At 46.3% G+C, this 217,560-nt stretch overlaps 1 protein-coding gene across 2 annotated transcripts; it reads right to left on the minus strand.

Moving 5' to 3' along the window:
* Positions 1 to 11,115: 11,115 nt before the first annotated feature.
* EML1 (EMAP like 1) lies at positions 11,116 to 156,203 on the minus strand. Of its 2 annotated transcripts, none has more exons than XM_060003929.1 (23): positions 155,996 to 156,203; positions 95,801 to 95,983; positions 79,458 to 79,593; positions 67,462 to 67,596; positions 54,786 to 54,814; positions 51,345 to 51,474; positions 50,617 to 50,766; positions 49,782 to 49,851; positions 47,972 to 48,082; positions 47,022 to 47,117; positions 45,340 to 45,474; positions 44,513 to 44,612; positions 42,843 to 42,997; positions 40,501 to 40,626; positions 40,117 to 40,248; positions 37,166 to 37,233; positions 34,221 to 34,309; positions 16,259 to 16,356; positions 16,061 to 16,148; positions 14,654 to 14,749; positions 13,268 to 13,398; positions 12,538 to 12,701; positions 11,116 to 11,383 (listed from the first exon to the last, which is right to left on the minus strand). In XM_060003929.1, the coding sequence occupies exons 1-22, from the start codon at positions 156,201 to 156,203 to the stop codon at positions 12,576 to 12,578; spliced, it is 2,592 nt and encodes an 863-aa protein (XP_059859912.1). In that variant the 3' UTR covers positions 11,116 to 11,383; positions 12,538 to 12,575. The 2 variants fall into 2 exon arrangements, with proteins under 2 accessions (XP_059859912.1, XP_059859913.1); XM_060003930.1 differs by having other exon boundaries at positions 47,972 to 48,085; positions 155,996 to 156,119.
* Between the last annotated feature and the right edge of the window lie 61,357 nt (positions 156,204 to 217,560).

Genomic DNA, 217,560 nt, shown 5'->3' on the forward strand with positions numbered 1-217,560 from the left:
TCATATAACTCAATATTAAAAAAAACAAACAACCCTATAAAAAAATGGGCAGAAGACCTAAATAGATATTTCTCCAAATAAGACATACAGATGGCCAACAGACACATGAAAAGATGCTCAACATTGCTAATTATTAGAGAAATGCAAATCGAAACTACAGTGAGGTATCATCTCACACCAGTCAAAATGGCCATCATCAAAAAGTCTACAAATAATAAATGCTGAAGAGGGTGTGGAGAAAGGGGAATGCTCTTACCCTGTTGGTGGGAATGTAAGTTGTTGCAGCCACTATGGAGAACAGTATGGAGGTTCCTTAAAAAACTAAAATTAGAGTTACTATACGATTCAGCAATCCCACTCCTGGGCATATATCTGGAAAAGATGAAAACTCTAATTGGAAAAGATACATGCTCCCCAATGTTCACTGCAGCACTATATACAATAGCCAAGACATGGAAGCCACCTAAGTGTCCATTAACAGATGAATGGGTAAAGAAGATGTGATATATATATACATATATAGATAGATATATATATAATGGAATATTACTCAGCCATAAAAAAGAACATAATAATGCCACTTGCAACAATATGGATGGACCTAGAGATGATCATACTAAATGCAGTAAGTCAGACAGAGAAAGACAAATATCATATGATGTCACTTATTTGTGGAGTCTAAAAAAATCATACAAATGAACTTACTTACAAAACAGAAACAGACTCAGGGACATAGAAAACAATCCTATGGTTACCAAAGGGGAAGGGGGGAGGGGTAAATTAGGAGTTTGGGATTAGCAGATAGAAACTATTGTACTACATATAAAATAGTTAAACAAAAAGGTCCTACTGTATAGCACAGGGAACTATATTCAATATCTTGTAATAACTTGTAATGGAAAACAATCTGAATATACATATCTATATATCTAAATATAACTGAATCACTTTGCTGTACACCTGAAACTAACACAACATTGTATATCAACTATAATTCAAAAAAAAGAAAAGAATTTCCTTTCTCTCTCCCCACACTCCTAGTCTAAGGAGGTCGGACAGGAAATTGGCAAGCTGGGGAAGAGAAGGTGAGCTCTGCTTTCTGCCACCAGGTGGCGCACCTGTAGCCAGAAGGGTAGAGGAGGGAAGGTTTACACGTAAATCTATTTCCAAGTTTTGATGATTACCTTTTCAGTTTTCATCTTATGGGTGCTACGCACCTACTTTGGTTCTAAGCCGAAACAACCAAATTTATTCTTAGCTCATCCACATTTTGAGCTCAGACAAAATCTCTGTCCACAAGCACATCACTCCCTTAGGCGTCCCAAGTGCAGGGTCGCCACCACTCCCTCCCCACGTCGGTCTGAACTTGTGTCCTGTTTTTGTTGAAACGTGTGGAAGAGCGTGGAGGAGGCAAGTTGGAACAGCTGGGACCCCCTGGGAGGGACTGAACCCCTGCCAGAAAGGCTCACCTTGAACAGGGCTCCACCTTCAAGAGGGAGCGGAGGTTTCTCAACAGGCACTTGGGTCTGGTCCCACCCGCCAGCCAAGATGGGAAGGATCCAGCTGGGTGGCCTAGGAGGGGAGTGTCCCGAGGGGGCCTGAGGCAGGGTGGGGGGAGGGGACAGCTAAGCATACTACCCAGGGGTGGAGGGAGTGGGAGGGGAAGGGTACAGTGCGGCAGTGAGCCACAGGGTCAGACAAGGGTCCGGAACTAAGGGCACATGCAGGCTTGAGCCCCTATCCGCACTTTCAGGGGAGGGGGCACACATGGCAGCTGTATGCCCAAGGCTTTATATGGCTGTATCGAACACCCAGGCAGTGCTTAGGCATTGAGACATGGGGCTGGTTTGACACCTGGAGAAATCTGCGTATGGACTGGGCATTAGACAGTAGCGGGGAATCGCTATTAAGTCTGTCCGCTGTGATGAGGTCATGGTGGTTACATAAAATAAACTGTCCTCATCAGAGAAGCAGACTGAAGTATTTCTACGTGAAATGACATGGTGGCTTGGACTTTTTTTTTAACATCTTTATTGGAGTATAACTGCTTTACAGTGTTGTGTTAGTTTCTGCTGTAAAACAAAATGAATCAGCTATATGCATACGTATATCCCCATATCCCCTCCCTCTTGCATCTCCCTCTCTCTCTCCTTATCCCACCCCTCTAGGTGGTCACAAAACACTGAGCTGATCTCCCTGTGCCATGCAGCTGCTTCCCACTAGCTATTTATTTGACATTTGGTAGTGTATATATATCAATGCTATTCTCTCACCTCGTCCCAGCTTACCCTTCCCCCTCCCCATGTCCTCAAGTCCATTCTCTACGTCTGCATCTTTATTCCTGTCCTGCCGCTAGATTCATCAGAACCATTTTTTTGTTTTTTAGATTCCATATATATGTGCTAGCATACGGTATTTGCTTTTCTCCTTCTGAATTACTTCACTCTGTATGACAGTCTCTAGGTCCTACCACCTCACGACAAATAACTCAGTTTCGTTTCTTTTTATGGCTGAGTAATATTCCATTGTATATATGTGCCACATCTTCTTTATCCATTCATCTGTTGATGGACACTTAGGTTACTTCCATGTCCTGGCTATTGTAAATAGTGCTACAATGAACATCATGACTCTTTTTGAATTATTGTTTTCTCAGGGTATATGCCCAGTAGTAGGATTGCTGGGTCGTATGGTAGTTCTATTTTTAGTTTTTAAGGAACCTCCATACTGTTCCCCATAGTGGCTGTCCCAATTTACATTCCCACCAACAGTGCAAGAGGGCTCCCTTTTCTCCACACCCTCTCCAGCATTTACTGTTTGTAGATTTTTTGATGACGGCAATTCTGACTGGAATGAGGTGATACCTCATTGTAGTTTTGATTTGCATTTCTCTAATTATTAGTGATGTTGAGCATCTTTTCACGTGTTTGTTGACAATCTGTATATCTTCTTTGGAGAAATGTCTTTTTAGGTCTTCTGCCCATTTTTGGATTGGGTTGTTTGTGTTTCTGATATTGAGCTGCATGAGCTGCTTATATATTTTGGAGATTAATCCTTTGTCAGTTGCTTCGCTTGCTAATATTTTCTCCCATTCTGAGGGTTGTCTTTTTGTCTTGTTTATGGTTTCGTTTGCTGTGCAAAAGCTTTTAAATTTCATTAGGCCCCATTTGTGTATTTTTGCTTTTATTTCCATTTCTCTAGGAGGTGGGTCAAAAAGGATCTTGCTGTGATTTTTGTCATAGAGTGTTCTGCCTATGTTTTCCTCTAAGAGTTTTATAGTGTCTGGCCTTAGATTTAGGTCTTTAATCCATTTTGAGTTTATTTTTGTGTATGGTGTTAGGGAGTGTTCTAATTTCATTCTTTTACATATAGCTGTCCAGTTTTCCCAGCACCACTTATTGAAGAGGCTGTCTTTTCTCCACTGTATATTTGTGCCTCCTTTATCAAAGGTAAGGTGATGATAGGTGCGTGGGTTTTTCTCCAGGCTTTCTATCCTGTTCCATTGATCTATATTTGCTTATGTGCCAGTACCATACTGTCTTGATTACTGTAGCTTTGTAGTATAGTCTGAAGTCAGCAAGCCTGGTTCCTCCAGCTCTGTTTTTCTTTCTCAAGACTGTTTTGGCTATTGGAGGTCTTTCGTGTTTCCATAAAAATTGTGAAATTTTTTGTTCTAGTTCTGTGAAAAATGCCATTGGTAGTTGGATAGGGATTGCATTGAATCTGTAGATTGCTTTGGGTAGTAGAGTCATTTTCACGATGTTGATTCTTCCTATGCAAGAACATAGTATATCTCTCCATATGTTTGTATCATTTTTCATTTATCAGTGATAGTTTTCTGCATACAGGTCTTTTGTCTCCTTAGGTAGGTTTATTCCTAGGTATTTTATTCTTTTTGTTGCAATGGTAAATGGGAGTGTTTTCTTAATTTCTCTTTCAGATTTTTCATCATTAGTATATAGGAATGAAAGGGATTTCTGTGCATTAATTTTGTATCCTGCTACTCTACCAAATTCATTGATTAGCTCTAGTAGTTTTTCTGGTAACATCTTTAGGGTTCTCTATGTATAGTATCATGTCATCAGCAAACAGTGACAGTTTTACTTCTTCCTTTCTGATTTGGATTCCTTTTCTTTCTTTTTCTTCCCTGATTGCTGTAGCTAAAACTTCCAAACTATGTTGAATAATAGTGGTGAGAGTGGGCAACCTTTTCTTGTTCCTGATCTTAGAGGAAATGGTTTCAGTTTTTCACCACTGAGAACGATATTGGTTGTGGGTTTGTCATATATGGCCTTTATTGTGTTGAGGTAAGTTCTCTATCTGCCTACTTTCTGGGGAGTTTTTATCATAAATCGTGGTGAATTTTGTCAAAAACTTTCTTGGCATCTATTGAGATGATCATATGGTTTTTCTTCTTCAATTTGTTAACATGGTGTATCAGATGGATTGATTTGCATATACTGAAGAATCCTTGCATTCCTGGGATAGACCCCACTTGACGGGGTATGATCCTTTTAATGTGCTGTTGGATTCTTTTTTTAATTAATTAATTAATTAATGGCCGCATTGGGTCTTTGTTGCTGCGCACAGGCTTTCTCTAGTTGAGGCGAGTGGGGTCTACTGTTCATTGTGGTGCGCAGGCTTCTCATTATGGTGGCTTCTCTTGTTGCAGGCTCTAGGTGCATGGGCTTCAGTAGTTGTGGCACATGGACTCAGTAGTTGTGGCTCATGGGGTCTAGAGTGCAGGCTCAGTAGTTGTGGCGCACACGCTTAGTTATTCCACGGCATGTGGGATCTTCCCAGACCAGGGATCGAACCCGTGTCTCCTGCATTGGCAGGTGGGTTCTTAACCACTGTGCCACCAGGGAAGCCCCTGTGCTGTTGGATTCTGTTTGCTAGTATTTTGTTGAGGATTTTTGCATCTATGTTCATCAGAGATATTGGCCTGTGGTTTTCTTTTTTTGTGACATCCTTGTGTGGTTTTGGTATCAGGGTGATGGTGGCCTCATAGAATGAGCTTGGGAGTGTTCCTCCCTCTGCTATATTTTGGAAGAGTTTGAGAAGGATAGGTGTTAGCTCTTCTCTAAATGTTTGATAGAATTTGCCATCTGTGAAGCCACCTGGTCCTGGGCTTTTGTTTGTTGCAAGGTTTTTAATTACAGTTTCAATTTCAGTGTTTGTGATTGGTCTGTTTATACTTTCTATTTCTTCCTGGTTCAGTCTTGGAAGATTGTGCTTTTCTAAGAATTTGTCCATTTCTTCCAGGTTGTCCATTTTATTGACATATAGTTTCTTGTACTAATCTCTCATGACCCTTTGTATTTCTGCAGTGTCAGTTGTTACTTCTTTTTCATTTCTCATTCTGTTGACTTGAGTCTTCTCCCTATTTTTCCTGATGAGTCTGGCTAATGGTTTATCAATTTTCTTTATCTTCTCAAAGAATCAGGTTTTAGTTTTATTGATCTTTGCTATTGTTTCCTTCACTTCTTTTTCATTTATTTCTGATCTGATCTTTATGATTTCTTTCCTTCTGCTAATATTGGGGTTTTCTTGTTCTTCTTTGTCTAATTGTTTTAGGTGTAAGGTTAGGTTGTTTATTTAAGGTGTTTCTTGTTTCTTAAGGTAGGATTGTATTGCTATAAATTTCCCTCTTAGAACTGCTTTTGCTGCATCCCATAGGTTTTGGGTCTTCGTGTTTTCATTGTCATTTGTTTCTAGGTATTTTTTGATTGCCTCTTTGATTTCTTCAGTGATTTCTTGGTTATTTAGTAGTGTATTGTTTAGCCTCCATGTGTTTGTATTTTTTACAGATTTTTTTTTCCTGTAATTGATATCTAGTCTCATAGCATTGTGGTCAAAAACGATACTTGATATGATTTCAATTTTCTTAAATTTACCAAGGCTTGATTTGTGACCCAAGATATGGTCTATTCTGGAGAATGTTCCATGAGCACTTGAGAAGCATGTGTATTGTGTTGGTTTTGGATGGAATGTCCTATAAATATCAATTAAGTCCATCTTGTTTAATGTATCATTGAAAGCTTGTGTTTCCTTATTTATTTTCATTTTGGATATCCGTCCATTGGTGAAAGTGGGGTGTTAAATTCCCCTACTATGATTGTGTTACTGTCGATTTCCCCTTTTATGGCTGTTAGCATTTGCCTTATGTATTGAGGTGCTCCTATGTTGGGTGCATAAATATTTACAATTGTTATATCTACTTCTTGGATCGATCCCTTGATCATTATGTAGTGTCCTTCTTTGTCTCTTGTAATAGTCTTTTTTTTAAAGTCTATTTTGTCTGATATGAGAATTGCTACTCCAGCTTTCTTCTGATTCCCATTTGCATGGAATATCTTTTTCCATCCCCCCACTTTCAGTCTGTATGTGTCCCTAGGTCTGAAGTGGGTCTCTTGTAGACAGCATATATATGTCTTGTTTTTGTATCCATTTAGCCAGTCTATGTCTTTTGGTTGGAGAATTTAATCCATCTATATTTAAGGTAATTATTGATATGTATGTTCCTATTACCATTTTCTTAATTGTTTTGGGTTTGTTATTGTAGGTCTTTTCCTTCTCTTGTGTTTCCTGCCTAGAGAAGTTTCTTTAGCATTTGTTGTAAAGCTGGGTTGGTGGTGCTGAATTCTCTTAACCTTTGCTTATCTGTAAAGGTTTTTATTTCTCCATCGAATCTGAATGAGATCCTTGCTGGGTAGAGTAATCTTGATTGTAGTTTTTTCCGTTTCATCACTTTAAATATGTCCTGACACTCCCTTCTGGCTTGCAGAGTTTCTGTTGAAAGATCAGCTGTTAACCTTATGGGGATTCCCTTATATGTTATTTGTTGCTTTTACCTTGCTGCTTTTACTATTTTTGCTTTGTATTTAATTTTTGATAGTTTGATTAGTATGTGTCTCGGCGTGTTTCTCCTTGGGTTTATCCTGTATGGGACTCTCTGTGCTTCCTGGACTTGATTGACTATTTCCTGTCCCATGTTAGGGAAGTTTTCGACTATAATCTCTTCAAATATTTTCTCAGACCCTTTCTTTTTCTCTTCTTCTGGTACCCCTATAATTCAAATGTTAGTGCCTTTAATGTTGTCCCAGAGGTCTCTGAGACGGTCCTCAATTCTTTTCATTCTTGTTTCTTTATTCTGCTCCCTGGCAGTTATTTCGACCATTTTATCTTCCAGCTCACTTATTCATTCTTCTGCCTCAGTTATTCTGTTATTGATTCCTTCTAGAGTATTTTTAATTTCAGTAATTGTGTTGTTCATCACTGTTTGTTTGCTCTTTAATTCTTCTGGATCCTTGTTAAATGTTTCTTGTATTTTGTCCATTCTGCTTCTGAGATTCTGGATCATCTTTACTATCATTACTGTGAATTCTTTTTCAGGTAGCTTGCCTATTTCATCTTCATTTATTTGGTCTTGTAGGTTTTTACCTTGCTCCTTCATCTGTAACGTATTTTTTTGTCGTTTCATTTTATTTTCTTTGATGGGTGGTGTTGTATTCCTGTCTTACTGGTTGTTTGGCCTGAGACGTCCAGCACTGGAGTTTGCAGGCAGTTGGGTAGAGCTGGGGCTTGGTGCTGAGATGAGGACCTCCGGGAGACCTCACTCCGATTGATATTCCCTGGGGTCTGAAGTTCTGTGTTAGTCCAGTGGTTTGGACTCGAAGCTCCCACCACAGGAGCTCAGGCCCTACCTCCAGCCTGGGAATCAAGATCCCACAAGCTTCGTGGTGTGGTTGGAAAAAAAAAAAGGAAGAAAGAAAGAAAAAAAGGAGCCGTACAATATCAAAGAATAAAAAATAAAATAAAATTAGAAAGATAAAAAGTATATTAGGAAAAATAAAACTATAATTGAAACAACTGTAACAAGGTAAAACAAAACCACAACAGAAAAAAGAAAAAAAAAAACGGGGTGGTAGGGAACAAGCCAAAAGGAGAGATCACTAACAAAGTATAAAGAATAAAAAAAAATTAGAAAAATACAAGATTTATTAGGAAAAATAAAAATATTAAAGAATCAACAACAATGAATCAACAATGTAAAACAGAACCCCAATCTAAAAGAGGAAAAAGGAAAAGAAAAAAGAAAAGCTTTGGCTATGGGGGCGGAGTTTAGGTGGGGGTGGAACTTAGGCAGGGACGGCTTTTAGGGTGGGGCGGGACCTAGGCGGGTGTGGGGGGTGACGTTTGAGCGTGGGGCCGGGCCTAGGCGGGTGACGTTCAAGCATGGGCGGGGCCTCTGCTTAGGACCTGGCAGAAGGGGAGAGGCTGCACGTTGGAAGTAGGGCCTCTGGAGTATGGAGTTCCGGAGTTTGGAGGTAGGGCCCTGCGTGCGGGTGTGTGGGTGGGCTTAGGCCCAGCGCCTTGGAGGGGGTCTCTGAGTGTAGAGGCGGGGCCCTGGCTGGGGGTGCAGAGGCGGGGCTTGGGCTCTGCATGGCAGGAGGGAGGCTCCGAGGGCAGAGGATTATGCCAGCAGGCTACCCAGTGCCTGAGTGGACAGGGAGAGCACTGGCCCCGTTGCCTTCTGTTCCTTCGTGCCCTCCCCCATCATCTCCCCCAGGGTCTCCCCCATCTCCGCTGGACCCCTAACCGTGGGTAGGTCCCGCTGGGTGTAGGAACTCCTCCCCTCCCCCAGCCACCCCTCAGGGGTGCCGGTCCCAGAGGTCCGGCCTTTACTTTTGCTCCCCCTTCCCTCCCTCCCGCTCCCTCAGGATCCGTCTGACTGGAGGGGGCCTTGGTGGGCAGAGGATCGGGCCGGGATCTCAGCAGGCTCCCGGGGTCCCAAGTGGTCAAGGGAAACCTGGCCACGCTCCCTTTTGATCCTCTGCCCTGCCAGTGTTTCCCCAATTTCCCCCTCCGGGCATGGGCTCCCTTCCCCTCCCCCAGCCGCCCTTCAGGGTCGCCAGCCCCGTCCCGCCTCCACTTGTCCTCCCCCCTCACTCCCCTCAAGTCCCACGTCCTACCTGGTCGCTGGGGGTTCTTCCCGTCCCCTTAGGTGTCTGCGGTCCCCCACCGGGGCCTGGTAGGTGCCCTGGTTGTGAGGAGACGCGAATTCCGCGTCCTCCTGGTCCGCCATCTGCTGGACTGACTCTTAAAGTACTCCAGTCCCCCTCCCCACCCACAGTTAGGAGAGAGAGTAGAAACGAGGCTTTCAGGATGTCCATAGTTTTTGAAACTGGGTGAGAGGCTTTCTCTACTTCTGTGTATGTTTGAAATTTTCTATTAAAAAAATTGAGAACCAGTACGGAGAGTAGCCTGGAGTCAGTTTCTACCTCGCGAGAAGTACAGACTTATCGTCTTGCTTCCCGGTTGTGTATTAGATTGAACCCCCTTGAGGAGGCCAGAGGGTCTCCAACGTTACTTCTTCTGGGTGCTCTTCTGCCTCAAAGATCAGATGATGGTAGCCTGTTCCCAAATCAGAGAAAAAACGACCAATGAGTGCCGTGTGCAGCCTCTGGGCAGTGGAAGCAATCCCTCAAAAAAAATTGGAGGGGTTGGGAAGATGTCTGAGCGGGCTTTCCAGGGAACCACGGACAGCCCCTCTGACCCACTGCCAGGGTGCACCTCATGCAGTGGAAACCGCAGATGTAAGTCCACGGATGCCAGGATCCACTGAACTTTCCCCCCATGCAGCTCCAGCTGGCTCTGGAGGCCTCCCACCCCATGCCCTCACCCCTGACCTTGTGCCCTCTCTCCTCCACTTGCTGAGGCTCTCCCAGCACGCCTGGGTCCCCTGCCCAGCATCACTTTGTACAAAGATGCTGGAAAACCATTTGCTAAACAAGTAAAGAGCCCACAGTGGCTCCACAGCGAGCACCAAACCAAGCCACCCGGCTGCCGGGTCCTCCACAGCCCTCGTGTGGGTCTCTTTTCTGCCCCACCCAGCCCTCTGCTGGCTTTTCTCCTTCCTTGCTGAAGCTCATGCTCTACCTAACCTTGAAGTCCATCGGAGTCCCCCTGGCTGGGTCGGAGGCCCTCTCCTCACCCTGCTTGCCCAGGACCCGCAGACTCAGCGCATCCTGGCTTCAGCGTCAGCCTCCTGCGGAGAGCATCACTCACGCTGGTGCCTCCAGCCCGACTTCTGTTCTGCACCTGCCAGCCAAACGCCTGCTTCGCACTTAACGCTTGGATGTCTCAGCGGCCCCTCACCTCACTCCAGCCCGTACCAGGCCTGACTCATTATCCTCTTGCAAACTTGCAGCGCCCCCCATCTTAGCCGACGGCACCAACATCTGCCCAGAGAACAGTCGGGGACCTGGGCCTCACCCACCGCCTGGCCCTGCTGACGTCACCCCAGGAACCGCTCTCAGACACTCCATTCACCTCTCCCCTGTCCACTGCTTGCACCTTAGTCCACACCATCACTTCACCGAGATTAGGGTCATAGTCCATCGTCTGTCACTCTCCGCAGTAGGGCTAAGAGCTGACGTGGCCATAGACCACTGGGAGGAACAGGCCTGGCTCTGCTTCTGGGGTCTCTCATTCCAGCAGAATTCCGGGGTTCTAGGCCTAGAACCTAGGCCTAGAACTTGCCTGAGAGGTGGTAAGTGGTGGTACGTGGCCACTGCTTCCTATGTTAATGAATACCTGCAAGGTTAACACTGAGAATTTCATTTAAAATGTAGGCAAGTATGAAGGTAGCAATAGTGATTTATATACATACCCCTTGTCCATTATCGAGCTTGGAAAATACATAAAAGTAGATCTTATAACTTTTGAGTCAATAAGGGTTTCCTTCCCTTCTCTGATCTGGTTATTCCTTAATTATAAATTTAAAAATGATTATTTTTGCCAATATTTACATAACCAAGTAAACTAACAACTGGGTATGGTAATTAAGCTAAATGCTTGGGAGTTCCCTGGTGGCCTAGTGGTTAGGATTCTGGCCTTTCACTGCTGTGCCCTGGGTTCAATCCCCGGTCAGGGAACTGAGATCCCACAAGCCACGTGGGGCGGCCAAAAACAACAACAACAAAAAGTTGAATTCTTTACAGTTGTCTAATCTGATGAATGCTCACACACCATATGCAAACTGCTGTTTTATCTGCAAATGACCCAGGTGAGAAAAAAAAAATCTGGATATGAAACAGAATATTGTGTGAATCATATCTAATTTTAAATATTTTAATTTATATACTTTCATGATTATAGGTCAATAAGAAATCCACTTTTCAGATTTTATTTCATTATAGAATATATTTGATAAGGATACATTACAAACAGAATCATCTTTAATACACATTGTTTACTGGTGCCCAGCATTTCCACAGCCGGCTGGAGATGGAATAAAAAACGCTCCCCAATGTTCAGCTTCATCGGCCACTCTAAACAACCAGTGCTGTAGAGTTGATGGTTCAGTTCATTTACTTGCCTAGAACAAGTAAAAATCTTAACATTCGTCTTTCAGTCTGTTTATTACTCTTCTATTTTAAAATCTGAGATACATTCCCCAATGTAAACAATAACCTTCAATCTGCCACACAACTGAAATGGATAAGGCCTTCTCTGTTTTACTCATCAGAGCGCAATCTTATTTCATAGCGTAATAAGCCGTCCATGCACAAAAGACAGGAAAAGAAGCTGCCCTTAGTACCTGGTGGAGCCTTCCAGACTTCTCCCCGCTGCAGGGGTATGGTACACTAGAGAGAGATCTTTTTGACTTGGTCTACTTGGTCTTAAAATACAAATATACAATGTCCGTAAGCATTAAAATAGTAAAGCCTAGCCTTACGTATTCATTATGAATTGCTAAAATCCTATACAAGTACGATACCATATCATGCCAATTAATATACAGAGGAAGGTGGCTCGTTGTCTCCACCATTCACCAAGGGCCTGTGAGCGGGGAACAGAGGGGACGTGATTCGTGTAGGCGTTAGGTGGCTGACTGCATATGGTTAGGCAGACAGTCTAGCTGGAACTCTGAAATGCCTGGGTACCCTGCTGCAATAGTTAAGTGAATCTGGAGTAGAATCTGCTTAACACAAGAAGAATCTGACCCCTTTCTCACCAGCCTCCCAGAGGGAGCACTGAATGAAACCTTAGAAAATGTTAACCAAATAAAGTCTTATTTGCATTTCCTGATTCAGTTGTGCAAATCAGTTATCCATTCTCTTCCCAACGACTTATCCTTTGAGGACCAGTTAATCAACAGCGATCACGATGCAGCACCTCGTTATCATAAATATCTGACTTAGCAACCTCCATGGTGAAACAGTAAAGCCTATATACAATCTTTGAAAAGGCATTCTGTGACCGTTTTTGAAGAGTTCATAGAAAAGTTATGAAGGATACACCAGTCACTTCTTGATGTCACCGTAATGTAAACCTTGGCATCTTTTTTATATTAAGTGTTTTATATATTGTACAACAAAAGAGAGACCTGAATGGCTGACCTGCTGTGATGCTCACCGATCCACTAAGCTAAGGTAACCAGTAAAGGGCATAATTTTCCTGAGGTTTGTGAGAACTCTTCAAACAAAGCAGAAATCACAGTGACCGAGTGAGCGAAACTCGAGTCTGTACCTCCTGGCCCGTTCTGCTCCCCCGGGTTCTTGCCGGGACTAAATGACCCGCCACTGCATGATGCTCGTGTCTTTGCCGCCAGTGGAGATAAGGTGGCTGTCGTCACAGAGGAAATCGACGTTGGTGACGTGACTGCTGTGCCCGCTGTACACGTGGCTGGGAGCCTGGGGAAGAATGATATGGAGGGAGCTGAACGCAAAGCCATCGAGGCGGGGTTGGAAGTGCTGGACGTCTACATTCGTGCCAAACCACACGGAGCCCCTGTACGTTGAGAATCTGGTCTGGAGGGGACGAATGCGGGCAGGGAGAGGTTCAACCCCAGAGGCTGCACCAGGCACAGGCCGGCCCAAAGGAGGGAGGACCGGATGCAGGGGTGGAGGGGAGGGTCTTCTAGGAGGAGGGTCAGGTCTGGGAAGAACGAAGAGGGGTGTTCCAGGAACTGGTGTGGGCTCGGCTCAGCACGGCTGGAGCAGAGGGAGCCGTGGTGGACAGCAGAGGGGGGAGGCCCACGAAGTGCAGAGGAGGACAAGCCAGCACCACGTGGGGGGGCGGGGTTCTCCCCAGAGGGCAGTGGAGGGGGACCTGGAGTGCTCTGGGGCAGCCGAATGACGGTCACCCCTGCATCTGTGACTGGTGGCATCACTCACAGCACCTTTCTATTCAATTACCAACAGGCCAGGCAGTAAGTGCGCCCCGTGGGGTAAGGCTAGAGAAGAAGATGAGCCTTTACCCTGAACTGTGAGCAGGGGTAGGAGAAGAGGTGCACTTTGCCAAAGTCGTCACCGGTTGACAGGAGTTTTTTCTCGTGGGCCCGACAGGCAGCATTGATGTCGGTTCCGTCCGAGCCTTCTGGCCACACTCCTAAAACAAAGACCCCAGACAGAGCACTGGAAATACCAGGACACAGGGCCACACTGTGTGGGGACTGGCCATCGAACTCCCACGAAAACAGAAATGTCCCCGATTTAGAAACCACGCCCAAGGAACGCTTCGTCTCAGATGATCTCCCTGCAGGCTGTTCCAGGAAACCCTCACTGCGTATACTGTTCTGCTGCATGAGAGTCGCAGTGACAGGCCTTCAGGGCTTCCACCTCTTTCGGGCCCCTTCTTGATGCTACATCAGAAAGCAGGCCAGAATCCCTGGTTCTGGACATGATGGCTTTCTTTATCCCCAAAGCATCTGATGGGAAGCTGACTAGTCCTAAGCCTGCAGTTTCCTAACTTTTCTTTTTTGGGGGTAACTCTTTACATATGAGAGGCCCTCCAAAGAGCTTTTTAACTCTGGGACTGCCTGTGTGTTTCAGGCGTTCCTTGGTGTCAGCCCTTCATGGCTTCTGTCTGCCTGGTGGCACTGGGCAGGTGGGGTGTCTGCTCACTGTGGGCCGGGTGATGCAGCAGCTCTGACTCCACAGCCCTGTGCCCAGGTGGGCCTGGGGTGTGGTCTGGGGGATGGGATCTCCTGACCATTGCTTCAGGAAACCCTGTTGGTCCCAATAACTTTGGATATGAGAGAGCTGCATGCACATCAGTTTCCTAACAGGCAGATCTAGAGTAAACCCAGGGCGTCCTAGCATTCAACACCAGAAGATGGCAAAACGCCAGCCCTAAGGAGACCTGTGAACTTCTGACCAACTTACTGACTTGCAGTCATACATAAAGAGATTATAAGTACTGCCTTTTCTTTTTTTATTCTACTAAATTGTGGCAATTTATTTTAGACCGTTTATAAACATATTCCTAATCTAAACTTTGAAGGAGGTGAAAAATTTAGTTTAAGGGCCAAAAAGATACAATCAGTCTAACAAATGGTAAATAAATTGATAGGGTACCATCTGGTCCATTTATCGAGGACGTTTGGCACTACCTCATACAAGTGTTCTAGAGAATTATCTCAGGACCCATTTCGTATGAGAGAAAAGGGTTCTGGTTCCTCTCGCCTGGCCATAGCTGGGCAAGCCCTGGCCCTTCCCCAGGGCTGCGGGGAGTGTGTCCTGTGGGGTCCACGGGGTAGCAGAGCAGTTTGAAGCCGACCAAGAGACTTCACTACTATTCGAAAGTCATTCTGAAAGTAGATACATCCTACGTTTGGACAGAATGAAAGGTGCAGAAACCTTACCAAAGACGTGGAATCCCAAAGTGCAGGTGTATGTGGCCCATTCGATGTCTCTCGTAGTTTCCACACTTACGACTTGCTTACAAGCAGAGGGAATCCCTGGAAAGGCAAATGCAGGTCTGGTGACATCAGTGCCAAAGCCCTCTCTCCTTCTTGGGCAAGGCTGGGCCCTCGGAGCCAGGCCCCATCGGCTACAAAGCCCTCTGGGAGGGGGACACCATCCACCTCCCAGCTCTGCGGGGACCATGCTCACTGCCCAAGGCCCGGGGCCTCGGTGGGGACTCCACTTCTTCTCATCTCCTCTGTGTCTGTTCCCCCAGTCTGGCTTCTTTTTTTTGACCACCTCTGGTTCTGAGGCCCCTGTCTGCTCACTGTTCCCCTGGATACAACTCCACCCCCTGCTGTCAGGCTCCCTAGCCCTCTCCCAACATACACTTGGGCACACGCGCGCACACACACACACCATCCCTTCAGCTCCGAGTTAGGAATGGAAGCTTACGGAAACCAGTCATACCAAGTACCTGTGGCGTTGCAGGTGATTTGTTTGTTCCCCAGTTAAACTCTCACTAGTGGAGTATGAGACCATGTCTGAGAAGATTCTAGACCCATGGCCTGTCCCTGAAAACCATCCCCCACTCCTGCCCCACATCAGGCAGGGCCTCCTGCCCCGCCCGAGGGAGGCCCCTTCCCTCCAGCACCAGCAGCCCTGCCCAGGCCTGCTCCTCAACAAGGGGGCGCCCACCTCCCCACCCACTGGCTCCTGATGCCTGTGGCCTTGTATCTGAGATGATATTTCCTCTTCCTTAAAATGGGACAAGCCAGAAAGTGCTGTGGATCACCTGAGAGCCTGTGGGTGAAGCACACTGCACTTGCTGGTACCTTCCACCAGGGCAGAGACCGGGCCCTCCTCTGCCCTGGGACCCTGCACTTGGTGCGCGGCAGGTGCTTGCCAGATGCTGGAGGAAGCAGTGCACGGCATGTAGCATGTGCTCGGCAAGTGCAGCCTTCGTCATTCATGCCTCCACTGCGCTGCCCTGCCTGGGCTCAGACCTGGCCAGGAGGGGCTGAGGGAGGAGGAGGGGCCCAGGGGGCTGCTGGGTCTCTGCCCGTGAGGGTGATGCCTTCACGAGGGGCCATCCCTCTTGCCGGGACAGCTCTGACCCACTCTCTCTGCCTCTCCCTGCAGGGCCCCACCTTCTCCTCCTGGAGGCCCAAACCCCAAGTATCTCAGTGCCAAGGCGGAGGTGTCCAGCCCAACTCCTGTACTGTGCAGAGGAGGGGCCCAGGCCCAGAGACGCCATCACGTGCCCAAGTTGTATGGGGCGTGGGTTTTTGCAGGAGGCCCCATTTGGTCTCAGAGTGAAGGTTCTACGTGATCTGCACCCAGACCACACCTGGGGAACCACTCACAGTAAAGGATTTCATAGTCTCCGGAATTCGACATGAGGAATTGTGAGTTTACAGACCAGTCCAGGTGAGTGATGAAGCTGGAATGACCCTGGGAGAGAACACATGGCTGAGTTTCACTTGCCTTATAGATTCCCACCCACACTGTCGCAATGTGACAAACAACCGCACAGACCCACGAGGAGTGACCAGCCCGCTCACCGAGCACTTGCCGACCCGTGCGTACTTCCTCCCATTGTCACTGACTCCATATATGTAGATGCAGTTGTCATGGGAGCCTATTGCTAAGAAATTCCCATCTGCAAAAACACGCGGGATTACATTTCAGTTGTTAAGAATAAACATTTTATCAATTACAAGCGATAATGCTAGTGGCCATTACAGAGTTAGAAAAAATAGCCATGAATTATTTCAAAGAGACAAAATTTGCTTTTAAATCACTCCTATACCACTTCCAAAGCTATCTTTTGAAAATCCACATCTGATCAGATTCTGCCCCTTAAAAAAAACCTTCCCTGGCTGTCCCCACTGCTGAAGGATCAAGACTCAGTTCCTCAGTGGGGTCCCCAAGGCCCGCCAGGATGTGGCTGCATCATTCCTCCCTGAACAGACCGGGTTCTCTCAGGCCTCTGGCACACTTCCTCCTGCCCACCCCCTCCCCGCCTGGATAGCCCTCCCCCTCACCTCTGTGCACAGTGCCCCTCCCCCCTGCCTGGAAGGCCCTCCCCCTCACCTCTGCACACGCTGCCCCTCCCCCCTGCCTGGAAAGCCCTCCCCCTCACCTCTGCACACGCTGCCCCTCCCCCCTGCCTGGAAAGCCCTCCCCCTCACCTCTGCACACGCTGCCCCTCCCCCTGCCTGGAAAGCCCTCCCCCTTACCTCTGCACACGCTGCCCCCTCCCCCATTTCTGGAAAGCCCTTCCCCTTACCTCTGCACACGCTGCCCCTCCCCCCTGCCTGGAAGGTCCTCCCCCTCACCTCTGTGCACTCTGCCCCCTCCCCCCAGCCTGGAAAACCCTCCCCCTCACCTCTGCACACACTGCCCCCCTCATCCCCAGCCTGGAAGACCCTCCCCGTCACCTCTGTGCACGCTTCCCCTCCCCCCTGCCTGGAAGGCCCTCCCCCTCACCTCAGTGCACACTGTCCCCTCCCCCCATGCCTGGAGGGCCCTCTCCCCTCACCTCAGTGCACACTGCCCCCTCCCCCCATGCCTGGAGGGCCCTCTCCCCTCACCTCTGTGCACACAGCGCCCCCCTTATTCCTCCGCCGCCCCGCCTGGCCGCTCTTCCAATGGGCCATCAGTTAGCATCTCCTTTACCCAGGTTCCTGGCATCAGGAAGGCTTAAGGAATCAGGCCGTGACGCTCGTGTAGAAACACAAGGGAAGGCGCTCACTGTAATGTAAGAGCAGAGCAGCCCCTGTCGCTGGCAGATGAACCTGCCCAGTGTGAAGCCGGAGTGGGGAGGCCCAGGATGTATGGGATGGAAGCGGGGCCTGAGAGACTAGTCTGGAGGGGGTCAGACCTTCCTGGGGCCAGGAACCGGAAGGAAGGAGAAAGGAACCACATGGGGGCCGGACAACCTGCACCCAGAATGGAGCCTAGAGGAGGGGCGGTCTCTGCCCACGAGCTCGGGGACAGCAAATGCGTCCCTCCCCTCACTGAGCGCCAGTTCCTCCATCCACGAAGCACGGCACCTTCTCATCGAAATTCAGAGGATTCCCTTGGACAATGTCTGTAAAGGTCCTAGCGGTCACTGGCACATCATGAGGTCAATAAGGGTTCTCCCCCCACCTCTTCCCCCTGGTTTTCCTTCTCGCAAGGTAGGAAGACCTACAGGAAATAGCATAGCCTGGCACCATCAGGAAATGGTATTTTCGGAAGTCTTGGCCAATGCCTGGCCAAAATCAAGGTGTTGGCAAGTCAGAGTTAGCCTGTCCAAAGCAGGACTCATGAGGGGGTGGGGTAAATGGGCCGAGGACTGCCTTAGCTGGGGGATGGGCCACCTTCTGCTGCTGATGGTTCTAGAGAAGGCCAGAGAGCTGCCCGGCAGACCACCTGCACTTGGTCCTCCAACTGACCAAGCCCTGACAATAATGAAGATGATGACAGTAAACAGTAAATGCTAACAAGAATTACTATCAAATAATTATGAGTCGACGTTTGTTGAATAACTACTATGTACCAGTACTATTCTAAACTCTTCCTATATTAACTTACTTAATCCTCACAGACCCCTGTGAGGTAGATATTATCTCCACTTTTCAGGAGAGGAAACTGAGGCATGGATGATAAAGTAACTTGCACAAGGTCACACAGGTTTAGAGAAGCTAGGATTCGAACCCAGCAGTCTGACTAGAGCCTGAGCATTTCTTTGCTAAATGCCATTGCCCCTGTGACAAAGACTAACAGTAAAGAACAGCTGAAAATCTGATAAATGATGTACGCACCCTGGCTTGTACACTCTTTTTATTAACATCTTTATTGCAGTATAATTGCTTTACAATGGTGTGTTAGTTTCGGCTTTATAACAAAGTGAGTCAGCTATACATATACACATATCCCCATGTCCCCTCCCTCTTGCGTCTCCCTCCCACCCTCCCTACCCCACCCCTCTAGGTGGTCACAAAGCACCCAGCTGATCTCCCTGTGCTGTGCTGCTGCTTCCCACCAGCTATCTACGCGTGTACACTCCTAAGCACAACGATCTTTAGATAAGAACGACCGTATCATTTGTTAGCTCTAAAATAATGAGCTCTCTTTCATCGTGGAACCATTTGTTATGATTTTGTCTACTCTACCTTTTATGATTTTGACAACTCTAAGTTCCTCATAAGTGAAACCATACAATATTTGTCTTTTGGTGACTGGCTTCTTTCACTCAGCATGATGTCAAGGTTCTTCCACGTTGCAGCATGTGTTAGAATTTCCTTCCTTTTGAAGGCTGAATAATATTCCACTGTATATCACATTTTACTTGTCCATTCATCTGTTGATGGACACCTGGATTGCCTCCATGGTTTAGTTATTGTCAATAAGGATGCTATGAACATGGGTGTACACAGACCTCTTTGGGACTCTGCTTTCAATTCTTTTGGGTATGTATCCAGAAGTGGAATTGCTGGACCATATGCTAATTCTACTTTGAATTTTTTTAGGAACCGCTGTACTGTTTTCTGCAATGGCTGCACCACTTTACATTCCCACCAACAGTGCACTTTTCTCCACATCCTCACCAACACTTGTTGTTTTGTTTTTTTTCTTTCTTTTTTTTTGTGGTACGCGGGCCTCTCACTGCCGTGGCCTCTCCTGTTGCGGAGCACAGGCTCCGGACGTGCAGGCTCAGCGGCCATGGCTCACGGGCCCAGCCGCTCTGCGGCATGTGGGATCTTCCCGGACCAGGGCACAAATCCGTGTCCCCTGCATCGGCAGGCGGACTCCCAACCACTGCGCCACCGGGGAAGCCCTGTTTTCTGTTTGTTTTGATAGTAGCCATCTTAGTGGGTGTGAGATGGCGTCTCACTGTAGTTTTGATTTGCATTTCCCTAATGAGTAGTGATGTCGAGCACCTTCTCACATGCTTACTGGCCATTTGTATGTCTTCTCTGAAGAAATGCCCATTCGAGCCTTTTGCCCTTTTTTGAGTGGGTTGCTAGTTTTTTTGTTGTTGCTCCAGGAACACATGCACAGTTGCCTGTCAGGGGACTGGAGGTGAGGGGTGGGTCGCTGCCACTGTGCTAAGAGCTGAAACTGACTGAAATTAACTGCAGCTTACCATCCAAGTCTTTCTCTGGAAGTTGCAAGCCTTCAATAGACTCTGGCTTTCCAAAACAGTTCTATCAGACAGATTCTGCCAGTTGCTGTCTAGGTGGAGAGACAGATTCCTGCTGGTTCCTACTCACCATCTTCCCAGAATCTTCTCTCAAACACCCCACTTAAAAGTCAACTTTGAGGTATAATCTACACACAATAAAATGCACATATTCTAAGAGTTTTGACAAAAATACCTGTATAACTACCATCTCCATATCTGGTTTTTTTTTTTTTTTTTTTTTTTTTTTGCGGTACGCGGGCCTCTCACTGTTGTGGCCTCTCCCGTTGCGGAGAACAGGCTCCGGAGGCGCAGGCTCAGCGGCCATGGCTCACGGGCCCAGCCGCTCCGCGGCATGTGGGATCTTCCCGGACCGGGGCACGAACCCGTGTCCCCTGCATCGGCAGGCGGACTCTCAACCCCTGCGCCACCAGGGAAGCCCCATACCTGTTTTTAAAGATGAATGAAAAATAGGATTTCACAATCTCCCTTGGCAATTCACTTCTAACAGCCTAATGAGATTGTAATTTCTCCTTAAAATTCGAAATAGAAAGTTTTCATGTAACGGTTTAAGCTCATTCATAAATATGTAATAACACTGTCTGCCTCATACATCAAAACCAAGCAGTTTCAGTCAATATGCTGATCAGCGGCCAGATGAAACCCAAGTGCTGCCTATTTCTCGGACCTCCAGAGCACTTTCTCATCCTGTGAACCACGTCCTCTCACCCCTAAACTCTCTATGCCTCACCCCCAGCTCTCTCAGAGAGTACAAAATTCCTAAACTTACTCGACTAAAAGAAGCGGGCATTTGGTCCCAAATAAAAATCAGCTGGAGGACTGACTCATAAGAACAGAGAGCAGGGGTCTGGCCACCTGGAGGAGAAAGATAACACCATAGCCAGTTTCACTGATTGCCTCTTTACAAGGTCTGGGGATGGGTTTCCACACAGCTCTTAACTAAGTCCAACAGTATTTTAAGAGCAGGGAGAATTTGTCCAGCTGTGCAAATGACGAAACTGAGGTTCAGTAACTTGCCTAAGACAACACAGCTGAGTGCGTGGCACGGCTTGACCTGGGCTGGAAGGACGAGTGAACCGTGGGCATGGGAGACAGTGCGCCAGGTGGGAGCACAGCAGGGTCTCCAGGGTAGCTGTACGGCTGCTGTGCACCTGCCCTGCTTATCACACGGGGCAGGTGATTTGGGGCTCCGCAGGAGACTGCTGCACCTGGACGGGGAGCATGCCTGGTGGAGTGCAGGCTTGGGGACGTTGTGTGGGCAGGAGAGAGGTTGGCTGGGTGGCAGGGGCTGCATCCCAGCGGGTCTCTAGTCCCACCTGGAAAGCAGAGGTGGGATTCGATGCTGGGGTGATGCAAATGAACACCAGATTCTGGTTCATTCTTATAAAAGCAGAGAAACTCCATGTCTCGATGATACGGTAAGATTAGAGAAGAGATCAATATAATCACATGAGCAATGCATTAGTTCATTGTGATTTTCCCTTTTTCATCTTCACGTTTAGGGTTTTAGATTTTTAATCCAAGTTTCAACAGGTTGAAACTAGACCAGGCAGGCTAAGTATTTGCAGTTGGGCTTAACGAACATGAAATTATCTTCTTCCAATCTCCATTCTTCTTTTAAAAAATTTACAAATTTAATCCAATCAAAACTCCATTGGTCCACTGACAAAGTGCTCTGTAAGTGCTCTGATGTGCGTGTCAACTTCGAGAACTGTCCCTACTACAGTTCTATATTTAATGAACCTACGAGGGGCCTGGCAACCGTAGTTGACTATGGTTTCAGTAAAAATTCACGTAACGTTAGCTTATTAGCATTAGACCATCTTATGTAAGACATTTCATAAATGAAAACATGTAATAAAATGTGACTGAAATGGTTATCAGATGATCCATTGAAATGCTCTAGGTTTGTGGTTCTCAGGATGCCAAAGAACCCCTCCACAAGCCCACACCCTCTGGGCGATTCTAATGCACGCCAAAGGCTCTGCTTCACCGGCTCCCAGCGTGCACCTGTGTCTGGGACTATCGCTCTGAACCTCCCACTTCAACCAAAGGCCAGATACAGGTTATTAGCCGCTGAAACCTGGACCTCTCACTAGTGCCTGCGGAATTGAGAAATTATCTGAAAGATTTAGTTCTCAGTCCACACGGTTAACTTCAGGGAGCAACTGCTCACCTCTCACCATCCCTGCACAACATAACATCAACCTTAAAGGGGATTTACAAAGCAGTCTCACTTCCACCTGAGCTCATCCTACACAACCCATCTGCGGCAGTAGGTAGGTGTCTGCTAGCGAAGAAATGTCATCATGCGGAAGCCTGGGGAAGGCATTCTGGCTTATTCGTGATTTAACTTGAATTTTCGGCTAGCTAAAACAGCCTATTTGTGGCCTAGCAAACACGCCGTACACCTGCTTTACTCACTAAAGAAAAAGGTGCCTTGACCAGAAGTAAAGAATACCCACGTTAAAAATAAAGATTAAATGCCTCTCTTCCTGGGACGCCGGTGCTGGTCTGCCCTCAATGATAAGATTCCTTTTCCAGGCACCAGGTGCCGTCCTGACTTGCTGTGTATGTGCTGTTCTGTTCTTTCTTTTAAACCTTGAAGAAATGTATCCCTGACTTGTGTGAAGTTCTTTGTTCCGACGCAATATAAAACTGCTGAAACCATGCTTCTCTGGAGCAGTGCCGCAGAATTATCTGAGAGGCTGTCTCCTGGGCTTTGGTCCTCACTTTGGCTCAGTTCTATGCCTATTAGAGATTGGCTTATTGATTATTTCCATCTACATTGCTTGGCGTAGCTGGCAGGATATCAGAAAAACCCACGTGGGGTCACCTGGAGTCTACTTTTCTCCCCCCAGCCTTTGATGTTTATTTATTTATTTATTTAGGGCTGCATCGGGTTTTAGTTGAGGCACGTGGGATCTTTCGTTGTGGTGCACGGGATTCTCTCTAGTTATGGCGTGTGAGCTCCAAGGCGCATGGGCTCTGTAGTTGCAGCACGTGGGCTCTCTAGATGAGGCGTGCAAGCTCAGTAGTTGTGGCGCACGGGCTTAGTTGCCCCGCAGCATGTGGGATCTTGGTTCCCTGACCAGGAATCGAACCTGCGTCTCCTGCACTGGAAGGCGGATTCTTTACCACTGGACCACCAGGGAAGTCGCTGGAGTCTACTCTGGATGGATGCTGGGTAGCAAACACGGACCCTTTGAGCCCCAGCCCCAGCCCCCCAGCTTCACAGCACTCTTGAGGTTGGTTGGTTCGGTGAGTTTTTCCTGATGTCTGGATCTTCTTGTATGAAGTGGCAGTCCATGACTTTTATCTGAGCTGTTACCTTAAGACCTGGACTCTTAAGGGGGTACCAGTACATTTCCTAGGTGAAAGGAACCTAGCGGGAAGTTCCAGGCAAGGGATCTAGATGGAGTTTCCAGGTAAGAAACCTAGAAGAAATTTCCAGGCAGGAAAGGCCTAGAAGGAACTTTGGGGTGAACTGGGTTGGTTGACTTTTTTAAAAATGTGGCTTAAAATTGGAAAGATTTGTACTGTATAATAAAATGAAACTGAAATAAATCAGGAAATTGTGCTTCTAACGCCTAACGGCTCCCAGACAGGGAACTCCGGCTGGCTTCTACAATTGTAGAAATGACATAGCTCTAAAATGGCCAGAATGGACTCTTCTGACATTCTAAAACTGAGTTTTGCATGTGCAATTAAAGAAAGCTGGCTCGGGCTTCCCTGGTGGCGCAGTGGTTGAGAGTCCGCCTGCCGATGCAGGGGACACGAGTTCGTGCCCCAGCCCGGGAAGATCCCACATGCCGCGGAGCGGCTGGGCCCGTGAGCCATGGCCGCTGAGCCTGCGTGTCTGGAGCCTGTGCTCCACAATGGGAGAGGCCACAACAGTGAGAGGCCCGCGTACCGCAGAAAAAAAAAAACAAAGCTGGCTTGATAAAACATTTTTTTTCAAAATTCTGACCTGAGACAATAAAAGTACTCCGTTTTATGCTTGAATAAAAGTATTCAAGCAAACTTGAAGGTATAACTCTTATCATGTCCTTGAAATGCAAGCACAGCCCACACTGCCTGAGACCACAGCCTTGGCTCAACTAGTAGAACCTAAAACTGCAGAAAAGGGGAAATGAGACCTTTAGAAACTCAAGCAGGAAAACTATGAGATCTCTGTCTGTCTATCTGGATGTGTGTATGTCTGTACGTACATTATAAATATAGCATGTTTCTACCTCCAAATGATATTATCAAAATTAATTTGAAAAAGAGTTCTATTTAATTGACTTAGAAGTAAGTGCTTACCAATGAAATATTTCTAACTACAACAAGAAACTAACCCCTCACATTTTTAAAGTATCATATGATCCAGGATTAATCTTTAATAAATGAAAATAAGTTTAAGTTGTTGGTTTGGTTAATACAGACACGTCTTTAAGTCATCAACATTAAGTATAATACTTTTATGATACCTAGGTTTATTGAAAGTCAATTAAGGGACTTCCCTGGTGGTGCAGTGGTAAAGAATCCGCCTTCCAATGCAGGGGACGTGGGTTCGATCCCTGGTCAGGGAACTAAGACCCCACATGCCGCGGTGTAGCTAAGCCCGTGCGCCACAACTACTGAGCTTGTGTACCTCAACTGGAGCCCATGTGCTGCAAACTACAGAGCCCATGACCCCTGGAACCTGCGCGCCACTAGAGAAGAGAAGAAAAAACCCGCACACCACAACTAGAGAGAAGCCTGCGCACCACAACGAAGAGCTGGTGCGCCACAACAAAAGATCCCGAATGCCTCAATGAATATCCCGCGTGCCGCAACTAGGACCCGACGCAGCCAGAAAAATCCCCAAAAAATCTTAAAAAAGAAATCAATAAGCTCATGTTATCTCTGTTCCAACACTTGTCAACAAGAAAATTAACTTGGTATGATGATGTTTTCATAAGTAGGGAAATAGAGGCACATGAGATAAAAGTTTTTAGGTAAACTCTTTAAGAATGATTATGTTTTATATATAGTACGTTTACTTAAAAATAGTTCCTCCAGATTTTGGTAACTTGAAACTTGAGAGTTTTGCTAAGTTAATATAAATTATGGAAATTCATTAAATATACAGATAATTTCCAAATAAGATAAAATACGAAAACATTAATTGCTAAGCAAATCTAAGTTTCCCTCTTTGTCTTCTTATTAGAGAAAAACTAAAGATGTTTGGGTTTATTTGGACACACATCTTATACCACATTGAGAAAAGAAATTACGCTATAAGAAGATGTATGTTTCTAGACGTTATAGAAAATTTTCGTAAGTTTGCCAATCGGGAAATGTTAATATGAGAAACAGTTCACAATTGTTTGCTTCTTGGTTTTTGCTAGAGATTAATGTTTTTTAAGGGTTAAAAATTATATATGTAATTCATGCTACTAGAAATATTAAGGGAGATATTTCAGTATACAAGGAAAATAAGGTTTTCAGTAAAAGAAGATATGGAATGGAAATGCATTTTGTTAAGGGAAAAGAAAGTGATTTTGTCCTGAAGCATCTCAAAGAGAGATATTAAACTAATTAGGTTTATTTGGTATTTATTTGGTATGTTAAATAACATGGGAAGCGTGGTCAAATAAAAGATAACGTTAAGCCTTTTTAATGTTCTGTCTATATAAGTATATGTTATAGGTGTTCCAGAAATTATATGAAATTCTTGGAAATCTTATATGTCCCGACATAAAATGCTATTTGTCATCAAAATTGAGGCTCACACGAAAGGGAATGAACCCAAGTATTAGGGAAATACTCCAGCTGACTTTCAGGCAAAGGCAACAACAAAATCTGTAAAGATTATGTAACGATGTAGATACAAAAAATTTTCTGCTTCTACAAAAGTTAACCCCCCATTGTTAGACTTCTGCCATCCTGACGCTTGTGACATGGCAACAGTCTGCTCCTAAATCAGATAGTTAAGATGGGTATTCAACAGCTGTGAGTTAAACAGCCAGGGCTATGGGAAACCCACGACGGTTGCTTGGCTCTCCCTGTTCCCTGGAAAACCCCATTTTTGTTTGATGGGTTAAAGCCTTCTCTTGCTGCAAGGCTAATGTCCTCACGATGACAAAGAAACTGTTAGAAATTGTGTTTTCCACTTGGGATATACTTTCCACAGTGTCCAGTGATCAAAGGCACCCATGTCACTGGGCAAATCATATAAGCCTTAACAAAAACCTTACAAATTTCTTGAAATTATCACTGTCACTATCACCCTCAATCGTCAGGCAAGGTCAACAGAACTGATGGAAAAACTGGACTCAAGTGGAACAAAAATTAATTTACATGGGATTGAATGAACTGATAAATATGATTATAATTTGTGTGACTTTCATCTGAAATATTACTGGCTTTTAATCTTTGTTTTCCAGATAAGGGAACCTTTCCGCTTAAGCTAATTATGACTTACAGCAATTTAGTAAATTATACCTTTGTAAACAGAACTGAAGCATTTATCTTTTCTTTCTACCTGACCTCTCCAGAATTTGGAAACTCTTAGGTTCCCAGCAGCCTTTCCAGGTGAATAAGGAAGGCCTGTTCCTGGCAGGTGCAGTAACCTCAAGATATTTTGGACCTTGAGAAGAGAGGAATTCACCTAAGTCTGTAGGTATTGCAGGCAGAATCTAATGGCAAGTCTTTGGTGTGGCCTTCCTGGCTTTGAGAGGGCTTTTGAAAGTTCAATTTGAAATTCCCTATGAAAAGTTCCAGCAAAGCCAAATTTAAAAGAGCCTGGGGCTTCCCTGGTGGCACAGTGGTTGGGAGTCCGCCTGCCGATGCAGGGGACGCGGGTTCGTGCCCCGGTCCGGGAAGATCCCACATGCCGCAGAGCGGCTGGGCCCGTGAGCCATGACCGCTGAGCCTGCGTGTCCGGAGCCTGTGCTCCGCAACGGGAGAGGCCACAACCGTGAGAGGCCCGCGTACCACCAAAAAAAAAAAAAAGAGAGCCTATATGATCAATTACATTTATGTAAGTAATCAGGCCAAGTTTACTGAAACCAGACGTATTTTGGAAACAATTTAGTCTTAATTTGACTATATTTGGTAAAAATGAGGATTATCTATTTATTTAATACAAAATTGTATATATTTATTTAAAAGCCTGCATTTTCTTCCCTGGACTTAAAGCACAGCATGTTGAATCCTGGCCATATGAGTTAATATGAAATTTCTCTTTACTCACATGTGAATTTGGGGTGGGGATGGGCATCAGATTAGGTTCTTCTTTTTCATCTTTAAGATTATTTCAAGGTCAAGTTATTTGCTTTGTTAGTTTTTCAAATATTTATTGGCTAAAATGAGGATGATTTAGAAAGAAAAATTATGTTTCAATGATATACCTTTGTGGATACTGAGGTTTTATGTGTATTGAGGTTTCTGTATTTACCACCTACATCCAAGATGCTTCTTTGTTGCTATGTTACACTAAAGTTTAACTGAATTATTAACAGGATATTCTAAGCTTGTTTCTGAAGCTAATTACAGTTATTTACCTTTGGATGAAGATCAGATGCACCATGGAGATTATGAATACTGTAAAAGACATTTTTTAAAAAACTCTCTCTCCAACCTAGATGGAAGGACCCTTATCAGGTACTCCGCACAGTGAAAGTGAAGGGAATTGACTCCTGAATTCATATTCCCCACCTAAAAAGGGCCTCCGCACCAGACTGCTCTATAGAGAGGACCGCTAACCTCAAACTCACCTTAAAACAACCAACAAGCCAGGTAGAGAAGATGACAACAACAGTAGACAGGTGGCCCGCAAATCCAGACTAGGTCTGGAAGACCCATCCTACTAGTTCAATTGAACTGTTTGCTAAATGTTTGTCTCCCTATCAAAATTGAAGGTTACTGTTTTGCTTTTAGCTATATTTTTGCCCCAATGTTCAGGATGGAAAAAAAATTCTTTAGTAAAGTTATCACAGAGTATAGCTACTGGGGCAAAATCTAACCAATTGGTGGATCTGTCGTCAAATTCCTTGGTCAATACAAGACCGATATAAGCCCCTCATAATACGTATCACTGACTGTTCAGGTTTTCCTAATGTGACCACTCACCCAGACTAACCTCTGTCTGGCCTAATCTTTCAGGTTCAAACTTTTCAACCTATTAATATGTCCATCCCTTGTCGGATACTATCCTCAGTCCTTAGAGACTGAGCACAACTTACCCTAGGGCTCCTTGATCTGTCCCTTACTTAACTGAAAAATGTCTGGAAGAGAAAAATGCGAGTAAATTATGCCAGCAACTACTGTATATTAAATACCATGCAAATGACCTTTGGAAAGTCTACGAGAGAAGTGATCCATAGTTTAATATTGTGTTGACAGGCTTCTCTGGTGGCGCAGTGGTTAAGAATCCATCTGCCAATGCAGGGGACACAGGTTCAAGCCCTGGTCCGGGAAGATCCCAACATGCTGCGGAGCAACTAAGCCCGTGCGCCACTACTGAGCCTGCTCTCTAGAGCCCGTGACCCACAACTACTGAGCCCGCGAGCCACAACTACTGAGCCTGCATGCCACAACTACTGAAGCCCACGCGCCTAGAGCCTGTGCTCCACAACAAGAGAAGTCACCGCAATGAGAAGCCTGCACATGGCAACGAAGAGCAGTCCCCACTCACCGCAACTAAAGCCCGTGCGCAGCAACAAAGACCCAACACAGCCAAAAATAAATAAATAAAATAAATAAATTAAAAAAAAATTGTGTTGACAAAACTCCCAATTCATGAGGCTATCAATGAGAGCACTCTGGGAGGGATCACCTGTGCTCGCCCAGGTTTTCTCTTCATAGGTGGTATTGGAATTGACCCACCTTCCCAAGGATGGGCACATACATTTCTTAAAAGCTGACAAACAGAAGGTTTACTCTTATTGGGACATCATGTTACTCCATTGTCTGTACATCAGGAAATAGACGAACCTCCTTTGTCTCTTCATTACAGAGTCAAGAGAACCATGTTAGCAAGATACTAAGATACCCGGTGGCAAAATCTTTGGGGAATATTAATTCCTAGTGCAGGAATGTACGGTTTACATATTGTTACAAAAAAGATGATCAGAAATCTATCAGCCACCATTGGTTAAATAGCCAAAGAGACGGCAAAAAGCATTGCAGCACAACAGACATCCCTAAGTTCCTCAGCCCAAGTAACATTAGATAACAGGGCTGCCTTGATTCTCTACTGGCTAAACAAGGGGGTGTTTGTGTTATTATTGCTCATACTGTTTGTTGCACTTATATCAGTACCGCTGGAGAAACTGAGATGCACCTGGAAAGAATGTCCCAGAAGGCAAAACGGTTATAACATATAAGAAAAACTGACCCTTTAAATGATCTGTTTCGTTGGCTCCCCTCAGAAATAGGCAACTTTTTTGCTCTGCTCTACAGATGATTATCATTTTCATAATGTGTATTATTATTCTTTTCCTAGCCATCAAGTTACTCATGACATACATCACTGCTTGCTTTAGGCCTGCTGCTAAAAGCACATGTACAATGTTTGCATGACAATTTGATACAACTGAAAAAACATATCGCCTATAAAGTATTTCCCAATTAGCATACCTCTGTACTTGTTCACTATGTCTGCTTAGTTTCCCCCTAATGTGGATAACTAGGCAAATCTCCACGCATATATAAACAACCAAAAAGAGGCCAAGCACCGAGGGACATGATGGACACAGGGCAGGCGGCAACCACCCTGACGTCAAGGGACAAACATTTTGATCGTCAATGCTTTCTATTGAAAGATTTATGATCAAAAGAGGTAATTAATGCAAAATTTTTCACATACTGAGACACGGAGAAGTCATTCTGGCTTATACATGATTTAACTTGAATTTTACACTAACTAAAACAGTCTGTTTGTGGCTTATCAAACATACATCTGCTTTAATCATTAAAGAAAAGGGTGCACTGACCAAAGTAAAGAATGTCCATGTTAATTTACATTCCCATCAACAGTGCAGGAGGGCTCCCTTTTCTCCACACACTCTCCAGCATTTATTGTTTCTAGATTTTTTGATGATGGCCATTCTGACTGGTGTGAGGTGATACCTCATTGTAGTTTTGATTTACATTTCTCTAATGATTAGTGATGTTGAGCATCCTTTCATGTGTTTGTTGGCAGTCTGTATATCTTCGAACCTAGGGGCAGGACAGGAATAAAGACGCAGACGTAGAGAATGGACTTGAGGACACGGGGAGGGGGAAGGGTAAGCTGGGACGAAGTGAGAGAGTGGCATGGACATGTATACACTACCAAACGTAAAATAGCTAGCTAGTGGGAAGCAGCCGCATAGCACAGGGAGATCAGCTCGGTGCTTTGTGACCACACAGAGGGGTGGGATGGGGAGGGTGGGAGGGAGACGCAAGAGAGAGGAGATATGGGGATATATGTATATGTATAGCTGATTCACTTTGTTATACAGCAGAAACTAACACACCATTGTAAAGCAATTATACTCCCAGAAAGATGTTAAAAAAAAAAAAAAAAGAATGTCCATGTTAGAAATAAGGATCAAATGCCTCCTTTCCTAGGATGCCAAAGCTGTTACTCCTTCAATGATAAGACTCCCTTCCTAGGCACCAGGCGCCATATTGACTTCTGTGCACATGTTGGTCTGTTTATTTTAACCTTGCAGAAATCTACCCTTGACCTGTTTGATGTTCTTCGTTCTGACAAGACATGAAACTGCTGAAAACCACACTTCTCTGGAGCAGTGCCTCAGAGTTATCTGAGAGGCCGTCTCCTGGGCAACAGTCCTCAGTTCGACTCCAGGAAAGCTCTTTTCTACCCCTGTTATAGACTGGTTTATTGATTACTTCCCTCGACACTGCCTATGTCACTGACTGCAAAGGCGGCATTTATCACGGTCAAGCCTGGCAGCTGGAGTGTACTGGTCCTTCCCAGCATCCTGGGGGTCAGCTCCACCCATAAAGCTTAAGAATCGTTTGCTTTTCCTCTAGCTGCTAGCACAGCATCCAGAACTTGCATGAGACTGAAGGAATGAGAAGAAAGCCCTCCTAGTTTGATGTCTTCTCAGCAAAGCACAGCCCAGGGAGCCGCGGCGAGACGGCTGCAAATGCAGGCTGGGGTTTCGCAGCAGTTTCCTCTGTGTGTGTGTGTGTGTGTGTGTGTGTGTGTGTGTGTGTGTGTGTGTGTGTGTGTGTGTGTGTGTGTGTGTGTGTGTGTGTGTGTGTCTAAAATCTATAAATACCTGAATCCGAAAAGGAGCCAGCCGGTAATCTACAATAGTATAGCCCACGCGCCTGAAAGATCTCGTGCGTAAGCAGAAAACGCATAATGATGATCACAGTGTGCTTTGCATCTAGTCAGATGCACTGTAGTTAGTCTGTCTGCATTCGTGCATCAACTAATATTCACTGAGCATCTATTCTGTCTAGGTATATATTACCTCCTCTTCGTACTCTGTTGCATCTCCTCTCAGCTAGGTGCTGGGCACACAGTGCCGAACAAGACACTGTGGGGCTGGGGGCCACGGCCCGAGGATCTGGGGCCACCACCACTGCCACGGCTGCTGATGACATCCCATCCCCCATGTCATCTGCGTAATGCTCTGCTCTTCAGAGAGCACGTTCACGCCTCCTCCTTTGGTTGAGCCCCACAATAACGTGTCTGATTTGACAACGGACAGCTGGCTAATGAAGAGAGGGCACTGGGTCCACATGCAGCCCGCCCTGATTTGGCCCAGGCTCATCACCTCTGCCCCACACAGCCTCCAGTCAATGACTCTAAAACCTGAGAGGCAGAGTTACTGGTAGTGAGAGCTCTCTGGTCTCCAGGGGACAGTCATTAGTATAACTGACAAGAAACAGAAATGGACTCCCGAAAGGACCCTGCTATGTTAGCAGGAGCTAATAGATAAAAAGCAGCTGTAGATGAGGCCCTCCTGCACTCAGCAGAGGTTCAAAGTAACTAAGAAAATGACGAGAAGCACATAGGAGGATATGCAAAATATTGCCTGGGATGAACAGAACAAAATATGACACTTAAAATGTCGAGTGAAGTAAGGTACTTCTCAACATGGAGAAAAGGTTCCCAAGGTGGCTGTGCAGTTGTCTGTTTAGGATAAGAAGTTATAAGTCTTTGGGTGCAAGGGTCTAAAAAGGGTATTCTTTCTATGAGGTTACCTCTAGAGAACAAGAACACAGCCCCACCATGAGATAGGTACGACCGTCTATCAGCTTATAAAATGGAAGACTCCTACAGAGTGACGGCAATTCAGTCGTGGCCAAGTATTTCCAAGGACTAAAACTGCTATTTCCAAGAGTGTTCACATAGCTGAAGGTCCTACATATCACGGAGAAGGAGTGCTTCTTAAACCAAAAGCGTAAATGACGAGGCTTAGAAACGATGACCTACCCAGTAGCCACGAGCATCCCAGGAACCCAAGCTGTCAAAAGGACTCAGGAGCCAAACTGAAGTGGCCAATAATGGATAAATGGTTCCACGTACCATAACTATCCCAGACTGAAACATACCAAATACACTTAAATTCATAACGGCACCAAAAACACCACCACCAGCAACCGATCATTGTTAAAGGGAGCAGAGAACAAACTCACTATCTTGGAAACTGGTAAATAAAGGGAAAGCAGCTAAGCATTTATCTTGGTTAACTCTACCATATGACTGGGTAACAAAACAGTATACTATTTGGGTAACAAAAAGTAGATGAAGGGAAGTTTCTCTTTATAGAAGTACTATATCTGATAAATGAAGAAAGGCTAAAATAGAAAAACCAGTCCCCGTACGGATCTAAGTGTTGGGCAGTGACGGCTCTAATGGCATAGACAGTGAGACAAGCAGACCTCATGTGTCTCTTGTAGGAAGAGGAGACCAATACACACAGAGGCGGAAGCGGATCTAGATCCCAAATTACATTACAGGAAATATGGGGGACAGAGGGACGTGTTAAGCAACACCACAGAGATGCACTCACAAAAACCCAGAGTGTGGAAAATGCTCTGGGAAAAATGAAGCAGCTTGTTCAACAAATGAACTGCAAGCGAGGGTGGCGTGTGTTTGCCTGTGTGTGTGTGGAGGGAAAGAGAGAGAGGCGGAGAGAGAGAGAGAGAGAGAGAGAGAGAGAGAGAGCGCCTATGGAGTAAAAGAGACTTATGAGTACAAAATGTGCATATGGGGACTTCCCTGGCAGTCCAGTAGTTAGAACTCCGAGCTTTCACTGCTGAGGGTGTGAGTTCGATCGCTGATCAGGGAACTAAGATCCCGCAAGCCATGAGGCGTGGCCAAAAAAAAAAAAGAAACCAACCAAAATGGACATATGATCAATGTTCCTAGCAGCATTATTCATAATAGCCAAAACACAGAAACGATCCAAATATCCCCTGATGAATGGATGAACCAGACATGACATATCCGTAAAATGGGATACTATCTAGCAGTTAAAAAGGAATAAACTACTGATACACACACAATAACATGAATAACCTCACAAACATTATTTTAACTAAAAGAAGTCAGATGCAACAGGTGACGTGTTGAACGACTCCATTGACATGAGATGTTCAGAAAAGGCCACTTATGTTGCCTAGGGCTGGGGGTGGGAGTAGAGATTAATTACTAACAGGCAGGGAGGGAACTTCTGGGGGTGATGGGAAGGTTCCAAAACTGGCTGGTGGTGATGGTCGCACAACTCTACAAATTTACTAAGAATCACTGAATTGTACATTTCATGAAGAGTAAAATATTGTATGTAAATTATACCTCAATAAAGCTGTTTAAAAAGGGTCCTCATATTCTTTAGATCTCTCTAGTTATTAACATTAACAGATGAAAGGATAAGACGTCTGGGAGCGGCTTCAGAAACAACATGGGAGGGGGCAGTGGGTGGGGCTACGGGTGAACAAAACGGCTAAGAGTTGATAATTATTGAAGCTGGGTGATGGGTACGTTGGGGGTTCATTATGCTATTCTGTGCAATTTTGTCCCTGTTTGAAATTTTCCGTAATAAAAAGTTAAAAACACACAAGTAAACTGCTCCAAAGGCACCTGGCAAGAAAGCATGAGTGCATGAGAGGCTATTATAAATATAATAAAGGTGCTTTTTGACATGCTGAAACAAACAAAAAAACCCACACAAGCATAGTGACCCAAAGAAGGGAGGTTGAGAACGCCCAAGTGCCACATTATGTGCAGATATAGTTTAAATTTCGCTCTTGAGGGGGCCTGTGAATGTTTTTTCTTTACAGACATCTACAGAGAACTTCATCAATCTGTCAGAGGGAATGGACCGTATTCTAACCTGGTGAGTAACGCATTACAGACAGCTGTTCATTTCCATCCGTGTGGACGGTGACCAAGTCTTTCGTTTCTGTGTCAAACACGAACCACCTGTTGTAAACATGGGGAAAAGTACAAATCAATTGTTTAGCGAGAAAATGAAGTAAGACTACTACAGTCACAGCAAGGCTATTAAAAAAAATTAACCTAAGAGCTTAAAAATGCTCTGTATTTGCTTAATAAGAATTCTTATTCCCAGCTTTCATTTAAAGAAAATTTCCTGCATATGAGCAGTTCCTAAAGATAGGAGCAGCAAACTGGGTACTATGGGAAATGATTCAGTTACTGATGCTATGGCAGGGTTCCCTGGTGTTTGAGTTTTGTCACTTACACATTAAAGGAGAGAAAGCCCTGGGCAGGGAAGATGAACCAACACCTACCCCCAGCCTGTGGCCAGAGGAAGCAGCAAAGGGGCCACTGCACACACTCACCCAGAGATCTGGCCCAGGGCAAGGCAGGATGGGTACAGGAGGATGGGGCCGGGACAACCTCCAGGGCTGCTGCAAGCAGAGCTGGGCCAGCACCTGACCTTCTGTGATGCGGGTGTGCAACCAGCTGGGTGAAAGAAATGACCCAGAGAATGGCAGAAGGGCGAGTAGAGGACTGGCCTTTGAATTTAGCCTCTCTGGGCTCAGTTTCCCCAACTGTAAAATGGGAATAAAGGCCCAGAATGACTTTGCAGGCCCAGCGTCCAATCGGTCAAATTATAATGGACACGGAAGTGCTCCGAATCCTCTAATCAGGACACGGTACTCGGTCAATGTTTGTTACATGGCGGGAAGATTGAACTCTCCTGCCCACGTGTTCTCAAGTAGTGGCAGTGAGTGGGACCCCAGTGTTTTCAGGGATGAAAAGGAATGTGGACTCCCTGCTGCTGCCGTTTCAAACCTTGATGACACACATCCATCAGCGAGTCCCTCGAGCCAGAGTCACCATCCACTCAGGGCCCTAGTCGGCACCACTCAAGGGGACCGGCTGACCCCCGACATCTGGATTTGGCGTCTCAGCTTTGCTTCCTTGCATCTCTAACAACCATTTACCTTTAATGTGTGCTATTTAACTTTTTTTAAAAAATATAAATTTAATTAATTTATTTTTGGCTGCCTTGGGTCTTCGTTGCTGCATGTGGGCTTTCTCTAGTTGCGGCGAGCGGGGGCTACTCTTCATTGCAGCGCGCAGGCTTCTCATTGCGGCGGCTTCTCTTGTTGCAGAGCACAGGCTCTAGGCGTGCGGGCTTCAGTAGTTGTGGCGCGTGGGCTCAGTAGTTGTGGCTCACGGGCTCTAGAGTGCAGGCTCAGTAGTTGTGGCGCATGGGCTTAGTTGCTCCGCCGCACGTGGGATCTTCCCGGACCAGGGCTCGAACCCGTGTCCCCTGCATCGGCAGGCAGATTCTTAACCACTGCACCACCAGGGAAGTCCCTGTGCTATTTAACTTTAACAGAGGTCAGAATAGAAGAAGCAGAGAGACCAGGCTGTCTGGGCTGTGCCTTTGAAACATCGTGTTAAACTGCCCCATCGAGAGCTAAGCCTGGTACCAGGACCAGGGGTGGGGGAGGCATAAACAGAGGGGAAGGATTAAGTTGCATGTTCCATCTCTCTTCCTCCTACAGGGCACTGTCTGTGATTCTGAGCAGCTGGCACTGTCCCATACCCTGTCCTGCCACACAGACTCAGCACGTAGCTGACGGCAGTAACTGGCTGGCAGCCGTTCTTCAGAGCCTGCTGAGTTGGAAGCTTCATATGTCTCTAAGAGAGGTCAAAGGAGTGTGTGTGAGTGTGTGTGTGTGTGTGTGTGTGTGTGTGTGTGTGCGCAAACATTTTCACGAAGGATTCTGTTGGATACAAGGTGCCCAACTCTTAAGATGTTGCCACCTATGACTTACAAATGGTTACTCTTTCTTTATACATACTCTAAGTTCCTAGCAACAGAATCTAAGTGGTATTCTTTTTTTTGAAGCACAGTTGCTGTACAATATTTTATAAGTTACAAGCGTACAATGTAGTGATTCACAATTTTTAAAGCTTACACTCCACTTATAGTTATTATAAAATATTGGCTCTACTCCCCATGGTGTACAATACATCCTTGTAGCTTACTGTATACCTAATAGTCTGCACCTCTTACTCCCCTACCCCTGTGCTGCCCCTCCCCACTTCCCTCTCCGTAAGTGGTACGCTCTTTAGAGAGGAGGGGATCACCAATGGTATATGAATTAAGCTATAATACGTGTAGATACTATGACAAACAATATAAAAGTATAATCGAATCTTATGAAACAATGATATAATAATAACCACCGAAATCGCCTGCCAGGCGACCCCAGGAGCTGCTTCATCCATTGTCTCCCTCAGTCATCAGCGTACGGCCAGGCAGATACATCGTCACAATTTACAGAGGAAGAAACAAACTCAGAGAGATCATGTAACTGGCTCAGAGACACACTGCGGCTAAGTGGCGAAGCTGGGATTCAAGCGCAGAGCTAGTGCCTCGCATATCAGAGGCGCTTTGGCAAATAAGTGTTGGCTGAATCCAACATGAGGCTCAGGAGCTGGGCAGTTTCTCTAAGTCTGACAGGGCAGCAAGAAAAAGCATTTAAAATTCGCAGTGCTTTGAAATGCTGTGTTGCCCCATTCCAAAGTTGAGAAGCCCCACAATCCTGTGTGTGTGGAGCTGGGGCCTCTTCTGGGAGAGGGGTCCACAGCTTCCCTCGGCTTTTCCCAAAGTCCAAAACGTGAAGGGCCACTGCCTCAGGTTTCACTTTCGAGTTCGGACTTAACTCCCGGCAAGTCATTAGGAGCTCAGAGAGGCAGCCAAGAGCTACCCTGTGCCTGTCGCCGGGGAAACACAGACAACAAGCCTCTTTCCCATGAACTTTGAAAGCACAAGCCATGCTGACATGCACTTACCTCCCAGTCAGTGTTCCGACTGCAACCACAGACCCTGAAGGATGAAAACCAGAAGACTGAGCTGGATCCTAAAACATTGTAAAGGAAGTGTAAATTGATGGCCAGACACAGTGCGATCACATAAAACACACACAAGCACAGCTGTAATCCCTTAGGGCTACGTGGCCCCATTTAAAAAATCGCTTTTCTCTCCAGAGAGGAAAACATTTTCCTACTTTAATGAAGGTCATGTCTCAATAATACTAAATTTTTATCCTCTTATAATTTTTCTCTTTCTGTCTTATATCCTTTCACAGCTACAGTAATCAGATGACAGATCAACAAAGACACGCTCCTCCTCCAGGTCTTGGAAGTTCCTTCAGTTGACCCCCATGCTGAGTGGGAAGCTTGTGCTCCATCCGTCTGGAATTATGACCCCTGCACCCAATGCCATCAGGTCGATACTGGGTAAACGCCCCCCACTGGGTGCAAGACACCACGGTAGCCCTAGACGGATCTCAAGATGAGCAGGGCACGTTCCAGGTTTGGCTCTAGTGGGACACGTACGTGTTTGTTCCTAACAAGGTGAAACGAGACTGATGAGAGAGGTAAAAGGAGCTGGAGACGGAGCATTAGGTGAAGTCAGACGGGGAAGCTGGGCCGAGGCATGCTGGTGCTGGAAGCCTTTGACCCAGGCCTTCCGGTATAGGTGAAGGCAGACATGGACACACCAATATTTTTTTTGGATCGAGTGTTAAGGGGACAAAAATATGGTCAAGGAGGTAGAAGCAACACAGTTTGGGGCATGTTTGAGGAATGGCAGGTAGAGTCAGTAGGTTTACAGGGTGGGGACCGGGAAAGCGGAGAATGCTACGGAGGATGCTAGTAATGTGGGCTGCACTGCCACGTCAAGGGCTGTGATCATCAGGAAAAACACAGTGAGAATAACTGTTTCCTTTCACTAACAAGAATGACGTGATCAAATCTATGTCTTAGATCACTTGGTAGGAGTGCTCAGGACGAACTGAAGTGAGAAGAGATTAGTCACAGGAAGACCAAGAAAGTAGGAGTACTGGAAATGGAAATGGAAGGAGGCACTGAGGTACCACTGGAGAACCCGAAAAAAAAAGAGAGAGACCAGAGAGAAACTCTCCAGGGACTGATGACGTTACTGCGTTGCTTTTCCAAAGCGGGAGCTGTGATTAAGCTCAGGGCCTCCACTGACACACAGAGAGAAATCATGTGCACTTGAAGCTTTACTGCCTAGTTGATTTGAGGCTCATACCATTTTTGAGATGAAGACACTTGAGTGTTTCTGTCTAGTGGCCAGTGGGTAAAGAAGCTACGGAACTGCAGCTCTTTCTGGGCTCCAGTTTGGCGCCTGTGCCCTGATGCCAGGCTGGTGATGGAGTAACTGGCATTGCTTTTGGCCAGAGTGCCATGTAGACTGAGGCCACAGGGAAGGCTGCTCTCCTGGACCATCACTGTCCCTGCTGCATCAGTGGCTGTCAGCTCTGCACCAGCCCTTCATGTATTCGCCATTCCATCTGATCCTCCAAGCCCCCACCAGGGGACGGTCACGACATGGGACGCCACTTCCTGTAGCTATGCCCTGCCACCTGGGCCACTCCCGCTCTGCCCTCTGGTGGCGGTGTCACCCCCAGGCCTGTCATCTCAGTGATCAGCTCCCCCAGTGACCAGCCAGCTCCAGTCTCTTACAGACCTTCTCCAAAAGCAAAGGGCAGGGGCTTCCCTGGTGGTGCAGTGGTTAAGAATCCGCCTGCCAATGCAGGGGACATGGGTTCGAGCCCTGGTCCGGGAAGATCCCACATGTCACAGAACAACTAAGCCCGTGTGCCACAACTACTGAGCCTGCGAGCCACAACTACTGAGCCCGTGTGCCACAACTACTGAAGCCCGTGCGCCTAGAGCCCGTGCTCCGCAACAAGAGAAGCCACCGCAATGAGAAACCCATGCACCGCAACGAAGAGTAGCCTCCGCTCGCCGCAACTAGAGAAAGCCAGCGTGCAGCAACGAAGACCCAACGCAGCCAAAATTAAATAAATAAATAAATTTATTTATTAAAATAAGCGAAGGGCAGGAGGACCAAAACACGGACCCAGCACATCAGGAAATGCTGGCAACTCTGCGGGGGCCGAAAGGAGGACGTGTGGGGTCTACAGAGGGGCAACCCCTTGCCTGGGGCTGGATGTGTCATTAAGGGCATAAGTAAGATGGGAGGTGTATTTCACGCACTACAGTAGGCTGTGGCAGGAGACCCTGACTTTGGGAGTCAGACTGAGCTGGGGGTGAACACTGGCTCCATCATGGATTCAGGGACCTTGGTGAGCTATTGACTTACCTAAGCTTCAACTTCCTAATCAATAAAATCAGGGTAAAAAACTTCAACCTGCAAGGCTGCTGCAAGGATTAAGGATAATACGTGTACAATGCTGGGTATGCAAACAGTGCTCGGTAAGTGCGGACACTGCTGTGTGGTACGTAGGGAAAGGATACTTCAGCACTCTGATGTACAACTGGAGTTCCGTTTGCAAAGGTCACAGACATGCTGACTTTAAACTTTACCATCAGACTCAAAGCGCAGAGATAAATTAAACTGTACGCTGTAAGAATAGTTAATAAATCCTCATTCAAAAGGTACTCTGTAAATAGAATGCAGGCTCATAACGAGGGTTTTTCAGCCTTTAAGCCAGAAGAGATTGCACTTGGGAAACCCAGCAACCAACTCGGAAAGGCTCACTTGCTGTCCAAAAATGCAACAGCAAACTTCCAAACTACACGGATGAGACCACTTGAGGCAATGTTTAAAGCAGTGCAATTTGAAGGAGATAAAGTAAGTGACATTTGCTTTGGGACGAATTTATATCACTATTAATCTCATGCAAAAAGAAAAATCAACACGTTCCAGATGAATTTTTATAAGAAAGGTGGAATATAACATGCATGTCTACCTCTATTATTTTGTTCCAGACAGGCCGGTGACCAACAGCGTCCCACAGGGTGGCGTGCCTGTCATGCCCACAGGTCAAGAACTGAGGTTTTGAGGCGTGGACGGCCAGTCCCCAGAGCTCATCAGTGTGACCCTACAAAGAACCGAGACAAACAGAAGCTCTGAAATATTACAGCCAACACCCAGGAGCCCTGCAGGACCATGAACCATGGCTTACTGCACACTCTGGAATTTCTCCCATCTGTTTTTCTTCCTCACTGACTGAAGCCGAGGAAGGTGATGTTAGTATAAAACACAGGAAAAATCTCCTCTTTGTAACTCTGTCTTATGTTCTACTATTGCACAGAATGAACGTGTTTGGTGGGCTGGCTGAGCTGGCGCGTACCTGAGTGATGGGCGTGAAGTCTCCGGACAGTGTGCCCTGTAGGACAAAGTTTCTGGTGGTGCCTATCAAGATCACATCGCCCTTCCCCTCAGCCACTGTCCGTATGGGACCAAACTGTTCTGGAATCTGCATGGAAAAGATTTCAAATGTCATTAAATGCTTAGCTCCATCATTCAAAATACTTGTTTACTTATCATGATGACAGCTCCTATCACAATGACATACACACATGCATGTGCTATGGAGAGAGAGAAAGTACTTGAGTGAATGATCCCAAATCTTACATTTAAACTCCAAACATTTAATATACCTAAAAAAAATCAGCAATAGTAAGGTTTTTTTTTTCTTTTTTATACATTTATTTATTTATTTAGTTTTGGTTGCCTTGGGTCTTCATTGCTGCGCGCGGGCTTTCTCTAGTTGAGGTGAGCGAGGGCTACTCTTCGTTGCAGTGCGCGGCCTTCTCATTGAAGTGGCTTCTCTTGCTGTGGAGCACGGGCTCTAGGTGTGCGGGCTTCACTAGTTGTGGCTCACGGGCTCAGCAGTTGTGGCTCATGGGCTCTAGAGCGCAGGCTCAGTAGTTGTGGTGCACGGGCTTAGTTGCTCTGCGGCATGTGGGATCTTCCCGGACCAGGGCTCGAACCCACGTCCCCTGCACTGGCAGGCGGATTCTTAACCACTGCGCCACCAGGGAAGCCCAGTAAGGTTGTTTAAAAAACAAAGAATAAAACATTTTTGTCTTGACAAAATATGAAAACAAGAAATACAACTGAGTAGTTTACTCCTGTTATGACTTCTGATAGCAGAACCAGGTAAAATGTGGAAAGTAAAGAATATGTGATCTGCTGTAATAAGAGTTCCTAAACATTTTTTATAACTTAAAAGGTTAAATTCTTTGGCGACTTCATTTAGTTTTGAAATCCACTTCTCATGTTGGCAAACATATATGATTATCTAAGTGTTAATAAAAATAATTTCAAAACACACCAGCCAAGAACGATTTGCTATGATAAAATAAACAGAGGTGCTTGCACTTTATACAAAGAACAGAAAATCGCAGTGAAAGCCTGAGGTGGACTCCAGGCACTGCGGTTCTGGGACGGTGAGGCGCAGCCTGTCCTCATACAAACTGTCTACTTCCAGCGCGCTCTGTTAGCACAGACTGGAGGAAAGTGGGTAACAATCCACGCTAATGAAGAGGACTTACAGATACTTAAAAACGATGAGTATCTTCTATAAAACTAGGTGAGACTTTGGAGTATTTGTTATGATTATAATGTAACTTGGTTCATCAAATGCTGGTCAAATCTTATTATAAAAAAATGCTACCGCAATTAAAGTCTCCATGAAAGGAAGGTGATTTCCAAAACTCAGATGAAGGCTTTCCTTTTTTTTTTTTTGCGGTACGCGGGCCTCTCACTGTTGTGGCCTCTCCCGTTGCGGAGCACAGGCTCCGGACACGCAGGCTCAGTGGCCACGGCTCACGGGCCCAGCCGCTCTGCGGCATGTGGGATCTTCCCGGACCAGGGCACGAACCGGTGTCCCCTGCATCGGCAGGCGGACACTCAACCACTGCGCCACCAGGGAAGCCCAGGCCTTCCTTTATGAAGAGCAGGAATCAACAAAACCAAATTCTCATACTGTCAGAGCACCATGCCACGCTGCTCTCTGATGTAACTGTGCTGTGTGCATCTGACTTAGAAGTTGGAAAAGTTCTACAAGGTGTCCATGCTATGCTAGAGAGGAAGAAACTCAACCTTCGGATTGATGCCGACCTTGATATCTGTCTGCTCATAATTTCCCAGGGCCTGGGGGAGTGAAAATTCAGTGAGTGTGTAGAAGGGATATTGAATTTCTTGCCTCCGGCTCCTGTTGGAGTCCAGGTCTGCTAACCAGGTAATAAAGAGGCGAAGGAGATGCCAAAAGGGGTCAGAGCTCTAGAGATGGTGTTGGCACTCAGCCACGCACAATGTAAATACTCAGTGAACACTAGTTCAAAGTGAAAATGTCTCCAAAGTAACACGATGGAAATTAAAGTGAAAAGAGAAGAAACGTTTTAACGATGAATCAAAATGTGGATAAATGTTCCCTTGGAAAAGTGAGATTGGGTCTTTGATAAAAATATTCTAGATGTGAAACGCGACCACCTCACATTTTATAAACCTAATTTCCTTTTAGTACTTAAACTGCCTTCGTGATTTTGGTAAAATACTACCCCATTTAGGAAAATTTTATCTAAACAATTCTCAAAACGGTAAGCTGAAGATTTCAAACAAGGAAACTGGTCAGTATAACAGTTTAACGTTCAAAACGAATGTCAATAGCATGACTTGCCGTCTTACCTCGGTTTTATGAAGTTTCTGGTAGTTTCCATCCCAAGAAATGAGCTTCCGGTCCTTCCCTCCTCCCGACACCAGCGTGCCGTCCCTCAACATACAAAGTGCAAAAATACCGCCCTCGTGGGCCCCTTGAACTGCGTAGCTTATTCGATTCGTACCTAAACACAGCAAGACCAAGCTGAGGACATCGTCAAAGGCTCACCTCTGCCCATCTCATTTCATTTTTGTTTTAAAATGCGATACTGTCGGTTAGAACATCATTGCAGTGTGACTCTATCAAGGATCCACTTTCTAGAAGTTCCCAGAGCACCAGACAAGCATGAACTGAATTACTTTATAATTAAGGAAAACAGGGGGAGGGGGTTGGGGGGAGGGACAGACTGGGAGTTTGGGAAGAGCAGATACAAACTATTATATACAGTATGGGTAAACAACAAGGTCCTACTGCATAGCACAGGGAACTATATTCAATATCCTGTGATAAACCATAATGGAAAAGAATATGAAAAAGGATATATATGTATAACTGAATCTCCTTGCCGTACAGCAGAAATTAACACGTTGTAAATCAACTATACTTCAATAAAATAAACTAAGAAAAAAATAATTAAGGAAAACATGCTAACACGAAGCATAGTGTGTGAAGAGTACAGCCAGACTACATGTGGCTGAGAAATGAGCTGTGTGTCTCTGGACAAGTGACTTAACTGCTCTGTCTCAGTTTCCCCCTTGGTGTAATGGGGCTACTGCTTATCCCACGGGATTGTTCTAAGGGTGGAATGAACTGATGTATACATACAGTCCACGGCACCCAGAGTAGCAGGATACTACAAAGGTCACCATATTAATCTGAAATTACACTGATGGGTCTGTTTTCACCTTCACCCCCCACTCAAATACTAAGATCCTTGAGGACAGGGATAGTGCATTTTTCCTGGCACATGGCAAGCACTCATAAGTGCTCACTGAAGAACTTCCCTGGCGGTCCAGTGGGTTAAGACGCCGAGCTCCCAATGCAGGGGGCCCGGGTTTGATCCCTGGTCGGGGAACTAGATCCTGCATGCCGCAACTAAGAAGTCCGCATGCCGCATCTAAGACCCAGTGCAGCCAAAATAAATAATAAGTAAAGAAATAAAGAAATAATTTAAAGTCAGTAAATAAATGCTCATTGAACTTGACCAAATAAATGTTTCTGAGTAAGGAGACCTCCTCACCACACTGTTTGCCCACTGACGGCGGGGATGCCCATCTGACTCACGTTTGCTCAGCACCTAGCATGCTGCCTCAGACAGCACTCAGTCAGCGTCTGCCAAGCACTATGTGGACCAGAGAAGTTAAATACTGTAGAGCTAAATAAACAGTCTTTGATGATTTCACCATTATAAGTTGTTATCAGATCTCCTAAATAAGCTGTTAGCTCCATTATAATGTCTTGGGCTTAAAGAGCCTTTTAGAGCGACAGAAGTCCACAGCTTACTAGTCTCATTTTCCTCAGTCCCAGTGTTTTGGTTCCAAGTTACACCCGCACACATGCATGTATGTACCTATGTACCTTGGAATCGAATAGTAAACCCGGAAATGATATTAACAGACAATTCTTACGGGAGCCACGTTTGGCTTCATATTTATAACATCACCCAGAAATGTCTGCTTTGGGAGGAATCACGTGTTACCTTTTCCCCATACCAGGATGTTGCCACTTGAATCTCCGGTGATGGTGTCACCATTTTCAGAAAATGTCACACAGAGGACAAACTTTGGCTTTTCTTGCTTCTGCAGAATATTTTAAAAGAATACGTATATACAATCAAGACATCCTTTTGTTTGTATTAATACCATCTAGAAGCACAGTCACCCCAAGCTGGATAGTGTCAGCTTCTGCTACCACACTGTGTACCTTTCATTCTTATCCACCATTACGTAACTTATGCCCTGAGATTATCTGGTCTAAAGTAAAGAGATTTCTGCTACTTATCAGGTTGAAGGCAGTTCGAGCAGAGGAGGGTGTTGGAGAGGCTAAGGGGCCGTGTTGCCGTGACTACGGCCTGAAGGATGGGCCTGGCATCCTCTGACTCAGCCTCTGGGCCCACAGGGCAGCAGGTGCCCTCCCAGCACTCTCGCAAGGCCCGCAGATGCTGGACTAAATGGCACAGAGACTGCCCATCGCTCTCTGCAGAGTCCCACTGGGGTCTCCTGGGCGCCTTCTTCCTCGCTCTTTGCAGCCAGCAGGCCTCGGCGAGGGCCCAGCCCCTGGGCGTCCTTTCCTGGTGCTTCTGCCTGTGTTGATCCTTCCTTCTCAGCATCACCAGTGTTATCCATGAGACACGAGGGGCTCCCCAACTCTGCCAGGGATCTCCAGGAACAGTCTTTATCACGACACCCCCGCATTTGCCCATTAAAACAAATTCTAGCACTGGGATGCCTCGAAGCTTCCTTAAAAGCTAGGTGACCGCAAGTACCATCGGTGAAAAATAAAACGACAGATGCAATTTCACTTTACCTCGAATAATCCTTGCTTCTTAATAAGGGAGCTTCCTTCTAGTGTCCAAAAGTAGAGATGGGACTTTCCACAGGTAACAATTATATTCGTGTCCGTGGGGTGGAAATCCGCAGCGAATACAGCTTCATTAGAACACTTGGTGCAAAACAGGAGAATCAAATGTCTCAAGTCTCTGAAGACACTTAAGAAAATAAATACAATCTGAACCACAAATAAATAATTCATCAAGGTAAGCACTAGGCCTCTTGGTATTTTCTCCCACCGAATTCGTCTTTTGGAATCACTGAACTTGTGTCTGTGCGTGCCGACCCCTCTCCTCCTCGTCTGTCTCCCCCACTGCACTGAGCCCTGAGGATGGGGCCACGAGGTCATCCTTCCGTATGGGGACTCACAGGAACTGGGACACAGCAGGCACACAGTGAGCTCTGGCTGAAGGGGCGGCCGGGGAACTAAGAATTGCAGGTTCATCGCCATCGAGTGATTGGAAGGGCCCCGGCGTCTGGATCATATTCGGCTCCATCGCTCCTGGCCCACTTTGGCTGCCCTGCTTGTCTGGGGAGTCCCTCCTGATACGGATGCCCAGGACTCTGCCGGTGGTTTGCCGACCAAGCCTGGAATCCAGTAGGGGATCTGGCTCTTTGGGTACCACTTCAGCACCCTCACCCTGCTATCTTGATTTCCACGACTTGCACCCTGGTCCCATGAATCGGACCCTGATGGCTCTCTGTGCTTGATAATTCAGTTATACATTCTTAAACCCGGACAGTAACTTGCGCTGACTGCTTCCAACCCAGCGACATGGCAAGGACTTAAATACTTGAGCAGACTATTAGAAGGCATAGCTACAGCATAAAAATAGTTATTTAATGCCTTATTAGAAGACAGGGTCTGCATCCCACACACAAACAAGGGAGAAAGTTATGTAAGTGGGGTGATCCAATGGTGCTCCGAATGTTAGGTAGGTAAAGTGATCCAATGGTGATGCTAATCTTAGGTAAGTCAGGAGGTCCAGTGGTGATGCAAATCTTAGGTTAAGTCAGGTGATCTACGGTTAATGGATGCCAGGGTGAGAAATCTGAAGTCAGTTCTATAAAAATAGATCCAATCATGGTTTTAACAGGAGGAAAGCATAAGAAAGCTCAAGGAAGGTACACTGACATAAGGAAAGTCCAGTGGGTCCCACTGCAGGAAGAGCACCGCTGGGAGGACCCCATTCCGGAGTCCACTCAGCTCGGGACAAGCCCCGTGCTGGCTGTACCGCCCTCCTCGTGCCCCTGCTCCCTGCCTGGCCCTCCCACTGGGCAGCAGGCACATCTCACTTGTCACCAACACGCCGGTGTCTCCTCGACACGCGTGTGCACAGGGGACACTCGGCATTTGTGGATGACGGAGAGAACGCGAGCAAATGAGCGACGGAGCGAATTAAAAGGGTGGTGACTGTAAAATGAGGAAGGAAAACCCTTATAGACGCTGTGATGAGAAGAAGAAACCCTACCAGGCCTTGGGAATGGGGGGAGGGGTGGGGGCCCAAGGGCTTCTCGGTGAAGGGGTCCTGCCTAGGGGCTGTGGTGGGGATGGAGCCCACAGCCCACCGAGACACAGAAAGCTGGCCAGGGGCCAGCAGAGGAAGGCTCCACATGGGAAAAGGACAGCATAGCCCAACATGAGGCTTGGAGAGAGACCTTGACATCCGCCAGCCTCTCTTCCTTCTGCCAGTCCCACACGGACAGCACGTGGTCATTGGAGTCATCCACGGCACAGAGGTTGCTTCCTCCATTCTGGAAAAAGAAAAAGGTATTCACAGGAAGACTACATTTGAGAATAAACTAGGTTGAGAGTGATTAACAAGGAACATAATTTTATTTTTAATAAAGAGTCCGCTACATCTTCATTAAAGAATATTTACCCACCACCGTCGAGACCTACTTATGACTTGGGCACACAGACAGTGGGAGCAGGGGAATGTGGGGTGACAAGGGACAGGAGCGGGAGGGAGGGGTCGGGGGGTGCGCTTCACCACTGGTTCTGTTAGAACCAGCCTCCTAGGGGCTGCAGAGCCCCCGCCCTGGAGGAGAAGGCATCTGCGGCTCCAGGGCACAGGTCTGCGCTGAGCGACGACCAGGTTACCGCAAGGCCGTACGAGGGGAGGGGGCACTGGGGGTGAGGCGCGCGGTGTACTGATGTGAACACATGTATGTTTCTGAACTGGCTGAACAAGTGCTTTAAAGCGTGGCTCTGTTGAACGGGCACATCCTGAGGAAGCCTGGGAGACCACGAGGTCCATCCAGCCCCTGCTTATGGCCAGGCAGCGAGCCAGGCCGGCTGGGGACCGCACAGACAGGCAGGGGAAATTCAAGGCCAGAGCAGGCAAGACTGCTCCAGGAGCCTGAAGACCGTGTGGCTGCAGGGCCTCTTCTCATCACCGTGGAAATGTCGGATTGGGAGCGTGTGTCACCGAGGCGGCGCCTGCGCCCTCTGAATGAGGGGACCTGGGAGGCGGGGGGTTTCGGAGTCCAAATCTGTACACGCACCTGCGCAGTTACGGGCTGTTAACTCCCTCCCTCTTCCACCTCGAGCTGAGTCTCTCCTCCCTGTGGACAAAGGCTGCGATACCCACAGGGCTCGTACTTACGGATTTTGAGAATGCGATACAGGTGACGGCTCGGTCAAAAAACCCGATTCCGATGACGTGCAGCGTGTTCAGCGTCACGGAATCCCAGATGCGCACGTTTGGGGGCAACTGCTGCTTAGAAAACAAGGCAGAGTCACCCACTGTGCCGCGTCTACGAGTTTATCTTTACCTTGAAATTATGAGAATACTTTAATGCTGTCAAAAAAAAATTTTTTTTGATGCATTTGAGGACTCTGCCTTTTAATATAAATAAAACATTCCCAATCTCTCCCAGAGGTCGTGGCTCTCGGGGCCAATTTAACTTCAGGAGAGCCCGTTATTGATAACTATACCACAGGAAGTGATATTCTCATGTGCGTATCGAATGCGTCTGAGTTTTAAAAATGAAAAATGATGAAGAACATGGAGTCTCATTTAAGGGTTATCCTTGCAAAGTCTGTATCGTTACTGAGGATCAAGCGTGGTTCAATTCACCACGATGGTTGCCACCAATGGTATTAAGAGCTTAACGTCCTTGGGCCCCACAGGAAATTGACTGTATGCAAACGAAAATTTAGAATTGTTATGATTAGTTCAAAACCCTCTCAACTATGTTAATTTTTCTCTTCCTTAATAGGAGAAAACATCACAGAATAATCAGCAGGTTTATCAAGAAAAGGACTAGCATTGTACCCCGTAGATGGGTGAAGTAGGTTCTAGGTTGGACTTGTCTCTAAGTAGCTGGGCGTCCGCAGACAGTCCCTCGGCCTCTCCAGACTTCTCCACTTGTAAATGCAAGGGCATGGTTCAGATAACTATGACATTTTCTCTGGCTCTAAGGTTCTGATTCAATTTCAAGGCCAGAAACTGAAATACACAGTTAAGCCACTAGAGGGGAGGAACAAATGATTTACTACTAATTTCAAATAACTTTTAAAGATCATTTAACAGTTAAAAAAAAAAAAAAGAAGATGAAGACCCTGTCCCCTCTGTGTTTACAGAAGAGTAGTCTGATTTCCATTGTTCCTGTTACCTCCTTTCAAGTATAGGATTTTAATGGAAAATAGCATAAGTAGTTAAAATTTGATGTTATTAAAATATTTTCTGAAAAATGGTAGCACTCAGGATAAAAATGGAAGAACTTAATGTAATTAGTTTCAGATCATACATTGTGCATGGATACACAATGCTATACAAAAATGGACATCAGAAAAGTTACAAGAAGTTTTGGATAAGACATGACAATGACCACAGATTGTGGTAAATAAGTACGTGGAAGCCAGTTTTGAGTTGTTGTATTCGGCAAATTCTACTAGCTCCTTCTCTGATTCCTTAAGATACAAACTGAAGTCTTGCTGAAGTGCTTACAGAATTTGGGCTAAAATCCTTCCAGCAGCCCTTATAGATGACACCCAGACACAAATTCCATGGGCTGAAGTCATGATTACAGGGAATTCATGGCAGAGGGTGTCTGAAATTCACTGAAGAGGCAACGTGCCCCCAATTCAAATGATTATTTATTATGATTTTAACTTTGCTTATTAAATGTGTACTTAACATTTTAATGTTCATCACGTGTGTAAATAAATATCTTAAGAGTTAATGGATTCTTAGGCAAGAACAATGCTATTTAAAAATTAGCTGAAACTAAGGTGAGCTCAAGGGGTTTGTAAAGTCAGTGTAAGAACTTTAATTTGCAATAAAAAATTCAAATGAGGGATTAAGAAGTACTCAGACATTTTATACCTAAGCAGGCTCATTCGTCAGCAAAATTTTCAGAAAATTATTTTGTGTTACCAGTTCATTACAAAAATATTAAAATAGAACTCACTTTTCCATCCTTAGATGTGCCTGCAACTTGTCCTGTGGCTATCGTGATCCTATCAGGATGAACTGCAAGGCTAAAAAGAGATATTTAAAAAACATCTACCGTTTAAAGGTAAGCTTCACTCTTCCCTTGATCAAATACAATCTGGTCAAAAATTTAAAAGTAAGATATACACAGTGCCTAACTTCTTACAGTCATGATAAATTCTCTAAGCACCTCATTTCGTTTCATCTTAATTCCATTACCTATAGAGAATTTTCAAGTTCAAAGAAAAAGCACCCTCTGCTTGGGAAATACCATTTCAGTCTCAGAACCACTTCATTAGTATACAATCTTTATTAAGAAGTCATTTGAGTATATCAAATAGCAAAAGCATCATCTTTTTCCAACAGCATTTTAATAACTGACCAGGGAGTCAGGATAAATAGAAATACATAAATCCATCTATTCATCCATCATCTTTTCCAGATACATAAAATCGCTACCAAAGGTATAAATGAATTATAGGAATAGCAGACCCAGACATACACATGAGGCAAAACATTTTTATTAAAAAATAAAGACTCAAATTAGAAGCCGTTAGCACGAGAAGGCCTCCAGATAGGGGTCTGTTAGAGCTATTTGTTTAGGTAACGTGGTTGGTTAAGATGATGTGTTATAAGGAGAGAAAACTAAAAAGGTGTCTTAGAGAGCAGGCTACCCAGAACACAAGAGTTTTCCCCAAAGATCCTATTTTCTCAGATCCCTTTCTTTCTCTTTAGTTATATCCCATCACTGAACCCTTTCTGCCAATGCTCTTCCCACAGGTGTCAGAGGAATCCCAGTTTTGAGGACTCACCACTTCACGTCATCATTATGGCCCGTGTAATGCCGCTGCAGCTGCTCCTCCACATTGTACAGCACGACCACGGACGCGATGAAATACACAGTCTCGCCCGTTGGAAGCAAGTACAGGTTGTTACGACAGTCTCGACCCCTGTACCCATAGCTTCGTGTACGTCAAGACAAAATAAAAAATATGTTTTTTAAAAGTAAAAAATAAAGTAAAATAAAATAAAAACCCAACTCTTTCACGGGCTCTATTTTCTTGCCTTTCATTTTTTTCTTCTCGGAAGCTCGTTCATGTTCCCAAATCTCATACTATGAAGGCTCCAGCAGCTTTATTTCAAGAACGCTAGTCATACGGCTGACTCAGATTTTTGTGGCTTAGATTTTGTGGGAGCTTTTTCGTTTGCTTTTCTGTAAAGGGTATTCTACCTGTGCTACATGTCCATTTAATATAAGCCATACACTGTATTTCCTTCATTTAGTCCTGGGTTCATCCTCATGTTCCTTCTTTAATTAGTCGGTGTTAACTCGAAGTTAGGCCCCAAGGTTAGCCAAGTCCCTACTTGGCGGAGGGGGCAATGCTAGTCTTTCCTTCCAGGGTACCCCTCTTTCTTTCTTTGGGTTTAAAAACTTTGTGCCAGCATGGTTTAGTTACATGATTTTCTACAGCTGAATTTCGATAAAAGCATTCATCGACTGAGTACTTCGTGTAAGACTTAATCAATGAATAAAGGATACACCCATTCCAGCTTAAGTCTCTTCGTTGGTAGTTCTACTTTTGCTTCCAAGCTGTAAGAATCCACTTGATCTTTGGGCATGTGCATGGTAACGGGGCGTCCACGAAGAAACATCTTTACATATCCTTCTTCTATGAAGAGAACAAAGAGGTCAGTAGGATACCTCAGTGCCCAGCGTACCTGAAAAAAGGTTATATTTTCTCTAGCCTTTCAATGGGAAAGCGGAAACTTTGCCCTTTATGTCCTTTCTGGTTAAAGTCCTAGGGAAAACTACCTAAAACACAAACGGTTTGAAACAAAATTTTTCATCTTGTTTGCCTTTGACATTCTGCTTACTTAAGTAATGTAAGAAATTGTAAAAGGCAGGAAAGAACTGGATTCCCACAATTATTTTCCATGAGAGATTTTAGTGCTTACGTTTCATCATCAGGAGGGGGAAAAATGCCACCCCCCCCCAAAATTACAACTAACACAAGAAATCCACTTAAATTCTTTATTGAGTTCAATGTATATACAATGTCAGTATCAAAATTCATAAAATATCTTTCAATATTTAAATTGGTGTGTTATAGCGCAATGTAAAAATGTGTCTTTATGTATCTTTTACACTGGACACTTCTTTCAAGTGTAAAGAACACAAAATCAGCAGAAGTACATGCTAGGATGCATGCAGGAGGAAAATGCTCAAAGAAAAGCTAGAAATAGGAAACCAGAGAACAAAAGACCCATTAGAGAGAGAAACTGGGAAATAAACCTTTCCTAAACAAACATTTTTAATAACAAAATAACTTATGATGTTTTGATAAATTATAGGGATGAAAGTAAAACCCAATAACATATGGACAAGGGGCAACTCCTGGACTTTTAAAAAGAAACGACTTCGGGTTTTCTGGCTACAGTTTTCAGGATATAATAAGACCAAAGAAAATGTCTTGTGAGCTCTTGATGAATTCTGTTCTGATTCAGAACTCACTGCATTCTGATGCTTCACTGCAGATCAAAGGACTGGGTCTTAATGGCATTTAAATTGGGCAGTTGGGACCACGGATATCTGTACATCACTCAACAGAAAAATCCTCCGCAGAGAGGAAATTGCTGAGGAAGTCATAAAGTAATTATAGTGTCGTAAGTACCACATTTACAAATTAGTTTTGTAAGTCTTATTCCTAAGGATTTGCAAACAATGCCACATGCAACATTGCCTGGAAGTTGAGAGGCCATCCCACTTTATGTTATGGTGTGCGTGCAATTCAGGTCATAAGGGCATGCAATACACTCTTCACGCCTGCACACAGCGTGCCAGCTGCTCTGTTCTGTGATCCGCCTCCCCAGCTCCGCTGGGACTAGCCCATCTGAGGCCCATGGCACTGCAGGCCTTCTCATCACCCCGCCCCCCGCCCCGGTCATCCTAGATGCTGCTGCCAAACCTGTCAAGGCCCACAATGGATTCAGAATCCTTCTCCCACTCTCTTACCTGCTGGACCCAAAGCTCTAACTGCCCTGCCCTGCTACTCCCGTACGTGACCTCACTGGCCACAGCTACCCCCCACCCCGTGGAACCTTCTCTCTCTCTGCCACCTGCACACCACTCCGTGCCTCTACCCATGCTCGCCTCAGCTGACCTCTTCCCTTCCTTAATCCCTCACCCAAGTCTCAGCTCATCAGACAGTGTGGCTACCTCAGCTGCAGACCCTAAAAGCACCCAGCAGACCGATAGAAGGGGGACAAGGAGGGGTGGGTGTGACAGCTTAAGTGACAAGCGATTCCGTTAATTCTCTTTGTAAGGGGAATCACGGAATGCAGATTCCGAATAAAGGGACTATGATGCCATCCCACAGCACACACAAGAAGCCTAGTAGGGCTGCATATGATCAACGTAAGTGAAACATCTACTTGAGTATATGGTTGTTATGTGCTGGTAAAGTCCTTATGGTGGAGGTTTGCTCACTGGGCAGTTCTACGTCACCGGACTGGGCAAAAAAGCGCTGGAGTTAGCCTTGGCACTGTTTTGTACTGGTAAGTCAGACATTCTACAACTAAAATGAAAAACGCAGCAAGGGAAAGCAATGGTTTTTTTTTGTTTTTTGGGGTTTTTTTTTCAGGCGTATTAGGATAACAGCACACACCCACCAAACCCAAAGGTGCTAGAGGGAGCGGCCAGCAGCAGTGCAGGTTTCAAACAGTGGGGCATCCAGGGGTTGCCCTATAGCTCTCTTAAGGTTATACAGATTTTAAAAAGAGTTCCTATAATCAGCCAATAATCCATCAAGATCCAATTTATAGCTGCTCATTAAAACCCACCCAAGTAAATGCTCAGGAATGCTTTTAACTTCCAACGAATCAAAGTGGTTTGCATCACAAAAACATTTTCATACAAGGAGACTATCTGTTGGCCTGTATGAAAAGAGTTTCTGCAGCCTGGGTCACAGCTTTGCTCAGAGAGCTATGAGGTTTCAGAAATGCCGCCTACCTTTGCAGTGTGTCACCCGGCGTTTCCCTTGTGATTTCGGAGACAGAGACAGAAGTGCTGGGTAAAGAGACGATGGGGCACTGCAAGAGTGACTGGCCTGCCCGGGAGCACTCCCGAGCCCTCAGGCCGAGAGGCTCCCGGCCCCCTGCTAGAAAAACCTGGACACATTTCGGGGATTCTGACAAGTGCACTCCAGACCTAGCTCTGCAGGCTTAGGGTGATTACATTTTCAGTGAGTAATTTCATGCTTCTTGAAAACGAAATGAATACTGAAGCACATGCGGATAAATAGGAAAGTCCGACTTTCATGTTTCAATTGTGCACTTAAGGGGGAAAAAAACCTTGGAAAATTAAATGAATTTATTTAACCCGTTGCACACTTGTCAATGATTTTGCGTTTTTAAACACACTTTCAAATAAGGTTACTATTCTCAAAATAGCAGCTCCCTTATTATAAAATGTGTTAGAAAAGACATATAGAAAGATATATATGAACTATTAGTTTGCAGTTTAGGAAATCAAAGGCAGAAAAAGAAAAAAAAAGTTGCTTTTAGACAAAGTTATAACTGGATGCATCAGAAACTTTCCCCTTCAGAGAAATGTAAATGTTGATGATGGGGGGGGGGAGCCCCATTAGTAAGGAAGAGATAACAAAGCAACAGGAGTCTCTTAACCTAGAACTTTTGTTTCAGTATAATGGCATCTCACTCTTCCTCCTTATTGATGTATCTTGAATCGGTTTAAAGGGGGTGAGTAAAGGGTTTAGTCTTTATGACCATTTTCTGGGTGGTCTCTGTATGACGTGAGCCATCAGACCCCCAGGTACAGGCTGACAGTGAGCGCTCAGCCCCCAGTCCTGCCACATGGACCCCCATGTTCTGCCCGTCCCAGCTGCCCCTGAATAACTACTTATCGCCCCTCAAGTCCTGAGGTGACTGAGGGACGCCCGCACCAACATTCAATCAGCCTTACCTGCGCTGAAGACCGGCTCCTTGGGTTTGCTGTGGAGATAAAACCAAACCAGTTTGTAAAGGGAGGCGGGGGGTGGTGGTTAGTCTCATTCACAGAAGACCCCACACCCCACTAGCTGCCGCAGTTTGTCACACGGATGCTGTTAAAAAGAAAAACAAAACCATGTAACTGCAAAGAGGAGGAACGTAAGCAGAAGTGTCCAAAACCAGGTGCCAGAGACGACAATCCCGACTTTACCACCAAAGATGTGCTTTTTATGAGAACAGATAAAGGTTTGGAGACGGAACACATGTGGCTCATCACGACGGGAACAGCCCTGCCTAAACGTGTAGAAAGGTTTGTCTTCCTTCTCCACGCTCTTCTGGCAGATTATCTGAAGAATTTACTTAAAACTAGCAAACTCCTGCCACAGGGGCTTTGGGGAGAGAGCTTTTAGCGTCCAGCTCCCAGCAGGGATGGGTACGGGGTGGGCGGGGGGTGGGATGAAGGGGTGGGAGAGAGGGAAGAATAAGGAATGTCAGGGTGTGGCCACATCCTGGGACATGTGGGGATCCCCACTGTGGGCCTTGGCCAGGCCGAGACCCCCCATGACTGCACCTGGGAAACCAGAACCCCACCGTGTTCAAGTTCACACCACCAGGGACTGAGGTCATCCCTAGGGGCAATCCTCCCACAGGACGAGCCTGCATGGGGAGTCCCCCCAAGTGCAGGAGGGCACAGCCCTCCCCGTGACAACCTGACAGCTGCCTGTGGGAAGACTGTCACCTCATGCCAAACAAGGGAAGGGACTCCCAAGCACGGCGGGAAGTGCGCCCCGTTCAAACACAGAGCCAGTGCTTGAAGCCAAGCCTGTGAGACTCCGATGTCTATGCCGTCTTCCAAGGTACCCCTACCCCACCAGAGTACCTCCCGCTTTAAGATGTGGAAAAGACACAGTAAATAAACGAAACCCGTCCCAGAGAGGGCTGGGAGAACTGTAAGCCTGCAGAGGCGCCTACATTTTTTGTGCGTACATGTTGAAAAACAAATACTGGAGCAGATACGGTCCTAATATTACTTTTCTCCTTCATTTTAAACTTGAAATACATTGAGAAACACCACCAGTAAAAACTACCCCTAATCCCATGATGTAATAAATGATATTATTTATTAATGGCCTTGATTTTCAGATAATTTTATGAGTATATGGCGGGAAACTCTTTACTGATGCTTTAAGAGTGGTTTACTGTGTTTCAAGTAGGTGGATCTGCTATGGGCTGAGATTTCAGCAAGCTAACCACTGGTCACTGAAAATAGTACTCTGCAGGCCCCGCACACCATTTAACACAAAAGCCTAACTTCCATCAGCCCTGAAGGCCCAAAACAACCTCTGTGGACCCCGACATTTTTCCGATCTCATCCTCCTGTCTCTCCCCTCAGTCACAGACTTCCAGACACTCTGTCCTTGCTGTCCCGAGACTGGGCCAGCAGCTCCCAAGCCCGGTGTGGACCCCAGCTTCCCACCCCCCTGTAGAGCGCATGGCCGGGCGTGTGCTCAGAGCCGCCCCCCGAGAGGCCTTCTTTGATGCTCCACTCTGCGGCCTCCTCGGTCCTGCTCACCACGCCCCGCCTGGCTTTATCTGTATTAATCTGTCTCTCCCCAGAAGCGCAGGAGGGCAAAGATCTGTGCTCACGACCGCGTCCCGGGGCCTGTAACAGTCTTCAGCTGCTGCCTGGAAGCTGGTAAGGTCTGGAGCCCTCCCTGCCTCTGATCCCAGCTGGCCCCGTGGGTGTGCGTCTGGCCAGGGGGGCTGGGGGCTGTCCCGACGGCCCTGCTGCCCCCCACCTCCCCCGAGGCAGCCGGTACTTCCTGGCGCCTGGCGTTTCTCGCTGTCCTCCCGGTCAGTCCTCAGCCTTTACTGCGCCATCACGGCATGCAGCCCCTCCAGGGCCCCCTCTCAGCATCTTCGTCCCTCCTTCGGGGTGGTACCCACACAAGGCCCAGTGTGGAGCATCCCTCCCGGTCCTCGGGCTGGGCCCTCGGCAGGTGCCATGCCTGGGCTCAGAAAGGGTGGCTTCAGAACTCCTGTCCTGCTCCCAGGCTCTGTCACAAGCTCACCGAAGGTCTGTGGAAAAGGGGTACGTGTGTGTGAAGGTTCCCTTTGTGCCTGGGGCTCCCGAGAGTTCTACACCACTCGGCCTCTCGGGATTCTACAAGCTGTCAGCTCCTTTCTTCTTACAACCATTCCTCCTCTCCTGCAGCTCTGCCAAAGATCACGGCGGCCAGGGCAGTCCCTCCTAAGAGGGGCTTGTCACTTTTGGGGCTGGAGTTCGTCATATCACTCGGTGACCTCGGCTCCACGGCGGGCTCACCTGGCTTGTTCTCGTCGTTGGGGGGAGTGACACTCTTGTGATTTTCTAAGCAGAAGCGTTAAGTCTTAACTGCAACTTTTATATCTTATTAGATTCACAGGCAGGGCAAGGACACAAGAGGAAAAGCTAAAACAGAAGACTACAAAGCAAACCTACTGGTTAGGTAAGCCAGGCAGGGAATTAGAAGACAGGAATGTTATTTTTCCATCATGACTTTAATCACAAAAGCAGAAAGATGCCAAGTCCATGAAACAGACATAAGCAATCTGGAACCCTCCCTAGAGACAGAAAAGAGCAATTACAGATTATGTTCCTCTTAGAAAGAGAACATCTATAGGGGAATTTGAACTTCAAATATAGGGAAGCCAGTGGAATTCTGATGTTGAAGAAGATGGATGAAAGATTAGTTAAAAGACCAGAAAAAGGCAGCTAAGTGTTAACAGCTAAAGGTCACTGAGAGGTACCAGGCACTGAAGTTCTCATAGTTCTTTACACCTTGCTCTAAACTATGCCTTACCTTTTGGGTATACAGGTATTGTATTTAGAAAACATACTATCGCTAGGCTTCGTTATTTTAGAAAGTTCAATTTTTATAGAAAGATATACTATCCTTACTTTAGAACCCACGATTCCTGCCCACATACCACCCTCCTGAAAGGCAAGAAGCCTGGGAAAAGGTACTATTCCAACTCACACATGCACGTCTGATAAATACTAACCTATAAAATGACAACAAATCTTTCCAACGATTGACAGAAGGGCAAACCCACAGAACATGTGATGACGAGGATCCAAAGTTAAAGATGCCGTGGCCCCAGGTCAACATCAGTGAATGGCAGCCGCGCGCCCATCACCTGTCCGATCTTGAACTCACCGTCAATAGAGCTGAGCGTGGACCCTTCAGACCCAGCACACTGGAAACACGCTCGGCTCGTGAGCTCACTTGGAACGGGAGATGACTGCCTCTCAAGGTGTGGTGTAATTTGTCCCTGGGCACCCATTCCTTAAATGGGCTAAATGGAAAACTGAAGTGGGGGACTTGGCACTGCCTCTGCCGCCAGGGTGCGGTTCCTGGGGGCGGGGGGAGAGTGAATAAACTCTGGGACCAGAATGAGGCTCCATCCATCCCTGTCCGAGTGTGGAGTCAGCGCAGATGTTCCCCACCCTGAAGCCCAGGACTGAAGTAAGCCCAGAGGAGAGAAAGGATTTCCCTTCTGGCAAGCAAACCCTCGTCTCTTGGCTATTCCGGCCTCAGGCTGCTGGGCCCAATATCTCCAAAATGAACCACGGTGCAATCCAGTGCGGGTCTTTTTACTGCTCTGTTTTTGGCAGGAAGGAGATTTGCTGAAAGAGCTTGGCTGTACACTCCCTAAAGCTGGAAGGTTCGGGAGACTCTCCTAACTAGAAGCAGTACCTGGGGGTCACGGAGGACGTGAGGAAGCCTGGAGCCTTCACCAGACCAGTAGCTGGATCTAGAGGCAGTAGGAGGAAACCAGACAGTTGGCCCAAAGAAAAACTCCCACCCGGAGCTGTGAGCTCACACCACGAAGCAGCTATAATCACCTAAGTGACATGTTATCCCCGAAAACGTTCACTGTGGACTCTGGTTGCCGGGACTGTCAAAAGTGGCTGTTTCCCCTTCATCTGATATCACTCAGATGACTCACTGTGGGCTGGGTGTTTGTAAGGGGGAGAGTCCAGCCAAGAACTCGTTCAGACTCAGATGCAACGAGTATTCCCTGCACTGCTCCTCTGCGGTGGGATCCGCGCTTAGCACATTCGTATCTGTTACTAATTTACCCCAAGGTCCTGAAAGCCGGTCTCCGACACATGGGTGACGCATGTAACAGGGAGCTCTGGAGACGGGAATTAGGGCAGACTGACAGTGGCCAAATGCTTCCGAGCAGAGATACTTGCTTTACAAAATGATTAATAAGGCCTGATCGAGGAGGAGACCGTTCCAAAGTCAAACATGTTTTTTCCCTGCAACTTATTCATCTACAAAAATGGTACCTCTCGGCATACATACCATGACTCCTTCTGAAAATGACTTCACTTGATGAAATGTGATCCCTGCTGGGAGTCAAGATACTCTGCTACGTAAACACTGATTCTTTTTATAAATTGCCCTTAAGTAAGCAGCTGTTAACTCCAAGTAGGGTCATTCAGGAACCATCTATTTAAAATATTTAGAAGTTGCTACTGGGGACAAAAACTACTGCTTCATAGACATTTCCAACCAATACTTCCAGTTTAACGTGGCAGAAGGAGCACAGGGTTTTTTGTTTTTTGGTTGCACTGGGTCTTAGTTGAGGCTCGCGGGCTCCTTAATTGCAGCACGTGGGCTCCTTAGTTGCAGCAGGCGGGCTCCTTAGTTGCGGCTCCAGGCCTCCTTAGTTGTGGCAGGCGGGCTCCTTAGTTGTGGCATGTGAACTCTTAGTTGCAGCATGTGGGATCTAGTTCCCTGACCAGGGATCAAACCCAGGCCCCCTGCACTGGAAGCGTGGAGCCTTACCCATTGCACCACCAGGGAAGTCCCAGGAGCACAGATTTTGAAGGCAGTTGGATTCGTGTTTTATTTGGGCAAATCATTTTACCTCGATAAACTTTAGATTCTTTCATCTACAAAAATGGGACTAAAACCACTGTGAGGCATAGGGTACTGGCAGGATCGTATATAACATGTGACAAAGTATCTAACACACGGTTATTAATTAATATTACTTCCCTCTTCCTCCTAATTTCACTGACAATAACCTATCAATACATGTATGTACTTTTGAGCTCTTCACCTAATAGCCTCAAAACTAAAACAAAATAAAGAATACCATACCAGCACTTATTATTTTAACATTTGTTAAAAACTAAATGACCCCTTGGCTTAAAGAGTGAAACAATCTTTTCATTTGAAAAAAAAAAAAAGATTCATTTAAATCACCTAATTTCCAACGTTTCGGAATCCAAAATGTAGTGTTAAAATCATCTACCAATAGGTGGTGCTGTTTGCATAGTTCTAAAATGACTATGGTTTTAAAATCTAAGTACAGTATATAGGTAACATCCTTTCATTCATTCAGCGAATGTTTATTGAGCACTTACTGTGTGCCAGAACTGTGCAAAGTGCTAGGAATATAAAGAAGAAAAAATGACACAGCTCTGCCCTCCCAAAGCTTAAGGGGGCGGGGGTGGGGGGGGCGGAATGTGTGGGAAGCCCCTGGGGGGTGGGGAGGGAGGAGTTACAGTTACAGATAAAGTTAATGGGCAGGAACAAAGCAATCTGGAAGGCAGCTAACTCAGACCAGGGCGCTCAGGCAGGCTTCCCAGAGAAAGGGGCATCCTGAAGGATTAGCTGGAGTTCTCCTGCCAAGTTTCCAGACACATACATATGCCACTTAGGACAAGGGACAAACCTCCACTTACTAAGTGTTAAAAAGTGTAATTCATCAAGCTCTGCATTTGTTTGGTTTTGGTATCTGTTTGATTTTCTAATACTACAATAAAAAGATTTTTCTAGGGGCTTCCCTGGTGGCGCAGTGGTTGGGAGTCCGCCTGCCGATGCAGGGCACACGGGTTCGTGCCCCGGTCCGGGAAGATCCCACATGCTGCGGAGCGGCTGGGCCCGTGAGCCATGGCCTCTGAGCCTGCGTGTCCGGAGCCTGTGCTCCGCAATAGGAGAGGCCACGGCAGTGAGAGGCCCGCGTACCGCAAAAAAAAAAAAAAAAAAAAAGATTTTTCTACATATGCTATCTTCTTACTTTCATCTGGGTTTCTTTAATGAAGACTGAGTTTGAATATCTTTTCCTTAGTTAATTGGCTACTCGTATTTCTTTCTCAGCGAACTGTCTCTGTTCAAACCTTTTACCCACTTTCCGATTGAGCTAACTGTCCTTTCCCTCGCTGGTGTGTGTTGTGACCTTTGGAAATGAAGGACATTGGCCCTCTTCAGTTGTGGGTGTCATTCGTATTTGTTGAGAGGATGAGTCTTCGTGGGCTTTTCCTTCCCACTTCCCGCCAAGCCTTACGCTCTGTCCTGCACATGGTAGGTGCTCAGTGAGTCAAACAGTGCTGGGAAAGGGTATGAGTAAGGTGAGAGAAATCTTCAGAATTTCTGATTCCTCCCTTTTCAGGTTGGGGTGAGATCAGAAATGGGAGTTGGAGAATTCTGGAATGTCCCAATAAAGAGAGGCACTCAAGGGCTTCCCTGGTGGCGCAGTGGTTGAGAGTCCACCTGCCGATGCAGGGGACGCGGGTTCGTGCCCCGGTCCGGGAAGATCCCACATGCCGCAGAGCGGCTGGGCCTGTGAGCCATGGCCGCGGAGGCTGCGCGTCCGGAGCCTGTGCTCCGCAACGGGAGAGGCCACAACAGTGAGAGGCCCGCGTACCGCAAAAAAAGAAAAGAGAGGCACTCAAGATTGGGGAGTGGGGTGAGCAAAGGTGTACAAACATCAGCTCCGACTCTGGGAGGGAGAAGGCAAACATCAGTACTCACACCATCTACGGAGCACCAACGTCGGCCAGCCCCACGCTACGCACACCATCTTGTTTAATCCGCACAACAGCCCTGAGAGGTAGGTACTGGTTTTTACTGGTGCTGAGGGAAACCCCAAAGAGGTTAAGTAACTAGTTCACAGTCACACAACGAAAGTGGCAGAGCTGGGATTAAAATTTGGTTACGGCTATAATGCCCCATCCGTCTACACTCGTTTTGTTATATTGATTGGGGTAAAACGAGTTGTTCAACAAATGTTTATTGGGTACCCACTGTATGCTGGGCATTGTTCTAGATGTTGGGCTGGTCTGACAGGACTAGAAAAGCCTTGTTGGTATCCAAACGTCCAACAAAAGTGCATTCGCCTAGATAAATAATGATCCACATCTGAAATAACGTTGTCAGAGTATATTTCCTGACACAAAGACATGCTCATACAGCAAATGAAAAAGAGGGTTAAAAAATGTATGCAGAAGAATATTCTTTATGTAAAAAGTATACCCTACACACATGCAACACCCTAGAAATAAAGTCTGGATGGAAACACAATAAAATGGTAGCTGTGAGTTCTCTGAGTGCTGAGATAATAGGGGATTTTCCTTTCCTCTGTTTTGCACATTTGGATATCCTAAAACCCATGTTTACTTGTGTAATAAATAGATTACTACAAAAAGGAAAATAAATCCTGCTGGGGGAAAGTAAGAGCCAGTGTTGGAAGCTGTGGATATCAGGGTACAAGACAGGGTGAGGAGCCAGTAGATGAAGGACCTTGAACCCAGGCTGAAGATTAAGATTTACATTCCACCATCAGTGATGCGAAAGGAAAAGAAAAGCAATGCTGAGCCTTGAGGACCCTGAGGTGTCAATCAAAAGACTGCCTCATTGGTGTGCAGAAAAGGGAACCCTCCTGCATTGTTGGTGGGAATGTAAATTGGTGCAGACACTATGGAGAACAGTATGGAGGTTCCTCAAAAAACTAAAAATAGAGTTGCCATATGATCCAGCCATTCCACTCCTGGGCATATATCTGGACAAAACTATAATTCGAAAAGATACATGCACCCCTATGTTCACAGCAGCACTGTTTACAATAGCCAAGATGTGGAAGCAACCTGAATGTCCATCGACAGAAGAATGGATAAAGAAGATGTGTGTGTGTGTGTGTGTGTGTGTGTGTAATGGAATATTACTCAGCATAAAAAAGAATGAAATAATGCCATTTGCAGCAATACGGATGGACCTAGAGATCATCATACTGAGTGAAGTCAGACAGAGAAAGACAAATACCATATGATATCACTTATATGTGGAATCTAAACTATGACATAAATGAACTTATCCATGAAACAGAAACAGACTCACAGACATAGAGAACAGACTTGTGGTTGCCGGGGGCGGCGGGCGGGGGGGGGCGGGGGCAGGTAGGGATGGATTGGGAGTTTGGGATTAGCAGATACAAACTATTGTATATAGAATGGATAACCAACAAGGACCTACTGTATAGCACAGGGAACTATATTCAATACCCTGTAATAAACCATAATAGAAAAGAATATACATATCATATTATTATAATTATATATATTATATATATAACGGAACCACTTGGCTGTACAGCAGAAACTAACACAACATTGTAAATCAACTCTACTTAAATAAAATAATTAAAAAAAACAAGACTGCCTCATTGAACGCTAGAGCTTAAAGAAGGATGGAGCTGAGAGTTCCGCTTAGGGTTCTGAACTTCACGGCCTGGATAAAGCAGCCAGTTGCACAACACAGAAGGGGATCTAAGGGAACACTTTTATGTGGCAGACGTCTTCATAATTTTGAAGCTTTCTTCATATTTGTTTACTCCAGAGATGGGCAGTTTATTTGTGTGTTACAAGGTTTCCAGCAGATGGCTGAAACACTTCTTGTTCTAACAAAATCAGCTCATACTGCAACAACTTTTTGATGGAAACAAAGTGTCTTGCTTACAAAGTTGATATATGCTATTCCAGTCAGAATCACAAAGGAGGAACCAGTTGGATAATTGAAACATTTTATCAGTCTAGCAACATCTAACATAAACTATGCATTACAAACAGTAGTTGTTTTTCTGTCTGATATAAAACATTTTTAAAAAAAAATTTTAAAAAACCTCTCTTGGATTAGTCTACTGGCGACATTAGATAGTACAGGTTGTTTATCAGAATGTTATTGGCGATTCCCTATTTAAATTTAATAAATACTTCCTTATGACACAAATCACGGTATAACTGTTAATATTCACTTACAATCAATAACATATAAAGTGAATATTACATTGCCATATATTGCTTTTGTTCTTATGAAAGTTTTGTCGGTACAAAGATTAATAAGGGCTGTTAAAATTCTGTGGCTCATTGCAAGCAAAATATTTTAAAATGTTAACTATGCTAAGATAAAAGTCTACAATGTCACAAGAGAAACTGTTGACTCTCACGGCCATTTCCAAAGAAAAGGAGATACAGGAGCACGAAAAGTGACACTCTCAGGAATAACAGTTTCTATGAACACATGATTATTATTAACTAAATTAATGTATCTTGGAAAACGGGAATGCTTAGGACATCAAAAACACTGGTATTTTATGTTGGACAGTAAGATCTGTACAGTTTATAGGGAGTGTAATTATTATTACTGAGGAATATAAATGTTGAAAGGAGCCTCCTAATTTTCACAGAAGTGCCAGGTGCACTGGAGCCAGCGCTGTGTGTGGTGCGTGGTCACTGTGAGCGTTACAGCCGACAGCCTGCGATTGACACAAGTTAAAGCACTGCCCTGCGTGAAGGACTTGCTTCTGCAAATCAGGACAGACCCAAAGCTACACCTCACTCACTCACATTCTGATAAGCTTTCCTGTGAAGCTCGGGGCCTGCACACCAGCTCATTCTGATGTGACAGTAACAACCATGAGAATACATGGTCGGTCCTCTGCATCCGCAGGTTCTGCATCTGCGGAATTAAACACCCGCAATCGTAGAAATCCACGGCTGGTTGAATCTGTGGGTGCAGAACCCACGGGCTAAAGGACTTGAGCGTCTGTCCTTGGTATGGGGGTGGGATCCTGGAACCATTCCCCCTCGGACAACCTGGGATGACTGTATAATACTTTATTTCTCCCCAACCAATTTTACATTTTGCCAAAATCCAGGTTGCACTCATAGGACTGTGTCCTGTGAATGTAAGTTAATATGTGTTAGACCAAAAATAGACTAATAATTTCAGATGTCATCCACCACCTTCATCTTACCAATGAGGAAATGAAGTTCAGAATTTTGGAAAGCCTCATGAATTATTTTCTTCTACTCTGCACAGGTCTCAATTTATAACAGCTGCCATTACTGAGTGCCAAGTGCTACGATGGGTGTTTTCCTACCCAGTTAGCTCTCTGACAAGATGGAAGGGAATTAGGTATAAAATCCCTTTTTCACAGAGGGGGAAAACTGAGGCTCAGAGAAGTTAACTGGCCAAATTCACTTACAAACCCAGATCTCCCTTTTACTCCAGAGCATGTGTCCTTTCCATTACATCTTGCTGTTTATAGTAACCAAACATGGACAATGTGTTAAAATGCAAGACAGCTTTCTGGAACCATGAGCAACGTAAGACAGCGTCCTGGCACCATGGACAAATACTTGTGTGTGATGCAGAAGAGGTCACGCTGTCTTAGACCACCGAGGATCATGTTTAAAAGGGAAATTGCATCGAGGCCACCTCTCTATCCCTTTCTTTGCCTGCTTTAAGCCATGGGGACTGGGCATTGGTCCATTAGACTCCAGCTCTGATTCGGTACAAGGTCAAGGTAGCCCAAGAGTAGGGCTCTTCATATGGGGATGGAAAGGAAAGATGAAGGGAAATGGGCAGGCAGCAACAGAAGAACCAGCTTGACCTTCACCTCTATTGCTTCTCAGCTACTTCTTCCTTCTGTCGGAGTTCCTGCTGCCATCATTCCCATGGGCCCCTAAAGGTGTCTGTCGGTACCAGCAATGACCTACGAGAAGGCAGGAACTTTCTCTCTGAAGCTCCTTAGGTGCAACTCAACCAGTTCAGTGCTACGTGGGCCTCAACTACTATTCCTGGGCTCTAATGAGACGAAGAATTTATGCTTAAATGGACGTGTTTAGTTGCCTGAATTATTTTTATAAAATGATTAGTAAATTTTCCCAGTCCCTCATTTCCAAATCAAAATTTCCTACGGTAGCATTAAAAAACAAAAAAACCCTTTGTAAATATCTTTCATGGAAATATTTACCCAGCACACTTAGCAAAGCCATAGGATTTAAAAGATACAACAGATCTGGAGTTTGCACAATGCAGATTCTTTTTGGAAATTCTTAATACAAATCAGATGTGCAGAGAAGAAGCCAGGTTTTTAAGAACTGCCAAGATCTAGACATCTCAGGTCAACTTCCAAGCTTACGCTGAATTCAGAGAAGCCTAAAGGCCACCCTGCATCTCTCACTCACGCTCTGCTACCATTGTAACTACTTGGCCTTATTTCCAAGGTATTATCACCCAATTAGCATAATCTTCTGATAAGAAGTCCTATTAATAGTCTAAATTAGAAGACAACCCCAGGTTAGTGGTTTTGAGATTGTTAATGGACTGTGGACTTGACCTGCTAGAGATAGGAGAGGCCCCTGTATCTCTTTCTACGAAACATATCTTTTAGGAATAAAACTGAAAAAGGGTTTAAGCTTCCTTTACAGGATTGAATCAGAATGGACTTACAAGCTTGGAAATTTTTCAGTCTGTGGGTTGGAGTCCACTGCTTTATGACTAAGCCTTCTCCTTACACGAACATTTGGAAAAAAACAAAACAAAACATGGTTAGCCTGTGAAGCTGAAATTCCTTCCTAAGCCTTGCTCAATAGAGAGAATAGAATTAAAGCACAATGTTTAAAAAGAGAGGATAAAGTACATTGAGTGGATATATACAGAGACAGAGAAACTGATCTCAAATACACAATACATTCTTAAACATAAAACAAGCTCTCGGGGCTTCCCTGGTGGCGCAGTGGTTGAGAGTCTGCCTGCCGATGCAGGGGACACGGGTTCGTGCCCCGGTCCGGGAAGATCCCACATGCCGCCGAGCGGCTGGGCCCGTGAGCCATGGCCGCTGAGCCTGTGCGTCCGGAGCCTGTGCTCCGCAACGGGAGAGGCCACAACAGTGAGAGGCCCGCGTACCGCAAAAACAAAAACAAAAAATACAAGCTCTTAAAATGCCCCAAATTAGCTTTCACTAATAAAATGTTACTATTAACAGGGAGCTATCATAATCCACTATAAACCAACCTCAAAGAAAAAACTCAAAGCATGTTTCATGAAACCAGAAAGAAAATAGTTCCTAGTTCTGGTGTTAGCTCAATATTAAAAATAGTTTCTGACAAATCATAAAATTACAACTTTTCACCCAGTCTGTCGCAGAAAATACTGTTCACAAACAAGCCACTAAAATTAATTTTAAAATGGCAGCAGAGAGTATTAGAAATATAATGTGCTCCGTATGGAAATTCAGAACAGGTTCTCAAATTCCATGGAGTTGGCACTAAGCAAATTCTCAGAAACGACTTCTGTCTGAATAGGAGCCCTGAGAGTTCAAGTTGTAATTTTCTACTTGGATGATAAGTGGTGTGAGCTGTGACCCGCAGCTGTTTGATGAGCGCCCACAGTGACGTCAGGAGAAGGAGTATGGGGCATGGAGGGCTCACAGCTTGTGTGCGTATTAGGGGGTCTTCTGATTCACCTCTGGGAAAAGAGGCCACACAATATCTGAACCGCAGGAACCAGAAGTAAGACGCCCCTTACCTTTCACTGTTCTTTTTGCCACTAGAAGAACTGCTGGTGGATCCCGTGCGATTCCGGTTTCCTTTGGAATCCCCATAGCTTTCCCTTCGACCACCAGGAGATACCCGTTCGGAAGAGCTGGTCCTCTTGATGGTACTAAAAGTACAAAGTAAATGACAATGAAATCCTTCACGGAGTGATTTTATTTTATTGCTGAATGTGAAGATATATACATAGAACATTCTATTTCCATGTGGATATTTAAAAGATAGAGTGGTTTGAAATTCCTAACTATAGAGATCAAAAAACTTTTCAGAATGTCACTTGAGATCAATGCCTCTCCTCATTGCCTTTGTAACTGCGGCAATCAGTGTAGTTCAAGGTCATAGAGGAATCTGAAAGGTAAGATTCCCAACAATACCGTGAGAACTCTCCAGGGGCCTAGTGGGAGGTGACCCCGCCCTTGTGCAGTTTTCAGTCTAGACCAGTGGGGCTCAACCAGGGGTGACTCTGCCCCCCCAGGGACATCTGACAATGTCTGGAGACACTTCTGCTTGTCACAACGGGGGCAGGGGGAGGGCCGCTACACCTGATGCATAGAGGCCAGGGGTGCTGCTAAACACCCTATAATGCCCAGGACAGCCCTGCGACAAAGCGTGATCCACCCCCAAACGTCAACAGTGCTGATAAGGAAGAACTCTGGTCTAAAGGCGTACGTGGGACAAAGACATTCCACTCTCTATAGGATGCCTCTGTTTAGAGGTGGTGCCCATGCAAGTGCTTACTTCCTTCTGAATAAACAGAGGGACTAGAGTGGTTGGAAGCCTGGTGAGGGATGTCTGGGGAAGACTTCCTGAAGACTGTGAATTTCTAGGAGACAGAAAATGAACGGCTTGGACGTGTTACAATGACACAGTAGGGAAGATCCTGTCCTAGGAAAAGGGATACCACACGCACAGGTAATTCACAGGCGTGAGGGGTCAGTTAGCCAGGGCAGGGGCTGTGGGTTGATGGTTTGCTCTTGGAGCCCGGAAGTGTATTACAGGCAGCCCTGTAAAGTTTCTTTGTTTGTTTTTTTTATCTTCATCATTAAGCCATATGTTTCCTGAGATCCCATCTCATTTATCATTCTTATATTCTTTGCAGAGCCTAGTATAGAAGCTTGATAAAGATTAATTAAATGAAAGGGTGAAATAAATGAAACGATCAATGGTAGTGTCACCCTGACCCTGTCGCAGGCAGAGGCATGTGATGCTATAATTTAGCACCCGCTCCGTGAGGAAGAAAGAAGGACGAGAGTGGATGGTGGTGCGGCTCCCGGGTGGGGCTGCGGGGGGAGGTCTGGTCTGCATGCACAGAGTCAAGGTGCAGGTGGGCGATAACGCCAAGTCTGCGACCCAGGAGGTGGCTCGGGATTGGCACTGTCAACTGGGGGGGTCACTGAACCACGGACGCGGAGGAAATCTCCACGCCGGGAAGGAGAGAAGATGAGAACGGAGAGAACCCCCCCGGCAAAGAGTGACTTTATAAGACGTTGGTTGAGGAACTGCCACAGGAATCTCAGGTAGCAGATAGACCCCGAGGGACTGGGGAGGAAGAACCCCCAGAGGACAGTTAAGGTGCTGGGGTCGTGGATGCAGGAGGGGGACCTCGATGGTGATGATGAAGCCTCAGGGGCTCCAGTCAGGGGAGGGTGGAGACGGACCTGAATTTCAATCCGGAGGACACAGGCAGGAGCTGAGAAGCTTGAGACAGTGAGACTACTGCCCCTGGGCTGGATTCCAAAGCCCTCCTTTCTCACAATTAAATAACACAGAATGTGCAAGAGCCTTGCACACGGGATGCTCTGCTGTCTTCCCTTCATTCTCTTTTTCCTCCTCATCTCTGCCTTCCTTTGGGCCAACTTTAAGTCCTTTTTCCTCTGTAACTTCCGATCGGTCAGTAAATAATCTCTTAGCACGTTTTCAAAAACTGCACGGTGTATCGGCTTTTGAAAAGCCATCTCGCTCCCTGAGTGAATGAACATAAATAAAACGACCATAATCATGATGATCTGAAGACACTTTCTGCGTAGTCTTTTTGGTCACTGAGGAAACTCTGAATTGACAGCCCCAGGATCTCACAGCTGGGATCTGCACGGGTGTGCCTTAAGGTCAAAATGTGAATTTTTAGAACTCTCAATTTGAGGACAAGGAAATTACAGATCTTAGGAGAGCGTTACATCTCTGAAATTTAGGATTGAAGTCTAAAAATTACAGAAACCTTTATGTTTAAAGTTCAAGATCTTCCAGTGACGAAAAACACCAAGCTAACTTCACGTTGTGGGAGCTCTCTCTGCTAAGCATCTGGCCCGCCGAGGCTCTCAGGCACACTGCCTCAGCAGCTGGCAGCCCTGAGCGGCACCTCCATGGTGTCCTTGTGGGAGTTCAGGGTAAGTTCATGGCATTTTAAAGGCTTGTAGAAAACACCCTTAAAGAGCTGAAAAGCCATGACTATTAATCAATGATAGCAAACGTTGATCGATTTTCTAATAATCAACACTCAACCTGGTGGCTGGAAGAGTTAAGAGGGGAGATCAGTGATGGAACCATGGGCAGCCAACGGTTCGCATGTATTAAGAGCTTCGCGTTTTATATGAATCATTTAATTTAAACCTCACATCCCCTGCAAAAGTATCATTGTCCTTATTCTCCAGATGAGGCGACAGCTTCAGGGATACAAAGCAACACGTCTGAAGTTACTTGACCCCTTGCTCTCTACTGGGCCTCCTAGTTAAGGCCACCTAGGGAATTCCCTGGTGGGCCAGTGGTTAGGACTCCTCGCTTTCACTGCAGAGGGCCCGCGTTTGATCCCTGCTCAGGGAACTAAGATCCCACAAGCTGTGCGGCATGGCCAAAAAATAAATAAATAAAATAAAGACCGCCTGCAATTTATGAAACACCGAAGTACGTTAGTTTTGAGGACCTGTTGAACAGAGATGTTGGACGTCTAAAAATCCAATAAAGGTCAATAATTAATACAGTTATATGATTTAAGCCTTGATCAATGGCAGGCATCGGAGAAGGCCCTCTAAGCTACTGCACTAAAAGGGTGGTAGCACTACCAAAGCATTAGTGAGGGTTACAAAGTAAGTCTAAGTACTCCTCACCTGGGTGTGGAACTGTTCAGTCTGCATGCACTGAGAAGACTCACAGACCTGTTTAATCTACGTGTGAGAGGCACGGAAACAAAGCAGAATAAACACGACTGCAGTAATAAAAGCGAGGAAAAATATTTTGGTAAACTTCAATAAATTACAGAATACACCGCACATTAAAACGGGAAAACATTTTGGTTTGCACATACAGACTTGGATATAATCCATCCGGCTCCTTCAAGATATTTGTCATTCACGCATTTGCATTAAAATGTTCAGCTTTTAAAAAAATCTACTATTGTTGTATACGTAGAAAAAACAAGAAATTTCCTTTTGAGAGCCAAGAGCTCTCATGAATTAAACAGGATTTACTAGGACTCAGAGTGAAGGACAGAAAATAGAGCTTGAAGACAAGACATCTGCAGGAACAAGGGCGGCCAGAAGAAGTAATACTGTATACTCGCTGAGAGAAGCCTCCTTCAACAACCAGCAGGGAATATCAAAGAAGTTATGCTCCCTCTGGACAGCAAGTGAGAAATCATGTGCTTTATTTTGCAAGTGGTAGAAGTCCTAGCTTGTGAAAGACTGTATAATAACACAGCACAATTTTTTACTGCTTAAGGCAAGCATTTTTGGTGTAGAAATGCAGATACCATCATTTCTCTTCCCTTCTGCTCTCAACCTCCACTCTCAAACCCAAAGTTCTGAAAATACAATGGTTCTTTGCCTTACACTACAGTTGCATGCAATGTTTTTTGCCAATTTAAACTAAATTTTAGACATAATAAAATCTCTGCAAAGGGAGAACAGAGGGAAAATGGCCATCTTTCTTCTTATGGTTAGATAATAACGCTAAATGTAATAAGTTACCACAGCATCTTTCTTTCATTATGTGATTTAAAACCAAGAATTGGTTTTCCAAAATTTTGCAGAAAAGATCTCAAACTTTTACAACTGAAAAAAATACTGGGACTTCCCTGGCGGTCCGGTGGAAGCCTCTGCGCTCCCAACGCAGGGGGCCCGGGTTCAATCTCTGGTCAGGAAACTAGATCCCGCATGCCGCAACTAAAAGATCCCTCATGCTGCAACGAAGACCCGGCACAGCCGGGTCCTATTTATAAATAAATAAATGAATAAGTAAATAAAAAGGAAAGAAAGAAAGAAAATACTAATCTGAGGGGAAGCTTGTACTCGTGACCCGAGATTTTCTGATGAGGTCATTTGCCATGACAGCCGGAGGGATTAACGCTAGATTAAAACGATTATCTACTCAACAAATACTCATTTGGAATCAATTTATACTGGGCTCTACGCTGAGCACTGGCAAATCAACATGGGACCAGGACTAACCTGGTTTTTGTCCTGCAAGGGGTGAGGTAATTGTGACAGATTGAGGTCACGCAACTTCAGTAATTAGGAAATGCTCTTATCTTTGTCTAAAGACATCTTTGTAGCAAAAACCAAGGCATTTCCTAAGAAGGCTGGTGGCCTGAGAGAATTTGACAGACCAAAATAAGTTTTTTTTCTATCATATGAAGCCAACTACCTGAGCCCAGAGGGGGGAATTGCAACACTTCTGATAAGAGAGTAAGTACCAATTCATCTTCCTCTGTTCAACAGCACCAACTCCCATTTCTAGCTTGTTACAGAAATCACACTCAAAACCTGAATTTAACACATACATTTCAATGGATCTCAATGATAAAGAGTATATTAGAAAAAAAAAAAAAAAACCAAAGCAGATTTAAATCATGTAAGTACCTGGCACTGACTTTGGTACTTTTACAAATGCTGTTATTTCTAATGAGTGCAACTAGTTTTCTAAAGGACTATCAGCTGTTTGTTTGAAAGCCATAGATATTTACCATCCTACCTTGCAACTGGAGCAGGGCATTTTAAAAATAATGCTCTCTTTTTGTACCAGTTTTGTTCTTTTGATCTCTCTTCTCACAGCTTTGCCCTATTGTAAAACTCTACTTAGGAGTGGAAAGAATGAGTGATTGTTTTGAGCCAGTGGAAATGTTATTCTATTGTCAGCTCCAGCATCCCCACCGAGGAAGGTATGACCCTACAATGTCTTCCCCGGATTTTCTGCCTTTTCTCCTTTCACTAATGGAAACAAAGCTTTTCCCAAGGATTCCAAATCACGCCCCCAATCGAAGTCTTAATTGGCAACACAAAGCACAACCCCTGGGTGCTGGACAATTTCCAAAGGGGATTTTGTTCTTTAGTACTAGGCTGAAAAAACCCCAGAGAAAAGAAAACAAACATATACCCATCCACACACCAGAGATGCCCCAGCTTGGTTAATTTGGAACTCTGATTACAGACAAATTCCTACGTGATTATAAATGTATTTGAAATGGCTCGGAGGTTGTTTTAATCCTAACAGGCGGATTTCAAAATTCTCTAAGGAGAGATCTATAGGAACTTCGTCACAGAGTAATGATTATGTGCCACTGTTTGGGTTTCCAACTTCCAGACAGATGGGAATTCACATCCACGGAAGCCCACAAAAGGCAGAGGAACAAAATAAATGAACCACTGTGCTTTACACGGAAACACCAAGCGTCTCAGACAACCTAGAAAACCATGTATTTCTAGTTGGCTGCCGGACATGAGCTTATCAAATGAATAAAACTGATTATTTTGTAAATTAAAAAGAAAAGTCTACAAAGGCCTAAGAACATTTCTAGAAGGAAGGTTATTGTTTAAATGCTAATACACACACACACACACACACACACGCACACACACGCACATACACATATATATAAAATATGATGGCTACCGACTATCTTCCCCCGCCACCATCCTTTCCTTCTAAGATAATATTGCTGAGGGCAAGCACTGTCCGTGAGCTCCTTCATACATGGCTGAAACGGGGGGCAGAGGACCCAGGCTTCTGCTCACAGCAAGGGGCCTGGTCCTGTAATGGGAGTTCAGGCCCTGCAGCCCCATATGAATGGGCGATTCTGTCTCTCAGAGTTGCAACTTGCTGCCAATCTCTGCTCAGTCACCCTCGCCCCTGCCTGCTACTCCTGTCAGCACCCTCAGGGGCATCTCAGAACATCACCGTTTCTAAAGAGCATCACCCAGACAGGATGGGGAACACAAAAGGGATGGTTTCCGAAGAGCAATTATATCAAGCATTTTTGTATGAGTAGATGTAAGCGCTGACCTGGAAATCTTTGCAAGAAGCAGCCTGTCACAGTGAAAGGAGTGTGAGCTCTGGATCCAGATAGACCTGCGTTGGAGCCCAGGTTCTCTACTCACTTGATCCCGGGCAAGTTACTTCACTTCTCTGAGCATCAGTTTACCCACTGGCAAAACAGGGATAATAATATCTACCTTGGAAGGTTGTTTGGAGGATCAGTGATAATGGTATTAAAAGCTTGGTGCTTAGTACACTTTTATTATTAAAAGATAATTTCTATCATCATCACTGATTTAAAGAGGGCCCGAAGCACCATGAGGGCTCTTTGTCTTTTTCACATCCTGTGGGAAAGTATCAATTAGATTCTTCAGCAGAGCCTCTCTCCTGTAGTCATCTGCATAAATCCCATCCCCCAGCCTTACCCTACCCTGAATCGATGTTTCAAATACTAGAACTCAAAACACAATTTGCCAGGGATTCTTAACAGTTGTGCCAATTAATCCTGCAAGGTCTAAGAAAACCATAAACAGTCTATTAAGTGAAGGATATTATTGTACTACATCAAAGTTACTTTGGATCAAACACAGAGCCTTCCACAGAATCAAAGTGCAAGAATGCTTGACATATGCTCTCGTGAAAGGAACTGAAAGCTAGAAATTGTATCTACATTTCAAATTTTACTTTTATGATTTTTTGCTCTGAAAAAAAATTTTCCTTTTACTTAAATGCCAAATATATAAAGAGATATAAATTTAAAAAGTGTATTTTCTTTAAGAATAAAGAAAAAGAATCTCATGTTTTCATTAACTACTTGCTACTTCAAAAAGTCAGTCTTGAAATTCAACAACTCGCTTTTAAACAGCCAATGAGTTAAAGAAGGAATCGCAAGAGAATTCTGAAAGTATCTAGAGACAAATGAAAACAAAAACAAAACATTCTGAAACTTGTGGGATGCAGAAAAAGCAGCGCCAAGAGGGAAGTTTACAGCTGTGGAAACACTTACATTAAAAAGAAGAAAGATCTGAAATCAACAACTTAACTTTATACCTCAAGGAAACCGAAAAAAACAAGAACAAATAAAGCTAAAAGTTAGCAGAGGGAAGGTAATAACAAAGATTACAGTAGAGATAAACAAAATGGAGAAAAGAAAAACAATAGAAAAAAACCAGTGAAATCAAGAGTTGATTTTTGAAAAGATCAATAAAATTGCCAAATCCTCCATTAAACTGAGAAAAAGAGAGAAGACTCAAATAACTAAAATTAGAAACTAAAGAGGGACTATTACAGAAATAATGTCACAGAAATAAAAAGGATTATAAGAGACTACAATGAATAAATGCATGCCAACAAACTGAATAAACTAGAAGAAATGAATAAATTCTTAGAAACATACAACCTATCAAGACTGAATCATGAAGTATTGAAAACTCTGAATAGACCTATAACTAGTAAGGAGATTGAAGAAGTAATCAAAACCCTCCCAACAAAGCAAAGCCCAGGACCAGATGGCATGACTCCAGAATTCTACCAAACATTTAAAGAACTAATACCAATCCTCCTCAAACTCCTCTAAAGACTAAAGGGGCAGTGGGGGCACATCCAATCTCATTCTAGGAGGCCAGCATTATTCAGATACCAAAAAAAAAAAAAAAAAAAAAGACTCAACAAGAAAAAATACACGCCAATAACTCTGATAAATAATGATGCAGAAATCAACAAAATACTACCAAACTGAATTTAACAGCACATTAAAAGGATTATACACCATGACCAAGTGGGATTTACACCTGTAATGCAAGGATGGTTCGACATAAGAAAATTGATATAATATTGTACATCACATTAAGAGAATGAAAGACAAAAACCACATGATCATCTAAATTGATGCAGAAAAAGCACTTGACAAAACTCAACACCCCTCATGATAAAAACACTCAAACTAGGAATAGAAGAAAACTACCTCAACATAGTAAAAACCATATATGAAATGCCCACAGTGAACACATACTCAATGGTGAAACACTCAACGGTGAAAGCTTTTCTCCTAAGGTCAGGAATAAGGCAAGGATACTCAGTCTCATCACTATTGAACACAGTACTGGAAGTCCTAGCCAGAGCAATAAGACATGTAAAAAAATAAAAGGCATCCATGTTGGAAAGGAAGAAGTAAAACGACCTCTGTTTGCAGATGACATGATCTTAGGGAAAACCCTAAAGATTCCACACAAAAAAATGTTAAAACTAATAATTTCACCAAAGTTGCAGGATACAAAAACCAAAACACAGAAATCAGTTGTATTTCTATGCACTAACAATGACCAATCTGAAAAGGAAATTCAGAAAATAACCTCATTTATTATAGCATCAAAAAGTACAAACTACTTAGGAATAAACTTAACCAAAGAGGTGAAAGACTTGTAGACATAAAACTACAAAACACTGCTGAAAGAAATCAAAGAAGATACAAAGAAATGGAAAGTCATCCTATTTTTGTGGGATTGGAAGACTTAATATGTTAAAATGTCTACACTACCCAAAGTGATTTACAGATTCAATGCAATCCCTATCAAAATACCAATGGCATTTTTTGTAGAAATAGAAAAAAAAAATCCTAAAATTCATATGGAATCTAAAGGGACTGCAAATAGCCAAAACAATCTTGAAAAAGAAGAACAAAATTGGAGGACTCACATTTCCTGATTTCAAAATATACTACAAAGTAACAGTAATCAAGACAGTGTGGTACTGGAATAAAGACAGATAATATAGGCCAATGGAACAGGACAGAGAGCCCAGAAATAATCCCTTGCATGTATGGGCAAATGATTTTCAGCAAGGGTGCCAATACTACACCAGGGGGAAAGTCAGTTTCATCAACAAATGGTGTAGGGAAAACTGGACATCCACATGCAAAAGAATGAAGTTGGACCCTTACCTTATGCTACATACAAAAATTAACTTGAAATGTGTTAAAGACCTAGAACTATGAAACTCCTAGAAGAAAACATAGGGGGAAAGCTTTAGGACATTGGATTCAGCAATTATTTCTTGGATATGACACCAAATGTAAAAATAAGCAAATGGGACTGCATCAAACTTAAAAACTTCTGTGCAAAGAAAACTATCAATAGAGTGAGAAAGCAATGTATGGAATAGGAGAAAATATTTGTGAATCATGTATCTGGTAAGGGATTAATATCCAGAATATATAAGGAACTCCTACAATTCAACAACAAAAAAATGAATAACCCAATTAAAAATGGGAAAAGGAATTGAATAGAAAATTTTCCAAAAGATATATACAAGTTGCCAACAAGCATATGAAAAAGATGCTCAACATCACTAATAATAAGAGAAATGCAAATGAAAACCATAATGAGATATCACCTCACACCCATTAGAATGGCCACTATCAAGAAAAGAAAATAACAAATGTGGGCAAGGATGAGGAGAAATTGGAATCCTTGTGCACTGTTAGTGGGAATGTAAAATGGTGCAGTCATTATGGAAAACATTACGGAGGTTCCTCAAAAACTTAAAAATAGAATTACCATATGACTCAGCAATCCCACTTCTGAGTATATATCCAAAAGAATTCAAAGCAGGATCTCAAAGAGATATCTGCACACCTATGTTGATTGCAGCATTATTCACAATAGCCAAGAGGTAGAAGAAACCCTAACATCCATTGACATGAATGGATAAAGAAAAGGTGGTATACTGGGCTTCCCTGGTGGCGCAGTGGTTGAGAGTCCGCCTGCCGATGCAGGGGACACAGGTTCGTGCCCCAGTCCGGGAAGATCCCACATGCCGTGGAGCGGCTGGGCCTGTGAGCCATGGCCACTGAGCCTGCGCATCCGGAGCCTGTGCTCCGCAACGGGAGAGGCCACAACAGTGAGAGGCCCGTGTACCGCAAAAAAAAAACAAAAAAAAGAAAAGGTGGTATATACACACAACGGAATGTTATATAGACTTAAAAAAGAAGAAAATCCTGGGACTTCCCTGGTGGTCCAGTGGGTAAGACTCCATGTTCCCTGTGCAGGGGGCCCGGGTTCGATCCCTGGTGGGGGAGCTAGATCCTGCATGCTGCAACTAAGAGTCGGCATGCTGCAGCTAAAGATCCCGCATGCTGCAACTAAGACCTAGCGCAGCCTAAATAAATAAAAAAATACAAAGCCACTTTAAAAAAAAAAAAAGGAAATATTGTCACATGCTACAGTATGAATGCACCTTGATGATGTTATGTTAAGTGAAATAAGTCAGCCACGAAAGGACAAATACTGCATGATTCCACTCGTATGAAGTATGTAATGTAGTCAAATCATAGACACAGAAGGAAAAAGGTGGCCACCAAGGGCTCTGAGGAGGGTTTACTGTTGAAGAGATATATTGGGTTGGCCAAAAAGTGCGTTCTGGTTTTTCCTTCCCATCTTAAGGAACAATTCGAACGAACTTTGTGGCCAATAAATAGTTTCAGTTCTGCAAGACGGAAATGTCCTGGAGATCTGCTGTACAGAATACACTTGACACTACTGAACTGAACTGTACGCTTAAAAATGGTTAAGATGGTAAATTTAATGTGATGTGGTTTTTACCACTATTAAAAAAAAAAGAAGAAAGAAATGGTACCAGATGGCAACCGGACACTTAAAAAGTCAGTGTCACCCTTATAACATCTAGATGAATAAAAGACAGCCCGTATCTACTGCTGCCAATTAGAATCCAGAAGGTCATTTCATGTTGATTATAAATGAATGAGTCAAAGAAGTATAAAAAAGGGATGAAATGAGGCGGAGAATTTCATTTTAAAGTTCTAAAAAGCCCTGCAAAACCAATTTTCTTACAATTCACAAACAATAAGTACATGAAACTCTACCTGATGAAACACAATGCAAGTTTGCTTGGCGAAGGATAAAGCTTTATGTATAAACACTATATATTTAAAAGATAAGACGGGATTGTTACATTTTCATTCCGAGTCACGATGCAGCATCAAACCTCCTCTCACCAGCCCAATGGGTATCCCAGCACACCGCAGAGCATACTCACACCCAGAATTCCCAGTGCACATAAAGCAAGTTAGCATTTTCATGAACTTTACGAGTTCTTCTAACAAGCCCATGAGGTAGCATTGCAGAAAGAATTTCTTTAAGGTTTTCTATGCTATATTATTACCAGATAGTTCGTTTTTTTAGGGCATAAAAAATTAGAAAACTGGCCTGGCATATAAAATATACAACTTTAATATGACAACTATGAAATTATAGAAAATTAGGAGCAATCTATGCTCTATCTGACAAACATAAACATCTGAAGCTCCACTGTTAGGCATCATTTAAAAGTACGAGCTTATCCAAATTTTACTGATAAAAATTTAAGCTCAGTACAGCAATCTGAATTTTGCTATATTCCAAGCATATTCATTTTTTATATAGGTTATATACTCCCACTTGTTTTTTCAAAAGAGAAGTTTAAGTAAAAACACAAAATGCTGCACTGCGGCTTTAGTGAATGAGATTTCAAAGACTATATGATTACAACAAAAAGAACGCAGACTAATAAATCGACATGGTTCCTGTTTTGGCAACACACCAAATATTGTGCTTTTATAAGCTTTAACTCAAAGGAGAAATTTTATTAAAGTGTCATATAAAAGAGTAATACTTATTTTAGCATCTGAGCCAGAACTGCTTTCAGAGTTCATGTAAGGTGCTTCTTGCCTACCTTTTGGCTGTGGCAGGTACAGCGGTTTCTTTCCTGGCCCCCGAAGGGGCTGGCAGGGAGCCACTGGCTTTCTTTGGTACCACAGTGCCGTTGTTGACGGTGGTTCTTAAAGGCAAGGTCTGCACCAGTGGTCTTGCTGTAAGACAAGCAGAAAAGGCAATCAGAACTTTCACCTTTTCAAGGGAACTCCTTACAGGACTTCAGATAATGTAGAAAGAAAAAGGACGTCCATTTCAAATGCTAGCAGAATCGACAAAGGTGCAAAGACAACGGAGCTTTTCAACAGTGGTGCTGAAACAATGAACCCAGACACCAACCTCAGGCCTTACACAAAAATTAACTCAGAAGGGACCACGGGCCTATGTGTGAAATGCAAAACTAAAACTTCTAGATGAAAATATAGGAGAAAAATCTGTGTGACCTTGTGTTTGGTGATGGGTTTTTAGATACAATACCAAAAGCACATCCATGAAAGGAAAAATTGGTATCTTGGGCCTCATTAAAATTAAAACAACAACAAAACTTTTGCTCTGTAAAAGACATCATTAGGAGGATGAAAAGACAATTTATAGACTGGGGGAAATATATGCAAATCACATATCTGATAAAGGACTTGTATACAGAATATAAAAAGAACTCTTAAAATTCAACAATAAGAAAATGAATAGCCCAATTTAAAAAATGTGCAAAAGATCTGAACAGAAACCTCACCAAAGAATATATACAGATGGCAAATAAGCATATGAAAAGATGCTCAACATCTTTTATCATTAGGGAAATGCAAATTAAAACAATAATGAGATATCTCTATTACACCTATGAGGATGGCTAAAATCCAAAACACAGACAACATACCAACTGCTGGCCAGGACGCAGAGCAAGAGGAACTCTCCTTCATTCCTGGTGGGAATGCAAAATGGTACGGCCGCTTTGGAAGACAGCTTGGCGGTGCTTACAAAGTTGAGGCTCATAAATTCTACCATAGGATGCAGTAATTGTGCTTCACACTAAGCATTGACCCAAGTGAGTTGGAAACTTATGTCTACACAAAACTTTCCTTTAATATTTATAGCAGCTTTATTTATAGCTGTGAAAACTGGAAGCAACCAAGATGTCCTTCAATTGGTGATGGATAAACAGACTGGGGTCCATCCAGACAATGGAATAGGATTCGGTGATGACAGGAATGAACCAATCCACACAACCACGCTTGAGTCTTAAATTCATATTGCCAAGCGAAAGAAGCCAGTCTGAGAGGCTCTATACTGCAAGATTCCATTTAAAGTGACATTCTACAAAAGGGTAAACTATAGCGACAGAAAGTGGATCAGCGGTTGCCAGAGACTGGGGGCGGTGTCACTAGGTGAAGCACAGAGATTCTTCAGGGTGGTAAATCGTAGTGGTGGGTGTGTGACGCTATGCATGTGTCAAAACCCACAGACCCTTACAGCACAAAGAGTAAACCTTAATACACGCAAATACGATAATAGTCAATAGGAGATGGGGGAACCCCATGACGGAATGCAGACTGTGACAAAAGAATCTAACTGCGTTACACACATGCAACGTAACCTCACGGAAGGGGTTGGAGAGGAAAGGTGCAGACAAAGTGATTCTGGTAATGAGCAGAGACTGGAAGACTACAAAAGGAACTGCACATAAGCACTGTATTCTAGGTGGTAAAGTTGTTTCCCACAGGGCCATAAGGTAGGAGCCCGGCTTCTCACTGTTGGAGAGGGAGGTTACAGACCAGCAAGGGGGGAAGGCTAGAATGAACCAGGTGGAATGGAGAAGAGGAGACATCAGTGTGAACTCATGTCTAGCTTAACAGAGACAAAGACACACAGAGACGTAATTATAGGTAAGTCTGTGTACACGGGTTGTATAAACACATCTATTTCCCAGCTCTGTCTGCTGAGAGACCCAGGGCCCAAACCTGGGTTCCTAATACCAATCTACAGCAAAAGGAACCAGGGCTCCTTGGGGAAGCACCTGAATCCAGGGCTGAGACAGGGACTATCCAACATGAGCCCGGAGCATCTTATGGTGCCAGAAAGTAAGGAAGTGCTCACAGAACCCACACTGACGGGGGGGTGTGGCAAAGGGACCCAGGAGCCAATGGGAAGAGCCAAAGCCGCAACAATGTGGGCAACAGAATAAATAAAGTCGTGCTGGGTTATACCCCCAACTATCACATAAATATCCACAGGTCCACACTGATATAAATGCACGATGGAATAAATGCATGAGGAGGACAAATCCCCAGGCAGAAGAATTCTGAATGATTTATGTAGATACTCTGTCCTTGAGGTGGTGGGGCACATTCTCCACTCCTTCCGTGTGGGCTGTGCGTAGTGACTTCCTTCTAAACCACGCAGTGCGGAGGTGCGGCGAGAAGGAGAAACCCGACCAACGCATCTCAGGTGATCACGGTCAACGTCAACAGTGGTAAGTCATGTTCACAGGACACGTCCTTGGTAGATGTGATGAGAATGGCACCTGACCTCTGTGGTCTTCCTCCCTAAACCCAGCCCTAGTCTGATCGTGAGAAAAACATCACACAAACCCAGACTGAAGGACCGTCGATGGATGACCTAAGTGGTACTCCTCAGAACTGTCAAGGTCTTCAGCAGCAAGGAAAATGTGAGAAACTGTCGGTTCAGAGGAGCCTCAGGAGGCACCATGACTAAATATAATCCCAAATGGGATCCCGGGACCAGAAAAGGACATAAGGGATAAACTAAGGAAATCTGAATAAAGTATGCCCCTCGATTGATAATAATGTATCAACATCGTCCCATTAGTGGTGACAAACGCGTCACGCTAATATAAGGTGTTAACAGTAGGGGAAACCGGGTGCAGGAGATATGGGAACCATCTGTATTCTGCCTGCAACGTTTCTGTAAATCTAAAACTACTCTAAAATTAAAAGTTTATTTTAAAATGCTAGCAGAATTAATTTTGTTCATCCCAGAATTAAATCTACCTCAGCGCAGGCTCTTAAAAACACGACCAGTGACAAAACTGCCTAGAATGTCAAAATTTTAATATACGGAAACTTTTCAGTCCCTAAAGCTGAGGGCCAGACTACCTTTTTTTTTTAACTGTGAAAGAGAGTTTAAAAAGCCACAGTCAGGCCCCTCCAGCCAGAGCAGAACACCCTTCTTCACTCTCTCCAAGCTCTCTCTTTCTTCATCCTCTGAACACCTGCTCCAGCCAAGGGCCTAGACCAGTGCTCAGAGCTAATATTCCACAGTGAAAACACCACAGTTCCAAAACAGAGATCCTGAATCTTTCCTAACACACACAATCTGCTCCCCGTGCTGAGGTCCACTCTCTGCCGGGACAGAACCCTTCCCAAGTAGGAAGAAATGCCATCCTCACCTCATCTCTATCTCCTCTTTCTACTTCACCTACCATTTCAGTCTCCATTCTGTCTTTTTCCTTTAAATACATGTACTGTGTTAGGGTCCTCCCCGAAATTCACGTCTACCCAGAACCTCAGAATGTGACCTTATTAGGAAACAGTGTCTTTGCAGATGTAATTGGTTAAGCTCATACTGGATTTGGGTGGGCCCTGAATCCAATGACTCGTGTCCTTTTAAGAAGCCCATGTGTATATATGTACATATAATGGAATACTACTCAGCCATAAAAAAGAATGAAATAATGCCATTTGCAGCAACATGGATGGAACTAGAGATGATCATGCTAACTGAAGTAAGTCAGACAGAGAAAGACAAATATCATATGACAACACTCATATGTGGAATCTAAAATATGACACAAATAAACTTATCTACGAAACAGAAACAGACTCACAGACCTAGAGAAGAGACTTGTGTTTGCCAAGGGAAGGAGGGGCGGGGGAGGGATGGATTGGGAGTTTGGGATTAGCAGGTGCAAACTATTATATATAGAATGGATAAACAAGGTCCTACTGTATAGCACAGGGAACTATATTCAATATCCTGTGATAAACCATACAGAAAAGAATATGAAAAAGAATGGCATTGACATATATACACTACCAAATGTAAAACAGATAAGCTAGTGGGAAGCAGCAGCATAGCACAGGGAGATCAGCTCGGTGCTTTGTGGCCACCTAGAGGGGTGGGATAGGGAGGGTGGGAGGGAGGGAGACTCAAGAGGGAGGAGATATGGGGATATATGTATATGTATAACTGATTCACTTCGTTATAAAGTAGAAACTAACACACCATTGTAAAGCAATTATACTCCAATAAAGATGTTAAAAAAAAGACTAGTAATACAAAAAAAGAAAGAATGTATGTATATGAATAACTGAATCACTTTGTTGTACAGCAGAAATTAACACAACATTGTAAATCAACTATCCTTCAATAAGATAAATTAAGGGGAAAAAAAGAGGCCCAGGTGAAGATGCATAAGGAGGAGCTCGCCACGGAAGGACAGAGGCAAGAGACTGGAGTGGCACATCCTCTAGCCGAGGCCAGACAGCAGCCACGAAGCCCGGCAACAGGCATGGACCAGTTTCTCCCTCAGAGCCTCCAGGAGGGACAATGCTGCCAGCACCCTGATTTCAGCCCAGTGGCACTGACTTCAGGCATCTGGTCTCCAGAACGGTGAGGGAATCAATTTCTGTTTGTACTAACTCACAACAGAGGCCCTAGGCAGTGACTACAGTATGCATATCAGCTTGCTGGGCGTCTTTCAATCCACCGATTTTCTTGTTCCCACCACACACCCAGGCGCTCCAACATCCACCCCCCGACCCCCAACAAGCAAATCCTGCCTCATTCCCACCTCCTTAGCTTGTTTCTGTGGAGAAGAATCCCCTGGAGTTCAAATACAGATCGCTGGGCCCCATCCCCAGATTCAGGAGGTCTGGGGCAGAGCCTGAGACTCTGCATGTCTAACCAGTTTCCGGGTTGCTGCCGCTGCTGCTCTAGGGACCACACTTTGAGAACCACTGGTCGGTGCCATCCTCCAGCTTCGAAGGGCCTCTCCTCGTTAGCCCAGGCCTCCTTGGCTGTCCCGCTCTCATCTTCTGTCACACGTCAGTCTGTAGCTCACAAATGAGTGCCTGATTACGGACTGCTGTTTCAGGCGGGCTAGCCTTACTTCCCCAGTTAGAGCGGGTGCACACATCGTGCTGGGGGAGGGCATCACCTAGATCCTTCTCCGTGTGCTTGGGGAGTGGACTGGACTCCACACCGAGCCCCAGGCTTACTGCCCCGTCTCCCAGGCTGACAGCAGCACAGCTATAGCTAATCCCATGCCTGCAGGGCCAAGGGGAGGGAGGTCACCAGACCCTAAGAGGAGAGACGCTGCTGGGGGAGCAGCAGCTGCATCCAGGGGGTGGGGACACAGCCAAGCTGAGGGGCCCCATGTGGAAGGAGTCGGGGGTGGATCCTCTGACCACACTCTCCCTCCTTCCAGTCCCCAGCTAGGGATCCCCTGCTCAAACCTCACTGGAGCAGAGAGCGGTGTGGTCCATACAACTCAGCTGCCGGGGCAGAGAGCTGGCTGGAGGAGGGTAAGGAAAGGGCCTGGAGGGGCCGATGGAAGATGCCTGGCCCCCAGCTTCTCTCCGGCACCTGGGCCAGGACCTGCCTCACCCGCTTACATGCCCACCAAACCAGGCCGGGCAAGCCTCCCCCGGGTCCCTGCTCCCCGGGCGAGCCTCCCCGGGCTCCCAGGGACCTGGGCTCCCCTGGTCCCTGCTTTGCCGCTGTCCTCACATTGTTTATTCCTGTCCACTCCATTGCCCGGGGGCTCCACGACGGCAGCAGCCCCTGTGATGCTGACACAGAAGGTGTTCAACATGCATTTGTTGATCAGACTGCACTAAATTTCGAGAACAAAGACCCCACTTTCAAGAAAAGGCATTGTGTTGCCATTTCTGAGTCACTGTTTTTTTTTTGTTTTTTTTTTTGCGGTATGCGGGCCTCTCACTGTTGTGACCTCTCCCGTTGCGGAGCACAGGCTCTGGACGCGCAGGCTCAGCGGCCATGGCTCATGGGCCCTGCCGCTCCACGGCATGTGGGATCTTCCCGGACCGGGGCACGAACCTGTGTCCCCTGCATCGGCAGGCGGACTCCCAACCACTGCGCCATCAGGGAAGCCCCACTGTTGTTGTTTTTTTTTTTTAATTTTATTTTTTGGCCATGCCACACGGCATGCGGGATCCTAGTTCCCCGACTAGGGATCAAACCCTCACCCCCTGCAGTGGAAGCATGGGGTCTCAACCACTGGACCCCCAGGGAAGTCCATCTGAGTCACCGTTTTTTATCTTTCCTTGAGTCATAATTTCAAACTTCAGTCTCAATAATCCAGTATTGTCCTTCTCCCCAAAAAGGAAATGGGACTTTTTTAAAGCCCATAAAAAGAACATCAATTGCATGCAACGGGCCTTCTCAGAGGGCATAATAAACCTTACACATTAAACTATAACAGAGTAGCATCAAAAGCAAACAGAACTGTTACAGTTGTAATGAGAAACCATAAAAGAAAAATAGTGGATATGGAGAGGAAGCGGGGAGAAGGAGGGAGCGGGGGATGGCGGCCACACTTGGAGTGACAAGAAGTTGAAAGGTTCTCATTTTGGCAACATCCAATCACCACTACATCCTTATCTTGATAATATCTTTGGCTTTTCGTCACCACTGACTTTTTAAATAGCATCACGACTACGCCAATATGCGTGCTAAATACCTATTTTGCACACGACATCTCGTCAGGTCTCTTTCATGTTTCCGTATCTAAACATGATTAGCCACTCAAGGAAAAAATGCTGCCACCATAAAGAAAAGTTTTGGAAGAAAAGAGTATCTCCTAATGTCCAATCTGAACAGGTACTACCTTGGATCATGAGGGCAGCAGGACACAAGAACAGCCATGATGAGTCATCTTTCAGACAAGCGATCTCAGAAACTGCAGAAGAGAAACAGCACCAGGGAAGGTTCAAACACAATTTCCTGCTGATCAGGTGCTAAGATGAATGGATCCCTGGCTTTGAGATGACACCAAGATATGAGACGTTCTTCCAGTTCATTAAAGGCTTTTTAAAAATAATTATTTTAATTGTTCTTAGGGGCAAAACATAGACACACAGCACTGAAAGGAGAATTTCTCAAAATAAAAGGAGAATGAGTGATACATGATATATGTTCAGAATGCATTCATTGGAAGGGATGTCGGGATGGTGGGAGGAGCACAGAGGAACAAAGGGCAAAGAGTCTTGAGTTAGGACCCACTCATTCTCAACTCGGCTTTATTACGTAGCCTTGGGCAAGTCACCTTTCCAAGCCTCGGCTCCTTTGTAAAATAGGATAACAGTGCCCACCTTGCAGGGCTGCTGTGAGGTTTTGGAATGAGGAGTGGCAAGCTACACAGTGCCCTTCATGGAGCAGCACGTAAAAGGTGGCAGCTATTACCCCACGGCCACGCCCAGATGATGAAATGCTCTGTTTTGGACACCAGGATGCAATCTCGTAGCTTGAATACAATGTGAGAAACATTAAATGCAGGATTTCAGTTATGAGCAAAGGTCCCTGAGGCAGAATCAGGTCCAGTGAGTGTCCCCACTGCATCATCCCGCGCACACACGGAGGGGTCGAGGAAGACCCCAGACAGTTCTCATCCCCCAAACGGTTGCTTTCCTCCTCGTGCCCAGGCAAAGTGAGAGGGGGGAGGAGAGATCAGAAGGAGCTCAGGTCTGGCAGTCGGGGGCTACGGCGTGAATTCCAGTGTGTCCTCGACTGGCAGTGCGACTGCAGGCAAGGCCCTCTGGACCCTACTTCCCTAACCCATAAAGGAAAGACTTCAGTCTATAAATGCTCTAAGGGTGGCTCTTCGTGCTCTGAAATCTATGATCCTAATTCATGTGATAAGAGTGTTCAGGAGAGAAACACCCGAGTTTCTGTGGGACTTTTCACACTGCGTAAGTTCCTTTAGACCCACCAATCCACCAGAAGTGAAGGAGAGGAGCTACTGAAGTGGACAGGCCTTGTCAGAGGGACAGATGCAGTCACATGCACAGTGTTCATGGCCCCCAGTTTCCTGTTACCGTGCGTACTATTTAGTATAAGGTCCCCATAAAGTACCTCAAGTTAACATCCCTGAAAAATGACACCAGGGCTTCCCTGGTGGCGCAGTCGTTGAGGGTCCGCCTGCCGATGCAGGGGACATGGGTTCGTGCCCCGGTCCGGGAGGATCCCACATGCCGCGGAGCGGCTGGGCCTGTGAGCCATGGCCACTGAGCGTGCACATCCGGAGCCTGTGCTCTGCAACGGGAGAGGCCACGCCAGTGAGAGGCCCGCGTACCGCAAAAAAAAAAAAAAAAAAAAAAAAAAAAATGACTCCAGAGTGTGGGAACTGAAAATCTCTAACATGGGACTTCCCCGGCAGTCCAGTGGTTAAGACTTCGCCTTCCAGTGCAGGGGGTGCGGATTCAATCCCTGGTCAGGGAGCTGAGATCCCACCTGCCTCGTGGCCAAAAAAACCCCAAAACATAAAACAGAAGTAATACTGTAACAAATTCAATAAAGACTTTAAAAATGGTCCACATCAAAAAAATCTTTAAAAATCTCTAACAAAGGTATTCAGAATCTCAGGTCTAAAGCATTCACAAGTATGCCTGAAATAAAAAGGTTTCATCTTTCTAAACGGGAGGATTGGAATACTCAGACTTCCATGAAGTACTATCTGTGGCAATATATTTCCAAAACTACAGTTGATGTAAATATAGAAATTCAAGTATAGGTAGTCAAATCTACTAATGCTTATTATTATGATACTGTCATAATCTAAAGATGAAGAAATCCTTTTAACTTACATTAATAACTCAGTGTGCAATATTTGATAAGTAAAACTTTCCATTAGGTTTCACAATAAATTCTTTTTTTTTTTTTTTTTGCGGTACACGGGCCTCTCACCGATGCAGCCCCTCCCGCTGCGGAGCACAGGCTCCGGACGCGCAGGCCAAGCGGCCATGGCCCACAGGCCCATCTGCTCCACGGCATGTGGGGTCCTCCCGGACCGGGGCACGAACCCACGTCCCTTGTATCGGCAGGCGGACTCTCAACCACTGCGGCACCAGGGAAGCCCCACAATAAATTTAATTATGCAAAGCATGACCACGTATGTGATTATGTGTAGAAATTCAAAGTTTAACTTTAACACACCTGACCATTATGAACCCAGAATTCCTAAGTATCTACTTCGAAATTGAAAAGATGTCTGTACTTGGAATTGGAGAAGGCAACTTGCTTTCGCTAAATTGTCAAAGTAGATAATTACTTATGTGCTGGGGAAGGTTCCCGTCACTAATACCTAGCAATATTACAGATGCATTTATCCTTGGATCCAGCAATCCCACTTCCAGGAACCTATCCTAAAGATATACTGGCAAATAAAAAGAAAGAAAATTGAGACATTTGTAGTGAGGTGGATGGACCTAGAGTCTGTCATACATAGTGAAGTAAGTCAGAAAGTGAAAAACAAATACTGTATGCTAACACATATATATGGAATCTAAAAAAAAAAAAAAGGTCATGAAGAACCTAGGAGTAAGATGGGAATAAAGACACAGACCTACTAGAGAATGGACTTGAGGATATGGGGAGGGGGAAGGGTAAACTGTGACAAAGTGAGAGAGTGGCATGGACATGTACACACTACCAAACGTAAAACAGAAAGCTAGTGGGAAGCAGCCGCATGGCACAGGGAGATCAGCTCGGTGCTCTGTGACCACCTAGAGGGGGGGGATAGGGAAGGTCGGAGGGAGGGAGACGCAAGACGGAAGAGATATGGGAACATATGTATATGTATAACTGATTCACTTTGTTATAAAGCAGAAACTAACACACCATTGTAAAGCAATGATACTCCAATAAAGATGTTAAAAAAAAAAGATACACTGGCAAAAATAAAAAATGCCATACACACAAGGCCAATTATTTGTAAAACAAAAGACCACCCATAGGGAGTGGCACATGCCCACTTTTTTCTACTTTTATATGCATTTCAACATTTTCATAAGACAACGTTTAAAAACAATCTTTCTCAGTCTCTGAAAAACTGAATATATCTACCAAGTCTTTTCTATAAATCACTAACGAACACCTATTTAAACTGGGGAAGGCAATTAAAGAGGAAAATGGAAGAAACTATAGCATGTTCTGTCTAAAAGAAAGCACAAGTTATTTTCTGTAATTAGCCAATTTGTAAGGAGAAAGATAAGGAGAAAGCACAGTAGACCAGAGAGAGGGAAAAATTGCTAGTTTGGTTAACCAGGATAAAGAACTAAGCTAAATATTCATTAATTTCATTCACTGCAAAGAACTTAAAAGTTTTTCATTTGTTAGTTGCACCTAGCTAATAAGATTTGTGAAAGGACTATGATACAATATTTGATACAATTATACGCTGAATGTGATTTGTTGTATTTGGGACACTTTGCAAATCAAATTAAACCTTGAAAAAACCTCATTTCAAGTCTTATCCTTATTCATTCCTTAAATATTTGGTTTGATTTGAATAATGCTAATTTAAATAATACCGCTGAGAGGCATAAGCACAGCCAAGCAACACAGATGGCAGCAAGAAAGGACGTTCAGCCAGGCCCTAGGGTCTAGTCCCAGATTTTCCATAACCAGCTGTGTAACCGGGGGCAAATTATTCCATCTCCTAGAGGCAGCTTTCTCATCTGTAAAATGGGCACAATAATACCTACCTCAAAGGGTTGTGGAGAGGTAAAAATGAGCTAATACATACAAAGTATCTATTGCAAAGGCCTGCACCCACCCAGTTAATAAATGGTAGCTACAAGAATGATTATGACTATCAGGGTTAAGTGTTAATATAGCAGAGGCTACTTAAAGACAACCTGCAGGGCTTCCCCTGGTGGCGCAGTGGTTGAGAGTCCGCCTGCCGATGCAGGGGACACGGGTTCGTGCCCCGGTCCGGGAAGATCCCACGTGCCGCGGAGCGGCTGGGCCCGTGAGCCATGGCCGCTGAGCCTGCGTGTCCGGAGCCTGTGCTCCGCAACGGGAGAGGCCACAACAGTGAGAGGCCCGCGTACCGCAAAAAAAAAACCAGAAAAACAAAACAAACAAACAAAAAAAGGCAACCTGCAGTCAGCTTTCAACACCAGTTGCAGAGACTAAATTCTGAGACCAGATTTTGATGTCCTGGAACAACAGGACTGTCTTGCTTGTCAGCATCTCCAGCTGAAGGTTTTTGCTTATATTTATTCACTCTCCGATCTGTTAATTAATGGGGTTCTTAATATAAAGAACAGAAAAGTTTGCAAAAGGTGCATTCAAGTTTTTTAAAAGGTAAGCTGCCAAAGACAGTCTGAACTCCCAAGCAAAATCGAAAATGAGAAACAGGAACTCTTGCTGGTTAATGCATAGCGAAGCAGACCAGCCCCACATACATGGGACAATGAGTATATTTTAACCTATGTTTTACACTGAAATCCTGTAACACTCCCCTAGCACTGAAATGGAAATTAGCCGTGCATGTCTACAATGGATCTATTATGAATTTAACTCCACACGATGATTCCTTCTCTTCTTTTTTTAAAAAAATTTATTTTTGGCTGCATTGGGTCTTCATTGCTGCTGCACGCAGGCTTTCTCTAGCTGTGGCGAGCGGGGGCTGCTCTTTGTTGCGGTGCGCGGGCTTCTCATTGCAGGAACTTCTCTTGTTGTGGAGCACGGGCTCTTCAGTAGTTGTGGCACGTGGGCTCAGTAGTTGTGGCTTGTGGGCTCTAGAGCGCAGGCTCAGTAGTTGTGGTGCACGGGCTTAGTTGCTCTGCGGCAAGTGGGATCTTCCCAGACCAGGGATCGAACCCGTGTCCCCTGCATTGGCAGGCACGTTCTTAACCCCTGCGCCACCAGGGAAGCCCCTCCTTGTCTTCTTGAGAACACACATGAGCACGCTCCAGCCTCCGGACATTTGCTCTGAGCTCTGCTATTGACCTTGGTGCAGTGAAGATCAGCTTCAGTGGTAAGAAAGGAGTCATTTTAAAACACAAATTCCTTCTGCTTATTAAAGAATACACACCAAAGAGCGTTTAGAAATGAAGTAAAAGTATAAAAAAGAAAAAAAAATCATCATCCTCCCACTCAGAAAAAAAGAAAGATAACTCTTGGTATACTTCTCTCCATTCTTCTTTGCATAGATTTTGTCTATTTAGTTGAAAAATACAACATATCCAGTTTTATATCCTGATTCTGCCTTTTAATATAATACACAAGCATCTTTCCTGTTGTTACCGGGAACACAAACATTTTTAAAGATTACATGGCTTTCCATCATACGAGGATCCACAGTTTTCTGGCCACGCCCCTATTGCTTGCTTTTGCTTAACTGTTTCCTACACAATTTTTCTCCAATATACGTAATTCTGCAAGGAACTCCCTTGTTCCTCACACGTTTTTCTGTATTTACACTCAGAATAGCAAAAAAATGGTGTCTGTTCACTGCACTCTGTGCCCCCAGTCCAACCACAACACTGAAAAAACTTTAATATCGGCAAGAATTTTAAGAATACAGGCCTCCAGAAGCTATTTGATTCTCCTTTCTCCACTGTACGGTAGCCCAAGTTCAGTATAATTAGAACACCCCAAATCTTCCTATCTGAAAGTAAATCCCACCCAAACAAAGCAAACTTTGCAGGCTGAGGTTCTCTATGGTCGAGATGCATGACAAGGCAACAAGTTCTTCATATGTTTTTTTTTTTTTAATAACAAAAGCAAAGGAAAAGGAGAATAGCAATCCTAAAACCCAGGGCAGTATCGCTGGGTTAAAAAGAGACGGAAAATTAGCACAAAAAGCCAATCCCGGGCACAGAAAAGGGTTACCAAGAAAAGGTAGCGTCTGAGACATGACTCTGTCTCCATAAACTGTGTGTCCACAGGCCTCGCACTTTACAGGGTTGGCCACAATCTTTCCTCTGTTTCAGGAGGCCTCGAACTTGATCTGTTAGTGAATTATCTTCATGAGACTGCAGTTCTCACTGGTGCACTAGGTTAGTCATATGAAGAATGATGATAAAGTAAGTGAAAGTTTAGATGTCAGAACACCTTTCTTCATAAGTGGAGTACCGTCGTGAAAAGGATAAGAGTTATTATCCGTGGTCTCCCAGGCAATGACTAAGGCCAGTGAGTGGACACTGCAGTCTAATGGTTCAGGATGGCTGCAGAGGGGACGTTGTGCTCGCCACGCACTTCCTTTAAGCTGACCCACACGGACGCTCACTGCCTTCCGAGGCAGCCTGTTTCTCTGTGGCACAGCCGTCCCTGTCCCTGGGCAAACGGCACAAAGATGTGCACCAGAAGCTCGAAACCCTGAGCCCTAAGCTTCTGACAATTAACCTTGGGGGAAAAAATCATGTGATATTTAAAAATTAGAATGCCACGTGTCCAGGCTACTTCAAGCCTGTGTTAGGATGGCAATCCCAAAGAATGGCAAATGATAATAATAATGCGGCCTTCTAAGAACCAAAGGAGGCTTGTCTCAAAGCTGTCTTGTCTGAATATCCCCTAACTAAGCCACGGCTATGGAGTGCCAGCTGCCCAGATAGGGGTGTACATACCGTGCCAACATGGCACTGTCTGAAAGAGAAGCAGCGACCCAGGGCTTCTTATGGAATCACTCCCCCTTCTCCCCTCTGCTCCCACCACCCTCTAACTGCATATGAAGTAGGGGGGCCCACAGCCCACTGAATTCAGGGCACGCCGCTCACCAGCTCTCTTACAATCTTTTTTCTGTTTCTTGGTGTGACTTTGGCTCTCGTGCTTTGGTTTATTTTCACTTTTGAAAATAATGTTATAAAGAAACATCAGATCTAACTATGAAAAAAAGTTAAAAGTTTCCAAAATTCAAACTTTACTCTCGATCAAGAAAATAAGACTCCTGGGCAGTCCCCTGGTATTATTTTTCCCCCTCCTTTTTCTAAAAATAGAAGTTTTAGAAGCCTGGAGTTGGATATAAAGCAGCGACTTCAAATGTACCCTTTAGGATAGGTAGTCATCAGATTTATTTTTGGAAAGCCGAGTAGGTCAAGAATACCTAGAATAACCTGGTTTCTATTTAAAACACCCTAATTGCTTTGTAACTTAGGAGAAAAAGATTATTTAAAAAGATTATTCAAAATGTAGACATCGCCCAGTGTGTATATCTCACATGGAGCTGGTGATAGTTATCCTGAAGGACAAGGAAATAGATTTCTTTCCATAAACGTGTGAAAATGTATCCAAGACCAGAGAAAAAACTAACATATGCAACATCAAGACAGTACCCTCTCCTGACTCCAAGGAAAAGATGGTAACTGTGAAATAATTTGTTAAATCCAAACAAAATAAGAAAGTTAATTTTAAGGGGACATTTACATGCCGCAGACTCAAAATGTTTTAACTAAAGGAATTTTACAGCCAAGATGAATTCTGTTTCCTAGAGTTAGCCATGAGGAAAAGCCGTTCTGGCAAAAGATGAGCAATGCATACTGGTTGGAAGCAGACGTCAGGGCACTAACTAGGAGAGAAGCTTTTACGAGGCGTTTTATTTCCAAAATTGTAAGAAGAGGGTCACTACAAAGTTATTTAAAGCACAAATATTGCTTTTTGTTTTGTTCCCAGGCACCACTGGGAAATGAAATGGTGATCTAAATGTGCCAGAAATCCACTATTTATAGGTATAGAATTCTGTTGTAGGCTATGCTCTTCTGGACAAAAGAAAAAGGGATTTTAAAAAACCAGGAGGCTTTGCCCCAAATGAGCTTACTCGCTAGAAGGCGGAGGGAAAGTTGGTGATGAGCTTCAGGGTTCTGAGCAAATCAGGGAGGGGCCTGCCCGCCTCTGGGTCCCAGTCCTCAACTCAGAGCTTCACATGTGGCATGTGATCAAGTAAGTGTTTGCTGCGCTGAACTGGACAACAGTGTGAACTGAGGACAGGCTTCCCTGGTGGTCCAGTGGTTAAGCATCCACCTGCCAATGCAGGGGACACAGGTTCGAGCCCTGGTCTGGGAAGATCCCACATGCCGCAGAGCAACTAAGCCTGTGCGCCACAACTAGTGAGCCTGTGCTCTAGAGCCTGCGAGCCACAACTACTGAGCCCGAGTGCCACAACTACTGAAGCCCACACGCCTACAGCCCATGCTCCACAGCAAGAGAAACCACCGCAATGAGAAGCCCGCGCACCGCAATGAAGACCCAACACAGCCAAAGAACTAAATAAATAAAATAAAAATCTTTAAACTGAGGACAGAGAAAGAGATGAGAGTCGCCAAAAGTTTCTAGGTGAAACAGCCTCCACAGGGGCCCAAAGAATCGTGTTTGCTTTGGCTTTCGGTTTTGTTTTGCAAGCTCTCTCTATCCCAGAGAGTCTGGATAAATGACAGTTCTCTGGTCCACTGCGGACATTCCTTCCTTGACTCAACCAGCATTTACGGGTCACCTACAACTGTGCACCACTGGGCTACAGTTCACCAACGTCCAGCCAAAAAATACTATCACACTTTGTGTGATGATTTCAACAATCCTAAGGCTGCTTCACTGTTTTTCTAAGCTTGGGTTCTCTGTCAATATTAAGAGAGCAACATATTTGCTGGAGCAAGAATCTGCAATGAGCTACCATATGATCCATCAATTCCCCTCCTGGGCATATATCCAGAGAAAACCTTAATTCAAAAAGATACGTGCACCCCTATGTTCACTGCAGCACTATTTACAATAGCCAAGACGTGCAAGCAACCTAACTGTCCATCAACAGAGGAGTGGATAAAGAAGATGTGGTATATATATAAATGGAATACTACTCAGTCATGAAAAAGGAATGAACTAATACCATTTTCAGCAATATGGATGGACCTAGAGATTATCATACTAAGTGAAGTAAGCCAAACAAGGATGAATATCATATGATATCACTGCTATGTGGAATCTAAAAAAAAAAAAGATACAAATGAACTTATTTACAAAATAGAAATAGACCCACAGACATAGAAAACAAACTTATGGTTACCTAAGGGGAAAGGAGAGGGAGGGATAAATTAGGAGGTTGGAATTAACATAGACTCACTACTGTATATAAAATAGATAACCAACAAGGACCTACTGTATAGCACAGGGAACTATATTCAATATTTTATAATAACCTATAAGGGGAAAGAATCTGAAAGAAACAGATATATAGGTATGGATAACTGAATCACTCTGCTGTACACCTGAAACTAACACAACACTAAATCAACTATACTTCAATCAAATTAACAAACAAGGATACTCAGAATGAAAGAAAACAAGAAGAACGTGCCACGAGCACCATTCCCGTGAGTCTCGAATGCCCACCTTTGGTAGGTCCTTTCCTGTTGAGCACGGCCTGCTGCTCCTCGGTGATGTTCAGCCGCCGAACCACATCGGCCAGAGCCGACTTGAGCAGCTGGATGTCGTCTTCCTGCATCTGGACTTTCTGCTCCAGGGAGGCGATGCGGTCTGTCACCTCCATGCTACTGGCGGCAGAAGCGCTGTCATCTAGACCGAGGGAAAGGGGCAAATGAGTCTCAGCTGCTCCCCAGAGAAACCAGACTAAGAAACACACACCAACACGTTGCTATTATGTAACACAACAACATTTAAAAGCTGGAGACCACGGCTTGTAGGCAGAACTCATGCGAAATCTTTTTTTTTCTTTTTTTAAAATATTTATTTATTTATTTATATTTTGGCTGCGTTGGGTCTTCATTGCCGTGCGCAGGCTTTCTCTAGTTGCGGCGAGCAGGGGCTGCTCTTCATTGCTGTGCGCGGGCTTCTCATTGCGGTGGCTTCTCTTGTTTTGGAACATGGGCTCTAGGAGCGCAGGCTTCGGTAGTCGTGGCACGTGGGCTCAGTAGTTGTGGCTCGCGGGCTCTAGAGTGCAGACTCAGTAGTTGTGGCGCACGGGCTTAGTTGCTCCAGGGCATGTGGGATCTTCCTGGATCAGGGCTCGAACCTGTGTCCCTGCATTGGCAGGCGGATTCTTAACCACTGCGCCACTAGGGAAGTCCCCGTGTGAAATCTTTTAAAATTACGAAGAACTGTACTGCTTCATTCTGCTACCATCTTTTCATTCTCTAGGTTTGTGCTTTTCATGTTTTTTTTTAAACTGTGGTTTTAATTTTCATGATATGTTTGTAGATTCAGGCCATTTTCTTTTCCGTGATATCAGAGAACCTCAGAACTAGAGTGGATATTAGAATACATGTACTACAACTTCCCACACATGGCAGAAATTGACTGCATGGTCTCCTAGTTTTTGTTCCAGTGATGCTGACAGTTTGTGCAGATAATCACAGGGCCATACTATCTTCCAGTCAAGACTCTTAAGGACAAAGCAATAGGAGTGGTCAAATCTGTTTGGTAAGCACACCCTTACAGCTAGAGTGATCATAGTTTCTTATCTAGAGGCACTAACTCCCAGGCCCTTACCAAGGTCTACCAGGGCCCTTCATGATCTTCCTTACCTCTCCAACCTCATTTTACATCCTTCTGCCCCTCTCTTCCCATGCTCCAGCCACACTGCCCTTTCTCTCCTACTTTAGGGATTTGGTATCTGCTGTTGCCTTTGCCGGAAGCATTTCTCAACCAGATTTTTTTCATGACCAAGTTCTGTTCTTTCGGTCTCAACTCACATGGAAGTTTTTCAGAGAACCTTGCTAATAACCTTCCTTTAAGTTGTTCCTTTCAGTCATGTCTACCTTATTTCTTTCTTTCATAGCATCACTATGACCTAGAATCATCTTGCTTGTTTGCTTCCTGTCTATGTCTCCCAATTAACATGTAAGCATCATGGAGTCGCTTCTGCTTCCGGGCATGAGAAACCCCTATTGGACAGCACCCGCTGCAGAAAGTAATTGTTAAGCCTGGAAATTATACAAATAACAGCAGAAGTACTGGAGCGTGGACACAAGCATATAGACTCTGGTGGGAGTTTGCACTCACCTGGTAGAAGGGAGATGGGGAACTATACAAGTAAACTCCCTTTTTCACGGCTTTGAGCCCAGGGCTAAATGTTGTATACAATGGGGGTGAGGACACACTCAGAAAACCCTGTTGCCTTTTTGTCCTTAAAAAATAAAAAAGTGAAGTCTGAAAACCATGAACACTAAAAAGAGTGGGGAAATCCCAGAAGGAAAAAAAAAAAACTAGAGAGGGGATCCCCAAACTCTACCTCTTTATATCTCTGACTGACCTGTGAATCACACATGCATGGAATAGACTCAAAGCAGAGCTTGCAGTTCAAGCCCAATTAAAGTATCCACTGAAACAAACAATACTTGTCAGAGAAAAACTACTAGAATACAGAATCTCCATAACTTAACATTCACAATGTCCAGGATATAATCCAAAATTAGTAACATACTAAGCATCCAGAAATGGAACACATTCTCAAGAGAAAAGAAAATAAATTGAGTCCAACTCCAAAATGAACAAACATTGGAACTAACAGATAAGGAATTTAAAATGGCTATCAAGACTATCCTCTATATGTAAAATCAGTGTTTTTTTCAATGAATGAAATTTCAGAGAGAAGTGGGAAGTATTGGCAGAAAGACAGAAATGAAAAATGAACTTAATGGAAATTCAAGAACCGAAAAATATAATTTATGACAACAAAAAATTCACTAAATGGAATTAACAGACATGACAGATGAAAAACCAAGCAAATCTGAAGACAGATCAATCAGAAGTATCCAAGGTGAAGAACACAGAGGGAAAAAATTAACAGAGCCCTGGGGACTTGTTAAGACTATCTCAAACAGTCCAACATACATTTAATTGGAATATAAAAAGAGAAAGAGCAGGACAGAAAAAAATATCTGAAAAATAATGGCCTCAAACATCCCAAGTTCAATAAAGGAAAGAAATGTAAAATTACAAAATGCTAAGCAAAAAGCAAGCAAAATAAACACAAAAAAGACCACCTCAAGGTCTATCATAATCATACTGTTGAAAACCAAAGATAAAGTACGCATCCTGAAAGCAGCAAGAGAAAAACAACATATATAACTATACAGGGAACAATAATCTGATTAATAGCTGGTTGTCATAAACCATGGAGACTAGAAGACAGTGAAGCAACATCTTTAAAGTACTGGATGAAAAAAACTCAATCCAGAATTCTATATCCTGCAAAAATATCCTCCAAGAATGAAGGCAAATTAAGGCATTTTCAGATGAATGAAAACTGAAAGAATTTATTGCCAGTAGATCTGCATTACAAGAAGTTAAAGGAAGTTCTTCAGAATAAAGGGAAATTACATAAAATGGAAACTCAGACCCTCAGAAAAGAATGAAGAGCACTGGAAATGATAAATATTTGAAGGAGCTCAAGACTTTTTCTTTTTGCATTTTCCTTTTTCTTCTTCCTTTGAGAATTTCAGCGGGGGGGGGGAAGCAAGACTCAACTATATGCTGACCACAAGACACACACTTTATATTTTTTTATTTTTTATTTATTTATTTTTTTGCGGTACACGGGCCTCTCACTGTTGTGGCCTCTCCCGTTGCGGAGCACAGGCTCCGGATGCGCAGGCTCAGCGGCCATGGCTCATGGGCCCGGCCGCTCTGTGGCATGTGGGATCTCCCCGGACTGGGGCACGAACCCGTGTCCCCTGCATCGGCAGGCAGGCTCTTGACAACTGCACCACCAGGGAAGCCCAAGACACACACTTTAAATGCAAAGACACAGATAGACTGAAAGTAAATGAATGGAGAAAAAGATATAGCATGCAAATAGTAAGCATAAGAAGGCTGGAGTAGCAATATTAATATCAGATAAAATAGATGTCAAATAAAATGTATTACCAGCTATAAAGAAGGACATTTCGTAATGAAAAAAGTATTAACTTATCAGAAAGGCAATGAAAAATATGCCCAATAACAGAGCTTTAAAATACATGAAACTCCATTTGCAGCAACATAGATGGACCTAGAGTTTATCATACTAAGTGAAGTAAGTCAGATAAATATCATATATCACTTACATGTGGAATCTAAAAATAGTGATACAAATGAACTTATTTACAAAACAAACAGACTCACAGACTTCGAAAATAAACTTATGGTTACCAAAGGGGAAATCGGGAGGGGGATAAATTAGGAGATTGGGATTAACATATACAAACTACTATGCATAATGAATAAAACAGATAATCAGCAAGGACCTACTGTATAGCACAGGGGACTCTACTCAATATTCTATAATAACTGACTATTAAAAAGAATCTGAAAAAAGAATGGATATATGTGTATGTATAAATGAATCACTTTGCTGTATACCTGAAACTAACACAACATTGTAAATCAACTATACTCCAATATAAAATTTAAAAATTGAATTAAAAAAATTAGTAAGTAAAATACATGAAACAAAAATTGACAGAATTAAAGTGAGAAATAGACAATTCCACAGTTATTCCTCAAGATTTTAACACCCCTTTCTCAGCAACTGACGGAACAACTAATTTAAAAAATCAGTAAAGACAGACGATCTGAATAACATTATAAACCACTTTGACTAAATTGATATGTATAAGAAACTACAGCCAATGATAGCAGTGTACATGGTACATTTACCAAGACACGTCATATTCTGGGCCATGAAACAGACCTGAATAAACCTAAAGATTGAAAGAGTATGTTCTCTGACCACAGTGACAATAAATTAGAAATCAAAAACAATAAGAGAACAAGGAAACACCCCCAAATTTTGGAAATTAAACAACACACTTCTATATAATCATTAGGTAAAAGAAGACATCACAGGAGAAAATAGAAAAAATTTTAAGTTGAATGATAATGAAAATATAACATATCAAAATGTATGAGTTGCAGGTAAAGCAGGTCTTTGAGGAAAATTAATAGCTTTAAAATCTCTATTAGAAAAGGAGAGTATTCGCAAATCAATGATTCTCAGCTATCACATTAAGTAACTAGAAAAAGAAGAGCAAATTAAACCCAAATCAAGCAAAAGAAAGGGAAAGAGTAAAGAGCAGAAATCAATGGAATAAAACATGAACAAGCAATGAAGAAAATCAATGAACTCAAAGGCTGGTTCTCTAAAACATCAATAAAGTGTAAGCTCCATGAAAGCAGGGATCTTTTTTGCTGGTTCACTGCTCTATGTTTCCAATATGTAACACAGAGTAAGAACTCAATAAATATTTGGTAAATGAATGAATAAATGTGTAAATGGGTATCTTTTATGAAACATACATCAAATTAGTTTCTGGGGATGGAAAGATGACTGATTCACCGTCCTTTAGAAGCTCTCTCTGTGGTGGAGAAGACAAATGTCCCCAAATCCCTAAAACAATGTGATAAGTTATATAATTGAGAAATATACAGAGTGATAAATGAACACAGAGAAGAAATATTAATGGTATTTGGAAAAACAGAAGAAAGTAGGGGGTTGGCCATGAAAGATAAAAACATTTACAAGGTGGAAAAGCAAGAAGACTCCTTTGTCCTTTTGGACCACCTCCTAGAGAAATGGAAATAAAAACAAAAATAAACAAATGGGACCTAATGAAATGCTTTTGCACAGCAAAGGAAACCATAAACAAGACGAAAAGACAACCCTCAGAATGGGAGGAAATATTTGCAAACACAGCAACTGACAAAGGATTAATCTCCAAAATATACAAGCAGCTCATGCAGCTCAATATCAAAAATACAAACAACCCAATCCAAAAATGGGCAGAAGACGTATATAGACATTTCTCCAAAGAAGATATACAGATTGCCCACAAACACATGAAAGGATGCTCAACATCACTAATCATTAGAGAAATGCAAATCAAAACTACAATGAGGTATCACCTCACACTAGTCAGAATGGCCATCGTCAAAAAATCTACAAACAATAAATGCTGGAGAGGGTGTGGAGAAAAGAGAACCCTCTTGCACTCTTGGTGGGAATGTAAATTGATACAGCCACTGTACAGAACAGTATGCAGGTGCCTTAAAAAACTAAAAATAGAACTACCATATGACCCAGCAATCCCACTACTGGGCATATACCCTGAGAAAACCATAATTCAAAAAGAGTCATGTACCACAATGTTCACTGCAGCACTATTTACAATAGCCAGGACATGGAAGCAACCTAAGCGTCCATAGACAGATGAATGGATAAGGAAGACGCGGCACATATATACAATGGAATAATACTCAGCCATTAAAAGAAATGAAATTGAGTTATTTGTAGTAAGGTGGATGGACCTAGAGTCTGTCATACAGAGTGAAGTAAGTCAGAAAGAGAAAAACAAATACCGTATGCTAACACATGTATGTGGATTCTAAAAAAAAAAAAGAAATTGGTTCTGATGAACCCAGGGGCAGGACAGGAATAAAGACGCAGACATAGAGAACGGACTTGAGGACACGGAGAGGGGGAAGGGTAAGCTGGGATGAAGTGAGAGAGTGGCATGGACATATATACACTACCAAATGTAAAATAGCTAGTGGGAAGCAGCCACATAGCACAGGGAGATCAGCTCGGTGCTTTGTGATCACCTAGAGGGGTGGGGTAGGGAGGGTGGGAGGGAGACGCAAGAGGGAGGGGATATGGGGATACATGTATACATAGAGCTGATTCACTTCGTTATACAGCAGAAACTAATACAACATTGTAAAGCAACTATACTCCAATAAAGATGTTAAAATAAATAAATAAATAAAAGAGCAAGATGGAAGCACATGTACTAACATGGATAAATTTCTAAGACATCTTGTTGAGAAAAAGAATCATGTTTCAAAAAGACAAAATAATATATGTATTCTCCAATATTCATTTATATGTATGTAAATGTATAGAAAACGTTCTAGAAGGATAGGCACGAATTGTCATCTCTGGAGAATGCAGCAAGTATGGGATTATAGGTGGTGGTCAAAGAGAAACTTAGACTTGCCTGTAATATTACAATGTTTTAGGAAGATTTTATATATGTGTGTGTGTGTACGACTCGTGCAGTTTGAAATTAATTTTAAACGAAGTGTAAGACAGATCCACAAATAGCAATATGGACAATATCGTAAATAAATTGCCAAGTGAAAACAAAAAAGCAAAACAAAACAGAACAAACAACCAAAAAGAGAAGAATCCTTTGCATTCCAGGCAAAGGAAACAATTTAAACAAAACATGGGAACATGAAAGCATAAGGAATATTCAGATAATCATGGCCTTTGAAATTGAAATCTACCATCTTGTAACTTCTACTTACTGGATATAATTTTGTCTTGCCCTGAAATTCGAGCTCTGCCAACTTTCTAAGTAATATAATTGTTTCATACATAGAAATGTTTTTTAAGTCAATGTCAAGTCAAGTGTCAATGGCACTTCTGAGGGAGAATAACATATTAAATATCTGATAACGCAGAGAACTTATTAAGCAGTCACACATATCTAAAATTGTTACCCTTTTATGAAGAGACATTATATAGCTCTTTAAAAAAATGTATCGGGCTTCCCTGGTGGCGCAGTGGTTGAGAGTCCGCCTGCCAATGCAGGGGACGCGGGTTCGTGCCCCAGTCTGGGAAGATCCCACATGCCGCGGAGCGGCTGGGCCCGTGAGCCACGGCTGCTGAGCCCACACATACAGAGCCTGTGCTCCGCAATGGGAGAGGCCACAACAGTGGGAGGCCCGCGTATCACAAAAAAAAAAAAAAGTATCAAGACATATTTCTTTAAAGAAATCAAACTGTGAGGTAAGAACTTACAAACAATCCTCTTCTCGCACTCCTCCCCTTCCTAGAACTGCGTACTCCATCCTTTACACTAATAATATAGAATTCACACTTTTTCAGCCAGCAACCTGGGGGTAACCTTTTTCTCTGTCTCCTCCTGTGGATTGAGACGCATTAAGAACTTTAAAAACCCAACAATGAGAAAAGAAATAACCTGATTAAAAAAGAGAGAAAAGAAAAAAATAGGCAAAAGTCTCAAGCAGACACTTCACCAAAGAGGATATACAGATGACAGACACATGAAAAGATGTCACTGTCACTAGCCATTAGGGAAATGCAAATTAAAACCGCAATGAGATACTGCTGCATACCTATCAGAATGGTTAAAACACAAAATATTAACAAAACAAAATGCAATGAGGATACGGAGCAAATGAAACTCTCCTACGTTGCTGGTGGGCACATAAAATGGTATAGTCACTCTGGAAAACACTTTTGCAGTTTCTTGTAAAGATAAACATACAATTGCCATGCGATCTAGCAATCCTAAGCACTTAGTCTAGAGAAATGCACATTCGCATTCATACAAAGCCTGTACATCAGTGTTTACAGTGGCTCAATTCACACTTGGTAAAAACTGGAAGCTACTCAAATGTGTATACACTGTGGTATATGCAACATAGTGGAATACCACTCAGCAATAAAAAGGAACAAACTACTGATACATGCCAACGACTGGGATGGATGTCAAGGGCATTATGCTGAATGAAGACAGCCAGTCTCAGAAGGTTACACATTGCATGATTCCATTTATCTGATATTCTCTAAAAGACAAAACCATAGTGAAGGAGTATAGATCAGTGGTTGCCAAGCGTTAGGGTAGGGATAGAGCACAGGGGAGTTTTGGGGGGATGATGGAAATGTTCTGTCCTGATGGTGGTGGTAGTTACATGAATCTATACTGTGTTAAAATACATAGAATTCTCTCAAAAAAAGAAGTTTTGTTGAATGTTAACATAAATAAAACAGCTTTCTGAGAGTTCAAGTGAGATAAAGTCTTAAAGTCTTCTTCAAGTGAGATAAAGGCTTTGTCAATGAGAGGTTATTATATTTGCTTGTTGAAGTTGGTTGCTTTTTTTTTTTTTTTTTTTTGGTGGTACACGGGCCTCTCACTGTTGTGGCCTCTCCCGTTGCGGAGCACAGGCTCCGGACGCACAGGCTCAGCGGCCATGGCTCACAGGCCTACCCTCTCCATGGCATGTGGGATCTTCCCGGACCGGGGCACGAACCCGTGTCCCCTGCAACGGCAGGCAGACTCTCAACCACTGCGCCACCAGGGAAGCCCTGAAGTTGGTTGCTTTTATACCATGAGATCTCAGCAAAGAAATATTTCAATGAAAACTGAATACTGGTTGCTCATTAGAAAGAGACCATCCTTTAAGTTCTAGATAACTTCTTGTGAATGGACAGTAGTTCTGTTAAATTTCTCCATTTGTCCTTTGACCTGGATGGGAAAGCGGGAAAGTCCCACTTCATAATGTCAAGCTGATTGGAAGGGAGAAGTGGGGAGGATAAGATAGTATTTTGTATCTGTCTTCCCTCTGGGAGCAACTACAGAGCTGACGAAAACCTTCAGTCACGTGCAAGCCTGGGCCATTGCAGACCTAACTGGGAAGGTCTCCGGCCTCAGGAAGCAGGCGGTGGGGGGATGAGGGATGGTTCTAGAGCTAAGTTAGTGTGGGAGAGTACTTGCAGGACCAGCATGTACTTTAGTCATTAAAAGCATGAACTCTGACGTCAAGCTTCCTGGGTTCAAACTGCAGCCCTACTACCTACTAGCTACGTGACATAGGGCAAATTATTGAATCACGACGTGCCTCAGTTTCTCCATTTGGGGAGCAACAGAAGTTATCTACCTCAGAGGGTTGTCGTAATAGTAAATGAGTTAATATAGAGAGAGCACTTGCGATCTGTTTTTGCATATAGTAAGTGTTCTCAAAATGTAAGCTGTAAGCTATTGTCATTATTATTACTGATACGGATGACCAAAGCAAATTCAAGTTTAACATTTTTCCGTCAAGACTTCTATGTGCTGTCTGAACACTGTAGTGCAAAAGAGCACTGAAAAATTAATTAGAAATTAGCGTTTTGTTAACAAAATGCTTTCTAAGTCATAAAAGGATCTGGCATATAGAGTCTTGTATTCCTCTGATCTTTTTGGGTTGTCTGCCTAGACAGCTGCTTTGAAGAGGGTGCTACACCCATCACTGGGACCTGAGCCCACGGACAGTGGTGGCCAGCAGTCCTGGAGGTCAATAAGTTGGCCTCTATCATCCAACGTTGCATTTTCTAATCACTATCCTATAACCTACCAAGTAAGACAAGGCAGGCCTGCTCCACATTACCAAAATTTATGATGCGAAACAGCATCCCTGTGGCCTCAGTTTGCACTATAGATGGCTTTAATAAACTGCATAAATCAGGCTCTATTTTAATTAGACTGCCAAGTCTGCATAGGAAAAAGTCTAATTTTAATATTTTACCGAAAATAACCCTTCAAAATCCCCAAACCAAAACCCTAACCACCTGAATATCTGCCTTCAAATACAAGCGATTAAAAACTGCAATGTCTGATCTGCTTAAGAGACCCTCCATTTGTGAGATGGGCTGAAATTCCCCCCAGGCCATAAACCTAGTGCTTATCAAATCCTGCCAGCACCGCTGCTATAACCTGTCGGGAACTGACTTCTGCTCCTGCAGGTAACTGACTCTGGAGGACAGACTGGAGGCTTCTTGGCAGCAGTGGGAGCTGCCTGAGGTTCTCAGCCTTCTGGTGCACAGAAAAGGCCAGTGTTGTTCAAATGACTTTACATTCCAATTCAGCTGGGGCCAAACTGATTAGCATAATGAAAAACAAAACCCAAAGCTTGGTTTAACCGACGCTGAACCGTTTCCGACCTCTGTACATTGCATAGGAGTCTGGAGCACAGAATGGGAGAGTTTATCTGAATTCTACCAAAGAAAACCTCACTAGATTGGGAATCCAGCCCAAATAAAACCTTCACAGGTTATTTATTTTAAAGTAATTTTCATTTCAGTGCCTCTAAAATTTATCTATGGCGGTCATTAAAACAGTGTTAACATGAGAGCGGCTTTAACCTTTTTCAAAGTATTCTCATTCTTTCAAGCACCACTGCACTTTGTGATGTTAGGGAAGGTTTGAAAAAGGATAATAGTCTATATTTTCACTTGTTGAGTTTTGAGCTAGAACCACTGGCTGGGGCTGGGGTACCTTCTCATTTACTCAGGAAGGCACGGGGATCTATTTACACACGGCAGGTAGGGTGTCCCTTTATCTCGGTATTGGGTAACCATCTCTCAGATGGTGATCATGCTATGGGCAAGGAGGTAGACAGGATTTAATCTGAGATAGAACCAGACCCACAGTGGTGCGAGGACCTTAATGTAGATGTCTCAGCTGGCCAACTTCTCTAGAAGATGCTCTACCAGCAGCAGACCTTCCTGGGGCTACAATTTCCAACCTCCCGGCATTCTGTCAAGGTCCAAATGTGGTTCAGTAAACTGGCTCTTGGAAAGGCCAGTAATCAGTGTCACCTACACTGGATGGTCTGGGTCCTGGGGCTTTAGACAGGACACTGACCTGGGGTTCAAATCGGGCAGCGTTCCATTCCTGGGTCTGGCACTTAGGAGCTGTGTAACCTTGGCAAACAACTTGACCACTCCAGGAATAATACCATAACCGGTCTTCTGATGTTCTTGTGAAGATAAACGTTAATGTTTATGAAACATCTAATAGGATGGTGGCAGATAGGTGCTCAACACAAATGGTAGTTTAGTATTTCCATAGTTGACTGTCGTTAATATTGTTTATCATAGACCATCAGTAAAATCAACATTAACAATAGTTACTGAACAAATTCTGTGAGTATGTGCAGTGCTTGCCCCACGAGACAGGTCAAGGCTAGACTAAAAGGTACCATTCCTGGTCTGCAGCACCTCAGGTCAAGTTGAGGAAACGTGACATTAAGCTTAAGGTGAAGAATTGTTTCATAAAAGCCCTCTCCCATGACAGCGCCTGATTAGTGGCCAAAGGATGGACCGAGCATGACACTAACGGCTCCATCCTGACTTGCCTCTTGTGAGAACCTAGCCAAATGCCGGCTTCTTTCTGAGTTTCAAGTGATGTCATGGATCCAGGTAGGTCCTACATCACCCCTCGTTCCACAGGTAAAAAGATGACCTTGAGCTCTGCCTCTTCCCTAGATCTTCGTGTAGCTATCTGTGGTGATGACTTTCAAGTTTAATTACCGTTTTACAGTAAAAAGCGGCACAAAAAGATCTTCAGCTAACTTGTCTGTTTTACTCTATTTAAAAGGCAAGGAAAGTATACTTTTTCCTCCATTCATATGATCATCTCATTACCTGGAGATAAAAACAGGCTCTTGCCTCTAAATCTTCTGGTGATATGAAGGTACTGCTATTATCTGAGTAATAATCTTCCAGGAGCTCAAAGGGGGCCGATTCATTTTAAAAGGTTAACTTAGAATCTGTCCCCTTTATGTTGAGATGGTCTCTCTTTCCCCTAACTATTTAAAACAATAAGGATAGCACCAAAACAATAACAGCTACCCTTATTCCCCACCCACTATGTGTCAGACCCTATGTCTTGCAGTGTGTTATCTCCAACCCATACAGCTTCCTCCATCTGGGTGCTGTCCCCGTTTCAGAGATGAGGTTGAAGAACTTAGGTTTCTCATCCACCTAATCTGAAGCCAAGGGCTAGCCTTTACACTGTCTCCTGTGGTCCATCCAAATGACAAGCTTTAATTCCAGTGGGACTTGTGTGGTACTAATTAAAATATACATACAACTTTTGCATCATTTTACCTTTCCAAAACATTAGACAAATGCTATTTAGAAATCTTATTATAAGGTTCTAGTATTTCAGGAACCAATCACATAAGCAATAAGGACTAACAACCTTTCAGTCAATAACCTGTAGGCAGACACCTATGTAAAAGCTGGTTTTCCATATTATACACTGTTTGCAGAAAAGTTATATTTTGTTGTCATAGTCTGAACCACTATAGTATCCACTAGCAAAAGAAAAATGGAAACAGGTAGCATAGAGAAACAACATATCCTCTGTCATTTTAAGGTCTGGATTTCAGCCCTACTGTCAGATCTGCAGCCCTGTACCCCACTCCTGGCTGAAGGGCTCCAGCTTTATTTCACTTCTGAGACTGGCTTCTTCTTTGATCATCTGGGTCAGTCAGGAACTCTGAGACTTGCACATCCCTGGGCTGGACCCGTCACTTGAGCTCTCGCTCTGAGACTCATCACTTCATAGATAATTACAAGAACTGACCCCATCCATCAGTAAACCCATCTCAAATGACGCTGAGCAAATGTTCCTATACGCGATTGTGAGAGAATTCTACAACAGCCCTTAACTGCTATAAAAATGCTGGCATTGCCTACTGATTAAAGGAACTTCAGCAGAGCCTCTTGAATCTGGAAGGAAATGTATCAAGATATTTTATGAGTCTTGGGTTGTAAAACAGTGGTGCTGGAGACCAGAAAAAAACGCATAAGAATCACCCTAAGAAGCAGTATGTGACTCAGCAGCATTTAGGTGACACAGAGTTTAAAGCTAACAAACTTTCCATTCAGTTCAATGCAACGTTACCAAGCGTCTTCTGGACCAGACCGGCAATCAACACCGCGACCTTCCGTCTGGCAGAGGAGAGACTGGCCAACAAATAACTCCCCAGGAAATACAGGGACACAGACAAGAGGGCAATTAAACTGTCCCCACCCCGCCCCCATCACAAGCTGGGTAAAAAGCTGGCTGGAAATGTAATATGAGGACTAGTCAAACCTAGAACAAAACACAGGTGAAGGAGGAAGAACAGGATTTCAGGTGAGCTACTGGGTTTCAATGAATGCATAACGGACGAGGCAAAAGAGGAAGAATACCAACAATCACTTATAGAGAGAACAGCCTTGAAATTCTCTAGTTGCCTATTTAGGAAATGTGTTAATTACTTTATCTTGAAACATGCTCTAATTTCATTTTGCCTAAACCATAGTTACCAAGCCAGCAAAGACTTCCCACGGAGCCCTGAGATTCTCTGAAATCCTTAGAATGCTTATTTAACAACTAACACTTCAATATTTAATACTTGAATTTTTTTTTTTTTTTTTTTGCGGTACGCGGGCCTCTCACTGTTGTGGCCTCTCCCGTTGAGGAGCACAGGCTCCGGACGCGCAGGCTCAGCGGCCATGGCTCACGGGCCCAGCCGCCCCGTGGCACATGGGATCTTCCCGGACCGGGGCACGAACCCGTGTCCCCTGCATCAGCAGGCGGACTCTCAGCCACTGCGCCACCAGGGAAGCCCTGAATATTTACTTTTAACACTATACACGCACTCCCACACATACACACACACACACGCAGACACACACGTGCATGCACACACACACCCCTACCTTTGCAGATGTAATTCTGTTTCTTGTTTCTGTTAGATACTAAAAGACCTAGGAACTGTAAAGTCGTTAATACCTTTCCCCCACCCACTTTACAGTTTTAAAGCAAACAAGAGATGCTGCAATTGAGCAGAAGAGAAACTCCCAACAGTGTGTGAAGTGATCTGCCCTAAAACTTGGCCTTTGCTCTGAAGCTCAGAAGCCCAGGAGCGCTGAGGCAGAAATGGCATATCCAGTCTCTGGGACAGCTGGGATGAGAGGGAGGGGAAAGGGGGAGAGGGGAAGGGAGAGGGGAGGAGGGGAGGAGAGGGAGAAGAAAAAAACCTGAAGCTTTGTAATAAAGCCCCCAGCAAGTCATGCAGGATCACCAAATTCTTACCATAAAAGGAAAGATTAAAGTTACGGAGGTGGGGAAGGGGAGCGCAGACAGAATGCCAAGCCTAAGGGTGGAACTTGATAAAGATCTAAACCCATAGTCCAAATTTTTATTTTACGTGGAGACTATGCAATATTCGCTCGTCACAATTGTTGTACACTTCTCCATAAGATGGCCTCGGTTCATAAACTGACCTAATAAAAAGTATCTAAAAAGGTAGCTTTAACAAGTTTTTATTTGATACAATGGTTTTAAAACCTTTCAGCAAAAGGAATAAAAGAAAAGCTATTCTTATCTTCATTTTTTTCTATTAATTTCCATTAGTACAAGAACATTTCTATTTAAAGTACTCTACGAGGGAGTTCCCTGGTGGCCTAGTGGTTAGGATTCAGGGCTTTCACTGCTGTGGCCCGGGTTCAATCCCTGGTCAGGGTAGGGACGTTCCCACAAGCCACACAGTCCAGCCAATCAATCATTCAATCAATAAAATCCACAGAATTCCCCGGCGGTCCAGTTGTTAGGACTTGGCGCTTTCACTGCTGTGGCCTGGGTTCAATCCCTGGTCAGGGAACTAAGATCCCACACACTGCATGGCATGGCCAAAAAAATTAAAAATAAACAAAAAGTTAAAAAATAGAGTACTCTATACGGTTACATTACCCTTAACACTGACTGTCTTCTAGACCGAATCGTTTTGATTAGTTTTAGATAATATTCCCTCATGTGAGAGCCTGTGCTTTAATAGTTGAGATGAAGGTAGAAAAGCACAGTTGAAATGGTCTGAAATCCACCACTGGGGCTAAAGCCAGACCACTGGTCTTCAAGTTCTAAAACATACTGAAACTAGTGGTCCATCTTCAGGATAATACGGTAGATATGACTGGTTCATAGAAGACGTTACAAGTGAAATATCTAGGTCCTCGTTGTAGCACTTATCTTTTAGGTTCCTTTCAAAAAAGTGGAGCTATAACATTCTAAGGTTAGAATCTAAAGGGAGGTTTGAAATCTAACCTCTTCCACCCATATTCTTTTTTGTGATTATTGTTCTTGCTGTAAAGCTTTTTCTTTGCCCTTTCTTATTGACACTGTGGAACTTTTTTTTCAAGTGCCATTAACTTCTGCTTCCAGCCAAGACGGAGCAACAGGGACTGGATTTGCTATCCTACCTGAAACAGCTAAAAAGAACAGACAGAATATATTACACAATGGTTTTTAAGACATTGGACGTCGGACAATGAGGGGCAGTGATTGCTCAGTGATGACAAGCAAAAGAGCTGAACCCTATGACTGCCCCAGGATACAGCCTGAAGACTTTCCAGGAAGCGACGCCAGGAGGGGAACCAGGTGGAACCTGGAGCTCTCCCTTGGTCGAGGAGACCGTGCTGGAAGTCCAGAAGAGCCAAGGTGACTAGAGTTCAGGGGGCAGAGTACCAAAGAGGAGAGACTTGCAAAGGGAGGAAACTTCAGAAACCTGCAGAGAATACCCCCCCGTATCTTCAGCTGAGTATTGATCAGCATTTACATATGAGGAAATTACCCAGGTCTGGGGAAGCAACCATCCAATATGAGCAGCGAGAGCAATCACTGGAGCTCACACAGGGCTGGGAGTAGCTCCTGTCACCCTTCGCTAGAGTGGAAACCACAACATCCACAGGGCACTGGGTAGAGAACGCAGAAAATTTTACCCTAGACTAAACGCTACTCTGGTTTCCCCTAATAAAGCTTAAGAGCAAGACAGGAAAGGACCAAACTGTTTCCAAGTAACTTAACCACATCCCAGAACAAAGCTCAAAAATTTGTATGGGAATATGAAAATATCCATCTCCCAACAAGGTAAAATTCATAACGTCTGGCATCCAACAAAAAACCGCCAGGCATTCAAAGAAGCAGGAAAATATATGACCCATAATAAGGAAAAGAACCAATCGAGCAAAACTAACCTGGAAATGACAGAATTACTCGGCAAAGAAAATTAAAGTTATTGTAACTGTATTGCCTATGTTCAAGAAGCTAAAAGAAAAAACTGAATGTGTTAGGCAGAGGCATGGAAGGTATATATTTACAAAATAAGGCAAACTTCTAGAGAGGAAAACTACAATATACTAGATGAGAGTAAATGAAAAGATTAGTGAACATGAAGAAACAACAATAGAAACCACCCAAAATGAAATTTAGAGAAAAAAAAAAGACTCAAGGGAAGGAGGGAGGGAGGGAGAGAGAGAGAGAGAAAATGAATAAGCATGAAGCATTGGGGGGTTGTAAGACAACTTCAAGTGTACTAATAATATCTGTGTGGCTCAAGTCTCTAAAGGAGGGGGGGGGAACAAAAACTAATTAGAGAAATAATGGCTGAAAAATTTCCAAATTTGATGAAAATTATAAAGTCACAGATCAAGGAGCTCAATGAATCCCAGGCACAGAAAACATGAAGAAAATTACACCAAGGCAGATCAAAATCCAATTGCTTAAGACCAGAGATAAAGAGAAAATTAGGCAAACTAGGAATCCAGGTGAACTTCCTCAACCTGATAAAGAACATCTACAAAGAGCCTACAGCTGACGCCACCCTTAATGGTGAGAAACAGGATGCTTCCCCCTAAGACTGGGAACAAAGCAAAGACGTCCCCTCTCACCACTCCTATTCGACATCATACTGAAGTCCGGGCTAGTGCAAGAAGACCAAAAACGGAAGTGAACGGTATACAAATTGGGAAGGAAGAAATAAAACTGTCTGTCTGCAGATGACATGATTGTTTATGTAGAAAACTCCAAAGAATTGATCAGAAAAATCTCCTAAAACGTGACTAGAACGCTGTTGCATGAAGCAAGATTAATATACAAAAGTCAACCACTTTCCCATGTACTACTGATGAACAATTGCAATTAAAAACATAATACCATTTACAATAGCACCAAAAAAAGAAATAGTTATAAATCTAACAAAATATATTCAGAATCTATATGCAGAAAACTATAAAATTATGATCAAAGAAATAATAAGAGAACTAAAGAAATGGAAAGATATTCCATGTTCATGTATTAGAAATCCCGATACTTTATGATGTTGATTCTTCCCAACTTGATCTATAGATTCCACACAGTCCCCAGTCATAATCCTAGCAGGCTATTTTGTGAATATTGACAAACTGATTTATATGGAAAGGCAAAGGGCCCAGAAGAGCCAACACAATACTGAAGAAGGGCAACGAAGTTGGAGAACTGATATTACCTAGACATCATGCTATTGGTGAAACAAGGGACGTATAGGTCAGTGGAACAGAACAGAGAGCCCAGAGACAGACCTGCTCAAACGCAGTCAATCCTTGACAAAGGAGCAAAGGCAATTCAATGGAGAAAGGACAGTATTTTCACCATAAATAAATAAATACATATAAATAAATACAATCTAGACACAGACCTTACAACCTGCAGAAAAATTAACTCAAGCTTTATAGAAAGGAAAATTAGATAATATTTTGAACTGAATGAACATGAAAACACAGCATATCAAAATCTGTGGGATGCTGCTAAAATAGTTCTTAAGGAGAGTTTTAGAGCTCTAAACACCTACATTAGAAAAGAAGAAGAAGGAAGACGAGGACGTGAAGGAGAATGACCTCAGCATCTGACTTAAGAAACCTAAAGTAAGCAGAAGAAAGTAAGTAATACGCAGCAGAGCAGAAATCAATTAAATAGGGAAAATCAATGAAACCAAAAGCTAGGTCTTTGAGGAAATAAATTTGACAAACCTATAGTCAAATTATTGAGAAAAAAAAGAGAAAAAGAGAAAGGACACAAAACATCAGTATGAGGAACCAGAGGTGACATTACTGCAGATCTACAGATCAGAAGGATAATAGGAAATATTAAGAATAACTTTATACCAATAAATTCAATAACTTAGATGAAATACAAAAATTCTTTGAGAGACAAAACTACCAAAGCTCCTGCAAGAATAAAGAGGCAATCTAAATAGTACTACTAAAGAAATGAAATTTTTAGTTAAAAACTTTTCAAGACAAACAAACCAACCCAGACTCAGACAACTTCACCAGTAGATTCTACCAAACATTTCAGGAAGAAATAACACCAATTCTACACACACTCTTCCAGATAACTGAAGAGGAGGGAATATTTCTCATCTCATCTATCAGACCAGCATTACTCGAATGTTCAAGTCAGACCAATATAAGACAAAAAAAGTGCTGGCTAGCATGGAGCAACTGAGTCTCTGACATGCTGCTGTGGGTGTGTAAAATGGTGCAGCCACTCTGGGAAACGGTTACACCCACACCTACCGCCTGATCCCATCATTCCACTCATAGGTGTTTACCCAAGAGAAATAAAAACATATGCACATACAAAGACTGGAAACAGCCCCAACGTCCTTCAAGTGAATGCGTAAACAAACTGTGGTACGTCCACACAGCGGATATGCTAGTCAGGAATAAAAATATACTCACACTGAACAAGCAACAACATGGAGGAATCTCAAAATCATTATGCTGAGTAAAAGAAGCCAGAAAATAGAGTACGTGCTGTATGATTCCATTTCTATAAAATTACACAAGATGCAAACTAATCTATAGTGACTGAAGATCAGTGGTTGGAAGGGTGGGCGAGGCAGAGGGATGATGGAGGGGCACAAAGAAACTTTAGGGGAGGATGATTATCTTCCTTATCTGATTGTGGTTATGGTTTCATGGATACATGCATATGTCAAAACTTATCAAATTGTTCCTTTAAATATGTTCAGATTATTGTGTGTCAATGATACTTCCAGAAAGCTTTTTTTTTTTTTAAGGGGAGGAAAGAAGCAGCAAAAAAAAAACAAAGGGGGGAAGAAAAGAAAAGAAAGTATATATATATATTAATGATTCCAAAAAATCAAAGTGTTACATGATACCAAAAATCCTTTGTAGAATGAGGCAAGATACAAAAATTAAGAAAATATTTGGCTTGGAGAAAGAAAGGAAAAGGATAAATTAACCTGTTTCTGGACCTAAAGTTATAGCAGATGTTTTTCTTAATCGACTTAAAAAAAAAAGGAAAAATATTTTTGATTAAGGCCAGTCAAAGGCTATATATGCCAGCAGTCATAGCAAAACTATATTTCCCCCATCTCCCACCCCCCCCTCAATTTTACTCTCTTAGAATAGCTTTTAAAATCCCACTGGAGGCACAGTGGTTAAGAATCCTCCTGCCAATGCAGGAGACAAGGATTCAAGCCCTGGTCCGGGAAGATCCCACATGCCGCAGAGCAACTAAACCCATGCGCCACAACTACTGAGCCTGCGCTCTAGGGCCCGTGAGCCACAACTACTGAGCCCACATGCCGCAACTACTGAAGCCCACGCGCCTAGAGCCTGTGCTCCGCAACAAGAGAAGCCACCACAGTGAGAAGCCCATGCACCGCAACAAAGAGTAGCCCCCGCTTGCCGCAACTAGAGAAAGCCCGTGCACAGCAACGAAGACCCAACACAGCCAAAAATAAATAAATTTATTTAAAAAAAAAATCGCACTGGAAATTCCTCATTCCAAATTCTATAAAAGATACAAATTCCCTGGCTCACAGCTGCTAATGGTCCAATGGGAGCAGTGCCACAGAGCCAAGGGCTCAGGTCCAAGGCCCTGCCAGATGCACTTCCATGCTACCTGTCCTAAGGGCTGCTGTCCTCCCCACCTGGTTCTCTTTCCACTGAGAGTTTAGAGAGTGAGACTGAGATTAAAACAACCAACGGAACCATTCATCTGAACATTCAGACCTATCCACAAGGACATTTGCCTCTCCACATTCGAAACCCTGCTTCCAACCCCCATACCCAAACACATTGGCAAATACTGCTCAGAGTACACTTCCATAATGTTATCACCTTCAAACGGCATTCAAATAACACAAATTGACAATCTAGTTCTCTAATTTCTTTAATGCACTTGAAAAGGGTATTGGCGCATTTGAGCATTTTCCAAAGCAAAATTTTGCAGTTTGATTTTTCTTTTTATATATTTTATTATCATTATTTTTTTTTTAATTTTTATTTAGTTTTGGCTGTGTTGGGTCTTCGCTGCTGTGCGGGGACTTTCTCTAGTTGTGGTGAGTGGGGGCTACTCTTCGTTGTGATGTGTGGGCTTCTCACTGCAGTGGCTTCTCTTGTTGTAGAGCGTGGGCTCTAGGCGGTCAGGCTTCAGTAGTTGCAGCACACGGGCTCAGTAGTTGCAGTGCGCAGTCTTCAGTAGTTGTGGCACACAGGCTCAGTAGTTGTGGCATGTGGGCTCTAGGGCGCAGGCTCAGTAGTTGTGGCACACGGGCTTAGTTGCTCCACGGCATGTGGGATCCTCCCGGACCAGGGATCGAACCCGTGTCCCCTGCATTGGCAGGCGCATTCTCAACCACTGCGCCACCAGGGAAGTCCCAGTTTGATTCTTTATTTGAGTATCATTTTAAGTTTAATCTGAAAGATGAATGCTAGAAAAAATGGTGGTGGGGAGAGCCAAGAGAGTGGGAGGGGGAGGGACAGGAGATGATTAAAATAACCTCGTCAATCTAGAACCCTCGGAGAATAAGCTTTCTAGAAAGCCAAGTATGAGGAGGGGTCATCCTTTCAAGGAGCACATTTCTTTCAAGTTTCAAACATTTTGTTCAATAACAGAAAGATAAATCGCCCAATTAAAAAATGGTCAAAGGACTTGAATAGACATTTCTCCAAAGAAAATGCACAAATGTCCACTAAGCATGTGAAAAAACGTTCAACATCATTAGGGAACTGTAAATCAAAACCACAACGAGACACCCCTTCCCATATACTAAAATGGGTATGATCAACAACATTGAAAATGACAAGTGCTGGGGAGGGCGTGGAGAAACTGAAACTTGTACATTGCTGGTGGGAATGTAAAGTGGTGCAGCCTCTGTGGAAAACAGTCCAGTGGTTCCTCAAAAAGGTAAACAGAATTACCACAGAATTACCACTCTACCTCTAGGGTATACATAGAAAAAGAACTGAAAACAGGGACTCCAAAGGGTATCTGTACACTCACGTGATAGCAGCATTAGTCACAACAGCCAAAAGGTAGAAATAACCCAGGTGTCCGTTAGCTGATGAGTGAATAAACAAAATGTGGTCTTTCCACAAACTTGACTCTTACTCAGGCATAAAAAGAAATGAAGTTCTGATGCTACAACATGGATGGCACCTGAACACATGAGGCCGAGTGAAATAAGGTGGTTATAAAAAGCCAAATACTGTACGATTCTACTTATGTGAAACGCCTAGAATAGGCAAATTCATAGAGGCAGAAAGTAGATTAGCAGTTACCTGGGCCTGGGGGATTGGCGGAGAAAGAATGGGGAGTTACTGCCTAATGGGTACAGTTTTTGCTTGGGGTGATGAAAAATTCTTGGAAACAGATGGTGGTGACAGCTGCGCAATGCTGTGAACGCAATTAATGTCATTGAATTTGTACACGTAACAAGGGGTAAAATCCCAAATTTCACTCTATGTTTTTTACCACAATAAAAAAGTACCCAAAAAACTTCACCCATTTTGAATGACTGGTTCTCAAGGGAATGATATCTCCATCCTTCCGTTCATCTGCTCACTCTGTAGCAGAGGCTTGTCGGCACAGATGACGGCACAGAACAGTGCAGTGGCAGAAAACCACAGCATGGACGGGGGCCCTCAGACCAGACTGGAGGGTCTGGAAGGCTTCTTGGTCCTGGTAACAGTGGTGGCTGAGTTTTAAAGGACTAAAGGAACAAGCCAAACAGGAAAAAAAAAAAAAAACCGGCATCCCAAGAACTGCCGGTCTGTATAAGAACAGCTAACAGAGTGTCCCAAACAGGAGCTAATGCATCCGGTATTTTAAAGTAAAGAAAATGAAGGATGTGAAGCAAAAGGAACATTTGTACACTGTTGGTGGGAATGTAAATTGGTGCAGCCACTGTGGAAAACAGTATGGAGATCTCCCCGAAAACGATAAAGAGAACTGCCACATGATCCAGCAATTCCACTGCTGGATATATATCTGAAAAAAACCAAAACCACTAATTTGAAAAGATATTTGCACCCCAGTGTTCACAGCAGCATTATTCACAATAGCCAAGATATGGAAGCAACCTGAATGTCCATCAACAGATGAATGGACAAGGAAGATTGGTGTATATATACAATGGAATACTACTCAGCCATAAAAAGAATTAAATGTCGCCATCTGCAGCAACATGGATGGACTTGGAGGGTATTATGCTAAGTGAAATAAGCCAGGCAGAAAAAGACATATACTCTATGGTATCAGTTATATGTGGAATCTAAAAAATACAACAAACTAGTGACTATAACAAAAAAGAAGCAGACTCACAGATACGGAGAACAAATTAGTGTTTACCAGTGGGGAGAGGGAAGGGGGGAGGGGGAGGGAAATAAGAGGTACAAACTATTAGGTATAAAATAAGCTACAAGGATATATTGTACAACATGGGGAATACAGCCAATATTTTATAATAACTATAAATGGAGGATAACCTTTAAAAATTGTGAATCACTATATTATATACCTGTAACTTATATAACATTGTACATCAATTATACTTCAACCTTTAAATTTTAATTAAAAAAAAGAAAATGAAATGCCAGTGGCTAATACACATAAATGATTTGGAACCAACAAGAGAAAGAACTGTTAACTATCAAACATCTCTGAAATGAACCTAGAGATCAATACACAGGCTGCAGGCACACCGACAGCTTCAACCCCTTCACGGGTGAAGACTGCAGAGCAAAAACATCTGTCTGTCTTCCTGCACCGCACGTGCACTGCAAGCCTCCTGGGTCCAGATGCTCTGCTGGGGTATTTCCAGCACTCATGTCAACTGAGTCCAAAAACTCTACGAGGGATGCTGGGGCTGCCGTAACCAAGAAGCACAGACCAGGGGCCTCAAGCAACCAAATTCACCTCCTCGCAGTTCTGGAGGCTGGAAGTCCGAGATCAAGGTCTTGGCACGGTTGGGTTCTCCTGAGACCTCCCTCTCTAGCTCGTAGACGGCCGTCTTCTCCGTGTGTCCTCACGTGGGCTTCCCCATGTACGTGTCTGTGTCCTCATCTCCTCTTCTCATAAGGACACCAGGCAGATTGGATTAGGGTCCACCCTAATGACTTCACCTTAACCTCATTACCTGTCAAGACCCTATCTCCAAATAAGGTCACATTCTGAGGTTCTGGGGGGTTAGAGCTTCAACATATGAATTTCGGAGTGGACACGATTCAGCCCATAACAGACAGTATTTGCAACACCCATGCCTTCTAGGTCCGCAGGCGCTACGAGGATATTGACACAGTGCCAGGACAGACCAGGTCCGGCTGCTCTGCCAGGGTGTTTGCCGGCTGCTAAATGGCTCTCTGTGGGGCAGGACTCTGACTGCCGTCATCACCGTGGTCTTTATTTTGCACCTAGCGTGAGCACAATGCCTGGCTCTGAATGAATGAAAAAATAAATGGATGAATTTCCTGACACTCTAACTCGCTGAAATCAGTATCTGGAACCACCTTGAACAGTCTCCTTCACTGTTCTGAACCACACTCGTGTTCTGTCCCCAGTCAGTACAGAAGTCTTTGTTTTGTACAACATTCCTGGTCACAACAAAGTTCTAAACGCTCTCTGTTCCTGACTCATTTCTTCTCTTTGGCATTGACGTGACTTCAGCTTTCTTGCCTTTAAAATGGAATCACATTTGTTAATGCTCAGAATTCTCGAATAGTCCAAACAGTCATGCTTTGCCCTAAGATGTTTTTCAAGAAGCAGGGCGATACTAAAATTGGACACTACCACTGTCTTACAGGGTGGTGCTGCCAGTGAACAGAGCAAAGCGTCCATCCGTGACGGCACGTGAGCCACAGTTCATTTTCACAAGACTCGAGGGAGCTGTGGAGGGCTGTGGCATGTGCCTCAAAGTAACGATGCTCTGAGTGGCTGGACTGCAGTCCGCTGGAGAAGGGAGCGGTCAGGACTGGAATGCTAGCCCTCCCTGACAGTTGCGCAGTGTATCCACAGAACTTGATTGTATCCTTTTCCTGCTCCAAAGCAATGCACGGAAGCACACTTTAAACACTACAGACTTTCCAGATGTCAAACGTCACCCCTCCCAAGAACGACCACTCGTGATAAGCTAATTGCCTGTTATGTGCAACGGTGCACCAAGGCTTTTCAGCTGTCATAGGTACAGATCTCTACTTGCTGAAGGTAAAGTTCAGTGGCAAGACTTTCAAACAAGTCATCGCTCGGTGAACGGAGATGCTTACTGTCTAAAACAATTTTCTAACATGAAAGAACCTTCCTTTTCCCTTATCTTCTCTCCAAACATATCCAGCTTGACCATTCCCTGCAGTCTACAGAGCTGAATTCTGGGAACCCGTAAGTGGAAATCCACGGCGTCCGTACACACGGCCAGGGCCTGTTGTGGCTGGAGCTGGTTATGGATTTAATGAACTTGGGATAAGCTCCCGGGAACCATCGGGCACTGCTCCAGGTGCTATGGGTAACAGTTCCCACCCTTCGGGAACTCGGAGGCTCACGGGGGAAAAACACAGGAAAACATCAATGTCCATAGGCTATGGTGAGTGTTGGATGAACATATGGTCCTGAGGGAACAGGGAGGATAGGAGGTGTGGTAGAAAGGGTAGAGACTGCAGTCAGACATTCACTTCTTCTGCTTTCTAGCTCTGAGATATCGGGCAAGTGCTGATCTCTCTGAGCCTGGGTCTCCTTATTAAAAACTGTTATATATACTATAAGCACTAGAGAGGAGAGTGAAGATTAGAAATAACGCATAGGAAAGTCCTTGGCTCCTAAAAGTTACTCAAAAAACCACAGATATTCTTGTTTCATCTGGACAATCAGGGAGAGCTTCCTGGAGGAAATGGTACTTAACCCCGAGTGATACTAAGTGATACCCAGACAACTCAATCCACGTCATTTCAGTCACTGGTTCATTTTCTTCAGAGGAAATGACTTTGTTACTTACCTGCTTATTTACTGTCCCGCTCCCACTAGGATGTAATGCCCTTCTGGGGTTTATTTTCTTCACTGCTCTTTCCCCAGAGCCTAGAAGTGGGCTTGGCAAGCTGGAGGCACGCAATAAACACATTTTGGAAGATTAAGCAGGCCAACCCTCCTCTAGTGCTTGTACAGTCCACAGTCTTTTGCACACACGCTGTTTCATCTGTCTCTACAATGAACAAGCCAATGGGATAGATCTTATTTGGTAACTTAATCCAATTTCATAGATGACAGAAATTCAGCCTCCGAGAGGAGGTATCACACGTGGACCCCAGGTCTCCTGTGGCTCTCGTGATGCCAGGCCACGTGACCCTCTGCCACACCACACTCCACCAGAAGGGGCTCCGGCTCTGATGCCTGGGCTGGGACGCAGCTCTGCCAGGCCAGGCCAGGACAAGAGCAACACCCACGTGCAGCCAACAAGGCCCACATACGGTCACATGCTGCTGGAGCTGGGAGCCAGCACCAGCCTAAGAAAAGAAGCTATTCTGCTAGCAGTGGGATCTCCTAAGTGACAAATTTTATACAAAGAAACGGAGTCAGTATAAAAAGATGCTGGTTACACATCCTAAGCCAGCCTCCCCACCATCCCCTGGAACTGATGGGCATGGCAGGATGGTGAGTTCTCAGAGACAGGGGGATGTGTGGGCCAGGGGGACTTGGTCCTCTTCCTGGAGGAAGTGGCTGCTGGAGGGCCTGGGCCTTCGATGCACAGGGACCCAGCTTTTCAAGGCTTTGGCACTTGTGTGAATCCAGAAAACACAGATGGATTGGACTGGTGACAAGCAGCATGTCTGGTGGGGCAAAGTAGGCCAAAAAGAGGGTGTGTTAAAATATGAAAAGGCTCGAGAGAGGTTCCAGCAGCCTGAAACGGGGACCAAAAGAATGGAAATAAAGAAACAATTGGAGAAAGGAGCCGGTGAGGTGCTGGCCAGCAGATCCGCTCCAAGGGGGTGTCCTGGACTGCTAACCTGTGCGGGCAAATTCAAGTCCAAGGGCCTTTCACTTGCGACACACGTGACAACAAAAGGAAAATTAACGGCATTTTAAAACAAACCCAACAAAGGTGCTCACCACAGTCACTGGTTCTGGGAGACCCGGCCCAAGAGGTGTTTCATAATAGAGGCTGCGAAGGGAACCGGGGAGGAGGTTGGGGGTGGAAAAATGATATCAATGTGAATAAAGGAGATCAAAGCCGGAGAGGGAAGGGATGGGGGGGCACATCTCTGCTTCCCCACCCTCACCACCCAGCTGGGGGCTCAACCTCCTCAGAGCACTGGTGGGAACAGGAAAGATCTGTAACTCTAACTGAATTATCATTCAAATGATATCTGGGCAAGCACTTTGGAAATGTTAATGTACCTTATAAATATAAGGGATTATTACTAGTGTTATTCAAACAAATGAATGTTGTTAAATGATTATTCATCAGCCACCAGGGTCCCCTCCACACACACACACACACACACACACACACACACACACACACACACACATCCCCTCCCCCTCTCGCTCTCACATAGATTCTCATACATAGCGCCTGTATTTGATATTCAAAAACACCATTCATGACAGTGTTATGGTTTAAAAAGGTGGAATTTTTTTTTAAAAAAAGAACCTTAGAATGAGAAGCAGTCCTAGCCATACTGAGAATATACACGGTCTGCCCTCCGGTTAGATGCCAGAGCTTCTATTCACCATCATTTCCCACCACCCCACAGGCTGCAAAATGCCTTTGTTCAAAAAAGAGCAACCCAGCCTCTCATTTCTGCACACCAGGCTGTCTGTCTGCTCCTGTTACTCAGTGTTCCACAGCGGCGTGCCATCCCTGAAGCTGCGCTTCAACCTGCTTTCCTGCCCTCCTGACAGGGAGCGAATATTCTGGTTTTCTAACCACAGATACACTTACTGTTAATGGTCCGTGGTTAGCCACAGAGGTACATGATAGAGACGAAACACAACTGCAGATCCTCATCTAAATGCTTTTCAGATCTGCTCCTATTCTGTTTCATTTGCTGTCTCACGGTATAGAACCTCTAGGATCGAAGAGATGAATGTCCCCTTCCTCCTGGTGCAGAAGGCACCAGTGCAATAACCAGAGCCCTTAAAAGACCCAGGTTAGGGGTATGTTACCCCTAACACGTCCTTTGACCCTCGATTCAATTTCCTCATCTGTACAATAGGGATAATGACCCTATTTCACAAGGGCATATTACTGAGATGCTCAAATTTAAAGAGCTCTATATAAAAGCAGGAAAAATTGTAAAGTTAGTTCAAGAATCCCTTCTGTAATAACCATGTTAGTTATCAGCCTCTGTTTCCATCTGCAAATGATGTCAGAGGGGGCTACTCTCTAAGGCACAGCTGGGAAGTGTGTAGGGTTTTTTAAACAAATCTTAGCCGGAATCTGCTACTGGGCCTCTGTGGGCTTCCTCCCTCAGCTGCTTCCTCCTGCACTTTCCCCCATCTCCTCGTAATCAATGCACTTCAGTTCACTTTACAGCAACTACTTAGATGTTACACTTTAACACAGTTGTTAATGGAGGAGTTGAACTAAAGCAAACGCAGCTTCGGTTGTGAACCTACTCCTGGATCCTTACATGATGTCAGGACATGGTAGCAATTGGTTTGCTCAGAGAAAGTGCAATAGGTTAATGGAAAAATAATGATTCCGCGTCTTTGGTCTGATCTTTTTGCCTATTACCAGAACTAGGCATAGGACTTTCCTAAGAATTTGCTTCACACCAAACGGTAAAACTCTGATGCAGAAACCAGACTGCGAAGGTGCTGGGAAATCAAGATTCTCCCTCTTCATCCTCGAAAACCTGCCACGTGCTGAGCCTCAAAGGTGTGAAGTTTCCTTCTGAAGGCTTCCTCCACACCAGGCCATGTGGTTGAGTCTGGGTTTCTCGGGACACATCAACACTCACTACGAGTAAGAGCAACAGACCATATGATTCATTTCCAGTAAACACAGAACTAAGAAGATACTGAAAAAAATACCCCCCACCCCCAAAAAGACACAGTGTATACGCAGGGCTAAAAAGCTTCAAATACAAATATTTAAAGATAGATCAACTTTCACAACCACCTAGCAGGTTGATAAAGCCTCGAAAACCCTTGCTGGCAAGCTGCCTGCTGATGAGATGGTACCATCCTCTGCGTGCACGCACAGTCCTTCCATCATAACTAACCCTCCTGGATCCTGAGTTACGGGGGAGTCCCTTTAATAGACAGTCTGGGTTATAAGCAAATCGTCTGAGTGTCCCAAGTGTAGGATTAGAAGACATTTTAACTGGTTATTCTTTTTTTCATTTTGATTTTTAAAGTACAGAAACATATTCGAAAAGATTTTAAAATGGAAAGAGAAATGGAAAGTGATCATCAGCCCTTCCCCCTCCCAAGTGAGGCTGCCGGTGCCAAGCCATGGCTCAGGCCCAACCTAGGCATTATCAGGGATGCTGGGGAGGGGGAAAGGCTGAACTGCCAGTCCAGACTCTCCTGTCTTCCCACCCACGTCTGCTTCACACCTGCCACCATGGGGGAAACCACTAGAAAATGCCCCTGATACTACTTAGCTCTAAGATGCTACTTTAGTTCTAAGATGGGAGCAAATCCCGCTACTTCCCTCTTCCTGCCACTGCAATGCCAAAGCACAGAGCTCATCCAAACCTCACGTGACAGACAGCACTTCTGATGTTATTGTTCCCATCTTTGGCCATCCGACAGAATGAAAACCGTAACTTCTGAAATTACCAGTCTATCTTATTAGTATAAAGGAAGAAGGGTAGAACTTCTGCGAACTGGAAAACCATAGATGGGGGGAAAGCCACCCTATTTTTAAAAGAAAAAAAAATATTCAAAGGGGTGGCTAAGGAAATATAAATCATAATTGGTATTTTCACCATCCTTTACAGATTTAAAGTCTGTGTTAGTTCGGGAACAAAAATATGTGTTATGGGGGCCGTACTGCTCGTGGAGCATCGTGTTTGGCGTGAAACATTTGAAAGCGCGCTCGCACCGTAACTAAACGTTTGGTGGAAGAGTTACGACTTACGATCTTTTCTCTACTCTTTCTGCACGTGACAGGGACTAGAAGACCCAGGTCTGGGTTTCCTTCCTCCCAGACCTACTGAGCCGCTGTGACTTCCCTCCTGACGTGAGCCCCCCTCCTCTTGGGTGACCTCACCAACCCTCCCGGTTGCAGCCATGACCTCTGCTGCTGACTCCTCAACTGACATCTCTGACCAGAGTCGTCTCGAGCTCCAGATCTGACCCCATCAGCCCACTGACATCTTCACCTGGAGACACGGGCACGTATAGACATGTATACACACGTGCGTGCGTAGGAACATGACACATGAAGTTAAGCTGGCCATCCTGCCTGTAACCACCTCCTCTGCTCCCTCACCTCTGCATGAAGCGCCATGCAGCCTACCGTTGATCTACAAATCTCGGAGTATCCTTGGCTGCTTCCGTATTTCTCACCCTCAGCATCAGATCGATCCTCAAATCCTGCTGACTCTAAGTACCTAAGTATCCAGGATATTAAATACCGTCTCAGTATCGACAGATCTCATCTCCTCTATCACACCCTGGTCTGGCCCTGGTCACATGCTCTCCGGACTCCATCCAGCCTCCACTGGCTCACCTGTCAGCAGTCTTACCCGTTCCCTCCCCACTCTTTTTCATACGGCAGCGTGATCTTTCTAAAATACAAATTGGATCACATCTCTGCTTAAATCCACTGTCTTTGGGATCAAATACTCAGCGCTTGGGATCAACCTGCCCTGTATATGTCTTCAGCCCATGTGACACCCCAGCTCCTGTGCTCCAGCTCTAGCTGGACTCTTGTAGCTTCTCAAATACAGTAAGTCCCCTACATACGAACGAGTGCCGTTCCGAGACCGCGTTCCTAAGTCCAATTTGTTCGTAAGTCCAACAAAGTAGCCTAGGTACCCAAATAACACAACCAGCTATATAGTACTGTGCTGTAATAGGTTTATAATACTTTTTGCACAAATAATACATAAAAAACAAACACAAAAAATAAAGAAAACCTTTTTAATCTACAGTACAGTACCCTGAAAAGTACAGTAGTACAGCACAACAGCTGGCATACGGGGGCTGGCACCGAGTGAACAGGCAAGAAGAGTTACTGACTGGAGGAGGGAGAGGAGGTGGGAGATGGTAGAGCTGAAGGATCGTCAGCAATAGAAGGAGGGCGAGCTGCGATTCCACTCACGCCTGACGCTGACGGCACAGGTTCTGGTGCCTTGCTGGGGTCAGATGCACATTCACATCTTGAAGGTTCATACGTAGGGCTCTTACTGTATTTCAAGCTCTCTCCTGCTTCCAAGCCTTCTCCCAAGCCACTCAATCTTCCTGGGACTCTCCCCCTCTTCTTCACCTGGATTACTTCTCCTCTCGAAGCTCATCAGCTCAGGGCTATTCCCTCCAAGACACACCCCTCACCACCCACTGCTAGAAGAGCGAGCTGGGCTGAGAGGGCCTTCCGCTATTTCCAGAGCATCCCGTCGGGTGACCATTATCACTGCACTTACTAGGATGTTTTGAAGGCATCCACTTACTTGAGCCCTTCTCCACTAGCCTGCGAGCTCCTTGAAAACAGGGACAGCCATCCTCAACCCCTAGCACATTACCTGGCACAAAGCCGCCCCACTCCACCCCCGTGAAGGTGCCGAATGAAGAGCTGTTTCCAACACTGACAGCAGCAGTTCCAAAAGCACAGGGCAAAGACCCCTGAGAGTCCCTGAGGCCCCTTCAGGACATCCATGAGGTCAAAACGATCCTCACAGTAATACCCAGATAGTACTGCCTCTGTCACCGTGCTGACACGCGTGCTGATAGCGCGGAAGCTGCCAGCAGGGTAGGGGCAATGCTGCTGTGCCTTAGCGCAGACCCTGGCTGCCACCGAGGGCGAAGAGCTAAGTTCACGCAAGGTGCCTTTAGTGAAGCCGCACGACATCCTAACGTTATTCAGACAAACCCTCGAGAGTGAGCCTCTTTCCTCTGTGAGAGGAACGGAAAGCGCAGGAGGCCCTCGGCTGCCCGAGGCCCGCAGGCCGTCTCAGCCGCCGTGGGCTCTGACTCGGGGAGCATCATTTTCACCTGAAAGAACAACAGCGCGGCAAACTGCGGTTATTCAGACGGGAGTGCTGTGCGGTCATTTTCTCAACAGGCAATGAAGTGAGCCTGTCCCGTCAAGGAAAACAATTGACAGTGTTTGCTACCAATGATAAAATCTGAGCTTTCAAGAAAAAAACAGAACATTGGAAAGTCTGTATCAGCCCCCGTGAGCTGGACAGCATCCCATACTTTAAGCCTTTTCTGATGACTTGGTGGTGACATTAGCCCATATGATTCTTCTAAATTGTATAATGAAATGTGTCAACATTTGGAAGATCTGCATAACCAGTGAATCAATACTTTTCACGTGACTGAAGTGTGACATCAGAAAATCATGCATGATCCAGAGATGTTCAAAGGAAACATGGACCAAAAGAGAACCTCCAACCGCCAGGGTCAAGCTGAAGGACTCAGAGTAGAAAGACAGGCCGACAAATTTCCAGCAAAGTGGACTCCTCCCCTCCCTCAGGAATTGGCCGTGCGCTCTAGCAGTTAGAGGTATGACTTGTACCTGCATCTGACAATGGTACCATTTCAACTTGAGCTTTCCTCGTTTCAAAGGAAACATGAACCTTTCGAAGTTGGGGAAAACTGAGAGGTGATGTGATCCAGGAGGAGGAAGCCCGTGGACCAGGGGCCACAAGAACTGCCCTCCAGCTGTCAGCAGGGGCCCCAGGTGCCACCGGGTAAGCTAAGCAAGGCATCCAGCTTGCAAGACGGCAGTGCCTTCACCTGCAGCGGGAGGAGCCCCGTGTGCTTGCAGAGCACCTGTCTGAGGGGAAGACCTGCAGCTGAGCTCCTTGACCACAGGGGTCCCCAGGCCACATGTCAGGTGTCACCCGACAGCATCTGGTATCAGTACTAATCCTCCAAGAGGAAGGGGTGTCGAAAGTCAATGGTTACAGGGACTTTCCAGGTGGTCTGGTGGTTAAGACTCTGTGCTTCCACTGGAAGGGGCACGGGTTTGATCACTGGCCCAGGAACTAAGATCCCACATGCCGCAAGGCGTGGCACAGCCAAAAGAAAAAAAAAAAGTCAATGGTTACAGTCAGGAGAGGGAAGGGGGAAGGGGCAGTATAGGGATAGGGAATTAAGAGGTACAAACTATCAGGTATAAAATAAGCTACAAGGATATATTGTACAGGGAACATAGCCAATATTTTACAATAACTATCGATGGAGTATAACCTTTAAAAATTGGGACTCACTACATTGTACACCTGTACATTATATAGCATTGTACAGCAACTATACTTCCATTAAAAAAATTTTTTAAGTCAATGGGACAAATATGGTATGGAAAAATAAAGTGGAAAAGGCTAGAACGAAGAAAGAGTACAACAGTATTTAAACATCTGTGCTCTAAAGTCAGCAGGTGCCTCCGGAAGTACCTGCTTCACAGGAATCCCCACATTCTTAATCCTGCCAGATTCCTATCTCACAGGAGCCACCTTTTCCCTGGAAGCAAACACAAAATGCTGATAAGCATCTCCACCACAGAAGTAATGCCAGTGTCACCAACGTGGTTTATCTTTCAAATCACAAAGAAGATAAAGAAGAGATATCACCAACACCCTAAAGGTCCTCTCAGTTTACGCAACCCGGCAAAAAGCAACTCTGAGCTATGCTACCAGCTCCAATGCTGCTGCCCCTTCAAAATTGTTCTCTCCAACGGCAGAAAGTATTACACAGAGCTGCTGCATTTGGCTACTGAAAATAAATATTGATTCCTCCCCATTTTAACAAAGACGAACAAGAAGAAACCATGGTTTTGTAGAAAAAAAAAAACAGACCATTTTAGATTTTGCCTCAAATAAATCAATGTTAATTGTGACGCAACAAGGGGGCGTATCATTACTTTATTAGAAGGTGTACAGTTTGTTTTTCAAACGAAGCCTCACAGATCTCAGCTGAAGCACCAGGGAAAATGCGAGCTCACAGATATCAAAGTGACAGGCAGTGCATGAACCATGAAACGTGGGTCGTACAATAATCAAACAGACCCGAGTCTGAGTACTGGTTCGGTCCCTCCCTAGCTGTGTGACCTCAAGCAAGTTACTCTGCCTCTCTGAGGCTCAGTTACACCACCTCTAAGCCTGGGGTAACCTGCCTACCGCCGATGGCTGTGACGAGTAAAGAGCATATAGACGTAGCACAGTGTCTGGCACAAAGTCATGCACTCAGGGGCTGTCTCTGCTAGAATAACGACCACCGAGACACATCTGCATGACAGCTGCCCTGCACTGGCCGTGCAGTTGTGGCCTGGGAAAGTGGGAAAGGGTAGGGCATCTCTTGGCTCTGAGATAACTGGTCCTCGGGCTGGGATTCACAGAGGGGGGAGGGGGGAGGGGAGAGGGCAGTGGGATGAGAGCCTCTGCGTTCTGTAAAACAGAACCCATTTATATAACCCATTCTTTCCTTTATAGTTTTATGACCTATTAATTTAAAAGATGTTTTATAATGAAATTCGTTCAGGGACTTCCCTGGCAGTCCAGTGGTTAAGACTCTGCGCTTCCACTTCAGGGGGCCTGGGTTCAATCCCTGGTTGGGGAACTAACGATCCTGCGTGCTGTGCATCGTGGCCGAAAGAAGAAAGAAAGAAAAAAGAAAGGAAGAAAATTGGTTCATTTGACCTTCTTTTCGGACTCTTTTTATAAAAGATGAACTTTCACCCTGAATCCTTTTAGGTCCTTTCCATCTCCAGGTTTCCATGACAACAACAGCTCTACATCGTCAGTGTTTGGAGGAAAGAACAGTGTCAACTCTTAGAAGTGACAGTAACACAAAACACGGTTGAAGGCTACGGTGTGTCAAGCACACGGACCTTCACCGTCTGGTGTTGATCTTGGACTTGCAGTCTGCAGGGCCTCGAAGCCTTGGTCAGCTGAGAAAGATCTCGACTCAGGCATCAGCAACCTTCTGGTAGGGAGGAAAGGGATTCTGGGGTCAGAGCTTCCAGAGCATAAGCAGAAGTATTCAATTCACTTACATTTTCATTAATTTTAGTTGATAACTAGTTTTTAATTTGAATTAGCATGATTACATGCAAAGTTTACAGTCTTCATACATCTCTGTATTTTTTAACAGGTAAAGACAGTTATTTTTGTTGGCCTTGATAATCTACCAGATTATTTCTTCTGCAAACAACAACAACAACATCATATAAATGTATAGGCTAGGGCATCTGAATCTTTGCCTTGAAGACTAGAAAGAAAGAAAAAAAAAGTAAGCAAGATTTGTTTCCCCTTAAATCAAAAGCCAGTATTTCTCTTGCATGAGACTGACATTTGCTGTCCCTGATTGAGAGAAACACAAAATTGACAAGGTTGGAATTTCAAAGCATACAAAACGGGTTTGCTCAGCATAATGAGATTAATCATCTTTCCTCCAGAAAGGTAGCTAATGAAGATTCCTTGGCCAAACGTGGCGCTTTTTTTCTAAGGGCGGCAACTAATTTATTCAGCCTTAAGGGGCAAGACGCGGAGCCGACAGAGCAAGGAACGGAGTTTTTAGCAGAGCAAATTAGAGATCCTTTGGGTTATGGCCCCTCCGCCTACTCTCGGCTTGTTAGCCATGGATCAGAAGAGAGAATTATTACACTTAGAAACACTTTATCCGTTCACTTGCTTTAAAAACCATGTAAGAACGTGTAGCTAAAGAGAAGCAAATTGTAACAAAGCAGTTGGTAACTGAGATGCTAGTCACTGGGAACTCCAAACAAACTATTCAGGGGCCTCTATTCAAAGGTCTGTATTATTTCCTTGACCCCTGAAACATTCCGCAAGCCTGCAGAGAGGCCTGCATCCCCCTCCCACCCCCTCCCACCTCAAACCAGCCCTAAATCTTGACTCTGGGAGTCTCTTTGGTATGGAGGAAAACCTCTGAGCCAGACAGATTGTAGCGGCCATTGTATACAGAGGGGGAGCAGAATGCAGGGAGAAAGGGTCACCCAGGGGTTCCTGGCAGGGGAGACATTCCCACAAACACCTGAATGCTGGATGGCTCCTCCAAAGGCCTAATGGATTGTAGACCAATCTGTCAGCCTCCCAGTTCCTGTTTCAGTTACAGTGTATTAAAGATTGTCATCTGGACATTGCCTGCAATCCACACTATTAGATTTAGGTTAGAAAAGACTCCTTGACTGACTTCCTTCTCAGTCTATACCCAACTGTTTTGGTGTCCTAAGGACAGAGCTTTGCTAACGCCCCCAGGCACACCTGACTGAGGGGGCTGGGCTGCCACACCTGCCAAGGTGATGTTGACCATGTCACCGAGCCCAAGCGGACATTCCTCTGGTATATAAACTCCAACAACCATTTACGGTTCAGTAGCGAGCAGGGCAACACACGTTCTCAAAGACAATAGAGGCTTTGCCCTTGAGGACGTCAGGAAAGAGAGCGTGGAAAGAAGGGGAGCAGGTGAACCCCAAAAGACCTGGAGGAAGCACCATGGGGAGACCCCAGCCAGACATATCTGGATGTCGGGGTGGAGAAGAATTGGGAAATACTGTGCCGTGTGGTCAGGGGCTCTGCAGCTCCCAAGGCACAGTCTCATAGATGGCTTCGCTTGTAAGGATTATGAAGCCCACTTTAGGGCATGGAAAACGGAGGTTAAATGATTCATCCCGGGAATCTGAAAAAGAGCCACCACTCCACTCGGATTGGGTTTTGAGTCCTAGAAGGGAGAAACTTGGCTTGGATCAACGACTAATTTCAGGGCCCCTGAAGGCATCAGAAAAGGAAAAGCCTGAGGCCAGGCTCTGCAGACTGAGAGCTGTGTGTTCTGGGGAGGTGACATAACCCTCAGTTCCTCAGCTGTGAAGACAGAGGCCAAGCCCAGCCTTGCCAGGAACTGCTGGCGGACGGGATGAGAAAAGACAACAAATTATAAGCTGTAGATACTAAGCAGATGCGAAGTATCACTGCTCCGCTCCACAAGCCAAGAGCCAGGCCTCGTTACTAGTAGACGCAGATTCCTGTGGAAGGAAGGGAAGGAGGGAGGGAGGGAGGGGGGTGAGCTTTGCAGAGTCAGTAGACGCTCCCTGAACTTTGCTTTCCCGGGACAAACCTTGGCACAGCTGGCTGCCTGGCTCTGTAGGCAGCTGGCTGGCCCCAGTGGCACTGGGACAGACGACTGTGCTGCAAGGGCCTCACGGCTCCCCCCAGGGCACCACCCACCTACAAACCAGGCTCTCCCCTGAATGTCAGTCAAGTGTCGGGCCAGGGTCCACGGATACGGTCTCAGCAGGAACTGCTCTGGGCACGGGCCGGCCTGGCCATCGGGTCCCACTGGTCCACAAACCCTTTCCCAATCCCCTGGGGCCTGACAGGCTTCTGAATCCAGGTTCTGACCTCAGAACAAAAGCAGGGGGCATATAGCATATAATAACCAACACCTCCAGAAGGGTCTGGGGCAACACCCCTAATCGCACTCAAAAATAGCTCTAGATGGCAGAGGAGTAAGACGTGGAGGTTACCTTCCTCCCCACAAATACATCAGAAATACATCTACATGTGGAACGACTCCTACAGAACACCTACTGAACACTGGCAGAAGACCTCAGACTTCCCACAAGACATATCTATATTTTTCCTTTTTCTCTTGTTGTGAGTGTGTATGTGTATGCTTCTTTCTTTCTGTGATTCTGTCTGTATACCTTTGTTTTTACCATTCGTCCTAGGGTTCTGTCTGTCCGTTTTTTGTTTTGTTTTGTTTTGTTTTTTTAGCATAGTCTTTAGCGCTGGCTATCATTGGTGGATTTGTTTTTTTGGTTTGGCTGCTCTCTTCTTTCTTTCTTTCTTTTTTATTACTTTTTAACTTTTTATTTTTAATAATTTTTAACTTTAATAACTTTTATTTCCTTCCTCCCTCCCTCCCTCGCTTCCTTCCTTCATTTCCTTTTTTCTCCCTTTTCTTCTGAGCCACGTGGCTGATAGGGTCTTGGTGCTCCAGCCGAGTGTCAGACCTGTGCCTCTGAGGTGGGAGAGCCGAGTTCAGGACGTTGGTCCACCAGAGACCTCCTGGCTCCACGTAATATCAAACGGTGAAAGATCTCCCAGATATCTCCAACTCAATGCTAAGATCCAGCTCCACTCAACGACTAGCAAGCTACAGTGCTGGACGCCCCATGCCAAACAACTAGCAAGACAGGAACACAACCCCACCCATTAGCAGAGAGGCTGCCCCCAATCATAGTAAGTCTACAGACACCCCAAAACACACCACCAGACGTAGACCTGCCCACCAGAGAGAAAAGATCCAGCCTCATCCACCAGAACACAGCCACCACTTCCCTCCACCAGGAAGCCAACAAAACCCACTAAGCCAACCTTACCCACTGGTGGCAGACACCAAAAACAACAGGAACTACGAACCTGCAGCCTGTGAAAAGGAGACCCCAAACAGAGTAACTTAAGCAAAATGAGAAGACAGAGAAACACACAGCAGAGGAAGGAGCATGATAAAAACCCACCAGACCAAAAAATGAAGAGGAAATAGGCAGTCTACCTGAAAAAGAATTCAGAGTAGTGATAGTAAAGATGATCCAAAATCTTGGAAATAGAATGGAGAAAATACAAGAAAGGATCTAGAAGAACTGAAGAGCAAACAAACAATGAAACAGAATGGAGAAAATACAAGAAAGGATCTAGAAGAACTAAAGAGCAAACAAACAATGATGAACAGCACAATAAAGGAAATTAAAAATTCTTTAGAAGGAATCAATAGCAGAATAACTGAGGCAGAAGAACAGATAAGGAACCTGGAAGATGAAAGAGTGGAAATAACTACCACAGAGCAGAATAAAGAAAAAAGAATGAAAAGAATTGAGGACAGTCTCAGAGACCTCTGGGACAACATTAAATGCACCAACACACCACTTATAGGGGTCCCATAAGAAGAAGAGAAAAAGAAACGGACTAAGAAAATATTTCAAGAGATTATAGTTGAAAACTTCCCTAATATGGGAAAGGAAAAAGTCAATCAAGTCCAGGAAGCGCAGAGAGTCCCATACAGGATAAATCCAAGGGGAAACACACCAAGACACATATTAATCAAACTATCAAAAATTAAATACAAAGAAAAAATATTAAAAGCAATAAGGGAAAAGCAACAAATAACATACAAGGGAACCCCCATAAGGTTAGCAGCTGATCTTTCTGCAGAAACTCTGCAAGCCAGAAGGGAGTGGCAGGACATATTTAAAGTGATGAAAGGGAAAAACCTATAACCAAGATTATTCTACCCAGCAAGGATCTCATTCAGATTCGATGGAGAAATTAAAACCTTTACACACAAGCAAAAGCTAAGAGAATTCAGCACCACCAAATCAGCTTTACAACAAATGCTAAAGGAACTTCTCTAGGCAGGAAACACAAGAGAAGGAAAAGACCTACAATAACAAACCCAAAACAATTAAGAAAATGGTAACAGAAACATACATATCGATAACTATCGTAAATGTAAATGGATTAAATGCTCCAACCAAAAGACACAGGCTTGCTGAATGGATACAAAAACAAGACCCATATACATGCTGCCTACAAGAGACCCACTTCAGACCTAGGGACACGTACAGACTGAAAGTGAGGGGATGGAAAAAGATATTCCATGCAAAAGGAAATCAAAAGAAAGCTGGAGTAGCAATTCTCATATCAGACGAAATGGACTCTAAAATAAAGACTATTACAAGATACAAAGAAGGACACTATGTAATGATCAAGGGATCAATCCAAGAAGAAGATATAACAACTGTAAATATTTATGCACCCAACATAGGAGCACCTCAATACATAAGGCAAATGCTAACAGCCATAAAAGGGGAAATCAACAGTAACACAATCAAAGTAGGGGACTTTAACATCCCACTTTCACCAATGGACAGATCACCCAAAATGAAATTAATAAGAAAACACAAGCTTTAAATGACACATTAAACAAGATGGACTTAATTGATATTTATAGGACATTCCATCCAAAAACAACAGAACACACTTTCTTCTCAAGTATTCATGGAACATTCTCCAGGGTAGACCATATCTTGAGTCACAAATCAAGCCTTGGTAAATTTAAGAAAATTGAAATTGTATCAAGTATCTTTTCTGACCACAACGCTATGAGACTAGACATCAATCACAGGGAAAAAAATGTAAAAAATACAAACACATTGGCTAAACAATACACTACTTAATAACCAAGAGACCACTGAAGAAATCAAAGAGGAAATCAAAAAATACCTAGAAACAAATGACAATGAAAACACGAAGACCCAAAACCTATGGGATGCAGCAAAAGCAGTTCTAAGAGGGAAGTTTATAGCAATACAATCCTACCTCAAGAAACAAGAAACATCTCAAATAAACAACCTAACTTTACACCTAAAGCAATTAGAGAAAGAAGAACAAAAAAACCCCAAAGTTAGCAGAAGGAAAGAAATCATAAAGATCAGATCAGAAATAAATGAAAAAGAAATGAAGGAAACAATAGCAAAGATCAATAAAACTAAAAGCTGGTTCTTGAGAAGACAAACAAAACTGATAAACCATTAGCCAGACTCATTAAGAAAAAGAGGGAGAAGACTCAACTCAACAGAATTAGAAATGAAAAAGAAGAAATAACAACTGACACTGCAGAAATACAAGGGATCATAAGGGATGACTACAAGCAACTCTATGCCAATAAAATGGACAACCTGGAAGAAATGGACGATTTCTTAGAAAAAGCAAAACCTTCCGAGACTGAACCAGGAAGAAATAGAAAGTATAAACAGACCAATCACAAGCACTGAAATTGAGACTGTGATTAAAAATCTTCCAACAAACAAAAGCCCAGGACCAGATGGCTTTATAGGCGACTTCTATCACACATTTACAGAAGAGCTAACACCTATCCGTCTCAAACTCTTCAAATTATAGCAGAGGGAGAACACTCCCAAACTCATTCTACAAAGCCACCATCACCCTGATACCAAAACCAGACAAAGATGCCACAAAGAAAGAAAACTACAGACCAATATCACTGATGAACATAGATGCAAAAATCCTCAACAAAATATTAGCAAACAGAATCCAACAGCACATTAAAAGGATCATCCACCATGATCAAGTGGGGTTTATCCCAGGAATGCAAGGATTCTTCAATATACGCAAGTCAATCAATGCGATAAACCATACTAACATATTGAAGGAGAAAAACCATATGATCATCTCAATAGATACACAAAAATCTATTGACAAAAATCAACACCCATTTATGATAAAAACTCTCCAGAAAGTAGGCATAGAGGGAACTTACCTCAACATAATAAAGGCCATATATGACAAACCCACAGCCAACATCGTTCTCAATGGTGAAAAACTGAAACCATTTCCTCTAAGATCAGGAACAAGACAAGGTTGTCCACTCTCACCGCTATTATTCAACATAGTTTTGTAAGTTTTAGCCACGTCCAAAGGAATCCAAATCGGAAAAGAAGAAGCAAAGCTGTCACTGTTTGTAGATGGCATGATACTATACATAGAGAATCCTGAAGATGCTATCAGAAAACTAAGAGAGCTAATCAATGAATGTGGTAAAGTAGCAGGATACAAAATTAATCCACAGAAATCTCCTGCATTCCTATACACTAAGGATGAAAAATCTGAAGGAGAAATTAAGGAAACACTCCCATTTACCATTTCAAAAAAAGGAATAAAATACCTTGGAATAAACCTACCTAAGGAGACAACAAACCTGTATGCAGAAAACTATAAGACACTGATGAAAGAAATTAAAGATGATACAAACAGATGGAGCGATATACCATGTGCTTGGATTGGAAAAATCAATATTGTGAAAATGACTATACTACCCAAAGCAAGCTACAGATTCAATGCAATCCCTATCAATCTACCAATGGCATTTTTCACAGAACTAGAGCAAAAAATTTCATAATTTGTATGGAAACACAAAAGACCCTGAACAGCCAAAGCAATCTTGAGAAAGAAAAACGGAGCTGGAGGAATAAGGCTCCTGGACTTCAGACTATATTACAAAGCTACAGTAATCAAGACAGTATGGGGCTTCCCTGGTGGCGCAGTCGTTGAGAGTCCTCCTGCCGATGCAGGGGACATGGGTTTGTGCCCCGGTCCAGGAAGATCCCACATGCCGCGGAGCGGCTGGGCCCGTAAGCCATGGCTGCTGAGCCTGCGTGTCCGGAGCCTGTGCTCCACAATGGAAGAGGCCGCAACAGTGAGAGCCCCGTGTACCGCAAAAAAAAAAAAAAAAAAAAAGTACGGTACTGGCACAAAAACAGAAATATACAGCGATGCAGCAGGATAGAAAGCCCAGAGATAAACCCATGCACATATGGTCACCTTATTTTTGATAAAGGAGGTAAGAATATACAATGGAGAAAAGACAGCCTCTTCAATAAGTGGTGCTGGGAAAACTGGACAGCTACATGTAAAAGAATGAAATTAGAACACTCTCTAACACCATACACAAAAATAAACTCAAAACGGATTAAAGACCTAAATATAAGGCCAGACACTATAAAACTCTTAGAGGAAAACATAGGCAGAACACTCTATGGCATAAATCACAGCAAGATCCTTTTTGACCCACCTCCTAGAGAACTGGAAATAAAAACAAAACTAAACAAATGGGACCTAGTGAAACTTAAAAAATCTTTTGCACAGCAAAGGAAACCATAAACAAGACGAAAAGACAACCCTCAGAATGGGAGAAAATACTAGCAAACGAAGCAACCGACAAAGGATTAATCTCCAAAATTTACAAGCAGCTCATGCAGCTCAATAACAAAAAAACAAACAACCCAATCCAAAAATGGGCAGAAGACCTAAATAGACATTTCTCCAAAGAAGATATACAGATTGCCCACAAACACATGAAAGGATGCTCAACATCACTAATCATTAGAGAAATGCAAATCAAACTACAATGAGGTATCACCTCACACCAGCCAGAATGGCCATCATCAAAAAATCTACAAACAGTAAATGCTGGAGAGGGTATGGAGAAAGGGAACCCTCTTGCACTGTTGGTGGGAATGTAAATTTATACAGCCACTATGGAGAACAGTATGGAGGTTCCTTAAAAAACTAAAAAGAGAACTACCATACGACCCAGCAATCCCACTACTTGTCATATACCCTGAGAAAACCATAATTCAAAAAGAGTCATGTACCACAATGTTCATTGCAGCTCTATTTACAATAGTCAGGACATGGAAGCAACCTAAGTGTCCATTGACAGATGAATGGATAAAGAAGATGTGGCACATATATACAATGGAATATTACTCAGCCATAAAAAGAAACGAAATTGAGTTATTTGTAGTGAGGTGGATGGACCTGGAGTTTGTCATACAGAGTGAAGTAACTCAGAAGGAGAAAAACAAATACCGTATGCTAGCACATATATATGGAATCTAAAAAAAAAAAAAAGGTTCTGAAAAACCTAGGGGCAGGACAGGAATAAAGATGCAGACGTAGAGAATGGACTTGAGGACACGGGGAGGGGGAAGGGTAAGCTGGGACGAAGTGAGAGAGTGGCATGGACATGTATACACTACCAAATGTACAACAGATAGCTAGTGGAGGCTTTGCTACATGTGATTGTGAGTTATTTCACTACTGTAAACAATGAAGAAGTGTTTCTGGTAATACTGGAAAGCTTTTCAGGATCAGGAAGTTCTCCCTTTGCCTTACATGATGATTTAAAGATAGCATGGCCCTTTGTCTAATTTTAGTATTTGATTTTTCTTTTTTTTTTTTAAGCAAGGTAGCACAGGGAGATCAGCTCGGTGCTTTGTGACCACCTAGAGGGGTGGGATAGGGGGGTGGGAGAGAGACGCAAGAGGGAGGCGATATGGGGATATATGTATACATATAGCTGATTCACTTTCTTATACAGCAGAAACTAACACACCATTGTAAAGCAATTATACTCCAATAAAGATGTTAAAAGAAAAAAAGTTCTACAGAAGAGCAGAAGAACTTTCACATGAAAAGGGAGAAATAGAAACCATTAAAAGCCACATATTTCAATTCAGGGGAGGTTTTTCCACCCTTCCATCCCCCCAGTCCTCACGAAATGATGTCCAATCAGGATGAGTCGAAATAATAATTGAGTCACCAAGAAACATTTGGTGTTCAGAGCGTTCCGGATTTTGAAATCACAGATAAGGGATTATGGGCTGATTTAGAAGCTAGTTCTCCCTCAGGCCATTGGATCTTAAGGCATCTGAGATAAATATGTGAGAGAGAAACCAAGCAAACAGGCAGAGCCCAGCCTAGGTTACAGGACACCTGTTGGAACACTGGATACGACTTCTGGGCATGTTTCCACCCACAGTTCAGCCACAATGGAAAACTGCACAAGTAAGAGGTACTGCTGCAAAGCCAGCAGTTTACCCCACTCTTTAGGATGATTTGAGAGAGAACAGGAATTAAAAAAAAAAAAAAGCACGGCACTTTACCCAGGATGTGGCCCTGAAGCACGAGATCGACATTTGTCAAATATGATGTTTAAGTAGATAAGGGAATTTACGGTTTTAAGAAGATGCTATGGAACCCTGTAAATAATCTTGTAACAGCTTATGCTGCATCCAGATTTTTGAATGTCAGGTTTTTCCAAAAGCAAAGCGTTATCTATAAATCATTTTTTTTCAAGGTCCAGGAAAACAACCGCCACCACAACAAAATCTGCAGCATAGAAGGTGCAATTATCTATATCATATTTTCTTGTTTAATCAAGTGCTCTTTTCAAGGCCGATTACCCAATCAGTGTAGATACTAACGTATAGAAGGCAACATGGCACCATTCAAAGGACGCTGGGTTTTGTCAGGAGACCTGTGTCTGGGGGTCTGTCACTTCCTGAACTGACTGGCCTTGGTGAAGTTACTTAACATCCATCAGTCACCTGATGGATCTCATCGTCCGTAACATGAACATGATAAAAGAGTATTTATCTAACTTATGTTAGAGTTTGGTTGTGAGAATTAAGTGAGAAACAGATCTGAAGGTGCTTTGAAAACTATAAAATACTAGAGTGGAGATAGCGTCTCTCAATAAATCCCTCCAATGTTGGAGCAAATTACAGTGGTTGGCCTGTGTTTAGTTAGAGGCCATGTCAACAACAACAAAAGGTAAATAAACAGAATAAAATTGTGTGTGTGTCTGTATATATATATTGTTTTTTTACCAAGTATGCACACGAATATGTATAATCCATGAATGCTGGAAGCTCCTACACTGACTCCACTCTACAATAACTAAGAGGCTTTGCTACATGTGATTGTGAGTTATTTCACTACTGTAAACAATGAAGAAGTGTTTCTGGTAATACTGGAAAGCTTTTCAGGATCAGGAAGTTCTCCCTTTGCCTTTCATGATGATTTAAAGATAGCATGGCCCTTTGTCTAATTTTAGTATTTGATTTTTCTTTTTTTTTTTTAAGCAAGTTAATTACAGCATCACCAGGTATCTTTCTGTAATAATCCTGAATAGTATTTGATTTTTCATTCAACAAGCATTTATTAGACACACACCATAACCAAGGCCCTGTGCAGAGCAACGGAAGGAAGCCAAATAAAAAAGACAATACAGGGTCCCCACCCTGAAGGAGTGTGCTAGCTGGTGGTGGAAACAAAGGTTGAACAGATAACCATAAAGCAGGATGGAATGAACCAAGTGCCAATGAGAGGCGTACGTACCAAAATTTGGAAATGCAGAGGAAAGACCAAGTGACCCTGGGTAGATCAGGGAAGATTTCACCCAGGAGACAATGTGTAGGCTGGGTCCCTAGGATAAACCGTGTTTCAATATGGAAACAGGAGGGGATAAGGATTGATAAAGCATGACTACAGGACCACAGAAATTCTTGGCGTACTGGAAAAGCAATGCACAGTTGACAGAGGGATGAATCCAACATTTATGGGATGCCTATGTGACATCAGGAACTAGGCTAGATCAATGCAGTGGCAACCATCAAATATTTATTAATGTGTTACAAAGGTAACACATTAATAAATATTTACATCTTGATTCAAGACACCACCACTGGACCTCTTGCGATTGCCCTCAGACCCTTCCCTGTCCTCTGTGCTGGGAGGCTAACTCTGGCAGGGGTAGGGGATTGCAACACAGCCCCTTGTTCCCTGGCTCCCCTCTCTGTTTGCCCAATGGGACACAGAGCAGCAGATGGGCGGGAGGGAAGAGAGTGGGGTCAGGGTGCTTCTTCTTCATAATTGATTCATGATTCGAGAATCAATGATTCGAACCCAGACCTATCTGTCTCCAAAGCCCATGCTTTGAACCTCGGGAATGTAATCTAGTGATAGATTATAGAAGGTCTTGAAAGAAATGCACACAATCTTTTGTGCTAATTCTCAAGAGTTAATGACTCATTCCGGGCATGTGTAGGCTACGCCTGCTCATCTTTTTAAACAGTCCTGTGAGTGTGATGCTCCAGTCAGACACTCATGTCCGTAGATCGTGCCAAATGTGCAACAGCGATCTTTTTAAAAAAAAGAACAAAAACTCAGAGATATTCCAAGACTCCAGTCCAGATCCTTCCTAGAGCATGGGCCTCACATCTGTTGTTTCCTTTCTTAGATTCTTAGCTAGTTGAGAGAGAATGTATGCTATTGGTGATCAAAAGGCATATGTCCTGGAATTTCTTTAGCAAACATATGCCCCTCATCATCTTTCTAAACTGCCCTAAAATTCCCCCCCACCCCCCCATTCCTAAGAGAGCTTAGACACTTGTTACCATTCTCTGCTTGTCAAAGTGGCCTCTGTTGCTGTTTGATGGTGTACAGGGCAGTTTGGAGTCTGAGCCCTGTTTCCAGGACTCTGCACCACCCTTCTTGAGTCTGGCTTTGCCCTGACGTTAGCTCTGGGGGAAGAGCACACTTTTTACCGCAGGGATTCCAGAGATAAGATGCTTAGACTTTACACAGGCTGAGCAGAGCTGCTGGTAACGCACGTGGGTGTGATCTGGTGACACCCCAGCAGGGACTCTGACAGCCTCGAACTTTGAGGTAATTACCCCCCTCCCCCGGCACCCAGCTTTGAACCCTTAGTCAGACATTGTTCGGTTTGGGATTCTGTAACTCATGAAACTAGAGTTTCACAAAAGGTTGTGCAAGGGAAATAAGCCAGTTACAAAAGGACAAATACTGGAGGATTCCACTTACATGAGGTCCCTAGAGTAATCAAATTCTTAGAGACAGAAAGTGAATGGAGGGTGCCAGGGCCAGAGGAGGGAAGAATGGGATTTACTGTTTAATGGGGACAAAGTTTCAGTTTTGCAAAACGAAGAGTTCTGTGGACAGATGCTCCTGATGGTTGCACAACCACGTGAATGCACTTCATGCCGCTGAACTGTGCACTTGAAAATGGTTAACAGGGTCCATTTCATGTGGTGCGTTTTACCACAATTAAAAACTAAAGAAGTGTTCTAAGAAGAGCAAGAGAGTAATAAATGGGATGAGGCTGCTGGAGAAAAATGGAAAGAACCAGAACTACCGACAGGAAGACTGAACAGTTTCCTTAATGCCTGGTCACCGCAGGGGAGGGGGCTACGCACAGAGCGTGTTAAAACTTTCTAAGTGGGCAATTACCAGACCAAATGACCGCTTCATATTTCCACTCTGAAATGACTCACTCTTTGGTTCAGCACACAGGGGCTGAGGGTCCACGATGCGCTCCTCTGGGAACTGCTGGTCTGGAGGGAAACCAAGGTTTGCAGCGCACCGAGACACAGCACCGGGCTCGGGGCACCAAGAGAATCTCGCCTAAATTCAATATGCACCAGGGAGGCCTCCAGGGCATGAAGCCAGGCTCTAAAGGTAAAGAAGGATTGGGGAAGGGTCCCTGCAGGGAGGGCAGGGGCACAGCATGTGAGGACGCACGTCAACCAGCCCTGCGCCTCCAGACACTACCCGGAGCCCAGGGGGCAGCCTCCAAGGCACCTGGGAGGAGAGGCCGCCCTGGGTCAGGGAAGCAGGCGCGAGGTTGTTCACGGACTCAGCCCTGCATCCTCAGAGCCATGGGTAGCTTCCACGGGACTTTGGGTAACTCAGAGATAAACGAGACTCCTGCTTTAGAAAGTGCGTTAGTGGTGTGATTTGAAGGGAAACGTGGGTGAAGACAAGAACTTGTTCGGAGACCCTCTCAGCACCCCAGTGGAAGGAACTCAGATCTGGACTAGGAATTAGTGTGTGGCCTCTCCCAGAAGCAAGGGGCCAATGAAAAACACCTCCCACATCCCTTCGTGTCTGGGACCGGTCCCATCTCTTGATCCGTTGCTCATTCATCAAACACAACTGAGCACTTTGTAGCCTGTGGACCGTGGAGCCAGATGCCTGGGTTCAAATGCCAGCTCTGAAAAGGACCAGCCAGGCGACCTTAAGCAAGTTACTTAAACTTTTAGGGCTCCGTGTCCTCACCAGTCACAACGCAGATGATCACAGCAGCCACCTCAAAGGCGTGGAATGAGGGTTAAACAGGGGACACCTGTAAGTGCTCAGACTCTGTGACACCTGAGGCTGCCTGGTGGGACCTCCAGCACTGCCTGCGTCTCCCGCTCCTCCCCTGCCATGCCACGCACACACACACGCGCACGCGCACGTGCATGGTGCCCGGCAGGGGGCAGAGAAAGATGAATGGGACGTGGCCCCCACTTTGAAGAAGCACAAGCTCTGGCTGGGAAATAACAACTCTGTAGTGTCAGAGCTATAATTAAGTACAAGATGCAGTGTGAACACATATTTTTATATAATTAAATTATATCAACTCAATACGAGGCCGTTTTCTAGGAAGGCAAAGAAATGACACACAGAGCAGATTTTAGTCTTTGAGAGCAGCGGAGTGTGGGCAAGGCTGCGTAATTACTTTCTAAAGGACTAATTTGGTGAAGCCACGCTCACAGATCATTATCTTTATTATAGTGCCCATACATTCCCAGGGGAGCAGTCTCCATGTTTTATACACGGGATAGGTAAGCATTACAAGAAACTTGATATTACACGAAGTATCATCGCTAAGTTCCATTCCTAAGGATTTTCAGCTGTTGCTGACACTGTAATTGGGCTAATATGTACAGAGATGCGACGGCATAAGACAGTTCTAACTATACCCAACTGCTTCTCGTCTGGAGCATATTTTTCTAGAAATGGTAAAATTCTTGTTACACAAAATAACTTTGGGGGGTTAATTTAACAGTCCAAACTTTTTTTTTTTTTGCGGTACGCGGGCCTCTACTGCTGTGGCCTCTCCCGTTGCGGAGCACAGGCTCCGGACGCGCAGGTTCAGCGGCCATGGCTCACGGGCCCAGCCGCTCCACGGCATGTGGGATCTTCCCGGACCGGGGCACGAACCCGCGTCCCCTGCATCGGCAGGCGGACTCTCAACCACTGTGCCACCAGGGAAGCCCAGTCCAAACTTTTTTTCCTGCTAAAAATGCCGGTTTTGCCAAGAACTGCTTCCTTGTGTCAGTTCCTTTGGCTGAATGTAATTTGTGTTGTCTGTTAAACCACCCCAGGCTTTTTGCAAATGTTTCTACTTATTGATTCAAGTGGACCCGTGTCCAGCTGGGGCTTTCTGTACTGTTTGTGCAGGGGAGTCTGACTCCATCTGGCCAGTCTCTGCACTGTCCCACATCCGTATGTTTCTGGGTTTTACCCGTAATGTTTCCTCGCCTGCGATGCCTAAGTCTACTGGTTCTTTGATGAGGAAGAGAGTTAAATGTCACACGTGTGTGCGTGTGTATCTACATTCCTGTGACATGGGTACCAATATGTATGCACGTGTACTTATATACATATGAGATATATAATATAAAATATGCGTACACATTATTTCAAGCACATAGAAAAGTGGCATGAGTGCTTTCCCTGTTTAACCTCAATTTAGTGCACATGTTACATGGGAAGCGTTTCGACTGGTGTGTGTGTACTTCACACACACACAGTATCCGTCAGGAAACCCACCAGGCGCAGGCTCAGCTCAGGAGCAAAAAAAGCACAAACGTGACCCCCGGGAGCCTCTGCCCGGAAAGTGGTACCAGTCTAACGGGAGATTTGAAAAAAAACCGCCATGACAGGCCTCTGGGATCATCATGATGACGGGTTTACGTGGCCACCCAGAAAGGACACCTCACAACACGCGGGAGCCGGGGCGGTGGCAGGCGAAGGAGCTCGGAGTCGGCTGAGACAGGCAGCTGCACCCCTGGGGGCTCTGGGCGCCAAAGGGGAAGGAGGGGGCCCTGAAGACTCTGCAACAGGAGGTGGTTTTCCAGATCAGATCTGTCTTCTAGGAGGAGCATTCCCAGCAGCTAATTTCACCTTAGGTGAGCTCATCTTCAACGTGGATTCTGTTACCGTCTGTATACTGATGGCTCTCAAACTTTTTATCTCCAGTCCGGACGTCTCCCAGGCTCCGGTCCCCACATCCTACAGCCTACTCAGCCCGTCAGCTTCTACGTCCCACAAGCCCCAACTGAACCATCGTCCACATGCCGGTCCTTCTAGGTCCTTCTATCTCGGCCCATGGCACTCACTTGGGTGAATGAGTCAGGAGCCCGGGTGGCATCCTTGATTCCTCCTCCTCCCGCTTGTAATGACTTAAGTCCAGGTGAGGTCAGCCCCTAAGTACCCCCTCTGGTGGAAATCACCATCGCCTCTCCCTGCGTTCACACCACAGCCTCCCTCCTCCACCCTCCCCTGCTCTTCCGGCCACCCCTCCATGCTCCAGGGACAGCCGTCCTCCAAAAATTCCTGCATATCTGACCACGTCACTCTCTTGCCTCAAAATTCTCCAGCACATTCTCTCTGCTCCTTGGAAATAAGACCAAACTCCTCAATGTGGCCGAAAGGCCCCACAGGACACACCGAGCCTCATTTCAAGCTCTGCTCCTTTTTCTTTCACCACAGGAGACTTTCTTTCAGTTTCCAAAAGGTCCTTCCCACCCCCCCCCTCCGGGCTTCCCACCCAGTCTGGAAGGCTCTTGCCCGCCCTCTCCCCAACCCCTGTCAGGGAGTAGCTTCCACCCATCCCAGAAAGAGCTCACACAGGCCTTCCTCAGCCCGAAGCCTGGCCACACGCCTTACGCTTCTTCTCAGCACCATCGATTCCCGGGGTCATTAAACAACTTGTGAACATGATGACGAGCGGCCAGTTCCCCAAGAGCAACTCCGGCTTCCTGAAAGCAAGGACCACGTGGACCTGGCGCGTTGCTGGAACCCTCAGATCCATGTAACGATGAGCACGGTGGGTACTCGACCACTTGTTCAATAAGAAAAGGAGCTGAGACTGGAGGCAGAAAGGCTAGCGTGGGGCTGCAGTCCTTACAACAAACTCCAGATGAGAACTGACCAGGGTCTGAGCTAACGCGCAGGGAGAAATGGTGAGATACTTGGGGAGCTGAACCTCCCAGGCCCATGGAGATGGGAGGCCGGGAGAAAGAGTGTAGGACAATGACTAGGGCAATCTAATGTTTCTAGGGAAAACCATGTTTTAAACATTTTTCATTGTCCTGTGCACACTGTAGGGATTCACTCGAAATCGGCTCCACTTGCCAAGTGAACTTAAAGGCCTCTCTCTCCATGAATGCGTGCCTAACCGTCTCTATCCTCATTATCTTTAATGTGAGCCGCCCATTGTCCTGGAAAGGTTTTCTGTGGGAATAATTTGCAGTCCAGGACAATAATGCCTTCCCCTCCAGAGGGCACAGCATGAAGGACACAGCCAGTCCTGGACCACACCGCAATGATGCACAATGATCTGGCCCCCACGTCCCGGAGGGCTGGCACCTCCCGTTCTCTCCCCCTCTGCAGGTAGCCACGGTCTCCTGTGGAACTCCCCACTGTGGGCAGGCTCTGGGCTTGGCGTCCCTGCCCTGTTGCACCATCCAAGGGTAACGGTCAAATGTGCCCCTTCACAGAGGGGGTAGTTTGTTAAAGTCAGAGAGTTTACATCTTTTCCAGAAAACTGGCAGAAAAAAATGTGCTATTGCATTTTAAGACACGACTAAGTACTCTGTAAAAATGTGGTTTTCCACACAAATAGTATTTTCCAGTAAAGATACAGCTTGAGAGGAAACACAATAGGAAGTATGTCTACCTAACTCTTAATGGAAAAACAAATACTTTAAAGAAAGACAAACTTCTGAAGAGCTATTTCTTTAAAGTAAACCAAGGAGGATGTGTGCTGGCTCCTGCTGGCACATAAGGACAGACCCAGTCCTACATGACATTAAAACAAGCATGCTGCTTTCAGCAGAATATTAAATGTACGTGTCCAATATCTAGTGAGAAAAACAGGAAGCTCTGGGGGGACGGTATATTGATAACAATTATATAGCATTTAAGGTTTACAGCATACTTCTTTATTATCCATGTTTCTGGTGGCATTTAAAACACTTTACAAATCCTAGAAATCCTCTATTAATAAGCTAGGATTTTTAAGATGAATAACCACAGTTTTCCCGAAAGAATTTTTGTAAGCAGTACAAATTACCATTGATTTTAAGTCCTTGGAGAAGCTGCTTTTAATAAAAGCAATGCTTTAATGTTCAATTTTCGATGCTATCCACGATTAAGTTTTTACGCTTCTAGTTTTATAGCTCGAACAGACTGTAACAGTAGAAACAAAGACGTTATTTTTCTTTTATCCATCCTCCACTCAACTAAAATGTTTATTTTTTTAAAAGACTATATGAAAAGGCTTACACCATCTCAAAAATTAATAACCGACTAATGGTTGCTTTTAAGCATAGTTTCGTGAATTCTCCACCAAAATGCTTGGGTCTGTTCATAATGTCATAAATGCTCGTGGTTTGGCTATAAAATAAAATTCCTTGCCGGAATACCAAGTGTACCAATTAGAAGTTCTTGCTTAGCACGGGTGCTTGCTATGCACTCTCCCATGAAAGCATTTTCTATAGATTTTGCTATCAGAGAAAGCCTAAATCAATCCTCTGCCGCCACATAAGAATACGTACGAGGTCTGAAAATACTTCACGTTGTTGAGTTCAGAGTGATTTCCTCACACGAGGTCCTTGATGCTGTTTCAAACCCAACTATTTGCCAACCTGAAAATCCTATCCTAATCACAGTAAAGAGAAAGTGGTCAGAATTACAGATGCCAAACTATTTCTAAGATTTTAAATAAAGTATTCTTAACTCCCCCAATATAAATGTTTAGAAATGAAAACAAGTTTTCATTTCACAACTAGAAAAAAATAAATGGCAGTAGCTCAAAAGCTTGTTATACTGACTTCAGAATGTCATTGGGAGCAGCAGGTTGTGAGTGTGGACTTGACCAGCCATGGTTATTAACAGGTAGTACCTGCAGGGGAAGAAGCCCAGCTACACCAGGAAGGGGTAGATACGCCATGCATAGGATTTAGAAGGAAGCTGATAAGGTCTCTCACAACACCTTTCCAGGCAAGATGGAAAAAAAGCTATCAGCCAGAATCATAACCTTTAAGGCATTGACTAACTTCCACGTTATTATAACACTGAAATATTTTACGTAAGTGTTGGGATTATTTACAGCATTACAATACAGATTACAATCATCTTGGGCTGGAGGAAATTCCTCCTCAAAAAGAAAATGTAAAAGTAAGCAAAAAAGGGCTTAGCCTCAACATAAGAAAGGCCATATATGACAAACCCACAGCCAACGTCATTCTCAATGGTGAAAAAATGAAACCATTTCCACTAAGATCAGGAACAAGACAAGGTTGTCCCCTCTCACCACTATTATTCAACATAGTTTTGGAAGTTTTAACCACAGCAATCAGAGAAGAAAAAGAAATAAAAGGAATCCAAATTGGAAAAGAAGAAGTAAAGCTGTCACTGTTTGCAGATGACATGATACTACACACAGAGAATCCTAAAGATGCTACCAGAAAACTACTAGGGCTAATCAATGAATTTGGTAAAGTAGCAGGATACAAAATTAATGCATAGAAATCTCTTGCATACCTATACAATAATGATGAAAAATCTGAAGGAGATATTAAGGAAACACTCCCATTTACCACTGCAACAAAAAGAATAAAATACCTAGCCAAACAGAAACACCTAGGAATAAACCTACCTAAGGAGACAAAAGACCTGTATGCAGAAAACTATAAAACACTGATGAAAGAAATTAAAGGTGATACAAACAGACTGAGAGACATACCATGTGCTTGGATTGGAAGAATCAACATTGCTAAAATGACTATACTACCCAAAGCAATCTACAGATTCAATACAATCCCTATCAAACTACCATTGGCATTTTTCACAGAGCTAGAACAAAAAATTTTCCAATTTGTATGGAAACACAAAAGACCCCAAATAGCCAAAGCAATCTTGAAAAAGAAAAACGGAGCTGGAGGAATCAGGCTCGCTGACTTCAGACTATACTACAAAGCTACAGTAATCAAGACAGTACGGTACTGGCACAAAAACAGAATAATAGAGTGATGGAACACGATAGAAAACTAAGAGATAAACCCACGCACATATGGTCACCTTATTTTTGATAAAAGAGGCAAAAATATACAATGGAGAAAAGACAGCCTCTTCAATAAGTGGTGCTGGGAAAACTGGACAGCTACATGTAAAAGAATGAAATTAGAACACTCCCTAACACCATATACAGAAATAAACTCAAAACGGATTAAGGACCTAAATGTAAGGCCAGACACTATAAAACTCTTAGAGGAAAACACAGGCAGAACACCCTATGACACAAATCACAGCAAGATCCTTTTTGACCCACCTCCTAGAGAAATGGAAATAAAACCAAAACTAAACAAATGGGACCTAATGAAACTTAAAAAATCTTTTGCACAGCAAAGGAAACCATAAACAAGACGAAAAGACAACCCTCAGAATGGGAGAAAATACTAGCAAACGAAGCAACCGACAAAGGATTAATCTCCAAAATTTACAAGCAGCTCATGCAGCTCAATAACAAAAAAACAAACAACCCAATCCAAAAATGGGCAGAAGACCTAAACAGACATTTCTCCAAAGAAGATACACAGATTGCCAACAAACACATGAAAGGATGCTCAACATCACTAATCATTAGAGAAATGCAAATCAAAACTACAATGAGGTATCACCTCACACCAGTCAGAATGGCCATCATCAAAAATTCTACAAACAGTAAATGCTGGAGAGGGTGTGGAGAAACGGGAACCCTCTTGCACTGTTGGTAGGAATGTAAATTGATACAGCCACTATGCAGAACAGTATGGAAGTTCCTTCAAAAACTAAAAAGAGAACTACCATACGACCCAGCAATTCCACTACTTGTCATATACCCTGAGAAAACCATAATTCAAAAAGAGTCATGGGACTTCCCTGGTGGTGCAGTGGTTAAGAATCCACCTGCCAATGCAGGGGACCCGGGTTCGATCCCTGGTCTGGGAAGATCCTACAGGCCGCAGAGCAACTAAGCCCGTGCACCACAACTACTGAGCCCACGTGCCACAACTACTGAAGCCCACGCTCCTAGAGTCCATGCTCCACAACAAGAGAAGCCACCGCAATGAGAAGCCCGCGCACCGCAATGAAGACCCAATGCAGCCAAACATTAATTAATTAATTAATTAATTTTTAAAACGTCATGTACCACAATTTCATTGCAGCTCTATTTACAATAGCCAGGACATGGAAGCAACCTAAGTGTCCATCGACAGATGAATGGATAAAGAAGATGTGGCACATATACACAATGGAATATTACTCAGCCATAAAAAGAAATGAAATTGAGTTATTTGTAGTGAGGTCGATGGACCTAGAGTCTGTCCTACAGAGCGAAGTAAGTCAGAAAGAGAAAAACAAATACTGTATGCTAGCACATATATATGGAATCTAAAAAAAAAAAAAAGTTCTGAAGAACCTAGGGGCAGGACAGGAATAAAGATGCAGACGTAGAGAATGGACTTGAGGACACGGGGAGGGGGAAGGGTAAGCTGGGATGAAGTGAAAGAGTGGCATGGAAATATATACACTACCAAATGTAAAACAGATAGCTAGTGGGAAGCAGCCACATAGCACAGGGTGATCAGCTCGGTGCTTTGCGACCACACAGAGGGGCGGGATAGGGAGGGTGGGAGGGAGATGCAAAAGGGAGGAGATATGGGGATATATGTATACGTATAGCTGATTCACTGTTATACAGCAGAAACTGACACACCATTGTAAAGCAACTATACTCCAATAAAGATGTTCAAAAAAAAGAAAAAGGGCTTAGCCACAGTACATGTAAAACAGACAAGAATTTTAGGTGAAAACCAGTAAGAGGTAACAATGTGAAGTGACAAGCAAAAGAGTTAACACGATCTTGGGCTGCATTATTAGAAGTATAGACTGAAGAACATGGGAGGTGAAGTGTCTGGCTCTACTTTGCTCTATTTAAAAACCATGCTTGGAATACAACATCCAGTAGTGTCAAATTTAAAAAGGCGTATAGAATAAAGAAAACAAACGTAGACCAGGAAAACCAGGATGATTAAGGGTCTAAAACTGTGTCTTGTGAGGAATTTTTTTCTTTTTTAATGGTAATGTTTAGCTGGAAGAAGACTTGAGAAAGAGCCATCATGACTGTCTTCAAACATGGGACAACCTAGCACATGGAAAACAGATTAAACCTATTTTCTCTGGACCCAAGGGACAGAACTGGGGCCAAACTTTGACTGCATTTAGGAACTGACAGTCTGAATTATACAAAGAAGGAATGGATGGCATGAGCGACAGTGAGTTTCCAGTCCCTTGGAACTGCTCGAACGTGGGTTGAATAACCTTTGGAGCATCCCCCCATGGAACAGAGATTTCAAGCTTTGGAGGGATGGGTGGATTGAATCAGTGGAGGGCAAGACAGGCGAGGAGGACCAAAGAGCGCTGCCCTCTCCCCACTTCAGCTGGAGCTGCTCCCTGTTTATCTGCTTAACGTTTGGATTCCTGGGTGAGCTGTACTTTGAAGGAACAGTCAAAGGCTTAAGAAAGTAAACCATGAGATGAGATCACCTTTTTGGTCCCCTTGAACGCTGAGACTCTTATAACCTATGGCAACTAAGCAGGAGTGCGCATTGACTTGTTTTGATGATCTGTGACTGATGAGAGAATCAAAAGTGACTCACAGAAATGAAACAGCAACACTATGTTCTTCCCACCCACTTCCTTCCCTCTTTCATCCAGCTCCTTGACTCCCTATTCTTATATCAGCAAGGTATAACAAAAAGAGCCTGACATTTAGATTTCAAAAAATCCAGGTTGGTTCCTCAAAAATGTTAAACCCAGAGTTACCATATGCCCCAGCAATTCCACTCCTAGGTATTGACCAATGAGGAATGAAAACACCTGTTCACACAAAAACTTGGACATGAATGTTCCAAGTAATATTATTCATGATTGTCAAAAAGTAGGAACAACCTAAATGCCTATCAACTGGTGAATGGATAAATAAAATGTGATCTATCCATACAGTGGAATGTTACTTGTCCATATAAAGGAATAAAGTACTGACACATGCTATAGCATGGATGAACCCTGAAACATTATGCTAAGTGAAAGAAGCCAGACACATAAGGCCAAATAGTATATGATTCCATTTATATTAAACATGCAGAATCTATAGAAACAGAAAGTAGGTTAGTAGTTACCAGGGGCTAGGGCAACAGGGAATACGTCCTTGTGGGTCCTGGGGTTTCTTTGGGGAGGTGATGAAAATGTTCTAAAATTAGATAATGTTGATGCTTGCTCAACTCTGTGAATATACTAAAAGCCACTTAACTGTACACTTTAAAAGGGTGAATTTTTATAGAATGTGAATTCTATGCCTCTATAGCTGTTATTAAAACAAAGAAATCACACTGGTATCCAAGCTTTACTAGCTGTGTGGCCTTATAAAGTCAGAAAAATCTCTTTGAGCGTCAGTTTCTTCCTACGTAAAAGAGGATGGTAATTCCACCTATGTCAAGGGAAGGCTCTGAAGAAAAAAATGGAATAAAGGATGGTCAGTATTTCCCAAACGACAAACTGTCTTACAAATGCCAGCTTTAGTCCACTTTCCAACTACTGTAGTTTTTCTTAGGGCAATAAAAGAAGTTTGTGATTTCTAGCTCACTTTACAGAGTTCTAAACAGTTTGAAGAAAAAACACAGCACACATTTTCTACTTAAATGAGAAGGCCAGTATCTAAAAGATGAGAATGGATAGTCTTTTCAGGAGGCTAGATACTGCCTACATTCACATTTAATATCCATTACAAATTAAGTAGGAGAGACAGTAAGGAAAAAAAGTATAAGGATAAAAGAGATTTCACTCATCACAACGTTTTTTCTTCCTTCCTTCTCATTTTTATTACTAACTTCTATCTTTATCTCACCAGGAGTACGTTAACTGTGACAGTCATACAAGTAAGAAGTATGGGTTGTATTTTCTGAAGCTAATACACAACTATGACTTTTTAGTTCCTGTCACTAGCAAAAGCATGGAGTGTACCCAACATATGAAAATTTATGAGTTCATCTATTACACTGCTGTAGTCCTGCCAATGTCATGTAAATCTCTAATTTAAAAAGAAAAAATTTTTTCTCAATGTAGCTAATAAAACATCCAAATGTTTAATTTAGCTCTTGGTGAAATGGTGTATCTGTGATCCACTGCTTTAATTGAATCATCATAGTCATTAACTGGATTGTATTCATTTATATTTTCACTTAATGGAAGCCTCTTAAAAATGAATAATTTCACATCAAAACATCTGCTGCCTGAGACATCACCAGTTAACACTCATTTCTGCCTGACAGGCTGCTCTTGCTTTAAACTTTATTCATAAGGTAACCCAAAAATAAACACAGAGCTGAGCTTTTTAAGAAAAGCAATTCAACAGTTGTGATTTGATTGTATTTTGAACTGATCCTATTGCTTGATTCTAGCTATTTTAAAGTCCTTTTTTTTCAAGGCTGGTTGGGGGAAGGATGGACTAGGACTTTGGGATAAGCAGATGCAAACTATTACATATAGAAGGGATAAATAACAAGGTCCTACTGTATAGCACACGGAACTATATTCAGTACCCTGAGATAACCCATAATGGAAAAGAATATGAAAAATAATGTATATACTGTATAACGGAGTCACTCTGCTGTACAGCAGAATTTAACACAACGTTGTATTGATAAATCAACTATGCTTCAATAAATAAATAATAAAGTCATTTTTCTTTAAACTGTTAGCCATACAATATAAGAGCTGGTTTTTACTTTCTTCTAGACCCCGTTACCAGTAAAATTCCTTACCGATATCGCTAACCTAGCAATTAACAAGAAAAGGCAGAAGACCAACACATTCATGAATAGATGTGTAGGTCAACTTCATGACTGAGCGGCTGTTTAGAAACAATATGACCAGCCCCAAACAACTGCTCCAATATGTGGAGAGTAAAACCGTTCCCATGACTCTAAACTATGTATTGTATAAAGGATTCCAGTGGCCTGGAGAGTACCAAATACATTCTGTCTGCCTTCAACTCTGAAATGTTGTTAAATGTGGAGAGAGAGCCAAAACTTTCTTCCTTTCCACTGAAGAGGGCATTACAAGTTAATGAAGGCTCACATGTGATTAATAGGACAATTATAAGCTGCCCAAGCTATCAGAATATACACTCTTCCATGAAAAAGATGATAAATTTCACCAGAGATTAAAATATCATTACAGAGGATGAATCCACCCAGTGATCTTTATTGCCAAGGCTAATACCTCCAATTTGCAAACAGGTGTTGAATAACTAGAAAAATTCCCCTAAATCACAATTACAACTGCAAAATAAATTGCTCGAGTTGTCAAAGCATCTAGAATTCCAAGTTATTCCGACTGCACCATAAGCAAATTCCATAAAACACACATTTTTTTTTCTTTAACAAACTTTTGGGATCCTCTAATAAAGCAGTAAATCCGACATATAAAAAACTGTATGGTTAACTTTTGTGCATGAATTATCACACATCATGTTCTGATAAACTAGGCAGTCTGCCGTGAAAATCTTTTTCAACCCTGCCAGGGAGATTAAAATCTTTCAAGCATGTAGGATTTTATATTTTTTTAAAGATGCCATACTGGTAGCTATTAATATTTCCTTCCTGTAAAAATAAATAAATAAATCTATCACCTCGTAAACAAAACAGTCGAAACACTTTTAAGCCTGGTTCACTTTGTCCATTTAAAAAGCTCTAGATTGCATGAAACTGTGATGATTTCATCAAAGTAGAACTGAATGGATCCTGAGGGTCCACCCGCGAGAAACACTGCGCACATCCTCGAAGGAGTGTTTCGTTATTAAGTGATTTGTTTTCCGAGTTCTTCATCCAGACATTTCCAAACAGATGTGAGTTTGGAAGCAGAAAGCAACACGTCCCCGGAGCCCCGGGGCGGCCGGGCCTCCCCGCGCGCTGCCCGGCCGGTGCGCTCGCGCGGGTCTCCTCGGGATCGGCCGCCCCGCGCGCACTGGCCGAAGCCGGAACGGGAGCCGGGCGGGGCGGGGCGGGGGCGCAGCGAGGCGCGGCCCGGGGCCCGCGGCCCAGCACAATGCGCCCGCGGCGGCGGGAACCGCGCGCCCCTCCGCAGCAACTTTGCACGGCCTCCCCGGCCGCCCGGCCTCGCCCCTCGGCCCGTTCCCGGCCGCGGCCCCCGCCCAGCCGGCCGCCGCCCCTCACCGTTGCAGAACTGGAGCAGCGAGGATGTGTCGTACAGGCTGCTGTAGCTCGAGAAGCCGTCCTCCATGCTGAGGCCGCCGGGCAGCGCCCGCTTCCCCGGCCCGGCCGCGCCGCCGCCGCTCACCCCCACACTGAGCCGCGCCGAGCCGCGGCCGGCGCTGGCGCTGGGGCCGGCCCTGCTGTGGCGGCGGCCGCTGCCGGTTACCATGGCAACCCCGGGCCCGCCGCCGCCGCCGCGCTAGCCCGGCGCCCGCTCTGCCCGCCAGGGGGCGGCCTCCGCGGGGGACGTGGCCGGGCGGGGACGGGACGGGGCGGGGACGCGGCCGGGCGGGGCTGCCGGGTCCCGGGAGCCCAGGGCGGCGCGCGGCCGGGGCCAGGATGCTGCGGGAGCGCCGCGGCCAGGCCCCGCCTCCCCGCTCGGTCGCTAGCGCCCCCCAGGAGGGCGGGACGCGGGGGGCGCGGGGACAAAGGAGAGGCGGAGACGTGGGAGCGGGCGCGCGGGGAGCGAGGTTGTCGACCCGGCCAGGGCAACCCCTCCTGCGGACGCCGGAGACCACGCTCCCCGGGGGCGCTATCACCGCGCCCGCGGGCGGCTCCGGGACCAAACATGGACAGCTCGCGAGCTCATTTCGGCTGTCTTTCCACGTCGCAGCAACTCCGCTTTTGGCCACGTCCTGCGAGGCTCGTCCCTCTTTCCGCACGTCTTCCGCCGCAGCATGGCCCTGCCTCGAGTGAGAATTAGCGCAGGGCTTGTAACTCCGCTCTTGGGCCGATAAAAGATGCGGTTCCCACTTCAAAAAGAGGCCCTGGTAATGTCAGGCTGGAAAGGCTGCGGCCTTTAAAGGAGCTAAAACATCTGCTCTGTTCTCTCCCCCTCTGATCAGCCCCTGGGGTGCAGATTTGTCACATTACACACTTGTTAGCTTGTTACAGGACCCACGGAAATCTGTATTTACTCTATCTCAGAGAGACGAAGAGTTGGGACAAAATATCATAGTAGGAGATAAATGCACAAATCCACGGGTTTGTAACTTTTCCATTCCCTGAGGACACATGCCAGGTTAATGGTTTGAGTTTCAGTGCCCATGGCCTGAAGTAAAGATGCTGGCAAATAACAAATCAGGATGCAAGAGAGAAGAATATGAGTTTGGTGATCCTCTGGCTTTGTCCAAAACAGACCGCATAACATTTATGCTCCCGGTTACACAATAGTTATAATTCACTTACATGTAAAATTCTGAGTGGGTCCGAGTTGTAGGTGTTAATTCCTGTAGGTTGAACACAAGTAGGTGAAATGAGAACCAAGTAAAAAGTTACTATTAGGAAAACCTGGGGGCCTCACTGGGGTTCAGAGGCGGATAGAGGCCTGTCTTTGCAAAAGCAGAAGATGCTGTCAGGGATGGGACTCTGGTGGTGTGCCTGGTGTGTTTGGCACATGGGATAGCATGACTGGCATTAGATGCTGTGGGCAGAAGGAAGAGGTTGAAGTCCTTATCCAGGTCCCGGTCAGGGAAACCAAGCAGAGAAAACAAGAGGGATTGTTAATGGGAAAAGTACATGGGGAGGTGGGGGGCTCGCTCAAGGGCTGCAGGTGCTGTGGGTTTGACTGTGACCTGGTGTTTGAAGGGCAGCGTTAGTGATTGTGGAGGAGAGAAGGAGCAGGGCCTGCTGACAGGCCAAGGGCTGGCCGGACAAGAGCAGACAGCCTGTATATAGAAAGTGGGAAATGAGTGCGCAGAGAGAGAGAGGGGCACGGTAAGAGAGGTCCCGAGAGCCAGCAGAGGAGCCTGAGCCAGACCTGGCAGCAGGCGGAGGGAGGCTGGCACGAGCAGTGTTAGAGATGAGTCTGAGTGTGAATCGGACCACAGGGGCCGTGCCCTGAAGCTGGAGCAGCCCAGGGTGTCTGCAGCGCTCCAGAAACCAGACACTCAGGGCCCAGACAGTCAGAGGGAAGAATGGCTGAGGGACCAGCCAGAGGGAAACTGCTCCAGGACGATACAGCTGGAGAGACAGAGAGGCCAAGCAAGCAAGGACAGCAAACCTCCTGTTAGAAATGCCCCATAGCAACGGGGGATGCAGACCAGCTGGCCAGTGAAAGAATGGGGATGTGGGAATTGTCAGCAGAGAGGCTGTACATGAACTGTAAAGGAAAGAATGGAAGGTCAGAAAGGAGCTGGGAAGACCCTTGGAAAGGGAGAAGGACATTCCGAAGGAGCTGTCAAAGAGGCAGGACGATCAGCCTAGCGGGTTGTCTCATTAAGCGAAGAGCACAGCAATTTGCAAGGAGGTGGGCTTTTTCACAGGTTTCTCTAGAGGACAGGTCAAAGAGGATGAGCCTGGGGAAAGGGCTTGGGTCTGGTGGCAGAGGGCTCCCAGGAAACTTGGAGCATCTTGGTGAAGCAGTGGGGACCGGAGCCAGGCTGCTGGACGTCAAAAGGAGAGCACATGGGGACTTCCCTGGTGGTCCAGTGCTTAAGACTCCACACTTCCACTGCAGGTGGCATGGGTTCGATCCCTGGTCGGGGAACTAAGGTCCTGAATGCCGCGTGGCGTGGCCAAAAAAAAAAAAAAAAGAGGAGAGCACATGTAGGTGCACATTTCAGAACTTTGACAGGGAGAGGAGATAGGTGCCAAATATAGAGCGCAGAGGTGGCAGAAGCGTCACATGAAGCCTCTACCCCCGCCCAGTATGGGTTGACCCTCTGCATCCCAAAAGCAAGAGGCGGGTACTGTGCAGGAGGGGTTTTGAGCACACGTACACATTTGAACTTGGCCCTTCTCTCTTTTCTCATTTCCCATCTTTCCTCCCCTCTAGTCCGATCTTTCTGCTATCGCTGCTCTACTCTGTGGTTTTATATGTCAGGATATTTTGGATAATTGGTAATAAAAAATTGATATGTGGCATTCTCAAACTTGGAAATGAAGTGATAATCATGAATAAATGATCAAAAGATGATTCTCTTTAAGAACGTTAGCATTCCTGATCTATAATGTTAAAGGTATGATATTTGGTGGCCCCAACAAAGGAAGGTTGGGGAATAAAGAAAATTCAGAAGTGGGACGAAGAAGAATTGAGCTGGAGATTTTCTTAGAGGATTTTACTTCCACCAGAGCAAAGTTACAAATAACAATAAGAACACAGTCCACTGCTTTTGAGGTGATAAAGATCATCATTACACTCTTAACCTAGAGTATTAAACAGCTCTGTTTTTCCCCACAGTGATAAAAGCCTTACTCTAAAAGGGGCAAATTTTAGTGTAATTACGAGGATATGCATGTTAAGTCAATTAGGTATAATCTACACAGCATTTTTAAAAGACTTATGGAGAAAGTTCAAGGAAAATCTCTGAAAACCTAATTAATAATGTGAGATTTTGTGCCCAAACATTTTAACAGACTGTTATTCCACGTCATTTTGAGATAATTTATGGCCTGAGTCCAAAACATGTTGTTGTCATAAGTGATGTATGCTCTCTAGGACAATATAACCATAGCTTTCGGTGGCATTAATAGCAGCATTTGTACAACATGTGAAAAAGAAAGGAAAATGGGAGCTCTGTAGCCATTATTCATGGAGAAGTAATAAAAAAATACCCAGAAATGTAAAGCCTTGTGCATCTATAGTTTAATTCAACATTCCTCCAAAAATAGTTCTACAGGACTAGGAACCATGCAGAGGCTGGGGATAGATCACACAAAACACAGTGTCTTCCAAACTGCAGGTGTCATGAAGTTAAAGAGTCACATCAGGGACTTCCCTGGTGGCACAGTGGTTAAGAATCCGCCTGCCAATGGAGGGGACACAGGTTCAAGCCCCAGCCCGGGAAGATAACCACATGCCACAGAGCAACTAAGCCTTGCGCCACAACTACTGAGCCCGTGAGCCACAACTACTGAAGCCCACACGCCTAGAGCCCGTGCTCCGCAACAAGAGAAGCCACTGCTCACCACAACTAGAGAAAGCCCGTGCGCAACAACGAAGACCCAACGCAGCCAAAAATTAAAATAATAAAATAAATTAAAAAAAAAGTCATTCAGCACTTTAAAAAATGAAACAGAATCAACTATACTTTAATTTTTGTAAAAAAGAAACAGAAAAGTCCATTCTGGGTATATACCCAAAGAAATTGAAAGCAGGGTCTCGAAGAGATGTTTGTACACCCGTGTTTATAGAAGCATTATTCACAATAGCCAAAATGTGGAAACAACCCATTTTCCACCGATGGATGAATGGAGAAACAAAATGTGATCTATCCGTACAACGGAATACTATTCAGTCTTAAAAGAAAGGAAATTCTGACACTTGCTACCACATGGATGAACCTTGAGGATATTATGCTGAGTGAAATAAACCAGTCATAAGAAGACAAATGCGGCATGATTCCACTTATATGAGGTCCCTAGAGGAGTCACATTCATACAGACAGACAGTAGAATGGCGGCTGCCAGGGGCTGAGGGGGCGGGGGGTAGTTAGTGTTTAACGGAGACTGCATTTCCAGTTAGGATGATGAAAAAGTTCAGGAGATGGATGGTGGTGATGGCTGTCCAACAGTGTGAATGTACTTGATGCCACTGGACGGTATACACTGCAAAGTGGTAAAAACGGCAAATTTTATGTTGTATGTATCTTACTACAAGAAAAAACAGATGAAATAGGAAATGTCAAGGTGCATTGAACATAGTAAGAACAAGCATTTTTACCTGAAGTATTGGTCTTTCCTTGAAATGTCTGTATGTGTGCTGAGTTGGGATGTAAAATGTATTTCTCCCTGTAGGCGACATATAACAATCGTACAAATAAATACATCATTACCAATTGTGCTAAGTGTTATGAAACAAAACCAGAGGAAGGGTTTCAGATTATTGTGGAGGGTCTGAACTGGACTGAGGCATGAAAGGAGGGCACAAAGCAGCAGTGGGCAAAGAACCAGTGGACGTTACTTCAGGCAAATAAGGCTCATCTGGGGAGCTGAGATTACCGCGGTGGGAGACGGGGTGGTCTGTTCACAGGGGGTTCTGATTTTATTCTAAGAGCAGAGAAGTTGCCTCTCAGTGTTTTCGGTTAACTTGTGCCCCCTCCCGCCAACTTCATATGTTGAAGTACTAACTCCTGGTACTTCAGAATGTGACCTTATTTGGAGATGGGGTCTTTACAGAGGTAATCAAGTTAAAATGCACTCATTAGGGTGGGCCCTAATCCAATATGACTGGTGTCCTTATAAGAAGAGGAAATTAGGACATAGACACACACAAAGGAAAGACCATGTGAAGACACAGGGAGCAGATGGCTGGCTGTCTCCAAGCTAAGGAGAGAGGCTTGAAATCCATCCTTCCCTCCCAGCCCTTGCCCACACCTTGATTTGGGGCTTCTAGCCTCCAGAACCATGAAACAATAAATTTCCGTTGTTTAAGCCTCCTGGTGTGTGGTACTTCATTACAGCAGCCCTGACGGACTAATACAGTTAGTACAGAATCTCGAAGTCAAGAATTGGATATTCCAGAGATTCAGGACACCATTCATCACTGACACTAAATTATAAAATATAAAATACACTTTCTCATGATAAGACTGTTACTCCATAAAATGAGAGCTAATCACAGATTCTTGACATCAATAAAGAATATTAAACTCCTTTGTCCCCAGCTTGCCTGCTGACGCAGCAGTATTTCTCTGCAACATCCCTGACAAATGGTCACTCGGCTCATTTCAAAGTTGAAGAGCTTGAATTATTAAAAAGATTGTTGGTTATTTTCATCCCAAACCGCCCTTCCCAAAGCATCCTTCATTGATCCCGCTTTTGTCCGGTCAGTTTAATCTCCCTCTGTCCTGATGCAGACTGCTGTCTGTCCTGAAAGGGTGCTCTAACAGCCTGTGTCCCAGTTTCCCCACCTCTGCTTTGTTACTCCAGGGTTAACTTGCCCAAAGAGGGGTTAACGACATCATTTCATTCTCTGATGCCTGCCACATTAAACGCACACATCTTGGTGTGGACTTCCAGTCTGTCTGTATTCCTGCCACAAATGCTGTCTTTGGCATCCGACACGCTCCTGCCACACCACATACACGGCAACCCCATCCACGACTCTCATACGTGCCACGCATGTGAGTGCTCCGGACCTCTGCCCACACCGTTTCCCAGTGCTGAGTGCCCACCTCCCTGCCTGCCAGCGGAGAAGCTGCCTCATCTGGGAGGGCTTGGAGAGCCCCCTACACCCCCCTCACATCTACTGGTACCCGACTGCATCCCTTACATCAATCAGCCTTGTCTCGTAGGAACGTGTGTGTGTGTGTGTGTGTGACCTGAGTGGCAGTTCCCTTAAATAACTTGGAGATTATGATTCTATTGATACAACGGAACTCTGTATTGATTTTTTTTTTTTTTTTTTTTTGAGCAGCCAGGCTATATGTTGTTGGTTCATATTGAACTTCTGGTCAATTATAAACCTATCAGTCTTTTTCAAATGCATTACTGTTGGGTCGTCTCCAACCTGTACTGAGCTAATTGATTTTTAAAAAAATTTTTAATCTAAAGATAAGATTTATCTTGACCCCTGTAAAATGTCATTTGATTTGGTTCAATCCATCCTTTTAACGAACCAAAATCTTTTAAACTCTTGAGTCTGGTATATAACACATCAGCATTGTGACAGCAGCGAATGTGCTGTAATAAACCCGTTAATGTCTTATTCACCCTTGTAGTTGGTAAACACATTAGAAGCACAGGGTGGGGCTGGCGGAGGCGTGGAGCTCTCACATCGGCCACACCTCACCAGCTGCATCTCCACTGATCTTTTTATAAGTACTCTGGATGTGTCTGTCCAACTAAATATCAAGTCACCCAATTGTCTGTTGGCCCAGACTATTTTTCTCTGTACTTTCCACAGGGTTTTGGGAAGGCTCTTTACCAACGCTTTGCACATCCTGCCTGGTAACCCCGTGAAAAGAGGGAATAAGTTTGGTTTGCCTCTTCGTAACAACATTTCCTTCCAAGTGAGTTTACACCAGCTCTTCAAAAATCTGTTAAAATTTTTGCTCAGAACCAATATTAATATCAAATTTATTATCTGTATTTTCCAGAACCCAACTTATTCTGCTTTTTGGAAAATTATGACATTTTTCCCTTCCCAGTTTTCTGCGACTCCCATCTGGCCAAATCCGAGAAAGTTTGTGGAGGCCTAGAGACTGGATTCACAGTCACTAAGCACCACCCGCCTGCCCCCATCTCTCACCTATCTTGGGCTCTTGACAATTTCTCCTAAGGGACATTTCTTCAACTCTTCCCAGTTTAAAGATTATTCTCCTTATTGGAGGAAAAGAAACCCGCAAAGTCCGAGATACGCAGCCTGGCTTTCAGAGTCCTTCGAGGCCCCCATTCTCTGCCTCAGTCAATCCATTCTGCTTTTTTCTTTCTTTTTTTTTTTTTTTTGGCTGTACCGCATGGCTTGTGGGATCTTAATTCCTTGACCAGGGATGGAACCTGGGCCGTCCGCAGTGAAAGCGCAGAGTCCTAACCACTAGGCTGTCAGGGAAGTCTCTCATTTTGCTTTTCATTCCCCAAACACCCTGCAGTTATCTGCCCCTGGGGCTTCGCTTGCATGATTTCCTGGAAATATCCTTCCGCTCCTCTGTGGGCTCAGCTCTTAAGCTACTCCCGCTCTGTCCAGCCAGAGTCCCTGCCCCCTCCACCGCGGATGGCTGTCGGTACCGTTCCTCTGTGCTAAACCAACCTGCTTTTTGAAGCTCTGTAGAAGCTGGGGGCTCCGTGGGGGCAGGGCTGCGGCTCTTCGCTCTGTATTCACTCGCCCTCCCGCAGCAGCCAACACGTGTCCTCCTAGCGCTCTCCCGGGCCTCGCACCAGGCTGGGAGCCTCATCCCCGCATATGGAGGCAGATCTTGCAACTCGTCTCACAAAGGTGAACCCAGCTCTCTGACTACCTGTGCAGTGCTGGTCCCGGATGGGCTGGGGTGGGCAAGAGGCACCGGACCAGAAACAGCGCTCTGTGTAATAAACACGGCCTTATCAACTTCATTATCCTATATCACAAAAATGACGACACTGCAGAAGCATGAACTTCTGAGCCTCCCACAGATAATCTGCTAATAGTCCAAATGGATATGAAAACTCCTTGCTATCTAAGAAACCCATGGGGTTTTTTCCCTCAGTAAGTTAGCCAATCAAAAGCATGCTTGGGCTTCCCTGGTGGCGCAGTGGTTGAGAGTCCGCCTGCCGATGCAGGGGACGCGGGTTCGTGCCCCGGTCTGGGAAGATCCCACATGCCGCAGAGCGGCTGGGCCCGTGAGCCATGGCCGCTGAGCCTGCACGTCTGGAGCCTGTGCTCCGCAACGGAAAAGCATTCTTAATGATTTGCGTTGATCAAAAAAATTTACATATTTTGCAGTGTCTGAAGTGAAGTGGAAAATTAAAAGCAATATTGGTTGGTTTTCTCTTTTTAATCCTTCTATTTATTTATTATTTTTTTGACTGTGCCGCACAGCTTGCGGGATCTTAGTTCCCCGACCAGGGACTGAACCCAGGCCGCAGGTAGTGAGAGCTCAGAATCCTAACCACTGGACCACCAGGGAATTCCTGGTTTTCTCTTTTCAGGATGGCATTCCATTGAGGAAACTCAGTGTTAAAAGCGTCCCTTATCCATACAGTAATGCCAGTACTGCAGTGGATGGCAAACGAAATTTCCGTTGTGGCGTCTCCACCGAAAAATGTCATTTTCAGGAATTTTTGTTCATTTGCTCCATTGTGTCACCTGTGAGGTTTTATGGCAGTTCTCGGCATACCACCGACTGATCACAGAGTAAATATTCTAATATTAGGTCAACTACTCATCCCAGTGTGCTGGGGCAGCCGTGTTTATGCTTGTGTCCTGGCATAATAACCCCCCTTTGACCCTGAAGTATTCTAGTTTGGATGACAGATTATTATATAGTCATCCTAGCTAATGTGGAAAGATGTGGACTATACCCATATCATGCATTGAAAAAAATTATTGAGGTTCATACGGTTATATTTACCATGCCACCCTCAGCTTCCTCACAGCAGCAAAACTGCAAGAAATAAAAACAAGTTGCCGGAAATCTGAATTACCTATCAGGAAAGTCAAGTAAAAGGCCCGCTTCTGAGGTTTGCCTGGTCCCTTCCTACCACCCCCATCAGAGCCCTTTTCATCCCAGTGGCTGAGATACATAATGCTTACTTGTAATTAACAAAACATCCTGGAACCCTTGCTAATATATTTGCCTATGGTCTGCAGACTCTAGTTATCGCATTGATTAAGGCAAAGGTTTAAAGGGTCTTCTGAGCAGGGATCACTGGTAAGATGCTTTTCCATCTCCCCCCGTCATGGGCTTGTTCACTGTATTTTTTTTTAATTGAAGTATAGTTGATTTACAGTGTTGTGTTAGTTTCTGGTGTACAGCAAAGTGATTCTGTTTCATATATATATATATATATATATATATATATATATTCTTTTTCAGATTCTTTTCCATTATAGTTTATTACAAGATATGGAATATAGCTCCCTGTGTGTTCTTCATCACAGATGGTTGCTGGGTGCTGACTATTGACTCACTTGTTTGCACACACTCAGTGCCCACTCTGTGCTGGGAGCAAGGGACACAAACGGGACTAGAGCAACACCTGTCCCCTGAGGGTCTCATCGTCCAGGAGGGGAGTAAACACCATAGGAACACACAGGAGGGGACCAAGGCACCCAGGAGCTCACTGGGGGAGAGTGCCAGTGCTGTCCATGCATCAGTCACCTTCCGTGCCATAGGCCTGTGGGGAAGGTAGTACTGCCTCAATTTTATGTGTAGGGAAACTCCCTTGTGTGCAGAGGGGCAGGTGCCTGGCCTAAGGTCACCTTGCTGGTGAGAGGTAGAGCAGGATTTAAATCTGATCCTGTCAGGTCCCAAACCTTGCTTTTCTGCCCTGAACTACCACCTCAGCAGCTGAGGATGGGATAAGAGAGCCTGGGGGAAGGACGGAAGATTTACCCAAGAATAAAAACTGACAGCCTGGTTGGGGACAAGAAAGAGGAACACCCCAAGATAGGGTACGGCCATGGACCTCATTCTGTGGGGTGCAGACCCCAGGTCCAACTTACCAACAGTACGTGTAAAGAAAGTATTTGCTCCTTGGGCTTGAGATAAATGAAGGCATGAGGATTACTGAACCCCCAGGGGCTAGGGCAGACAGGGAAGGAATCCAGGTTGGGGGTGTTGGATGGGACCAGAGTTCTGGCTTTGATGGATCTGAGAGATGAAGTAAGTGGAGAGGAGGAGCTAAAGTCATCCAAGTAAGAGGCTAGAAATGCACACCCAATGTGTCTGGGAAATGAGGAGCCATCCAGCTCTGTTCAAGTCAAGGATGGGACAAGGAGGTCAGACAGGAGGTATCAGGCTGCACTGCAGAGGGCCTAGGACCCCTCACTAAGGGGTTGGACTTGATCCATGGGCAATGAGGAGCCCCTTGGAAGCCTCACTATTAAGCTGTGCTTCAGGAAATTTGATGGGGAACTGCAGGTAAACGGGACCAGGAATCACAGGACAAACTAGTGGGCCACGGGCCTAGTTCCAGGTAAGGCAGTGAGAGCCTGGGTGTGGCCAGCAGCCATCCTCCCAGGTGGGTGGGGAATTGGCCAGTCGGACCAGGTTATTGATACAGAAGACGCCAGAGGAGTGTCTCACTCTGAGAGGGACGGAGTGGGATGTCGGGAAGAGAGGTGAGTGCAGGGAGAAGGCCGAGGCCTTGGCAATGAGGATGCATTTGGGGACACAGAGGCCGGACAGATGAGCTGTAGCAAGGCCTGAGGGCCAGTGGTGGCCAGGAAAGAGGCAGTCAGGCTGGGAAAGGAGAAAAGAACTGGAAAACCCACCTTGTGGGGGCAGCATGGCCAGAAGGGGCTTTGTCAGGAGGAAAGGGTCAGAGGAAGGAGAACTGGTTACAATTCAAGGAGAAGGGAGGTGGTGGCTGGAACAGACTTCCAGAGAACACTGTGTGTGTGTGTGGCGGGGGGGTCACTTGGGAAAGAAGGAGGAATGGCATGTCTTCCGGGAGGAGGGTCAGAAGGATGAGATGGGTGAGATGCTGCAGAAAATGTGAGGTTTCATTCATTTGTTCAACAAATCTTTGTTGGCAACATGATCATCCTTGTAAGGAAGTTCTAACAGTGACTTTCTAGGGAAAGACAGCACACGGATCGTGCGTATTTGTCTCCACATCTGGGGACACTCGTCATACCCATGGGACAAAGAGGATGGAAGAGGGGACAACCTCAGTACAGCTTCACAGTGGTAAACAGGTAAAGGAGAGGTGTGGTCTCATCTGCCCCAAACAAGCTGAAACTGAAGCCAGCAAGCTGGGGACAACCAAGGAGCACCCCACTTCCCACCAGAGAACCAGCAAAGATTCAGGAACTGACAGCACGACTATGGAAGTGGGAACACAGGAGAGGCTGAAAACAGGAGGATTGGACTTCCCTGGTGGTACAGTGGTTAAGAATCCGCCTGCCAATGCAGGGGACACAGGCTTGATCCCTGGTCTGGGAAGATCCCACATGCTGTGGAGCAACTAAGCCCGCGTGCCACAACTACTCAGCCCGCATGCCACAACTACTGAAGCCTGTACACCTAGAACCCACGCTCCGCAACAAGAGAAACCACTGCAATGAGAAGCTCATGCACCACCACGAAGCGTAGCCCCAGCTCGCCACAACTAGAGAAAGCCCTTGTGCAGCAGTAAAGACCCAATGCAGCCAACAACAACAACAACAACAACAACAACAAAAAAAAAAACAGGAAGATTGGCCAACAGTCTGCTTAAGAAGCTGCGATGACTGAATTGTGTACTCCCAAAATTCCTATGTTAAAGCTCAAACCTGCAAGACAACTGTATTTGGAGTTAGGGCTTTTAGTAGTTAATTAAGATTAAATGAAGTCATAAGGGTGGGACCCTAATCTGATAGGATTGGTGACTTTATAAGAAGAGGAAGAGATCTCTCTCTCTCACCCTGAGAGGACAACTGCCTCCAGAACGTCAAGAAATAAATGTCTGATGTTTAAGACCCCCAGTTAGTGATATTTTGTTATGGCAACCCAAGGTGACTAATACAAAAGCAGTTAAACCCCTTCCCAATCTCCTTCCTCTCCCTGCAGAAGACTGGAGGTTTAATCTCTGAAACAGGTGTACTAAGGTGTTCTCAGCACAAATGGATGCCAGGGGGGAAGACTCTGAAGATGAGAAAGAAGTGATAGCCTAATGATGAATGGTGAAACCTGGCCCCAGCCCCTTCCCATCCTCAGTTCCTGCATCCTGGCAGCCCAGTGTCTGCCGTCCAGGGCAGAGTGTGGAAGACCCTTCTTTAAGGACCATGACAAACTCTTGGGAAAAGACCTGGAGGTCAGGAAGGTCAGGAATCACAGTTGTTGACAAGTCCTCCTGTGGACAAATCTCATCTGTGGACTCAGAGCCTCATGCAGCTTTTGAATGCTCGTCTCTAAAATTTGAATGGAGAGCCAAGGATCTCTAAACAGTTGAAAAAATATAAAAGGAAAAAAGGGCAGGGAAATATGAGGAAACAGACAACACAGAGAACAGAAGGATACAAAAAGATCATCAACATCCTCAGAGGCTGACGTTATTGTAGCCACAAAACAAGGGCAAGATACTAAAGTTAGATGATAAAAATGAGTATTTGACAAATGTAGAAAACAAACTTATGGTTACCAAGGGGGAAAAAGTTGGGGGGATAAATTGGGAGATTGGGATTGACATATACACCCTAAAGCAGATAAAACAGATAACTAATAAGAACCGACTGTATAGCACAGGGAACTCTACTCAGTACTCTGTACTGTACATGTAACCTATATGGGAATAGAAGCTAAAAAAGAGTGGATATATGCATATGTATAACTGAGTCACTTTGCTGTACAGCAGAAACTAACACAACATTGTAAATCAACTCTACTCCCATAAAAATTAATTAAATAAAAAAATGAGTATTTGGAAATTAAAAATATGATGGTAGAAATAAAATCTCCACAGAAGAGTATAAAATAGAGTTAAGATAGACACACTACTGTATATAAAGTAGATAACCAATAAGGACCTACTGTATAGCAAAAGGAACTATACTCAGTATTTTGTAATAACCTATAAGGGAAAAGAATCTGAAAAAGAATATATATATATACACACACATATATATACATATATATATATATATAACTTAATCACTGAGCCTGAAACTAACATGACATTGTAAATCACCTATACGTACACCTGAAACTAACATGACATTGTAAATCACCTATACGTCAATCTAAAAAATTGAAAAATAAAATAAAATAAAGTTAAGGAAATCTCCCTGAAAAATAGAATAAAAAGACAAAGCAATATAGAATATAGGAGAAAAAATTCAATAATCATATTGGGAAGTTCAATGTCTGAATAAAAGGAGTTTCAGAAAGAGAAAGTGAAGAAAATGGAGGGAAATCAGCAAATAAATAATTCAAGAAAAACTTCCAGGACAAAGGGACATGAATTCCTGCATTGAAAGAGCCTGCAAAGTGCTCAGTACAATGGAGAGACAACCAAACATGAAAATTTATATCCCTGTGACATATTACCACACTGGAGATAAGGGAAATGTTTAAAAAGCTTGCAGAGAGAAAACAACAGGTCTCAGACAGAAGATTAAGAATTACAATGAAACTGGATTTCTCAACAGTGATGAAAGGAGCTAGAAAACAGTAAGGAAATGCAAAAATGTAAATTTTGGCGTGGAACTTAAATTCAACCTATAATTACAGACAAACCATCCAATCAAGTGTGTGAGTAGAATAAAGATATTTTCAGTCACACAAGTTCTCAAAAACTTAGCTCCCATGGGCTCCGTTTCTCAAGAAGCTACTGCAGGTTGTGCTCTACCAAAATTAGGGGGTCACCAAGGAAGAAGACGTGAGATCCAAGAAACAAGGAACCCAGGACAGAGGAGAAAGGAATCCCCATGAAAATGTGTTGAGAGCTCCCAAGACATCGGTTGTGCAATGGACAGTAATAACTGTGTTAGTGGGCAGCCAGTCAGGTTGCAGCCAGAGGACAGTCTCTGGAGAAAGACTGCCAAGAAGATGGAACGAGAAACTATTGCAAGATTTACACACAAGCCAGAGTATTTGGGGATGACTTAGTAATAGGTACAAAGAAAACAGAAGACAGTTACCCACTCCAGGAAAACAAAAAAAATTGTACAAGAAAGGAAACACAATCAAATACTATATGGCTTAACCATGAATAGCATTCCATAGTCCTAATAATACAAGCATATAACGATCAAATTAAAAAATTATGACATAACTATATTGGAAAGACAGGGAGAAGTGTGCGTGCATGTGTGGGTGTATAGTGAGCGATGGGAAAGAGAACTAGGTCTTCGTCTTCCATGGTGGGAATTTAACAGATAACAAGTTCCTGAACCTGGAAAAATCAGAAAGCATCACTATACCCCTGTTATTTCAAGAAAGATAAATGCATTCAAAAAGGAATAGATAAAATATTTGGAAGGAAGTTGCTTCTGGGAAGTGGAAATGTGGGGATGGCATAGGGAATGAGGGAAGGTAACTGCTCTGTCTCTCTTTCTCTTATTTTTTTGTATTAAGCCTTGTAGAACTGCTTGATTTTTAAAAATATGTGCCATCTGACTCTAATAAATGCAAGTTAAGTTTAAAATCATATGCACGTGTTAATCTAACTTCTTGAACTTCAATTTGTTTATTTGCTCTTTTTTCACGCAAAATCGTCTTTTTATTTTAATTTATTTTTTATCAAGGCCTTCATTTATTCATTCAATCAAACAAATGTGTTTTGGGATTTTGTTTTTTTGCTATTCAAATACACAATTCATTCCTGGGCTTTGGAACATTTTGGCATTAACCCAATAGGGTAAAAGTGTCTTATGTTTATTTGCTCTTTAGTTCATTTGTTTGTTGGTTCATTCATTCTGCAGACATTTGCTGTGAGCCTTCTTTTTCTTTTTGGTTTTTTTAATGTGAGGCTTCTTCTGAAGGTCAGGTGCCATGCCAGATAAAGACTCAATTCTTGCTGCTAAAGGACCTTCCCTTTTTATAAGAAAAACTTAAAGGAGGTTAAAGATTTCTGTGCCTTTTCACTTTGTTTTGCATATGAGGTGGGTTTCTGAGGAACTCTAAATTCTACGTTTGTAAATCCGTTGAAGTCTTGGGAAGATGTATGGCTGCAGCGTGCTATTCAAATCTTTTGGGGAAAAAAAAAAACCCTGCATAATATATGTGTAAACTCATATTTTCATATATTGGCCACTCTGGTGAGAAATAGATGTGGCAACAGGAAAGGTAATTTGAGAACAAATTTATGGGTGACATCATTGCCATTTGGCAAGAGGGGAATTCATTTATGACCAATATTACTAATGACAACAAATGAGAATTCATCTATATTCCATTCACTGAGCTGTGGTCCTTAATTGCATTATTATGAGCATTCTTAATGACGTCATTTAGTGATTAAAAACAAACCATATCCAATAAATGGGATGGTATGTGTTCAGCTGTACGTCACTGAGATTCTGCATGAATTAAATTCACAGGTGCTTAATTCCCGCCTTTATAACAGATATACTTGCTTCCTTTCAGCTTCATTGATAAGGGTACAGAGGAGAGCCTCTCCTGTATATTTAATATACGAACTGATATGTTACCTGCTAAGATTTCATTTTTGCCTGTAGGACATTATATTGCACCAAATTAGAGAAGCAAGAAAATAGTCTTAAAAGATAGCCATCATTTGGAAAAACCATCTGTTTTAGTTGGAAGAGTATACACATGAACTGTATCATGAAAATTTGCTGTGAAAGTGCTCTTTCTTCCAAATGTTACTTTCGTGCTATGACTATTTATAATGTCCTGGATGAGTCTACAGAATGTTTTATTCAAAGTCCTTGCTGCTCTCCCAAGACTGCCATTACGAGGAAACAGTAGAGGGTAATAAGTTACACTCGTGTATTAGGCATGCCTTTCCAGTTGGTACAAAAATCGTATCAGGCAAAATACATCCCGGAGTAGCGAAAACATCTTTTCCACCTGGCGGCCAGATTGGCCTGCTAAAGTGCGGCTCTAATCCTATCACTGCTCAGCTCAAAGGTCCCCCGTGGCTCCCCACTGCCTGCTAAGTGAAGAGCCAGGGGCCAGGCCGTCCTTCCCAGTGTGGGATGTATCACACATGTTCAGGCCTTGGCTTACTAGCCTGTGAAATGGACCGTTTGCTGTTCTCTGGATACACCCCTACTCTGTCCCATCTCAGACTCTGTGCTGTCCCTTCCCGTTGCTCCGTGTTATAGACTGAACTGTGTCCCCCTGACATTTCTGTGTTGCAGCCCTAACCCCCAATGTGACTGTATTTGAAGACAGAGCCTATGAAGAGGTAACGAAGGTTAAAGGAGGTCATGAGGCCCTACTCTGATAGGATTGGTGTCCTCCTAGGAAGAGGAGCCTCAAGGCTTTCCCTACCCTCCACGTGAGGACACATCCTCGAGCCAGGAGAGAGTCCTCCCCAGAAACCTAACTTGCCGGCACCTTGATCTTGGACTTCCAGCCTCCAGAACTGTGAGAAGAGAAATGTCTGACGTTTAAGCCACCCAGTCTGCAGTATGTTGTTATGGCAGCCCGAGCTGATTAACATCCTCCCTATTCTCCAAGTCATCATCTCTCAAGGTTCATCAAATGCCGTCTACTCACATGGCACCTGCTTTGGGGACCCCTCCTCCCTCCTCTGAACCTGGTACTGTCCAGGGAGAGCCTGGCCCCTCGAGACCTTGCCCGGTCCACCCCGTGGGCTCTGCACGCCCCGAGAACAGATTCCCTCCCTCCCGAGGCTCTGCATGTAGAAAATAGATTTGACGTGGAAACATGGGTTCCTGTAACTTTTCAAGAAGGCTGTGGCGCCCTGCCTCTGTGTCTCGGGCAGTGTGCCAGGAAGCTGCATTCCTAATTAACAGTATTAAATGTAAAGTGTGTGTCAGTACGAAGAGAGGAACAACCTTTTTTATTTTTTGGTATTTTGCAACCAGCAAAGCTCTTTATGATCATTGGACTAGTTTCCATTTTAAGCTAATTAGTAAATTGCATTTTTGGCTTCTTTAACTGGCTAGGTTAAATTTAGCTCATCTTTTCCCTTCAAGTCAAGCTGTCAGTGGGATCTGCAATTAAAATTTTCACTCTCAACTTTCTTTCCCATTCAGGGGAGAGGTTGGCAATGTACCCCCTCTTCCCAGCCTTCCTCCCTTCAGCTTTCTCCCCAGCCCAGGGCTTCTCATGGCTGCAACCAGACAGCTCCCTACACCTCTGCTTGCTGGCCAGCCGTGAGTAAGGCTGACATCCCTGCGTCACACCCACAAGCAGGCAAGGCATGTGCCCATGGCTGCAAATCCGCCTCGGGCGTGCAGCTGAACACCTATCATGCCTCAGACCCCAAAGGAGTTATTTAAAATATGCAACAAACTATATGACCAGGAACAGGAGCCTGGAGGTGCCCCGACATGCAAGGCAGGAGCCCTTCCACTGCTGGACACAGGAGGTCTGAGGGGGTCCCAGAAGAGGAGGCTGGCTGGCAGGAGGAAAGGGCGCATTCGGCGGCGGAGGAGGGGTGGGAAAACACTGCAGAAATACTGAGCTCTACAGAAATATTTGAATCTTCCAACAGCTGCCACGGCCAGGCCCAGGAGTGCCTGCTGACGCTGCGCCCTGCCTGGCCCCAAAGATGCCTGAGAAGGTCACGGTGAGGAGCGTGGATGAGTTCATGCAGATGTCACAAGACCACCCCTGCACGGCTATCTCGGAGAGCCAGGAAAAGCCCCCCACCCCTAGAATCCCACCCTCTCACCTCCAAGCCCTCTGCTCTTTACCTGGAACTCTGCTTCCCTCCCCGCCCCCATCTCCCCTTGAACCCTGCAGAGGACTCTTCCACGGCCCACCCCCAAGTGCAGTTCAGAGGCCCAGTTCCCCAGTCCCTCAGTAGGACAGCCTGAGAGTGGGAGTGGGGGAGATGCTCACACAACCTCCGTCGTCGTGCGGAAGAGACACCGGCCAGTTCCCCCTGTGTGAGCAGCCTGCTGCCCCTCCTCCAAGGGAGACGGGGAGTCACAGACCAGCCTTATGAGCAGAGGCTCGCAGCCGACTTCTCTCGTGGTTGTTAAGCAAGACGGGCTGGTGATTTCCAAGAAGACAGGAGGAGGCCTCCATTATGTGGGCACCAATGCATCTCCGGGTCCCTGTGCTGCTCCGGGAAGAAGGGTGGAGTGTGTGACAGGGAGCAGTGCCCACCCCGGTCCGGCTGGTTCCTCTTCCCATCCACCTCTGTTTTCTGCATATCTGGGTGATGGCAAGTAGGGCGGAGGAGGCCACCCCAGGGAACCAGCTGCGGTTAATGAAATGAGCTCTGTGGCCTGGGGAGTCTATGGAGCAGAGAGGGAATCCGGGAACAAGTGCCTGCGTCTTCGCAGTCAGAGTGACTTGGAATTTCAGTGGAGAATGACCTGTGCAAAAACTGGAGAACATTTGTTCTCTCCCAGGTGTGGGACCCTGGGCGAATGGCCACCCCTCTCTGGCCGACACAGGAAGGAGGTGGGTTCCAAGACCTTCTGGTGTCCTCCCAGCATGGTCCCGGCTGTATCGAAGACTCCCAAACACCTACCCATGGAATGGTGACAAAGGTAGGGAGTGAGGTTTCCATGGCAGGAAGTGAACTTGGCCTTATTCTGCGATTGTCCATCTGGCATCTTTGTAACCTTTGGTTTATGAAATGATGGCCAGAATAGATGGTCTCTATTTATTTATCTATTTTGGTCATGCCACGCGGCTTGCTGGATCTCAGTTCCCCAACCAGGGATCGAACCCAGGCCACGGCAGTGAAAGCCCAGAATCCTAACCACCAGCCCACCAGGGAACCCCCAGATGGTTATAATTTTTAAATATCCTTGTTTAACAAAATAAAAAGTTGGCAGCCTTATGTTTCTGTCCTGCATGGCCAGAGACGGATGAAGTCCGTGAATCCCATCTAGCAGGGAGTCCTGGGTCCTGGAGGACTCTTACTGCGGGCTTTGGTCACGGTAGCCCCAGAGGGGTGGGAGGGGGAGGGGACAGAGATGGGCACCCCATCTGTGGGGACAACATCATGACCGCCACGCTCATAGCATGTTCAGGATGCAAAGCTTCTAAACCTTGTGCAGGGGATTGAGATGCTCTTGTGTTTTATTCATCCAATGAGCCTGTGCGGTAAGAGCACCTGCTCCTTGTCTGGCGGGCGTTACAGCGCAGTGGGTCAAAGCAATTTAGCAGAGGACTGAGACCAGCCTTTTTTTTTAGCATTTTTTGAAATCTTTATTTATTTATTAATATCTTTAAGTATAATTGCTTTACAATGGTGTGTGAGTTTCTGCTTTATAACAAAGTGAATCAGCTATACATATACATATAGCCCCATATCTCCTCCCTCTTGCGTCTCCCTCCCACCATCCCTATGCCACCCCTCTAGGTCACAAAGCACCGAGTTGATCTCCCTGTGCTATGCGGCTGCTTCCCACTAGCTATCTAGTTTACATTTAGACCAGCCTTTTTTAACTGAAAGATTGTGGAATAGAACAGAGATGATCGGAGTATAGCATATGCAGACATGTAGTAGGTAAGTATTGATTCATGAATCTTTTGTTTCAAGTATACATAAATTCAAATATTCAAATATTTAAGAATATGTATATATATGTATATATTCTGCTTCTGTATGGAGGAGTAAATTGCTCACAAACCAACCTTCCTGCAGACAACATATACAAATCTACAAACTATGGACAATATAACCAAAAACAACAGAGCCCTAGAGGGTAAACATAAGTAGACGTGTTTTGGAGTAGCATCAAAGCCTAGAAGGCTCAACCCACAAGGGGCAAGTTTCCTATTTTTGTGGGTTTGCCCTGAGGGCAGCCACATTTGTGATGGGGGCATGAGGTAGCTAAATTCTAGTAGGAGGCCTGTTGTCCCTGTGGACAGAGGGACCAAGAGAAGGAGACTTAGACAACCAGGGTCACTGGAGAGTGGGAAGGAACCCCACGACGCAGAGAGCTGGAGAAGAAAAATCCAGATTTTGTGTGTAAACCCAGCCCAAGTCTCTGGCTGAGCCCCAAACATGTGCCTGACAGATCAAAGCAGTCTGAGCTCCCACTTACCACAAGCGTCATAGAGTGTAAAGTTCAAGTCTAGCCAAGTTAATTGCCTAATGAAACAAAAACATCAACGTTCTACAAAACAATATCACTGAATCAGTTTCCACAGCACAACATTCACAATGTCCAGGATACAATCCAAAATTACTCTACACATGAAGAGCCATTTTCAAGAATAAAGTCAATCAATAGATACCAGTCCGAAGGCAACCCAGATATTGGAATTATTAGGCAAGAAATTTAAGCAGCTATTATAATACTCAGTGAGGTAAAGAAAAATACGTCCTAATAAAAATATACGACATCTCAGTCAAGAGGTATAATACATAAAAATGAACCACTTGGCAGCATTATTCATAACAGCCAAAAAGTGGAAAATATCCAAATGTCTATCAACTAATGAATGAGTAAACAAACTGTGGTTCAACCACACAATGGACTATTTTTCAGCCATAAAAAGGAATGAGTTGCTCATACCTGCTGCAACATGGATGAACCTTGAAAACAATAAGTGAAAGAAGTCAGTCATATAGACCACATATTGTATGATTCCATCAACAGAAAACTTCCCGAAGAGGAAAATCTATAAAGACAGAAATTAGATTAGATATTGCCAGCAGCTGAGAAGAAGGGAATGTGGGGATTGATTGCTAATGGGTACTAGATTTCTTTTGGGTGTAATGCAGTGTTTTGGAATATATAGTTCTGATGATTGCACAACTTTGTGAATGTACAAAAAAAAAAAACCCACGGAATTATATACTTAAAAATGAATCAAATGAAAATTTCAGAACTGAGAACTACAGAATTTAAAATGAAAAAAAGTCATGGGATGGACTCAGAATGAGAATGGAATGACAAGACTGAAAAAATCAGTAAACTTGAAGGGAGATGAATAAAAAATTTCCAATCTGAAAAAGAGAGAGAGAAAAAACATAATAGAATAAAATTAACAGAGCCTCAAGGACATGTAAAACAATATCAAAGTCTAAAAGTCCCAGAGGACAGGAAAGAGAGAATGGGGCAGGAAAAGTATTTGAAGAAATAATAACCAAAAACTTCCCACCGTTGGACAAAAACATACATTATAGTTTTAAGAAGTTCAGCAAAATCTGAACAGAGTAAATGAAGAAAACTATGCCTTAGGCACATCGTAATCAAACTGCTGAAAACCAAACATAAAGTCAAAACTTTGAAATCAGAGAGAGAAAAACCATGCATTTCATACAGGGGATCAATGGTTTGAATGGCTGCAGACATCTCATCGGAAACCACGGAGTCAGAGTATAGTGGAATAACATCTTTAAAGTGCTGAAAGAAAAAAATACCATCAACCCAGAATTCTATATTCAGCAAAAATATCTTTCAAGAATGGATGAAATAAAGATATTTTAAAATAAAGGAAACTTTGGTAATTCATCACCACCAGACCTGCATTATAAAAAACGCTAAAGGAAGTTCTTCAGTTGAAGAGAAATGATGCAGGTGGGAAATTCGGATATTCATGAATGAATAAATAGTAAATAGAAATAGTAAATATTTGGGTAAATATAAAAAATGATTTTTCTTCTTAATTAAAAAAATTACATGTAACTTTCTGAAGCAAAAATTATAACACTGTCTTGTGGGATTTATAATAGATATAGATATAATACATTTTGCAACTGTAGTGTAAAGCAGGGGTCCCGCACCCCTGGGCCGTGGACCGGTATCAGTCTGCAGCCTTTTAGGAACTGGGTCGCACAGCAGGAGGTGAGCGGCAGACGAGCGAGCGAAGCTTCATCTGCCGCTCCCCATCGCTCTCATTACCTCTGAACTATCGCCCCCCAGTCTGTGGAAAAATATCCAACTAAGCCAATAATTCCATTAAATCTTATTGGGCTAAACATTCTAGTTAGAAGGCAGAGATTACCAGAATGGAAAAACGAGTAAGACACAGCTATATGCTGTCTACGAGAGACTCACTTTAAATATAAAGACATGTGTAGACTGAAAGTAAATGGATAGAAAAAGATGTAACATGTAAACAGTCAGTAGGAAAAGGTTGGAGTGGTTCTATTAATATCATGGAAAACAGACTTCAGGACAAAGAATATTACTAAAGCTAAAGAGAAACACTTCATAATGATTTAAAGTTCAGCATCAGGAAGACATAACAATAATAAATGTTTATGTGCCAAATGGTAGAGCCTCAAAAAATACATGAAGCAAAAACTGACAGCTTTAAAGGGGAGGAATAGACAAGCCCACAATCACGCTAAGAGATTGTATCACCCTCCTCTCAGCAACTGATGGAACAGTTGGAACAACAACAAAATCAGTAATGACAAAGAGGATTCCAACACACCCTGACCTGATATTTATATGTACAGGTTACGCTGTAAAATGTATTACTTACTATGAATCATTTCTTTAAAAAACAGTTTGAAAATCACTCTGCCAAGGCAAACACAGAGGACTGAACCATAGTCCCTTAAAATTCAATATCTAGTGGGGGAGGCAGGCACAGATCATGAAAATAGAATTGGAAATTGCTATAAGGAAGGCTAGGAAAGGGAAGGGATTAATGTTTGCTGAGTATCTACCATGAGCCAGGCCCTGTGCTCAACACATTACATAGTTATATAATTCCTGTTACTTGTCCAGGTGTATTATCATCCCCATTTTACAGATGGGGAAACTGAGGTCCAGGGAGGTAAAATTACTGGGTTCATGTCAGAACTGGCATTTGAATCAGCTCTGACTCTTACAAAATGACCATAGGAGGACAGAGAAGGTAGTTCATTTACTTTTGAGGAAAGTGGAGAATAATGGTCCAGCGAAGTTTAGGTGCCATCAGAACAGGGTGGACAAGAGAGAAATGGAAGAGGATGAGCAAGGGTGAGGAGGGGGGAAAGTTTGTGTGTGGTGTTTATGGATGTCAGGTGGCTGGAACTCGGAGGGAATAGGAGGGGCTGGTGGCAAATGTGGCTGGAGGGGTCTACAGGCACTAGATCAAGCTGAGCCCCATTTCCATTCCCAGGCAAAGGGAGAAAGAGACGCAGCAGCAAAATAAAGTGCACATCTCCCCCTCCTTGGCTGGCTGCATGTGGGAGATGCAGCCTGGGAGGAATTTTCCCTACACTTAAATTGAGGGTCCCCAGTGTAATGTCCTGAGAAAACCTGAGCATCAACGGCAGGGATGTCTAGAGGACATTGTGACACTTGTCCAAGTGCTGACACACATATTCCCTGTCCCCAGTCCAGAGTGACGGCTTAAAGGATGGGGATGGGTCGTGTGGAGACATGTAAACGATTAGCATCCCCTTCACTATCCGGGAGGCCCCGAAAGGAGTGAAATAAGATGGAGCACATAAGCTAAGGAACCTCAGACTGTCTGCATTAGATGCGTGTCTAGGGGAAGAAAGGGATGCCCACAAATGAGAAGACACTTGTTTCCCTGCCCACGGCCAGGCAGGCCAAGGTTACTGAGGTTCAAGGTCAGCACTGCCTACTGAAGACGACCCTGTGGAACTTCTGGCTCTGACTTCCACGGGGGTTGCCTCCTGCACACGCTCCAGAGGGTCTTCTCCTGCTGGTGCCCACCACAGGGGCCCTGGAGCCAGGGCCATGCCCTTTGGGTTGGTACTTTTCTTGGCATCTCAGGGATGAGTTCTGCCCACAGGAAGACCTCAACCTGGGTCAAGTGTCCCCACAGGGGACCAGGATGCCATCTGCAGAGCAGGCCTTGCTGCCTGCACGCTGACACCCTCCAGCTCCCCAAGTGTCCAGCAATGCTGCAAAACCCCTGCCAGCCTGACTTGCCAAAAGAGATGATTAACGCTGTTCCCTTTTCTGCTTCTCAGGCAAGTAGCTGGCAGGTGGGGGCTCCGGGGGCTGGCTGAGAAAGGAGGACCAGAGAGGGAGCCTCCGGGGGCTTCCCCTTGTCGCTGGAGGGGTCGGTGCTCCCTGGCTACCTTGAGTCCACATCAAAACAACCAACCAATGCCAGTTTGGGTCACCCTGGAGCCCCAAACTCATGACAGAAAGACATACCTGCTCTGGGGGCTCTGGCCAGTGAAGTTCCAAGTCTTTGCCTTTGACCAGCTGTTCTGGTGCATCTGAGCAGGGATTCCCTTCGTGCCCATGAATCAAATGCTACAGTGCACATGGCGGTTCTCCGCGTGGCGCCCCGTCTGCCTCCTCTCCACCTCCTCCCTTTCCTGTGCTCCAGCCCCGTGGAATTACTGATGGTTCCTTGAGTTGCATCAGGCTGTCTGTGCCTTTGCCCACGTTCCTCCAGATTTCTTCCAAAATCTCTTCCTCTGCGGCAGCTCACGGAGCTCCACAGCCTTCACCCTCCCAGCTCAGACTTAACCCTCCGGCCCGCACGGCTGCCCCGGGAGACTCTCTTAGTCCTCACCTCGCCAGGCAGAACACATCCTTCCCCACTCCGGGTCACTTCTGTCGACAGGACACCCTTCTGAGAAGTCCACTTAACACGTGCCGTCGTAATGACCCTATTTTCTCAACTCTAAGACCAACCTTTTTGCTTTTGACGCTTTCCGAAATAAGGCTGGCTCTTAATGTTCAGTGCATACCTTTTGTGTAGGAGGGCTTCTCCCCTGTTCCCCACCCCGGGGAGAAGCTGCTGTGAAATCACAGGCAGGTCTTAGAATCAGGGGGACTCAGCCCCCTCCCCCGAATTATCTCTATGCCCCACAGACTGGTGCAGATGGAACTTGGCAAGCATTTGCTGGATGCAAAGCAGAATTCAGTTCAAGCATTTCTTGAAGCCTGCACTAAGTCAAATCACCTGCTCTGCAAAGTGGAGGGTTCTGGGTAAGGCAAAGCAAAGTTCCTGCTTCTAGGGGGTCCCAGACTGTGTGTGTGTGTGTGTGTGTGTGTGTGTGTGTGTGTGTGTGTGTGTGAATGGGGGGCTGGAGACACCATAAGGAATGCCGTCGACTGTAACGCAAGATAAAACCACCTGCAACAGCACCTTGGCCTGCACTAAGTAGAGGTTTTGTATTTGTATTTTGTTCGTGATTTTTTTTTTGAATAAGTTTTTACAATTTGTCAATGTCTGGAATTTTTTCAATCAATCCTATAGAGAATCCTAGATTCCCATTTGCCATTTTCATTTTGCAGAGAGAGGAACCAAGTAAAGAGCATTGCCCAAGGTCAACAGCTAGAAAGTGCCAGAACCAGGGCCAGCAGCCCAGCTGGTCTCATCCCCTGACCCCCGTGCTCTCTTGGCTAGAGTAAACTCTGCTTCGTGGGACCTAACTCTCCTCTCGAAAATATAAAACACGCAGCCCACTCTTCAGCAGAAGTCTAATCTCAGTTCTGTGAAATAAGAAGTAAATCCTGAAGTTTCTCCCTGTGCCTTGTTCTCACACAGTCACCATGGTGATGGGGAAATATTATGGGAATATGAATCAGCAGAACCAGCAAAAGGACCTTTGGAAAACCATGACTCCCAGTGGACCTGCCGTATTTTCAAAGCAAACACTCCAGAATGATGGATTGCACTTCGCTTCCTACAGAAACCTGAAGGCCAGCCTCACTCCATTAGCGACAGAAAGCCTTCTCCGGGTGAACGCTGGTCTTCTCTCTGTTTTGTAAGAAAAGCACTGGCCGTTTATTAGTAAGACTGCAGCTCGGTACCAAGGGATTGTGATCGTGTGCTGGCTTCATTAAATGTTAAACATCTTTTCTTGCCAAGTGGAACAAATTATTGATGTTGATTTGGGTGAACATTTAACATCGTCCAATAGAATTTCAATGGTGAAGAGGCCGAGCCTGGCTTTTAAGTCTAGAATGATGACCCAACATTAAATATTGTCTGAACGTCATGACTGGCTCATCCTGTTCTTGGTAAGCCTCCCTAAAATTCATAGTAAATCTATGTATGATAAAAAATACCAACTGAGTTCCTCAAAAAAGTCAAAATAGGGGCTTCCCTATTGTGGCACAGTGGGTGGGAATCTGCCTGCCAATGCAGGGGACACGGGTTCGATTCCTGGCCCGGGAAGATTCCCACATGCCTTGGAGCAACTAAGCCTATGTGCCATGACTACTGAGCCTGTGCTCTAGAGCCCGTGCTCTGCAACAAGAGAAGCCCCGACAACGAGAAGCCCGCGCACCACTAGCTGCAACTAGAGCAAGCCCGCGTACAGAACAAAGACCCAACATAGGCAAAAATAAAAAACAAATAAATAAATAAATTTATTTAAAAAAAAAAGTCAAAATAGAATTACCATATGATCCAGCAATTCCACTTCTGTCTATACATTCGAAACAATTGAAAGCAAGGGCTTGAACAGGTATTTGTACACCCATGTTTATAGCAGCATTATTCATGATAGCCAAAGGATGGAAACAACCCAAGTGTCCATTGACAGATGAATGGATAAAAAAATATATATGGTACACCATGAAATGGAATATTATTCAGCCTTAAAAAGGAAGGAAATTCTGACATGTTCTACACCATGGTTGAATCTTGAGGACATTATGCTAAGTGACAGTCACAAAAAGACAAACACTATATAGATTCCACCTATATGAGGTTCCTAGAGGAATCAAATTCATAGAGACAAAAAGTAGCATGGTGGTTGCCAGGGGCTGCCGAGGGGTGTGGAATTCAGAGTTAATGTTTCAAGGGTATAGAGTTGGCGTTTTGCACAATGGAGGGTTCTGGGGATGGATGGTGGTGGTGGTTGTACAACAATGTGAATGTGCTTAATACCACTGAAACGCACACTTAAAAATGGTTAAGGTGGTAAATTTTCCGTTACATGTGTTTTATCACAACTTAAAAAAAAACCAATCGAGGAATGGGCGAGGCAGTGGTTGGTGTCCCTGAACTCTGACTTGGGTCTATACTGCTGGCACTTTAGTCCATGTTTCACCAAGCATGGAGGGTGCTGCGGGCATGTGCGGTCCACCCTGCTTCCTCTGTTCTATTCCTGAACTGAGAGGCAGGCGGCTGCCTCTCTCACTCCTGACTTGGTCGGCCACCTCCTTCTTTCCTTCCCACTGCGCCTCAGGTGTCTCTTGCAGAAAGCCTGCCGTGCCCTGCCCTTCCAGGCCCCTCATTACCCCCCACCTGTGTACAGGCCCCTGTGCCCCCCTAGTCTGCAGCCCTTGAAAGCAGAATGCAATGCCTTGGGACTCAAGGCATGAACTTCAGACCAGCGGCATCAACAGCACCTGGGAGCTGCCTAGAGATGCAGAGTATCCACCCAGCCAATCAGAATCTTGGGGGACGGGCTCAGGAATCTGGATTTTACCATGCCCTCCAGGTAAAGAGGGGTTTGTCACCCATCTTCCACCCTGCCCCCCCCATGGCTCTTAGCCAACAACTGCCCGGTGAGCCAGTGGGATAGGCCAGCCCCTGACCTCAGGTAGGGGCAGACTCTGAGGGGCCACGCAGCCTGCAGAGCCCCGCAGGATGCAGTCCCACCTAGTGTGGCCGTTTCCCCTTCCCTGCCCTGCTTCTCCCTCTCCTATACCGGTTTCTCCTGGGAGCACGGCTCTGGGGAACCCACCTTACATCCACAGCAATGGCTCATTGATTTTCGTACTGTGCGGCTGGACGTGCAGTAGGTGTCAGTCATTGTTTGTGTTAAACTCTATCGTCTAACATCTGTCAGTGCATCTTTTAATAAGTGTTTTTTAATTTTCGCCAAAGATGTCATTTCTTTCAACCAAGGGAGTGACACACTAAGGGGACCATTTACAGTGTCACTCTTTAGCCTCATTCCTCCACACCTTAGTGAGTGTGATGGTTCAATTTCTGTGTCAGCTTCACTGGGATAAGGGTGCCCAGATCGCTGGTGAAACGTTATCTCTGAGTGTATCTGTGAGGGTGTTTCTGGAGGAGCATTTGAGTAAAGAAGTTGGACTTGGGACTTCCCTGGTGGCACAGTGGTTAAGAATCCACCTGCCAATGCAGGGGACACAGGTTCGAGCCCTGGTCCAGGATGATCCCACATGCTGCGGAGCAACTAAGCCCTCGTGCCACAACTACTGAAGCCACCGCAATGAGAAGCCCGTGCCCCGCAATGAAGAGTAGCCCCGGCTCACCGCCACTAGAGAAAGCCCGCATGCAGCAACGAAGACACAACGCAGCCAGAAATTAAAAAAGATGTTGGCCTTGGGAGGGATAAGTTAGGAGTTGAGGATTGACAGATACACACTACTATATATAAAACAGATAAACAACAAGGACCTACTGCAGAGCACAGGGAACTAAATTCAATATCTTTTAATAGCCTGTAATGGAAAAGAATCTGAAAAAGAATATATATGTATAACTGAATCACTTTGCTGTACACCCGAAACTAACCCAACATTGTAAATCAACTCTACTTGAATAAAAAAAAAAAGAAGTTGGCCTTCCCCAGTGCAGGTGGATACCACCCAATCCACGGAGGGCCTGAACAGAGCAAAAAGTGGAGGAAGGGCCTGCTCATTCTCTCCTCTTGAGCTGGGACAGCCATCTTCTCTGCCGGTGGATCTCGGAGTTCCTGATTCAGCCTGGGACTGACACCTAATGGGACTTCTTGGCCACCCTTTCTCAGGCCTCTGGGCTGGGACTGAATGACACCCCCAGCTCTCCTGGTTCTGAAGCTTGCAGGGGGCAGATCACGAGACTTCTCGGCCTCCCGTGATCTGCCGTCTGCAGGATTTATGATGGGAATCGGCTCAGCCAATCACCTCTTACTTCTCTCTCCTCTCTGTCCTATTGGTTCTGTTTCTCCAGAGAACCCTGACTAATGCTCTGGGCTCTCCTCGCCCTGCCGTAGACCGTCCCCACCTGGAGGAGGCACCTGAGGCCTTCAGCTGACCTGTGATGTTAGCACCGTGTGAAGTGCAGCCCCAACACCCAAACCCCGCCTTCCAGGAGGGTCTCCACGGTTAGCGACCTCCTGGAGCCAAAGCCTCTTTCGGGCCGGCCCCGCCCACTTGGCAGATTTGTGTGAAGGGCAGGCAGTGACGTCTCGGGCCCTCTGGTGTCCCCCACTGCCCTGAGAGGCCCCCCCATGTCACTATCCACGCTCGTGTGTGTTGTGCAGCTGTGCTGAGACTCCAAGAGGCTAAGGAACGTGAATGGTAAATGCTAACATCAATGGAGACATCTGTACAGCTTAGTGGAGGAGCCAGAGAGAAACCCCAGCATGAGAGTCATGACCAGGACACCAGCTCCGTGCCCCAGGCACGTGGGGGCTGCCAGGCGCTGCTCTAAGCACTTCCCAGGGGTGGCCTTGGGGCTCCCTCAGAACGACCCAGGGAACCTTGCTGTGGGTGCGCCTGGGGGTCTGCCTCTGAGATCCTTCCTGTTGTCCATCCTTCTTTCCTTCTTATTGCTGAATAGCAGTGTGGTGCGTGAACGTACTGACGGTTGATCGATTTTATTGTGGACGAACATCTGGGCAGTTGAAGCTGTCATAAAAGTGCTGCTGTGAACATTCTTGTCTTGTAGTGAATACATGTATTCATGTCTGTCTTTACACACACACACACACACACACACACACACACACACACACACACACACACATATACATGTACGTACATCAGGCATACATACCTAGGAATGTCATTCAGCTTTAGCAGATAATCTCAGTCTTCCAAAATGCTTCTTACAAGTTACACTCTACCAGCACCAGGCATGAGTTCTAGTGGCTCCAAATCTTCACCAGCATTTGTATTTCCATTTGCATGATGTCTAAAACAAGCAAAGCTAATCTAGAGTGAGAAGTCCGGTAGTGTTCACCTTGGAAGGGGTGCGGGGGGTATTCAGGTGCTGTCATGCTCTGTCTCTTGATCAGGGTGCTAGTGGCATGCGTGTGTGTTCACTTTGTGAAAACTCAAGCTGTGTTCTCACAATCTGTGCACTTTTCTGTATGCAATGGTCAACTTCAATTAAAAAGTTTATGAAAAAAATAAACTTAGAAACAATCCAGGGGCACAGGGGCCATTATAGCCCTTCTGGTTCATATGAAGATGCTGAAGGTCAAGGTCACGACCTGGTGCTGGGTTCACTGTCAGAGTCAATTGACGTGAAGTCCCTTTCCTGACCCATCCCCACATCTGTTCGGTCACTGAGTCATTTCTACCTCCACGGTGTTTCTCTAACTGGTCACCCATTTCCGTTCGTGTTACTCCTCAGGCTGGATTTTGTCACCCTCAAATTTCATGTTGACGTTGCCCTCAATTCTAGCCCAGGTGTGATCATTTTGAATATTCATTCTGTGATCTCCCAGGCCACCTCTTGGCCCCAGGCTCAGTATCATCCATGAATCTGACAAGCGTACCTTCCATGTGTCCATCCAGACGCCAATACAAACGCTGAGCGACTTTCCTCTACCTGGGAAGGGGCAGCCAGGTCTCACAACACCCAACGAGAGCCCTGGCTAGATTGCCGCAGGCTCAGTGATCCATTCTGGTCTGTGTTTGACATCCCCACCCCCCCGCCATGGCTCTGCCAGCCTGCCTCCTCCCAACTTATCCACAAGCGTGCTATCTGGCAAACAGTCCCTCCACTGGACAAACGCTGATTCAGCACCTCCTTTGGGAAGGCCCTGTGCAGGCGATGGTACGGGTACAGAGCTGGATTGAACTTGGCTCCTACAGAGCTGAGAGGAGAAAGGTGACTCTGGAGCCAGACAGCCACAGCTCAAATCCTGACTCTGTCACTTGAAAGCTGTGTGACTCTGCCCAAGTTACTCAGCCTCTCTGAGTCTCAGTTTCCTCATCTGTTAGTACTAGTGCCCCTAGGGGTGTGGTGAGGATTAAGTGAGTTAACAATTACAAAGCTCTTCCAAAAGAGAAAGCACTTTACAGCTTTGGATGGCATGACTTGTGGATCCATCTGTGATTCCTCCGTTTCTCTTTTTCTCTGCTTGCCTGGGGTTCCCCCAGGGTCGTCTCTGTGGCCCTCGGACAGCAGAGAGCGAAACATGCACCAGAGGCACTTGGGTGAGATGCACCCGTGTTTGAAACCCAACTCTATACTTACTGGCTGAGCAAGACACTGTTTGCACAGCCTAAGATGAAAGCAGGGCTGCCGCACGCGGGGACCGTCAGCCCAGGGTAGGTGCTTGCTTGCTGAGGCCAAGATTAATACCAGCGGCTGGGGAGAGAAACGTGTTTCAGGCTGCAGGAGACTAGAGGCGTGAAGGAGGGATGGTCGCTAGATGGTCCTCCTTTAGCAACGCGACACAGGGATTAAATCAACAAAAGGCTGAAAGTCATTTCCCGTGACCAGTGACTTTTAAAATCCTGCACAGTAACGCCCAACATCAAGGACTGATTCCATGCGTAGTGCTCTGCCGTCGTTAAAAGCGGTAACTGTGGACGTGACGCACCGATGTGGGAAACTTACCACAGTGCTGAGGGGAAGGAACAGGAGATACCGTTTGATGGGTGGCTTGACTGGCAACCCTGCTCAGAACAGGTGGGGAGAGAAAGGAGGCCCACATGGCTGGCAATGCTGGGTTTCCAAATGAAGACACTACAGTGGGTTTTGTTTTCTTTTTCTGTTTAATGCAGAGGTTTTGTTTCTTATACACATTTGGAAGTTCACTTTTTTCTAAAATACATTTATTTCTGTATTTATTTTATATTTGGCTGCGTTGGGTCTTCGTTGCCGCATGAGGGCTTCTCTAGTTGCGCTGAGCGGGGGCTACTCTTCGTTGCAGTGCGCGACCTTCTCATTGCGGTGGCTTCTCTTGTTGCGGAGCATGGGCTCTAGGTGCGCGGGCTTCGGTAGTTGTGGCTCGTGGGCTCTAGAGAGCAGGCTTAGTAGTTGTGGCGCACGGGCTTAGTTGCTCCGCAGCATGTGGGATCTTCCTGGACCAGGGCTCAAACCCGTGTCCCCTGCATTGGCAGGTGGATTCTTAACCCCTGGAAGTTGACTTTTTAAAAAAATGGAATTGTTTAAGCCTAGCCCTTTAGCTCGGATCCGTGAACAATCATGGTGTTTTTGAGGGCATAGCCCTGGCCCTGTTGCCCGTGAAGACGGTTGAGGCTGGGCTGGGCTGGAAGCAGTGCCTGAGTGTAGACGGGCGTCCTCCAGACCCGCAGTGCCACATCCCAGCTGCTGACCAGGACAAGCCCTTCCCTCTCTGGCCGAGGCCTGGACCATACGATATGCACCGGATTCCTGCCCAGGCTGCTGGGAGGCTGAAATGAAAGGAAGGGTGAAGTGGCCACACGTGGTGGCCGTGGATGCAGGGAAGGTGCTGGCAGTCACAGGACATTCGCTAAGGAGAGAAACCTCCCCGCCCAGGAACGCACACGAGGCCAGCAGAGGCGTAGCTGGCAAGGAACAGCCGAACTGTCGGAAAGCTGTGAGGTCAGTGACATCAGGAAGTGGGCACCAATGGCAGCAGCTGGGGAGGAGGAGGGAGGGCCCCCCAGGGAGGAGCAACCTTCAGCCAAGGAGGCCGTGCAGAGCTCACCTCGAACCCCAACCCTGACTGCCCGTGTGCCCACCGCGTGCACGCCATCACCAGCGGGAGGCCAAGGCTGGCTCCTGCGAGGCAGGGGGCCCTGCGCTGGGGGAAGCAGAGCCGCTCCCTCCCCTCCCTGCTAGAACCTGGGCCCTACCCTGACTCCTGGCCCAGCGCTTGTTACATGGTGCCGGGGCTGCCTGCGCCTGAGTGCGCTCTGATCCAGAGACGCATAAGCTCTTTAAACGACTGGTAAATTACACATCTGGGCGTCAGCTTCTCAGCTGTGGGGGGCCTCGGTAAAGTCAAACTTCTTTCAAGATGTGCGGGCCTGAAGCAAGTCTCCCAGACGAGCGCAGGCCTGCTCTGACCCCGACGGCCCCTCCAGACCCACCAGCATTGTCATCGGAGAAGCAACAGCCAAGTAAACCCCAGATTCCGTGAAAACCAAGGTGCCGTGTTTTAATAGAGCTAGAGAGGCGTCCTGCAAGTTCACTGCGATGGGGAGGGAGGGAGGCAGGCAGGAATACGTGCTTTATAAGAAGCCCTTGGGAGCAAGACTTCCGACACAGGACTGAACCATTCCCAGCCCTCCTGGGGCCCCGGTAAAAAAATGCATAATTTATGAGGAAGAGCCTATGCATATTCAAGAGCTTGCTGCCTTCCAAGGCCAGTCGCTGTCTGTGAAAAATCCTCCCGCAATGAATTATTGCGTGAAGGAGCTATGGGGGCCGAGGGCAGGCCTCCAGTCCTCAAAATGTCTATAATCTCTAAAGCTTGCTTTGAAGAAAATGCTCCCAATGTGCCTGCCTTTGGTCAAATGAGGGGGGTTGCAGAGAATGAAGTCTCCACCGTGGGGAACCCCTGAGCCCCCAGGCTGCATAGATCAGGGTAGACCAGCAGCGTTTCAGGGAACCTGAGGCAGGTCTCCATCCCCAGAGCAACCCTGCATACCCAGCAGGTGTGACTGAAGACTGAGCCCTCCTCAGCCTCTGATCACAGACGAGCAAGAGGCTAAAAGGCCCTCTGGCCAGTTACCCTCCTTTCTGGGCCTCAGTCTTTCCATCTGTTGACTGGGGAGGCTAATCCCTCCTTCCATCGACTCTGAAACATGCTTTTCACATTTAAGCACCTTCAAGACAGAAGTGTGCCCTGCCATCAATGCCTTGACTGGGTCAGGGTTTGAAGGGCAGTGTTTCCTCTTTCTAAGCGGTCCAGAAGACAAAGTGTGTGTTACAATCAGTGCATCCTAGCCTCTGATGAAATACAGCAGTAAGCTACCATTTACTGTATGCCAGGCACCACGCACACCACTAAGCACAGGGGCTGGCGCACAGTAGGTGCTCAATAAAGGTGAGTTTCCTCCCCTTCTCAATCCTAGGAAGAAAGGGCAGTCCTGCTCATGGCAATTTGCCTGGGAGAGAAGTCTGTTCACGAAACTCCTTATGTCCGCATTTTATTCGGGGAGCTTCACGGTGTTTGAAGCGTTAATTAAGTGGTGCAGGTTTAATGTGGATTTGCGTTGAGGTGGGAGGACTGAAAAGTTTTCCCAAACTAGTCACAACCCCATTAGAATGTTACTCATGAACCCCAGGACGGTGATTCATTGCATATCGCAGCTGGCATTTCTCGCTGACAAGCAGCTCACATGTGACTCAACTTTGATTTTGCTTGTTAAGCGTTAACCAGCACACTCGCTCATCCCCCAGAAAAAGTCATTTTGGAAGCCTTGCTGCACCTGAGCTTGCGCGCCCACGAGTGTATATGTGTGTGTGGGCGTGCACGCACAGGCGCGTGCACCTGCACCCTGGGGTGAGCTCATCCAGGAGCGTCCCGGGATGTACGATGTGAGGGTCTGCAGTGCTGGCTTTGTTGACGCGTGACCTGTGCCGTCACAATAGGGCCCTGCGCTCGGCTTGACGTGCTGCTTGAAATTCTTTTCATTGTGTCGCCAGCCTGGGTGTACTTGTGCAGGTCTGCACGTCTGTGTGGGCGTGAGTCCATACGGATGGGGTGCAGGAGTGTGTGAGGACATGTGTGGGTGGGGACTGAGAAAGTGGACGTGAGGGGACATTGAGTGCCAGAGGGTGCCTGAGAGAGGGACCCACAGCCCACAAGGGGAGCCCCCAGATGCAGATTCCACGGGCCTGGGTGCAGCTCAGGAACGCAGGATTTTCGCGAGCCCCTCCCTCAAAGTGACTACAGTTTGAGAACCACTGGCCATAGGTCTTAGGTACTGAAAATCAAGGCCATGACACAGCGGCATTCTTTACGGGTGCGTCAGAAACTCACGCCGCTCAAAACCATTTCCCTGCCCACGCTATTATCCGAGCTCAGGTTCTCGGAGGACCAGCAGCCCACCAGGAACGCGAAGGAGCCAGTGAACCCTGAGGCTGCTAAGCAGGGGAAGCCCAGCCGGAGGCCTCCCTCAGCTTCCCGGGCCCTGAGCCAGGTGGTGACTCACGGCAGAGCAGGACAGAGTGGCCTTGACGGCCAGCGCTCCCAGCCCACGTCCCTGCATCGGGGGGGCAGGGCCAGGGCTGCCACTGCCGTGACTTCTACGATTTATCAGCGTGGGTCGTACGGCGGGCCCTGCTCCCATGTTCCCGCCCTTGTCCGTGTTCCTGGCCTGACCCTCACCCACACTGAGACCCCCCCTAAATCAGAAGTGATTGGCATTGGCCAGCACCCCCGCTGCCATCAGGGGATGCCACCTCCAGAAGCCCAGGGGAGGTCCTAACTGTACCCTCCTGGGGCCTAGCTGGCACTGGCCCTCAGATTGCTGGCACCTGACCCCACCCAGAATAACTGTTCCCAGGCTCCCTCTCACTGAAAAGCCATCCCAGGGTCAAAGTGGTCCCCCTCGCTGAGCACATCACGGCTGGGTGAGGGGTTGCAGGGCAGCAGGCTGCCGCTGCCACTGGGCAATCCCTTGAGCTCTCTGAGCCTCAGTTTTCTCATCTGTGAAACGACCCTTTCCTGTGCCAGCCCTTGGCCTGGGGCCTGGCTCCTGCCTCCGGCCTCCCTCTGGCCACACCTATTCCCAGCAGCCCCTCTTGGCCACCAGAAGCTCATCTCGGTTCCCCATCCCTGCCCTGTGGGGGGTTGGGAGTGGAGCCACTCATCAGCACCAGTGTAAATTAGACTTAGAGTTCTGAAACTTATGGTTACCAAGGAAGGGAAGGGGGCAGTGGGATGAATTGGGAGACAGGGACCGACATATATACACGACTATGTACAAAACAGATAACAAATGAGCACCTACTCTATAGCACAGGGAACTCTACTCAGTGCTCTGTGGTGACCTAAATGGGAAGGAAAGCTAAAGAGGAGTGGATATATGGATACATAAGACTGATTCACTTTGCTGTGCGGCAAGAAACTAACACAACATCGTAAAGCAACTATATTCCAATCAAAAATTTAAAAAAAGTAAATCAATATACTCCAATAAAAATTGTTTAAATGTATTATAAAAAACTAATGTATGGGGCTTCCCTGGTGGCGCAGTGGTTGAGAGTCCGCCTGCCGATGCAGGGGACATGGGTTCGTGCCCCGGTCCGGGAGGATCCCACATGCCACGGAGCGGCTGGGCCCGTGAGCTAAGGCCGCTGAGCCTGCGCGTCCGGAGCCTGTGCTCCGCAACGGGAGAGGCCACAGTGGTGAGAGGTCCGCGTACTGCAAACAAACAAAGAAAACCTAATGTGTGTTTGAAATATAGTCACAATCTGAAAACAAAACCAAAAAGAAAGACTTAGAGTTCTGCAAGTTTTGGGTGGACCAGAAGGAGCTCCCAGTTTCCCAGGAGGGAAGCGGCTCCAGGACGGGAAACAGGCTGGCCCAGTACCACACTGCCAGCCCGAAGCTGTAACGGGACAGATATTTTCTGCTGCTCCCTCCCTGCCATTGAATGCTTTCTTCCATAGCTGCCCCTGCCAGCCACCTACTGTGTACCAGGCACTCTGCAGGCTGGATCCTGGAGCCCCTGAAATGATCATAAGTGGTAGGCAGGGATATCATAGATGAGGAGATGAGGGCTCAGAGAGGTTAGGCATCTTGCCCAAGGACACACAGCTTATGAGACCTCAGACGGAAGCTGGGGCCTTCACAGTGACACCTCGCCTCTCTGAGCAGTGTCAGCCTAGCCCCAAGCTCCTCTGGGCCCCTAGGGTCATCATGCCATCTGAGGCTGTGTAGCTCCCATGGGTCCCCCCTCAGCTCCCTGACACAGCCCAGGTGGCTGGGAGCACAAGGCCAGCCCTCCTATTATTCATGCCTCTCTTTGTCAATGGGGACCTGGCCCAGAGGCCCCAGCGTTGCCAGGAAAGATAACACGCCAACCCCTGACTCATCCTCCTCTGCGCTCCATCTCAATTTCCCCAAAGAACACGAAGGCCTGTTGTTCCTGGCCCAGTGCAGGAGGCCGGACCTCCCTCTCCTGAAAGGAAGACAAGCCATCAGCAGGATTACAGGATTAGAGTTACAGCTTTTCCTTGTGGCCACCTGTTCCCTCCTGTAACACTGCATGGGCACGAGGGGCGGGCGCCTGCCCACTGCGGGGTCTCGGGCAGGGGCGGCATCAGCTCCCACAAGCCCAGCTTCAGCTGCATCGTGGAGCCCATGCAACTCTTTTCAAGGTCGGTGCTACTAGTCTTGTGTTAGAGGTGAGGAAATTGAGGCTCACTCAGACCACACAGCCAGTGGACGACTTTGCCAGGGAGCCCTGCCCCATGCCGGCTGGCAAGCTGACTCATTTGTCCTCAAAACAAGCCTCGGAAGAAGTGAACTCATGTATGAGCAAACCCTGCCCGCCAGCACCTCCACGTCTAACTCGATGCTTGCCTCAAGCAGAAATCATAAAGAGAGAACAGAAATGCGAGGCCACGACAGGGAGCCGCGGAAGGTCGGCCTGCGGCCCCCTCACCTCTTCCTCCTCTGCCTTCAGCACAGGGAGCTGGGCAGCTGCTCTGGGAGCGAGTCACGACTCCACTCAGAGGTTTGACGGAGTCCCTGGATCAAAGGATGCCTTTGGTCTCCAAGTGTCATGGGTGCCACCGTGGGGGAAGCAGGGCAGGGAGGCAGCCTTCCAGGCTAGGAGCTGGGTCCCTCCCTGCCCTGGCAGACCCCACCATGCTGATGATGCCACTGCCCACACAGGATTAAGGTGATGTAACGGGAAGCAGCCTAGTGCTGGGACAAATTAACGTCTTCAGAATGTTGGCAGGCACTCCAGTGACACCTGGGCATGAGCAAAACGTGGCAATGTCTTGTGTCTCCCCACCCCCAGTGATGAGACACTTTAATATCACCCACTGCAGCCCCACCCATTTTACACATCAGGGAACTGAGGACCAGGGGGGGAAGGGATTTATCCATGAACCCCCAGGGCCAAGGGGGTTGTCAAATGGGGTGGATGAGGCATTGGTTGGAAAGCTCTCTGGCTTTGCATCCCAGCAGCCCTGCAGTTGAACCCTCATGCCTCCATGGATCCACACCCTCTGACCCTAAGTTTTCTTGTCCATAAAATGAGAGTGTTAATAACAACCAGCTAACAGGGTTGCAGGGAAAAGATAACAGACACTACGACTTAAAGGCTTTGCAGAGAGCTCTCAACCCTAAGTCTTTGTAAGGGCTGTTGGAGGAACAATGACTAGAAGCAACAGAGAAATAACAAGACAGTTTGTTGAACACCTGCTACGTGCCAGGTTCTGGGCATAAAGATGACTCAGACATAACTGCTGCCCTCAAGATGGTCAGCATCTGATGAGAAGATGCACAGAGTGGAGCAATGGAGGCACACAGAGGAGGCCCTTCCCTGCCAGGGAAGGAGGTGGGGGAGGGCAGGAGGGCATCCCTGGGAAAGATAAGGCATTCCAGGAAGAGGGACCAGCACCGGTCAGGACCAAAGGGCGAGAAACGGCGTGAAATATGTGGAATTCCATCCGCTTGGCTGCACTTGGGATGTGAGGGGGTGGGGTGCTGGCAGTGCTGGCCAGGGAGCCTGGGGTGGCCAGCGGTGTCAGGCCACCCAGAGAGGGCCAGTGGGCACCAGGCCAAAGGGCTCAGACTCAACTCTAACGGGGAATTCTCCCTGAAGGGTCTCACTAGCTGAAGTGTCAGGGACCCCAGGCCGCTGGGCTGAGACCAGAGGTTGCCCCGCGGAAAGGGCAGGTGGGGGGCTGGGGTGCTTCCGTGGGGCACAAGTCATCAATAGGCAGGACACCCCCCAGCACGGGCTGTGCTCACTGTGCCACCTCCCCTGCCTCCTTCTCACGGCCATCTTGAGGTGGGCCCCGAGTTACAGATGGGGAAACCAAGGCTCAGCCAGGGGCAGGCGCTCAGCAGGGAGTCGAAGCCCTTGCTCCTTCCTTTGACTATGCTACCTTTCAGCTTCCTGGAGTATTTCTTCCATTAGCCACACATTTCAGGGTTTGTTTCCTAATTCAGGCTTCACTATTTTAAAAAACTTCTATTTCAAAAAAAACACAAAAAAAAACAAAAAAAACCCTTCTATTTCAAAATGTGCATTTTTAATGCATCTTTTTAAAAAGTAGCAGCTGATTCTTCTGGAGTCGGTCCCCCATGCATCCTCTCCCTCCAGCCCCATTTTCTCAGGGCCATAAATCACTTTCTTAAAGGGGGCCGGGAGACAAGCTGCGGTTCACCAGCCAAAGAGGTTTGGGCTCCCGAGACCCAGAGGGGCAGCCGGGAGTCGCCAGACCCTGAGGCAGGCACTGCTCCCCTGGGAAAACGCCCCAGCCCCTCATGTCTGTTCTTCAGACCAGCGGGACCAGAAAGCTTTCTGCTGCTGCAGGCCTGAGCTCTGAGACCCAGATCCTCACCCTCTGGCTCCACACACAGGGCTCAGGGATGTGCTGGGGGTGAAGGTCCAGACCAGCCAGGCCCTCAGTCCTGTGAGCCTGGAAGGTTCAGAACCGTCATCACGGGAGATATTCTTGGAGGGATGCTCTAGTTGCCAATAAGGAGAAATTTGGGGGTTTTACTTGCACTTAAAAAACTACCTGTTGTTGATCTGAAATTCACCCTGGAGCAGACATGTGCATTCTATCTGGCAGCCCCGGTGTTGCTCACGGGAATTACAGTGAGTGCCTACCCATGTGTGTGTGTCGTGGCGGAGTCCAGGGACAAGGACTTGGAATAAAAAATGCCTCTCCTGGGGGCTGTGCTGGCTGCACTGTCTCCAGACAGAGGGCTTGGAGCTCCCAGCACGTTTGCACTGAGAGCTGGCTGCATTTTATTTTATTTAATTAATTAATTAATTTATTTATTTTAACATCTTTATTGGAGTATAATCGCTCCAATATAGTGTGTGTGTTAGTTTCTGCTTTACAACAAAATGAATCAGTTATATGTATACATATGTTCCCATATCTCTTCCCTCTTGCGTCTCCCTCCCCCCCACCCTCCCTATCCCACACCTCCAGGCGGTCACATTCCCACTATCTAACTACCGTATGTTTGGTAGTGTATATATGTCCATGCCTCTCTCGCTTTGTCACATCTTACCCTTCCCCCTCCCCATATCCTCAAGTCCATTCCCTAGTAGGTCTGTGTTTTTATTCCTGTTTTACCCCTAGGTTCTTCCTGACATTTTTTTTTTCTTAAATTTCATATATATGGGCTTCCCTGGTGGCGCAGTGGTTGAGAGTCCGCCTGCCGATGCAGGGGACACGGGTTCGTGCCCCGGTCCGGGAAGATCCCACATGCCGCAGAGCGGCTGGGCCCGTGAGCTCTGGCCGCTGGGCCTGCGCGTCCAGAGCCTGTGCTCCGCAACGGGAGAGGCCACAACAGTGAGAGGCCCGCGTACCACAAAAAAAAAAAAAAAAAAAAAAAAAAATTTCATATATATGTGTTAGCATTCAGTATTTGTTTTTCTCTTCCTGACTTACTTCACTCGGTATGACAGACTCTAGGTCTATCCACCTCATTACAAATAGCTCAATTTCGTTTCTTTTTATGGCTGAGTAATATTCCATTGTATATATGTGCCACGTCTTCTTTATCCATTCATCCGATGACGGGCACTTAGGTTGTTTCCATCTCCGGGCTATTATAAATAGAGCTGCAATGAACATTTTGGTACATGACTCTTTTTGAATTATGGTTTTCTCAGGGTATATGCCCAGTAGTGGGATTGCTGGACCAGTCGTTTGCCGGGTCCATCAAGAGGGCCTCTGGAGCAGCTCCATCTGGGATGCGGTGATTAACAACTCCAGCCTGGGCTGGCAAAAGGCCTTGGCTTTGACACCTCTTATCTTCTGATGCTCAGAATCACTGGAAATTAGCGTCTCCACTTCCTTCCTGCTGCTTGCTCGTAAAACCCAGTGAGGCTTCGCCACTCCTCTGCTCTAAACCCTTCCAAGCTCCCACCTCACAGAGGGTCAAAGCCAAGGGCCCCTCTTGGACTGCAGAAAGGCCCTTCACAACCTTCCTGCCCCCTCCTCTCTGGGCTCATCTCTCCCCACACCCCTATTCACTCTGCCCAAACTGACCTCACTGGTGTTCTTTGAAAAGATCGGGCACCTCCACCTCAGGGCCTTTGGCCCTGCTGTTTCTTCTGCTGGGAACTCCCTTCCCTCAGCTATTCCCAGGGCTCACTGTTCTCTGTCACCCTCTTAGAAAGACCTTCCCGGGCTCTCTCCAAAGCACTGCTCTCTCTCTTCCCGGATTCACTGCCCTCCATCCTTTTCACCCTCATCACCATTGTACATCCTTTGGCTATTTATTTTGTTCATTGTCTGTACACTGAAGTGTCAACCCTGTGAGGGCAGGGACCACACACTCTTTACAGCTGATCAACAAATGTTTGTTGATTGACTGATTGACCAAATGCTGCTGCTGCCTCTGCTTCTGTGCCAGGTCACCCAGGACCTTCCATGCAGCAGGCCTCGCTTCAAGGACTCACTTTGTCATAGGAAGACCTGTATGTGAGGCTGTCTTCAGCACCCTGGAGGCTCAGCTCTTCCTGGGCCCCGGATGGCTGTGCTTTCGTGTGCCTCTGAGCCAATCGTGCTGCCCTCTGATCTGGAAGACTCTCCCCTCCCTTGTCACCTCCCAATTGTCCCTCAAGACCCAACTCAGGGTCACCTCCTCCAGGAAGTCTTCCCTGTCTATCCCTCATAATTTGAGTCACAGCACACGGGTTACTGGGCTCTCATTGTCCTTATTCTCAGTTGTCTCCCTTCCCAGCTGTGACAGAGAGCCCTCTGTGTCCCCAGGACCCTGCGGTGGCCCGACCGACAGCAGGTGCTCAGGGCATGATTGGCAGCTAAGTGAACAATGGCTTGCATAGTTTCTTTTTATTTTCTTTTAAGCTTCTCCTTCATAGATCCTGGTGCTTCACTGGAGGCACTGGCTCCAGACTGGTTCATTTCACAGGCAGGGAAACTGAGACCCGGAAGATGAAAGGCGTGGGAACTAATTCCTTCCCAGCATGTTCTCTGAGCCCAGCACCAGTGTCTGAGCAGGGAGACTCCTCCCCTGGCCACACCCCCAGCTGCTGTGGGACTCTCCGCGGCCATTCCGTGGGGGGCGGAGGTCACAGCCTGCACCGAGGCCATGGCTTACTGGGATGTTCAGCCCAGACTGAGTCCTTCCAGAGAGAATAGACTTGGATCTTTCATAGAAAGATTAAAAGGGTTTCTAAGCCTCCAAACTTCCCTTTCCACAGCAAGAGAAAAGCCTAAAGAGCACAGAGAGGGTAGGGCAGGGCGAGGAGGGGCCACAGGTAAGGCGGGCGCTTGCTGCCCCTCCCTTGGGGGCAAAGCCACCTGGGGACATCTGAGACCCTTGGGCCATTTCCTTTGGTCCCCAGCAAGAGCCCCGGGAAACTATAAGCTTCTCTGAAGATTCCTGTACTTGTGCCTGCAGTGGGCTGAAGGCCCTAATCCCTGGACCCTTTGAATGTTACCATATGTGGAGAAAGGGTCTTTGGAGGTGTGATTAAATTAAGGATGTCAAGATGGGTAGATTATCCTGGATTATCCAGGTGGGCCTAAACACCACCACAAGCGTACTTATAAGAGGGAAGCAGACAGAGATTTGATGCACAGAGGAGAAGGCAGTGTGGCCTTGGAGCCAGAGATGGGAGTGATGTGGCCACGAGTCCAGGATGCCCAGAACCACCAGAAGCTGGGAGAGGCCGGGGACAGAGTCTCGTCCAGTGGGAGCCGAGCCCTGCTGACCCCACGGGGAATTAATACAGCACCTCAGCCGAACTGTGCAGGAGCAGAGGGGGAGGCAGGGAGGAGGGGAGAATAAAATGGGACCCTTAGGGTTGAAGCCACCTGACTCACTGGGGCTGGTGTGCAAAAGCTGGGCCTTCCTGTCTCAGACTCCATGGTGCAGTCTGTATCCCAGAGCTTCCGCACGCAGGGCCAGGCTACTGCAAGGTCCTGGGTGACCCGGCACAGAAGCAGAGGCGGCAGCAACATTTGGTCATTAATCATTCAACAAACATTTACTGATCAGCACAGACGAGGAAGGCGTGGTCCCTGCCCACACTGGAGTGTACGGACAGCGAACAAAAGAAAGCTAGACGTGTTTCTCTCCAAAGTCTTCCCATGGAGTGGACAGTTTTATTAAACCACTATTTATTTTATCTCTCCAAAGTCTCCCCATGGAGTGGACAGTTTTATTAAACCACTATTTATTTTATTAAACTATTATTTAAAAAAAAAAAAGGCTAGATGTCACCTGAAACCCTACCCTTTTTCCCTCCCTCCTCTCCTAAAAGTCTCTCCTGATAAGCCAGGTGCATAGGATAGAAGCTCTGCTCTATGGACTAGAATCCGCCCCCCCACTTCTGCCCTTGACTGCGTGTGCTATTTCATTCACACTTAGCAGCCATCCTATAAGGTATCATCAGCCTTGTTTTGCACATGAGGAGACAAAGGCCCAGGGAGATTATATGACTTGCAAAGACCACACAGCACCAGGTGCGGAGTTGGCATGCCAGGGCCAGCCTGTCTGATTCCCTGTCCCTGCTTCCCACCTGTGTCCCGCGTGACTGTGGACAGAGTGGCAGGATGAGGAAGGAAACTGGGACTCCTGCAGGCTGCGGCATCCACCCCCAACCCCAGGGCCTGGAGCCCCCTTAGGATGTGACCTGCCCTTCCCAGGTTAGAGACTCAGCTGAGCATTCCAGGGCCATCAGGGTGGGCTCCAGAACAGGATATAATTGTTCCCTCCGGGGCAGCCTAATGAGCTCGCCGTCCAGCAGTGGATTTGTTTTCCACCCGTGATGAGCTGACTGTGTTCCCTCACCTCCCGCCTGGCTCCTGGCTCAGGTTTCTGCTACACAATCGGCCTGACCATTGGCACCTCCGCCAGGTCCCAGGCTCTCACCCAACCTCATGGGAGGATGCTCCTGGCCTAGTTCCAGAGCTCTCTTTTGACAGACGCAAGGGTACAAATCCAGGAAGGGCAACGTCACCCCCCTTGGGAGCAGCCATGGGGAGGAGGCCAAATAACTCATGATAAGAAAACCCACAGGTGCCCCTCCCCAGAAACCCAGATGACAGGCCGGGCTTATCTTCACTGCGCATGTGGTCTGGACACCTGCCTCATCTGCATTTCGCCCGGCTGCATAGACACAGCCCAGTCACTTGGACTGCCCAGCCGAGCAGAGCTTCAAAGCTGGGGAAGTCAGCCAGGGCTGGGCCACTGCCAGTCAGCACCTTCTCTGATGGTGTTTGTCCCTTTCTCTGGAACTTGCAGAAGGCTCGAGATTTCCAGCTTTCTCCATGTTCCTCCTTCACACCAGCCCTCAGAGGAGAGGCTCGGACCCCAGCCTGCAGCTTCGAGCAGCAAATGTTTGCTGACAGCCTCTCTGCACCAGGACCCTAGAATTATCTCACTGAATCCTCACCACAGCCTGTGAGGCAGGTGCTGCTGTCATTATCCCCATTTTACAGATGAGGAAACTAAGGCATAAGTTCTCAGAGCCGAGAGGTGATGGCCAACAAGCACATGAAAAGATGCTCAACACCGTTAGTCACTAGGGGAAAGCAAATCAAAGCCACAGTGAGACACCACTTCACACTCACTGGGATGGCTAGAATCAAAAAGATCATAACAAGTGCTGGTGAGGAGGCAGGGAAATCAAGACCCTCACACGCTGCTGGTGGGAATATAAAGTGGTGCAGCCTCAGTGGAAAACAGTCCGGCTGCTTTTCAAAAAGGTAAACGTGGATCCAGGAGTTCCACTTCTAGGTGTATAACAACCCTAGAGAGATGAAAACCTACGTTCACACAGAAACTCGTGCACTAGCATTCACGGTGGCATTACTCATAAGAGCCAAAAAGTAGACACAAGCTAAATGTTCATCACTTGATGAATGGATAGATACAATGTGATCTAGATCCATACAATGGAATACTATCTGTCCACAAAGGAGCGAAGCACTGACACACACCCAAACACGAGTGAACCTAAAAATGCGGAGTGAAAGCAGCTGATCACAAAACGCCAGGTACTGTATGATTCCACTTCCATGAAATGTCCAGCACAGGCAAACCTATAGAACCAGAAAGTAGAGTGCTGGTTGCCGGGGGCTGGGGGTTGACTGCTAACGGGTTAGGGGTTTCTTTGCGGGGGGGGTGTTAAAATTGTTCTAAAATTGATTTTGCTGATGGTTGCATAACTCACTTTCAATGGGTAAGTTGTATGGTATGTAAATTACATCTCAATAAGGCAGTTACCCAAAAATTTAAAAAGTGATGGCCCAGGACTCTCCACAGAGCCTGCAGCCCTGAAGGTCACTGGCTATACCCTCCTGCTGCCCTGTGGCACTCAGAGGGGCCTGAGCACAGCTTCCCTGACCGGCTGACCCCACAGCTGATCCCACAGCTTCAGGGCAGGCTTGGGAGCCTGGGACCCCCGCATGCTCTGAGTTAAGGCCACCCCCCAGACCCCGCAGGACCAGGGAGCTCCCAGCTGTGGCCTGTCCTCCTGCCAGATGCACGGGTGTGGATGCGGATTGGGGTGGGGCTCCTCCCAGGAATTGGACGGTCTCACGACGGCGCAGCTGCCAGGCCTGGTGGTTCCAATTTATTTATAGCACCTTGCCTCCTGGGTTGGGGTCACGGCTGAGGTTCCTCCTCTCTCAACAAGCTTCAAGATGGAAAGAAAAGGGAAGGCATTCCATGGGGGCTGAGGGATGCAGCTTTTGCAGGGCCTCCCCGTGTCCCCCTCTGACAGCGCTGAGGGCTGGATTTCCTCCCGGTCACGCCCCCAGGTGTCAGGAAGGAGTACCTGCTGGGGGGGCTCCCAAGTTCCAGGCTGGAACTCATCACCCACAAGTGTCCAGGCCTGTGAGATGGGGACAGCGTCCCTCACAGAGCTGTGGCGGCATGGGGTAGCAAACGCAGTTGGGAGGGAGCTGCCCAGAGCAGGCCACACAGCCGATGCTCAGTGAACCGGAGCTCGTGGCCGCTGGTGCTTCTCTCTCTGGGAGGAACAGGGGGGCCTGGGGTGGGGACTGCCCAACGGGTGGAGCCACAGCCCAGGCTCTGTTGCAGCCTCAGCCACACTTCTTGGGTACAGAGTTGCCAGGAGCACCCTCCAGCAGCAGTTCAGGGATGGACTGTAGCCCCGGGCTGCGTGGAGGGGCCCCACTGTCACGGGTGTGGCTGAGCCCCCACTGTGGTCCTGGGGCAGAGCCGGGTGACAGTCACCGAGCAAGCAGAGAACTGCTCCAGAGAGATGCTGGGCCTTTGGAGGCCCCTGCGGAGTCCTAAGATTCTGCTACAAGAAAGAGAACTGATTATCTCACATAACATTCCTGGGTCCAGATTCTGATGGAAACCTCTTCAGAAAGGGCAAAGGACTTGCTGGAGGTCACTGAGTACTTTCATGTCAGGACTGAGCTCAGGGCCAGGTGTCCAGGCTTCAACCCCGGTGCTCCCGGTGGCACACCCCTGCCTTCCAAAGGAATTCAGAGCGAATCTCATCTGCTGTCTTGGCTCTCATAAAAGCCCTCTCCCAAGCCTGCTCCCTGACCCACTGGCCTTCCTTGGGAAGGACTGAAGCTCTCCCGGCCCTCCTCCAAGGCTGCTTGGTGCAAAAGAGGAGACCCAGGTTGGGGCCAGCACACCTGCATCCTGGTCCCACCTCCCCCACTGTGTGCTCTGGGGTAAGTCACTCAGTGTCTCTAAACCTCAGTTTGCTCATCTGTAAAATGGAAAAACAGTGTTTACCACATAGGGTTACAGTATAAGGAGAGTCATGCTGAATCAGGTATGCGAAAGGACCTAGGAAAAGGGGAGAGAGCATTTATTTAGTGCCTACTGTATACTGTCTCATTTAGTGCTCTCATAACTTAAGTCTGTTAACCCTGTAGAGGAGGAAACTGATGTGGCTTGGTGAAGGCAAGTCTGCAGGAGGAGACCCAGCTCTCCCCTCACACTGCAGGGCCCAGCAGGATATGTGCACGGAGGACATGCTTACGACAAACACTCTGAATCAGGGTGTCCACTCAGACCGCCAGCTCATCCCTTCAGCAAGAAGTGGCAGGAGGGGTGTTTTCGGCAACTGCACCAGTGCTCTGATGTGTTTTTCCACCCGAAATAAATGAGGTGGGATTCCTAGAAATGTGTTTTAAGCTGGTAGAGAGTTCTTTAAACGGTTTGGCTTAGATGTTGAAATACGGGGCCCAGAACTGCAGGAAGGTTTGTGCCCCAACACGGAGCCCAGTATCCCCAAATTCCAGTTTTAAGTCTTGCAATTTGGGTGACATCATCGACTCTTGGGGCAGGGCTCGGAGACCACCTCCAGTCCCTGCAAACATTATTTTTAAACCAGGTCTGACCTCGTTACACAAAACAACGTGTGTCGTCCATTGCCACAGCCCTGTTAGGCTGTGCATTCTTATTGAAATTTGTTTAGTTATATACTATTAAAAGTCAGGTAGGAAAGCCTGTAACAAAACTGATGCTGCAGGATTTATTTGGTGACGTCGTACAATCGAGGAAACAGTGTCTGTACGAGAAGAAGGAGGTACAGACTCACAGTTTTTTTTTTTTCCCAATATATTTGCATAACCATTTCCTTCTAAACGCACGTCCTATTTTTTTCATCTGTTGATCTCAGTGATTAAACTGGCTCATGAACTGTTCATCCCAGCTCCCTCCTTTGTGCCTGAGCAAATGATAAATCGAGAGAGCTTTGGGGCCATAAGCAGCAAACTTTTCTCTTGCTTTTGTTTTCCTCGCTGGTGTTGTGACCACGTCTTTCAGAAATTAATTTTGGGGCTTTTCAACTCAGGTTCACATCTGTGGGAGAGAACACGTTTTGAAAAATCTTGCCCTTGGTTTTGGGATTTGCATATCAGAAGGACTCGTGATTCACATTTCAGAGGCTGGCTGACCACAGCACGTACAATACGCTCCAAACATTTCATCATTAAAATGGATTACTTTCCAAAGAGTCAATTGGGAGAAAAAGTTAAGGGGGCGGGGAAGACATTCCTAATCTGTTCCCTAACGGGGGCCTGTACCCTGCCCTCATGCCATTAGGTGTGGCTACAGGACTTGTTTTAGCCGATGAAATGCTGGTAGTGATGATATTGATCACTTCTGGGCAGAAGCATTTAATTGCCGGTGTGATGTCTCAGCCCCTCCTGTCACCTGCCTCGTGAGAAGGGGAGCTGGGTCCCTGTGGAGGCGTCACACCCACTGAGTCATCATGTAGGCGACCTGCCCTGGAGAGTTACTCAGACCTGCAACAGACTTTGCATGAGCGAGGAATACACTTTTGTTGCTTTAAGCCACTGAGATTTGTTTTTTTCACAGGATACTGAGCCTGTCCTGAGTAACAGGGCAAACCAAAAGGGGCTGTTTTGATCAACGCAAAAACTGGAAATCAATAAATATGGATGATAGCAGATAGCTTTGGCCCATCTCAGCCGCCAGTTTCTGTATGTTATTTTGCCTGCATAGTTTCAAGAAAAAATCTGATAAACGGTTGCAGACACCCACAGCTTTGTGTCATTTAAAAAATATAATTTAAAATATTTAAAATGTATCCCGCTCTCTCAAGAAAGGTCAGTTAGAATGGACCCAATACTTTAAAAGAACAGAAGTTGGGGGGGTGGTGGAATTCCCTGGTGGTCCAGTGGTTAGGGCTCAGCACTTCCACTGCAGGGGTCACGGGTTCCATCCCTGGTTGGGAAACTAAGATCCAGCATGTTGTGTGGCACGGGCAAAAAAAAAAAAAACAAAAGCAAAACAAAAAACAGAAGAGGGTAACTTTGATTTCCTGGTTGAATTCCTAACAGCTTCTAAACTGTATTTCTTGTCCTAAGCGTAAAAGCCCCCGAGGGGGCTTCAGATACTGGAGCTGGGACTGGATCCGCGTAGATTTCTTCATTTGCTGCTCAGAGGTTCACGGGTAGAGCCGGGGCCCCTGAGCCCTGCCTGATGTCTGAACACAGGACACATGTGCAGAGCTCTGTGCTCACCTGTAGGATTCTACCGGGGTGGATGCAAATTAAAAAACCCCCTCTGGGACCAGAAAGGGCAGGAGGCTTGTTCTGGGTCACACAGCAACGAACCCCCAACACATCGCCCAACGCCCAGTATCCTGTGAGCGGTACAGGGGTGTCCAGGTTGGCACCAGTCAAGCTGTTTCTGAGCAAGACGGGCAGATGGTGGGGTGGGGTGGGGGGGCGCCCTCCACGAGTGCAGGGCCCCTGGGGCTGCAGACTCCAGGGAAGGGTCCCTGGAGAAGGTAGGGCCCCACCAGCCTGGATGACGGGCCGGCTTTGAGCGGGAAGAGTGAAGGGCTGAAGCCCGCGCACAGGTGCCGAGAGGCCTGTGTCAGGGAATCAAGTCCGGGCTCATCACTCTCTAGCCGCTGACCCTGAGCCAATCTCTCTTTCTCTTGGGCCTCAGTTTCCCCCTCCATAACATGGGGATCCACGGGTAGGGAGTGTGGACTTGGAGTGAACTGTGACGTGTGGGAACCGAGAGTGGTGGAAACGGGGCGCTGTCTGGAGGGTCCCGAGCCGCCCCTGACCCCAGCCTCCTGCGCCAGGTCTGATGCTTCTCAGCTTAAGCCCTTCCTGCCGTCACTAGCACAGGTACCTGGACCACCTATGGCCACAGTCTGAAGGTTCATTCCTGAGGACCACCAGCTGCCACCCATACCTCTCCCGGCCCGCGGTTCACGGGAGTCTGAAGGCGACATCTCATCTAACCCCCATGACGCGCCCTAGGCCTTGGTGTCACGCGCACTTACAGCTGAGCCGGCCGAAGTTCAGAGGGCAAAGACCTGCCTGTGTCCAGGGGGGGCAGAGACCTGCCTGTGTCCGGGGGGGACAGGTGTGCCTGACCCAGGAAGCCATTCTCCATCGACTCCAACATGCTGTGCGGACCGACACCTGGGGCTTTGCCAGGTCACCCCACTGTACCCCGAGTCCCTGACGGATGAGCCCTCTGTCCTCTGGACCGTCCTGGTGGGGAGGCGGCATCGGGCCTCGGCCTGTCCTGCCCCAGCAGCTGCCCCATCCTCCCGTTCTCCCCCCACCCCCCAGTGGGCCTCACCCTCTCTGCTCAGGACCATTTCACCAGCCTCCTCCCGGGCCTCCTGGCCCCCAGAGTCTCTCTCCTGACCTTTCACCCCCCCACATGGAAGTGATCCAGGCACCTCCCCGACTTGAGGTTTCCCTGGCTCCCAGCCAAGAGGTGAAAATGGAACCCAGTTGCTGTCTGGGGTCGGGGACAGCCCTCACTGCCAGGAGGGGAGCCACATAGAGAAATGCTGAGGCCCAGGGGCCAAGCCTGCTTCTCCCAGGGGAAGACGCTTCCTCTCCAAGAGTGGGGCCTAAATAATTAATAATTATTAAATAAATAATAATTAAAGCGTTTTGCTTTTATCTCCTCACAGAGATGCTCGCCCCAGACCCAGGCCCAGAGGTCGGTCGGTAACCATAAAGGAGAGCAGAACCCAGCCCACACCTTGGAGGGAGGTGGACGCTGTTCTGCAGACTGGCGGGGGGCCCACCACGAGGTCTGGGGGCAGGAGGCTGGGGTAGGCTGTCTCTGGCTCTGGGATGCCAGGAGTTGAGTGAGAAAGGGGTAGACCACCCCGATGTCAGCCACCAGCCCCCCTCTCCCCAGAAAAACCACTTCCAACTGTACAAACAATGTGACTGCAGTCCCCGGGGTCGGGGGGATGGAGTGGGCAGTGGTGTTGGTGGAAGAAGGTTTTACAGGAGGAGAAAGGAGGTCACTCTGCTGGCTGAGCCCTTACTCAGGTTAGGGGCGTCCATCCTCACCACAGCCTCGGGAAAGGGCAAGTGTCCACCTGTCACTGAGCCCCAGAGAGGTTAAGTGACTTGCCTAAGACCACAGAGCCAGGGAATGGCAGAGCAGGGATTCAAATCCCAGGCTCTGATGGACCTGCATTCAGGTGCTCTGCTGAGAATACAACGGCCTATTCCTCGGTGCTTGGAATCATAAACTTGCTTTGCTGGAAACTCTCCCAAACATGGGAGGAACTGACAGCACGGAGGTTGGATTCTCTTCCTGTGGAGTTCTGTCAAGAGGTCAAAGTCACCACAAGGTCAAAGGCAGGAAAAGACAGTCGGCAGACCCAGGGTATAAGGAGCCCCTCTACCCCGGCAGGTGCCAGCACTTACAGACACTGTGTAAGTCTCAGGGCCAGTGAGGGATGCGGCAAGGCCCCACTTTACAGATGAGGAAGCCGAGCCTCAGTGAGGAAGTGACCTGTCCAGCCCGCCACCTTGCTAAGGGGCAGAGCCAGGCCTGGAAGCCAGGCGACTGTAAGGGAAGCACCTTCACTGGACATGGTTACAGGCTGGCAGTTCTCGGTGCAGGCGAGTCCCTGCTATAAATATGATGCTGACTCCCGGTAACCTTAGCCTCCAGGCTCCCTTGCCCAGGCACAGGGCCATAAATCCCAGAGCGGACTACCTGCCACTGCGCTCCGCGCTGCGGAATTTTCCTGGCGCTCTAACAAGGTACCACCTTTTCTTTTTTTACAGGCTGCAAATTATTGGAAATAATTGGAGCCTGTAACATTGGAGAAGTGTTGAGCTAGCGGTCTCCCAATGAGAAGGGCCATTGCTCACAGGAGAGCCAGAAATACCTGCAAGATGGCTAGCTTCCCCACCCCCCAGGTAAGCAGGGTGGGACTTCCTGGAAGGGGCATCTGATCTGGGTTCTGCACAAACAGGGTCCAGGAAGCTGGGTTCAAAGCTGGGTGAACTTGCACAAGTCTGTCTGCCTCTCTGAGTTTCAGTTTCCTTAGTTATACAGTGGAGTTCATGCCACCCCCCTCCTGGGATTAAACGGAGTGTCCACAATGGCCAGTACACAGCAGACAGTTTGGTCCCTTCATTTTCCTTTCTGGGTCGCAGCTCATTTACTGGTTGAATAATAAAAACAACAGCTATGACTGCTAACAACAAGCCTGGCATTATGTTCAGTGTGTTACATGCTTTCTGTCACTTAATCCTCCCTGGAACTTGAAGAGCTAACGTCTATTATTGTCCCCATTTAATGGATGAGGAAACTGAGGCACAGCACCCTTGAGTAATCTGCCCAAGGTCACACAGGCCGTGGCCAGAGAGCTGAGAAATTTCCCCCTGTCTACACAGACGCAGAGACTGGATACTGAGAATAGGTGGAAATATTTCACAGCAGCCTCCTGGGCCCAATCACTGCTGCACAGTAGGAATCCAAGAAAGACTTGAATTTCAGACAACAGACTCTAGGAGCGCTCCCCCCTCACCATAAACAAACATATGTCTCTGCACACAGTCTCTGTCTTTACTCCTGCCAACCAGGTGTGATCCCAAGCCCAGCACATCAGAGACCAAAGACCATCACACGGTATTTTGTAGGCAGGAAGCCAGGCACTGACCTCACCCAGAGAAGCCCACCCAGGCAGGATGGGCAGAGCAAGGATGCTGCCCACCAGCTGACCTTCTCCCAGACCCGACAGTGAAGGCTGTCTCCTCCCAGCCTCCAGGCCACACACACACACACACACACACACACACACACACACACACACACACACACACTCGGTACCCACTCCATCGCCCCAAAGGGCTAATATTGTCCTGGGCTTCCTGAAATACCCATCCCCACAGCAGGGTGGTTTTACAAGCTGCTAAAAGCAGCGCTGTGTCCCTGGTGGAGGCAGAGAGCTATTCCGGGTTTGCGTCAGGTGTGGGCAGAGCCAGCCAGAAAGGGCTGTCTGCACTTCCCCCACCATGCTGGCTCAGCGGACAATTCCTGGCAGCCAGCGCCACTGGCGCCCAGCAGAAGAGGGAGAGGTCAGGCCAGTTTTGTCGGTGTCCCCCTCCCCAACACACATACACACACCCTCTGTTCCACATCTGACTCAGCCAGGCCCAGGCGCTGGAACTGTCCATCCGACACCAGGCAGAGTGGGCACACACCGCTGTTGCCCACAGGGCACCCTGAGGCCCTCCGGGACAGCCTGACCTGCCCGAGATTCCCCACAGCAACGTTTGACGGAGAAGGAATCCATGACCTACAGGCACGCAGCGGCTTAGGCGGCCAGACTTGGCTGGAGGGGGCCGGGCAGGGATGCACAGGCCCATGGGCTTCTGTGCGCCGGCCCGGGACCGCCACTTGCTGTTTCCACGAAGACACTGCTAAGCGCTCACTACACACCTGCAGACGCTTTCATGCGTCATCACGTTCAATGTTGACGACCCCCTGTGGGTTACGTACTGTTACCACTGTCTCCCTTCTCACCTGGGGACGCTGAGGCTCAGAGCAGTCAAGCCACTTGCCCAAGGTCACCCAACTTGGAAGTGAAGGGACTGGAACTTGAACCTGGGCAGCCTGACTCCAGAGTCCCCAGTATATTCCCAGCCCCTGCCCCACCCGAGGCAGGTTCAGGATGACGTCCACATCAGAGCTTGTCTTCAGCTGGACGGAGCCAGGGGCCGCCAGCCAGGGACATGGGCAGCCAGTCCCCACCATAGCCCCTCGCCCCGGGCAGAGCAGAGGACATGCGGACAGACTCCAGTGTCAGACCACCCCTCCGCCTGCCTGTGTCCCTGGCCATTTCCAACCTAGAGGATTTGGGGGCCCACGGGGGGGTCTGCTTTGTGCTGTCAGACCAGAAGCTCAGAACTTCCTGGAGGTCTCAGACCGCGGGGGAGTCTGATGGATGCTGTGGACTCCCCCTTCCCCCTGATGACAGGGAAATGTCCACGCACACTCGTTTGCACGTGATTCCAGAGGCCGGCACCCTGAGCCCACCCAGGGTCCAGCCACAGCCAGGGCCCCTGCTGCACCGTGGGTCGCTCCAGACGCCCCGCTGAAAGCCGGGAGGGTCTGCAGCAGAAACAGCTTCCTGCTCTAGCCCCGTTGGGAAACCGGGGAAGAGGAGGGGGGTGGGTGGGCGTGTGAGGCACAGTGAGCTTTGAAAGTCTCTCACCCCCCTCCAGGAGCCAGCCCCCCAGACATCAGGCCCAGAGGAAGGGGGTCCAGCCCCACAGCTGCCTGCAGCCTGCGGGGGGCCCAGCGCCCTCGCTGACCAGTGGCCTTGGCGCTGCAACCAGAGCAGCAGTGGGTAAATATAGCGCTGCCACTCACCGGCCGAGGGGCCCTCGCCGTCCGACATGGTGCAGGAGATGGGCGGGCAGCCCGCCACGGCCCGCTGGGACGCTCAGGGCCCTCGGTGGCTGTCACCCACCTGGTGGGGCTCGCGGCTGCCGGCCCTGCTCGGCCTCCAGTCCCCAGACAGTGTCCTGCCCCGGCAGCCCTGGCTACCCCCGCCCCCCATGCTGGGTCAGGCAGATAAGAACGCGCTCCAGGGCCAGGAGCCGGCGGGATTGGTGGATAAATCTGGGCACTGCCCTCCCCTGCCTGGGCCTCTCCGGCAGCCTCAGAATGTTGCCCAAGAAACCACTGCACCCCGAGGTGCTTGGTCAGGCTGCGAGACCCCCGCCCCAGCCTGGGACCCCAGAATGCCTGCAAGTTCTGTCCCTGGGACTGGTCCCACCTACGCAGTGAGGGGAACTTAGGGGCGTTAGAGAAGGAGGACAAGGAGTGATACCACCCTGGAGCACATGTGCCTGGTGCCGGGGTCGTGCTGAGAGCTACCACCCTTGTCCTTGCTCTCAGATCCCTGGGGCGGCCTCCCCTATGTTCTCCATGTCACAGAAGGGCTTAAGTGACCTACCCAAAGCCAGTTAGGGGTGTGACCGGAGCTGGGCTCTGGAGCCGGGCTGTCTGTCTCCAAGGCGACTGTAAGGTGTGCCCCTCGCCTTTGTTTGGCAGATGGGAGCCATCCACACTCAGGGGCACCTCCGCCTCCTGGGTTCTAACTGCTCCATGTGTGCTGGGGGGGCGGGGAATGGAGATGGACCCCCCCCAAGGGCAGCCATGTGACCCTGTGTCTGGCACAGAGGGGGTGGTCAGGAAATATCAGTTGAGAGAACACACCTCAGCAAGCACTTAGTATGCACTTGCTGTGTGCTTGCCTAAGAGCCAACCCAGTCCCGCTCCTGAGTCCCCACAGGGACCCAGGCCAGAGACCAGGGCAGTGAGGCAAGTGGAGGGCTCTGGGCTGAGTTCCCAGGGCTCAGTGCCAGTCCCAGGGCTCGAGCCCGCCCAGGCTCGAGGTCTACCTTGTTCTGCACGCAGAGCACAGAGGGAGTACGGTGACTTAAAGAGAAGGCTGGTATCAACCCCAATCAGAGAAATACTGGAGGGCTTCCTGGAAGAGTTGGCATTTGAGTTACATCTTTGAGGAATGAGAAAGTTTTTTCAGGGGAAGAAAGGACATTCCAGGAAGAGAGACCAGCAGGTGCAAAGGTGAAAAGTGGGAAAGCTCAACTGGAGAGTGACAAGGGACCCTGGCAGGGGCTGGAGATAGTAGTGACCCCAAGGAGAGAAGAAGGTTGATGCTTGTGAAAGGGGAGGCATACAGGGCTGGGGAAACCAGGGCAGGATTCCTGGAACAGGGGGCAGATGCTGGTGGTGAAGGGTCCACGAGCCTCAGAAAAATGAGAGGGGGGTGGAATGGTATTCCAAGGCATCTAGCAGCTCTTCCATTGGCAATGAGACCTTTCCTAGCCTGGAGACCTGGGGAGTAGAGGCAGGAGGGGCTCCTTTCCAGAGACGGGGTCGGGGGAGGGCTGTAGAGCCACACCAGCTGTCAGAGAGAACAGCAAAGGAATTCAATCCATGTGAGATGGTTCTAGGCCTCTTGGCCTTTGCCTGTGGGTTCCCTTGGTTAGGAATTCCCCATCCTCCTCCCCAGTCTCCTTCTCTGGGAAGCCTTTTCTGACTGCCCCTAAAGGCAGGTCAGAGGACCCTGCACTCTGCTCTGCAAATTCTGACCTCACTGTGGTCAGTGGCTGGTCCTGGCTGTGTCTACCTCTTGGTTGGCTCTTGCTGTTATGAACAGTAATGAGCTCACTGTCACTGGAGGTATGTAAGCAGGGCTGGACAGCTACTGGGTGAGGACACAGTGGAGAGTTCAAGCATCAGGTGGAATTAGATTAAATGGCTTTGGAGTCCCTTTAGAGTGACTTGTCCTGGTTTCCCTGGACATTTCCCTGTTCTAGTCCTGAAAGTCCTCATGCATCCTGGGAACCCTGAGTCTCAGGCAAACAAGGACTGCTGGTCATCCTGGGTCTCTCCTAACTGAGATTTTTATTTTAAGTGAGAAAAAGACAAAGAAGGACTGGATCTGTCTCTGGAGCCCTAAACCCCCAGCCACTGCAACCCAGAAATCCTCCCCCTCCTTCTGCACCAGCTAGATGTGATCCCAGGACTGGGATTCTAGGCGTGAGTGGAAACCTAGCTGCCCTGTGCCTTGGGAGGGCACGCAGGAAGGAAAGGAGGCAGGTCAGCAAGGAGAGAAGCAGCTCTCCTGGGCGCCCCCTACCTGCAGAGTGGGGAGGAGTCTCTCCCACTGGGTCTGGAGGACTAACGAGATAACGCTGCAGCTGGAGCACCACAGGTGGCAGCTGTATCTCTACTGAGGGGCTGGAACCAGGTGGGACCCACGTGCCCAGGCCTCCACCTTACGTTTCCCCTGGAGCTGCAGCGGGAGGGCATGAGAGGGTTCAGACCTGTCTCGCTGTGTGTCCTTGGGCAGGTCATGGCCCCTCTCTGTGCCTCCATCGCCACAAGGGTGGAGCATTTATGAGAACCTCGTGCACCCAGGCCTGGGCCAGGCTTGGGGGCAGGGAGAACCCCACAGAGCCCTTGCCATAAGGCACACATGGCCCCGCGGGGCCTCGCAGGCTGGGCTGATGGCCCCATCATGTGTGTGTCATCTCCGGCAGCATGTGCTTGGGGCTCCCTGGGCTGGGCCCCCAGAGGAGCACACTGTGGAACCCACCTCAGGGTGCCCCCCGAGACCACAGAGGCCAGGCCAGGTACCACGGGTGTGCCCAGTGCTGGACGAGCAGCGTGGCTGCAGAAAGAGCCCCACCAAGGCACCTGGACTTGCAGGCAGAGGACTCCACCGTGGCCACTTCCAGGTGGGGCTGCAGGACCAGGGCTGGGGGAGCGTGATATCAGATGAGCCTGGGTCCAGGGCCAGCTCCGCCTGCCCTCCCTGGGGACTGGGACGAGCCACCCCTGCCTTGGTTTCTCAACTGGATACGTGAGAGGTGACGCCTGTGGGGCCCTCAGACAGGACCAGCACCGGGGCGTAGACCCCCTATGGGCACACTCCACCTCCCCACCCGGCAGCCGTCTGTCTGCCCCTGAGTCCCACCCGGCTGGAGCCGGCTCCCTGTGTGCAGGCCACTTCCTCTTCCTGTCCCTGGCCCCAAGTCCCTTCCTGTTTTCTTTAGTGTGGGAACATGTATTGAGGAAAAAACAACTCGATTCTTCTGCCCCTGAGCCCACTGCGTGTGTGTTCATGAGCGTGTGTGTGACAGTGTGTGTATGTGTGTGCACCTGCGTGCATGGGAGCGTGTACACGAGTGTAGGGGAATGTGTGTGTGTGTGTGAGCATGTATGTGCGTGTGGACTTGGGGGGCGGGTACCTGTGCACCTGCGCCCTCTGGCCCCTCCCAGGCTATCCTGCAGCCCTGACTGCCCAGCCGAGGGCACCTGTCGTGTCCCTGTCACGGGCACCGAGACCTGGCATGGTCTTAGCTCACAAGCGTGTGATGTCATTTCAGCCACCCGGTGGGCATCCGTGATGGGCAGTGGCTGCCGGGGCCTGGGGGGAACGTGGGCGCAGCCTCCTGGGGGGCTCTCGGGCACATGGGGGGTGGCGGAGGAAGGGCAGGGCAGGGCGCAGGGCGAGCAGAGGCGGTCAGGGAGGAGCAGGCTGACACCTGGACGGGCAGCCGGACACCTGGACGCCCAGGGTCAGGTTCAAGGTGGAGGAGAAGCTCCGGGGAAGAGCTCGGGGTGCCGCGGGGATGGATGCGGAGGGAGACAGGGTGAGGGGGCGGGCGGGCTGCTCCTGTGAGCTTTGCAGCTGGCCAGAGTCGGGGTGCTTGGAAGGGAACAGGGGGTAGGAGGTGCACATTTCCTGGGTTTGCTCTGAGCTGGGGACCCTCCCGGGCCCTCCCCAACATCGTGCGGTCTCAGGGGAAGCCATGTCCCGCTTCACAGGGGAGGACGACCACGAGCCTCGCAGTGACCACTCGTCTGGGGACCATGCGCTTAGCGACCTCCCACACCCCACTCGCTCCCCCTCAGCCCCTGAGTTCCCACTGCTCAGCCAACCAGCACCGATGCTGGGAGCAAAGTGACCCAGGAGGGAGGGAGGGTCAGGCTGGCCTGATCAGAGGTGGGAGGGCATGGGAGCCTGGCGGGGTCAAGGTGGACGTCCTGCTTCCTGCGGGCACCTGCTCTCCCCACATTCACACAGACCCCAGCTGGGTCTCAGGGGTTCCGGCACCTCCTCCCTGCTGGACACCCCATCTTCCTGGGCTCTCCGCCCCATAAATAGAGGCAGAAACGTTTCAAACAAGGAGCCTCACCTGGGGCCTTGGTGACCATGACTTGAAGAAGGACAGAGGATGTCCCCGTTGGATGGACCTGCGTCCCCTGGGTGTGTGGCCTTGGGCGGACCACCTGACCTGTCGGGGTTAGGATGGGGTGTGCGATGCACAGCCAGGGCCGAACACCAGGTGTATCCACCTCCTTAGCTTAAAACAGACACCTCCTTTAACAGCTCAGGTCACGGCAGACACACACCCAGACGCACGCAGCCTGAGACACGCAGACACGGATGCTGAGACCCGTATGCACAGCCTCACATGCGAGACACAGAGATACACAGAGACAGGGAGACCCCAGACACAGAGATATATGGAGAGACACAAATGGACACACACTTGTGGGGCTCACACACGCACCCATGGGCTCACACATACATAGGGCTTACACACACACACACACACACACTCCAGTGCAGCTCTGGGAGCTGGTTTCCCACACCCGGGGCACCCCCACCCAGCCCGGGCACCCTAAGCTGATGGCTGCCTGGTGGCCTTGGGTGAGCCTCCTGGTCTCCAGGCTCCCGGCCAAGAAAGAAGCCTGAGAGGCCCGTCAACTGCACTGGGTATCCCTGGGGTGTGAGGGTGTGGGCAGCTCCTGGGTTCCTTGGGGCAACCCCTCACCTCTGGGCGCAGGCCAAGGAGCCGCCGTCATTTGGTGTGTGCGAGGGGTGGGTGGCCCAGGGGACGCAGAGCTGCTGGGGAGACTCTGGGCCTCCTCCTCAGGCTCCTGGGCTCACAGCAGGGGCGAGGCCCCCCAGAGACAGTGAGGCCCCACCTCTCGGGGCCCTGTCTGTAGAAAGGGGCCCGGGGTCACAGTACAGCTGGGCCCGGGGCTGGCCAACGCCACCATCACGGATTCCTCCTCAGCCAGGATGCCAGGGCCGCCCGAAGGGCCCTGCCCCCAGGCTGGGGATGCAGGGGCTCTGCCACGGATCCATCACCCCCTCTGCCCCCCAAAAGCTGAACCAGCGGAGCTGGGCCCAAGGACCGGGAGTGGGGAGGGGGGACAAGCCCTCTGCCGCTGCCTGCCTGGCATTGGCCCTGGGACCCTCCACACCCCACCTGGGAGGCCGGGCTCCTGCATGAAAGGCTCCAGGACTCCCCACCTCCCACCCGGCCGCACCGCCTTGAGGTCCATGAAGCCTCCTGCAGGGCAGGCCTGGGGCCTGGGCATGGCCAGCTGGAGGCTGCCTGTGGGACCGCCGAGAGTGGGAGGCTCCGGGCCTCCTCTGGCCCCATCCTCTGCCGTGACCCTCAGGCCCCCCGCCCTGGGTGTGACCACTCGGCCTGGCTGGCTGGGGCTAGCCCACCAGCAGAGGCTGCCTAAGGTGGGCAACACCAGGAGGGTGACCATGGTTTCCTCCAGTGGGAAGAAAGTGTGGGAGAGCCATGCTCTGGGAGAAATGAGTGTTTTTAAAGCCCTAGACCATCTGTCCCCATCCCAACCCCGATTCAGAGAAATGTCCCTCCTCTGCAAGTCTCCTGTCGCCCGCCAGAAATACCCCAGTGTCTGCCCCCTCCCCCGGCTGGGGTTATTTTTGGACGTCCAGGCAGAGATGCCCAAGGCTGTCTGGAGGAGCCCAGGGTGAAGTCTGGGCAGACGTGCATTTAGGGGTTCAAGACCCCCCTTTGGGCCACATACTTCTCAGGAAGCCACCAGAAGATGCGGGATTCTCGCCTCAGAGGGGAGGAAGCGTCCACGCAGAGGGGGTGCGACGCAGAACGAACCCCTGACTTGAGCCCCCTCTCGCCCCTCCCCTGAGGTCACCTCCAGGTGGCCAGCCCCTCTCGTGATCACCCAGGGAACCCCACACACACTGTGCTTGTGGGGTCTGCCTGCCTGGACCTACGAGGGTAGCGGACACCATACCTACTCGGCCAAGACAACCAGGAGGGGCTGAGCCCCATCCAGAACCTTCCCAGCAGGGCAACTAGTTGTGGCCCTCTGCCCACCCATGCTGGCCGCCACTGAGGCCCAGCAGGGCCGCCAGGCAACCCCAGAGCCAGCCTCCAGTCCCAGCACCCAGGGCACAGAGGAAGAAAACCTCCCACCTGACCACGGCTGGGCCAAGCTTCTCATCTCCACACCAGCAGACGAGGCTCCTGAGGCCACTCCCCACCCCAGCCTCCCCACCCCACCCTGAGGGTCCCCCATCACCAGCCTCCAGACCCCTGGGGCCGAGGGCACCGGAGGTGACTTCCGGGGAGGGGTTAGAGCAGCTCAAACCTGAGGGATCGGGGGACTTGGGGGAGTGTGCAGGCTGGAAGCTTCCTGCCCGGAGTGAGATTGTAGCCCCACCTCACCTTGTCCAGGTTTACAGAGGAGGGGGCGGGCTGGGAAAGGGCCATCAATGCCCGAGGTCCTGAGGGAGGGAACGGCAGGGCAGAGGGGACCAGAGAGACCTAGTGAGGCAGCAGGAAACAGCCTGACGCCATACTCATCTTTGGGCATTTCTCCACCGCGGGACTTTTCTTGCCAAAACTGCCCCTTCCAGGTGAGTCCAGACCGCCCGGCTCGTCCCACTGCGGGTCTGCCGGCATCCCACCACCACACGCGGGCCCACCGCCCGGAGAGGTGGGGGGGGAAGCACCGAGTGATCGCTGCCCCCCCACCCGCGTGGCAGTGCCCCTGCCGCCCCACCAGCTGCCTGACCCTCGCCATGCCTCAATGCCCCATCTGTGAAATAGGGACCGTGATGCCCACCTCCCTACTCCCATCCCAGTGGTCATTGGATGCCCCAGACCACCCGCGCCTCTCGCCCTGACCCCTCCTCCAGGAGGCTGGGCTTGCGTCGCCTCGAGTCCCTCCCCCTCCGGACCTCCGGACCCTCCGAGGGT

The sequence above is a fragment of the Delphinus delphis genome, chromosome 2, assembly GCF_949987515.2.
Source record: "Delphinus delphis chromosome 2, mDelDel1.2, whole genome shotgun sequence".
NCBI lineage: Eukaryota > Metazoa > Chordata > Mammalia > Artiodactyla > Delphinidae > Delphinus > Delphinus delphis.

What these genes read in the sequence shown, in the direction of transcription:
- EML1 (XM_060003929.1), bottom strand. Translation starts at nt 156,203, where the DNA reads ATGGTAACCGGCAGCGGCCGCCGCCACAGCAGGGCCGGCCCCAGCGCC. An exon ending in GCTGCTCCAGTTCTGCAACG is followed by an intron (nt 95,984 to 155,995) that starts GTGAGGGGCGGC and finishes CCCTCGGTCTAG; the next exon opens with ATGACAGCGCTTCTGCCGCC. An exon ending in GGAGCCGGTCTTCAGCGCAG is followed by an intron (nt 51,475 to 54,785) that starts GTAAGGCTGATT and finishes TTCTCTTCATAG; the next exon opens with AAGAAGGATATGTAAAGATG.